This window comes from Perognathus longimembris, chromosome 18 (assembly GCF_023159225.1).
Source record: "Perognathus longimembris pacificus isolate PPM17 chromosome 18, ASM2315922v1, whole genome shotgun sequence".
Classification (NCBI taxonomy): Eukaryota; Metazoa; Chordata; class Mammalia; order Rodentia; family Heteromyidae; genus Perognathus; species Perognathus longimembris.
The window spans coordinates 22,005,062-22,293,419 of NC_063178.1; the positions used below are offsets into that span (position 1 = coordinate 22,005,062).

Sequence of the window (288,358 nt, forward strand, 5' to 3'; positions counted from 1 at the left end):
GCAGGCCCTGCGGCATAAGCCAGTGGCCTTGGCTGGAGAGAGAGGACCGTGGCCAGCTGAGCGGCAGGGGCAGCTCTGTAGCAATTCTTCTTCCTGCCCAGGAAGAAAGGGAAGGCCAGGAGGGGATGAGGGCAGGGCTGCCGGATGCGGGGGACAGTGGCCATGTGGGGGACAGTGCCTTGCTCACGTGACTCCGAACATGCAGCCCATCAAGCAAAGGACTTCTTTGCAGCTTTGACAAATGACCCTTAGGGGACATGAATCTTATCATAATAAACTCCCCACATTGGATCCACGTCTCAGAACTGCCATCCTCCACCTGGCCCCTAACGGATCTACTTTGGGGGCTAAAATGGGCCTTGTGCCTGTAGCCGCAAGGCTTCAGACAAAGGCCCAATATCCCATATATACAAGGAACTCAAGAAACTAACCCGTCCCACACTGAATCAACCAATCACTAAATGGGCAAGGGAGCTAAGGAGGGGCTTCTCAGAGGAAGGGGTAAGAGTGGCAAAGAAACACGGGAGGAAAGGCTCCTCATCCCTAGCCATAAAGGAAACGCAAGTCATAACAACCCCGGGATTTCATCTCACCCCACTTAGACTGGCCGACATTGTGAATTCTAACAATAACACACGCTGGCAGGGGTTTGGGGAAAAGGAACCCTACTGCAGGGTGGGTGGGGATGTAATCTAGTACAACCACTCAGGAAAACAGTCTTGAGATTCCTCAATAAACTAAACATAGACATGCCCTACAACCCAGCCATACCACCCCCCGGCATCTGCCCAGAGCATCGCGAGCCAGGATAGGATCAGGACACCTGCACCTCCATGTTCATTGCTGCACTGTTCACAACAGCCAAGATATGGAAACAACCCAGGCGTCTCACAATCCACCAGTGAATCCAAAAAACGTGGCACCTACACACAACGCAATTTTACACAACTATTAGAAAAAAACAAAATAAGGCCATTTGCAGTCAATGGCCTGGGTTCTGCCTCCATCACTGACGTGTCAATCAAAATAAGAACTCACAAACCAGCAAAACCCCATCAGTATGTGTCACTACAAAGGTGGTTCACCTTTAACATACCCTCAAAAAGAAATCCTGGCTCTTGTCTCATTCAAACAGTCCAGTGACATCTGGGACAACCACAAAACATCTAATGTGGTGTTTGATTTGTCCAGAAGTCGCAGAGAGTCCATCCTGGAAAAACACTTCGAGATCTACTCTTCCTATGTCACAAAGAGATCTCCCCTTGAGTGGTCTTCTTTGGTAAGACCTGGATTTCTACCGGCAGGCATCCACCTCCAGCATTAACAACGCTACCATTCCTATCTGAAATGTCTTTTATAATTGTGTAATTACACACCTCATTTATCCAATTGTTAAGCCAAGAGACTGATTAAATATTAACAACTGCTTGGTTCTCATGGTGTCATTAGTTGGAACACAACCCTGTAATCTCAGGTAACACACGATGGTAATTATCCTTCACATTCACACTTAGCTGAAAACCAGGAGCAGTCAATCCAGATAAGGCTGCTGAGCAAAATGCATTGCCTTGAAATCCTGTTTTATCTCCTCCGTCTGGAGGGAGGTGCGTTTCAGACCAGCGCAGGGGTTTGAAGAGTAAACCTGCTCGTGCTGAGAAAGCCAGGCAGGGTCTGGCATAATGAACAGCTCAATTCCCACGGACACAGCTCTTTCCAGCCATAAATCCGGCAGCTTCAGAAGTTATAATGGGATTTTTTTTCCCCCATTATAACTCCTCCATAATGAAGAGTCTGGGTTGGGTCAGGTATTGTTCATCGGAGAAAACAGTGCTTAGGCTAGCAGAGTTGTTTTTGCAAAGCTCCTGGGCTGGGGAGTGGCCAGGTAGCCTTGGGGCCCTGGTCCCTGAGCCTCTGCCCAGAACCAGCCCATTCGTGGAGTCCACTTGTCAGCTTGTCAAGATCTTTCCTTCGGACCTGGGCTTTTCCTCCCAGGTCATCCTGACTTCTGTCTTACAGGCTCTCATCTTTTCCACCCACGTGTCTCTCTCTTTCCCATTCTTCCATCGGACTCTTGCCCTTTGTTGGCACCGTGCATACTTTAATTCCTTCCTGTTGGTGCCCTGGGGCCTTAGGATCCTTTCCCAGTTGCTCTTCTGCTGACCTGGCAAATTGGGAGCAGGCTTCCAAAGAGCCTGGGGTTTGGGGTCAGCCTGGGCTCTTCATGTGTTCAGATGCTGTGGTCTGGAAATGCTAAGCCAGGGCCAAGAGTCTCCCGCGTGGCCAGGGCTGCTAGTCAGCACTGGCTTCTGTAACTGCTGTCCCCTCTCCCCACGTTCGGCCCTCCTGACGGCACAGTCAGTCCCATCACTGTTCTGCCCCAGGCTTCGGGTGCGACCTCAGGCTCCGTTCAGGCATCTGGTCACGAGGGAATCAGCTTGCCGGGGCTGATGGACTCCAGGAAGTTCCTACTCCGTAGGTCAGACAGGTTGGGAGGGTGGCTAGGCCTGTTCAGACCCCAGCCTGGCCTGCATCTGGAGCTGCTCTGATCCCCAGGGATGAAGTCTCCCTTCTGTCCCAAGCTCAGCACTAGTGCACATCTGGAAGCTGATGCACCACGAGAGGAGCATGACATCAAAGGTTACATCCTTTTGTCGATGTGAAGGGTGCTCTTCTGTGGTCAGCTAGGCTATGGTGAGACAGAAAAATGCTGATCATTGCTCACACTGAATAAAACACCCAAGCTTCTAACGGTTTGCTGTACTTTGGAGAGCTGTCTGAAAGAATTTTGAGCCCATCTGACATATTTAATAACATATGAAAGCCAGGTGCCAGTGGTTCAGGGTGTAATCCAAGCTACTCACGAAGATGAGATCTAAGGATCATGCATGGTTCAAAGTCAACCCAAGCAGATAAATCCCAGAGACTCTTACCTGCAACTAGCTAGCTGGGGCTCAAGTGGTAGAGAGAACCTTGAGAGAAAAAGCTAAAGGACCGTTACCAACACACACACACACACACACACACACACACACACACAACATGTGGACAGATGTCCATGTGAGAAGCAAAAGGAGGAAAGAGAAAGAACAGACTCCTCCAGTGAATTCTGGTAAACAAATCTCTTAGCAGGGTGGGTGGCTGGATGTCATCGTATGCTACTAGGGTCAAATAGGCTCCTTAAGACTTCATTACAATGGATTCTGACACCACAAACCTATGTCTGATTGCTTTATAAATTAAGGATGATAAAAGATGTCGGCTTTCTCTATTACATGTCAAAGACCTCTTATTTTAGGTTGAAAAGGAAAATGGAAAATAAAAAGGCTCCTTAGTGAAAACCACATCTGTGTAGCAAATTTGGGGGTTGCGTTTATTACACAGCAGGGAACAGCTGTTTAAATCCTCCAAAGCAAACAGACTGGCACCAAGCCCCTTGGGAAGAACAGGCAGTTTTCTTTTGACAACTCATTTGCTAGATCTTAATTATACTGTAGGTTTGGGTTGTTGTCATGGCCGTTTGTTTATTTAATACTAAAGTCAGGGGAAAAGCAGGATGGAGCAGAGTTACAGAGCAACTCAGGACTTCTTAGTTGTTTGTATGCCCTGTCTGGGGAATAGTTAAAGCTACTTTTAAAAAATAAAGAACCTGCGCCATTGGTCCCTGCTTGCTAATTTCTGATTTGACAATGTATCTAAGAATTTGCTTCTGCATTGAATCAGCTGGAAGGCAAATTTTGTTTGGCAGTCTCTCTCTTTTTCATGTTTATGAATCTAGAGGCTTGTGGGTTTTTATTATTTTTTTTTTGTGTGGCCATTCTGGGGCTTGAACTCGGCCTGGGTGCTGTCCCTAAGCTTCTTTAGCTCAAGGGTAGTGCTCTATCATTTGGAGCCATAGCTCTACTTCCGGCCTCTTAAAAAAATTAGTTTTTATTTTTGTAGTTTCTTGGAGATTAGAGCCTCACAGTCTTTCCTGCCCGGGCTGGCTTTGAACTGTAATCCTCAGAACTCAGCCTCGTGAGTAGCTAGGATTTCAGACATGAGCCACTGGTGCCCAGAGAATCTAGAGGTTTTATTTTTCTGTTGCACAACTTCTCAGCTATCCACCTCTTTCTGACCATGGGTGGAAGCGGAGATATGCCGAAAGTCAGGGCTTCGAAACCAGGTACACGCTGCCCAGTGCCGAGTAAGCATTGCACCTCAGATCTGCCCATCCCAGCTTCTGCCTCTGTGGCCTTTCACTTTTCCATGCCTAGCATGTCACTGTATAACTGCGGCTGGCAGAAGGCATGGCGTGCCCAGAGGCACTGAGCCCAGGAGACCCGACAAGCCTGCTTGAGCCCTGCCTGAAAAATGTGGCTGGTCTTCCTGCTGCAGTGGAGGAGAACACAGCCGACTTTAATTGCTTCTGACTTCAGCATTCAGTTCATGGTTTTCCCCGGAGGAGCGCATCACAGGAAACAGTATTACCGAAGCCAGTTCTTTTCTAAATGGCAGAAATTAATCAAGTTCCATGATCACTCGTAATGGGAAAAGGGAAGGGAGCACTGGAACATTTAATTACAATATTTTGTAATTGTTAAATCACCAGTGACATGACAAAAAAGCTCTTGGTGAGCAGATACATGATGCATTTCTGTGGGAGAAGGCAGACATGCTCAGCAAAAAAGAAATCCATGCTTGGCATCTTTCTCCTCCTTTATCTTCCCCGCAGAGGGACCAGTTCAAATAGATCATTTGACTAGATTGTTTTTAATTACATTGTAAACATTAGAAAAATAAGTCTGGGATAAAGGTGAACATAAGTCATTTGGTAATCAAAACACAGGCTGCAATTCTTCCTGGATGACGGATGAAATGAGTTTAATATATTCTTGCTCTTGGCAAAACAGGAACCTTTAAAAAGGTGGATTACTGAATTCAATGAGCCAACCTTGTTCAAAATGGCTTGAAGAACTACAGACAAGGAACTCACGCTTCCCACCCATTGTAAAGAACTACAGAAAGCATCACGATGCATGACCAAGATCACGTGGTAGAACATCGTGACACTGGTTCCTGTGCTTTTCCTGTCCAGTCCTATCTGGCAAACAGATCCACTGAGAGGGTTCAGCTGCTAATGTTTTCGATCCCTCACCTTACATAAGCACTTAATTCGTCAGGAAAGGAGAAAAGTGGAGAAAATACATGCAGTGTTGAAAGATGGACTGTTAACTGCATGGCTTTGAAATCAAGTAAATCCCAATGGTCAAGTTCCATTCCAAACCCTCCCTCCCACCCCTTAATAAATCACCTTCAGAAATGTCAGTGAGTCTTGTGAGCAGCCTCCCCGACCTGGAGCGTCGGTCCTGGGAGGGATACCTGGCCTGGAATTCACTTTGGAGTTGGTGATGGTTTCGAGTTTGGGTTACAGAGGAGGCCCTCGCTGTGCGCAAGGGAAGTGTTTCTCTTCCTCCGCATGGCCATGGCTTTTAGAGCCCTGGAAATCCTATAAAATATGATTTACGCATTCAAACGCCTCCACTGGCTAGAGAAGGAGAGAGGAACTGTTCTGAGCAGGAATCAAGCTGTCAGCTGCTCTGCTCCCTCCTCTTCTTTCTGTTTAAGTAGTTAAGTAGAGTGGGGAGGCAAAATGCTGCTCGGCGGCCCCCTGGGGTTGAGGGACATGCTTTTGCTTAGAAAGCAGAACTCTTCCTGGGACAGTGAAGGAAGGCCCATTGGTGGTGGGGCGCATGCTCTAAGGACTGAAGCAGATGGTCTTGAATTCTTGGGCTCTAGTGATCGATCTAACTCAGGTGCCTCAGTAGCTTGGGATTCTAAGCGTGTGCTACCATGCAGGGCCCGGGCACTGTCCTTCAGTGTTCTTACACGAAGCTGATATTCCACCATTTGAGCTACATCTTCACTTCTGGCTTTTTGGTGGTTAATTGGAGGTAAGAGTCTCATGGACTTTCCTGCCCAGGCTGACAGTGAATTACCGTCCTCAGATCTCAGCCTCCTGAGTAGCTAGGATTACAGGCATAAGCCAAGAGCACTCCGTAGGTCTCTCTTCCTTTTTAAATTATTATTATTTTTTAACAGGCTTGATTCACTTTATTGTTCTTGTATAAAAATCCTACGTTGTAGCCACAGCTGGAGCCTGGGTCCTCTGCACGGAGACTTCGGTGAACACGGTCTCTTTCCAGAGATCAGGGGTCAGGTACCTGTAGGTCTTGGAGATGACATCAAAAGTGGCCTTGGCAAAGTTGCCCAAAGTAGCAGTACAGCCCCTGGCTGAGGTGTAGCAGTCATCCACACCAGCCATCATCAACAGCTTCTTGGGGACAGGAGCTGAAACAATCCCAGTGCGTCTGGGGGCGGGGATGAGGCGCAGCAGCACAGATCCCCAGCGGCCTGTCACCTTGCACGGGACGGTGTGAGGCTCGCCAATCTTGTTCCCCCATAGCCTCTCCGCACAGGGACAATGGAGAGCTTCGCCAGGATGATGGCTCCTCGGATGGCAGTGGCAACCTCCTTGGAGCACTTAACGCCCAAACCCACGTGGCCATTGTCGTCGCCAATGGCTACAAATGCCTTGAACCTGGTGCGTTGGCCAGCTCGAGTCTGCTTCTGCACGGGCGTGATCTTCAACACCTCATCCTTGAGGGATGCCCCCAGGAAAAAGTCAATCATCTCAGACTCCTTGATGGGCAGGGAGAGAAGATAGATTTCCTCCAAAGACCTGATCTTCACGTCCTTAACCAGGCGGCCTAGTTTGGCGACGGGGATCCATTCCTTGTCTTCGGCCTTGCCTCCACGCGCCCCGCGGCCACGACCCCGGCCTCCACCACGGCCGAGACCTCGACCCCAAGGCCGCTACCGAAGCCTCCTGGGAAGCCGCCACGGCCTCCCAAGCCTGGGCCCCCCAAGCCTGGGCCCCCAGGGTCTCCGGGCCCTCCCGCTGCACCGGCGTCATCCGCCATTTGGTGTTTTCCCGAGAAGAAGAAGAAGACGTTCCTTTTTAAATTATTAGAAAGGTGATGCACAGAGGGTTTACAGTTACATGTCAAGCAATGAGTACATTTCTTTTTGCACAGTGTCACCCTCGCTCTTTCCAAGGTTTTCGCTTCCGTCTCCACCCACAAGTTGTATAGTTCATTTTCAACATAATATGTAGTGAGTACCATTGTTACAGCTCCTTTCTTAATGAGTAAAAAGCCCTGCAAACCTTCGTGGTGATGCGTTCTGCATGTTGGAGAGCTGCCTGTGGGCTGACGGATACTATTGTTAAGGAGCCGGAGGCAGGATGGGCGTGACTTTGTAGGAGTGGAGCAGGCCTGGGAGGAAACCTCACAGGTGGTAACACACTAACACACCAGGAAGGGGCTGCGGCTGCACAAAGCTCACCCTCAAGTGGGCCAGGTTGTGTACCGAGCTTGCAGGCTCCTGGCAAAAAGTGATTCTACATGGTACCGTGTGGCACAGCTCACAGTGTGGGAGGTGATTTCAAGTTTATGCAGAAAAAGAACAAAGAAGGAAAAACAGATCGTGGAAGAGAAATGAAGGCCTCAAGCTAGGGGCATAATACAAAGCCACATCCCCACTGAAGGAGAGTGGGAGGACGGCGGGGTCTCCCAGGGCCTGTTCCCCTCTACAACCCCACCTCTCCCGCCCCCCCTCCGCCCCGAAATGGCTCCAGCTTTCAGAGGGACATGTGAAAGAACAAATGAACCACGGGGCTAGGGAGGGAGGGGAGGAAAGACGGGTCACCCAGAGCTAGAGTCGAGTCTGCCCCCTCTCCAGAGGAGAAGACAGAGCCGCAGCGCCGAGAGCGGGGGAAATTTCAGTTCCAAGGACGAGTCTGATCATGTACTTCCCACATTTCGTGGCAGGTACATGATGAGAATGGCGTGGCTTGTGAAACCAGGCACATGATAAGTACTGGTTAGAGAGGGCTGGGGTGGGGTCGGACAGCTCACGGAGCGTGGGCAGGGGGAACCATCGTCTGTGTGCTTCGGCATCAACAACTTCTCCAGTGGCGGTCTATTGTATTTTTCCAGTCATACTTTGTCTTTTAGAAGAATTGTCGTGTAAAACATTTCCCCAAAGATGTTGGTGAATCTGGCAGGAAACCACTGGGCTCATTTCAGAGCCTGTTGACGCTGTACCGGCACCAATGTGAGCTTACACTTAGTGGGAAGTGGGCAGGTATCCGTGAAACATTGGACGTGTCAGAGTGCAGCACTGTGGAGTGTGGAAAGTCTGATTCCCGTGTATAACACGGCAGAGCGGCTCACCTTCCTGAAGAGCGGAGGGGTCCTTGCAGGCCACGCCACGCAGCTGCTCTGTGCAGACAGACTCGCGTCAGAACGGAACCTGTCGCCCACCCCGCTGCCCCATCCGCTTTGCCATGACTGAAATTGTGAAGTTCCTTTCCCAAAAGGCTGCTAATGCCAGAGTATGCGGTACACTTAGGGGCTTGCAGAAGGCAACTCTAAGTTCCTGGTATTACTAGAAGGCTTGCTGTTTTGGTGTGGATTTTCCGCGACACTGAGAATTCGTGTCCCAATACTATTCTCTGTCTCCAGAGAACAAATTCTGGGTTACAACGGCATGATTTCCTATCTACCATCTCAACTAGAGCAAGTCGCTGTGTGGCCCTGGTTTTCCTCTTCTGAGACTGCCAACAAGAAGGCCAATTAATGTCCATTATGGCCATCAACTTTGTGATGTGGAAATTTTCCCAGTTGTAACGGGATTGAAATCCACAATGAATCCCACAGGACCCAGAAAAGCATCTGAATCCTTTGTGATAATTGCAGAAGCTTGCCCTCGTTGACCATAAAGGCCCTTAGAGTTCTAACAATTAGTACTGTGATTATGATTTACCCTATAGGATGATGTATTTGTGTAGGTGGTATTTCTGCACACAGATGGGAAATCAAAGCAAAACCAAAACACGCAATTGTTGGTTAATGCTTTTCACGTTCCTTCTTTGGTACTTTTTACAATCATTGCAAAAAGCTAAATTCTATACTCCCATCCCCGTGTAGATGGAAAAGTACAGCTTGGCAGCATCGTGCGCAGGCAAGGCCATTGGGCTGCAATTCTAGAAGGGCTTCACTGGACCAGATTCCTGTGTGCCAGGCTGGCTCTCAGGGTAGTGACCCCCATCCCCCCAGGACAGGCTGAGGGTTTCTCCCTGTGAGCTAGCGAGATCGGTCAGGAGCTGTGTATAGATTTGAGAAAGTCCTAGAGGACTTGTGAGTTGTTCCATAAATACTTTTTGGCAATTTGTGAGAGACTTAAGCTACTATAAAAAGGGAAACCAGATCTATTTTCTTTAAGCCAACACACTAAAACTGAACACGGAGGGCCTCCGAGACACATACACAGGAGCAAAGGAATTAACTAGGTGTTACCTCGGAGAGACTGGGACCAAGTGACAGCTGAGTGGAAAGGAGAGTTTTCTCTGCATGATGGCTCTGGGCACAGAGGCTGCAGCATTTGGTGGCTTTCGTGAAAGACTCCGTCCAATTTCAGCATGGCTCCCTGAAGAAACTGAGATCCTTTTGAAGTCCACGAGGCCTCTTCTTTGAGCGCGCAACTCCAGAGGCGTGGCAGATAGCAGGACACTCCACACGAAGGCCGGCCTTGGACAAGGGAGGGGTGACACCACGTGCTCAGAAGCTCGAGAGAGGGAGAGATATTTTTGATCATATGTAATATTTTAAAAATGATGATAGCTGTGTCCAGCTGTTTGCTTGTTATAAACAATGATGCGGTGAACACTCTTGATTATCTACCCATGCACTTGTGCAGTGATAACTACAAGACATATTCCTACAGGTGGAGCTGCTGGATCCAAAGGTCTATGCACTGACCCTGTTCAATTTTTCTCCATTGAAAGTGTGCCCAAACATTCAAGACATTTTGCTGTCTGGACACCAAAATCAGAGGCTCTCTACCTTTCTAGTGCCTAATTGGGACTTTCATTGGCAAATAAACCAAAAATACGCAGGCCACATTTTCTCCCTCTCTTCAGCTTTTAGTGTGATAGCTCACCTAGCATCCCAGCTAATTGGGAAGGGGTGGGGGGGAAGGAGAATTACCATCCAAGGCTAGACAAGGCAAAAGTGTGAGATCCTACCTGAAAGACTAATAAAAGCAAACGGGCTGGGTGCATGGCCCAAGCACTAGCGGGCTTGCCTAGTACATTTGAGGATCTGGTACTAGAAATAAATAAATACCTTTTGAAATAATGTCTTCTTGGACATTTTGACATAACTTTTCTTGGGTTTAATTATTGTCAAAAAGGCTTGACTCAATGAAGGTCTTATGAAAAATGTAGCCACGCTTTACTATGGATTAAGTTTTCTATGGAAAGTTTTCAAAGGATACACCCTTCCATATTCCTTTATAGCCAGAGCTTTGGGGTAGTTGTGCAGTGCCTGTATTTGAGTCACTTGGATGCCTTTCATGTCCAGCCTCTATGGTAAGATCTACACCGCCACTCAGTAGTGATCAGACTGTTCATTGCTCTGTCTCTGCCAAGGCCAACAGAACATCTGGTGGTTCTTGTTTCAAGTTCTAGGTATGGATTAAATTCTACCCAATAAGAGCAGGGGAAATATTTCATTTTTTAAAAGTAGGACTCAGTAGATATATGGTTCATAAAAATACAACCCATTATAACGCTTATGACTTGCTATTCATGTTTGGGACATACTAAACATGGCAAGTATTGGTATTCTATTATAAGAAGATTCTTGAGTACCCAGCTAATAGGGATTGGAATTCTGAGGATGAGAGTAAATATAGCTTAAAGAAGACAACAACCTCTGTTTAGCTTCACATCAAAATTCAAGTAAGGAATCTTTACATCATTTTTAGTTGTCACATTCGGTTTTCTTCATTCTTTTTTCCTAGGATTAAACAACATATTGAAATACTTTCACACTTCACAGTATGGAAAATGTGATGCCCCCTCACACCGATGTGTGCCGACAAAGCACAACTTTACAGTATGCCTGAATGGTGACTTTAGTTATATTTTGGGGAAAACTGTGACCAACGGCCAAATTCAAAATACAAAGGGCATTCCCAAGGAGATAGAAATAGTTAAAATATATATTAGATGGCACCACAAGCCTAGATAAGCTGCTGATTGTGCTGCATCAGCAAAGTCAGTCAAAAAAAAAAATCTGCTCTGCTAAATCCTAGTTCATCTTTCCCAGGGCTCTTTCTTTTTCCTCAGGAGCTCTGTAAAAATGGAGACTCTATAAAATACATACCTAACAAAGGATGTCAGCAGCTTGAATGGGGCAAGCCAGTCCAGATCTGAGAATGTGAATAAATAAATGAAGTTCAGCATTTATTGCCAACAGTCCTGTCACTGGGGCCACAGAAAACTGGAGCCATGCAGCCGGGGAGGGGAGGAGTCTCGAGCCAGAGAAGGCAATGGAACGCGCCCAGGTTTGATTATTTACGGTTTGCTGATGAAGACACAGCTTTCCATATGAGGAGCAGCTTAACAGGCTGACTAAACCAGGAGGAGATCCAGAGAGCGAGCGAGAGAGACCGTGCAACAAAAGGGGAGGTGAATAAAAGTGACAGGCAATAAACCAACACAAATCTAAAATGCTGTAACTTTCAGAAATAATTTAGGGCTAGAAGAAAAGGGGGAAAAAGAAAAGAAAACAATCTTGGTTTTTCTGGCTTTGGGACAATTTTCCAAGAAGACATTTTCCTGAAGACATTAAGTAAAATGAAAGTGCTGAAGATGAACTTTGTCTCATGCTTTTCTAGCTACATGGTTGGTTGTTTGTAACACTGGCTTATTCACAAAGGGAAGCCATGTGATCATCATGCATTTGTTGATGCAGTTATTTCGCGTCCCCCACTAAAAATATCTACTGGGCTCTAGTCCATGGAAGGGGTTGGTCCACGGAGGATTCAGTGCTAAACAAAGGTACAATGTGCCTGTCCTGTCCTCAAGAAGCTTATGGTCTAGTGTGGAAACACACGCTCACAGTCAGCTTCTGGTTAGGGGACCTGAGCCCTAGCGGACAGCAAGCCCAGGGCCAAGGGCGGGACACAGGCTTGGGAAGAGGGAACTGCCCAGGCCAAGACCAGGGCACTGCTAGTCTCACAGTAAGGCCTGGAACAAATATCATTTAGTGACAATTGCTTTTTAGACCAATTGACTGGACACTTACCAAACCCACATGCCTTCCAAATCCCAGATTTATTACTTATATAAAAAATCAAAAGAAAGATTTAATGGAAACATATAAATTTCTGTGGCTCCCAGTAGACTTCTTGTCCTGGCAATCACAACTTAAGGTCTACCTGAGCTGTTGTCAGTTCTCATTGTATGGTATCTGGTATTATGTGTCTCATGGATTCTTCACAACAATGTCTTGAAGAGGAGATGGACCATCATTCAATATATGTGGGGATGGAGCCCTGGGAAGGGCACACTTTCAAGGTCACGGTGTTGAAGCATTATAGCACTTTATTGGGAATGTGCCAATGACACTTGCACACACAGGAAGTTAGTTCCTCTTATTTCCTCTTCCCACGTTACCCCAATGAGCCTTAATTCCCACCATTCTCAGGGAGGAAGACTTGCTATTAAGGTCCAGAAACCTCTTCTCTTGGGCAGCGTTGGGGCTGTTTCCATTATCACACAGGGGATGTTTCCATCATATTCTGAATGACCCCGTACACCCCTTCTCTCATAAAAAGCTTTCTTAAAGGTAAGTGTCGCCCTCCACTCCTCCCTGCTTTCTTTCCCACCATACGGATCAAAACTCTAATGACTTGCCTAAGTGAAGGCAGATCACTACGGCCACTGCTCTGAATGAATTCTAGAAGGAGAGCAACCTGGTCATGAGCGAATCCTATCTTCTGCCTACCTTTGCTCTTTTCCCCACCCAAGTCCCTACTCCATCCCAGCCTATGTTCTTGCTCTACAAATATGTAGTTAAACTGCAGCCACAGGTTGGGTGTCTCCACAGCCAAGAGGATATCAGCCTTCTCATTACCTGCGGGCTGGTCTGCTCTCTCCGCTTGGCCTCCAGACGGGTCCGACTCACCACTTGGACCTCAGCCAATCCGCCAGCACTTCTCACCCCCTGGCTCTGGACCTGAGGGCTGAGCACGGACTGAGTGTGTATTTCAGAGTCTGAATGTAAGTTTCACAGTCTGAATGTAAAATGGTATTTTTGGTAGATCTTATTTGATGTCTTTAAGACCAATCTTTCAGCAACAAACTAACAACTTTAACTTTATTGAGGGGCATGATGCTTCCTTACTAATCTGAGAGGTCTAAAAATACCAAACAGGGAAGTCTCATATGATTTCCTTGAAGCTGTGATAAGTGTAATTAATAAGTATGGCAAGATCCTTCAAGAATTCTAAACCTACCCTTGCTCTCTCCAATTTCCAAAACCATTTGTAATAAAAGGCAAGGACTGAGTTGTGTTTTCTATTTCAGCCACTTCTTATTTATGAGCCCTTACTTTTTAAAAAGGAGACATTAAAAACAGATGACTTAAGACTCACTAGTGTAATAGTGAGCCAGTCCTATGTTTTGCCTCCCTACCTTTGCTTCTTTTGTGTCAGTCCTGGGACCTGAATTCAGGGCTTAGGAGCTGTCCTCTGGTTTTTGTTTTCTCTCAAGGCTACTGCTCTATCAACTGAGCCATAGCTACACATCGGGGTTTTGCTTGGTGACGGGAGATTAGAGTTTCATGGATTTTCACACTTGGGCTGGATTCAAACTTTGGTCATCAGAGCTCAGCCTCCTGAGTAGCTAGAATTACAGGCATCAACCACTGGCACTCAGCCTACCTTTACCCATCTCTAAGTCTCTACTTCTTCAGCTCTTCTTCTACTGGGTAACTATCTTAGTACAGGAAAGAGCCATGCCTGGGCCATATTTTAGCTAGCCACACGCACAGGGCTTGCATCCAAAGGAGGCAATTTTAGGGGCAGGTATGCTCAAACACCCTCTCTAAGAAAATGACTCTGCACTCAGAATAGCCAGAAACTTCAAATGGCAACTCTTCTGATGCTAGGTAATTTCCCAGGAATTTAAGAAGCAATCATTTACTCCTGACTTTCAAAGAGAATCTAGGCATGAAAGGCACAGTTATATCTAAAATTGATCAGCTAGCGACAAGCCTGTGAAGTTGTGTGGGAGTAAGAGAAAGCGGTTGAGACACCTACACATCTGGACTGGACTATCTAAGTTCACTTTTCAGGTTGTAAATTTTCTGGCCCCAGAGACTTCTTAAAAATAACTTTTACCAGCAAAGTGGTTTTTTTTCCATTAGCTAAAGTATGATAACTTTCCTATTATTTTGATATGAAACACTACAGCTACAAGACTTGACAACAACTGACCTCTGAGGAACTGTGCATTTAAGAAAATTCCAAGATTACATAAAATTCTTATTTCAGAAAACAAAGATTTTAAATTATGGTAGATAAAAATATTGTTAACGAGACTTCTCTCATAGCATATTCAAATGAAGTAGATTTTAATAAGCATCAATATTACCACCTCTCTTGACACTGCAGTTGCTACTGAAATGGAATTTTCACCTGAGAATTTTTCATATTTGTTGATCTATATAAGCAGAAAACATACACACACACTTCTGTTCTGTACGAACTTCTCCCAACACTTACTGAAAATCGTATGTAAAGAACCACCTATAATTTTCTACATTCTAGTCTCTAACTCTTTACTTTCTATTTATTCTGAAATAAAGTCTAAGTTATTAAGAGTCCATAGATGTAATTTTAAAATGAGATTGACTATGGTTAAATAAAATGTGCATCCAGGGCATATATTTTATTTTATAAGAAAATAAAACTATGTACAAAAATCACTTCTGTTCATCGAGGCTGATCTTAACTTATTTGCTTCTTCGAATGAAGTACCACCATAAACCCCAAAGCTGTGCTAGAAAGCCCGGTTTGCGTTAGGATTTCATTTTCCAGCTTCATGGGAAAGTTCGATCCTTCCCTGGCTAGAGAATGCACTTAAGATAGCCCACAGTCTGGAGGAATCCTCACAGTTATGGTGGTGTTCCCAGTGGAGAAGCAGATCTTCCTTCCTTCCCAGTGTCTGGGCACAGAGCAGACAGTTAAAGCCTGAATCAGACCAGAGGAGAAGTGTACCGGGGTTGGGGCAGTCGGGGCCCGGGGGCTCACTTGTCCCTGGCCGATCCCCTTCGTTGTCCGGGGGTGTCTCCACACTGTCTTTAGGATAGGGGCAGAGCTGCCTTTTCAGTCTTGGACACGCCTGTGCGGCTTCCTCGGCGGCATGCGGCTTCACCTGCTTTCTTCTCTGGGTGTGCGGTTTCCAGTCCGGAGTGGAGTGTTTAACCAGTGCTTCCTGAGCAACCCGGCTGCCTGGCAAGATCCCCTCTTGCAGCCTGCCTTGAATTTCCTCTCCGTGAACACACAGCAGATGAAACTTGATTTCAGCAAATGACTGAGCAGTGATCTGACAACGGCCACACTTGATCTGCAGTTTGACTTCTTCTGCCTGGTTGAGAAGGATGTCTTCTTCCAAGCTTGACTTGTTTTCCCTGAAAAGGCCACACATACTATATATGAACCCTGATGGAAAAACAGAGTGAGAACTTTTTTCCTCTCAACTCTTCACCTTCAGGGATCTATAAGACACTGACCAGGACAAGTGTAAGGGATGAGTACCCAGACAGAGGCTGGGCAGGACCAGTAAACTCAGGCCACCCCTCATAGTCAGGGCTCCCAGGGTCTTTCTGCTCACTTTGGCATCTCTCCCAGGTATAGTTAGCGCAGGAGAGTCAGGTAATGACAGGGCAGGTACTCAGGACCACCCTCATAAATCCCCGTACTGGCTGTTACCCTCCCTGGCCTTGAGCACTACATGTAGTTTGGACATTTTACTTAAATGTCAAATATGAATAAAAAGCAAGGCACAGGTGATTCATGCCTGTACTCCTAGCTGTTATCCTCGCTGCTCAGAAGCCGAGATCTGAGGATCATGGTTCACAGCCAGTCTGGGCAGAAAAGTCTGTGAATGTCCTACTTCCAACAAACTGCCATAAAGTCAGAAATGAAGCTGTAGCTCAAGTGCTAGCCTTGAGGGGAAAAAGGTAAGGGCCAGCATTCAGGCCCTGAGTTCAAGCCCTAGTACCAACACACACACACACACACACACACACACACACACACACACACACACACACACAGAGTCTAAATTTAGGAAAAGGAGAGCAGAAATACCTATGAAAAAGGGAAAATCTATGGGAAAGGCAAGGAAGAAATAGAATAGAGAGATATCCTACATTTATATTGACTATGATGGTACGAACCAAAGCAGAAGACATTTAGAGTAACTGAAACAATGAAAAACAGGGCGTGTGACTCGAAGGCGTTGGAAAGGCTGCTTTTCTGCAGTACAATGCGAAGCGAGGGGTGAACGTGCCTGCCTTCTCGGTTTTCGGTCCCCGAGCTGCTGCTTAGACAAGAACTTGGGGAAACGGCTTGCGAAAACCCACCTGGACCTTTTTATATATACTAACTTAATTATTTATGTGCCACTTCATTTCCAGAGGCAAAAATATTTTTTTCTTTCTCAACTGTCCCCACCCATACCTCAAAGCAACCCTGATGCCCTAAACAGATTAGAAATTAAATGTTATGACTGATCAGCAACCAGAGAGGAAAGAGGTCATTCTTGACAAACCCTGTCAGGTGAGTAGGGAGGCCACTACCTGAAAAAACTGTTACCTGAGATGATTTTTGCGAAATCTTTCTGAATTTACAATCTCCCCCTTTCCAAAGTTTCCAAGGCTTTCTTCCCCCGCTTCCGGCCGGTGAGCACTCACCTCTCCAGTGGCCCCTCCATTCCTCGCACGCCCGCGTCTCTGTCTCGGGTCTTTGGCGCATCCCCTGACTGCGGGTCACTGGCCGAGGCCTCGGTGCTGATCACGACCCTGTGCACTTCTTTCAGGTGGCCGAAATAGACTCGGATGTGCCCAAACACTTTGGCACAGAACTCGCAGCACACGAGCTTCTTCAGGCGGTTCTCGCTGTGGTGGAGGTTCATGTGTGTGCTCAGGCTGCCCGGGTGGACATAGGCCTTGCGACAGATCCGACAACTGTAGGGCCGCCGATTGGTATGCGTGTTCATGTGATCTCGGAGGTGCTGCTTGAACTGGAAGTGGTGGTTACAGACGTGACATCTGTGCCAGGGCTTCTTAATGCCCGAAAACCCTTTCCGGAGTCCAGAGCTGGATTTAGGCGACGGGCTGTCATTCTGCTTACAGCTGAAGTATTTAGGCGTGAGAGAGCTACTCAACAGAGTGTCCTGTTGTGAGCTGCCCGGTGTTTGGGACGGCAGCACTGCTGGAGAAGCCAGAGAGGTCACAGCGGACATGACAATGACAGGCTTGGGCATAATACTACGATACTTTCTCATAGTCCCAGGCTTTTGGTCTCTAGATTCTGGAGGATCGATTTTTGCTCTTTCTTTTCCTTCTCTACATTTATTAATACGACATCTCCTCCTTTTCCCCTGAAATGCCAAAATTTCATCTGCTACCTTTCGCTTCCTTGCTCTTTTCTTTGTTGCTCCCCCATTCATTTTGGCTTTGTGGTTGAGATCTGGTTTGGTGGCTGGACAAAAGTCATTTTCACAAAGACTCTGCTTCGACTCCTGTGAAGCAGGTATCTTGCTCAGCTTTTTGGTGGTTTTATGGAAGTCTTCCATGGTACAAGATCTCCTGCCACAGACGGTCTCATGGCCAGGCAGAGGAAAATCTGCAGCACAAACACCTGATTCACTTTTGCAAGCCTCTGTTTTTATTCTGGTATAGGGCAAGATTGGTAGTTTCCCTGCAGGAACTGAAGAGACCAACTGAACTGCATTGCTGAAAATGGTAGGGAGTAAATTGGTCATGGATTTTGTGTGATCAACTTGTGCTTCAAGTTGTTCACTGGCAACAGCAGGAGGGTTCCTGGCTGTCTCCTTGATGATAAAGCTTGCTCTCCCAGGAATCTTTGAGAGGCTCTGCATGGCAGAGGGCTCCTCTGACGTAGCCAATGTTGGGGTGGCCGGAGGGCTCCAATCTCCTTGGCTGCAGATCACTGGAGGTTTTGAGTCCCTGTAGGCACCACTCCTGGCCAGCGGAGCTGTGCTCGTGCTGCCTGGGGGTGGGTCTAATGATGGGGCTTGTTTGAGTGTGTTAGGTTGGCATGGAAATTCCAGATGGGCGGGTGGGGAGGGACACATCTGTGGACATGTCTGGGCCGGGGCAGGAAATTTGCCCCAGCCACTCTCAGGAGAACCCAGGCTGGGTTTCTTTCTCAATCCTTTGCTATTTCTTGGGGGCTGATATCGCGGGATAGGCAGTTTCAGGTTTTCAGGCAGGGATATCCTGGGTTTCTGAATCGTCTGGGCCGAGGCAACATTTGGCAAAGCCACGAGAGAGAATGTCCCCTCCTGGCCAGCCACCTGCATGAGCGCGTAGTTCTGGGCAGGCATCCCCAGGGGCTTGGAGGCCAGGGGGGCCCCCAGGCTCCCCTGATCCGGCAGCGGCGGAGCAGCGCATGGGAGTACTTGGGACGTTAGGACTCTGGGCACAATTTTTGGTGCAATAGTCCTAAATTGACTCTTACTCTGCAAATTTTTCCCACTCTGTACTGTTCCAGAAGAGTTGCTTGATTCACCTGAAATGACAACACAACATAAGAGTTAACTGAGAATCCAAAGAATCTGCTTCCCAGGTTCGCCAAAGATCACGATTCTTTTCTACAGCTCCACAGCTCAGATTATATTATGGATCATTTGCCATAAAAGTGTGTTTATTTGTGTCTCTACAACTAAGCACAGAGCTTCCAGAAAGCTGGTCATAGTCATCTTCTCATTCTCCCCTTTATTCTCCTCCTCCGCGTGAGTGTGTGTGTGTGTGTGTGTGTGTGTGTGTGTGTGTGTTATTGGTCCTGGTGCTGAGCTTTTGCTCAAAGTTAGCACTCTGCCACTTGAGCCGCATCTCCACTTTCATTTTTTTGGAGGTTAATTGGAGATAAGTGTCTCATGGACTTTTCTGCCTGGGCTGGCTTGGAACTGTGACCCTTAGATCTCAGTCGACCAAGTAGCTAGGATTACAAGGGTGAGCCGCTGGCACCTGGCTCTTATTCGTGTATTCTGCAAGTCCACTGTCTGTGTTTGCCCAATTCTGACCCACATCACCTCCTTTCTCCATTTCCTGAGCTCCAAAACCTCTCCTCTGGCAGATTTTGTGGGGCATCTCATTTATTTGAAATACATGCCCTGTTTTCTGGAGTATACTTAAGCCTTATGAGGCTGAAGCCCATGCTAAATTTGTTTGAGTATTATCCACTGTATCTCTGGTATAAAACAAATGTTTCTTATATCAAAGGCACTTTTCACTCAATTTCAGGATACGCTGTTTGACCCGTTGGCCGTGCAATTTGTTTTGCGCCATGGATGAATTCCAGACTGAATGCTAGCTTTGTTGCTATTTCCCCACGTGACTTGTGAATTTCTTTTCACACCTTTCAAACTGTTTGTGTGCTTTTGCAATTAAATCACCAGTATTAAAAAAAGCTGATGTGACACCTTAAAAAATGTTGAACCAAAACAGAAAGATGCAAGTGATAAGAATATAGAAATGACATACAGAATATAGGGACCACACAAAAATGAACCTTCTAGGATACTAACAGATAACTTTAACTGATAGGATATTTCATTCACCCTAGATTTATTACCCCGACAAAAGACCAATTATTATAACCTTAAGAGAACAATTAAAGAAACATTTTGGTGCCTAGCTTCTAAGGACTGAGTCATCTATTTTATTCCTTGAGGCCTCTAGGTCATAAGGCCCAGCTATGGAAAAGTTTCTCATTTCTAAGTACCTCATATTAATCAAACCTCACTTCAACTCACATTTTCTCCGCACCTACACTATTCTAGGAAGTGGCTATTGCAAGCTCAGAATCCCTTTTCTGAAACATGTGGGGTCACATGTGTGGAATTTACACTTTCAAATAATACTAAGAGGTATACACCGAGTGTTATGGAACACCCATGCCAGAATTGGCAGGCATGTGTAATTACACTTACTACCCGTTCTGTGGAAAGCACTGAGTTTTCACTGCAGTGAGACAAATGCAGATTTTGTCTTATTTCAGTTCAGGTTTTGCTTCTCACTGAGTTTAATACTCACTTTTTGGGTAAGATTTTCTGTTTTCAGAACTTTGTAGAGTTGTGTATAAAGTACCAAAGAACTATTCATTTCATTTTTATGAGAGAAATAAAGGTCAGTATCTATGAATCTAGCCAAAGAGACAATTACGAATTTAAAACTGCTGGGTGTACAGGTAACATGCCTGTAACCCCAAGAATTGGGAAGTTGAGGCAGGAAGATCAAGAATTGTGGTGAGGGGCTGGGGATATAGCCTAGTGGCAAGAGTGCCTGCCTCGGATACACGAGGCCCGAGGTTCGATTCCCCAGCACCACATATACAGAAAACGACCAGAAGCGGCGCTGTGGCTCAAGTGGCAGAGTGCTAGCCTTGAGCGGGAAGAAGCCAGGGACCGTGCTCAGGCCCTGAGTCCAAGGCCCAGGACTGGCCAAAAAAAAAAAAAAAGAATTGTGGTGAGCCTGGGCAACAAAGCAATAAACAAACAAAATTTAAATCAGCTTTCCTTGAATTCCTATTGTTACGGAATTACTAAGTTTACCAGGAAGGTGAACTGTGTTTTAGCAAAATTGATATGCTTCAAATAAACAAGCAGCATAAAAGGAGTAAGTTGAAAAGTATACTGACCAACTTCCAATCAAAAGTGACTTTCGGGTGGTAAAATAAAGGCTGTTAAGAGACTTGTATCTTGATTAGGATAGGACTAGTGTGATACCTAGAAAATCCAGAGGAGGTTTTACATTATCTATTGTCTTTGTTTCTTTGTTTGTCAACAGAAAGCTCATGGAAGACTGGCTTTCCAATGTTCCCTAAGTGAATTTTTACCTTTTGCTTCTTCCTCCTCTGTAACTTTTTTTTTTTTGTGGGGGTGGGGGGGCATTGGGGCTGGGGAAGGGGCTTGAACTCAGGGCCTGGGTGCTGTCTTTGAGCTTTTGTGCTCAAGGCTAGCGCTTTACCATTCAAGCCACACAACTCTACTTCTGGCTTTTTTGGTGGTTGGAGATAACAGTCTCACAGATTTCCCTGCCTAGGCTGGCTTTGAACCACAATCCTCAGGTCTCAGCACCTGGTTGTAATTTTTTTACAGTTCTATTTTCATAACCTCTCATTTTACAGCTCACCTTATCTTTTCTTTGTTAGGAGAAATAATGATGTTTTAAATAGATCTATTAAATCAGGATGGAATCAGAGTTTTTAGAAGGCTAAAATGATTGCTAGCTTTTGGATACTTAAAGACAGGGCTTACTGAACAATTTCATGAATTACAATATGATGCTCTTTGCATGTACACAGCAGATGGGGGCAGGGAGAAAGTAAGAAGAGAAAACATTGGGTTGTTTATATTCAGTTCTATTCCTAATTGAGCAGAAAATAGCTACAGCAAGAGGAAAGGATAGAAAGACAATTCCACTCAGTCATAAATCCTCTTGAAACATGTGATAATAATATGTCGCAGTACAAACCAGATACCTCCCCTCACTGGCTCTGCATCTTAGAGTACATAGCCTGGAAGGCCTCATGCCACTGACTCATCTCTTCTTGCTTCCCCAGCCAAGGTGGTGGTCTCTTTGCTGGTCCTTCCATGTGCCAGAGGGGCACCGCCTAGGTGACTTTGCCCTGCTATTCCCACAGGCCCTGAGCTTTCTTTCCTCCTTAAACCCCCAGGGTGCTCTGCATTACTTCCCTCCGGGTTTTGCTCAACTTCTCCCCAGTGAGCTCTTCTCTCAGTACTTCACGTTGAACTCCCATTCTGAACATCTGCTATGGTTTGGATGTGGTTTCTCAGGGTCCCCTGTTGGGAGAGGAGGGGTGAAGGGACCCTGGTTAGCTCTCATGGGAGGGTTGTTTATAGAAGCCTTGGCCTGGCCCTGCCCGACCCGTCATTTTTGGAGACTTTCAGCCTCCAAAACTGAGCTAAATAAACCTTTGTTTCTTTATAAGCAGTGTTCCTTGGGTATTTCATTATAGTAATGAAAAGCAGACTAATACAACTGCCTGCTCCCATTTCCTGTTTTAATTCCTCTGGAACACTTGTTCCAACTGACACATTACATCTGCCATCTGCTTTTTCTTACTGGAATGAAGTTCTTGAGGATAGGGAGTTTGTATCTTCAAGGCCCAGAAAAGCATGTGGCTGGGATTAGTAAATAGTTGTTGAATTTTTCAGTGATGATAAAGTGACCAATGAGGGAAATGAAGAATTTACAGATAGAGCTTAGAAGATTTTCTAGCAACGAAAAAATAAAAACATTTTAACTTGACCTTTAACCTTTGAAAATGTAAAAATTAAAGAAGACATCTCTCAAATATGTATTTTTCAATTTAATTACATTCACTGCCAGAATAATGGGAGAGGCTGGCACTGTAATCAGGTCCTTTAAAACTAAGGGAGAGAGGGGATGGCCAGTCCAGTAACTATCAGGAAAGATGGAAAAAGAAAACACTAAAGGATCAGGCTTGGAAACAGAAACTGCCATGGAAACAGGCTCACAGAGAGGGAAGAGCTGGGGGAGGGACAGCCAGACACAGAAATACTGACATTCAAGGGCAATGTCACGATTACCAAGGTCTCTAACGACCGACATTGGGAAAGGACTATTTTTTCTCCTTTATAGCCAAATATAAGAAGGCAATGTGGCAGCTACATTTTCAGAAATGAAACTAAGTATATTTTACAGAGCCACACCGAAAAGGAGTGAAAAGGTTATGACATCTTCAAGTGATCTTTGAAACGCTCTGGGTTATGGTGGGAATCAACACAGTGACACTGAAGACCAAGGATATTCAAAGGAAAAGGAGGCCCACCACAGTGAAGTGCAAAGAAGACTGCCCATTCCCAAGGGGAACCTGACGCCCTGCCCCAGCAGGGAGAACCTGGGCTGCAGCATGAGCGAGCAGCCTGCAAGGACACAGGCCTGGAGGATGGGCAGGGGCCACAGGACAGTCAGTTCTCTTGCAGATCCCTGACGGGGATGCTGGGTCGTAGACAGATGTCTCAGCCGTGTCAGGATCAACAATCACAAGCTGAACTCGACTCAACCTGTGGGTGGAGGGAAGGCCTGGCGTGGGCTTGTCTGGTCTATCTGGAATGACATGTAAAGGCAAGATTCTCCACGGGGAGTCCTGTTTCTCAGCATCATTGAGTATAAGGAAGGATCAGGAAAAAGAGGACAAGACCACAAAAATGGAAGAAATGGCCACAAACCCTCAGAATGACTTAAGTGTCTAATCAAAAGGCTACTGATGAAATAATCATCCAATTATATAATGTAATATAGCAGCAAGAAAAGAATGAATTAGCCTGGTGCTGGTGGCTCATGCCTGTCATCCTAGCTATGCAGGAGGCTAAGATCTAAGGATCACAGTTTGAACCCAGCCTGACAGCAAAGTCTGTGAGACTTTGATCTTCAGTTAACTATAAAAAACCAAAACCAAACAAACAACCCCCCCCCCACCAAAAAAAAAAAAGCCGGAAGGGGAGCTGTAGCTCAAGTGGTAAGGCACTAGCCTGAAGCAAAATAAAAGAGCTCAGGGATAATGCCCAGGCCCTGAGTTCAAGCCCTAGGAGAAAGAGAGAGGAGAGAGAAGAGGAGGGGGGGTAAGAGAGAGAGAGAGAGAGAGAGAGAGAGAGAGAACACACCAGAAAGGTATCTTCCAATATGTTAGCTTCATAGTATGCTAGCACTTGGATCAAAAGCTGTGGAGATACATAAATATATTCCTGTATTGATGCAGTTCTTAAGGAAACAAAAGAAAGCAGTTATGAGTGCAGGCTGCTGTCGGGTGCCAAGGGGTTCACAAGGATCTGTTGAATCAACTTCTAAAAGTCATGACTGACTGTCTAGATACATGTAGTTAAAAGGGCTCGTGTCTTTTATTTTTCCTGACAAGTTAATGGCAAGAATTGCTACTAACCAGGGCAGTAATCTAGTCATCTGACAGGCGGACATAAGTACCTTCTGACGTCAAGCACGGGCAAGTATGGAGCTCATTACCTCCTAAGGACAAGTGGAGTCCTGAGAAGCGTTCTGTCACACAGTTGGCTCTTTTGGATAAAAGAAGGTAATTTTCAATAAAGTTAAGTTATGCTACAATAACCACAGCTTTTAAAAAAAAAGTAATTTGGACAATAGGAGTTCCTTAGAGGAGATGAAAACATCAGTACAATAAAGAAACCTCTCAAATAGCAAGGAAGTATGAGTACGGGAAGTCTTTCTTGGCATTGCAGCTTTAACAGCGGTTTATTCCTTTCCACATTTACAAGGCCTTTCACAGACGGGGTGATCTGAAACCCCTCACCTGCACCTACTAAATTGCTGAACTTACAGAGGGGTGCAGTAAATAATGAGGAGAAATTTCCACTGACATTCATAATTTCTGGAAATCCTAAGAAATTACCCATAACAGAGTTAAAGAGACTCACAGCACTCTTGGGTGCGACACATGGGCTTTTATTAACTGAAAACATAAAAGGCTCACTCAATAAAATTAATTTTGCACAATTATTCAAGGAGAATACTTAATATTAGGATCTTAAATGTGGGCTGTTTTTAATATCATAAGCATATTAAAGTGACTATTTTGAAAAGTGACACTTGCGGTTGGTGAGAAATTGACCTAACTGGAATGAAAGGGAGCTGGGAGGTGCTGATAGTTTCCACGGTCCAGCAGCTACCACAGGCCTTTCCAGTGACTCTTACCCAAATTCTGCAAGAAAGTATTATTGTTCTCCCTTTTCACAGTAACAACGAGGCCTGAGCCAAATAAAAGGTAAGTGAGCAGTCATCACTGGTTTCATCCCACTTTAAAATAATGATGTTCTTCATTGTCTTGTCAAGAGGGAGACATTCACAAGACTGTCCTAATAATCTCAAACTGTAATGTATTTTCTGATTAAAAAAAAATGTTTGACTGGAACTGGGGCTTGAACTCAGGGCCTGGGCATTGTCCCTTAGCTTGTTTTGCTCAAGGCTGGTGCTCTACTACTTGAGCCACAGTTCCCCTGCCAGCAAATGGGTGACTAGCTAGAGATAAAAGTCTCATGTGCTTTCCTGTCCAAGATGGCTTTGAAGCATGATTCTTAGATCCCAGCCTCCTGAATAACTAGGATTACAGGAGTGAGCCCCGGGCATCTAGCCAATTTCTGAATTTTTAGGAGAAAAATAATGGAAATAGAAATGGCTTGTCATTCTAAAAAAAAAAAATACCATTAAACGATCTGTTCTTTTAAGAACTCCAGCAACTTCAACTAATGGAAAATTAAATGAAAGTCACAGCTGAACCTTAGAGTTGAATGTGTCACTTAGTACCTTGAGGACGCTGATGAATCTAGAAAGGCTGGCTGGCAACATTCGCCAGGGATGCGCCTCAGGTGTCTTCCCAGCCTCCAGCACCTCGGGACAGGTTCTCATGGACGCCTGGACACCTGCACCGCCCACCCACACGTAGGCAGCAGGCAGGGAAGAAGGAGGGCTCAGGAGCACTAGGTGCCAATGTCTACCCAGTTTGATCAGACTCTTCGCGACACAACTGGTGTAATTAAAGAGACATGTGCACAGGGCGATTCTCTAGACAGCTGGACACAACTCACTTCCTGATTTCCATTGGCAGAACTAAGGCCTGCTTTGTTGTGTCTGAACAAAGCCGTCCCCGCTCATCTGCTCTTGCTTTGGACAAAGTTCCATTATTCCATATGCTGGGGCCACAGGTCCACTGCTAAGATGTGTGTGTGTGTGTGTGTGTGTGTGTGTGTGTGTGTGTGTGAGAGAGAGAGAGAGAGAGAGAGAGAGAGAGAGAGAGAGAGAGAGAGAGAGAGAGAGAGAGAGAGGCCCTGCTCTTGAAATGGGCCTCTGGGATCCAGGCTCAGAATGAAGTGAAGCCAAATCAAGCAGTGAGGAGCCAGTATTTTAGGGTACTGTTTAGGTTTTAATTTTATTAAACTGAAAACCCCTATTTTCAATTTTATTTGTTGGAATTCTTGTTTAACCTCTCACTTGGTTTTCAAATAATAAATTCTAGTTGGGGTTCAAATTGTTTCCCAAGATGGGTCCCTGGTAAAATAAATAAGGCAAATCCCTAGAGAAGTCTTGAATAAAAGAAATGTCTCATAACACAAGGGACCTCAAGTTAATTTTGTTCAAACTACTATAAACACGTTTAGCCCCTGCCTACCCTCTTCCTTAGCTGCCGTCCAGATCTGCCACAGGCCGAGGCAGGAAGAATTTATTGAGTACTGGCTGTGTAGAAGAGGCTGTTAAAACGTGCTGGCAACAGGAACAGCGTCCTTTTGTTTGAGGAGAACACAGGATGCCAAATATCATTTCTAGTCCTCAGATGTACAGCGTAGGACCTGCTGGACTCCTATCTTGGGCCCAAATTTCAGGAAATTTGAAGCAATACAAAGTAAGCAAGCCCATTTCCAATTGGAAATCTTGAATCTGGAGTCTTGTTTTGTCCATTCTTCTTGGCACCTGGTTTGCTCTGCTGAACTCTGCTCTTAGCTGACTCTCTCCCCTGCCTTAATCACATCGGAAGCAGGAGGCGCCTTCCACTTCCCATAGGCCTTTGAGAGCCGTCTTGCCCAACAGTGAGATCGCTGCTCCATTAGCAAGAAAGGGAATTCTCATGTTCGGAGCAGCTGAGTTTCTTAGTCAATACCAGTTCTTAAACAATAGGTACCATTTTACGTGTCAGGTATTGTTCAAAATACCTTGTGTGCATCATTTCATCCCAAATAAGCAGAATGAGGCATTACTGTTAAATCCACTTTACAGATACAGAGTTCTAGGCTGGGAGGCAAAGGTGCTGGAACCCAGATCTTTCCCCTAGACTCCACAGAGCTCCCTCCTCCCCTCTCTCAGTTCATGTGGATTCCGCCAGGGCCGCCTTCTCAGCCCCAAGGAGGGATTAGGGTTCCTTAGTTGTGGTTTCAGTGCCTGCCTCTGTCCTGTACTTGTAACTTTTGCAAGTCATTCTCTGTGCCTGCATGCTGTCACCAACACAATGGGCAACAGGATCTGGCTACAAAGGTCACCTCAGGATTTGACGAGAAAAAGATCCATGAAGGCGCCAGGTACATGCTCAGTGGACATGATGAGGTTTGACATTAATTTTCAATGGACAAAATAAAAAGGGCACAGAACTTGACTGCTCATGGCATGGATCAGAATCTTTACACCTATGCTTCTGAGAGAGGGAGAAGAAATGGCTGTCACTTGGTATTACGGATCCCAATCTTTGGCAGAGCTCAGCCATGCTCACCATCTGACCCAACCTGTGAGGACCTCTAGCTGCAGTTGTCTTCCAGGCCTGGGTGTTCATCACATTAGCCCTGCAGTGTGAACAGGAGTTAATATGCTGTGTTTCGTGGGGCGGGGGGGGGGGGGGCTCTTAACATTTGCTTACATGCGAGAGGCCAATCTTAGCTCCTCAACTTGCAGGGAAGAAAACAGTAAGGCTGGTAGGTAGGGGGTGTGGGGGGAGGGAGACAGAGACAGAGAGGGAGAGGGAGAGATGGAAAAGAGGGGGGGGGGGAGGCCAAGGATCAGAGGCCCTGTGAGGGAGGGCATGTGGGGTGGGGCTTGAGGCACTGATCTCATCTCTGGAAGCCTGTGGGAACAATGGCCTATGGTTTCTCAACTCAGAACTGGAAACACCTGGGCTGCTACAGTGGGTGGAGGCAGGGCAACTAAAGTTGTTGTGGTGGTGTGTATATGTGTGTGTCTGTCCCTACTAAGGCTTGAACTGGGACTTGAGTACTCTCCCTGAGCTTTTTTGCCCAAGGCTAGCACTCTATCACTTGAGCTACAGCTTCACTTCCAGCTTTGATACTTAGTTGGAGAGAAGAGTCTCATGGATTTTCTGGAGTAGCTATGGTTACGGGTGTGAGCCACCAGTGCCTGGCACAACCGGAGTTTTGAAGGTACTTACTTGTAGATTTAGCATTTCACTGGATAAATGATTATATTTACAGAAGTGAAGTTAGCTTAAGTATAGAAAAAAAAAGTTGGGCAACAAAAAGAGAGTTATAGTCCACCAGAGTGAATAAATGAGATATGTAAACGCATTATGAACCAAGCGGAAACAAGCATCTTTTGTTGGAGAATTTAAAAGCCAATTACCTTAAGTATTAGTGGTAGTAAAAGAAAAAAATCATAATGTGGCTTGTTAAATTAAGTAACTAATTATTCTTGGGGGGACATATAATTAGCATCCCAAATGAAAAGTAAATTTAGAAAGCTTTATGTTTAGTTATATATTTTAATAATTCTCAATTTCAATGAATTTTCCATTACCTTAATTAAGCTCTTTTTAGTAGTTTTTATTTCTAGGAAAATTTGCTTTTGATTTCCAGTGCTTCATGGAAAACAGTTGAAAAACCGTACAAAACATTTTTAAGTTGTTTATCTTTTTGACAAAGTAGTAGCACACACAAAATTTTGTTTATTATTATACAACAGTCAAGTCAGTATCTTTCCCCAAACCTAAGATGACAAACAGCATAAAAATTTTACAAAATGCTAGTGACTTTCCTAGGGCACTAAGTAAGATGAACTTCTAAAATGTTCTTACTCCATTCTCTTGATATTCTTTTTGTCATTCTATTACTAGGATTGTTAATATTAATTTGAGCTCCCACTGAAATTTAGAACTTAATAATTACTTTATCATGACAAAGGCATTTGACGTTTTAATCCCAATGACAAATACCTGTGCACGTTGCCTTCCCAGGAGAGTCCGACATTTGCTGAGTCAGCTGTTTCTCCCCAGGACTACTGGAAACATCTCCTGCAAAAGAGCTTTAGTGAGTTGTAAAAGAGCTTTCAGGAAGCATCTACTTGTCTCATGAAACCAGAAACCTTCCAGCCAATGAAAATAGGGCCCTTCGTTTTTAATCTTATATTTCAATTGCAGTTGCAATAGCTCAGTATCTGGGATGACTAACAAGATAGACAGATGGTGAAGGACATCTTTTCCTCAGTGAGACAGACAGATAAGGTTTCAGCATTACAATACACATTCAGTTAGAACAATTCAACTGAGACTCACGCAGGTTGAAAGTTTCTTGCTCTTGGGTAAACACACTTAGATTATGGAACTAAAAGTTGTTTAATAAAATCACAAAATATCCACCAAGTCTACATAGTATTGTTAAAAGCAATGGACAAGACCCACAAAATTACTTTTATGCTATCATTCCGATGTGTGTGTGTGTGTGTGTGTGTGTGTGTGTGTGTGTGTGTATCAGTAGAGTCTGGCATGTCTGAATCATTCCCTAGTATGGAAAAAAGGTCATTCCATTGGTACAGATGATTTATCCTCACAATAATTTTTACCACTTTTACACGTGAGCTTTTCTATACCTCAGCTTTTATGCCAACATTTCATACAATCTTAAGTAAAAACACACAAAGTTGGACAACAATGAACCTGCAGCAGTGACCTGTTCCCATCCGGTTTCAAGTCAAACATAAATATGGTTTTTCTCACTGAATACCATTCCCAACACTATGAATGGTGAGTTCTGCCAGACCGTTTGTTCTTTAACATGGAGAGACGACTGCAACCCTAATACTTTATAACAAAGAAAGGAACTGCCATACCAGCACTGACTGGTACCCCCCCCCACCTGACGTGCAATGGTACTTTCCTTTGGGGTAGCTGACCAGGCTCACAGATGCAGATTCTAACGTACAGTGAATGTACATCAGATCGTGAACTGAGCTCCAATCAGGATAACCTGATCAAGGCTTAAAAGCTCTGTTGACCAATTTGAAGTTCTTTTTCCTTTGAATTCTGCTTGCTTCTCCTCCATCAATATTCTTCATTCTCCTTATTCTCCTTTAATGACAACTACAAAACCAAGTTGAAAGGAGATGTCTCATCTGACTGTGGGAATATGTCGAGTTCACTCTCCATTTCCCCAGGAGGGTTGGAGCGATTGCTCGGCGCTCAGTCCTCTCCGGCTGTTTGGCTATGTGACTATAGCTGTCTGTGCGGATGCTTAGGTAGATGTGCTGCTGCAGAACTGGTTTTATGGCTGCTCGTGGTAAGTCGACTCCCTGCGGTCTTCTCCTTACAGCACTTTCCCCAATTGGCCCCTCATAGTGTTCTCCACTCTCGCTACCTGCTGACTAGCACTGAAGACATCCACTCACTGTGAGTGAGAGACCCTATCTCGAACATTCTTCTTCAATCCCATTGCGCCATCCACTTACTTGTGTCTACAGAGGTCGTTCAGCTAGGGCTTTCCCAGGTTCCTTCCATTGTTCTAGAGCATTCCACTGCCTCCTCAACACCCACCACCATTGTCTCCTGTGCCAGCAGCTTTCATCAGTGTCTTGTGGGGAGGAGGATGAGAGGGGAAGGGACTCATTTACTGTCCCTGTTTTCTACTTCTAAACCTGCCTCCTGTTTGTCATTCTTATTATAAAGGTGATGTACAGGGGGGTTACAGTTACATAGTCAGATAAATGAGCACATTGCTTTTCCCTCCTGTTTTTTGGGTGGGGAAAGGAAGGTGAGGCACTAGCTATTGCTCTAAATATAAGATCAACTGCTTGAAGTTCTAAAACAGAATAAAAACATATATATCTTGGAATAAATATATAGATTCCTTTTTTTTGTTTGGTACTCGGGACTTGAATTCATGGCCTCATGCTTTTACTTGGCTTTTATTGCCAAGTGGCTGGTGTTCTATGCGCCCACATGTGGCTTTTTGCTAGTTAATTGGAGATAAGAGTCTCACAGACTGTCTGGGCTGGCGTGGAGCCAGGATCCTCAGACCTTAGCCTCCTGAGAGGATTGGGTTCTTAACCCTTTGCACCCTGTTCTCTTCTCCAGTCCCTGCACCGCTCCCAGCTTTCATGGAGCTCTTCCTGGCTCTCCTGTCGAAGAGCAGCTGCTCACTCCTATGGCAGCACTTACTGCTTTCTTCTTCTGTCCCTTGAGGCACTGGCCTGAAACAATGGTATTCTATAATCTGTCTCTTCCCACAAGGATGGAAGCTCTAGTAAGCCGGGCCTGGCTTTAATCACTGCCTAGGACCTCAGTCCTTAGACCAGTATCTGACACACAGTATCATGTTTATTTAGTAAATGTAAACACAAAAATATAAATACCACCACCACAATACTGGGCTAAGTTTTTGATACTACTGTACCAGTCTATGGATGTGGAGACTGAATGTGTGTTGCAGGGTCATGAAACTGGACAGAGCAGGATTTGAACCCTGATCTAAGTGCCAAGGCTGTTTGTTCTTCCATTTCAAATAAAGTGTTTTGCAGCATTTTGGTGGTTGACTGGAAATAGTAGTTTCATAGACGTTGCTGTCCAGGCAGCCTTTGAACCATCCTCGTATCTCAGTCTCCTGAGTAGCTAGGATTACAGGCATGAGCCACTAGCCCCTAAAGTAGACTTTTTTTTTTAAATGAGCAAACACAAAAGGAAAAAATAATATGACTTAAAAAATAATAGAAAGGGAGGGGAGATTTTGTAATCTCTAAGTTCCTGCTTTAAAAATTGAAGTCACTGAAGAACACTAGGACTGGAAGAAAAAAAATCTAAGAATGCTCAAAGAATTTTGGGATTCCACTCACACATGGCAAGTCTTAACTTTTTCTGTGTGTGTGTGTGTGTGTGTCTGTGCGTGCACACGCGTGCGTGCATGCATGGGCCTGTGTAGGGTGGTAGTGGTTCTCTGAGACAAAAAGACAAATTGCATATAAGATGGTGATCAGAGGTCAGAAACAAACCTGGGCACGACAGTAATCCTTTATCTTTATTGGCCTTGACTTCTCTCTCCAGAAGAGGATTAGTGTAGATAAGGGTTTTCTGAAGTAAGGTCTGCAGAATTTGGGGAGCACTCTATTTTTATACCAACACCGAATCGCCATTTGACTTTGCCACTGTGTTAACATGTAAGCTGTTGCATGCCAGGGTAAAAGAGATACTGAGTAAGATTGCTCACCACCCCAGCTGGGATTGATAATTGTGGAAGTGACTACCACAGTGTCAGTATCCAAGCAGTCAAGACTCGTCACTGTCACACGCTCAAGCAGAACTACCACAAAGCGGCACATTTTGTCATGTTAAATGTTGGTCCTGGAGAACATGTCTTTTCACTATTCTGGGATGAAATGTTTCACCCAGCCACTTGAGCCACGCCTGTATGTGTGAGTCCCTCGAGGAAAGGCAGTTCTTTAATTGTGAGGCTTAGCTAGCTGCTTTCTTCCTTTCTGAAATAGTAGCTGGATTTTTAAAGAATATCTGAAAGATGTGTGTTGAAATATATTGGGAGAACCTAGTCAGAATTCGGTATCTGGCAGACACTTTCACAAGTGACTGAGTGGAAGCTTACAAGAAATAAACTTCAGGCCGTATTTGTTGTCAATGGTACGAATCAACTTTCTAGAGGCAACCGGGATATTGTAAAACTTGAACTCACTACCAGGAACTTGAAGCTTCTGAATACAGATGTCCTTTGATCTACAATGAGGTCATGTCTTGAGAAACCCATTTTAAGTTGAAAATGTCATAGTAGAAAATGAATTTAATCCATCTAACCTACCAAACACCGTAATGTAGCAGCAGCACCCAAGTGGTCACTCACTTGTGGTTTCATGGCTGACTGGGAACTGTGCATTGGTCCCTGAGAACAACGAGAGGAGTTTCATGACAACGGCTTCGGAAACAAAAATCAAAATCCAAAATCCAAATATATTTCCACTGAATGTGTACCTGCTTTCACACCATGCAAAACCAAAAACTGCAATAGGAACAGTCTGAAATTAGGTTGCTCTTAATGGGTTTTCAGGTGACAGTGGAGGGTACATGATTAAAAAAATTTTGGAGAATAAAAAAGAAGATCTGCATAAGTCAGTTAACTGATATTTTCTACATGACCAGTGCACATTACTTAAAATGAATAATTAAGTGTAAGACAGAGTACCTGTAACAGAATATAAAACATACATTGACATGGTTTCAAGTTTTCCATTACAACTAAATTTAAGAGTTACCATCTGGTAAGTTTTGATGTACCAATCAGCAGAAGTCCTGATTTATCTGAAAGCTCTATAAAATAGTTCCTACTTTTCTAGAGATAACAAAGCTGGATTTTCTTCAAATACTTCATCATAAGTAACATCACAACAAATTGAAAGAAGGATCAGATATGAAACTCAAAACTCTCTTCAATGGAAACTTTAAAATATTCACAAAAAAAGTAAGTTAATGTCTGTCTTTTCATTAATCTTATGTTAGGGAAATTAGTTGATTTCATTAAACTAGATTATTTATGTTACAATGTAATGAGATTATTTTAAAATGAATTCATAAATATGTATTTTCCTGATTCTAATAATTAAGATGGGAAATAAAAGTATATCTACATAAATAAAAATGGTCTTTAGGGCGTTCAATCAATTTTAAGAGTGTGACAGGGTCCTGAAGTTAAGAAATTTAGAACTACTTAATTAGATGGGGTCTTCAGAGATCTTATAAGAGTGTGCGAGAATGTGTGTGTGTGTGTGTGTGTGTGTGTGTGTGTGTGCGCGCGCATACAGAAAATCAAATCTGGAAATGTTTTGCTTTCAGTTAAGTTTTTTTTTCTTTCTGGACCTGAGGCTTGAACCTGAGGTCTGAATGCTATCCTTGAGCTTACACTTTACCACTTGGGCCACAGCTCCACTTCTGGCTTTTTTTTTTGAGCTAAGACTCTCAAAGACTTTGAACTATGATTCTTATAACACAGCCTTCTAAGTAGGTAGGGTTGCAGGTATGAGCCACCAGCACCTAGCTTTGTTCAATTTTTATTACCATAATCTTCGTTTCTTTGTGATTAAAGGTGATATGATCAATACAGATTATATAGATCGATAGAACACCAACACGTCCAATTTACCCAAATGAAAGTTTAATTATTAAAATACTACCAGTAGCTGGGTACCAGTGAGCTCTGCCTGTAATCCTAGCTACACAGGAGGCTGAGATCTAAGGATTGAGGTTCAAATCCAGCCCAGGCAATCTCCAATTAACCAGGTTAATCTCCGATTAACCAACAAAAAGTCAAAGCTCTCCACTGAGAGCTCAAGTGGTAGAGCACTAGTCTTGAGCATAAAACATCAGGGACAGCACCCAGACCTTGAGTTCAAGTTTCAGGACTGGTAAAGTATTAAAAAGATAAAAATTTAAAAAACTATATGTTCAGCTAACAATGTTGGGATACAGATTAATAAAATGCTTGACAAAAATGGAAAAATTCAGAAACTTTGTTATTGTTATTCATAGACTATCTCATACATTATGTTCACATTGACTACATTTATATTTTTCCCATGAAACAGTATCATTAGATGTAATATATAATCTTTTGCAAACAAGCCAAATGCTATTTTTAAATTTTTTTAAAAATATTGAAATTGGTTTAAAATCATTAATCAAAAACATGGTATATTTTTAGAATTTTGATGCTAATTAATTGAAGACAAGACCATACATTATCTCTATCTAGAGTCTTAGCAGATTTTTGAATTGCTACTATTACTATTACACTCTGAAGACAAAAATGCCCACCCCCTGTTCTTGGTTTGCATAATAACCTAACTAACCCCTGGCAAATGACCCCTGGCTCAGCTCATCACACCAACCATCTGCATAAATAAAGATGTAAGCATCTGCTGAACAGCAAATGGTCTCAGGGGCAGATGTTGCTGTCCTCGTGTTCATGTCACTGGGGCTGGACACATTATTTGAACAGATGTACACAATCTGAAAGTGTTGTGTCCCATAGTGAAATGTCTCCAACTGCTTCCTATCAAAGTACATAAATGCTATTTGCACCTGCATTTATGTTAATGATAAAAAGGCAGCAGGGGTTCTGATAAAGTGAGATGTGAGGCTATGAAATATATTTCCATGGTTAATTGGAATTTCTGAGAGACTGTACTGCCAAGCAGACACACTGACACCAATACCTGTCGAAGCAAATGGTCTCATTACCAGCCTGCTTTTTAAGCAGGGGAAATATGGTAATTTCAAGTAACAAAATTAATCTGAACTTTCTGATAAGAATATTATTCTAATCTCCAAATAAAGCAGCTTCAATAGCTGGTGTACGTGGTGATTTTTTGACCACCCAGGTCATTTTCCATTTGGTTCTTTTTTAAGGATAGGTCACTAGGTATGTGTGTGGTTTCCATTTATTCCTCTGTCAACAGCAGACCACTAATAATGTGCAGTTATTTTTTGTACAAGTTATTGCATCGGAAAGTTCCAATTTCTAGCATTAAGGAGTTAACCAAAACCAGCTTGAAAATGTCAATTTGTACATGGTCTGCAGCATGAAATGGTACAAAAAGTTCAAGAACAGCATTTACACCACTTGTTAAGATCAAAATGTTTCCATATGAATCTTATATATTTAGAAACATAATATTTTGGTAATACATAAAGAATGATTTCCCCCCCTAGTAACAAGGTCAGAAATCAATGCTAACCACTAAGTGCAAGGCATCAAATTACAGTGTGGCTCCTTGCTACTGTGCATTTACATGTGAGGGCCAGAGAGCCAAGGAACTTTCAATGGTAGTTTTCTTTAATAAGCTGGGAGGTTGTGGCTACTTTCAAATACTTTATTTGCTCCTTTATTCACCTGAAACATAGAGCTGTGTGCAGAGCCATGATCTCTTCATCAAATGCTATCCAGAAGAACTTTAATTCTTCAAATTCATTCTGAGATTTCAATTGTTTTCAAAGACTATTTGCAAGGTCCATTTATCGTGATTAGTCAAAGATTGGACCTTTCCTACTTGATTCCGTCTACTTGGGGGCCCCATCTAGTGCTCAAGCGTTTCCCCAGCCACGCCCGGGCGTGGACAGAGCGAGGAGCATGCTGAGTCACTGAAGCGCACTCTTCCCAGCCGGCGGCAGGCCAGGCTCTGCTTCTGTGTGTTAGCTACCACGCAGTAACTAAGGGTCTTTTTCATGGTCTATTTAGTGCCATCTTGCCTTTGTTTTGTTTTTGCTTTTTGCCTTTTCGCCAGAGTGGCCATCAAACCCGTGCTATGTAGTTTCATGTTCCTAAGTACAAGAAGGCTGGAATATACCTTAAGAACAAAATAGGTGAGTTAGCTGAGATTTACTCAGGCAGGAGTTAGTGCTGTGCCTGTGAATTCAGGGTTAATGAGTTAAGGATATGTATGGAATTCAGTGTCTTTAAGTAGAAACACACATAAAACAGACTGTATGTCAAAGATGTTGGGATCACCAAGAAGCAAGGAGTATTTGGTTCAAGTACTGGTTAATTCAGTGATGTCATGGCTTTATAGAATGTAAATACTACAAATAATAAAAACTGACTATGCTAATCTCACTTAACTGTTACAAGGGCAATAATTATTATCCCCATTGGGCAGATGTAGCAACCGATTTGGCCAAGACCACAAACACTAAGAAGAACAAAATGACCACAGCTCTGCTGCCCAGCTTAATTTTTCCAGGAGGAGGGGGAGGGGAAGGGAAGGAGAAAGGGGAGGGAGGGGGAAGGGAAAAGGAGGGGGAAGGGAGGAGGAAGGGGAGGGAGGAAGAGGGGGAGGACGAAGAGGAATAGAAAATCTAGAAAAGAAGGTTTAAGAAAACAGTTTTCATACCATGTTTAAAGAAGTAAAATTGTGGTTAGATAACAAGATAATAAGATATTTTGGGTTAGATCCTCATAAAAGTAAACGCATGCTTGGCTAGGCAGCCAGTGTGATTAACTGGGACAGCTGGAAGAGAGCAGAGCTTACTTTGGTTTTCCTTTTCCCCTCTTTGCTTTTGCTCATTACTCCAAAAAGACAATAAATATTTATTAAAACAACATTTGCTTACATTGACCTTAGAACTTTAGCTTAGATCAAGATGTTTTCACAGAATCTTATATGACTTATAAAAAAAAACCCCGAGACCTTATTACATAATGGTGTGTTTTACATCTTGCTAAAGATAGAAAATGTATCAAGAACTTTATAAAACAGCTCAAAATAACACTGTTTTCCCCCTCAGATTTACCAAAGATGTAAATATTAACTATCCACTTTACAAGTTTCCCTGAGTTCTAAAATGCTATATTCAGTACTACTAAGTTGCTTATATAAAACATGAACATATTTTGGGGGCTGTGCTACAATTGTTCATTTTAAGTGTTTTATGGAATCAGAACTTCCAAGTTTTTAATACAAATACAAATGTACAAGATAGACGTGCATGGATACGGCTTAGCCGTCAGATAAGGTACACATTTTGAAGTTAGTGTCAGTTGTGCAGCAGCGCGTCCTCACACAACTGCGGTGGTTCTGAAGGACAGGAAGAGCCTCTGCGTCTGCCTCAGAGTCGGCTTGCTCCTTACCAATGCCCACCTCTTAAATTCATTATGAACACTGAATAGAACACACACTCACGCAGCATTAAAACTGTATGCCAGTGATAACTGAGGAAGACTTAGACAGGAAGACTGTTCTACCCACAGCCAACTTGCCCAGCCAAGTGTAAAATGAATTGTGGAACTGAAAAAATGACTTAAGAATCCTGAGAGTGACTCCTATAGACACAACTGGATTCAATGCAGCCTCCTGACTAAGGAACAGCAGGAAGACTTGTTTTAACCAACTACATAAGGACTTACAATTCATCCTGCCAGATCCAACACACAAATCTCAATCCTCAGTGGATAGAACCACAGTGAATTTCTTCCGAGCAAATAAAAACACACTGTCCCTGTCAGAAAGCCATTTGGTGAGGCTGCTCAACAACGCGAGGATTTTTCTTTTAAAGTCTCTCCTGGAAAGAGATCCCCCTGAATTTTACATCACTAGTAGTTTTATTCTACAACAAATCTAAAGGAAAAGAGCTATAGTTGGCCTATGTTGTTTCCATGCCTATTTTTGAAAATGCAGTTTACCACTATAATTTGTCTTTTCCAACAATTTCTCTATCAGTTGAAACTATCAAAGAAAAGAAGAGAATTATGGGAAAATGGTATATCTTATCTCCAAATCCCGAAATCAGAAGATAGAAAATGAAACAAAATTACTTTATTATTTTGACACGGAGTCGTGTATGTAGCCCAGGTAGTCTTTAAGCTACAGTCGTCCTGTTACTCCATCTTTGAGTTTATAGGTGTGCATACCATGCCTGACTTCCTTTTCTTTCCCCCTTTCCCACCCTCCCTCCCTTCCTTCTTTATTTTTAATGACAGAGTCTTCCTCTGTAGCTCAGGCTGGCTTTGAAAGTTTGATTCTCCTGCCTTATCCTCCTGAGTTGCTGGGTTTACAGATATGTGCCACTGTGCTTGTCACAATTCTAGAAATAGTATTTTCACACAGAAAGGAAAATGGTAATACTAATTTACAGTAGAAAAATAAAAGCAAAAATTTATCAGTACAGTGGCACTACCAATGTTAAGTATCTTTAAGTGAAGTTAGGAAAAATTTTCTCTCTATATATGTAGCTACTTCTAGATTGAAACCCACATCTCTAGCCCCTACATTCTACCTGGTCGACAATGACATTCATATTAATATATTAAGCAAGCATTGTCTCTTGTGTTGTGTTTTCTGACCAGCATCAAAGTGGCTGGCTTAAGGAACTTTCCTTTCATCTAGCTTTCCAAAGCATGTTGTACTTCTAAGACAGAATGCATCAAGCTTTAATCTAATTAATTACATACATGCCTATTGTGCCAAGAGGATTTATGCTGCCTGAAAGATTGGGCACTGTCTGACTCATTTTTGCATCTACCACTTCATCTGATGCAGTCCTGGCATGAATAACCTTGATCGTCAATAAAGACGGTAGGCTGGGGAAGTGAACTTTCCTGGCTAAATTTCATAATGAAATGAGTATGTGATAATATGTCAGAGATTGCAAAAGCCCCACATTTATTAACAGCCATGTATGTTTGTTAAAGAAATCACTTGGCATTTCATCGAAAAATGACATGTGCCCAGCAAACTTCTCATGTCACATAAACGATTATAGTGACAGAAAAATAAACGGAATCATAAAAAAAGACACTTTTCTTTGCTAAAAATACTATGTTCCAGGACGCATGAAGAACATTTGGATGAACGAATAAAATGAAAACAATGGCATTTTATAGGTCACTTGTATTACTACTTTTCTTTACTAGAGTAATTTCTGGTCTTGATTTAAAATGACTTTTATTCATTTTAATATATTTTTTATTATCTTTAAGGAATTGCTAACTCAGCAAACCAGTTTATGAATACAATGCTTTTTTTGGGGGGTCAGTTGTTGGGCTTGAACTTGGGGCCTGGGCACCATCCCTGACCACAGTTCCACTTCTGGTATTTGAGTGGGTGGTTGGACATAAGAATCTCACAGGGACTATCCTGCCCGGGCTGGCTTCAAATCACAATCCTGGGATCTCAGCTTTCTGTGCAGCTAGGGTTACAGGCTCATGAGTCACTGGCAACAATACATCCTTAAAGCAAAGTCATCTTATATTTTTGGTGGTGCTGGGGTTTCCACTCATGGCCTTATGCTTGACACCTCCAGTCCTAGCAAAGTTACTTTAAGTCACATCTTGGATCAAGACTTATTGATTGGTGGTCTTGGCTAGAGAATCTAATCTCCCTGAACTTTTAATAAAGGTTATATTCAGCTAGCTGTAAGGCCTAGATAAAAATAAAACACAAAGTTATAGGTAGAGTGACGAGGAACACACTTGGCTGAGTCCTTATGCCTTCCTTTATCAAATTCCAGGTTTGGGCTTAAGCATCTTAGGAAGTTACTAGGGTTATTAAATCTCTCGGAGGCTCCAGGGGTCTTATTTTCTAGCCATGTCAATGAGGTACAAGCTTACCCAGCAGCCCAGAAAGGTAGCATGGAAACAAAACAGAACCCTGACAGGAAGCAAAGCAGGCAAGAGGTGTGAGAGCGACTTGCTTTATTTCCCTCTATTAGCTGGATGACAAGCAGCTCATTGCCTAATTATTCATATCTCAGGGCTAGAGTGGAATGCCTAATAGCTTTGGCTTTTCCAATAGGGAAGCTCAGAGGCAAAATTATTTTTCTGAAGTTCCACTTCTGGTGGGAGGGGGTGTCTGAGAAAGGAGTCCAGCTTTTCCATGACCCATTAGTCTCCCTTCTATGCCAATCCTTGTTTATTCAGATCAAAAGAAGGTATTAGTAAAGCTAGGACACTAAGTTCCTAATCCTTTCATTAACTACCAGCCTCCTCACTAATGTTCCAAAGGATATAGGGCAGAAAACATACAGTTGGTGTGTGTGTTCTTTACTTCTACCGAGGGCCCTTCCCCCCTTCCCATTCTTGTTTCTATTCTTCCCCCAGTGCTCAGCGTTGGATTCTGTGTCTTAAGGGTACTTTCCCTTTTGCCTAGGATAACATCTAAACCACAGGGTCTGTTTCCAGTGGATTTCTTGCTCTAAGTCTCCTCAAATCAGATCCTATTTGGCCTTCAAAGGGCATAGCGTATTTCAGCAGAGGCAGCCTCACAGGTATGCAATCAGTCAGCCTCCCAAAAGGAAGAAAGCCCTACTAAGATTTAAGATGTACTAGTGTGTGTAGGCTGTGTGTGTGTGTGTGTGTGTGTGTGTGTGTGTGTGTGTGTGTGTTATCTGTGTGTGTTGGTATTAAGGCTCAAGACTAACTCAAGACTTCATACGCTTGCTCATCTTTTTGTTACTCTACCACTTGAACCATTCCTTTAGTCTGGCATTTTACTGGTTAATAAGAGGTAGAGTCTTGAGGACTTACTTGCCTAGACAGTCTTTCAAGCTGTTATATTGAGATATCTGTCTCCTGAGTAGCTAGGATTACAGGCATGAGCCACTAGTACCCAGGGCTAGATTTGTTATGCCAGTTTCCCTTCATTCACTAAGAGCTACATCCTCTACTAAGGCACTGATGTCAAAACTTCATTCTACATGGAAGAGAGCAGGTAGGGACAGGGGGATGATTTTTGTTTGTCTTATGGGTTATTATGCCTTCTTTAGTGAGAACAATTTAGTTATTCTATATTAAGAAAGGGATCTGATAACTCTTTTTCTAGTAGGAAAAAACCCCAAGATTCTGTTAAAACGTTTATGATATTGGGCATGGGCACGCATGCCTGGTAATCTCATCTACTGGGAAGGCTGGGTGGGAGGACCAGGAGCTCAAGGCTCACAACCCTGCCGTCTCAAAAGAATAACAATATGGGGAAATTGTTTTTCTTATCTGTTTCTTTTAAAACATGCATAAGAAGAAACAGGCCAAAGAGCTGCGTAGGCAATTATCCTCTTTCATGTGTGCATAGTTTGTACAAGTGAGTACAGTATGTGTGAAGGTATTGTACTCAGGAAAACCCATGTGATCCTGCTTCAATAAAGCCATCTTCCAAATTCCATGGATGTCTATTAGCACAGGCAACTGCCAGGTAATGGGGCTGGGCTCGGTGAGTTTTGCCTGGACTGAGGGCGCCCAGCTCTCCAAGAGCTCTTGGCCTAGGGGAGGAGACCCATCCCTATAATTCAGGAATCCACATGCTCTCAGTTAATTCCAAAGAAAACAAATATTCATGTATGGTCACATAATTTCTGTCTTTAATTCTGGGCAACAAGGCACTTTGTGATTAGAGGGTCATGACACTAAATGTTAACAATAAAAATGACTTTAATGTAACGCAGACATTACTGTCCTCCTCAGTATGGCTTATCTTACCTTGATCTTTTGGTGATACTGATAAAGAATTCTGCATTATGATGTACTTGAATAGTAACTTTCCTAAAAATAACCAAGCAAAAACAACAATTAAAAAAATGAGGCATCATGTTAAATACATACTAAAATGTTATAAGCTGTTTATAAAGCCTATTTATAACTCCATGAGTAATAAATAATACTTGGTATTCATATTTCCTTTCTTCTTTCTTTTATTTGCCAATGGTGGGGTTTGAACTCAGGATGTTGTACTCAGCTTGCTTGCTGGTATCTTATCACTAGAACCACACGTCTAGCCTAGCCTTTTCCCGGTTATCATGGAAACGAGTCTTGCAGACTTTTCTGCCAGGCTGGCTTCAACCCACAGTCTTCTATGTCTCAGTCTCCTGAGTAGCCAGCACAACAAGCATGAGCCACCAGTGCCTGGTTCCTGACTTTTCTACTGACAGGTTTTTATTTTACATCCCACACTGGACTTGGAGAGGGATGTGGGGACATCCCACTAGTAGACCACACCTAAGGAAACATTCCCTGAAAATCAGCTGCCTGATCATTATTTTTCACAGACTTTGTTTAAGAAGAAATAATTGAAGTATTTAACATGCAAGTAAGGTCAATATAACTGCAACATTTTCATTTGGTGAAATATAATTTGGTCATTGAAATGTGATTATAAAGATTATGTAGCAACATGAGAAATAGTCAATTTAATGGATACACATACTAAATGACACACACACTACGACCACAGGAGGAAAAAAAAAAAAACAAAGGCAATGAGAAAAACACGGCAGAAAATATGTTACACTGTTTGGTTACAGAATTGCAGGTGCTTTTCTCTCATTTTTGCCTTTCTATAAATTGGCTATATTAATAAAACGCAATTGCTCGAAGAGCTGTATAAGCAATTATCCTCTTTCATGTGTGCATAGTTTGTACAAGTGAGTACAGTATGTGTGAAGGTATTGTACTCAGGAAAACCCATGTGATCCTGCTTCAATAAAGCCATCTTCCAAATTCCACAGCGAACTGCCAGGTCATGGTCTGGGCTGGGATTGGTCTAAGGCTTCCTCTGCATACCCAAACTCAGTTTCTCAAGTCTCCTATATAAAATAGTACAATGTTGGGCTGGGAATATGGCCTAGTGGCAGGAGTGCTTGCCTTGTATGCATGAAGCGCCGGGTTCGATTCCTCAGTACCACATATATAGAAAACGGCCAGAAGTGGTGCTGTGGCTGAAGTGGCAGAGTGCTAGCCTTGAGCAAAAAGAAGCCAGGGACAGTGCTCAGGCCCTGAGTTCAAGCCCCAGGACTGGAAAAAAACACACACAACCACCCCCCCCCCCAAAAAAACCCAAAATAGTACAATGTTTACATGCAACCAATATGTATCTTCCTGAACACTAAATGTTTCTAGGTTGCTTATAGTACAGGTTAACGTCTACCATCCAATGAAGTAAAATTCATAATGCTTGGTATCTATTTAAAAAAAATCAAGATGCATAATGTAGAAAATAGTCAAAATTGACGCAAATAAAGAAAAAAAGACACAAATGAAAAATTTCAGAGATAAAAACTATAAAATTGAAAAAGAACCAATGGAATTGATTATTAGAGTACTCAAAAACTTGTAAGACATAAGGACATTTGATTATTCACTTAACAGATACTATTATTTGAGGTGCTAGTATGCATTTTGGAAAGGATATACTAAATACAGATTTAAAAATTCTTTTCTTCTTTTGGAACTGGGATTTGAATTTAGGGCTCCACACTTGCTAGGCAGACACCCTTAGGTGTGCTGGCTAGAAGGAGATAGGGTCTCACTTCCAGGCCTGTGCCTGAACTTGAACCCATCCACCCATTCTAGAGTGACCAGTGTAGACAGGATGAGAGGAACATGCCACTACATCTACCCTCTTCTGTTGAGATAATGTCTCAAGGACTATTCGGATATTTCCATCTCTGACTTCCACATGGCTTCATCACTGCCCAGTTATGGATTAAGAAGGGTTCTTGAAAACATGTCTGTGCAGGATGGTCTTCAACCTTAATACTCCTGTTTGTAGCCCCTAAGGAGCTAAAATTCACTGTGAACTACTGGCACCAGGCTATACATCAACCTTGTGCTTCTGTCTGATATAAAATAAATTCATAAGCAAAGAAAACATCCCACTATAAAAACTAGTCGACTTCAAATGTTATGAAAGGCATTAAGTTAGCAGTTGGGACAAAGAAGGCTGAGGTTGACAAAAATCAAAGAAATGCAAATTACTAAAATGAAGTTACCTTTATTGACATATAAATTGTCAAAAATAATAAACTGTTGAGAGTCTGAGAAAAGAAGCATGCCCACTTACTCTGTACAGCAGAGTAGGCACAGCTGAGGAGGCTGCTGGTGGCTACGTGTGCCTCGAGCCTTTAATGTCTGTAATTATTTTGGTCCAGATCTTCCTTCCACTTCTAGGAATTTATCTAAAAAAACAAACAACGGGACATGTGTAACACTACATATCAACATCATTATCACTATCCTCATTACTTTTAAAAGAACTGTCAGGATACATTTGCAAAACTCTTAAGGAAATTGGGAGTATATTTTTCTAATGAAGCTATTTTAGAGAACTTACAAAATTATAAGTGCTTATGAGACATACACTTTTGTATGAAGAATGCTACAGTTTGAATATGAAATATTCCTCCAAAAGGCTGGTGTATAAAAAAGCCTAATCTCCCAGCTGGCAGCACTATTTTAGGAGCTTCTGGAAACTAGGGGGTTGGACCTAGCTGGAGGAAGTAGGTCGCTGGAAGGAGGTCCTTGGGGGTTATCTTGTCCCTGGCTCCTTCTTATCTCTTTCTCTATTTCCTGTCTGCCATGAAGTAACCTGCTGTTCTCAGTGATACCCTCTGAAGGTGACCGTCCCTGTAGTGATTTTTCTCTCCAGGTGCTTGAAGCCAAGGGATCATGGATTGAACCCTCTGAAATCTTGAGCTTTAAAATTCCAAATAAATCCTTCCTCCCTTAAGTTGTTCCTATCAGGTATTTAGCTACAGCTCTATTTTCTCCTATTTGGCAGTTTGTTTTCATGGCTCTGAATGACTGTTTCCTTGCTGTGCAAAGCATTTCAGTTTGATGTAATCTGATTTATTTTTGCTTTTGTTTCCTGTGCTTTTGGGTTCGTGTCCAAAACCCCTTGCCCATTCCAATTTCCTGAAATACTTCCTGTTTTCTTCTAGTAGTTTCATTGTTGTTTTTTTTTTAGGTCTTATATTTGTCTTGAAGTTCATTTTGAGTTTATTTTGTAACTTGTAAGAGATAGGAGTCTAGTTTTATTTTTCTGCTCTAAATATCCAATTTTTCAATACCCCAGTGTGTACTCTGAGCACCTATGTTGAAAATCAGTTGGCTATGGATGCATAGGTCATTTCTTTCCGTGGAATTCTGTTCCATACGTCTTTGTGTCATGCCTGTATATATTTTGAAGTCATGTAGTATAATATTTCCAAGTTTATACTGGAAGATTATGCTCTCTATCTTCACTTTTTTTTGTTTTATTGGCTATTCAAGGTCAAGGTAACTTTAATTCTACTCCCAGTATTTGGGTACTTAAATTAGAAAACTCAAAGTCGTAGTGGCTTTTGTTACCACAAAAGGCAGGGCTGTATTTAATTTTACTATAATTTTGTAAAATCAATATATTGTGTTATTGATGTACCTAACATGTAAAAGAAACCAATGAATAATCACAATGTTGAAAATGATAAGCAGATTGCATAATTCACTGTAAATATAATAAAGGAAAAGATGCAATAAATAGCTATGTAAATCTGTCAGTATTTTTCAAACATCACATAAGGAAAGTCAGTGTGCACTTTTACTCCAGGGAGGGCACAGCAGCAAGCGCTGTGTCCTGCAAAGCATATAAGAATCTATGAAAATTATGATCTGACCTTTCCTAAACTGCTGAAAAGTATATTAAGCAGAAAAAAATCTATCAGAAAGGAACAAAAATTAAAGAATGCAAATAGCCAATGTCATCAATTATGGCAAGATCTAATATAAGGAACTATATAAATCACTCATATGATTGCTTTTAATTTTAGCTAATATGTCATATTTAAACAGGGTTCATTAAGAACGAAAATTAGGTGAATCTGTTACTTAAGAAAGTGACAGCTGGAAATGAAAATGTCCCCATTTCTTCTTTATTGAGGAGCCTGAGGCAAACATTGCCTTGTCTTTGTTATGCTGCTTTGCCAAGGTTCCTAAAACTAAATCTCAATAGAACCTTAGAGGAAAAAAAAGACCTTCACTTCCAAGCTCAACAAGCTTACAGACATCAGATCATGTAAACTTGTGTGGTGAGTGCTTGCTCTCTGTGTCTGCATGAATACTGAGCACAGAATTGCAATACAGCTGTCAATCTAGGTAGCCCTTATTTCCAGGAAGCTATTTCTGGGGGAACAAATATGTCATACATCACCAGATAGCCAAGCTATTCAGGTAAATGTCATAATATAACAAATTTGGCCACGAAAACTTGTAATGTAAAACTAGCAAAAAGAGTAATGATTCTTTTGGTGTCTCATAAATGGGCAATTTTCAGCAGGCTCTTTTTAAAAAAAATTAATTTTATTGTCAAGGTGATATACAGAGGTGTTACAGTTATAAACATAAGGTAGTGAGTACATTTCTTGTACTTGTTACTCCTTCCCTTGTTTTTCTCCCACCTTCCTTCCCTCCCAATCCCTCCCCGTGAGTTGTGCAGTTAATTTCAAACATATTGTCTTGTGAGTATTGCTGTTGCGTGGTTTATCCTTTATCCTTTGTCTCACCATTTTCATGTTCCCCTTCCCTTCTCTAATTCAGATAAACATATATACAATACCCAGGGTACCAAAATTAAATACAGTAACAACAGGGGATAAACCATAGGGAAAAAATGAAATAATTTCACATAGTACATTAAAAATAACAACAATGAAAAACCTCTTGTTTCCATATCTTGGAGCTCATTTCACTTAGCTTCACTTTATATGATCATATGTACATAGCTATTGAGCTATTGTGATCCTCTGAGAGGACTACTCTAGACATATACTAATTATTAACATTGAGGGAAATAATGGAATCTATGTTTCTTTGGGTCTGGATCACTACACTCAACAGTAATAAGTGCTTATTTCTATCTCGATCTATCCTACTAATCAAATTAAATTATAAAGTTGGCACTAAAGGATCAAAGAAGTTAGTGCTCAATCTACATAAGTTTTAATCCACTTCGTAAATTCTCAGTGCTTATATTCATAGTTAGATTAACATAATATATTGATGCTTAGAATTTTTTTCCTTCCCCAAATAGGTGTATTTGTCAGTAAGTTCAAAATAAAAGTACTTCAAATTCATATATGTTTAATGCTAGCCACTGACAAGAGTAAAATGTTTCAGAGAGTCACTGGGAGGCTAGTTTCAGACTCTCCAAGGCAATCCTTGCTGTACTGAATAGTTCTATAATGTTTGGAAGAAATCTTAAATTCCTTAAGTTTTTATACTCTTCTGAGATGCACATGACTATCTCCCAAAAGTTACAAGAAGGACCAATCAGCTGAGTGAGAAAATGTTCATTCTCCTCTCTCATTTTTTTTTTTTCAATACTGAGGTTTGAACTCGGGGCTTCATGCTTGCTAGGCAGGCATTCTATTACTTGATCCACAGTTCCTGCCAATACATCCATTTTTAAACCAACCTACTTAGTGTCTTGTCTGTTTTTGTTTTGTTTTTGATGGTGGAATTAATGTTAATGGATTCATATTTTACATACATGCCATTCACATTACCCAGTAATGGGACAACTGGCACAAAATTAGATTTGGCATGTGGTGTACAATACTTGACTTTTCCCATCTGACTTCAAATATAAGCTACTTGTACTGTTGGTGAGACTTCTAATACTCTGAGGATCTTCATAATTCATTCTTTCAAAGAGGGGTCTGGAAATGTGGCTTAATGGTAGAGTGCTTGCCCACTATCCATGAAGCCCTGGGTTCGATTCCTCAGTACCACATAAACAGAAAAAGCCTGAAGTGGTGCTGTGGCTCACAAGGTGCTAGCCTTGAGCAATAAGAAGCAAAGAATTTTAGGATGAGAAGGTTTCCAGTAATAAAACAACTGCAGATTTAGAGATCAAATTTCTCAGCTTACATCTTACCATAAGATATACCATAAGCTTATACTATAAGATACCTTATGGACAATGTTATCACAACAAAGAAACAAAGAGCCCCATAATGAATCTCTTACATGAATGCTATAAAATTGTTTAATTAACTCAAAACACAAAATGTGTAGAACATTCTAGTTATGCGCCATCTAACATCAGAGTTGACCAATCCAGTAGCTTACAGGTTCACATTTACACTATAATAAGCTACCATGAAAAGTACACCAACATATTTTCTATAAATGACCAAATGCACTATATAAACTAAATGAATATCCATACTTTTATTTTGTTATTTTTAATTCCTAAATAACCACAAAAATATATTTCTGAGTAGTAACTCATATGTCATTTTTCTGCCTCAGTAAAAATCTATTTAGGAAAATATATTCTAGTTCAGGCCCAATTTCTTTCCCCTTTACAGATTTTTTTAAAATAAATTTTCTTCCAACTTTGATGGCTCTACCTAGAACTTTAAAATTTCTATTTCTAGTCTTCAGGTTCCAGGGCACAGTATTGTCTGATTATATGGTGTCAACCTACTCCACTTGGCTGCCTCCAAACTCAGCTCCTGCCTGCACACTGAGCTCCTGAGCAGTCCTTCTCAAAGCCACTGTTCCACTCCATCACCACGCACTGCTTTCGCGTAGGAACTCAGCTTGCCACCTCGTCTCACCTCTTTCCAATCTACAGTTTCTGTGTAGCTACACTAGCCTTTCCATGTTTTCCTTTATAATTAAAAATGTAAAGAAAAGCTACATAAAGCATCTGTACATTTATTTATGTATGTATTTATTTTGCCAGTCCTGGGGCCTTGGACTCAGGGCCGAAGCACTACCCCTGGCTTCTTTTTGTTCAAGACTAGCACTCTGCCTCTTGAGCCACAGCTCCACTTCTGGCTTTTTCTGTGTATGTGGTGCTGAGGAATCAAATCCAGGGCTTCATGCATGCTAGGCAAGCGCTCTACCACTATGCCACATTCCCAGTGCTCTGTACATACTTTAAAAAAATGCAGCCATGATTTCCTCTTCCTCAGGATGTGGTTCTAATCTTATTTCTTCTTCTCCCAGAGGTAACTAGGCTTTGAATTTGGGCCTCATGCTTGCCCGGCAGGTGCTCTACCACTTGAGCTACATCCTAGTCATTTTTGCTCTAATTAGTTTTTATTTTATTTTGTTGGTCGTGGGGCTTGAACTCTGGCAAATACGTTTTAGAAGCATCTCAGGCCTGGTGTCAGTGGTTCATGCCTGTAATCCTAATTACTCAGGAGGCTAAGATCTGAGAATCACGGTTCAAAGCCAACCCAGACTCTTATCTCCATTAAAACTACCAAAAACACTAGAAAAGGGGCCGTGGCTCAAGTGGTAGAGCATTAGCCTTGAGCAAAAGAAGGCCAGGGACAGTGCTCAGGCCCTAAGTTCAAGCCCCAGGACTGGCAAAAGGAAAAAAAAGAAAGAAACATCACTATCTTGTTCCTGTCTATCGGTCTGGCTGGCTGTGGTTCTGTCAGTGTAGATTTAATTCATTATTATAGACATGACCACATTCCCACTACTTTTGCTCTTCTCTTATCTGCACAGGGACAAAATCGTCTTTAAACTAAGCAGATTTACAGGAAATGGCTGTAAGTTTTGTAAGAGCATTTCAGATTCCTTGACTCCCTCTCCTCTCTTCTCCTCGCTCCGTGGACCACCTGGTAGTCTATCAACACTCTCCATTTCTACCCCTCACTTCCCTTCCCTTCAGACTCCCACTGTGGACAATTTAGCCCATTTGTCTCTCAGGTGCCATGTCTAGCCTTTTCCTTCTGTACAATTCCAGAATTAAATTAAAATCTCATCCATTATCTTTATAATAACTAATGAATAAACAAACCCTCACTTCTCTGCTTCATTTCCCACTAACTCCAACCATGCTTTATAGCTTTTCTCATGTTCTTGTGGAGTGTGTGAATTGGCGTTTAATAAATGATTCTGATTTTTTTTTGGCATGGTGTGTGTGGGGGTGTGTGTGCGCACATGTGCATGTTTAGGGATACTGGGTTTGAATTCCGCACCTTCTGCTTGGTAGGCACTTTACCACTTGAGCTACTCTCTCAATACCAGTACTGCCCCGCCCCCCACCAAGCTTTTTTTTTTTTTTCCCCCTTGTGCAGGTCCTGGGTCCTGGGGCTTGAACACAGGGCCTAGGCACTGGCTCTGAGCTTCTTTTGCTCAAGGTCAGCACGCTACCACTTGAGTCCCAGCTTGTATTTGATTGGACATAGGAGTCTCACTAACTTTCTGGTGTAGGCTGGCTTCAAATTGTAATAGTCAGATCTGAATAGCTAGGATTCTGAATAGCTAGGATTACAGGCTTGAGCTGCTGGTGCCCAGCTGTACTGGTTATGTTTGAGAGAGGGTTATCATATCTAGGACACCCTGGATTATAAACCTCCAATTTGTGTATCCCTTTGTTGCTAGGATGACAGGTATGCAACACAGTGCTCCCGCATTGGTTAAGATAAAAACTTGCAAACTTTTATGACTGAACTAGCTTTAACCCTTTATCCCTCAGTCTCTGCATCCTAAGTAGCAAAGATTACATGCTTGAGCTACTGTGCCTGAATGTTCTCTTAAATAGTTCAGAGTTTTATCTTATCCTTGAAGGGCTCTGTGAGGTCAGAGACAGGCCCTTTCAAAGTCATGCAAGTTTCTTCTTCTATTCCCTGTTCCCAATGCTTTCTGCCTAACATTTATTATAAAATGACTTTCTTAATGGAAAAAGCTCCATAGAAATGAACAAAGACAAAAAACAGAACAGGGGGTTAGAAATCTGTCAGGTGAGAAAGAAACATTCTGGAATTAGTTTTCTTTCCTTTTCTCAATTTCTTTTGGTGGTACTAGAACTTGAACTTGGGGCCCTGACTTTGCTAAGCAGGCACTTTACCTTTTGAGTCATGTTCCCGGCCCTGGGATTTGTTCTTTTTGTCACGTCAAAAGCTTCCATTGCAGGGGCTGGGGATATAGCCTAGTGGCAAGAGTGCCTGCCTCGGATACACGAGGCCCTAGGTTCGATTCCCCAGCACCACATATACAGAAAACGGCCAGAAGCGGCACTGTGGCTCAAGTGGCAGAGTGCTAGCCTTGAGCGGGAAGAAGCCAGGGACAGTGCTCAGGCCCTGAGTCCAAGCCCCAGGACTGGCCAAAAAAAAAAAAAAAACAAAACAACAACAAAAAAAAAAAAGCTTCCATTGCTGGGCTGGGGATATAGCCTAGTGGCAAGAGTGCCTGCCTCGGATACACGAGGCCCTAGGTTCGATTCCCCAGCACCACATCTACAGAAAATGGCCAGAAGCGGCGCTGTGGCTCAAGTGGCAGAGTGCTAGCCTTGAGCGGGAAGAAGCCAGGGACAGTGCTCAGGCCCGGAGTCCAAGGCCCACGACTGGCCAAAAAAAAAAAAAAAAAAGCTTCCATTGCTGTACATTATGATAATGTTATATAAACAGTTCTGAAAGTTTTTACTCACATATCTGAAGAAATTTTTAGACAATAGCATTATTTAGAGACATACATATATCATGGCATTTTAAAACCAGACAAAACCTGATACTTTTTTCTTTCAACTAATATAGTACTCCATTACTAAATTTGCAACCAAGAAGAAAAAGACTTAATTTCAGTGCCCTAATATGAACACTATTAGCATTTTCATGGTTTGTCTCCTGATGCCTATGTTTATGCTTCATTATAGTTTGTAATATGTGTAATCATAGTTCATGTATCATTATCATTTTGTTCTAAGAATATACTTACGGGGTTGGGAGGTGAGTTAAAGGTTGCCTGTGTACCTCGTGTGTGTGAAGACTTGGGTTCAATCTTCAGCATTGAAAAAAAGTACTTGTATATTAAGCATTTTCTTATATTGCTGCAGACTTCAACAGCCACTTTTAATACCATGCTTGTTTTAGTTTAAAAATAAAAGCACATAGCAAACAAAAATTCAAACAGTAAAAAAAAAAAAACAAAACAAGGAAGAATGAAAATATGCTTGCCTCTGGTTTGAGTCTCCCAATTTGTCCCAAGAGGCAGAGGCAACAACTTGCTACACTTCAGTGGTATTCTTTCAGGAAGTCAGTGGGGACAGAAGCTCAGGTGTACAGATGTGCTCCATTTCCTTCTTGTTAAATTGAAGCAGATTACACATGCTGGTCTTTTTTCATCATACGTTTTTGAGACTTCTCCGTAGCACTTATTGATGCTTTTCACTCTTCATAAAGGCTCAGTAGTATGTATTTTATTGCCTGGAACCACTATTTACTAATCCATTGATTGACAGTTCTGTCTTGCTCTTACAAAACGGCCATGTGCAATAGCATACATGTAACTTTGTTACTACGTGGAGGTCTTTCTGTAGGATAAATTCCCAACCAGAAATTTCTGGGTTGACTTAACATTTTTTAATTTATTGGTAAATTATTACTCAAAGCTTTCTGCTGTACCACTTTGAGCCACAGCTGCACGTCTGGTTTCTGATGAGTCGCAGAGCCTTTCCTGCCCAGGCTGCTTCTGATCACGATCCTCAGATCTCAGTCTCTTCAGACTGGATATCCTGGGTTTGAATCCTCCAAGGATTACAGGCATGAGCCACCAGTGCCTGGCTTCAAAACATTTTTATAAATTGACCCAACATATGAAAATGACCCAAAAACTATTTGTGAAAACTGCTGTAGAGTTGCTTTTTTAATTAAGTGCAAAAAATTTTAAATTCCAACGTATCTACATATTTTCTACAATTTTGGTTGGGGATACAAACACTGAATTTCATTGAAATATACAAACCCTGACAAGAAAATAGAAACCAAGATTCACATCCCAAAGACTGTGTTAGAAGGATGATTGCTTATGGAAAAATCTGAGAAACTGGCAAAGGGAAAGAGTCCATTTGAAGAGACAGGGCTGCTATCCAATAGCACAGAAAGGAAGTATTAGTGTTCATGTAGCAAGACCCACTTGCTAGGAATATGAAAAGTCAGTGACTTACTCATTGAAAAAGGACAACCCAGAGAAAACAGCAAAAGGAAGACAATCCCACATATTAAAAAAAAAGTAGCAATTAAAGCCATTTTCCCCCTAGACATTACAGAACACACAGGTGTGGCTTTAAGATAATTTATAGTACAAAACTGGGCTCTCTTGTCTAATATGAAATGTTATATTGACTGAGGTGCTACTGGCTGAGGATCAGGTGAACCCAATTAACCCAATTTTTTAACTTGCCCATACTAAGTGGTTTATTTTAGATGTATAGATACTCCAAAAGTCCTTTAGGGTACAACGTGGGAAAACCATAAATAGGCTATAAAGGTTATGACATTAATTTTGTTGTCATTTTCATGCTTAAAGCATGCATAAAAATGAAAAAAGAAAACTGTCCTTTGGGAACAAAGGCAAAGCTGAAAGTAATTGTGTTAGGTATCATAATAGTATTAAGTTAAACACTGTGTCCCTAGCTAAATTTATTTGGGTATCTTTTGTTAATGAATGCAACGTCTCAAATAAGATTACTGTAGTTCTACATAGAACAAAATGGTTTCCCTGGGCTCATTTCAAAGCTTTATTCAAGAGATAAAAACTTAAAATTCACTGGGTGTAATACTTATTAATCTTTACGTGTCATGCTTAATAGCCTAAATTTTCTCTTATTTTCTGTTGTTATATATGCTTCTCCTCTGATGTCAACTGAGGATTTGCTTGTAACCATTACTATTTATTTCCACCCAAAAGAAAATAGGGAGAAACCATCTCAATATCTCAGTAGCTTCTTTCTGGGCTTAAGTTTTTAAGAACCAAACTGCTTCGTGCATTTAGAGAACTGACATCTAAGGTGAATGACAGTTCAGATTCCCCCTACCTTCCCCACACTTATCCTGAGCACCAAGCAGGACAGGAAGCCATCCGACCTAGGCTGTGGGAAGTATTTGCTGCCTGAAACTTCAATGTTACCTACAACTTAAGTAACGCTCTATGGCCCCCTGGGACCTGGGTGGTTTCTCTTGGAACATCCAGTGACACTTTAAGGATCTAAAATGCTGATGAAGATCATCCACCTATGTGTCACATCCACTAAGAATCACATGACATAAAACCTGAAATTGAAATACCATCAACAGGAAATCTCTTCTCATGCTAGCACACAATCTCTAGCACCAAATTAGAAAATCAGTTGACTGTGGCAATGCATTCACTGACCATTTGATATCTCCATCCATTTCTGAGTAGGAGGATTAATTTTAGCCTAAGTAAGTAAAAGCATATAAAAATAAAATGATAATTTCAAAAGACAAAAAAGTCTGCTAAGCGTGGTAGCTTCTGAGAAGGGAAGAACTGGGAGGCACATTTCAGGTAGAAAGTAGTTTTCCACCATATACTTTCCCCCCCTCCAAAAATGTATTTTACTACAACGGGATAATTATGGAGAACTGGAAAAGAAACATGTCCAGCTCTTCAAACAGAATATGGGAGCAAAGATGTCCCAGTATATATTCTTCTATAAAATGTACAACTTGGGCTGGAGATTTGGCCTAGTGGCAAAGAGGGCTTGCCTCGTATACATGAAGCCCTGGGTTCAATTCCCCAGCACCACATATACAAAAAATGGCCAGAAGTGGCACTGTGGTTCAAGTGGTAAGAGTGCTAGCCTTGAGCAAAAAGAAGCCAGGGACAGTGCTCAGGCCCTGAGTCCAAGCCCCAGGACTGGCCAAAAAAAAAAGTACAACTGAACATTATCAATGAAAACAGTAAGAATGAAGTAGGTTTCTATAAAAATGGTAATAATAAATAATAAACACTGGTACAGAAAGATGCCTGTAAAACAATCTCAAGTGAAGGATATATACACTAATGTGTATATTCTAATCCAAGTTGTGTATGAAATAAAAAGAAAAGATGTATTTCCATTAAGGAGCATCAAGTCATCAACAGTGGTTACTTTGGGGTCTTGGCTGGCTTTTTTGGGTACAATATACATATATGCCTGCATATATGTATGTATAAATGCTCTATATGTATATACGCTTAACTAATGTATAATTACACAACACATGTAATCATGTACTGTATAATGAAATTTTGGCTAACAGCAGGTTATGTATATAAAAGTGGTTGGTTCTGTGTGACTTAACTTTTGTATCACTGACAGAAATAACTAAAGAAGCCACTGTTTTTGCTCAGTATTCTCAGCAATGTCACTTCATCATGGGAGGGAATACACATCCTGGTAGCCAGGAAGCAAAACAAGGGACTATAGAAACAGGCCAGGGAAAAAGATAAGTTTCTAAGGATAAGTCCCAAGTGACCTACTTCCTCCAACTAAGCCCCACCTTCTACCTTTCACCATAACCCAACAATGACATCAAGGGATTAATCTATTCATTCTGCCAGGGATTTCAGCATCTAACTGTTGCTGGAAATCCCTCACAGATACTTCCTGAGGTGTTTACTCATCTCCTAGGTGTTTCTCAATCCTAGTGTTTCTCAACCTGACAAAATTAACCATGACAAGTCTACACCTTATCAGTTTGACTCCCAAACACATCTCCTTTTACCATAACATTCCAAACCTGCCTCCCCCACCCGAGTCTCATGATAATTTAACAATGCAAAATGTATTTAGTCCATTTCCAAGAGTCTTTGAAGTTTTAATAGTTTTTACATGTTCACATTCTAAGTCTCCTTTGAGACTCTAGGCCAATTCTTAGCTGTGAGACCCTGCAAAAACCAAGGTACACACTTGACAGAAATAACTTCAGGGAAAGACAGTTTATTTTGCCTCATAGTTTTAGGGAGATGTCAGTTTTCTATAGCAAGAGGGCCTGGTATAGCAGTTCATATCATGGTAGACAGGAAGGAAAAAATGGAAATATAGAAAGCGGACAGAGTAAGATATGTCTCCAAGGTCGCACTCAGTAACTTACTTCCTTCAGCCAAGCTTTCTTGCCTAACTTTCCTCAATCTCCCCAAAATGCCATCATATGAATCCATCAAGAGATGGAGCCATTCATTATGTCAGAGCCCTCAAAATCTAACAGGATCTGGAAATGCCCTAATAAATGAATCGAGAGGCGAGTTTTACTAATCTCTCAAGAATTTCTCCATCTAGTCAAGTTGACAAGTTTGGGGTCAGTGAACCCTCTCCTGTAATCCTAGCTCTTTGGCAAGCAGAATTTGGAAGGATCAAGGTCAGTGGACAATCTCGGCAAAAATGGCAAAACACTATATGAAAAATAACTAAAAAGGAAAAGAGGTTGGAAGCATGGCTCAGTAGATAGAGTGCAAGCATGCAACCTTGAGTTCAAAGCCCAGAGTTGACCTGTAAGCCCCCCTCCACCAAATTAACCACTACAGTTCCATGATTATAATAGATATAAAACAATTCCTATTACCTAATGAAATCAAAATGATTCTATGAGGCAAACTGACAGAACTACCAAAGCCACTGGCAGGCTCAGGATCTGACCATAAAACTTGCCCAAGACCACCAAATGATCTCTCCTAGACTGCCATAAAGATGCTGGTAACATTCTTGGGAGTCACACAAGCTAGTGTCATGTTGTGATAGCGGAGGAGTCATGCATCAACAGAGCATGCGTATGAACAAGAGCAGCGATCCTATAGTGTGACCTCTCGGCCCTACAGTACCCAGGACTTGGGTTTGAGACTGTTCACTCTGTATTGGCAGTCTGCACACAATGGTCACACAAACTTAGGCAGACAGGTTTTTTCCTTCTTTCAGTGGTACTAGGATTTGAACTCAAATCATTACACTTCCTAGGCAGGTGTCTCTACTACTTAAGCCATACTTACAGTTTTTTGCTTTTACTTCGTTTTCAGATAGGGCCTTGCTTTGACCAGTGCCAGCTTTGGACACTGAGCCTCTTACCTATATCTCCTCAGTAGCTGGGACTAGAGGCATGTACCACTATGTCTGGTTCTCTTTATCACTTCTTGCTGTTTTCCTCATTTAAATTTCATAGTGAACATTATACTCAACAAATAATTTACAAAAATCAAAGTCTATCCATCAGCTACCTAATTAAGGAACCTAGTAAATGGCACCTATACTGGTAAAAAAAAAAACAAACAAACAACAATTAAATGTAAATCCTTATACAATTTTTTTGAACCTGAAAATAATTTAAACTTACTAACAGACTACAATATTAGCACAAAGTAAAAAAATAAATCAAAGGAACAGTATTTTCTAACTTCAATTAGCTAATGTCTGTCCTGTTTTACTTCACTCAATTTGCATAATTTAATTCTTCTTTCCTAACACTGGCTTATACCTGCATTAATTTAATGACTGTCTTTCCTGACAGACTCAAAGCTACAAGGCTGGGAGTGGGGTCCACATCTCTATTGCTCCTATTAGTTCAAGGCCTTGGAAAAGAACTTTTCAAATGTCTTTGCCAAATGGACTTGATTTTAAAAGATATAAATGTAAACCAAAGGAGATGTAATATTTTACAGATACTCAAGGAAAAATATTTCCTAATAAAGATTACGTAACCAACCAACAGAACAAAAAGTTACACATAGGTAAAAAATAGCATAAGGATGGAAGAAAAGTTATTTGCCTAAATGATTGGTGTGACAAAATTAAATCATGTGTTCTCTAAGCACAATTACCAAAGGCCTCCAATTTTGGATTCCTTACAAATATTAGCCTCCGAGTCATAAAGTCAAAGACTTCAAAAAAAATAACAAGTAATTTCTAAACTGAGATATTACTACACTTTTAAAGTACGTTATTACTGAAAAATGCCTTTTTCTTAACGTGAGTGTTTTGGAATTCTTTGCATTGAAAAAAAATTTAGAAAGAATTATGGGACAGCAAATAGCCTAGATTGGGATAAATCTAATTCACACAACTTATCAGTCATTAATTTGTCCTTAATGTAGCCCAAACCATCCAACAACAAAGAAAACCACAACAAACAGCAACAGAAGAGTAAGTTAATTTTCAGGTGGGGGTTAGGAAGGAATGCTATTAATATAACAACAGAACCATAAATCTACATTTATTTGAGATTACTATGTTCCGAACAGTATTCTAAGCGTTTTCAGTGTGTCCTAGTTTATTTTTATTATATGGGACAGACATTTTGTGACCCCTCCACCCTCATTTTACATATAAAGAAATTCAGTCACAAGGGGGTTGCAAATTATTCAATCTCACACAGCTAGTGAATGTGTCTTGAAGACTTGGAACAGGGTTTGTCCTTAAACTTCAACTCCACTCATGAAGTTTCCATTTCAAATGACAAACAACTCTCTGAAATTAAAATATATAATAGAATAAGCACGTTTGGAAAAAATGTGTCATACTTATCAACAGTAAGGAGTTAATCTTTAGACTGATCCTATATTGACAGTAACAAAAATGGAGACAATGCAAACAGGAGGAAACTACAATATTCTCATGTTAGTGACCACAGTCTTTGCTCCTTTCTTGCTCATGCAGGTTTGTGGGAACAAGTAAAAATGTCACTGAAACCAGGCACTGGTGGCTCACACTGTAATCCTAGCTACTATGAAAGGCTGAGATCTGAGGATCATGGTTCAAAACCAGCCCAGTCAGAAAAGCTGTGAAACTTGTATCTCTAATAAACAACTTGGAAAACGCCAGAAGTGGCACTGTGGTTCAAGTGATAGAGCACTAGCTTTGTGCAAAAGAAGTTAAGGGACAGCACTAGGCCCTCAGTTCAACCCCCAGGGCACTCTCTCTCTCTCTCTCTCTCTCTCTCTCTCTCTCTCTCTCTCTCTCTCTCTCCCAGAAAAGCACTGTTAAAGTCAGGTCTTGGAGAATGATGACATTGATGACATTGAAAGGGTGATGGTCAAGATGCATTATACTTATAAACTGTTTTGTTGATGCTAATCTACATGTACAACTACTTAAACAATAATCTTTAAAAATGTATACTAATATTTTCTCTAAATAAATCTTTTCGTTTTCATAACTTAAATTTCCTTTGAAACTAGAAGTCAGTTGCTCATGCTTGTAATCCTAGAAACTAAGGAGGCTGAGATCTGAGGATCTTGGTTCAAAACCGGCCTGGGAAGAAAAGTCCATGAGACACTTACATGCAATTTACTACCAGAAAGCAAGAAACTGAGCTGTGGCTCAAAGTGGTACAGCATTTGTCTTGAGCACAAAAGCTCTGGGACAACACTCAGGCCCTCAGTTCAAGCCTCAGGACTGACACACACACAAACACATACAATTCCCTCTAGCTTTGCTGTGTACAAAACATTCATAATGTTTTGAAAGTACTGAACTATTTTCCCATTAGTACTGCATTAGTAATAAAGCACTCATGGCCAGGAAATTGCTTTTCTTAAATAGTCTGTTTTACTTATTTCCCATCCACATGTACCTTGCTTTCTTCACAGGATTCCCCTGTTGGTTCTGTGTACCGCATTCTAAATCCAACTATATGCATGCCCATAACTAACTCTGCAAGAGTCATTAGAAGGAAAAGGTATGGTATAAATTAAAATTAATTTCATTGTAGTTTTGTGTGTGTAGTGTGTGTGTGTGTGTGTGTGTGTGTGTGTTCCAGTACTGAGGCTTGAACTTAGGGCCTGGGTGCTGTCCCTTTTCTGCTCAAGGCTGGCACTCTATACCACTTGAGCCATACCACTTCTGGTTTTTTGGTAATTAACTGGAAATAAGAGTCTCACGGACTTTCCTGTCTGAGCTGGCCTTGAACTGAGATCCTCAGCTCCTTGAGTAGTTAGGGTTAAAGACATGACTCACTGGCACCTGGTTTTCAGTATAGTGTTAAATCACCCAAATGGCTTTTAGAAGTTTTAAGAAAACACTATTCTATTCCATGTAACTGTGGAATAGAAACATCATTTAAGAACTAAGTTGACATTTTAGAACTTGGGCTGGCAAGGAAGTAAGAAATTGCTAAAACTGAATTCATTCCAGATATTTCTCGTTAGAAGGGAGTAACATGCCAGAAAATTATTTCAGTGTCTACTTGCATTACTTTCATCAAGTGAGGAAACTTAAATGACAGGTGATCTCTACAACACTGTGCCAAGTACCTTCTAATAAGACACAGAGGTTGTTAGCTAAGACAAAAGAGACTCCCTGAGCACAATTCATCTGGCAAATATTAAAAATTTTGTTTGCTTGATTTTCTCAATTTGTACTTTTCCAAAATATTTTCCATCAGTAAATGGCATGACTCTATATTATATATGACTGCTTTTGTAACAAAGAGGTATTTTTGGCAGAAAAAAAAATCCAATCATGTTAACTAAATTTGTATATACCAAGGGAACATCTCTGGCTTAGAACTAGCCTCCAACTTGCTTACTGCCACAAGTACAGCATGTAGAGGAACCTTGCCCTTTATCCCTTACCTACCCATCTTGGTGAGTCTAGCATTATAGCAATTTCTTCTCCTAAATAAGCCTGTAGAAGCATCCATTTCTTTCCTTGTACAGCTTAACTTCTGGTGTGAATTGCTGTATCATGTGATCAGCGGGTACTCTTTTACTCTTGCCCCTTCTTTAGCTAACAGACACAGTGATGTTTTCAAAGCACAAACTAGAGCACCCTTTCCCACAATAAAAATCTCTCAAAGCCATAATACCTCTATGTCTTGACCTGCTTCATTCTGTATTCATTGCTCTGTACTTTGTGTCCCTGCCACACTAGCTTCCTTTTCGTTTCCTGAACATACTACAGCTTTCTAAATATGTTGAATTGCCTTTCACTATTTGCTCTGATAATTTGGATGATCCTTCAGATCTGTGTTATAGTCAGCTTTCTGTTGCTGTGACAAAGCACCTGAGAAAATCAACTCACAAGGAGGAAGGATTATTTGAGTTTATGGTTTCTGAGGATTCAGATTTGGAGCCTGTGGTCAGGCAGTACATCACGGTGGTGGGAGAACCTGGCAGCAGGAAGAGGCCCGGTGTCCTCTTCTAGGGTAACTTCCCCCTATGACCTAACTTCCTCCTACTAGCTTTCACTTATAAGGTTCTACCAACTCCCCAAAGAACAACAGACTGGCAAGAAAGCCTGCAGCATATGAGACTTTGGGAGATACTTAAGATACAAACCATAACAAGATCTCAAGGCAAAATCATAGGAGAACTGTCCTGACCTAATCTGGTTCAGATATTCATGTAATAGATCCAGTAATTCTTGAATCTTTCTCCGATAGTACTTGCTATAATTGTGATTTTACTGAAGATGATGCTTAGTATCCCCGACATATAAGAAGCCCCAGAAGGGCAGTGTTCACATACTGTTGTGTAACATAGTACCACAGGCATTTGGCACAATTAGAATATTCACATTCATGGTATAATTGATATGATGTATAGGGCATAAATCCTCTTTAAATGATTATATCTAGGAACACAATAGGCATATTCCATACAGATATAGGTCATTAGCTAATCTATGCTTTCCCAAAGAAGCTTCCCATATCCTTCATATCAATAATGCACAGAGTTCCCCATTTCTACATATTTTCACTAACACTTGCTTTTTTCCATTACTCCATTAAGCAGTATTTCATTGTGTTTACTCTTTAATGATTAATGATGTTGAGTGTCTTTTTAAGTGTTCACTGGAAATTTCTGCATTTATAAAATGTATTCAATTCCTTTGTCCAGTTTTCTTTTTAACTTTTCATTAATGAGTTTTCAAGAATTCTTTCTATATCGTGGATATGTCTGGTTGGATAGGTGACTAGAAAAACATTTCCACCATTCTGCAACAGTGCTTTTGTTCACCTCCCCTTTTGCTGGTATATTTTAAAGCATAAGAGTTTTTAAATTTTAGCTTAGACCAACTTATTTGCTTTTTATTTCTTATGCTGTTGTGTCAATGTAAAATACCATGATGTAATCCAGAGTCATAAAGATACCAGGCCATTTTTTCCTCTGAGTTTTATCTCTTATCTTCAGGTGGCTGATCTGATTTGAGTTCCTCTTTATATGCTATATAAAATGGAGAGAGAGAAGGGTTTTCTCTTTTATTCTCTTGCATGTGAATATCTAGTTGTCTCCAATGGCTAAGAAGACTCTTCTTTTTCATTGAATTGTCTTGACACCCTTGTCAAAAATCAATATACCAACTGGGCACGGGTGGCTCATGCCTGTAGTAATCATAGCTAAAGATTGAGAGCTGAGGATTGCAGTTCAAAATTAGTAAATAAATAAATTGCTGCAAATGTTTTAAAAATGTGCCTAAAAATTTCCCCAAACCTTCCTTGTCTCTTCTTTAATGCTGACCTCATTCATAGCAGAAACAGACTGGCAGAAGACCTACACCCAGAACAACCCAAGTCTCTAGTGGTGTCCTATGAATGCTCATCCCCTCAAGGTTCACAAGTACTAAGAAAAAAGTGTTTTTGGTCATGCAGGAAATCCACTGCCCAGCTCAGTTTTAGAAACAGAAGAATAAGGCTCTTGGATGAACAATACTGAACTTTCTCCCCTTAGCACCTCAAACTTTCTGAAATGATGATGCTCTTCCCATAGCACCGCTCTCTGGTTTCCTGTTGCCCAAGGAGAAGGGCCTCCCCATTACCACCCACATCTACCCAAAAAACTGCAATCCCTACTTCAGAACTGACTCAGCTGTGGGGGGCCCCTCACCCTCCCCAAGGCCAGGCCTGGGATTCCCTTTCGCTTTACAACATGGAAGCATAATTTCTTCTCTGGCTTATATATTCAGTCTGTTCCTTTAAGTATATTTCTTACACTGACTTTTAAACAAACCCCAATCTTCCAATAAAACAAGAAAAACAACATCATTTGGTTTCACCTCTCCCTGCAGCTGTAGCCACAGACTATCTGCTATTCTCCTTGCTTGAAATGAGCTTCTGTATAAAACTGCTGGAGTGTTCTCACGCCATTTCCTCATCTCCTGCCCATGCTGCTTGTCCTTTTGAGCCCTACCACCCCTCCTCCAAGATTGCCTCTGCCAAAGTCACACACAGACTCGGTTCAGTCCTCATTTTACCTGACCTCTCAGCAGCAAAACAACTGTTCCTAATCTCCTCGGGGCTTCTTGTCTCTTACTTTACATGGACCAGAAGGCCCTGGTTTTTTTTCCTTCTACCTTCCTGGCCATGCTTGGCCACTGACTGCTGGAGCCCTTCTAGGTAAACATCATGTCTTACTTTATGTTCTCTCCCTAGGGTATCTTATCCGCAGCATTTTTATTTAAACCACGTTCAGATATTACTAATCTCTAGTCCTCTAACGCTTCTCTGAGCTCCTATATCAGATGACTCTCATCTGTCTTTCCAGGCAGTGTATCCACTGTGAGCCCCACTTGGTCTCCGAGATGGATTTCTTGGATTCAGATCCTGTCTTTTCTGCTTATGATCTGACTGGGAGCAAGGGTCGTCATATGGCTACACCTCTGCATTCCTAACTAGCTTCACTCCTCATCCGTGCCTTGCCCTTTCTCACCAAAGGTCTTTGCCTATGCTCTCTCTGTTTCAAGTGTTTTCCTCCTGCTCTAGTTAGATCCTTTTTATCCTTTAGATTGCTCCTTAAGTGACCTTCCTGAAGGAAGCCTTTTGCTGGGCTTTCGGATGAAGCCAAGCACTTTTACTGTTGCTTCGGACTTCTCCAGCTTTTCCTTCAGGGCAGAAAAAGGGGAGGTGCATTAGAAAAGAAGAGCAGAGGAATCTTCCAGTCAGTCAGAAATTTAAAGAAGATAATCATTACTATGAGAAAAAGCCATCAGCTAATGAAGAGAGTTAGTTGAGTCATCACTGGCTGTGTAAAGGGAAAAAAAAATCCTCAATAGCAAATCTGCTGGAATCAGAACAAAGAAATATCTTGATATCCAACCTTGCAGTGTTTTACAGTGAGCTAGGGAGTAAAATGATCTTAAACATTTTTTTTCCCTATGGAAACATATTTTCAGTACAAAGGCGGTGATTTTTCTGTGTTTGGTATGCTAGGATATAGGCAAAAACAATCTAAACAACTAAAAAGACAAAATAAAATGTATGTATACTTTAATGGGTTAATTTTAACATATTGGTGCATTTTATATAATTTCACATTTTATGTGTGCATATGTTAAGTGGAGTCAAAATAGATTTTAAGAGAATTCTACTTAACAATAAAGAACAAAGGATATTTTTATAGCTTTCTTTTATCATTGTATCCTTGTCAGATTTTGGTATCAGGGCAATATTGGTTTCACAGACTGAGTCTGGCTGTGATCTTGCCCTTTGTATTTCATGGAAGGATTTGAGGGAAATTGGTATTAGGTTCCTTAAAGTTCTAACATACATTGATATGAATCCATCTGGTCTTGGGCTTTCCTTTGTTAGACTCTTATTATTGCTTCAATCTCATAGCATATTAGAGGTAAATTTGTATAGAAATGTATACATTCCCTCTAGATTTTCCAGTTCACAGGAATACAGGTGTTTTTTTTCTTTTCTTTTTATTGTCAAGGTGAAGTACAGAGCTATTACAGAGACATACCTAAGGTAGTGGACATACCTAAGGTAGTGAGTACATTTCTTGTCTAATTTGTTATACCCTTCCTCATTTTTCTTCCACCTTCCCTCCTCCCCAATTCTCCTACCCCCAAGCTGTACAGTTAGTTTACAACATATTTATTGCATTGGTTTGCCTTTTACCCTTTGTCTCACCATTTTAATGTTCCCCTTCCCTTCCCTAATTCAGACAGACATATAAAAAATATCCACAGTACCAGAATCAGATGCAGTGACAACAGGGGCTAAATCATAGGGAAGATGAACAGAAGAAAAAAGAAATAATTTCACATAGTACATTGAAAATAACATCAATGATAAACCACTTGTTTCCATATTTTGTAGATCATTTCGCTTAGCATCATCTTATGTGATCATATGTACATAGCTATTGTGCTATTGTGGCCATCTGCTAGGACTATCCTAGACATATGCCATACAGTTTTTTAAAAAGTGTTTCCTAATGAGCCTTTAGATTTCTTGGGTATTTGTTACAGCCCTTTTGCAACTGTAAATCTATTAATTTGGGTCTCTTCTTTCTTCTGGGGGAGTCAGTTTGGCTGTTTTTATGTAGAAAAAAAAAGAACATGCTATACTCTAACTCATTCTAAAAGAAAAAAAAATTAAGCAGTTCCTTGTTCTGATTCTGGCAATTTGCTATGGAGATTTTATATTTTTTCTCTTTCTCATAGAAATTTTTTTTCTTTCTCATCAATTCTTGTATTGTATTGTAGACTGCATTCCATTAATTTCTGCCCTAATCTTTACAATTTCATTCCATCTGCTAATTTGGGACTTGGTGGTTCTTGTTTTTCGGGAGCTTGAGGTGCATCATTAGGCTATTTATTTGAGAGCGCGCTCTTCACCTCTCTCTTTCCAAGGTAGTCCCACCCTTCCTTATTTCTTCAGTGACTCATGGGGTATACAACTACATACTGTTCAGTCTCCATGTGTTTGGGTATCTTCTGCAGTTTCTCTCGTTTTGAGTTCTAGTTTTATTCTACTGTGTATGAGAGAATATAGGGTGCTGTCAATTTTCTTATATCCATTAACACTTCATTTCTGTCCTAAAATACATTAAAAAAAACTTGAGTAAATCTCAAAAAAATTATAGTGAATGAAAAAAATCAATCCCCAAAGGTTACATACTTCCAAGATTCTATATATGCATTATTAAAATGAAAAAATATGAAAACAGATAACTAACCAGTTATTTCCAGGGTCTAGGGATGGAGGTGGAGATGTGAAAGAGTAAATGAGGTTGTCAAAGGGCGCCTTGAAAGAGAATTCCCATAAAGAGATGTCTGTCTTGACTGTGATAAGCACAAAAAGCTATACAATGGAGTAGGGTACCAGAAAGGTAGGCTGAGATGAGGAAGACTGTAGTTCCAGGCCAGCCAGGGCAAAAGTTTGTGAGACTCCATCTCAACAGAAAAGGAGCAACTACCTAGCATGAGGCCCTGTGTTCCAGCACTATAAAGAATCAGATAAATAGGTAGCTAAACAGCATTAACGTGTTTTCGCTGTATAAAAGATGGTTATTAGACAAACCAACCCTACTACAGAATTCCATTCTGGTTAAAAGTAGTCTTCTTTCACTTGCCCACATTATATCTATGTGGGCATCAGCTCATGAAGAAATGGAAATTTATGTAGACAAAAGGAAAAACATCTTGAGGTTGTAATGAACACAATAAAGAAGTGTTAATATCTTATGTAAAGTACATCTTGAATGTATTTGAAACTTTGAGATCATAATGATATAAACAACTATTTATAACATGAACTAAGAAAAAATGCTTCCTCTTTAGGTACTTTGAAGTATTAAAAATCACATAGAGTTAAATTACAAAGCTTGTACACTTGTTTATGCAGCTGGTCTTTAAAAAATGGAGCAACTTTAAACCTATGATTCTAATGGGCTTACTAGTGACACCCCAATCCTTTGAAAAATAAATGAAATATCATAAATCACTTGACAGTTCTTAAGCTTAGATTTTTATCATCAGACTTTAAAAATAAAAAGCAATACTTAAGGATAGAATCTTGTTGTGTGCCCTATAAAATTCAAGATAGAAAATAAATCATGCTAGTAAATGTGATTTGGACCCCTGACTTCAATACTTAACGATTAAATTGGCATAATATTTGTGTCTGTTCCTATGGGAATTCATACAAGCAGAGGAGCTTTTCTTACAAAATACTGCAGAAGTCTGGCACTTATGGTGATAAATGAAGCAATAAGGCTTTGGAATTGCAATTGTGTAAATTTAAGTACTTCATATAAGCAACCAGACTGCCATCCTGTTGGGATATGTAGTACTATGAATTCATTATTTGATATCCGAAGGAATGTTGGAATACTGACAAAGGGTAAGATACACGTTTAGGACCACATTATAGCTTGAGCTTTCAACCTTTGTATCTGGCAAATTTATTTAACAAAAAGTTCTTCACAGATTTTTTTAAGAAATGTTGAGATAAAAACATAAATATCTTGAAAATGATTAGGATTCAATGGAAGAATGGGGGTCTAGGTGCTAGCTAGAGTATCCTGATAATCTTTATCATAGTTAAGTTTCAAGAAAAATGATAGGATACATTCTCTATGACCTGGTTGTATGGTATAAATTAAATGATGGGCCACTGATCAGTTCAATTCATAACAGCATGTATTCAGAAGTCAGCTAGATCTGTCTAGGAGAAGAAGGTCAAAGCTAGACCTCCTGATTGTCTAGCCCATCTATTTTACAGGAGTTCTATCAAAGGAAATTCATTTGAAAGGTCAAAATATTACTTCTGTCTTTCTTGATGGTTTCATTTGCCCTTCATGTAAGTGAAAATCCATAATTCTTCTTTCCTTTCTTAAAGCAATAGTGACACAACTTCTGAGAAACAATCTCAGATTTATTCTATACCTAGATAAACTACAATCCTTTGGTATGACAGTAACTTTTCTAGTTCATTTCTAAGATGTAGTCACTAAAACCAAAGGCTTACTACCAGCTTAACCATATCAAGCTGTGAACTGGCATTTGACCAACATTTGAGTGAATGACTGAAATCAGTGACAAAGGAAAGCTTACTCCTTTAGATTTTGCATATATTATTGGTAATGAAGTATCCTGAATGATGATTTAAAATGAATTTTTTGTGGAGACATTATTAGTGAATTTTGAATGCACACCAAATGTTACTTCCGCCATCTGTGTTATAAAAACAAAACAAAACCCAACAACACAATGAACACCTGTTTTCCCCATTAGCCAGCTTAGGGAACAGAACACTACTGTTAACTCTGAAGTCTGCTTTATGGCTTTTCCCACTCCAATTCTTGTCCTTTCCATGCCTTCACTCAACTATTCTAATTTTTTTCTTTCCAGTGTTACCAAATGTATACCTAATCAATTTGTTTCCTTTTGGCAAGATTTTGGATGGACTTTTTATTATCTGGAATAATTCCTAAAGGAGTATTCTTATGTCTACTGTCTTTCTTTAATCACTTGACATAATGTTCATGAGATTCATCCAAGATGATGTATTTGGTTGGATATGCTTTAGTGACATATCTCATTGAAGGAGCTATTTCTACTTTTCTGGAAACTTATTATACATATTTTTCCACTTCAGTTCCCAATTTCTGTGCTTCAAAGTATTACTGAGCTGCCATGAACTCAACTAGTTAGATAATGACAATCTTTTTTAGACGGCTGACCTAATTTATATAATGGCTAACTTTTGTTTTTGTTTTTTTGCCAATCTGCTGGATATAGAACAGTATCTCCTTGTGATGATGTTAAAAGCTTGCTCTTTCATTCTTTCTTGTAAGGTAAATTGTAAATTAAAGGACACACATATTCTTAAGTAAACCATTCTGTGAATTTTTTCAATGCATATACCTGTAACACTGGTCAATCCCCGCCCTCTCCCTTAGAAGCCATGAAGGCTCACTGCTCTGATCCTTTCCTGTCATACTTCCATGTTGAGCTAGAGAAGTACTTTTTTTTTTTTTTTTTTTTGCCAGTCCTGGTCCTTGGACTCAGGGCCTGAGCACTGTCCCTGGCTTCTTTTTGTTCAAGGCTAGCACTCTGCCACTTGAGCCACAGTGCCACTTCTGGCCATTTTCTGTATATGTGGTGCTGGGGAATCGAACCCAGGGCTTCATGTATAAGAGGCGAGCACTCTTGCCACTAGGCCATATCCCCAGCCCTAGAGAAGTTCTTTACATGGTCCTCTGACAAATATGTTTTGCAAATACTTTTTCCCTGTGGCTTGTCTTTGTGTTCATGATGCTCTTTTGGTGAACACAAGATTTTATCCTGATAAAGTCTAATTTATAATTTTTCTATTTAAATATTTCTCTTTTCAAATCTTAAGAAAATTTTCTTTAAAAATTTAATATTTTTTTCCAATATTACTTAGGAAATATTTTCCAATGGACAAATGCAGAGAGGAATGGTGGTAAATACAGTTATTATACTCAATGTACACATGTGCAAGTGGAACTAGTGAAATTGAGGGGACTGGTAGTTTTGAGACAGATGTGGATGAGAAGGGTGGAAGGATGGGCGGCCGGATCAGGATGTACTGCACTCCTAAACTGACATTTGCAACTATTCCAAGGTAAGTATCTCCCTGTCTTTAAATCCGAAGATACTCTCTTATGTTTGATGATTGCTTTCTATCACAGAAGAAATGTCTGCCTACTTCCTAATTATAAGGATATTCTCAGCTGTTTTCTTCTCAGATCCTTATGGTTTTAACTTTTACATTTAGTACCATGATCAATTTTGAATTGGTTTAGTTGGTGCAGGTAAGAACTGAGATTCCATCCCACTGGGCATCTAGCTGTTCTAGCACCCCCTCAATGAAAATGCTTTTGTTCCCAGCTGAGTTGTGTACGTATATTTTGGTCTTTTTCTTTGCATCCATCTATTTGTTAATCTATATCACAACAACATATGCCTTCACTATTACAACTTTAAATCATGGTACAAAGTCAAGTCTTGCGGCCATGTTTTGAAGATGATGTAGCATATTATCAGTCTTTTCTATTTCATACAACTTAAAGTATTGGCTTGCAAAATTTCTAGAAAGTGGATTTTAATAAGAATTATATTGAGTTTATAGATCAATTTTTTTGAAAAGCAATTGAATTGAGTTTCCAATCTGTGAATAAAGCATCTTTCTTCATTTGTTTAAGTCTTCTTTAACTTTGCTCAGTACTGTTCTGTTCTTTTTTTTTTTTTTTTTTTTTTTTGCCAGTCCTGGGGCTTGGACTCAGGGCCTGAGCACTGTCCCTGGCTTCTTTTTCCTCAAGGCTAGCACTCTGCCACCTGAGCCACAGCGCCCCTTCTGGCCTTTTCTATATATGTGGTGCTTGGGAACCAGATCCAGGGCTTCGTGTACATGAGGCAAGAGCTCTTGCCATTAGGTCATATTCCCAGCCCCTTAATGTATTCATTTTATTAAATGGAAGGGAAGATATAATATTGGTAGCTAAAATTTAAAAAATGCTCATTTCTTAAGATTACTCTATCTCTGAAAACATTAAATACATTAAACTTGTAAGCAGTTAAAATTATATAATATATAACATACTATATAATAAACACGTAAAAATATTATATCTCTATAAACCTATGTAACATAATATTATATCTATATACACACCGTTTTTGAACTCAGGGCTTCACACTTGCTAGAAAAGCATTGTACAGCTGAGCTATACCCCCAGCCCTTTATTTGTATTGGTCATTTGGAGACAGGGTTTTGCTTTGGGGCTAGGCTTGTGTTTGGACCACAGTCTTATTTTACCCTTCCCAATATAGCTAAGACAACAACCATTTGCTACTGTGCCCAGTTCTTTTCACAGAGAAGAAATTGATGACACGTCTCTTGAATGTGTTGGTTTGCTTGTTTGTTTTGCCTGTGTGGCCTTGAACTGTGTTTCCTCTAATCTCCGCTCTACACACAGTTCTGATGTCCCGCATGCACTACCATACCCAGATACTGGATGAGAAGAGGATCTCAAGTATATGCCTGTTCTGGACTTGAACTATGATCCTCTGGATCTCAATCTCCTAAATAGCTTGGATTAGTACCTGGCTTCAACAGTGTATTTTGTATACAAGAGTACAAATATTAAGCAAAATAAATGGGACAAGGACTTTAACACTTGGCAATAAAATAAAGCAGATAAACTATAACAACACATATGCTGGAAATAAGAACAAACTTTTTATAGTCTGCTCTCATGTTAACTCTATTCTGAGACAGAAAAGGCATTAGATCACTTTGATCTGCAGGTGCATTGAACCTTGAGGCATAGGGCTTACATTACCGAACTGATTCAAGGTCCTCACTCCCCTCCCCAATTATTATTATTTCTGGCTCACTTAGTCATAACCAGGAATTTCAAAGGGAAGATAAAAGCAGGAAGTATATAAGTTTCACTTCACAAGTCTCTTTGTTTTCTGCTAAAGACAGGCCTTCGTCTAACACTCTTTAAGATTTCCTAGTAAACCTTCTTTCCATTGCAAATTTGTTCATGTCATATCATTTTCCCTTCTCTTGCTTTCTTTTCCTTTCCTTCCCTCTCTCCTTTCCTTCCTTCCTTTCTTTCTTCCTTCCTGCCCTCCTTTCTCTCCCTCTCCTTCTTTTATGTAGCTCAGAATGACTCTGAACATACTACCTCCAACCCCAGCCTTCAGAGTGCTGGAATTACAGGTGTGGCCTCTTAGCTTCTTTTCCATCTCTCCTCTTTTGAAGACTTTTCTTCTAGTACTTTGCCTTTTAACTTTCTTCAATAATCTCCTTGACTAAATTTTCTCTCCTCTTGATGGTCTTCTGCAAGATTTATTCTAATGCACTTCTCATTGTTCTAAATTCTTTCATTCAGTTGATGGGGCAGGATAGAGCCCTAAGCTCATTTACAATTCTTTTGATCAGTCCTTTCTAGATTTTCAAAAAAAAAAAAAATCTTATCTGAGGTGTCATAGCAAGACCACAAGATACAACATATTCAGGAAGAAGTAACACATCTAAACCAAATACTTATTCATCCTTCATTAGATGGACTAACACAGGGAAAATAATAAGTTTGAGGTCTTTCATTTAATTGTTGAATTCAATCTGTGACTCTAGGTTTTTCTGGAATTATTTTTATTTCTTTTAGAAGTACTCTCCTCTAAAGAAGTTGTTGTATTATTCTTTTTTCAACCAAGGGAGGGAAATTAATAAAGTATATAAGTACCAGTCTCTCTTTACTGGGTAGTTCTATCTGCTCTGTGGTGAGCTGGCATTTCTGGGTAAGCAAATTGAAGAACACAATTCATGGCTTGGATTATTCAGCACTCTGGCTGCAATGTTAGCAGCAAAGAACACTGCCGCTCTTGCTCAGCTAAACTGTTTTTCTCATCTGCTCCCATCACAAGGGTCAAGGGTAGCAACAGCAAAGTAAAACCAGTAGAAAAGCTGTTTAGATACTAGATTTCTTTACAACAGGAAAAAGAAATAAAATACTCTTCTTCAGAGAACTTTAGTGAACTTCCTCAACTTCACCATGAACTGACCTTTAGAAATTGCTATGAAAACTTGTAGCTACATTATGTTTGTTCAGAAAGTTGAACCTGTATGCAAACTCCTGTGTTTATCTGATTGATGGTCTCAAGTTTCTTTTTCCAATCTTTCCTTTCAAAATGAGACTGCTAAAAAGTTGTGACTTTTTCTACTTTTTGGAGACCTTAAAAGCCTGAAAATATGTCAGTTCTCTCTTAGGGAATATTATTGGAACACAAAGTTCATTTGCAAAGGTTCACTACAAAAGCTTTCAGCCCTGTGACAAGGTTTTATGGTTGCTACAAATCTTTACCTTGCAAAGCTAGGTTTACAAAGTCTGTCTTCTAGATGTGGGCTCAATAAAAGAAAGGAATATCTTTTTAAAAATTCTTTTAAGTTCAAAAGAACTTTGCTGACATATTGTAAAGGTAATTTGGACAAATACATAATATTTAAGTTACCTAGTTCTTCTCTTAAAAATCCTTTTTTTCCAGTGTTTTAGTTAGGATTTATGTTAATATAACAGGGTTACAGTAGGGAGAAACAGAGAAAGAGGAAAACAAACTGGAGTTAAGGACTCAAAATGGCAGCTGTTATGAGCTGTTATAGCAGTGTAGCCACCTCCCACCACTAGACAATGGTTCTGGGTGGTAAAATGGGTGAGGACCACTCATAACATACGTAACCTTCAGAACTTTTGCCATAGCTGCTATTTTTCACATTTTTGCATTGAATGAAATCTGAAGCTAATATAATTTCTTGCTGTATACATACTGCAACATACCTGCCTAATTCCCCTGACAAGTTCTCTTTGAGGTCCAGCAACTTCATAAAGCCAAGGCACCCAGCATGCCCTTTCAATATAGAGATTCAAGTTGTCGTTTATTCTAGTTTAATCTCAAAATGCTGATTTTATTTCAATGATTAGTTTTCGAAGTGTGTTAATAATTATACATATAATGGAGTTTTCCGACCAATCTACTATCTGGAGCCTTCACACTGACTGAGCTACATTTGGGTCTGCATGAAGACAATCTAAGAGATATGTAGGCACAGAGTTTTAAGATAATCAATTTCCAGGTCCTCTACTTTTTTTCTTCCTAACAGTTTGAATATTCTAGCAGCTGAGGTATCATGCCAGCCACTTTCCCCATCTCACAATTCTTTCTCCGACTTTACATGAGAGACATATTACTCTTGGGATGCAAAATCCTCCAAGATACTGAAAGAGGGACAAACTAAGGTAACACTATCTGTGAATCACCTTTTAATGAATGCACTAAGACTTGGCCTCATTCTTTTACTGTCTCATATATTTTACTAAGAAATAAAATATTTGGGCCCATATTATTATACTGTAAAGCAGAAGCATACTAAAATGAAGCAGCAAGTAAGGACATTGACTTCAGAACTTTACTTTTTCATAGCCGTAATATTAAAGAAGCATCTCTCCAAAAGACTAGTTGAGCATGAAGAAAAGAATCAAAGGCTGCAGTACCTGGTATCCAGGCAACATAGGGTAAGGCTCTGTACCTTATCTATTCATCTGTACTAAGGTTAGAATTCAGTCAGGTGACGGTTGTCATGGTGGCACACATTAACGTATTTATTTGAATTTTAAAAAATCATGTTGGACTTTTACTGAAAGGAGAGAGCTGATTTGAAAGATAAATGTAAAAAGTGAAGACTACTTATGTCAGATTAAATGGCAACCATTTTCCTTAAACAGTGATCCACAGCTGCCAGGCTTTGAGAAAAAAATATATTTAAGATACATACTCAAAAATTCTCTCAAAAATTGTATATTGGAAAATGCATGTTAAATTTGATATTCCTATAACTATTTCTTGGTACAGTCAGATAAGATGCCTTTATGCAAAAGAGAAATAAGTTTATCTATCCTTTGATAAGTCTTTGCCAAGTCTCCTTTGATAAACTTCCCGAAACTGAGAAAGTCATAGCAATCCTGTGGCACGTCAAATGATTTCTGGGTTTTTGCTTTCTCAAATGATCATTAAAATAATGTAACTCATAGATCACTTTATGATTTTTGGTCACTAATCCCGAAGGCTGAGCAAAGTTAAACGATGCAGTTGCTGGACTGCTGTTGGCAAATGGATATTTCACAACTCTGAGATGCATACTTGGCTCTTCTCACCACTCTCTGCTCTAATCCCTATCACTTCCTGATTCTTCTGTATCATCACTTTTCTCTTGAATGACTTTCAGTTTTGCTCTCATTTCTTTTGGCATTTGTTTCTTCTTCAATGTCTTCCCACTAGTTCTGTTTCTGAATGTACAGTCTCAGTTTCATAGTCAAATTTAATTATAAGTATTAATTATAACATTTAAACATTTCCCCATTGAATGAAGTAGCCTATTTTATGAGCTTTCATGTGTCAATGTATTGCCCCAGCACCACACAAGGAAAACCCTGTCCACCCTCTCCACACTGATCTACAAGACCAGTTTTGTTATAAACCAACTTTCCACATATAGATGAATCTTTTTCTGAATTCTTGATCCTTTCCACTGGCCAGTTTATATCCTTACACCATATACTGACTTCATAGTTTTATACTTAGTTATGGTATAAAGGCACAGAACTATCTCCTTGATACAGGTAAAAAAAAAAAAACCCATCTTGTTCCTTAGGTCTACATTTGTCATTTCTAGATGTCGGTTTTTCTATGACTTCAAAATTATGATATCAAGTATCACCAAAACATCAATGATAACATGCCAAAAACTCTAAAATCTGTTAAAGATTTGATTCTATGTACAATAAGATTGAACTTTTTTTACAGCATTAAACCTTCTAATCTATTAACATAATATATTCTCTGTTTAATTAAATTATATTTAATGTCTCTCCAATTTATAACTTTCTCAATAAAATTCCAAGACATTACTTACTAGATTTATTCACAGGTTATTTATATTGTGTTACTATGTAAATTATCTTTTAAAATTATACTTTCTATAAGCAACCACCACTCCCTACAATCTATGATTTTGCTTTCCATGTATTCAGTTACTTGAGGTCAACCATGTTCCAAAATTATTTCATGGAATTTTTCAGAAATAGGGAATTCATAATCTTTTTTCTTTGAGTACTTTTTATTAATTATTATTATTATTATTGCCTTATGTCAGTTATATACAGTTATATAGGGGGATTTTATTGTTGCATCTTTGGGTGTACACATTTTCTTTGCATTCTAACCAATGTTGCCCTCACACTCCTTGCACCCTTCCCTCTAGAATTAGCATTCTCAAAAGGTTTTCTGGTTCCTTTTTTTTTTATTGGTGCCAGTTCTGAGGCTTGAACTCAGGGCCTGAGCAGTGTCCCTGAGCTTTGCTGCTCAAGACTAGTGCTCTGCCAGTTGAGCCATGCCTCCACTTCTGGCTTTGGGGTGGTTAACTGGAGGTAAGAGCCTCATGGATTTTCCTACCCAGGCCGGCTTCAAATCATGATACTCAGGTCTCAGTCTCCTCAAGTCTCAAGGATAACAGACTTGAGCCACCATTGCAAAGCCCTTGTTCCACTTTTTTTCCATCTCCTGTACCATATTTAAGAAGAATATAGCTTATCATATACAGTGGGACTTTAAGGACGGTAAATCTATACATTTTCACACTTTCATGTTTTATTTTACTGCCATCCTTATTTTCATGACTTTTTTATCTTTCTAGATTTTTTTTTACTTTCTTTTTCTAAAAAATTTAATTTTATTATCAAGGTGATGTACAGATGGGTTACAGTTACAGACATAAGGTAATGAGCACATTTCTTTTTTTTTCTTTTTTTTTTTTTGGCCAGTCCTGGGCCTTGGACTCAGGGCCTGAGCACTGTCCCTGGCTTCTTCCCGCTCAAGGCTAGCACTCTGCCACTTGAGCCACAGCGCCGCTTCTGGCCGTTTTCTGTATATGTGGTGCTGGGGAATCGAACCTAGGGCCTCGTGTATCCGAGGCAGGCACTCTTGCCACTAGGCTATATCCCCAGCCCATGAGTACATTTCTTGTTGAACATTGTTACCTTGTTCCATTTTCATAATTGTAAGTAGTCTATTTCGACAGTATTTTATCTTCTTTATCCTTCTACGACTTGGTTAAGTTTCAAATTGCACACCATTCTCAACAGTTTGACAAAACCCCATGTCATCCTGTGTGGTATGGCTGAGGTTGCTAAGGTCTATGAGAACAAACCTAAAGATAGTCATGCAAATTTTGCTAAAACTGCAAAAAATATAGCCAGAGTCAATGTTAAGTACTTTGTTAAGAAAAGTCATTAGGTTTATGGGTGAAAGTTATAAACAGAAAATGTATTCTTGTTGGCAACCTGTTGTACCAGAAAACATTGGGCTAATATGAAGATAGGTATAAGCAAGGACTCCATCATACAAACATCACCAAACATTGACTTCACACAAAGAATGTTTTATAGACTTATTTATAGGTTTAGACATCATCTAGATCTGTCTGTACATAAAGAAGCCATTGCCACATTTCTAGCAGAATTGAAGAAGTTGATCAAGGAAACAAGAAACTACCCAAGACAAGTCTCTAGTTATAATGAAACCAGGCTCTTCTGAATGAAGATGCTCTACAGAGGCTATGTTCATCGCAAAGAAGGCACTAAGGCATAAAACACAAAGGAGAGATCAGATCTTCTACTGTGTGCAATGCTTCAGGAGACAATCAAACAGGTGTAGTGCATACAGCAAAGAATCGACAAACTCTCAAAAACAAAAACTGTATTTTGGGAGAGACACCAGAACTATATAATTTTTATTACTGTCTCTATAATTATCCTATTTTACCAGCTACTTTGGCAAATCTCATACAATGCCTAATTTTCTAAGTGAAACTTATTATAGTAGGAAAGAACATAGTACACACAGGGTTCAGTACTACCTGCAGGGCTGGGAATATGGCCCAGTGGCAAGAGTGCTTGCGTCCTATACATGAAGCCCTGGGTTCAATTCCCCAGCACCACATATACAGAAAATGGTCAGAAGTGGCGCTGTGGCTCAAGTGGCAGAGTGCTAGAGCAAAAAGAAGCCAGGGACAGTGCTCAGGCCCTGAGTCCAAGGCCCAGGACTGACCAAAACAAAAACAAACAAACAAACAAAAATACTACCTGCAGCTTCAACATTCACTGGAGGGCTTGAAACATATCCCTAAGAGATGATAAGGACTTCTGCTACTGTAGAAACTTCAGTGTGAAGAAATCTGGCATGTAACCAAATGATCAGGGCTAACACCACAAGCAATGAGTCATACTGATGTAATTTACCACCCAATTGAATGTGCTACCATCAAAACACTAGACAAATCCAAATGGAGGCCTACTGTATAAAAGACATAACTTGTATTCTTTTAAAAGTGTCATACTATGCAGCTATGTCTCTGAGTCACCTTTTCCACTTCGAAACAAGACACTCAAATTTCCATCTATTTTAAATATCATGGCTCTGCTCAGATTTTATTCAGAAACAAAAAAATGTTTTGACAGCTTAAAATAAAACATTGTACTGAAAAAAAACCCAAAACATTGTATTGATAAATATTGTCTTTCAAAATCATTAACAAATTGTTTTCTTGTCATAGTGGTGTCCATTTGCTTTTGCATTATTTTGCTTGTGAAGAGCATATTATTTTGTTCTATTGCACAATAAAGCCAAAAATTTCTGGTAACAAAAAAATAAAAGTGTCATACTGCTGGGAGATGATGGCTCACGCCTGTAACCCCAGCTATTCCGAAGGCTGAGATCTAAGGATCATGGTTTGAAGCAAGCCTGAGCATTTACGTCCATGAGACTCTTAACTCCAATTAACCACTAAAAACCTGGAAGCAAAGGTGTGGCTCAGCTGTCAGAATACTAGCCTTGAGCAAAAATCTCGGGGACTAGCATGCAGGGTCCCTGAGTTTAAGCTCTAGGACTGGCACACACAAGCAAGGAAAGTGTTATGTCACAGAGGAAAAGAAGAAACCAAGAAAGTGAATGAGTTGAAAAAGACTGAAGAAATAACTTCTGAGTGCAGTGTTGTGTGGGACTGGCTCCTGGACATAAACACAAAGGACATTATAGAAAAACCAGGAACATGAGAAAAGGAGGCTGTAGTTTAGAAAACATTATTATATCCATTTTAATTTCTTGTTTTGATAAATATAACATGGCTATATAGCATGTTATTATCATGTTCTCTATTTTGCTGTGTTGCTGGGCTACAGAACTACAACCAACTTTCCTATATTGGTTTCATAGAAAAAAACACTACTAAGCTTATCTCTATTAACTAATAATTCAGTTGAGAAAGTCTGCAAGTTTTCTATTTAGGCAGTTATATCGTTTGCCAACAAGGACATATATTTTTTTCTTTTAGTCTCTTATCTTTGCTGGCCAAAAGTGGTGCTATATGGGCATCTTTGCATGCTAAGAATTGAATTATATGTGTTGATGGCCCAAACTAATTTTAATTTCATTAGACTAGCTCAGGGAAAATAAGGTGCCTTTGCTTTGAACATTTCTACCACAGAGACAGTAATACCATTTTTAGTTTCAATACTGAAATGAAAGAATACATAACACAAAGAAAGCATGAAAGGATATGTAATACGAAGAAAAAGAAGTAACACAAAGACAAAAAGAAATGGAACGTGGTAGTATACTACTAAAATAAAATAAAAGCTGTGACATAAACCTGCCTCAACTTTACTTTTCCCTGCAAAATATGAGAAATGTCCCTGGCAAGTGAATGTCCAATCAGACTTTGCTTCCCAATCATTTCCCGCCTCTCCCCCTCCCCCCCCCCACGCGGCCCCCGCCCCAGCATTCACCTACAGCACCTTATATGGCAACTTGCCAGCAGGTCTCCTTAAAACAAAACAAACAAACAAAAAAAAACGCCAGTGAATAGACTGGGTACCATCTCATAGGTGGAGGTTTTATAGAAGCAGAGGAGTGGTGCTCATGGCTCCCTCCTTCCCCCTCTCCCCCCACTTTCTCCCACTTGCTGGAGGAATCAGAGGCTCTAGCTATAGAAGGTCACATACCAATAGAAAAAGTCTCTAGTACATTGTTACTTTATTAGTAGGTACATTTACTTATGTTTAACACATTTGGGGGCTTTATTTATTACATCTTACACACACACACACACAGTATTGTCAAGGGAGGTACAAAGGTGTAAAGATAAGATGTAAAATGCAAAGCAAATGCTTAATAGCAAGGCCTCTGGAGATAAAGAAACTAAATAATAAAAGAAAACCCTACAAGGTAGCTATGGCATACAGTAAAAACATACATATTACAAAAGTATCACTTGTAAAAGTAATGCAAAAAGGGGTACTAGCTAGAAAGGGGTGTCATCTGGCACAATGAAAATATTCCATATCGCCTTGTGATTTATGGGACCATGGATATACATCACAAATGCTCTAAATCACTGAACTTCGGAGCTGTGTTTAGTGAATGTAGGTTATAGTTCATCCTCTGGATTCGTGAGGTTTGCATCTTTGAATCCAGATAGCGTCAGATAAAAAGTAGTTGGAAAAATCTTCATCTGGGCTGAATCTATAGGGACAATTTTCTTGTTATTATTCCCTAAACAATACAGTAGTATGATAGCTATTTATACAGCATTTACACTTGACTTAGGAATTATAGGTACTATAGGATGTGGCTAGATTTTATGTAAATAAAATGGCCTTTTATATAATACCTGTTGATTTTCCTATCTTTGGGGGTACTGGAACCAATTACCTGTGGAGATCTATGGACAGTTGTATACTTACTTTTTTTTTTTTTTTAAAAATCTAAGTATCTACCAAGAATATGTCTGCAGAGAAAGCGATGGGAAAATATTAGAATACAAAGTCCTTTTGGTCCTTTTATCAAGATTTATGAGAAAGAAGTGTGAATAGATAAGCACTGAAAGTTTGAGAGTAAACAATAAAGAAAATAGAGATTTGAGAAATCTGGGGGCTTCCCAGAGCCAGAAATACTGAGTGCTTCTGAATTTCACATAGGAAAGAAGAATGGGAAAGATTTTGAACACAACAGGCTGTTACATTTTCTAGGTAATAAGAGACACTACGGCTTGCTGCACATCAGACTAAGCATGTTAACTTTAGATAAAACCTCTTTCACAAAGATGGTGGAGCAGGGTAGGAAGGATGGAGGCCTGGAATTCCTTGATATGCTTATTGGCTAGTGTGACTATACAATTCATACCCAAGATGTGGCAGTTTTCAGAGTGGAAAGCAACGTTATTACTTAATATGCCAAGAAAAGGGATATAAATTAGGACTGTCCCTTCCAATCAAGGAAATGTAGTCACGTTATTACTAGTACTTGGATTTACTCCAAGAAGCTAAACCCAAACTCAGCTAAGTTTTATGGAAAGAGTATTTCTACACGCCCGACCAGGGCTGCCTACTTTGACTTTTAAAACAATGTTCAAGGCCTTCAAAGTACATGGACAGAAAGTAGGAAACAAGTCTTCACAAAGGGCAGATTCCCCAGTGTCTGAGCAAGGGAGATTCTTCTTCCAGAGGAAGAAGTCATGTCTTAGAGAACAATAAACAATAGTTCCCCCTCGGGAGCAGAATCAGTGTCTGCTCAAGAGATGTCTTCTTCCCTAGCCAAAGGTTCTTCAAAATGCTTCCTGACATTCATGCTTTTTTTTTTTTTTTTTTTGGCCAGTCCTGGGCCTTGGACTCAGGGCCTGAGCACTGCCCCTGGCTTCTTTTTGCTCAAGGCTAGCACTCTGCCACTTGAGCCACAGCACCCCTTCTGGCCATTTTCTGTATATGTGGTGCTGGGGAATCGAATCGAGGGCTTCATTTATACGAGGCAAGCTCTCTTGCCACTAGGCCATATCCCAGCCCCGACAGTCATGCTTTTTTTTTTTATCACCGTCCATATTCCTAATCCCAGTAGTTTGCTCAGCTTCAGAATATTAAACACAAACTTGTAATTTACTAACTGAACCTAATGCAATAAATTATGAACACTGCACATACAGTGATGGTGTTGAAAATAAACTTGAAAACTCTCTTATGAAGATTATTAAACTGATGGCCAAGAGGCCTCGATTCTCACATGACCTGAACTATTAGCTGCATGACCCTGGATAAATCAAGACTTCTCAGGACTTCAGTTCCTTCATTTATAAAATGAATAAGAGGGATGATTTCCAGCTCTATAATTCTAATTTAAAATTCTTGACCTCACTGAGCCAAAAGAAAACTACAAAAATCCTCTATAAAATGTCACTGTGTAGAGAATCACAATAGAATAGCAGATCTGGCTTTCCAGCAGAAGCAATGTCAGCACAACTTTAAGAAGTTATACTGGCAGGAAAAATTCTGGCCCTGTTTCTTTTTTAATTTTTCTGTATTACTTTGGCCTCATTAAGATAGACTAAGGAATAATATATCATTTTTCAGTGGGGAAAGACATTTGCCTTCTATTTCATTAAGCTTTAGAAACTAATCCAAAAAGAAAGGAAGAAACTCCATCCCAACTCAAAAAACACTTTTATAATATTTACAGACTAAATTTTAGAATGTTCAAAAAAACCAATTGCAATTTGGAGAAGATTTCTAATCTAAAAATACCATAATAGCCTATTTTATAAGCTACATAGTCAAGAATAATATTCACTAAATCCTAAAACAGTAATTTTTAGGTAATTAAAATTTGAAAAACAAGTCTACTAAATTTCAGCTTCTGATACTTTTAATATTTAGAAGAAAACAACAGGAGAATTCTGTTTTTCTCACTGGTATATTGATACTTCATTACTGAAAATTATCCAGGTTTATATATGCATAAAAATAAGAGAAACATTTTAAACTTGATTTTATCTATGTATTTACTTATTTTTCAGTCCTGGGATCTAGTCCAGAACCCTGAGCATACTAGGCCGGGGCTCTACCACTGAGCAACACCTCCAGACCCAAAGCCAAAAAGCCAACCATTTGAAGAGAAGTGAATCAAACACTGTCCATTCAAATTTCCATTCAAATAAAGAAAATATGGCAAATATTTTGCAAATCCTGGTACCACTTTGTGACTTTCCATTGAAAATGGATATTGAGAAGTCTCTTATTTGTTCTTATTCACAATAGTCTGTGTGTGACATTTACATTTCCTGGAGCTCTACCAGAAGTTCACTTTACTTCACTGCTCCACTTACCTCTGTGTCCTTGTGTAGTCTCTGTAGTTCAGACTTGTCCAAAGGAGAAATCTGCCAATCCCTGTGGTTCAGAGAAGACAGTTGTCTGGCCAGGGTAAAGTGAGGGCCTGGGAATTCACTGGGTTTTCCAACAGATATTCAGTGGATCATGTGATTTTAGCAACTGCCTTATGGTTCCCCTGTCTCCTGTCCATGGTCTCTGCAATGTTGAGGTTTTTCTCTGTTCAACTAGTTTGTCTTCTGTCTTCAAATATTAGAGACCAAGAGTACTGATATTACCTTCCTCGTGTCAAATAAACAGCTGAAGTTTTTGTTTCTATTACCTGTGCTTTATAGTATTTCTCTATTAGAAGAAGGCAGAAGTTGCTTAATTTCCTGCTTGAAACCAAAAGTCTGAATTATTTCATATTCCTTAAAAAAAATTTGTAATACCAGACCTTAAACTCAAGGCCTCAAGATCCTGATTTGTCTTGCTCATGGCTAACATCCTACTACTTGAGCCAAACTTCCAGTCCAGAATTTTTGCTGGTTAAATTGAAGGTGGGAGTGTCTCAGACTTTTTCCCCTGGACTGGCTTCGAACTGTGGTCCTCCAGGCCTCAGCCTTTCAAGTAACAAAGATTACAGGTAGGAGCCATGGACAGCCTCACACATACCATTACGAATGATTTGAAGTCATGACAGTTTGAGTATGCAAAGCACACATTCTGATTGCTTTGGAGAAAGCCTCTTCAATCCCATGAGATCTCAGTGGGGTTCGCAGTCAGTGGTCAGTTTGTCTATCATCCTCGGACGTAGTCTAGGCTGGCACACCAGTGTATAGCATTTCCAGGCCACGCGGATCATTTAAGGAGCTACACTGAGAGTCAACAGAGATAATGTGTTTCTGCTATAGAAAGACAGCTGGACAGTTGACCTGACAAATTCTCCTTGGGCGAGGATTGCTAAACTAGAAGAACGATAATCTCGAGTCACTGTGGCCATCTTTCTAACCACATTCTTGTTTGAAGAATGACAAATAAAGAAACCCATAAAGCTAAAAGAGAGTCCAGATGAGATCACTGGAGTTCCTGGCCAAAACCATGCCTGAAGCCAGATGCACCTCTGGAAACCATAGTTACATAACAATTAAGTTCCCCTTATTTTCATAAGCTGTATTAAACGGGCTTTCTTTCACTTATTAAACATCATCAAACCTAAATGTTCCAATTATTAATTCTTGGACTACAGAACAGTTTCTCTGCCCCAAATTAAGTGACCTAACTTCTTTGACTTCCTCGATTCAAATAAAACCACAATTCAGAAATAACATAGAAATAAGTGTGTGTGTGTGTGTGTGTGTGTGTGTGAGTGTATCCCTTCTATCACTTAGGTAAGATACTCTTACTTTACTTGATACTTTGATGTTTCCAAATAGCAGTCCCTTTGTGAATACAACCCAAAGTCACTTATCCACAGAGCTACACAGCAATATTCTTCCTGGTATTTACATTTTTGCCATTTATTTAATTTTGTTTGATCACAGTTTAGTATATTGATTGTATAAATTAATGGGTTTCATAATGATATTTTTGTACATGCATGTGATATAGTTAACCTTCAGATCATTTCTTGAAATTTCTCTATCAGTTTTTAATAAAATTCAAGTTGTATGACTATCATACATAAAGTCTATGTGAAAAAGTGAAATAATATATATCAAAATAAAAATAGGGTTTAAATTTGAAAAATTATTCAGCCTCAAACTCTGACACACAGATGAGGAACCAGAGTAATTTTAACCTAAACACTTGTGGGAAGGAGGTAGAGGGTAAGGATGAGCTTGCGAAGAGACAGATAGGAATGTTTAAGTGTCTGTGTTTCCTAGTCCAATTCCTGGAGTGGCTTCCTCATTGTAATTTAGATGTTCTTGTGTTCACCAACTCCACAGTCAATGTCTGTGCTTCTGGGTTTGAAGTTCTTTCCTTCCTAATGATCTATTCTTCGGTCAACTTCAGGTATAGGGGCCAGGTAGCTAATCTAGAAGAGAGAGCTGGCTGAATGCTTTTTTTTGGCCAGTCCTGGGCCTTGGACTCAGGGCCTAAGCACTGTCCCTGGCTTCTTCCCGCTCAAGGCTAGCACTCTGCCACTTGAGCCACAGCGCCGCTTCTGGCCGTTTTCTGTATATGTGGTGCTGGGGAATCAAACCTAGGGCCTCGGGTATACCGAGGCAGGCACTCTTGCCACTAGGCTATATCCCCAGCCCCTGGCTGAATGCTTTTGATGCATTAAAATTACTTGCATTAGATACAAGTCTTATTAAAATTTCATTCCCTTTGAGAGGGGATTTCAAGGATTTTTCCAAACCCCTTTCATCATTTCTACTTATTATCCTTACTTTATCTATGATTTATTTCATCATACTATACTCCATGTACACATTTAATTCATGTATGAATAGGAACTAAAAATAATGGCAAAGGCCTACTTTGTTTAGCACATAGTATGTGCTAGGCACTTTTCTAAGTGCTTCATACATACTAGCCCACTTTATCCTCAAAGTAAACAGGTAAGGTAAGTGCCTTCATCCCAAGTTTACAGCTTAGGACGTTGAAAAATTAACTTATCTAAAATTACACAGTAAATAAGTTACAACTTTGAATGCAGTTACTACTTGAAAGACCACTGATCTTGAACCATGTACTCTGCATTCCACAGAGAAACATACCAACTGTAATGGGTTGAATTCTGTTGCCCCAAATGATAGGTTTAAGTCTGGTCCCTAGATATGAATAGGAGGACCTTTCTTGGAAATAAGTCTTTGTAAAACAAATCAGATTAAGATGAGGTCAAACAGATTAGGGCCCATTCTAACCAATAAGACTGGTTCTTTATAAGAGGGAAATCTGGATATGGAGAGACACAGAGGAAATACAAATGTAAGAAGACAGAATCAGAGACTGGATTTATGCTGACACATGGCAAGGAATGCATGGCCTTCCAAAAATTAAAACCGAGAAGGATTTTCCCCCCATGGAGAGGCAGCATGGGCTTGTCCACACCTAATTTCAGACTTTTAAGTCTCTAGAACTGTAAGAGGAAAAAATAACTGCTGTTGAAAATCACTTGATTTGTGGTACTTTATTAGGGAAACTCGAGAATTAGCACCATCTATCACTTATAGTAAAATATGCCATCATTCAAGTGTATGTGAGTGTGTGTGTGTGTGTGTGTGTGCGCGCGCGCCTGCGCATGCACACACCAAAAATGAGGCTTAAATTTGGTGCTTCGTTGCTATCCCTAAGCTTTTCTGCTTAAGGCTAGCACTCTACCACTTGAGCCACAGATCCACTTTCTGGCTTTCTACTAGTTAACTGGAGATAAAAAGTCTCTCATGGGCTTTCCTGTGCAGGCTGGCTTCAAACCCTGATTCTCAGATCTCAGCCTCCTGAGCAGCTAGGTTTACAGGCCTGAGCCATCAGTGCCTAGTAATATAATTAAATTTTAATTTTACTCTTAATCCTGTCTAAAGAAAACAACAGCTGAAGAGGGTGCTGTGATATTCAAAAGGCACAACCATCCTTCTAGTAAAGGCCTTTTCTACTCAGCAGTCATGCCTGCCACATGGAAGGATGGGACCGAAATTGCCAGCTCTTCCTGTTTTCCTGAGACCATACCAACCTAGATTGGCACACTGAATTAGTTAGTAGCAAACCAAATTAGCTACTAGTTAATACTATACTACTTTATAACTGACTGATGTTTTCAAACATAAAACCAAAAGCATTGTATAAGCCAAATAAAATATATTTATGGACCAAATTTGGCCATCTCTGCTTTATGTGTTAAATATCTATGTCCATTTCTCTGTACACTTCACTTGATCTGGTCCTAACTGGGGTCATCTATCTACCAGACCTAGGAAGCAGGCACAGTGATGGCTTGGGATGCTGGGTGTGGCACACGAAGAGGAGTCACATACCCCCGAAACTGAGAGGGCACATCTTTCTGGATCCGCATGCGAGGTCTAATTAATGCTTCTCCTCTAGTCCACCAGCAGGTATCTTTTAAGTAGTGACTTAGCAGTTTTAAGAGGGTAATGATTTTGTGTAAGCCTCACTACTGTGGCCTTCATAACACTGTCCTCATCATAGAATGAACCCCCCCAAATTCTGCACCTCTTTTTCATACCCTTGGAAGAAGCACACGTGGCTTACAATAATCTATGATTATCTTTCAGTATGTTCCATCGCAGAGCCTATAAAAAAGTAGGAGTTCAAAGTTGCCCCAAAACCTGAAAACATTTTTGAAAAGCAACTCTGTGAAAACAGTCTTACAAAATAAGACTTTATCCTTCAGGTTTGTTCTGAAACTTCAAAAATGTGGGGGGAGAAAACTGTTCTGAAAATGTTAACATCAACTCTAGTCCAATAAGTCACATTGCCACGAGGATCGCATTACAATCCCTATTGGCAATGAGCATCTTCCAGAGTTCAGACCTATTTAGTGTGGCAAAAAATCTAATGACCGCTTCTGGTAAGGGAAAGGAGGTGTTTGGTATGTGGCCAGGACACTCTGCTACGCCAAGATATTAAATGCACACTGGTGCACTTTGGCACACCACAGTGTTTGGGACTTGCAAAACTGACCAACATTCTTTTTGGAAAGTTTGTAGAAAGGCTAAGGAGTGAAATACCACAAAACCGGTCCAAGTCATTTCATTTGTTTGTTCTCTCTCTCTCTCTCTCTCTCCCCGAATTCAGAATCCAAACTTGCACTGTTTTTTATCAATTATACTGTATCTCTCACTAGCTCATTTTCACACATGCCCTTTGTTGCTCTTTTGGTCAATAAAACACTTTTAATCCCTTTATTCTAGACCAGGAAACGAACACTCAGAAGATGGAATCACAGGCTAAAGGTCATTAGTAGCAGAGGTGAAGCCTGAACTCAAATTCCTCAATCTGTTGTTTCCTACCAAATGAAATCCTGCAGACATGCAACAGCAGGCTGTTTAAAGCCTAGCCCACTTCTACTGCTTACCTAATGCTTGGTCTCAGGTAACTGTTTCAAACCTCTCAAAATCTCAATATACTCACTGGCAAAATGGAGTTCGAATGGTAAAAGTACAGAGAATATGATAGAGGTGGGAACATGAAAGTCGTTTCCTTCTCCTTCCTCCTACCTGGTCCTTTAACTCTAAAAAAACCATTCACTGTGTATAAACATTTTGGCAATTACATAGAACTTAAATACCCCCCTCCCCCAAATTATTCCATTACTCATGAAATGGTAATACATTCAGTGTCATAGGCAAAAGTAACTAGTGTAGAAATTGTGGTCACATGTGTACTATTAAACAGCCGAAAAAGAATTTGTTTATTGCTGGTACAAGAGCTCTTGCTCAGCTTTTACATTCACAATTGGTGTTGTTCTACCACTTGAGCCAAGCCCCTAGTTCAGGTTTTTTCATTTAATTGAAAACAGTCTCTCAAACTCTTCTGCCTAGGCTGACTGTAATCGTTGATTCTCAGAACTCAGCCTCCTGAGTAGCTAGATTACAGATGTGGGATGCCCAGACCTAAATATAAATAATTATTCTTTAAAAATTCACTGATTTTCAGTCTTAAAATGAGATGGGTTACATCAAAACTTCATGCCTTGAACTCACTCTCGGTTGTATAATGAATATGTTTGTCTCCAAAGATAAATAATTTAAATCACATCAAAGAGCTATAAATTGTTTTCAACATGTGGCATTGTTCTGGGACCCTTGAGTGTGGTATTGGAACAGTTATTGTGTTCTACTTAGGCCAGGAACAAAAGGCAAGCAGGACTAGCACCACAGGGGAACTGGAATCTGTTTCTTGAAAGACCCTGCTGTGCTGCTAGGTTGTGGTTATTCCTCTGGATGAAGATGAGGCTAAGGCACTTACGGATGGATGCCGGTAGGCCAGGAGACCTAGTGGGAGGTAAGAGGCTGCCCTGACCACAGAATTGGGGCAGGGAGATGGAGATGTACAACATAAAGAGAAAAGCTATATTTAGAAGGCATGTATCATCTGCCACCAGGAAATTAAGCAATTATCAAGTATGATACAAAATTACTAAAATGCACCGTATGGTTTATAACATTTCTTCAAATTTCTGCTTAATGCTACTGAGAACTGTGTGCCAACCTTATACATATGAGTGGTTCTTGGCAGGCTCTTGCAGGACTGAGGTTGTGTTATTGCATTTGTGAGAGATTATTAAATGCTTTATAATCATGTTAAAGGTCATATTCCTCATACACATAACTTCACTATCTATTATGAGTTAGACATGTACATGAGTAGACAATGGTCTCCTTCCATTAAATGAAAACAGGCTGAAATTACTGTTTAAGTTGCCAGGTCATAGAGAAAAGCGATCAAAGTAATGAAGGTGAAGTTGTATAATCAGTTTCTAAAAGGAATCATGCTGAGGTCAAGACTGACATCATCAGCTCCCACACATCTAAGTGCACTTAAAAAGGTGAGTCTCCTCCTCCTCCTCTTCTTCTTCTTCTTTTTAACACTAACACTGCTCTGATATTCAAGTGTTTCTTATTTCTCTCCCCCATTTCCATGGAGTTAAAGCACTGTGTCAGTCAACTCACAAGCCTCCACAGGCTCCTCACTGCTCCAGGACATAAAACCAACTCCTCAGGAGGTCACTCAGCTTACCTAAATTTTGCCCATCCTTCTAAGCTAGGGTTTTCAACATTGGCGGACTATCAGAACCTGTGCCGGAGCTCTACGAGATAAATAGGTATATGCCCCTTGCCACACAAGTTCTACATGGTAGTTCTGGGGTAAGATCCAGGGACTTGTAGCTTTCAACTCTCTGAATGACTCTTATGGCCCTGCCAGGGTTGAACCACAGATCTAATTTTCACACCCATTACTTCACTCAACATGAACTAACTCTTCTGTTCCAGCTAATAAGAGTACTTGTCTGTCTTTGTTCTCCAGGCCTCCATTCATGCCAGTTATCCAACCTGGAATGTTATTACTCTCCAGCTCTTTGTTTACAACTTCACCACTGTTCAGAATGAAGTGGGATGCCCACTATCTCTGGATCCAATGCAACTAAGATGATAATGACAGTGATACATTGCCATTGTGATAACCCTAAATTGGCAATTAATGACTGTTTCCACTATGGATGTTTCTTTAATAGTTTGTTCCCTGTATTGAAATACAGGCTTGTGGGGCAAGCAAACTTTTTGTAAAATCTTTTGTTCCCATTCCCTAGCCTCTAGCACTAACAGACAGCAGTATTAAAAGCAAAGCGACCCATGTGCTTGATACCTATGATAAATTAAATACCTGAATAAATTAAATATCTGAAATTTCAGAAGTGCTTTTTTTCTTACAGCTTGACAACTCAAACTGTCAGCTTTGAGTGCTGTTTATGCACACACTGACATGTTTTTCCCTAGATACATCATTATACCTGTGTAGAAACGGTAATCACTTATTCACAAAAACTGATGTGATGTCAAATAAAGAGATGATACCTATAAGTATGTTTTTTCTATAGATAGAACTATTTTCCATGTTTGCATATTTTCCATATATACATATGCTGCTGTTTGTGGAAGAGCAGAAAGGAGGAAATAGCAAACCAGTTTCTGCTTTGTCAACATCTGGCTTACAAAAGACCCACCCTCCCCTTTAGTGTGAATAGGACAGTTAAAATCTCATCTTTGTCCACCAAGAGGAGAACTAGAGAGCAAGTGTTCATTTGCCCTTGGTTTAGATAACATGAGAGTGTCAGTAACCTACAGGTAAACATCTGTGATCCAAGTACTGAAAACTGCAAAGCTACTGGTAGGAGGATAGCCAATATGAGTCACCACCAGAGCTCCAGCGAAGCTCAGACAGTTGCTGTCCCATAGCTAGAACAGAAAAGATATTCTTCTATGTGTAGAACTATAATTTCTCCACAAAATAGGGTTGTATACAGTGGTTGTGGATAAAATAACACTGGTACTTATGAGTTAAATAGTCTTGGGAGGGAGGGCAGAGAATCTAAATACTATTTATAACATTGTTTTGTGGGGGAAAATGCTTTCTGCTTTCCAAACAACAGAACTAGACATGAATTTCTGAGATACAGATTGTTTCTTAGGCTGGGGAGTGACTACATCTTGTTAAGCACACCATGGTCTGTATTTTCTTTGGAGAAGATGGCAGCCAGGAGCTTATAAGAAGAATGAATAGTTTTCATGAATATAAGCTGTATGTGTCTATGAGAATCAAAGACAGAGGAGAGAGCCAAATACTTCCTTCATTTATTAAATCAATATTTACTGAGTACTATTAAAAAAAACTGTAGTGAATGTTGTGGGGGGAAAATTAAGACAAGATCTTTGGTTTTATAACCTTACAACCTGGGATGGAAGCCATGATAGACACAAACACAAATGATAAGGCTGCATGGCAAAATGTTCTATAACAGTGAGATTTAAAAAAGTGTTAGATGGGGTCTGGGGATATGGCCTAGTGGCAAGAGCGCTTGCCTCGTATACTTGAAGCCCTGGGTTCGATTCCCCAGCACCACATATACAGAAAATGGCCAGAAGTGGCGCTGTGACTCAAGTGGCAGAGTGCTAGCCTTGAGCAAAAAGAAGCCAGGGACAGTGCTCAGGCCCTGAGTCCAAGGCCCAGGACTGGCCAAAAAAAAAAAAAAAAAAGTGTTAGATGCAGTCAAAACAAAGACTGGGAAAGGGCTACTGCTTCTAGCTGGTGTAATCAGAGAAACTTTCATGCAGAGGCTTACAAGGGGTTTCAAGGCGCGGAGAAAACAGAAAAGGATGGGGGACACAAGGAACAGTAAAAGCAGCAAAACAGCAGAAGACATACGCACAGAAGATAATGCAAGCTCAGGAAGTGGAGAGTCCAGTTGACACCAGTGTGGCATGTTTTGGGGAATGTGATGAGGCTTTGAGTGCCAGTAAACGGAACATGGATTTCATCCAGCAGGGACCAGAAACCCTGAGGCTTTAAAATGACCGAAGTGGTTCTATGGGAAGATTTATGTGCCAGCAGACGAGGTGATGGAGAGGACAGGATGAATGCAGCATATCCAATAACAACTGAGGCTACTTATGATGACTTTTCAAAGCCAGATTTTTTTTGAACAGTTAGTAAATACTTAAAGCTTAAGTGTTGGTTAATTAATAACTTACTCTCTTTAATAAGAACATATACATAATTTAGAACTACTACATGAAAACAAAACCTGACTGGGTATGGTAGTTCACCCTGTAATTCTAGCTAGTCAAGAGGTAGAGATCTGAAGGATAGTGGCTCAGGCCATGTCAGACAAAAACTTAGGAGACCCCATCTCAACTAATAGCAGGGTATGGTGGCATATGTCTGTCATCCTATCTACATGGGAGGCATAAATAGGAGAATTACAGGAGAGGATGGCCAGGTAAAAATGTGAGATAATCTGTCTTCCAAAAATAATTAAAGCAAAGAACACACACAAAATAAAACAAAAACACCAAAGGGCAAGGGGGCATGGCTCAAGTGGTAGAACACCTAAATAGCAAGCTCAAGACTTTGAGTTCAATCGCAGAACATAAAAAAAGAAAAAAAAGCTTTAAAAAATTGAAAAATAAAACATTAGCTAAAAAGGAAAAATCATTTTGAAAGCACTGTTGGGCACATAATTAAGACTTTTTTTTTCAAACAGGATGATTCTGAGTTGTAAGTCTCAGCTTTAATATACAACCAAGAGTTTAAATGCTACGTCTTATAAGCATATGGAATTTAATAAGAAATTATTTTCACACCCATCATTTTCCAAGACCAATGATTTCATATTCGAGATGACAATGAGATATTTCAAGAAATTTTAGAGTTAGTCTCAGGCTGACACTAATACAGATAGATATGAACAGACTTACATTACTTGAGGCGATCTGTTGTAGCAAATGTTTTCTAACTTCAAAACTTCCACATTGGATGACACAGGGCATTCATCTTTATCTGAAAGCAAATGGAAAGTAAGTAATGATATTAAAAGGATTGATAGGTAGCTTAGAGAAACCAATTAGATGATTACACCTGAAAGACCATAAAAGAGTTATATGAAGTACTGTAAAATTGACATTGCTTGAACTATGTATAATTTAAGAACCTAAAATAAAAATCCCAAGCTGTACTCAAAGACTTCTAAAATAGAAGATATAATATTTCCTCTCATACATTTAATGTCAATCTCCTAAAAAGCTGGGGAGATATATTATTTGATGTTTAAATTTGGCTTATTTGAAATTCAGCCAACACTGCCTTTTTAATTATTATCTTAGTTAGTAAGGAGATGAGAAGTCCAGTGGGAAATAGTTCCTGTTCTGAAGACACCCAATCTCCAAAAGTACAAATGTGAATGAGCCCATATTCAAGGCAGATAAAACAACTGTTATCAGTGACACAGGTGGCAATGGTATTTGGGAGAAAATTAATTATTACAGGAAACATGTGGGCAAGAGAGGGAGGGGAGGGCACCAAAAGATAGTGGAATTTGGGGGTGAGATCATATTGTAAGAGTTTAACATTAGGTTCAGTTCGCCAACTTTATTTTATACAAAAAATGACCCATCAAGAGTAGAGAACATCAGGTGTTTTCAATAGAAAACACATTCAAATTTGTATTTTTAAATGTGGCTCTTGTTTTGGGGAATGACTTACTGTGAGGATATTCATTAGCCAGTAAAATATATTGTTACTGTAATTATCAAGATGAGAAGAAACCAGGGCAACTGCAATGGAAATAAAAGGTAACAATTCATTGAAGATGTGAGGACCAGAATAATCAGTGGATCAATTCTGCAACACTAAGAACTAAAACAATTGTCAGGCTTCAGTGACATAGTAACAAACAGGAGATCCTGAACTTCTAAAGTACTGTCTTTTTAATCAGAGAATCATGTCCTGTTTTCATTAATGGTGTCCTGAAGAAACCAGTTAATTCAAAGCCTCACTTCATTTCTGGTATCCTGTCTTAGAACTTCAGAGGCTACTGTGTAATTAGTACAAAACCTCTGCTTCCATCTCATTTGCTGTGGAGGTACCACTTCAGAGTCATCTCTGTAGTCTCTCTTACTACACCAAGTCAATGCAACAGTATGTTCATCTACATGGTTTGAGAGGCTTTCCACAGAAGAGTGATGTCCATCTGTGAAGTCAGAGAGGAAGAGTAAAAGGAAGATGGCCCCTGTCCTGTCCTGTCTCTGTAGGACAAAAGGAGGCTGAAAACTTAAGTCACCAATGACTTTAAGAGAGATATATCACTGTGGCAACAAAAGAACAATAATTCTAGCTACTCAGAAGATAAGAGATCTGGAGGATCTTGGTTCAAGGCTAGCCACATGACACAATCTTAACCAGTAAAAGCTGAGCATGGCAATGTATGCCTGTCATCCCAACTACATCAGCAGTAGAAGTGGATCATAATCCAGTCAGCCTAGGTATAAACATTAGACCTATTCAAAAAATAACTAAAGCAGAAAGGGCTAGGGGAATGGCTCAAGTGGTAGAGTGCCTTCCTAACAAACAATAGGCCTTGAGTTCACACCCTAGTTCTACCAAAACAGAAAACATAAACAAAACCAAACCAGAAACAAACAGAAAAATATAAGGAAGTAGGATTAGCTAGTAAACTTTTAAAGAGGATGTCAGATGTACAATGGATATAGTAGTTCCTTATTCTCATTTTCACTTTCCCGGGTTTGTCCACTGTTGACTTATTAAGATACACATTGGGGGGGGGTGTTGAGGTGGAGAGGCAGTAATACTGAGGGTTGAACTCGGGTCCTCAGACTTGTTTGACAGGCACTTTAGCACTTGGGCCTTAGCCCTTTTTGCTTCAGCTATTTCTTGAATGTTTCTGCCCAAGCCAACCTACATCATAACTCTCCTATTTATGCCTCCCGCAAAGATAAAATGATAAGACTTTCTAAAAGGAAGTCTTACAATAGGAGCTTTGGGACCAGGAAGGGAAAGGTCTTAAGAAGAAGACTAGGGGTGAAGGTTTGAATGACATTATTGTTAATGGAGGACAGAGAAATGTTAACCTCTCTCATGCCATAGTTCCAAGTTCGTGACACCATTCCTTGAAAAAACTTAAAAAAGAAATTTGGCTAAGGAAATGTTCTAATCAGAAGGTTGAAATTGTTGGTTTCTTTTACCCTGGCATGACAAATTATGCATAGAGAAAGACAAAATGTTCCAAGTTTCTTTTGTTTTTCTTTTTCACACAGGTGGGCCTGCAATTCCCAATTTTCCTGCCTTAGCCTTTCCAATGCTGGAAAGATGGGTGTGGACCCCCACTTTCTCTGGCTTGTTTTTAGAAGATTAAGGGGAAATTTAAAGAAGCCAGAAATCTTCTTTTCAAAAATTAAAATGCTCTTATCAAAAATAAAACTCTTATTAAAAATAAAATATCCTTTTATTCCCATTTCTCCAAACAGAAAAGTAAGTACTAGTCTCAAGCTATATAGATAGTCAAGATACCGAGCATTTTCAAAAACTTAAAAAAAAAAAAGCTATATAGATAGCTATTATTAGCGCCTAGGGTTCTATAAAGAAACATTGATGCAAACTAAAAACATCTAGAGTATGCTGTAATAGACACTTGAATCTGCAAGTGATTTTAAATTGTATGCAGCTCAGTCCTAAAAGTCTTAAGATCCTTAGATCATCTTTTATAGACAAATGGTCTCTAAGAATCTTGATGGTATCATTTTTAGACTTTCCAAAAGAGACAGAGAAGCTTCTTACAGGGATTATTTTATAACACCTTGCCTCTTATTGTGAAATAGGAAGAAAAAAGAGTCTATCAAAAATAAATGTGGGTGTGGCCACCATGTATTGAAGTGGATTATAATTTGAAAGACAGGAAGTCCACAATGTTTTTAAAGGCATTATGTCAGCTTGAACTAAAACATACAAAAATAAGTACAAAATGGAAAATAGACCTTTGGACTCTGAAACTATTACAGACAAGAAGCAACAGAAGCAGCAGACCCAGCTGGGAACATAATCATTTCTTAAGAAAAAAGAAAAGAATGGAGAAGATGAAGCCTGGAGCCAGTGAGAATCATTTCTAGTACTAATAAAGGAACTAACGACATCAGATTTAAAAGTTTCTAGGGTTGGGCACTGGTGGCTCACATCTGCAATCCTAACTATTCTGGAGGTTGAGATCTGAAGCCCATGGTTTAAAGTCAGCCCAGGCATGAAAATCCAATTAAAAATCCATAAGTGGAGCTGTAGCTCCAGTGATAGAGCACTAGCTTTGAGTGAGTTCAAGCATCAGGACCCCACTACCCTCCGCGCACCCCCCCCCCCCCGCCCACCAACTTTCTAGGGAGCAATGAAATCTATAGGCCTTTTCTTTCTCCATTTCAGAATGGGAGCATGTTGTGAAGTTATACTGTGCCTGCCTGCATGTTGGGTAGATAGCTTTTACCTTATGAAGAACTATACCATAGAAGCTTCCTGTAAATCTAGACCCAATTAAAACAAGATCTTTAAGCTTGAGGCTAATGCCATGTTAGTTGGGGGGGTGGGGGAAATGGGGGTTCTTGGAAGTGGGTGAATGTACTGCACACAGAAAATGGGCTGTGGTGATTTACAGATGGCGACACACTTGGTTAAGTCCTGCTTGAATTCTCAACCTGAAGAATGCTGAGTTATAGAAAACAGTTCTTGTAATGTACTGATTACATGACTTACGTAACTAACTTCTCTGTATATCACCTTTACAATAAAAATAAATAAAACTACTAAGTATTGGTGGTACAGTCTTACAGTAACATATATGTAATTCATCTGTTTTGTCTTTTGAGCTGTTGCCAGGATCACATGTCCTGCTACTACTTTCTGTAAGCTAAGAGAGAGGCAGAGGCTTAATTCTGGTTATTTTTCACAAGTAATCTGCAAAGTTCATAATGAGGCAAAGTTATTTTTTAGAAAAAAAGCCAAATTTCCCTGAGACATTATAAAACCAACAGCTTTTCCAGACATCATGAGCTTCAACCTAATTTCATTTACAATCATTTTCCTCTTACTAAACAAATTATTGTACATATATAATCAAGCCAAAAGATTCATACTCAGGCTCTCCTTTCGTTTAGTTAACGAACGGCTATTTAGACACTTTCCCATGATTGAAGCAAGGGTAAGATTGCAAATGCATAATTAAGATCATTTACAGTCCTCTGAAGCAGCAAGCTTCAAAGACAATATTTAAAAACAGCCATTATTGAGATAAACTGTGAGACTAGCAAGTAACATCTGTTACAAAAGTGGTTTATGACACACATGGCTACAGAGGTGTGCAGAAGAGTATACATGCACAGAAAGCTTCTTTTTAATGGAGGAATGTCCACTGCACCGTTAGACAGTTAAAATCTGGATGCAACAAAAATACACATTAATAGCTAAGATAAACTAGAGAAAAGGATGGAAACTAATTTTTTGTTTATCTCAGCCTCCTGAGTAGCTCTGACTTCAGGTGTTAGCCTAACCTGCGCCTGGCTTAGTCTATCATATTTCATACTTGACACATGAAGTGAGTTTTTAGAAGTGTTTTCTGACAAGTAGGTGTCACTTCTGAAAATTTACAGATAAAGATTGCTCCATTCCAAGGTGAACACATTGGCCTGAATAATCCCCTTGACCCAAGCACAGAACAGCCGGAATTACTTCCCAAGGAGAAACTTCACCCCATCCAAATACTCCTCCAGCAAAGACTCCCCGGCTTTCCTTAAAGGGTCCAATCATCCCTCAGCCTTGCTTTATGGCATGGTTCCTCTAACCTGTAACTGAGAAAGCAACATCCCAGTTAGCTTCCCTTTTTGCTTTTGCTTTTTCCTTCTGGTGGTTCTGGGGTTTTAACCCAGGGCCTCACACATGCTAGGCAGGTGTTACACTGCTTGATACATACACACAGCCCTTTGTTCTCTGCTTACTTTTTAAATTGGGTCTCACTATTTTCCCCAGGCTGGCCTGGACCATAATTCTCGTTTCCCTAATTTACAGATGATATGGTAGATGCCTACCACCGCATCCTGCTTTCTCTCTGGACATCATTGAAAAAGTCTGTCTGGGCTGGCCTGCAAGTGTGACCTTCCGGATCTAAACCTCCAATGGAATGGGGATGACAGGCACACACCACCGTGCAGATAAGATGGCAGGAGTTACCCTTGGTATTGAACTGGGATCCTCCAGATTTTAGCCTTTTAAGTAGTTAAGATTTTAGGCATCAGAAACAGGCAGCCAGCTTAGCCTCACTGATTTTTTTAAAAATGTTTACCTTCCCAATAACTCATATAATGACAATATTGTCATGTGTTCATTAGCCATCCCTAGCTTTTTTTTTTTTTTTGACAAAATGCCTACTTGGGGCTTATGCTTTTTTCTCTCCCCCATTAGACAGTTTGTCTTCTTATGGAATTACAGGGCTTCTTTGTGTACTCTGGATCGCAGTTCTTTACTACAAAGGAATTGAAAATATCCTCTCTCAGGCTGTGACTTGTGTTTTCAGTTTTTCAACAATGTCTTTTGACATGCCTATACTCCTAGCTGCTCCAAGGCTGAGATCTGAGGATCACGGTTCAAAACCAGCTTGGGCACAAAAGTCCATGAGACTATCCCCAATAAACTACTCAGACAAAGCTGGAAGTAGTGCTGTGGCTTAAGTGGTAGGGCGCTGTTTGAACACAAAGAAACACAGGGATAGCACCTAGGTCCTGAGTTCAAGCCCTAGGACTGGCAAAAAAACAAAACAAAACAAAACAAAAAAAAAACCCTAATGTCTTTTGAATCATTAAGGTTTTCATTTTAATGAAGTCAAATTCATCCTTTTTATTCTCTTAAAGACAATACTTTTAGGATCATACTTAACAACTCTGCCCAACTCCAAGTTTTTTCTATGCTGTCTTTTCTTAGAAGTTCATAGCTTTCACTCCCAATGTTAAAGTCCATAATTCCTGTTGGGCTGATTTTTGGGTCTGGTTGATTTTTCTAAGGAAGTTTTATAATATGGATGTCCAAGTCTGAATGTGTGATATTTGCTGGAAAGATAATCTTTTTGTATTTAGTTGTCTTAGCAGCTCTTCTGAAGTTAATAGACTAGCAGTATAAGTTTATTTCTGGTCTCTCATCTCTACTCCGTGGATCTCCGTACTTAGCCCTGTGCCAGGGCTGTGCTGCCTCTACTAGTCTTGTTTCAGAGTGAGTACTAGAATTGGGAAGTTTAAGTCCTCAATTTTATTCTATAGCATTTCTTTTCAATTTTATTTGATTGTAGTTTATCATGTGCACCTTTTCTTGGATAAGAAAATCATAAATATAAAATCATAAATGTAAATCATAAATCATAAATAGCAAAATTAAATAAGCAATAGTTTAAAGTGACCTTGCAAAGTAAGAGTCCTCTGAGGCTCTGAAAGTGAGAGCCACATGAAGGCCTACGACAGACCAGGAATGTACACGCTTCCATGCTAAAAATAGAGAGACCAGTAAGACTCAGGGCTCACTTAGCACGCAGAAGGGAGTGAGGGCACAGTACATTCACAGAAATGACAGAAATGTGGACGGAACACAATGGTAGCAACGCAAGGACTATTTACTTCATCTAATCAGGATTTCCCTTGCTTAATACAAGCTTGTTCCTGAAAGAGAAGTTGACAAATGTTTTGTATTTTTCTGAAAAAAGCATTGAGTTTCAAGAAGCCACAGAATTTAGTACTTACAAAAGCTTGTAATAAGCAATACTTCTGTAAAGCACAGATTCTCTCAAATAATTTAAGTCTTTTCATTCACTTTTTGTTCTTCAGATTACGAAAGGAATTTCGACCCATGGAAAAAAAGCCATACAAAACTCAAGTACTTATAGTAAAAAGGGAATGTCTCGTTCCACCTCTAACGTACCCTTCATCCCCCCAGAGGTAACTCCTGTTATGCTTGGCGAGTTCCAGATCATTCCAAGTAACATAAGCAACTGACTTAAATCGTGTGTGTGTGTGTGTGTGTGTGTGTGTGCATGATATGTACGTGTGCACATGTGTAAGACTTCAGTGACAATTGCTGACAATGGCTCTACGAGGTGAGCTTATTTGCAGGGGACAAGAACTTAGAAGAAAGAGTAGACATTTCCAAGTTCAAGAAAAACTGGAAAATACTGGGTTAAATAAAATCTCAATATAATACTCTGACTGTTTCCCACTTGCCTAAAATTTGCTGACACCAAGCCCTTTAATTGTGAATGATCTAGTAACATCTTGAAAGTCTAGATCTTCACAAATCACAGTGTGGGAAGCCAGCTGTTGGAGTGATTCCTTCACTGTCACAGCCAGGCATGGTGGCTCATGCCTATAATCTAAGCTACTCTGGATATTGAGATCAAAAGAATCATAAATCAAGGCTATACCAGGCAAAAAAGAAAATGCCCATGATCTCAACCAACAGTTCAGCGTGGTGGATCATGTCTATCATCCCAGCTACATAGAAAGTGGAGGTCTGCAATTCCTGGTCAGCCAGGGAGGTGAGATGGGGGTGGGGAGTAAAATGCTCGTGAGATCGCAGTTTCTGATGAGCTTGGTGTCAGGCCCTTGTCATCCCAGGTACCGCAGGAAGTACACGTGGGTCAAGGCTGACGCAGACAAAAAGCAAGACCCTGTCTCAACAATAATCAGGACAACAGCAAAAACAAAAACCAAAATCCAGAAGTGTATCTCAAGCTGAAATCATCTAACAAATGTAAAGCCCTGAGTTCAAATTCCAGGACCATCAAAAAAAAAATCTTATTGTTTAAATCAGAAAAAAAAAGTTTAATTTGCTTAAGCACCAGCAAACTAGATGTCTTGTGTTCATGGAGAGAGTTTCACTTCTGACCCTAAATCTCTACATCTGAGGAGAGAGATGTGCTCTGAGCAGCATGAACAAATGCACACCTAGATCCACGTCTAAAACACCTGTTAGCTGGTGTGGCACTGGTACCCCACCCCCCTCCACTAATAAACAGCGGCAGACATATTATTATGCTTCATAGCATACTGTTTTTGTTTTTTCTAAAACTCTAGGGGAAAAGGCAAAAAATAGAAACCCTTTGTCAACCACAAAAATGTACATGTTTTAAACTGTAGAACCAAAATGCCATATGCTTTTTTTTTTTTTTTTTGGCCACTCCTGGGCCTTGGACTCAGGGCCTGAGCACTGTCCCTGGCTTCTTTTTGCTCAAGGCTAGCACTCTACCACTTGAGCCACAGTGCCACTTCTATATATGTGGTGCTGGGGCATCAAACCCAGGGCTTCATGTATACGAGGCGAGCACTCTTGCCACTAGGCCATATTCCCAGCCCCTGCCATATGCTTTTAAAAACAGATTTGAACAAGTAGGAAATAGTATTTCTTCTAATGCTCAACTATAAATCTTCTAAACCATGAAACAATCAGAAATATTGCCTTTTTTAGCTGAACATCTTTGAGTTTCTCTGATTTGTCTTGAGAAGGAATATAAACTTCAAGAGATCTGTAGGTGTTATTTTCAACGACAATGTGAAATTTTTTCTTTTTTCTTCTGTTCATCCTCCCTATGGTCACTGTATTTGATTCTGGTACTCAGGGTATTTTATATATGTCTGTCTGAATTAGGGAAGGGAAGGAGAACATTAAAATGGTGAGACAAAGGGTAAAAGGCAAACCAATGCAAGAGCAATACTTACAAGACAATATGTTGTAAAGTAACTGTACAACTCGGGGTGGGGGGGATTGGGGAGAAGGGAAGGTGAGAGAAAAAATGACGGAGGGGGCAACAAGCTGGACAAGAAATGTACTCACAACCTAAGGTATGTAACTATAACCCCTCTGTACACCACCTTGACAATAAAAATAAAAAAAATTTAAAAAAGAGATCTGTAGGGTTTCATTCAACCAGAAATTCACTAAATCAAGATTCAATATATTCAATGTCCATACAATTAATTTTGCTAAATACCAATTTCAAAAGTAATGTTTGCTGCTCTGTTCTTTTAAAACCAAGCAGCTACCTTCTCAAGACTGCAAAGAAGAAGCACTTAGATATCTCATGGAGAAGGAGTAATTTCTACTCTGATAAAAACAGGAAGTTTGCCTACACAATCACCTGGGACAAACTTGGCCAGTGCAAACAGGCCAAAAGTTAAAGGAGCCTGGGAATGTTTAAGATCAAGAAAGGAATTACAGCTCAGTAAGATCAGAGGGAATGACACAGGAAATGCGAACAGTAACCCTTTCAGATCTTTGGACCTCCTCCTAGTGCCTGTGATAAATGGAGTCCTGCTGCCTCCCAGCAATGTGACTATATAAGCCAAGAGCAGAGAGGGGTGGGGGCAGAGAAAAAAAGATACTTTATACACATCACACATCCACACACACTCACACACACACACACGAATTCACACCCACATGACAGAATCATGCTACTTGAGAAAATAGCCTTTTAGCTTTTACTTTTAACTGCCACATATGTATCATATCAATGCCTTATCCAACACGGCCCAAAGTAAAAATTCTAAAGACATGTGAAGAATTAGAAAGGGTGGGGGAAATGGAGTAGTTGGCAAACTCAGCAAAAGCAGGGAAAAGTGGCTCCTAGCTGACCAAATAAAGAGGTCTCTACCCTGGCTTAGGTTTAAACATCCTGTCCCCAGGAAGTCTGTGGGGAGAGCATTCTTTCCATAAGAAATAATATGAAATGGAATCAGAAAGGACGCCATTCCATACTTTATGATTCCATACTTTATCTACTAAGTAAAAGCTTCTTCAATATTCTAAACCAGATGCATAGACTGTAAACTATTTTTGTAAAAAAAAAAAGATTTTGTTTAGATTGTAAACTTTATTTTCAATAAAGAGTACTTTATCGTCAAGTCAGTTAAAATATATCTAGCTGCTAATCTGGAAAAATAGATGTGACTGCAGATCTAAGACACCTTTAGAAACTGGCATTTCACAAAAACAAGGCATTCTTATCACATCCACCTCTTGGAAAGGGAAAAACACTCAGTTGCCATGAGCAGGTGCCTTTGAGAGATTATTAATTTATGCAAAGTCTTTGGATGGTGAGGGCAGGGATGGAGCTAACAAAATACAATGGAACAACGTGCTATTTCCAATTGGGTAAGTTTAAATATGGAATGGAATTTCAGAGATGCCTTTAAAAGAAACATTTAACTTTTCCACTGGCATAACTTTAGGACAGCCATGGTTTGGCACCAAAAAATAGGTAAACAATAAGTGAAAGTGAACACAGAGGTGGTGAGGCAAACTATGAATGTAAGGGAAAAGGTTCAGCTTTTCTGAACTATCCAGAAAGAGGAACAATAAAAACCAAAGCAGAAGTACCTCCTCCAAGTGCATATAATATCCATACTGTTCTTCTACAGTAAGTGACGCAATGAGACTGAAACCACGGGCTTCTTCATTGCCTTAAACAACTAATACCTAATCTCTGTAGCACTGGCTCACAGACAAGCAGACTTAGGACTATAAGAAGCTAAGGGATTCTGAATTGCTACTGACTATACTTCAGTTAGAAAAATATCAGAAAATGGAAGGGAGAAGAGTAATAAGCAAACCTAAATAATATGCCAGACTTCTACTTGAGCTTCCATTCCCCATGTGGACCTTGAAGTGCAGCAAATGGGGGCTCAGTGGTCTCAACGTGTCCATTCATCTCTGGTGTGGCTCTCCATAGCCACCCTTAGCCCATGTGCTGGTCTAAGAAACACAACACCTCATGCCCAGTGGAGGGAACCAGGAGGGCAAATCCAAGATGGCAGACTAAAGACAGGGCATGTTTCCCCTTAGTTATGAGAGCTAGTTTGAGCTTATTAACTTACAAGTAAATACATTAAATGGTATGCAAGTATATACAAGTGTATTAACTGAGATATGGTAGACTCAAGAGGAATTCAAATAATGTGATTTCTTAGACACAGGCAAAGTTCAGCAAAATAAAACACCAGGAAGTAGGTACTTGGGGAAGGAGTGAGATGTGGTCAAGGGGAAGGGGAAAGGAATGAAGAAGGGGAAAGATGTAGCCAAGAATCAAATGTATATCCTACACAATTAAGAATGAGGGAGGGGTTGGGCAGGGAGGGATGGGTGAGAATGTTGAAAGGGTTCACGTTGATCAAGGTCTACTGTTTCACAAACTGCTTTGTTAAATGGCAACTCTTTTTATACAACTACTTAAAGATAATTAAAAAAATATTTTTAAACTATGTCCTCCTTGACTGTTCTTTAAGACTTCAAAACAAATTAAGAATTATAACCAGAAAGAAACCAAAGCCACACAATGTGATCACTGGTCAGTGCCACTACAACTTGATCTATTACCAGGCACTTGAACAAATGGATGGACATTACCACTTTTCTAATCTTGAAGACAAATGATTAAAAGTGCCTATAAACACTAATGTATGGCTGGCAGTGAAATAACACTTACTGGGACCTTCAGAGGATACTTGCTCCTCTCCTGGAGATTTGTTGTCAATGATCTTTTCTTTTCTAGCATTCAGCAAGAAGAAAAGCTGATTGATACATACTCGGCTTTCCATGCCTGTTAAATGATTCAGCAATAGTGTCCCTTGTATTCTGAAAACAACAGTGCCTTAATATAGTGACTTCTTTCAAGTGTTAAAAGACAGAAACAAGCAGGCTCAGGGGCACTGGCACAGAGGAAAACTACAAAAGACCTTGACAACGGCTACAATGATGAAAACAGTAAGTACGAATAACACCTAATTGTGGTACATTCCAATAGCGCTGCACAATGCAAAAATCACTAGTGTAATCATCTAAACTCCACAACGCCAGGACTCTTATCATCTGGTTAAAACAGTGTAAAGAGGCTTTTTTAAGCTTAAGAAGCAACAGAGTGGACTTGAACTTTTCTAACAGCTATCCCATTCACTGAAAGTTCTTCACTCGAATGACAGAATATTGCAAACAGCTTCATCCCAATTCTTCAAACATACAATCAGCATAATTTTTCTCCCTCTTAACTAAGCAAATACTACACTCTTTCTAGCAAGTTCCATAAAAATTCCAAGAGCTGCCATCACAGCAGAAATTGTTTCTCACAATGGTATCATCAAGGGCATAAGAAAGACATCTTCCAAAATCAGGCTTCCTTGAAACACATGTGATCCTGTCACTGTGTCCAAAGTAAGGACATCATTCCCTACTGAGGAGACGCTCGGGTTAGTGTGTTCCTCACTCAGGGTGAATGGGGAGCACATAGTTGACACTGGCTCAGCAAGCAGACAACTGACTCCAGGAAGCTGCTAAAGGCCCACAGAACAAGCAAGACAACGTTAAAAGATTCTCCATGTTAGACTCGAGATGTGGCTCAAGTAGTAGAGTGACAGCTATGAGCAAGCTCCGAGTTCAAATCTAGGCTCTGAGTTCAAGCTCTGGTACCAACAACAACAAAAAAGTTTAATTTTGAAATCTTATTAAGAAATATTAAACTAATGGCTTTAGAAATTAAATGGAACAGACATATAATGAAAGTGGGATATTCTTCAACTACAATCAATTATTTTACTCACCTATAAAAGTTTTTGGGAAGATTTTGAGTTCATATACAATTAAAAACAGCAAGCATCCTGCCTAGCACATAGTTAACTAACTGCTTAATGAATGTCTGATATTACAGTAATATTGAGAGAGTATTAAAGCTGTAAATACAATAGAAGAACATACTTAAAACCAACCAGCAATCAACAGGATCTGGTGTTTGAAAAATATGCAAAGATTTAATTTCAGCTCTGTGTGTGTGTGTGTGTGTGTGTGTGTGTATAAATATTTAGAAGACTTGGAAGGACAAATGCTTTGTTTTTCTTTTGGTGGTACTAGAGTTTGAATTCAGAGCACTGAACTTGCCAGGAAGGTGCTCTACCACTGGAACTACACCACTATCCCACTTTTGCTCTGGTTATTTTTTTAGATAAGTTCGTGCTTTTTGTCTAGGCTGGCCTGGACTGTGATCTTCCTACTTATGCTTCCTACCGAAGCCAGGCACCAGGTGTAAACCACTAGGCTCAGCTTTTTCTGTTGAGATGTAATCTTGTGAGCTTTCTTGCCAGGGTGGTCCTGGAATTTCAGTTCTCTAAATCTCAGTCTCCCAAGTGGCTCCTCTACGTGTGCACTCCTCTACACCTGACCATTGGTTAAGGTGGAGACTTGTGGGCATTTGTCAGGGTTGGCTGTAACCGTCAAATTTTTCATCTAGAATTACAGGCATGAGCCTCCTTATCTAATGCTTTAAAAACAAAAAGAAAAAGCATTCATGTATTTCTCTTTATAACTACTAATGTTTTAATTGGTCCTACTTAGGAACTCACATATGCTTGTCAGAAGCTTTATCATTGCATCACACTAATAGTCCTTTTTTATTCTGGTCATTTTTGAGATAGAGTCTTGCTTTTTGCCTAGACTGGCATCTGGGCCTCAGTCCTCCTAAGTTTTTTTTCTACCACAGAGATGACAGGCATGTGTAACCATCCCTAGCTTCTCCTGCCATTGTGATGGTTGTCTAGGTTGGCCTGGAACTGTGTTCTTCCTGATTTCAGTCTTGTATACAACCCATGACACTGCACCCAGATATTGGTTGAGACCACACAGGCCTGGAACCTGGGTCTCTGGCCTCCCTGCTAGGCTAACCGGCTTTAGCCACCATGCTCAACTAAATATTTTTTTAAAAAGAAAATATATTTACACAAAATGATATCTTAGAAAGATCTGATTCTGTTGTTAATTTCAGTATTACATGGGAAGTTTATTTCTGTTTTCATTTAATGCATCCAAGTTTCTAAAATGTAATTTTTTGTTTAGTAATTCTATTCAAACTTTATGTTATATCCTGTTTCCAATAATCTTCCTAGTTATGTCTCTAATTGCTATAGTAAAAATACCTGTTTACATAAAAAAGCCCTCTCCTTCGATTTTATTAGGTTTTAAAACAAATGAATAAATTAAATCAAAGCACAAGAGGGTTTCAAAGTCCAGGAAGCCATAAATCAAGTTTGATATAAAAGATTACCTTTTCCCTTTAAATTTGTGTATGTTTACATTTAATAAACCACACATAGAAAGTCAAATCCTTGATTTCCGTAAGGCCCAGGGTTGCCGACTTAAAACCATAATAACAATTTCAAGTATCTTCATTAGAAACCTTTCCTCATGATTATGGTCCAAGGCTAGCCTGGGTAAAAGTCACTGGACTCCATTTCCAAAATAAACAGCAAAAAGGCAGGGCTAGAGGCATGGCTCAAGTCGTAGAGGGCCAGCTTAGTAAACACAAGGGTCTGAGTTCAAACCAGTACTTTAAAAAAAAGAATTAAGTAAATAAATAGATCTCTCCTCCTAGGTTCTTCTGAACTTTGCAATGTTGTCAGTACATACCGTCCTAATTTTTGTACTTTTACTTTTCCTCCTAGTTCACCATCATAACTAACTTTTCATCCCACACCATTCCTTTTTCCTTCAGATCAATTACATTCTAGCCAAGAAAGTATGTGTGAAGTAGATGACAAGGGTTCACATTAATATCCCCCAGTGCAGAAAACAGTGGTCCTCTTATGGCTCCAGCACAGAGGAAAACCATGTGCTCCAGAAGACAGGAGCAGCCAGAGCCTCTTTAATGTAAAAGTCCAGCCTACAAATTAAAGGCTAGAATTATTACAAAGACACCATCATTTCAACAGATGAAAACTAGAAGAAGCAGCCTCTAACTTGGACAGGACACTGAGCTGAATAGAAGAAAGTCCCCACCTCAAAGAGCTATAGAAGATGCAATGGTGATAAGAGGTTGTATAATCTCTTTTAGATATATTTAAAATTCAAGGAAACCATTTTTCTGCAAACCAATAAAAGCAGTGGATCCAAAGCTATTTTCCTAGAATTTCAAGTAAAAAGTCTAGACATGATTTGTGACTAGCACAGAACAATTCATCTTCATCAGCAGTTTTATTTCTAAGATATGGATAGTACATGGGTTAGTTTTTTTCTTTTCCTTCTAGATGCTAAGTTATGGACCCATTAATATGAAGCAACTACACCTGCAAAAAGAGACAGCCAGATTTCTTCTAATAGTTGACTTCCTTGGTTCCACAGGTTTTTTGTTGTTTTTGATTCTTTGTTGGCAGGGGGGCTTGAACTTGGGCTCTCTCCCTGAGCTTTTATCTCAAGGTTAGCACTCTACCACTTTGAGCCACAGCTTCACTTCTGGTTTTCTGTGGTTAACTGGAGTTAAGAGTCTCACAGACTTTCCTGCCTGGGCTGGCGTCAACCCAAAATCCTCAGATCTCAGCTACCTGAGTAGCAAGGATTACAGGTGTGGGTCACTAGTACCCAGCTTTGCACAACTACTTCTGTGCTGTTCTGGGCAGGCCCTTTGCTGGTGGCTCTTCTTGCACAATCTGACCAGAACAAAAAGAAAAAAAAAACCAGCCTAGATCCGCTGTGCAGATCCCATTCAATCAGAGCTGTTTCCCAGTTCTTTTGGAATTGTGACATGTTCATTATTTGAAAGCTTTCTCTCCCTATCCTTCTAGTGATCATGCTCAGCTCGACATGTAATGAACTCAGGCACATTCTATCTTTGCTTGTGAAACATGACTTGAGTGCTGTAGAAGCCTTTTCACCACTCCAGAGCTTATCAGTGAAGAATATTCCAAGTGTCCTGCAGCCGGGGATCTGTTACCACAGTGGGCTCACCTCCCAGCATCCTCAAGCCTAAGACCCACCCATAGCCTTCCCAGGGGAAAAGGTGATGATGACCTTCTGGAAATCTAGACAAATCTTTTCCCTTTTACAAGGAAAAACGGTGAGTTCACATTCCTCTGAGTCATTGCAGGACTAGATTACTTGCAGGTGTTACAAATAGTACACTCAACTACAACTTGTGTTACTTACCTAATATGATGTCAGCATAAATACCAGGGTCACACACAATTCCTTCATGTAATCCTCTATATTCAAAGTAGTTAGATAAATAACCTATTACTACAAACTTTACAAGACGAAATTAAGTTTGCTTTGTTGCTTAGGGAAATTGAAAATTCACACACACACACACACACACACACACACACACACACACACACACACACACACAGTCTAGTGGAAATCTCTTCGCTATCTCCAGTGCCGGAGCCAGTCATGGAGTTTCAAAGTTAGGTTCTTAAGAGAGTCAACTTCTTTACTTAATAGATCCAGTCTGAGACCCTTGGAATGTGGAATGGTTTGTTATGGTCACAAAGAAAAACAAGCAAACTAGAAGAAAGGTTTTCCTGCCTCCACGGCTTTCCAAAACACAAGCCAAACCAAGTCTCTTGCCAGAAGCCTCACCGGGAGCCAGTAACCCTGGAGAGGCTGATCTCAGCTTTGCCTCACTCTTAAATCTGGGTAGTCTTGCTTTATGACTGTTAAAAAAAGGATCCAAAAAAAATGTGGTACCTATACACAATGTAATTTTACACAGCCATTACAAAAAATTAAACAATGTCATTTTCAGGAAAATAGATGGAACTAGAATAAATCATGTTAAGTGAGGTAAGCAAAGCTCAGAGTGACAAATAATACATGTTCTCTCAGATATGCAGAAGCTAGATCTAAAATGAACTGGAATATGACAAATTATACAGGATTCTAGATACCCACATGCAATGAGACCAAAAAGAGGATACCCTTAGGGGAGAAATGCAAAGGTGCAATGTCGAAGCGTCTCTTCATATTTATATAAAATAACATGTATACTGAAGTGAACTCCAAGATATGTAAGAGACTCCCCCCCTTCTCTGTTTCTTTCTTCTTTAGTTCTTAGTTTCTGATGATTCTGTCTTCTTTACATTATGTATCGTATATTCATGAATACATCTTCAGAAGGGTTGGGGGAGGGTACAGAACTCAGGGGACAAAGGGTAAAACAGTACAGCAGTACAGCTCACTCAAAGTTGATGAAAGTGAACTTTACAACTTGTGGGTGGAGACGGGAGGGAGAAACTGGGAGAGAGTAAGGAAAGAGAAGATACCATATGAAAGGAAATGTGCTCGTTACTGGACTCATGTAATTGCAATCCCTCTGGACATCACCTCATAGTAACAAAGACAAGCTTTACACCTCTAGAAATAACTTACAGCAGATACGAGTGCCATGGATCGCCTCCTTCCCCACTGTTTCCTAGACAAAGATGGGTGTCCTCTGAGACTCTGCTCCCCTAAATGACCTCAAATTTGTTCCAATAAAACTGGAAAAGCACCATTCAAAGTCCCTTATTGTAGATACTGATTGAAAGTTATGCCCACTTGTAAAAGACACAAGAGTAGGCACTTTCAAGATCAATTTTAACAGTTTGTCAGAGCAGTAAGAGGTTTCTGTCACTGAAAATGTATCTGTGAGAAGCTAATGGCAGACTGTATTATCTGGCACAGTACTTGGAAGGAAGATCTTAGAAAACAAGCTTCCAAGTTTATTAAAAACAATGGAAATGATTCCATAAAATCTACTCCAATTACTATTGTAACATCCCTGGCCAGCAAAACAGGAAAAGAGAAAGTCCAGGGCACCTGACTTACTTTAAGGTGGTGACAGTGCTCACATGATCATTCTCTTCTTCTTAGTGACACAGCCACACCTGCTGCAAGGGACGCTAATAAGCCTAGATTCTGCATGGGCAACCACTCACTGTTAAAATCGAAGCATTCTATTTCTATAGGAAAGAATAGATGCTAAGGAACACTAATGCTTGTCCCCATGTATTCTCTGTAGATATAAATGAAATGAAATTCAACTCCAGAAGATGGAAAAAAAGGCAATCAAACCAAGAAAAGATTATTTGTAATTATTTCAGTTTAGGCGACAGCTTCTGAGTGCCATGGGTTACCACTGAATATTTTAAGAAAACGGAAGCTGGGTGTGGTGGCACATGCCTGTAATCCTAGCTACTTGAGAGACTGGGTCCCATTTGAAAGCTAGTTCAGGAAAACATTTAACAGATCCCATCTTTTTATATGTACTTTAGCATAACACATACCTACTTTAGCTTCTTTTACTACTAGGTAGTATTCCATGACACAGATATAATCACAATTTATTTTTTAACTTGTTAGTTGATGGGTATTTGTGTAATTTGCTATCCAACATTCTACAATTCCAGAGCTCCAAATTCAAAACTAGTTTTTTAGTTGTGTTTTTTGCTTTGGGATTTGAAACAAAGAGCCATTATGTTTAGCAAATTGGTACTCTAGCACTTGGAGCCATATCTTTAGCTGACTTTTTACTGGCTATTTTGAAGACAGAATTTAGTGAATTTTTCTGCTTGTGGCATCAACTATAATCCCCCATATTTCAGCCTCCAGAATAACTATGATTACAAACATGAACAATGGGTGGGCACCTGGGCACGTTCAAAACATTTCCAATACTAATACGATTTTCTAGAAGCTTGATATTTTATATGGAGGAATGACAGGACCTTTTCTAAACTAGGAAAGTTCTGGGGGTTCTCTGCGGTGCTGGCAATATTAATTTCTTTTTACTTAGTGGTTGTTACACATATATCATATTGATAGCTCACTGATTCTACAGTCAGAATTTGTGGGGTTTTTGGTAGGTTATGTTTCAACTTAAAAATTTCCAAAAGCTTTATATTTTGGAGCTGTTTGGATATTGGATTTTTCAGGTGAGGAAGCCCATACAAATATTACAAAATAAAATAATTTAAAATCTGAAACCCTTCTGGTCCCAAGATTTTTATAGAAGGAATACTCCACATGCATAAATCTCTATTGAGGCCTGCTTCCATTTAAATTTCCTTATTGTTTTGTTATTTTACATTCCCAATAGCAATACAGAAAAGTTCCATTTAGTCCACATCTCAGGCAACACTTGCCCTTAAAAAATGTGTAATAATTCTTATGAATGTACAATTATATCTGGTTATTCTCCTGATTTGAATTTTTCTGATGTCTAGTTACAGCAAAAACCTTTTCCTTTGATATGCTGGCTATTTACTGTATTTGTGTACCTATTTTTGGACCCGTTTGTCTTGTTATTAATACAAGAGTGTTAAAAAATATTTTGGTCACAGATCATTTGTCAGGTACATGTACTGTGAACATGTTTTAAATAATGCCTTTTCATCTTCTTAACAATGTCTTTTGAAGAATGTAAGTTTTAAAGTTTTATGGTGTCTCATTTATCAAGTTTTTCAGGCTTTAATATCAGGAAGTCCTTGCCTACTCCCAAGTAGTGAATATTTTCTCCTGTGATTTCATCTTAAACTTTTATACTTTTAATCTTTTATACGTAGGTCCATGATTTCTTTCAAGTTATTTTTTGCATATGGAATTAAGGGCTAAGGTTAATTTTCTACACACGAATACCCAGATGTTCCAGTACCATTTGTTTATAAGATTATCTTTTCCTCATTGAAATATCTTGACATTAGTTTCAAAAATCAATTGATATGTGGTTTTACTTTTAGAGTCTATATTTTTCCACTGTCCTATATGTCTGTCTACCCTTACGCCAACATCGCTTCTACCATTGTTAACTTAAATGAATGTCTTGAAATTCAGTAATAGCATATGCTCTCCAATTCTGTCATTTTCCTTCATTTTCTTTTTTTGTTTGAGCACTAACATAATGCTTTTATTTGTCTGCAGTACTTTTGCCTTCATGCTTGTTTTAATGCAAATAAAACCACATACTATATATAGATGGATTTGTTTTTACTTTTGATAACTTGTAAGATAGAATCTTTGGAATTTTTTACTACTTCCTCCTTTCCTCTCCTCTCAAATTACGATGAGTGCTTATAAACCTTATATATAATATATAGTTATGCTGATACAGTTATTTGTTTTTTAATTTTTATTGTCAAGGTGGTGTACAGAAGAGTTACAGTTACATACTTAAGGTAGTGAGTACATTTCTTGTCAAACTTGTTACCTCCTCCCACATTTTTCTCCCACCTTCCCTCCTCTCCAATCCCCCCCTCAGTTGTACAGTTAATTTCCAACTTATTGTTGCATTAGTTCACCTTTGACCCTTTGTCTCACCATTTTTTTTTTCCAGTTGTGGGCCTTGGACTCAGGGCCTGAGCACTGTCCCTGGCTTCTATTTGCTCAAGGCTAGCACTCTGCCACTTGAGCCACAGCACCACTTCTGGCCATTTTCTATATATGTGGTGCTGGGGAACCGAACCCAGGGCTTCATGTATACGAGGCGAGAACTCTAGCCACTAGGCCATATTCCCAGCCCTTGTCTCACCATTTTGATGTTCCCCTTCCCTTTCCTGATCCAGACAAACATATATACACAATACCCAGTACCAAAATCAAATACAGGGACAACAGGGGATAAACCATAGGGAAGACAAACCAAGGAAAAAATAAATAATTTCACATAGTGTTTTAAAAATAACAACGATAAACCGCTTGTTTCCATAATTAAGAGTTCAATTCTCTTATCATCTTACGTACATATATCATACATACATTGAGCTATCATGATCATCTGCTAGGACTATCCTAGACATATACTAATTATTACCAATGAGGGAAACTAGAGTCTGTGTTTCTTTGGGTCTGGCTCACTTCACTTAGTATGATTTTTTTCCAAGTCTTTCCATTTCCTTATAAATGGGACCCTTCCTTTGTTTTCTTTTTTTCATTTTATTATTGTCTTACTTTTCTGTCTTCGTATTTTCACATATATTTTAAATTTCAATTTCCAGTTTTCCATTATTAAAAAGTATACCTCCAACTGATTTTGTACATGTAAGTGGTGCCTTACAAGCTTGCTAAATTCAGGTCTAAGTTCTAGAGATTTTAGGCTTTTAGAGATTTGCGTTTTCTCTGAAAATCATCATGCTGTCTGCAAATAAAGAATATTTGACTTTTACCTTCTAATCTGTACTTAGTTTCTTTTTGCCACCTTACTGCACTTAGTGTGGCCTTCCGTAAAAATCAGATGGACACTGCAAAAGTAGGCACACTTCTGTTGCTTACACCTTAGGTAGAAAGCATTCGGTCCTTTGGTATTAAATATGAGATTTAAGCTAGAAGTTTGATGTACATGTCTTTTATCAGTTGAGAAAGTGCTTATCTATTTCTAGTTTTCGGAGAATTTTTGTCATAAGTAATTGTTGAATTTAGCTCAATGCTTTTTCTCTAAGCACTGAGAGGATTGTAGCACATTTTCTTTTTCCTGTTCATGATGTATCTTATACTGGTAGATTTTTGGTGCTGAAAGAATCCTTCAAGAAACCCACTTCATACATTTTGCTGTGTTTGATTTCCTAATGACTTGCTCACAGTTTTTCCTACTTGTAACATACTGATCTGATTGTAGTATTAGGGTAATGCTGGTCACCTAAAATGAACTTAGATGTGTCCTTTTCTCTCCACTCTATTTTAAGTGTTTGATAAAACTCACCAGGTAAAACATACACAGGTTTGATGTTTTTGTTGTTACTTTTGTCTTTTATGTGGGTTTTTCAACTAGGAATATATTTTGCTGTAAATTTAGTGCCCCTTAAACCTCATGTTTTTCTCATCGGTTTCGCTTCATTGTCTTTCAAGGAATTCATTCATTTCCTCAAAGTTGCCAAATTTATTTCTAAAAGATGTTTGTAATATACATTCTATGTGGCGTTTTCTAGGTTTTTTTGTGTGTGAAGGTCCTAGGGCTTTAACTCAGGGTCTGGGCACTATCCCTGAGCTGTTGTACTCAAGCACCCTACCACTTGAGCCACAGCTCCACTTTCGGCTTTTTGGTGATAAACTGGAGGTAAGGATCTGACAGACATTGCTGCCTGGGCTGTCTTCTTCAATTGCCATCCTCAGATCTCAGCCTCCTAAGTAACTAGGTATGACCCACCAGTGTCCTTTCTGTTTTTTAAGTTCTGTCGAAGCTGTAGTGATGCCCTCTCTATGAATTTGGATAGTTAGTAACATGAGTTATATTTTCCTTCCTTTCTTTCTTTTTTGTTGTTGGTCGTGGGTCTTGAACTCTGGGCCTAGGAGCTGACCCTGGGCTTTCCAGCTCAAGGTTAGTGCTCTACCACTTGAGCCACAGAACCACTTCCGGTTTTCCCGTGGTTAATTGGAGATGGAGTCTCATGGACTTTCCTGCCTGGGCTGGCTTTGAACCTCAATCCTCAGATCTCAGCCTAGGATTACAGGCCTGAGCCATGAGCACCCACCTCTCTTTATTTTTCTTGATTAGAGGCTTATTCATTTTTTAAAGAAACATTTTGTTTCCCTGCTTATCTTTGCATTTATCTTTATTATACTCCATTGATTTTTACTCTTGCTTATTTTCTTTTTTTTACTTTTTTAGGTTTTAATTTGTTCTTTTTGTCTAGCTTGCTAAGACAGATGCTTATACCACTTATCTTTTATCTGCTTTCTAATATGTGCACTGCAAGTTAAATACTTGAATAGCTGCATCCCATAATTTTTTTGTTTTCCTTCATACTTCAAAACATCTTTTAACTTCCATGTGTGATTTGTTTCTGTTATGACCAATGTATCAATCAGAAGTATGAGGTTTAATTATAAAGACTGAAAAAATTCCAATCTATTTCCAGCACTAGTTCTAATTTCATCTTTTTGTGGTAAGAAGACATAGCTTGCGTAATTTCTTTCATCTTTAATTTAAGGAGACTTGTCTTTTGTACTTATGTGCTAGTCTACCTTGGGGAATTTTCCATGTGTACTTGAAATATGTATATATTCTTCTCTTGTTGAGTGGAACAGTGTATGAATGTCTAATTAGTTGGTAGCTCATTGTGTAGATAAACTCATCCATACCCTGCCTAGCTCCATCACATACTCGGAGGCATAGTGAACGCTCCAACTCTACATGAAGATTTGTCCATTTCTTTTTTCATTGCCTTTGTTTTGTATATTTTGACAACAGAGTATTCACTGTATTTAAATTTGTATTTGGTTCTACTTAAAATTGGAGGGGCCACACCACTCCAAATCATTTTATTGTTCTTGCATCATGGTAGCTAATATCTAAGAATGTCCTAAAATCCATTGATGTCTTCTACTGAAAAAGTGAATTTGTACTTAATCCCAGTTTGCACAAGTTTTTTTTTTTTTGGCCAGTCCTGGGCCTTGGACTCAGGGCCTGAGCACTGTCCCTGGCTTCTTCCCGCTCAAGGCTAGCACTCCGCCACTTGAGCCACAGCGCCGCTTCTGGCCATTTTCTGTATATGTGGTGCTGGGGAATCGAACCTAGGGCCTCGTGTATCCGAGGCAGGCACTCTTGCCACTAGGCTATATCCCCAGCCCACTGCACAAGTTTTATATAACTCTATTTTTAAATTTTCAGATGCTCCCAACGATTTTACATCTCTAAATGAATCATATTTACAACAGCTGTCTTAATATGCCTGTCTATTAATTCCATTGTCTATAACATTTCAGGGTCATTTTTATTAATTTTCCCCTTGCTTTGTTATCTGGGAATGTTTGATTGAATGCAGTTAACTATGAATTGTACGTTGAGTATCAGATTTTTGTTGTATTTGTTTAAAGAGTGTTAGACCTCTTCTGGCAGGTAGTTATTTATGGATTAATCTGATTCTGTTGAGAGTTGGTTTTAAACTCCATTTTAAAGAAGTTTTAACTAGGATTTATTTTAGTAGGGTTAAAGTAGGTAGAAATGGAAAAAGAGAGAGAAACATTTCCCATTCCTCATGCAGGAAATGGAAGATCCTTGGTTTTAAACTCTTATTTTGAGGCTAATTTGGGACTAGTTTTGTCCTAATCTTCAGGTTTTCTCCTGTCACATATTGTCGTTGCTACCTTCTTGTGAACTGAAACGAATACAACTGTTTTTGCACCTACATAACTTCTGGTGAAAAGATAATATCAATAAATATTGGAAATATTTTCTACTTCCAACACAAAGTATTTAGAATCTTTCTTTTCTTTCCTTAAAACTATTTATTATTTCCTATTTATGTCAGTAGCTTCCTCTGACTGAAATCCCCACTAAACTACTAAATGGCTTACATATTTACTGAGGAAAACAAAATAGGTGTTTATTGGGGAGACTGGAGGAAGGAAAGTGAATGACAGGAAGTATCAGTTTCCACCAAGGCTAAGCTGTCATGAACCAAGTTTGAATAAATAACTTTCTAAATGTTTGCATAATTTTAATAATCATAAGCTGTACCTCATAAATTACGTAGGTTCACTATCAAAACATGAAAAAAAACTGCTAAATACATAAAGATGAAAAACACTACTTGTAAAGCTATCACTTAGAAGGTAATAGCTTCTAACATTTCACATGTCTTATTTTGGCTAAGCATACACACACATACATACATATATGTGTACACATGTTCACACACATATTGTCTGCATCTCTTTTTTTAATTTAATTTTATTGTCAAGGTTATGTACAGTGGGTTACAGTAACATAGTAAGACAATGAGTACCTTTCTTGTCTTACGGTAGCAAGTATGACAAAAATTGTCTGTATCTCTTAAAATGAGTTAAGAGAGAAAATAGCATTTTCAAATTTCCTTTTTATTGTGTTATAAGCACAAGGTGTCTACTAAGTCATTTTTTCTTTCTATTTTTTTTTGGGGGGGGCCAGTCCTGGGGCTTGAACTCAGAGCCTGAGCACTGTCCCTGGCTTCTTTTTGCTCAATGCTAGCACTCTACCACTTGAGCCTCAGAGCCACTTCTGGCTTTTTCTGTATATGTGGTGCTGAGGAATCAAACCTACGGCTTCATGCATGCTAGGCAAGCACTCTACCAGTAGGCCACATTCCCAGCCCTTTACTGAGTCATCTTTAAAAATATGACTCTTCACCAGGGACTATATAGGACGTAATGAGTAAGGTATACTCAGATACAGAGTCTAGTTTTACCCTTGTTCTTAACAATTACCTAAGTCCTTAGTATTCATATTGAGGTCCATAGATTGACAGCATCAGAATTGCCTGGGAACTTGTTATTTTGTTTGTTCATTTTCTGTGAACTAATGTATGATCAATAGAATCTAAACTTGGCCTGAAAAAATTATTCTTTTTCCCAAATTTTCTTACCAACATTAGAACAATTATGGTATAGAACTAAGAAGTAGAATTGTAAAATCTATTAATCTAATACTGATAATACTTTACCACCAATTCTAAAGAAAGGTTATTCAAGCAAAATAAAAATCTCCAAATTGAAAATTGTCTTGCCAATCATTAAGACCTGAGCTTGTTGTTTTAAATGTCTATGTCCTTTCAGTACATTTTACTTCCCTTTATAAAATTTAACTAAAATTATTAAAGCTGGCAACAGAAGTGGTCAACAATTCATAATACCAGCATAGCTATTTTACTTTTATAAATTAGAAGTTATATGAAAATTTCAGCAAATTATAGAACTCCCTTCTTACAGGCTTTTAATATTTATAGAAATTTATGCTAGAGACAATTTTGGAAACTGACAACCTCTATTATCTGACAGCAATCAATTCTGTATTATTTTAGCTCAGTCACAGAAATGACTATGTAACTGATCTCTATTCATACTAACTATAGGTCAACCATGTCATTTGACCTAAAAGTTCAAGTAGGTGTGACTGGATAAAGCTACACTAATAATATCTAAATTCTAAACCACTGAGTCCCACCCTTGCCCTTTGCTGTCTCTAAACAGCACACTAGCAAGAAGAAAAATGGCTAACAAAGAGGAAATGCACTGGGAACCATCTAAAGGACTTGTTGTGTTAATAGGAAATGCTGCAAAAAAAACAACCAAAAAACACAAAAGTCTTAAAGGAGTCAAAGAGAAAGTCTGAAAAAAGCGTAAGTAGACACTCATGACTTCATGCTAATGTCAAAAACCTAAAATCCACACCTACAACCTGAAAAACAAAACCTCAGCACCACCTATTACCCTACATTTCAACTGCAGAGAGTCTTGAAATTTTAAGATCATTAGTAATTTTGATTTTCTTCTACCAAACCATTACATAGAATGCTTCTAAATTATAATTATCAAATCAGTAAACACTGACTGTGATTTAAATAAACTTATTTTAGATTTTCCAAGAGTTAGTTACAAAGATACTCCAAAGTTTCTGAATATCTTCAGTTACCCCTAAAACTAATATATTACAAAATTAAGACATGAAAAAACTAAGAAACTATAAACTGACATATTACTATGAACAAAATATAGACTTCATTTAGATTTTACCTATTTTTTTATATTCACATAATTTTTTGGATCCCAGAGATAACCCAGAGTACCACATTGCACTTAATAATTCAAGTGCTGTATGCTGGGAATATGCCTCATTTCTATGTCCTATTTACATATTTTTACTACATTTGTTATAGAAAATAAACCTAAATTTATGGGAAATATGATTATTGAATATTAGATAAAATTCATGAAATATGATTATTGAATATTAGATAAAATTAATGTAAACATATATCTACTACAGTTTTTTGTTTTTTTTTTTTTTTGGCCAGTCCTGGGCCTTGGACTCAGGGCCTGAGCACTGTCCCTGGCTTCTTCCCGCTCAAGGCTAGCACTCTGCCTCTTGAGCCACAGCGCCGCTTCTGGCCGTTTTCTGTATATGTGGTGCTGGGGAATCGAACCTAGGGCCTCGGGTATACCAAGGCAGGCACTCTTGCCACTAGGCTATATCCCCAGCCCTCTACTACAGTTTTAAGAGAAAAATAACCAGGTGCCAGTGGCTCATATTTGTAATCCTAGCTCCTCAGGAGCCTCAGATCTGAAGATCCGTGGTTTGAAATCAGTCCAGGCAGGAAAGTCCATGAGACATCTCCAATTAACCCTTAGGAAACCAGAAGTGGCACTACGGCTCAAAGTGGTAGAGTACTGGCCTTGAGCAAAACGTTCAGGAACAGCACCCAGGCCCTGAGTTCAAGCTCCATGACCACCAACATAAAAACAAAAAAGAGAAAAATAAATGACTAAAATAAGTTACACTTCATTGCCTATTTTGAAAGGACCTAGAACAAACTACTTAACGTTCTAGAAATAGCTCTTTCAAAAAATGCTTGTCACTTACCTATTTTTCAAGGTTCGTGCAGTCATTTTCATAGTACATCTTTTAAAATTAACTCTGTAAATAGAATATAAAGTTGTATTATAATCATATTCAGATAATCTGCTTTTATTAAATAAGTATAAAACCACTTTCATTTTAATTACTGTATAATATTTGTAGCAAGATAACAAAAGAACTAATTTAAGTGACTATAATTACATAGTTTATGACTACTATTATCTTCAGTTTAAAAGTGAAAGCAAAATTTAGTAAGTTTTAAGATGAATAGAAAATATTCCAGAAAAAAGAAAAAAAAGAGTAAAACTGGCTTGGGAAAAATGCTCCACATTCTTTTCTATGTGCCTACTGCTGTGAAAATTACTACATTGTCATAAACAAGTGACTCAGACTGAGGACATGGGCTTTTTCATGGAGAAACAGTAATTAAGAACTTGGCATTAGGAGGTTCTGGGAGGGGTACAGCTAAGTGAAGTGTCCATGCGGGCCATTTTGTCTGAGACAGTCCTAATTTATACCCAGTGTTGCGCTCGATTTACCAATTGTCTTAGACTTCTCATTTTCCAGTGATTTTTCTGATTGTATTAAAAATGACTAGCACTTATTTGTGATTTACTTTCAATTTCTGCCATGATCCCATACAGCTGTATGTGAGAGATAGAGGCAATGGAGCCAGCTGTCAACATGTGGTTAAGTCTGCCGAGCAGCTGGCCCACCTCTGTAAGTACTGCAACAGATAGCTCACGCACAGACCGTACCCAGCCCACCTGCCGAAAGCATGACAGACGAAATATCCAATGCTGCTGCTGCTCCTTAGGACTGTCTTCAAGACATCAATTTAATAAAAATAGGTGGAAAAGGATATTTTACATACATATTACTCTATGAACCATGACTTTCTGCCTAGATCAAATGGCTTTAAAAATTTCCTTCAAGTCTGATTCAAAATTAATTGTACATAATTAAAAATCAATTGTACATAATTAAGGTCAAGAAATAAACATTATTTTGTTGGCTCCTCTATTAGAAGAAATTCATATTTTAATGAAGGCAGCTTCCAATCAGTGTCAGGGGACGTATCATATAGAAAGATCAATCAATTCCAATTATGATTTGATTGTTTCATCTAATTCATAAAATCAAAGTAAAAGTTTTGGAAGTTCACACTATACAATATGAAAACCTCATATTATTAAAATTGCTGTTTGACTTCTAAAAAATTGAAACACAAAGCAAATTTGCAGTTGGATCTCATTACTCACAAATGTTTAGATCTATAAAGTCATCATCAACACTGAATACAGAAGCGTACCTTACTCGTCTTATTACATGGTCTGACCAAGCATGGTCAGAAAATAATGAATTTTTTTTAAGCCAAGAGAAATTCCAAAAGCAAAACTTTTACATTTCCATACAGGTATGTGAAGAAGCTCTCCAACCAGTTCTTGCTTTATTGTCAGTCTGTTTAGTTGTGTGATCTGCCCTTGAAATAAAAACTATGCCTAAAAAAAAAACAAAAAAACCCCACAACCCCACATGGGGCCCGCAAGGCAAGATAAATAATGACTTAATCAAAGAGATAAAGTGAAAATCCGCAGAACAGTTCTGAACTCTGCAGCCTAAGCATGCAGTTTTTCCTTAACAGTAGTCCCTTCCCAAAATACTGCTCCTAGTGGACAAAGGGCCAGCCAGGTTCCTAGGAGCTTCAGGACGCATTTTCATCAATTAATTAAACATAGCCTTGTATTACATATATTTCTGTTTCAACATGCCTTGTTCAACATACACTGTTGATTCACAAACATTTAAAGCACAGCCAATAGCAATGTGACTCGAGTCTGAATGAAGTTTACCTTAACACATGTATTTTCTCTGTAAGGCACATTACAATTTTTTTTGAACTGAGGAAAACTATACAGCGCATGAGTTCTCTGCCAGTAGTCATTTTAAATACTAAAATCACTATCAATAAGCATAAAAATGCAAAACCATAGCATTATACAGGCCACAAAAGTTAACCTGTCCTACCCATTTCAGACCTGTCAAGTCCCATAATCATTTGAGTCAATCTTTAAAATAAACAGTCTCCCACCACGCCACACCCCTGCACTTTCACTACTGTCAATCCATCATTGGCTCTGAGGACTCCTGACTAATACACTAGGAAAGGAGACAAGAAAGTACCTAAGACCTCCATCCACCAAAACAAAGTTGCTCCCTGGTAAGAGAGGAGGAAAGTGAGAGACAGAGTTTTTATTTTAAGAAGGATACAATCAAAATCATGCACATTATTAAAAAGAAAAATAGCGCCTCAGAGCTTTGAGCACACACTTGTAGAGTAGAAGGCCACCACAGAGCCAGTGATGCTGACCAGGCTTCCGCCCCTCCCTCGGAATCCCCTTCTCAGCAGGGAGTCACACAGAGCAGATGCTGTACAGTGTTGTTAGGTGAACTAGACATCTCTAGTCCCAAAGATGGTCAAAGTATACATGGCTTTCAATGTTTTCAGTACTATGAGTGTCTGGCACTGTTGCCAGTCTACTATGAGAAATAATTAAGAACATAAATAAATAATGGTATTTTCTAATTCAATCATCATGTCCTTGAAAAACTGAAAGTTGTAAGCAACCAATGAGAAGGGAAATGAAGAAAGCAATAGGCATCTCCTTTCAATAAGAAAAGAAGTTTACAGAAAAAGAGGGAAAGAGAGTGAAAATAAAGGCAAGGAGAAGTGACTAACAGAGGTGGATAGGGAGTTAAGAGTCCAGTCCCCTGCCCCCAAAATGACTTTGGCATGTATCAGCATAATAGAACTAATTCTGTCTACCCTGGGAAGGGTGAAGGACGATCAATCTCAACGAGGGTAAGCCAAATACAGGATTTCTATACCCACTGCCATTTAGAAATTGGTGTAAGAAGCAATTTTGGCTAGAGGCTTCTAAAACCCTCTTCACTCTCAGATAAGACATAAGAGACACATCTTCTTTCCTGAAAACTGGAGTACTTTGATATAAAAATGAAATTCTAAGAACAAAAGCTGCTATGTTGACAGCAGGAGGAGGAAAGTCTCAGGACAGAAGGCAACTAACTCCAGGATTACAGAATTGAAAGGCAGGAAGAACCAGTCAGATGATCACAGTTAGCTGCTAACATGAACCAAGCACAAAACCAGATGCGCTGGTTAGATGACATAACAAAATGTACCATCACTGAAGCTATTTTCTCTTGGGGCCTTTGTTACTTGCAGGCTGATGGCATTTACACCAATACCGAGAGGGAGGTCAAAGAAATTAACTCTGTACATTATATAGACAGGGGAGTTTTAACAGTTTCTTCCTGGAGTTTAGTTTATTAAATAACATGAAGCTCTTTAAATTTACTTTTACAAAGGAATGGGCTTTAACAGCTCTTTGCTGCTTTAAAAAAATCGAATACTTCTAACGTTAACAATAGCTGGTGACACTGATAACGGTGAGCTCTAACTTATCAGAGTATGTTTTAAAGCTTACTGTTTTATCCTTTTATTGTTTACTTTCTGCATTCCACTCCAATTGTGAAGCCATGCCAATCAGTTACTTTCTATTTGTAATTATTTTCATCTTGTTTTATGCTTCCTGCTCCCATGATATATAAAACATACCATAACAGACTAAATTTACAGAGAAGATCCTTAACTCTTAGGAACAAACCTTTTGAGAGCCAAACAATTTGTTACAATATTTCTGTATTTGTTTTTGAAATCTGGTAAAAAAAAAAAAAACAACAACTTTCAATCATATATGTGGAATGACACCTTTGGTATATATCAGAGTAGCCACATAAATACCAGGAAAAAAAAAAACAATTTTAGCATAAATAACAAAAAGCTCTACAAGTGTGTGTGCTTACCCAAGCAGTGCCCAAATGGGTGAAAAAAAAAGAAGAAACTTAAATTATATAACAGCTTTTGAAGTACAAACCATTTTTTTCTACAGAAACAATGTAAACTATAAGTCATTTCAAAACTAGGCCAGTCCACAAAAGTCTTGCAAAGCTATACGCATAGTGTGATTGTTCCAACTCCATCAAAAGAGCGTAGTGTTTGTTCCTTTGGGAAATTCCTTCTTCTCCTACCTTCACCCTCACCAAGCCTCAGGAGACAGTAGCTGGCCCTGAGCTCTGTTTCCTTCTCCAAGTCTGTCTACCACTCAGTCATCTGTCCCCTGCACTTGTGTGTCAGCCAAAATGAGCTTCTCCAGACTGTAGGGCCTTCCCTGTGTAAGACACCCACTGCTCTTTGCCCTTCCCTTCCTTCCTCTTTTGGTAGGTCCCTTGCACTCAGCCCTCTGTCTTAGATGAAATGCCATCTCCCGAAGGCCATCCATGTCTCCACACTAAGTCACATGTGCCTGAGTTGGGAACTCTCTCATCACACTAGACTTCCCCTACTACCAGGTCGAGCTCTTTAATCAATCTCCTCTCTAAGCTCCATTATTCCAGGGAATCATCTTATTCTCTAGCAAGTTAGCCCAGAACTTGTAAGAGTGCCTGGCATTTTGAAGATACTTAGAATATTTTTGTTCGTATAAAATAGTTTCATAAGAAGAGATACTTCAGTGCATTTTTAACCTGATCTATGGAATATTTAACCTAATATATGTTAGTAAGGAAGAAGGAGGTTTTCCAAAGATGTTTCTACTCCCAAACTTATTCCTAGAGATACTCACAGAAAAGAGACTGTCTAATTTCTTCTCTAATGCTGGCTTCCAGTCATTAAATGCAACATTAAGGTCCTGGCAAATCGACTTGGGTATATTTTCTAATATTAATTTTAAGTCTTTCCTGTAGGTTATGTCATTCACTTCCATGGTTTTTACTATATGCAATGAAATGCTAATTTCTAAATTTGCATCAAAACACCTGATTTTTTTCCATTGAGCTTTATATTAACTTTCCAGCTGTCATCCATTTCATATGTAGGTATCTATTCTCCAGATTCTCCCCAACCTTTCTTTTCTCTTGTGCTCCTCATTTCAGATAACAACATCACCATCTACACACTGGAACCTTAAGCACAAATTATCTCACTCTGAGTGCTTAAACACTGGTCCATGGACCAACAGTGTTAGCATCACTAGGAGCCTATTAGAAATTCAGACCTCATCTTCCACCGCAAAATCAAAATCTACTAAATCAAAATCTACCTTCTAACGACTCCCTAAGCAATTTATATACACACTAATATTCAAGAGACAATGGCTTGCAATTCCTTTTCTTCCTATCCCAACATACCAACACTGACATCAAGTGTATGTAGGCAAAAACAAAGAAATACTACAATGGTTTCTCAGTGGACCTAGTTCCTTTAATCCACTGGTTCTCAACCAGATTTTTAGAAGAGGTACTCTGATATATAGATAGCTATGAGGGAGGTCATGTGGTTGATTGGCTAGAACTATAGGAAACAGAAAGCTTGTCTTAACTATGTTGCAAAGAAAAATCTGGTAGAGTACTTGCCTAAGTCAGGTCCTGGATTCCATCCATCCCTAGTTTCTCCACCTCTGCTACCTCATTTTTTTTAAAGAAGTATAACAGAAAGATTGAGAATGAGATCACTCTTCTCATATCATACTGTTTAATGATTCTCCATACTCCCCTCAACCTCCTTTCCAAAAAGATTAAGCCTGCAGGTGTCATATTCCTCACTAAAATCTTTCAGCAGCTTCTGAAGAAATCATGTATTTCTATACCTGTCTGTTTGTTCATGTTTGTCATCCTTCTGGCAAAATATAAAATAACTTTTTTGGGGTGCTAGTCCTGGAGCTTGAAATCAGGTCTGGGTGCTGTCCCTAGGCTTTTTACTTGGGCCATAGCTCCACTTTGATTTTTTTGCTGGTTAATTAAAGATAACTGTCTCACAGACTTTCCTGCCCGGGATGAGTTCATACTGCTTTCCTCAAAACTCAGCCTCCTGAGTTGCTAAGATTACAGACATGAGCCACCAGTGCCTGTCTCCTGGCAAAATATTTAAAGCATCACCTCACTAGACAAGAATCATTTCATCTCATTATTCTCCTCTGGTAAGCAGCCACACTCCCTCTTCTCTATCCCCTGCTGCATTCTATTCATCACATGAGCACAGCACACATGGAGCTTCATAAAGAGCCCAAGAGTATGGACTCTTCATGTGGATAGCTCTTGTATGTACTCTACATTCGAAACTTTTCCTTTAAGTTTTCCATTGCTCCAATGCTGAGTTTTCACACAAATGTGATGAACAGTACATTCTATTGTCTACTCCTTTTTAAAATAGGATTTTAAAAACATTTAGCTCTTGATAACAGACAGATCTGATAAAATCCTGGTGTGCATAAACACTCGCATGCTAGCTATTGTCCTCCCTCTTCCAATACTACTCCCACATCCTTTGCTAAATAAAGTCCAGCTAGGGAATTCCCTTTCATCCAAACTCCACATGTGTTTTAATTCAAGTTTCCACAACACATAGCAACACTGGGAAAAGAGCAACTGAAACACATGTATCCTTTGCATTATCTTTAGAGATAGCCTTGAGACATGTACATCCTCTGTGACTGGATTAAAACTGAATATTTTAAAGTATATGTTATGGGTAAAAACACAGAGTATTAATTTTAAGGTGCTGGTGAATACCTTCTAATTCCTTAAAATGTGTTTGAGTGGGTGGGGGCATTATTTAGAAGTCCAGTGTGGGAGTGCCTTATTGCTAGTCTGGAAGACCAGGGATCCTAAGTGCCAGTCCTATTTGGAAACAGACAAGAGTAGCATTAATAAAGTCATCAATACTTTCTTTTAAAGGATATGTTGCCATTTGCTATAGTACACATGTACCCGGAAGACATTAGGCTAAGTGAAACTTGCCAAGCACAGAAGGAAATATCCTGCACCATCTCACTTATATGTGAAAAGGAAAAATGTGAATACATAAAGAGAAAATAAAATAGTAGTGACCAGGGGCATAGGAAAGATGTAGAGACATTGATCCCTGGACATGTGGGATCGACAAACCTAGAGATAAAATATACAGCATTAGGGCTACAGTTAATACTGTACTCTGTTTACAATTTCTATCAAACAAGATGTGAAATCATCTTGACGCAAATAACAAAAAGGGTCACTGTAAAATGATGAATAGATGAAAACCATTTCACAAAGTAAATGAATATTAAAACATTAAAATATGAGAACATATATAGATAAAACACATTATTTTAGTAAGTTATCATGCTAGTTAACCAAGATAATGTGTATCAAGTACCTAACAGAGTGCCTAGAATAGCAAAAGCAGTGAAGTATCTTCTATTGACATTATTACTTCTAACTATTAATAGCACCCAAACTAGTCAACAGTCCTAGAACCTACTCAATTCTGTGATGTAAGATATCTTAACATTTATAGGACAGTGCTCTCTTGGAAAACAAAATGAGCACCTTAGAATAGATGACTTCTGAAGTTCTTTTGAGCTCTAAAATTTTATGATTCTAAACCCCATTCTTTAATGACATATTCTACTTATTGCTAATTAACTGATTCAGAAAATCCTATTAAAAATAGTAGACCAAGCAGTTTTCATTTTATGTTCTAACGTTTTCAATATTTTATACTGAGTTACAGCCTTATAAAGTTGAGTCACAGCATAAAAATCTCAGGCCTACCAGCAAGGAAAAATATTTAAGTCATCTTACTACTATTTAAAGATCTCACAGTCAAACTAAAATAATAACAGACTCTTCTCAAATAACTTGAAGTATATTCCCACATATTACCTCATTTATTCTTTTAACAGTGTTTGCTTTATTCAGATATAATCTATATACCATACAAGTCACTCTTTTAAAGTACACAATGCAATAGTTTTAGTTTACTAAGAGCCCTGCATCCATCATCACAATTTTACAATACTTTCATCAACCCCCAAATTCCCGACTATAATAACAGAAGGCTGAGGATCACAGCCCTACGCTAGCCCAAGTACAAGTGTGAGATCTTATCTGAAAAATAAATTTAAAAAGTGAAAAACCAAGGGACATGGCTCAGGTGGTATAGCACTTGCCTAGGAAGCATGAGGCCTTGAGTTCAATTCCTAGGATTGCAAAAGAAGAGGAAGAACGCCGTACCCATAACAGCTCCCCCCATCTCCCTACTCTTACTCTTCCAGCTCAATAATCTATTGTGCTTCTCAAGGATAGGTCTAGATTCATCAAGACAATGTGTTCTATTCCATGCTTAGTGCAGAAAAAAATGTGGTTCTCCATGGATTGGAAACATAATACATGGCATTTTATGTCTAGCTTGTTTTTTCACTTAACATGATTCACCCACTGTGTGCTATGTATCAGTGCTCCAATCCTTTTCAATGCTCCGTAATATTTCATTATATAGATATAACACATGCTTAATCATTCATCAGTTGGTAGACATGCAGTCTACTTAATTATCAGGGATAACATCACAATGAGCAATATGTGCAAATTTTGTATGGATATATGTTTTTATTTATTCTGAGTCAAGATCTAGTAGTAGAATTGCTAGAGAATACATAGTAACTGTATGTGTTAACCTTTTGAAGACCTACCAAGCTGTTTTCCAAACTGTCTGCTGATATTATGTTCTTACCAGCAAGGAATGAAGATTCCAGCATCACTAACATCCTTCCCAACACTTGTCACTATGTTTTTTAAAATGGACAGTGAGTGAGTGTGGGTTATTTTGGTTTGTTTTTCCCTATGAATAATGACAACAAATCTCTTTCTATGTGCCTAGTAGACATTTGTAAATCTTCCTTGGAGAAATATCTATTCAGATGTTTTTGCACATTTTTGCTACAATATTTGCTTTTTTATTATTGAGTTGTAAGAGATGTTTACAAATTCTGTGCCCCAAATTTATAAGTACATGATTTGCCAGTATGCTCCTCTAGTCTATGTACCTTATCTAATCTTAAATCTGCTAGTGCACTAAATAAATTCTGTATTTCCATTCCCATCTTGCAAACAGAACTGGCATGGCCTATGACCAAACAGACTTGACAAATGGCAGACTCTAAAGGAAATTCACTGTTTCCATCAATTTAAAAAGATAATTTAATGATATCAACTTTGTAATACCCTACTGAGGAAGGCTTACTCCTTAGATCTTGAAGTTATCCTGCATGTATAACCAGACAGTGTCATTTCCATAGCTGTGTCAAAAATGGTTCATTCACTCAATGAAAAAATAATGAAATGAGTGACGTGCTGTGCTGCTCAGACCTCAGGATAAACATGACCAAGTCCTCATCCTTATTTAGCGTGAGAATTTGAATGCATGCAAAACCTGTAGCTTCCATTTCCTGACAGGAAATTTTTTTTTTCAAATTTTTATCATCAAACTGATGTACAGAGAGGTTACAGTTTCATACGTTAGGCATTGGATACATTTCTTGTACTGTTTGTTACCTTGTCCCTCATGCCCCCCTCCCTCCCCCCTTTCCCTCCCCCCCCCAGGAAATTTTTAATCCTAGTAATAAAGATACTGTATTCCTCAACTCGGGAAATATTACAGATTTTAGTGTAAGCCATATCCTATCTTTTAAAAGTCCAAAGCATCCAGTTGGTTTGTGACCCAGGACACCCTTGTTTTGAGTACTGCTTCAATTCCTAAGCCATCACCTCTCTCATTATAAAAAGCCCTTTTATAATGCAGAGATGATTACTCTAAGGATATTCTTCAAGATTAAACTTCCTCCTTTTGAAAACAGAATATACTTAGTTTTACCATTTACCAGGAAAGCCTGATGATTCATCAGAGCCTAAATCATGACCACGTCCTATTCTGTGCTTAGATTAAAAAAAAAAAAAACAAAATTATAATAGCTCTATTAAACATAAAAGCAAAAATACAGAATTACCAATCTAGTAATGTAACAGCCTGTCCTTCCCATACTTTATGCAGACCTAACACAAAGCAGGATGAATTAAGAATACCCTGGAGTCCAAGGCAAAACAGTAAGGGGCCACATAAGCTTTAGTTCGTGTTGCACAGGGTTCCTTAAAAATTCCATACAAATAGTAGTTTCTAAACTATATTATTTGTTACAAAATCTTGAAGAGCCTTAATTAGGGCAAATAAAAGAATTTGCTGAAAAGGTGAGATGTCCTATTTCCATAGCACTGTGTTCATTCATATTATAAGAACTTAGTAAATTAAGTAAGGGGCAGAGAGCAAAGCTAACACTGAAGACCCCTCGGGGCTCTGGGGGCTCTGGGCAGGCCATGCCGTAACCAGAGGGTGCACATGTCACTGTTTGGCAAGCCAGGCACCTTAGGGATGGAGAAAGCACAGGCTGAGCTGGGTGCAGGACCAGAGGCCAGCCCCAGGATGGCTTGCTGCAATGGAAGGGCTTTCTACACTGAGAAGTGGAGCAACTGGAGATGTCCTAAGAGTTGTTTCAGGGGTCAGATGACAACTGCAAATAAGCAAGCGCACTCTACTCCCAACCCCCACTTCCCTTACTTTTACCTGGTTTACACACTGAAATTCCCAGTAAGCAGAGTCAAACACTGAACAAAAGGGTCAGAAAACAGATCTGGAGGAAACCTTGGCCAGGAAGACACTAAGGCACATCAGATCTGAAAGACACGTGAGGACAAGATGGGAGAATGAATAATGGAGTGAGGAGCAGAGTTAAAAACAGGAAAGGGTGCGGCACAAGCCAAGGGTCTAGGTCAAGCCCTTGTCCACAAAGAAGAATGCCTATTGTGGAGTGGGTGCCTCTGGCTTAAAGGAGCAGCCACGAGGGGATCCTTCACCCAGAAGAGGTAGACTGCGGAAATCTGAATGCCAACATGCCTTGTATGGATCACAATCTCTTGTCTTCCTAGTTCTCTAGAACTAAGCTCTCATTCTGCCTCCACTGCCAATCAATTATCCAAACAGCAACAGCCTTCAGAAAAGTAGGACAGATCATGTCACTCTCCTGATTCAAATTTTCCAACAGCTTTGCCACCACATGTGCTCTCAGTAGCCCAAGTTGATTGCCACTCTCTTCACACTCCTCAGAACCACAGCTGTGTCTCTGGCAAGCTCCTAAGGCTTTGCACACGTAAGGGCTGTTTGCCCACCCTGGAATGCCTTTCCCTAGGCATGTGCACACTGAGAACTCTTCCCTGATCACACTATTAAAAACAGCATCTATATCACAGTCTTTAGTTCCTCATTATTCTTTGTGACACTTTTAGCATCTGAAAATATGGGTATACAGAGAAATATGTATGATATATAATATATGTATAATTGTCACACACAATACACACACATACAAGCACAGTCTGTTATATACCTATTCTATAAAATTAAGGTCTCTAAGGAGAAAACTGTTTGATCACTGTTATGCTCTAGGTAGACAAAGCACCTACCATAGTATCTGAGTGATACATGCTCAGTAAGTATTTAATGAATTAGTGAATGACACCTGATCTTAAATCTACTTAATGTATCTGGGTTGTTTTTTTCTACTTCCCTCTAGAGTTTTGCCTTATCCATGAACTATTCTCCAAGCCTCACGTCTTATCTGGCATAACTTAAGATCTGGTCACTTGGCTTTACTTCTCAACTTTCTGGTGGGCTTGTTCTTCTACTACATGCCTAAGGACCTACCTAAGGATCTAGTTCATTCCCACACCCAGAGTTCAGGACGGGGAATTTGGCAAATGCACAGCCTCCTATCTCAGAAGGGGCTTCTTGCTGCTTCCCATCAGCCCTTTCTTGGAATTGGCTACCTCTCTTACTTCCCACAGAATCAATTCCAAACTGCCACCACTCTTCCAGCTTCCTACTCCCCCTTCACTCAGCAAATGACATCACCTCCACAGAAACAAAAGCGAGGTCATTAGGTCAGACTCGCTCAGTTTCCTTACACAGGCAGTCTCAACCCCTTCCTGGCAGTGAGGAGGAAGGGTGTCCCTCTTCCTGCCCAAAGTTAACCAGTGTTCTGGAACCCAAGACATTTGCCTTCCGAGTAATCTGATGTCATCATTTATCCACTTACCACCTTCAATGTCCTTGGTAGTACACTAGACTTGAGCACAAACACTCAAGGACTCTAAGTTCAAGCCCCAGGACTGGCACACATGCGTGTGCGCGTGTACACACACACACAGACAGAGAGAGAGAGAGAGAGAGAAACAAAAATATCAACATAGCCCTTTCCTCCCATCTCTCAATTGCTACTGTCCTACTCTCCTTTTCCCTTTACAGCCAAGGGACTTGAAAAGAGTGCTTATTTTTTCTGCCCTCCCCCTCCTGGTCACTACCTGGACAGCCTGTAATCTGGATGCTACCTGCAAACACAAAACTGCTCTCCCCAAAATACAAATGGTATCTCATCAAAAAAAATTCATTCACAAGTTACTAGACTTCATCTTTAATTTTACAATACTTGTCTCTTGGATTCCGGAACACTATCTCTTTTTAGGTTCTTCTCCCCTTTTGGCCTCTTCTTGAAAGCCTCTCCGTAGGCCGTAGGAGTTAAAAGCCTGGCTTTTCTTTCTTAGTTTAAGTCACTACAGAAATAGAAAGGTATCTGTGAAGCCTAGGCAGCAGAGAACATATTGTCTCACAGTTCTGGAAGGCCTAAAGTCCCCAGAATGGATCCTTTTCCTGACTTGAAGACAGCCATCTTTTCTCAGTATCCTTATATGGCAGAGAAAGAGCAAGGGAGGCTCTCTCTGGGGTCCCTTTTTACATGGATCCTAATTCTGTCACAGAGATTGCACCATTGGTTTCTCCCAAAGGTCCTATTTTCAAATATCCAGGGAATAAGACTCAGATATGTAAGTGTTTTGTGTGTGCACCAGAACTGGGGTACAGACTCAGGGTCAGGGTGCTCTGCCTTGGTTTTTTCATTCGAGGTGGACCCATAGTTCTACTTCTGGTTTTTTTTTTACTGGTTAACTAGAGATAAGAGTCTCATGAACTTTCCTACGTAGACTGGCTTTGAACTTTGATCCTCAAGTCTCAGGCTCTTGAGTATCTAGGATTACAGGCATGATCCACCAATGCCTGCCTAGTACATGAATTTTGTGGGGACACAAGTCAGTTCACAGAAGGCTCTGCAGTAAGCCTGGCTAGAATTCAGATTTTACCTCTGGCCAGAGCTGTAACTGTGGAGAAGGTATTCAACTGCCCAGTGCTTCACTTGTCTCATTTACATAGCAGGAATAACAACACTTACCCCATGAGGCTGTTACAAAGAATGAGAACCAAATGTAAGTTGTAAAGTCCTTCAGGCAGTGCCAGGTGCAAAGGAAGCACTGGATCAATAGGGGTCATTATTGTTTCTATTATTTTCTTATGATTGTTTTTACTGTTGCTATTATTAACACTGTTCCTGTCATTACCCTACATCTAGAGTCCTATCTAAAATAATTTAGCACAAGAAATACTTCAGATGAACATGCAGCACATTATACAAAGGAAAGCTGAAAGCAATCTAAATACTACTGTACAGACTGTGCTAGCAAGGCAAAGTGACTAGAGTTTTCTCACAATTCTGGAAGCTGGAAGGTGAAGACCTTGGAGTTAGCACCTTCAAGTTCTGCTGAGGGGCCCTCTCCCCGGCTTGCAACACTGTATTCTTACTTACAATGATGTCCTTACAACCTAGAGAGCCAGCTCTGGTACCAGTTCCTCCCCTCCTAACAATGAGGCACCGAGTGACAGAATGTCTTTTCCAGACAAGCTTTACTGGCTGCAGAGTGTGCTGTGATCTGACAAAATTCATATAGTAAGTCCCTAATACTTAGTAGTATTTGGGAATGGGTCCTTTTGTAGAAAAGTCTGCTCAGCTGAAGAAATAAGGGTAGACCCCTCATGATGGGAGAAGCAACACAGGGACAGTCTTCTCTTTGTCTGCTTCATAAGGACACTGGGAGATGATGGTCAGAAACTCAGAAAAGGGGACCTGAAAAACCCAAGCCAGGGGCTGAGAATGTAGCTTAGCAATAGAGTGCTTGCCTAGCATGCATAAAGCCCTGGGTTCGATTCCTCAGCACCACATAAACAAAAAAAGTGGTGCTGTGGCTGAAGTGGTAGAGTGCTAGCCTTGAGCAAAACAAGAAGGTATGGACAGGGCTCAGGCCCTGGGTCCAAGACTCAGGACTGGCAAAAAAAAAAAAAAAAAAAAAACCAGAACTCTGATCTTAAGCTTACCATCCTCTAGAACTGTGAGACAGCATGTTTCTGCTGTCCAGTCCACCCAGATAGATCTTCCTCCCTCCTGCCTTCCCTTTCTTTTCTCCCTTCTTTAAACCCTTAGGGTTTGAACTCAAGTTTCTGCAAGTTGAGCTACACTCCCAAGCAATTTGTGTTGTGGTTATTTTTTTTTTTTTTTTTTTTTTTTTTTTTTGCCAGTCCTGGGCCTTGGACTCAGGGCCTGAGCACTGTCCCTGGCTTCTTCCCACTCAAGGCTAGCACTCTGCCACTTGAGCCACAGCGCCGCTTCTGGCCGTTTTCTGTATATGTGGTGCTGGGGAATCGAACCTAGGGCCTCATGTATCCGAGGCAGGCATTCTTGCCACTAGGCTATATCCCCAGCCCCTGTGTTGTGGTTATTTTTGAGATAGGCTATTTCTTTTGCTTGGACCAGCCTGGACCCCATCCTCCTATTTACACTTCCCATCACAGCAGGGATGACAGATGCACCCCACGGTACCTGGTTGAAATGAAGTCTCCTAAGCTGTTTGCTTAGGCTGGCCTAGAAGCTCAGTCCTTCTGATCTGGTCCTCCCAAGTAGCTAGGATTACAGGACTGAGCCACAGGACCTGGCTAAGCTCTGTCACTTCTAAACACGTTCTGCCACCTCTCTTCCTTCTCACAAAAGTAGCAATGTATTTCTGCAAAAAATAAAATAAAATAAAAATAGCAATTTCCTTTTGTTTTAAATCTTAAAGTAACACAAGATAGGGAACAGAGTCACAGCTACTGTTTACCATGTAAGAAATAAACCTTTGTTGTTTGAAACTGTAGCTTTTACATAATTCAAGGCACCGATTCAGGTAAAAAAAAAAAGTAAATCCTTAATTTAATTCTTGTCTAGACAAAGTCCACTGTAGAGCCAAAAAAATAATAAATAAAAACCTCCATCAGGAGCTTCCTGAGAATGCCAGTCTCGCCTCCTATCGCTTCGCACACAGAAGCAATTTGCTCCACTCCTGCTGGGGCCACACAACGGTCCTCTCCGCCAGCTCGGGCCACGGGCCACGAGAAAAGAGCAATCCCCTCCGCCATATACTGTGGTCTACAAACTATACTTCTTTTGAATTCTAATTACAAATCGGCTAATTATTCCCACATTTGATGCCCTATTGTTCCTTGCAAAAGCAGCGATTTAACTCATGTTATCAATTTGATTTTTTTTTTTTTTTTTTTTTTTTTTGGCCAGTCCTGGGCCTTGGACTCAGGGCCTGAGCACTGTCCCTGGCTTCTTCCCGCTCAAGGCTAGCACTCTGCCACTTGAGCCACAGCGCCGCTTCTGGCCGTTTTCTGTATATGTGGTGCTGGGGAATCGAACCTAGGGCCTCGTGTATCCGAGGCAGGCACTCTTGCCACTAGGCTATATCCCCAGCCCCAATTTGATTATTTTTAACAACTTCCCAGGAGATACAGGCGAGGCAGAGTCTGCCTTACAAGTGACCAATGGTAACAGGACAAATACTGAACCACCACATCATAAGGATCACACATCTTCAGCCTGTAACATTTTCTACCGCGTGCTAACCAACTACTTAGTCAACGCCACACATCTTAGCTCTTGATTTCGGAATAATTGCCCATTTTGGATATTGATTTGGGCATGATGTAAGGTATGAGCTAGACTGCTGTGATAAAAAAAAAAAATGATGTCAAAATACAGTGGCTCAAATAAGAAAGAAGTGTAGACTCTTCTAGGGAGACCCAGGCTGGTGAGGAATGGCTCTGATGGTCTCCTTATCAGGGCTCCTGTAGGTTCAAGGCAGGTGTTATCATTACAGTTTTCTGTTTTCTAGTCCTTGAGATGAGGAATAGGTAGAGCAGACAGGTAGAATACAGCATCCTATCTTTAAAAATAGAATCAACTTTTCTTCATTTCTAACAGCCCAAGCCTAATCACAAAGCCATAGCTAGTGACAGAAGTTAGGATATGCAGTCATAAACAAGTAACCATGTGGCCACCTAAAGCACAGGAGATATAATCCTAGAAAAAAGGAAGAGGAATAAGGCACTGGAGAATTAACCATCTTGCTGTGGGCTCACAAATCTCCTCTCAATAGCCATTAGAATGTCTCTTTTAAAGCATGTTTCAGAGTATAGGACCTCTACTCAAACCCTCCATTGGCCTCCTATTTTTCTCAGCACAAGAATTTCACACATCTGTTCTTCTCATTGGCTCCCTAAGCTCCTCTCCTAATACAGATGCTCTTCAATTTACAATACGATTAGGTCTCAATAAACCAATGGTGAGTTTAAAATGTCATAGCTTATCTTCACAGTTTAGCAACATAGCACATGGCAGAGTTTATCAGTTGGTTATCACTGTCACTGGTAGCTGACTGAGATCTCCAGTTAACGGACACTCTTTCAGTGTTACAAAAGAATACCCTGCAATGTGAGGCCTAGCATGGGAAAAGAACTAAACTCCAAATCCTAATACTGTTTCTACTGACTGTATATCATGTTCACACCATATAAAACTGAAACATCATTAACTTAAACCATCGTAAGTCTAGCTATCCTACATCAGGAACCCCCTGAAAGAAAAGTAGGATTATATATTTGCAACCTTGGGTGTTGAAAGATTTCTTGAGTTCTCAATTGACTGTGAAACTAAGGCTTTTTCAACAAGGACACCTTGAAACTAGAAGACTGGCAAAACTGGAATAATATGTTTATAACAGCTTAAGAAGACAAGGGATTAATATCTATTACATGCTAAGAACTCTTGCAAAAACGAGACAGAGAGAACTGAAAATCTGATGAGATAGAATAGACAATTGACAAAAAGTGTACTGTGTTGCCCAATAAGGTTTAAGATGCTCCATTAAATGTGAATTTGATATAAGCACACTTTCCTAGTATATCACAAATATTACATGGTACATACTTGCACTGAAAAATTATTTGTTTAGCTAAAATTCAAATTTATCAGGGACTCTTTGCTTTTTGTCTGCTAAATTTGTCAACTGCAGGTGAAACCCATAGCTAACATGTAAATGAAGAGTGGCACATTCTTACAGGTTCACTAGTAGTCATGAGATGCAAATTAAATGGAAATGCCATTTTGCCATTTACCACATTTAAAAGCATACAGTTGGGAGGAAGAGACAATTACAGTCTGTTTTGCCCAGACAAGGACAGTCTGGGCAAAAAGTTAGAGCGACCCCATTTGAAAGAACAAGCCTAGTGTGATGTTAAATTCCTGTAATTCCAGCCATAGGAGAACAGCGACAGTGGGATCGTGGTCCAAGGTCAGTCCCAGGAAAAAGCATGAGACCCTATCTGGAAGGCAACTAAGCTAAAAAAAGAAAGGATGAGGATGTGACTCAAGTGGTAGAACACCCATCTATTAAGTGAAAGACCCTGAATTCAAACCCTAGTACTTGGGCTGGGAATATGGCCTAGTGGTAAAGTGCTCGCCTCATATGCATGAAGCCTTGGGTTCAATTCCTCAGCACCACATATGTCGAAAAAAGCTGGAAGTGAAACTGTGATTCAAGAGGTAGAGTGCTAGCCTTGAGCAAAAAGAAGCCAGGGACAGTGCTCAGGCCCAGAGTCCACGCCTCAGGACTGGCAACAAAAACAAAACAAATAAACAAAATCAAACCGTAGTACTTCCCTGCAAAACAAAAGAACAACAACAACAAAAAGCCTCTTGCTTTTCCAATTTACTATAAAAGGTCGCCTAAAATAGGATTGGGTTATAAGTCACAACATTAAGCAGCAAAGGCCAACTATGTGCAGAAAAAATACACTTCAAATCTAATATTTCACTATTAGATAGTGAAATTTTCCGAGAAAATTTAAGTACCTATTAAGTACAAATTTGTAAATGTTAGAAAAGATTATGAATATAATTTAGAAGGTAAGCAATACTACTTTCATAGATAGTACTATATTATTTTTAATATTTTTAAATAATCTCTTAAAGCGACCACTCTTCACAGGTAAGAAATTTAGTACGTAAAAGTGGTTAAAATCACACTTTATAATATCTAAACAGTTTTCACATTGAAAACTGCGTTATTTAAATCACAGAGACAATTTAATTACTGGACATTGCCTATTTGGAAGGTAACATGCATGACATGAAAGCTGTGAATCAAGGGAAAAAATAAAGGTTTCCCATACAACAACAGAATATTAATTATTCAGAGTTTATGACTGTCTACATAATACAAGTATAGCACTTAGGATATCTTAAAACAAGATTCCAACATAAAAAACTACACAAAGAACTCATCTTGCCTTCTGTAGTACTAAGGTAATAAACAAATGCTGAGCTTATTTCAATGTCTGTAGGAAAAGATTTTTGGTTAAAATATTACAAGATTAACATAGAAAAATACTTTACTGTTCCAGTGGTTGTAGATAGCAGTTATTTCATTCTGAATATAAATGTTATAAATATTAAGCAACTGAAAAACATTTGTTACCTATTCTTCAACCACAAGAAAGGAAAAGATTGTTCTTTAACTGTTGTCCCAACCCAAGAAACAGGCTTTAAATCCACAATCAATCTTTAAAGTCTACTCAGCATTTCCACTTAAGCAGTCAGCCAAGAAAATCAGCCAATCAGCAACTTGCATGCTTCAATAGCTATTTCAACTCTTAAGTTTAAAGTCGATCAATCCTTAAAATGTCTCACTTTTGACAATGAGCCAGTGCTTCCTCAAAACCCTGTATAAGAATATTTTTGTCTGTTTGGATCAGTGAATTGCAAGTATCCAATTCAACTTTTTTCAGCTATATTTAAGTGGCAATCTCTTCCTTCACTCGGTCATATTATGGTTATTTAGGTGTTAACATTTTTTTCTTCATAGAGGGAAGAAAAATATTTGTTGTAATATTGTTTTATAGAAAATTGGGAATCTTCACGATTTAAGCACAATTATAATCCTTCTTGCCCCAAATGTGACTGCACTAGCCAAGGTTATCTCTCCATCTGTCTTTGTCCCTTTCTCTCTCTTCCTCTTCCCTCCATGCTCTCTTCCCTCTCTCCCTACCCTCATCCCTCCCTCCTCAAGATCCACAATATCACACTGCCAATGATCAAATCTAGCCCATGGATGTATTATATAAAATATCCCAATGACTTGATCGTATGACAAATATTTTGAATATCAAAGAATCATCAGGGCTGGGAATATGGCCTAGTGGCAAGAGAGCTTACCTCGTATACATGAAGCCCTGGGTTCAATTCCCCAGTACCACATATATGGAAAACGGCCAGAAGTGGCACTGTGGCTCAAGTGGCAGAGTGCTAGCCTTGAGCAAAAGGAAGCCAGGGACAGTGCTCAGGCCCTGAGTCCAAGGCCCAGGACTGGCAAAAAAAAAAAGAGAGTCATCAGACAAAATAACCACTCAAATGTCTAAGCAGATACTCCTTTTGATCTACTGGCAACTATAATTTAGTTTTATTAAGTCTAAAAAACAATTAAAAATCTGAACTTTGCTGGGTGCTGATCATTCACACCTATAATCCTAGCTACTCAGGAAGGAGGCTGAGATCTGAGAATCTTGGTTTAAAACCAGTCTAAGCAGGTTATTTCATAAGATTTATCTCCAATTAACCTCCAGGAAACAGGAAGTGGAGCACTAGCCTTCAGCTGAAAAACTCAGGAACAGAACCCAAGTTCCTGAGCTCAAGCCCCACAATAGACAAGAAAAAAAAATATGATCTCTGATTTATCTGAGCAAATTGATAAACTCTTAGGTTTCCCATCTAGGAAACAAAATGACCATCCCTAGTTCCTATAACCTCATAAAAATGATGTACTCCTGTAAAGTAGAATGAACACTGTAAAGAAGAACATTTCAGAAGGAAAATGAATGTACAGTGGTCATTTTATCTACTGTTAAAGTCAAGTTGGTCTGAAGTGAAGTGCCAGACTTTGAAGTCAGGCCCCATTTTACCACGTGAACCCCATTTTACCATGCAAACCCCACTTTACCACGCAAACCTGAGATAAGCAGGCCCTGTGAGCAGACCCAGGACAAGCCCATTAGGGCCCAGTCGGTCTAGAACTCTAACCGCTGGGAATGCTTAACTCTAACCACCCCTAGAATGCCTCGAACCCTGAGCCAATCAGATTTGTACCTGTGTCCTAATCTTGCTTGCTTGAACACCTGATTGTTGTAACTTTGTTCTTTGCCTTTATAAGCCCTGTGTAATCGCAGCTCGAGGCTCCCTCCTAACCTCCGCTGTGTTGGTGGGTAGGACGAGGCCCGAGTTGCAGCTCGCTTGAGTAAAGCCTTGCCTTGCTTTTGCATTTCGGAATGTCTGAGTCTCGGTGGTCTTCTTTTTTTTTTTTTGCCAGTCCTGGGCCTTGGACTCAGGGCCTGAGCACTGTCCCTGGCTTCTTTTTGCTCAAGGCTAGCACTCTGCCACTTGAGCCACAGCGCCACTACTGGCTGTTTTCTATATATGTGGTGCTGGGGACTCGAACCCAGGGCTTCATGTATATGAGGCAAGTACTCTTGCCACTAGGCCATATTCCCAGCCCTCGGTGGTCTTCTTGGTGGTGGTTTCGCGACTTGGCACAACAGAAGTAGAGGTCAGCAGAGACAAAAACTGAAATACTTGTGAGCTTTACATAAAATAACGGCTACTTCATTATGTATCACTTTAAAATTTGAATCCATATAGAAAATTAGAGAAATGATAGTCTTATATCCAAATACGAATACTACTACTTGGTCTGCTTCACTAAAGTCTACTAAGTACAGCTGACAGCCTTCTCTGGGTTCTTTTGGACTTTATCTTCTCAAAAAATTACATTCAAAATAGCCAGCGGTGCTACCACTGTTTACCAAAATTCAATAAATGTCCACTCAACCCAAATCTGGGTAGGATTTCAAACACTGAATTTACTAGCTGACTCAAGTGGCAACATGAACACTAGACTATGTACCAAGAGATCTAGTTAGTCAAGTGAAGCACAGATTTGGTAACAAATACATACAAAAATTGTCACATTTGCTTACTGGAGAATACCTGGGAGGTAGCACAGCTATCTCAATGAAAACAGGCAAAAAAACTATATTCTGAGTAGGGGGTCTCTGACTAGGTTATTTAGTATTTCTAAACCAGTTCTCTATCTACAAAATGAGAATACTTACTATTTCCAAGACTTTCAAGGAGATTAAAGTAGGAAACATTTGATCTTGTCACTAACTTGCTTTAATACATGTGAGAAGTCAATTCACCTCAGCCTGTTTCTTTATCTACCAAATGTAAGGTCCTCTCCCAGAGGGCTCCATGTAGATGCCCCCACCTCATTAAGTCTCCACCCAGTTACCTTGGGTAACCAGCAGACCTGGAGGCAGTTACCTCCCCTCCCCTTTCCCTGAGATCACATCCTAATCCACCTGGCCACACCTCTTGCCCCTGCCCTAGATATAAGGCAGGGCTGGGTGGGGGTCTCTGTCTCTCTCTCTCTCTCTCTCTCTCTCTCTCTCTCTCTCTCTCTCTCTCTCGTTCTCCTTTACTGGCTACCTACTTAAAAAAACCTAATACCAAATAATAAAGATATTGTATACTTTACATTTAATAGCATGCTTGTGGTAACCACATACAAACCCACATATGGGAAAGACTTTTGGAACAAAAAATTATGAGATAACTAAATCAGTATGTATGAAAAATAAAGGAAACTTGCCAGGATTATATAATGTCCAAATTAAATTTAGTAAAAAGAAAAAAATCATAGCTCAAAACAAATACAAAAGCAGTAGACACAGTAGAAAAATTCAATGCTATTACATTTAGTTCCAAGAATCTCCTTTTCCTTGTCATAAATACCAAACTTAGCTCAGCTATCCAAAAATTTAAAAGCAGTAGAAAATAATCTCAGGCATTTGCCAGTTAAAACTACTACCTCTATTGCTAAAGCCTTAACAGAAAGAGGGAAAGAAAGAGAAAGGCAAGAAGGCAGGAAGAGAGAGAGAAAGAGAGAGAAAAAAATAAAGCCTATCTTACATGTCCCTTTAGGCTCATATGCAAAAAGTATGGTCACCAGCCTGTGGCCTTCTTGGGAAGTTGTAGGCTCTTTAGAAGGAGGTGGGGCCTAGTGGAAGGAAGTTGGATTTTGTGCTGTGCCCTTGAAGGGGACAGTAAGACCCCAATCACTGCTTTTCACTCTTTTTGTTCCTCAGCCCCCAGAGCTCCACATCTATGTACTGTGAAAAGCAATGAAGCCAAGCAATTATGGGCTAAAGCTGTTGGAACTATGAGCCAGAACAAATTTTTCCTCCTTGTAAGTGGTTTATTGCAGCAATTTTTTTTTTAACCACAGCAACAGAAACTAACACAAAAAGAATGGGAGGAAGAAAATAAAGAAGGAAGAGAGGAGAAGAGGGAGGCAAATGAGTATTAAAATAAATGAAGGCAAGAAGTTACACCATTTCTCAATGTCAGCAGGATGACAGTGTGAGCCACGTTTATCTCCCCACCTCCCTTGGAAACTTGTCTATACATCATAAGAAAGATGTTTAGTAACAATCTACCCATGGGTGTCACACTGTGTGACAACTAAAATGTATCTTGATTGCCAAATATCCCTAGGGTCAGTTGGGCAGAACAAAATTACCTATGTTGAGATCTACTATGTCTAAATCCATAGCACTATATTTTAATGTTCGTCTCATAGTTATCTTTCCACAGATGGGTGATCTAGAATAGAACTTGAAATCAGCAGTCTTGAAATGGAAGAATGTAATGAAAGAAGGCTGCCTGGGAGAGGGTAACAACCTGAAGAGAACCACTGCTATAGCACTTGGGATGGTTCCATCAACAGGTTATTTTTGCTTTATCCTAAGAACTTTCATTTGGATATGTTTTGGGGGTGACAACTTGGTTGACCTGTCACTAAAGCTTAGTCTCCACACAGATTTACTAATTAGTAAATTAGTATTAGTATATTATTAGCCATCACTATTTATGTAGGTAAAGAGAAATCAAGTTGAAATGTTTTAACTTATAGGCAACCAAATATGAAATCAGTCAAGTGGTATTTATGTAAATTATAGTATATATTACATGTATATATTGAAATACACTGTTAAACCCACAACTGGTATTTAGCTATCACTGTATATACACACACACACACGTGTGTATACATACACATACATGCACACGCACACATATACTGATGTTAAAGAGCTGATCGGTAAAGAAATTCAAGTTGGCTAATATGTGGAAGTTTGGCATGACATACTGAAACAGGTGGAAAACTGCCCAAACTCTTCCCACATAGTCCCGCTATCACCCTTTATTATGCAAGCTGCAACAATTCAAGCCAACTCCCTGATTTCACTGGTGAGGCTTGTCAACACTGAGGTAATAGAACTGGGAACACTCATCACTACAATGATAGTCAAATATCAGAATTTATTTCATTTGGTAAAAATGGCATCGGTGCCAAATAAAACTAAATGCAAATGCAGTAAAATATGCCAGACTGGGTAATTTTGCTGTTGAAAAAAGGATTCTTGGGGTGCCTAAAAAGCATCCTGCAATTGCTTAGGATTGCATTTTGGTGGTGGTGTTCCTTTATCCTTTCCAGGCCCCATCTCTCAAGTCTTGGGGGTGCAAGAAAGAGAGTGTGTGGAAAAACAGGAGCTAATCAGTATGTATTTATGCATTTGGTGTTTTCTAAGTTTATTCCCACAGATTGTTCTTCACATTCTGCTCCCCCAGGGAGAAAGGCATGTTTATTCATTTTTCCACCACTATATGGCAAGCAACAGATAGAGAAATAAAGGAGATAAAAACCTCATCCTCCCGGAAGTGACTCTGAGAAGACAGAGGAGGAAGAATGGATGTCTGCTGCATGAACCCAATGAAGAAATGAAAAACCTGTTAGCAGAGCTCCACCACCTATATTCTTTCCTCTCATTGCCAACCAAGGCTTAGATGAGGAACAAGAACTGTCTTTCCAAAAATATAAGTACATATCCCTCACCCTATTGTTCCCAAGCTCCATTTTCATAGGCATGCATGCTCAACATTCCCAGGTAAAGATAGTTACAGAGATCAGGTGCACAGACTCCAAAGAAAACTACACAAGTGTGAGTCCCCGCTCCATCACACACAGATTGACAAGGATGGATACAGAAGTGGAAGCAAGGGAGTCTTTACCATGCTGGGTGACGGGAATGTAACACACACACACACAACTCCACAACTACTTCCCCTAACCCAAAGTACCATCGTCTGTTCCTCTGGGACCCAGGAATAGCCTCACACCTTCCCACTGTCATTTCACCCACGACTCTATACTGCAGTCCTCACAATATAGTTAACAGAAATCAGATGCCAGCATTCCTTCAACGCAAACCTTCTAGCAGTTTTCCATTACTCTTGGAGTAACATCGTTACTTGAACACAGACTACAAAGGCCCACAGAGCCCAGCAGAACCACCACCACCACCTGCCACTTTTTCCCTTCCTTATTGCATTCTGAACACTCTCACTTACTGTTTCTTGACCCCCTTCAGGCTCGGTACTACCCCTAAGTGACTCGTGCGGAATGTGGGCTCTAAAATTACCGTCCAAATTCAAATAGTGTCCTTACCATAGTTTTTGTTTGAGCAAAGCCCTAACGTTTCTGTGTCAGTTTCCTCATCTATAAAAACAATATTACTAGTTACCTCATCAGGCTGTTATGAGAACTTCAATGTTTACCTCAGTGCCTTGCATGTATTAAGAGCTAGATAAGTGTTCATTGCTATTATTATCCTTCCCTGAGATGTTCTTATAAGCTCTCCCCTTTCAAACAACTCAGCAGCCTTCCTTTCAATGGACTCCCTTCACAGACCCAGCTTAAAACCACCCTCCCTGTTTCTCCACTATCTGCTTATAGCTTTGTTTCGTACTTGTCCCAATCTTAAATTATTTCATATCCTCATTCTGTTTCCCAACTGTAATGTGAGCTCTACTAAGCTGGAGGCGGTCTTCTCTGCTGTTCTATTTCTAGTTCTGACTCAAAGCTTCACTTCAGAATGCACACATCTCATCCAGGGTAGTGACAGAAGCAAATCTCTTAACAATACTGTCCTTGGAAAGGCTTTCAATACTGTACTCATGATCCCATTTGACCCTTATAAAACTAAAATCGGCTGTATAGCACTTTTGAGGTAAGAAAGCACCAAATTTAAGTGGCTTGTCTTTGGACACGAAACTACTAACTAGTAGATAAAAACAGAAGGCTCTCATTTTTATTTAAAGGCTCCTACTAGCATCAAAGGATGTTGCTACACACTAGAAGTGAATTTACACAAACATGATCGCTTATCTACTGTGTAAATAGACCTTGAGGTGGGCATACTATCCTTCAAAATTCCTGACAGGTATCATACTGAAGTACTAAATCAGTAATGTCTTAATCTTAGCAAGAGTTAGCCCAACTACTCAAGCCATCGGGTAAGATGGCTGGATATTCCCAAGTCTACAGCAACAAGCCTACATTTTAGGGTAATAGCGTTTGAGTACCAGCACGCCTAAGAGCTTTCCTGAAAAAAAAATCCCAGAAGGGGAGCATTATACTGCCAAGATAACGGAGACGACCCCGGTGGTCATTTCTAATCCCAGGTCCACACCAAGTTCCATCCAGGGCAAGAGCTGAGGTCACCAATCAGGCCGAAATGTCAAGGTCACATAGCCTGAGTTGTGCCAGGGAGTGAGAGAGATCCTTACCCTACAGATGGCCAGGGGCCACCTCCCTCCTCCTGGGGAACTGGCTGTGATCTCTCGTTATCTCCGTGCTCCTGGCGGGAATGACAGCTAGGGAGGCCAGAGGTGACTCCCCCCCCCCCCCCGGTGGCACACAAAAGGGACACTGGGGCGGCGGGCGGAGAACGTCACTCGTGTACTGCGATTAGGGCAGTTGGGGGACCTCCAGGGGATGCCAGGCCTAGGATGCCAAACCTCTGACGACGTTCCCGGGGAGCCGAGAGGTCAGTACACTAAAAACCTAAATAGTAATAATAATAATAATAATAGTAACGGTAATAAGGGAAGCGAACTCCCTTTATCCAATCATCTTCAAAGGAACTGCGGGGCCGGGCTGTCCCCCTTCCGCCGCCGGGCTCCCGGGCTGCGCGGGCCCCGGGGAGGGAGGGGCGGGCCCGGCCCCGCAGGGCACCGCCGCGCCGCCGCGCCCCGGGTCCCTCCCGCCATCGCGGGCGCGCTCCCCCGGCGGGCCGGCGGGCGGGCGGGCACCTGTGCCTCCGCCACCACGTCCGGCGGCCGCCCCCCCCCGGGCCTCCCGGGGAACCGGGCGCCCGCACGGGCACCGCCGCGGCCGGCACGCCCGCCAGCCCCGGGAGCCGCAGGAAGCCTCGCAAACTTACAGTTTTTCTGACTGCGTGCGCGTCACGGCGGGGTGACGTCACGGGGCTTGGCGTTCGGGGAGGTCAGGCCGCGGGCTCCGCGCTCGGCCCCCGAAGCTCCGCCCCCCACTCCTCGCGCACAGCGGGGGGAAACGCCCTATCCGGGCGCTCCGCGCTCCCCCGGAGCCCCGCCCCCCGCCCCGCCCCGCCTCCCGCCCGGGCCGGAGCCCTGTGCGCAGGCGCCGACGGGGCTGCGGAGGCGGCGGCTGTTCCCGAGCTAAGTCGGAAGACCGTGGCCGGGACCAGGTGTCAATCGAAGGGGGCCGAGTCCACCTGCGCCACACCCCAGGAACCCAAGCCACCGCGGGGGGCCGGGCGGGGGGCGGACGGGACGGGGGGAAACGTGTGGACGTGGGACGCCGAGATTCCGACGTGGTTTTCCACACACGTCGTCTTCCCTCACGTGTTCGTTACAAGTTCCGCTCGCGTGGGGAACAGCTACCTGCGCCGCTCGAGGCGCCGGCGGGTCCTCAGCCCACGCTCCCGTCAGCCCCCGCACCGGCCCCGCCCCGGCGCTCCCTGTCAGGGCGAGGCCCCGCCCCGTCCGGCGAGGCCCCGCCCCCTCGGGCCCGCCCTTCCGGCTCCGGCTGAGGGCTCCCTGGGGCCCGGGACGCACGCGGCCGGCCCCGCCCTGCCGGGCGTTCCCTGGGTTTCCGGTTTGAAGTCGGGGTCGTCTCCGTTCACCTGCTGGGTGCGGCGCGGGCGTCGGTGTGGACGTATCCGTGTATCCGTCGCCACTGTGGGCTGCCTGGCCGCCCTTCGCTCACCTGTGACTCTTCCTTCCTGGGGCCCGAGCCTGGCGCTGCTCTTGGATGCTTTTAGGAACGGCAGGTTCTGGGCTGGGGGTGTGGCCTAGTGGTAAGAGTGCTCGCCCCGTGGACCTGCAGCCCTGGGTTTCTGGGTTCGAATCCTCAGCACCGCATGCGTAGAAAAAAGCCAGCAGTGGCGCTGTGGCTCAAGTGGTAGAGCGCTAGCCTTGAGCACAAAGGAAGGCCCCGAGTTCAAGCCCCAGGCAAGAAAGAAAAGAGAAATAGCGAGTTCTGATTTAAAATAGGAGAATGCAAAGCGGACAAGTTTAATTTTTATCTTTAGTTGTGCAAAGATGTTGCCACTCAGCATAATTGTCATTATTATTACTGAGTAGGACAAAACAAGCCTTGGGGGGGAGAAACAGTTCTTAAGGAGAACTGAAAAAAATTACATTGGCAAATAACCAGGTGGGGGGGGGGCGGGGAGGGTTGCAAGGCAAGACCAGTTATATAAAAACGTCAACTAATGCTTTGTTTCCACTCTTGACAGAGAGTGACGATGAGGAATATTGTGGGCCTTTTGCTGCAGATCCTGAGCTGTAAAACATGTATTCCAGGAAAAAAAAAATCTGGTTTAGATAATTTTGTGTTTCCATATTCTATCAACTGATGTAAAATAAAATTGTGAAGCCCGGTAATCTAAAATAAGGCTTATCTGTGCAACAGACATTAGAAAAATCTACTTGTTTAAAAGTTCCACATATATTTAAAATAGAGATGTTTGTAGCTTTCCTTACAAGAATAATTGTAAGATACATTTTCGTTGTCATAGTCTTATTTTCATGATCATTAAATACCCTATGTCATTTCCCAAACAGGGTTATTTTTCCTTTTGTAATTATTATCTTAAGTAGTTGTACAAAGGGTTTGAACTCAACATGTCGGTTTTTAAGTACAATGCATGTTAATCAACGTTACCCCTTTCATCATTCCGCCTTCCAGGATTTTTTCTAAATAAGATGCTATATATACCTGATGTTGTTCCATAGGGAAATGTCATCTGTCATTTTCTAAGGTGGAAATAGTTAAGAAGTACGCCAAATGTATGAAAAAATTAAGATACCCATGATCCTGAAAGATTGTATAGTAGAATGTATAATCATTGTTAAGATTTTTTTTTCTGGATATCACAAGTTTAAAAAAAAACAAACTATATAATTAATTGTAGGAAAGAAGTAAGTTTTTTGAACAAAAAGACTGGCAGTACTCAAGCAAAAAGGGGAATTCAGGGAGCATAAGGTGGAGATTTGCAGGAAATGGAGAGATGAAAAAGGAAAGTTGTAGCAAAATGTATGGAAATGGAGCAACAGTTCAAGTGGTAGAGTGCTAGCCTTGCACAGAAAAGGTTAGGAACAGCTCCCAAATTCTGGATTCCAGCCCCAGAAGCAGCGCGTGTGCGCGCACACACACGCACGCGTGTGAAATAAAAAATAAATTTGCAAGAAATAGCTAAAAAGTGTGCACTACATGTATTAAATGTTTTCAGCATTGGATACTACCTGAAAGATAATTTTGCAGGGTAGTTACTACATATGCACAATAAGATTCAGTCAAGTTGTATAACAAACTGAAATTTAGTGAAAAGTTAAGAGTCAAAGTGTTGGTATTAGGAACTATAAGAAGAGCTGCTTTACGGAAATGAAACCTTGGACTTCCAAAGTTTAGTACTGGAAGACTGACACTTTCCACACTGACCTCAGACTTTGAAAAAAAAAGTTTGAAACTGCAGTCCTAGTTGTGCAAAACATAGATAGGAGGATCACAGTCAAAAGCCAGTTCTGGGAAACAGTATGCAAAAAATAACTAAAAGCTAACTTGCTGGAAGCAGGGTGGTAGTGATAGAGACCCTTGAAGTCTGAGTACCATGATAACCCCCCAAAAACAAGAAAGGAAAGGAAAGAAAACCACTATTTTACAGTATTGTAACTACAGTTGCAGTTTGGATTTGCAGTGTCTCCCAAAAGCCCAAGTATTACAACTTGATCCTCACTATGATAGAAGCTTTCAGAGATGGGGCTTAGTAGAAGTTTTTTCTTAGGTCACCAAGGACAGGCGACTCCTACCGCATGGTTCTGCTGCACGCAGACCTAAGGCTAATGGGGCCTGTTTGAGTGAGGCCTCTGAAACCATGATCTACAACAAACTTCTCCTTCCAAGCTGACCATCTGAGGCATTTTCCGACAGTGATGAAAAGCTCAATAACACACAACCCTATGATTTACTTCTATGCATGGGTCATCTAAAATCAAAACCAACAGAAACAAAATCCATCTCTGTGCTCCCTCTGCAGCCTTCTCGAATCCTCAGGATCTGGTGTTCCCAGCTTGATTATCTGGGAATATAATAACCATAATAATCATGTTATTCCTGCTGAGAAAATGCATCTTGTCTCTAGCTGAAATCCATATGAGTCCAAATAACTTAATATGATAAACACTTATAAAACAAGAGTTGCGCATCTCCTTTGATCACTTCTCTTTCCCCATTCTTCACTCTGCTAATTCTCATCTTTCATGTTACTTCCTAGCTGGGACTTTACTCGGAGGAGCCTTCCCTAGGGTGTCTTTGCCTCCTACCCTACCCTCACCCCCCTCATCGATCCTGAGACTTGAACTTGAGTCTTGGCATTGTCCCTGAGCTTTTTTGCTCAATGCTAGCACTTTACCACTTGAGCCACAGTTCCACTCTGGCTGTTTTGGTGGTTAATTAGTCTCATGGACTTTCCTTCCCTGGGCTGGTTTTGAACCGCATCAATCTCCTGATCTCAGCCTCCTAAGTAGCTAGGGTTACAGGTGATTCACTGGCACTTTGCCGTCTCTGAGCTTTAATCGCCTCCTCTGCTAGACTGTAAACTCTGTCAGAACAGGAACAATATTGGCCTAAATAAGCCTCACGTCCTCTATTTATAGCTGAATAACTTGCCTTAAGTACATGTGTAGGAATGAATGGATGGGTAAAACCACATTTAAAGCCTGGCCAGTATGGCAATGTGCCTACAACTCCAGTACCCTGAGACTGAAGCAATAGCATATTGAGACCCTATCACCATACTTCTCCCACCTCCCCAAAGAGAAGAGGATGATGTAAAGATGGTCGATTTCTGAAGATACTAGCTGTTTTCAGAAAGGGGACACTATATGGAAAGAAACAATACTGAGAATAAAATTACTTTAGGAAGAAAAACATTCGAATAACTGTATAGCATAATATTGCAAATCATTGAAGGAGATGTGGTCTGTTATTATCTGGGGACTTTTGTACAAATGTAATAACTTCTTTCATTTTTAAGGGGACCAATATGCACTAAATGTTATTCTTGGTGAGTATCAATGCAGCATTACCCTTCTGGGAGCCCCAGGGAATCAGGACCACCTGGAGTCTTATTTGCCTCACGTTTCCTAAAAGAGCTGGACAAGCACTGGAGCATCGCAATTAATTCCCTCAAACAAAGAATCCTGGACAAAGGCTACCCCCAGTAACAGAGGCAGTTGGGAGGAATGAAAGGGGAAATAAGAAGGAGCTATGGCCTTCTAAGGAGCCAGGCTCATGATCAAGTGCAGGCTCAAGTTTATACATTTGAGTATAATACTAAGGAAAAAAGAACAAGCTACCTCTGTGGGTGTTTTGGTGATTGAGAGATGAAAACAATGGTGCAGGAGAAAGAATAGAATATCAAAAGGATTTGAAATTCCTCAAGAGAAAAAAACACCCTCCTATAATATGAAACAATGGACCATAGTAGGTAGAATGTTCCAGAAATAAGCCTCAAGGCCTTTGTCTATTCTCCTTGGGAATCTTTTCCCCTGCTCCACTTGGAAAAGACATACTCATCTTCGAGTCCAACACGTATCATTAATTACCTGCTGATAACAGCTAACTTAAACTAAGCCCTTACTAATTCTAAGGTATACTTAGGCACTCCATGTGAGATCTCATATTTAATCTTCATAAGAACTCTGTGGGATAACTACTGGTATTATCCTGTTGTACAGAAGAAAAGGTGAGATTACATTAAGTCACTGCTATGGACTAAATTGGGTGCCACCCCGATTGTCCCACTACCAGATTCACATGTCACTGTGTTTAGAGCTAGGAGATTTAGAAGGTATGAATTGAATCCTAAGTCATCATCCAACAAGATGGTTGGACATCCTGGAGTTGTCTAACCCAACAAGACCGGTGTCTTTGGAGGAGGACACCAGCACTGTCTATCTCCCGACCCCCACCCCCCGGGAAGACACTGGAAGAAAAGTCATCTGCTAGCCCTCACCAGCAAGCAGATCTGCTGGACTTCAGTACTAGACTGTGCAGCATCCGCAGCTGTGACAATTAGATTTCTATTGTGTAAGCCACAACATTTTATGAAATTTTATGGCTGCCAGATCAAGAGAATCACAGCCATTAAAGTAATCTGACTGCCAATTCAGCCTGAAGAAGTCACCGTACTTCCCTGTTTGCTCAGATGGTTGAATAATCTCTTTTCTGGTCCTTAGCATAACTTCTTCTATAGCACCCTTCGTATCCATCAGTTTTAATTTAATTTATGTATTTTGAGACAGGGGCTTGCTATGCTGTCCAGATTGGTCTTGACCTCCTGGGCCTGCATTGGAGTGACTCTCCGGCCTCATCCTCTCAGGTATCAGGAGTGCACGCACGGGCCAACATATCCAGGTAGTAATGACCAGTTTTTGTTTAAAAAAAATTAGCATTTAAATTCTCTGAAATCAAAAAGCATACTAAAACTGCCAGGTTATCATAGTTTAATTTTTAAAGCACAAACTGTAATATGCCTTGTTAAGGACATCTTAGATCTAAAAACACGTAACACATTGTACCTTCATTGTTTATGCCTCTGTCTTCCACACTAAGCTATGAACTCTTTGAAGACAGAGGCTGTGGTTTATGCACCTTTTTTTCCTTAGCACCTAACATAGTTCCTGTCACATGAGAAGCATTTGACAAGAAGACAAAGTTATACAATTTAGGATCTAAAAATCACTGCTGTTGTCACCTAAACTCTTGATTGTTCCCGAGGCCCGGGAAATACCTAACTTCTCCCAGTGTTATCCAGGTTACCTTCATTTTGTCCCTAAAGGTCTATGATACTTTCTCCTTAGTCATTTATTAAGCTTATTTCTTCTCTACTCGGTGTCACATATTATTTGTAAACCTTCATGCTGAATTCAAGTGTGTGTGTGTTTTTTAAATAAGTTAATAGTGCTGGGTCAGTTGCTCAGGCCTGTAATACCAGCTACACGAGGAGGTATAGTTAGGAGGATCACAGTGTAAAGCTGTCCCTGGGCAAAAAGCATGAGAACCTGAAAAATAACCTAAAAGATGTTGCTCAAATGGTAGAGTGCTTGCTGAGCAAGCATAAGACCTTGAGTTCAAATCCCTATATAGGCCCCCAAAACAAATAAATACAAAGACTTCTATTTGAAATAGAGTTCTGAACCTAATCGCGAAAACTGAGATCCAGTTGCATTTAAACTTTAATTGGAGATGGAAGTCAGTTCAGAGAGGTTTTGATTTGTGTCCATATTTTGTTTTAAAATTTTAAATTGGGCATCAGGAGATAACACATTTAAAAAGCAAGTGTTTTAGCTACTTTGAGAATATTAGAAATTCGAATCGTATTTGCCACTGGCTCATTCAGAACATTCATTACTGGACCAGGTTGTTGGGTTCAGAGGTATGTAGAGTCTCCATTTTCTTAGGACCCCACCTGGGTGTTATTTAACCAACCTGCTTGGGCTCTGAAGGTACTTGATCCATCTGATGGATCTTCAACTGAGAGGCTTGATCATTTAAGCTTCTAGCTTAAGAAAGATCATAAAACCTGCATAATGAATAGCTTTCCTGGAAATTCAATAATGCTAAATAGTTACATTTCCCCTCCAAATAGATTTTCACAATGCATCCTCTGGAGAAGAAAATCGTGTGTGTTTTAGGAATTATCCCCCTAAGATGTCATCTCTGAATTAATTTAAGATAAAAGAAAAGGAAACTTAGGAAGAACTGAACTGTAAAATATAAGACTGGGTTCCCAGTATGGCCTGATAATGTATATAACTATTCTGTTAATAGTACTAACAAATATGTTTTTTAAAAAATTATGCTGAGACTAGGGCTTGAATTCAGAGCCTGTGCACTGTCTCTGAGCCTTTTTCACTCAAAGCTGGTGCTCTACCACTTGAGCCATCCCTCTATGTCTGACCTTTTGGTGGTTAATTGGAAATAAGAATCTCACAGCCTTTTTTTGCCCAGGGTGGCTTTGACCCTCAGATCTCAGCCTCCTCAGTAGCTAGAATTACAGGCATGAGCCACCAGTGCTCAGCTCAAAACACACTCTTTCACTCTACGGAGAGTAGCACAGATTTTCCCCTAGTTCTCTTTTCTCTCTCCTCATATAAAGCATGGAGCAAGTAGGTGAATGTCTATTATTTATTATGGTCATGTCTTATTCTATGCCACAAATGGTAATCACAGTCACTTCTAAATTTCATTTAAATGTACACTCTACAGTGACATGTAATATGGGTATCTGACCAATCTACTGTTTTGATGAGATTTATCCAGGGGTATAATAGGGACTGCTATTTGTATTAGTTAGGATAAAAGTTAGATGGATCATAAGGTGAAGAAAAACAAAAGTTACAGGTTTAAAATGATGGAAGTTTATTTTGTTTCCATTTAAAAACTTTCTGGACATAGGTAGCACAGACCCAGTTTGCTTGGATAGTTTTAGGAACTATACCATAATCAGCTTTCTACCATCGCAACAAGACACTTGAAATTAAAAAGAGGAAAGGTCAAATGTGCCTCCATTTGGGGGATTCCAGTCCATAGTTAGCCGTGATGATTTGGAGCCTGAGGTATATGGTGGCAGAGGCATGTGGTAGAAGAAACCGACCTCATGGTAGCCGGAAACACGGAGGAGCAAGAGCCAGGATCTCAATAGACCCTTCAAAGACATCTCCCAAATGACCTAACTTCTTCTTCTGGTCATGGGGCTTTAACTCAGGGCAGGGCACTGTCCCTGAGCTGTTTGGCTCAACGCTAGAGCTCTGCACTGAGCCGCAGCTCCACTTCTGCTTTTCTGGTGATTAACTAGAGATAAGAGTCTTAACAGACTTTCCAGCCTGGGCTGGCTTTGGATTGCAATCTCAGTCTCTGGAGTAGCTAGAATTACAGGCATGAGCCACCTGCACCAGTCTACCTCAAATCTTCCAGCACCAAGTGTCAGGCTCTTTATCTCTTGTTGCTTGGTCATACCTGACCTACATTCCCCAAAGCCACATTATAGTTAAAGATTGCAGCCTAACTCCTGTAATTTCCAAGCCAGCAGGAAGGAGAAAGGCCAAAATATTTTTCAGTATATATTCCAATTTCACCCTTTCCAATTTCGTCTTTCCCTTGTTATATCTCTTACAAAGTTCCCTAAAACTTACTTGCAGCAGGCTTCAATAAATTTAAGTACATCAAATTGCCTTTATATTATATATGCCATTATAATGTATTTATATTCTGCACATTCTCAAAATTTCTATTATCATTATTCATGTTCTTAAATCTAGAATAATGTTCTCAGCTCCAAGCAATTCTCAGATAATGCCACAGATGCAGGATTCATACTTTGAGAACCATTGGAAGGTGAAATAGGGACTGACAGTGGGTGAAATGCAGTTTGTACACAGCCCATAGGCTGTATCTGTGGACTGTCTGTACATAGGGCCCTAAGGAGTGGTCAGGGAAGCTAGATCCTAGGAAGCCCAGTATAGGATTCTCAACAGATAGTCCGGAGGCCAAAGCCTGGAGACAGGAGGCTCAGTAATGGACTGCAGAGGCCAGTCACTAAACATGGAAGAACCAGAGTTTTTTCCCATAATTTCTGGGTTTTGGTCCAATTCCAAAGAAAGGAATGGGAGCCAAGAAAGAAATAAAAAATATATTAAACTCTTTAGTGTACAGAAGCTGAGTCAGACTGGATTTAATTTAATTTTTTTTTAATTTAGCCCAGCAGTGGTGGTTCATGCCTGTAAACCTAGCTACTCAGGAGGCTAAGAACTAAGGATCTCAGTATGAAAGTAGCTGAGCAGGAAAGTCCATGAGATTCTTATCTCCAACTAACCACCCAAAATCCAGAAGTGGAGCTGTGGCTCAAGTGGTACAGTACTAGTCTTGAGCAAAGAAGCTCAGGGTCAGTGCTCAGGCCCTGAGTTCATGCCTCAGTTCCAGCACACACATACACACACATGCACAATCATTTTAGCAACTCAGGTGTCAGGGAACAAAGTTGCAACTGTGACAAAAAATGATCTCTATGTAGGAAAACATCTTTTATTTGAGTAACACTTTATTAATAAATCTTCATGCTGCTATGGCTTAAATATTTGAAATCTGAGTCCTCAAAATATTCATATATTGAATTCTACCAGGAAATGTGCTGGTAGTAGAAAATGGGGCCTTTCAGAGGTGATTAGGTCAAGAGAGTCATGAATGAGATTAGTGCTCCTGTACGAAAGACCTCAGAAGCTTCTTTGTCAATGTGAGAACGAAGCCAGAGGTGTCCAGAATCAAATATAGCAAACATTACATCTGCTATGACTTTCGTCTTCCCAGCCTCAAGAACAAATGCACATCTATCTCTTTGATTTATGTAATGAGTACTTTATACTATTTGTTACAGCAGCCCAAATGGAGTGAGACATAAGCTCAAGCGGTTATCTGATTTTTAACTACAAAGTAGCCCTTTAGGGTGAACACAAAACAGAAAGTTAGGGTGAGGTCAGTAGAAATTGGTACCTGATGATTCCCAGACATAGGAAATTAAATTCTCTCTCAGAGATATTTGCATTTCTGACTCTTCACTGGGATTAGAGATGGATGAAAAGGGAAAGGGGTGCCTGTAGGTGGATAGTTGAGAAAAATGCCATTCTCCTAGCTGGACATTTCCTTGTGATTAGTTTCTTTCTGGTTTATAAAAGTAAATGTGCTTTTTAAATTCACTTCAAAGTACTCATTCCTATTATACTCGTCCAATAAAGTGGGCACTTACATTTCTATATGTGCATATGCATGCTATTCAAATAAAAGCATAACCATTTTTCACCTAAGTTGCTTTTAATTTTTCCTGTAGATAATAAAGGCTCTCACTTTTATTACTATCTAAAATATTATCCTGATACATAAAGTAGATCAGCTTCTTAAAGTGAGCCTACTCATCAATTCACTAGTAGCTAAAGCATTAAACTACAGAGATCTCCCTTCTTAAATAAAATGTGGGCCATTTATCAAAAGCATAGACTGGTATACCGTCAGTACTCTTTTGATAAATGAGTATCAAAGGTTATACAAAAAAAACCTTCTTTAAGAAGTTAGGACTGAAGAAAATAAAACCTGACCATTTATAAGCTACTCATTTATTTTTGTGTCTTTAAACTCACACACACACACACACACACACACACACACACACACACACACGCTTATACCTGTAATCCTAGCCACTCAGGAGGCTGAGATGTGAGGATCACAGTTCAAAGCCAGCCTGGGCAGGAAAGTGCAGTCTTAACTCCAATGAACTACTCAGAAAAGGCTGGAGTGGCGCTGTGGCTCAAGTGGTAGAGTACTGTTAGCCTTGAGCACAAAGAAGCTCAGGGACAGCGCCCAGGCCCTGAATTCAAGCCCAAAGACTGGCAAAAAAATACAATTTAAAATTTTAAAATAGTAAAATTAAATAATTATTAAATATGTAATTGATTTATTCCAATGTATAGCCATGTACCCATCACAAAATTAGGATATACATTGTAGCATATTTCCAACAAGTAAAATGTTCCTTAGTACTCCTTTATGGTGAGACCCTTCCCACTCGTTTGCTTTCATAGTCACATAATCATAATCTTTTGTGTCTGGTGTTTTAATCATGATATTTTAGAGATGGTGTATCAGTACTTAAAATCTGTCTTATTGCTGAGTAGCATGCAATGTTAGGAATATATCACTATCTGTTCACCTCTTGACAGACATTTGTATCTTTCTAGTTCCTGTCCATTATAAAATAAACTTCAGTGGATGCTAGAGCACAACTCCATGTCCATGTCTCTTGGGTAAATGAATCAAAATGATTCTGCAGTTTTACCTTCTCATCGCTAACATATAAGAGTTCTAAAACCGGTGCCGGTGGCACACACCTGTCATCCTAGCTACTCCAGAAGCTGAGATCTGAGGACTGTGGTTTGAAGCCAGCCCAGGCAGGAAAGTCTATATGACTCTCATCCCCAATTAACTAGCAAAAAAAAAGCCAATAATAATAATAAAAGCAAAAAAAAATCTGTGGCTCAAGTGTTAGCTTTGAGTGCTAACACTTAAAGAGCCCTCAAGAGTACTAGCTTTGAGAAAAGAAAAAAAGAAAAAGTAAAGTTCAGGGACAGTGTCCAGACCCAGAGGTCCCTGAATTCAAACCCCACAACAGGTACCAAAAAGAAGAGAGAATTCTAGTTCCTTCACATTCTCATTGATATGTGAGTCTTGCCGATCTTTCAGCTCTTATAGTGCTTATTTTCAAGGCTCCTTTCTTAAAAAAAAAAAAAAAAGGCTTAGAGTAATGTAACATCACATATGATCTCCTTTGATATCCAGTAGAAGTTTTTTTTTTTTTTGGCCAGTCCTGGGCCTTGGACTCAGGGCCTGAGCACTGTCCCTGGCTTCCTTTTGCTCAAGGCTAGCACTCTGCCACTTGAGCCACAGCGCCGCTTCTGGCCGTTTTCTGTATATGTGGTGCTGGGGAATCGAACCTAGGGCCTCGTGTATCGGAGGCAGGCACTCTTGCCACTAGGCTATATCCCCAGCCCCCCAGTAGAAGTTTTACAGTGAAACCTGATTAGGTTTCAAATCAGCCTCCCCAAGAACAGGATTTGGGGATACATTATGAAGAAGCAACATCATAGAAAGAGCTGGGAAAGGTTATTTGAAGTGAGAAACCAGTGGTCTGTATATGTGCAATCACAAATTCACATGAGATGCATGTTCAGAAAGTGACAATGTTATTGGAGCAAAACGTCGATTTTGAGACCTGACTTTGAAAACTTTCTCATTGCATTTCTGATTAGGCCAAAATTGAGACCCAGTGGTTTTGACAAAAGTAGCCTTCAAGTGTCTAAAATTGACAGGCAAGCCAGTGCATGATAACCAATACATTACTCAGCTTGGCAGCAAGTAGGTTCATTCAAGTTGCCTTTTTTTTTTTTTCAGTTGTACCTGTTAACTTTTTCTTGACTATGAAAACCCGTTGTCTTCACTTATAGGATTCCATCTTGCTCAAAATGAGTCCCTCCTTCTGTGGAGACATGTCTTTCCAGTGACTTTGGCCTCTTGACTTCAGGATAGAGCGACTTTGGTAGCAATTTGAGATCCAGAATGCCCCCTTTGGATCAGAGACAGCTTGTGATGCAAAGACGCAGCCGCTTGATATCCCCATCTCCCTCCCTCCTTCTCTTCACTGTCTAACAGGAGCCTTTCCCCAAATGATTCCTCCTATGAATTACTGTATGCAAATCTCAGAGTTCTAAAGACAGTTTCTTAGCGAATCTGACCTGACATAATCACAAAGCTGATTATGGCTTTTCTGTGCATAAAATCCCTCGCCAACAGAGTGGAAGTATTAGCACCCGAGTTTGGCATGGAAGAGTGTTGGATGGATGGCTCCCGTCCAGATGTGCCACAGTTTCCTCTGTTCTTACTGTCTTTCAGATAACCTCACAGATCTACATGCCCCCTCACCCCTGCACCCATTTCTTTGCAGGTAACTTTCTCTGCACATCTTTCTCTTCTTTGTTAAAGCCATGACTCATATGCTATTAGCTGTGGTAAGTTTTCTCATTGTGTTTTTCCCCTAAGATATATAACTTTTCTAATATAAGATTTTACCATCTAACCCTGAAAAATTGGAGTGCCCCTACACAGGGATGTAAATAAATAAATGAATGAATAAATGAACATCAAGAAAAACTGAGCAGAGTTAAAATCATGAGGCATTTGGAAATGTATACTGTGTTTCATTCCTAGAATCTTATATCTATGGTACTATGTATCTTCTTTAACAGAGCCTACATTTAAAAAATGGTTTCTGAATTTTTAATTACCATATTGACCAGTGACAAATTTGGGTCAAAATGAAATCCAGACCCCAGATCTTTAAAGCTAGTTCTCTTTATTTAAAAACATGAGTGTTGCTGTGTTTGGAAATACTACTAACTTCAGAATATTTTTTTAAAGAAAGACCTGATTAAATAGGATTGGCTGGTGAGAGACAGAAAATGTTCTTCCCAGTCCCAAGAGGCTTAATTTTTATCTTACTTTTTCATACTGTAAAATGTCAAATTAAACTCCAAGTTAATTCTCATCACTAAGGAATGGATTCAGAAGGTATTAATTAAGGATTACTGGGCATTTTAATTTTATTCATCAAAATGAAACTTTTTAATAGCTACACAATTAGTTTTTACTTCTACACATGTATATTTATTATAGAATGTTGCAATTTAACATCAATAGTTTCAGTCTCTAGCTGCAAGAGCTTTGAGTGACTCTAAGAGTTGTTCTTAGTGATATATTTGATTTTATGAAGTATGATACTATGGAGAAGTTGCATTCCTTTTCTTTAGAGATGATGTCCTTATAAGATCTTGTCTTGTAGGGGAGCAGGAATTCACTATGGAGGAGAACAATTGGGTTTCACGTGAAGAAGCTTCCACATTCTTGATCTCTATCCCCAGTCATTTATTTATTTATTTAGCCAATCCTGGACCTTGAACTCAAAGCCTGAGCACTGTCCCTGGCTTCTTTTTGCTCAAGGCTAGCACTCTACCTCTTGAGCCACAGCACCACTTCTGGCTTTTTCTATACACGTGGTGCTGAGGAATTGAACCCAGGGCTTCATGTATAGGAGGCAAGCACTCTATCACTAGGCCATATTCCCAGCCCCAGTCATTTATTTTATGCACGAAAATATTAGAATTTTTCAAAACAGAGGAATCTGTCTGTCTTTATAGAAACTGAAGGCTTTCTGCAAGAGAGTCTAAGGGAAAGAAGGGCACCGTCAATTCTTTGTGGTAACAATGGCAAGAACAAGGGAAAATGAAAAATCTAAGGATGTAGTTATTATTTCTTTTTTTTGTTTGTTTGTTTTTTTTTTTGGCCAGTCCTGGGCCTTGGACTCAGGGCCTGAGCACTGTCCCTGGCTTCTTCCCGCTCAAGGCTAGCACTCTGCCACTTGAGCCACAGCGCCGCTTCTGGCCGTTTTCTGTATATGTGGTGCTGGGGAATCGAACCTAGGGCCTCGTGTATCCGAGGCAGGCACTCTTGCCACTAGGCTATATCCCCAGCCCTGTAGTTATTATTTCAAAATTTCTATTTTCTTATGCCCTAGTAAAGCATTTATTGAAAAAGTTGGAATTATTGTCTTACTTAGAAACAAATGCTAAGAACATTATGAATTATAATGGTGAAAACATAATCTGAAGGAAATATCACAATGCCACTGAAAATTAGAGTATTTCCTTTTCCAAATTTGCTTTGTTTCTTAACATTTCAGTCGGATACCTCTACTACTTTCTTTCAAGAAATGAATGATTCATTTCATAAATAGCTCCATAAAAAGGAAATAGCAATGGAAGTTGTGGTTCTTCAAGCAAAATGAAATCATTTTGTTTCAAGTGACCCCAATAATTAGTGATAATTTTTTTATTGACCCATGTGTTTGTATTAACAAAATGAAAGCTTGAGCTTCTTATATGCAGACAGGGAAAATATGTGTCTTGAATCATACTGTCCCCCAGTCACCGTGATAGGCAGACTGTTATTACCAGCAGAGTAATATAGATATACAGAAGCTAGGACTCTGAAGATTTAGAGCCTACAAGGGGTAGCAGCTGTTTTCAATTTAAGAGGACAGGAGTGAGTGACATTTTGCAAGAAATAAATGAGCCGTCCATGTACACCACTTGCTGGTAAATTCAGAACATGATAAACATTCTTGAGCAAGAAATCAAGATAGGAAAAAACACCCCAAAGACTTGTTTTCAGAACAGAAAAGATTTTACCATGGAACTTAAACACGTGCTGAGGTTTTCCCACTGCTCTGTTCCTTTCTTCCTCTCCCTCTTCTTTTTTCCTTTTTTCATTTAAGACCCTCTCTAGATTTCAATGGTCCTCATAAATTCTCAAATTTTGACCAAAACAAGCAAAAAGCTCTCAAATTCTGCAAAGTTTGCGATGATAAAGTGTCAGACTCAATTTTAAAACCAGAAAAGTAACCTATTTAGGACTCTAATTTTTGCTTTAATGTTGTTTTATATACTTTTCTTCCTTTGGCCTATGCTTTATTCCGTGTGTGAAAATAGCATCAACATTTTAAAACAATCTACCTGAAGATAAAAACTATCCAATGAATGATTCTTCAGCAATACAACCAAGGGGCTGCTAACACCATATTCATAATAGAAGATGTATACTTCATGTTTTAATCCTTTGGTTGGCATTCCAGAGAGCTCTTCCAGAGTGGTACAGTTTGAACAACTTTTGAAGAGGATTTTAACCCATCATATAACTGAGGTGAAAAGAAAATTAATATGCATTTTTTTTACCTTATACTTTTTTTAGAGACAAGGTTTTGCTAGGTAGCTAAGGATGGCATCAAACTTAAGAACTTCCTGCCTCAGCCTCCTGACTTGAAGGTTTGGATTAAAGGTGTCTGTCATTGTACCTGGAAAGGTTGGGTTTTGTTTTTTTTTATGTCTCATCAAACTCAATGAAAAGAAAAAACATTCTCTTAGGTTGCCATTTTAATTCCCTGAAATAGATCACTCTGTCACACCACAAATGATATTTCTATTTCTTTGTCTTTATATCAACATCTAACCTGTGGTCCCTTTAGTACCTTTATCAACAGTACAATGGAGAACCAAGATACCAAGCCAAAATGTGATTTTTCAGATTTCCAGACTACACATCACAAGCACAATATTCTTTTATTTATTTTTTATTTTTATTTTTGCCAGTCCTGTGCCTTGGACTGAGGGCCTGAGCACTGTCCCTGGCTTCCTTTTGCTTAAGGCTAGCACTCTGCCACTTGAGCCACAGTGCCCTTTCTGGCTGTTTTCTATATATGTGGTGCTGGGGAATTGAACCCAGGGCTTCATGTAAATGAGTCAAGCACTCTTGCCACTAGGCCATATCCCCAGCCCCAAGCACAATATTTAAAATAATAGGCTTGAGAACTTGAGATGTGGCTCTAGCTGTTGAGTACCCACCCAGGAAGAGCAAAATCCAGTACCACAAAAAGGGGGTTTAAAGCTAAAATATAATAACAAATGACATATATACTAACTAGTATTTTTATTATTTAAAATTGTTTTTGGAGATTTAGGCTCATATAAAAGGCATAAAATTTGGGCTGGGGATATGGCCTAGTGGCAAGAGTGCCTGCCTCATATACATGAGGCCCTGGGTTTGATTCCCCAGCACCACATATACAGAAAATGGCCAGAAGTGGCGCTGTGGCTCAAATGGCAGAGTGCTAGCCTTGAGCAAAAAGAAGCCAGGGACAGTGCTCAGGCCCTGAGTCCAAAGCCCAGGACTGGCAAAAAAAAAAAAAAAAAAAAAAAAGGCATAAAATTTAATAATGAAATACTGGAAAACAATAGGCAATTTACACTTGTTGGAAGAAAGGTAATATGGAACCCCCAAGTTATATTAAAATGTTTTTTTTAAATAGGGAATTAGGTAAGGTGGCAAGATGTAAGATACATATATAAGTATCAACGGGTTTCCTTTGTACTAATTGCAACATTGCTGTAGAGAAAACAACTCTAATTATCAGTTACTTTCAATAGCAAACATTTATTCCTTGTTAATGTCACACAAAAGCAGAGGCTTAGTGTCAGAGACTTTCATTCCTACATAAGCCTCTTATACCCCTACATGTCTTGTTTTATTGTTTTTTCCCCATCATTTTCTCAGGATTCTATTCACATGGAAGAACCTTGAGGATGAAAGCAATTTCTGCTTCTGGACAAAAAAAAAAAAAGCAGACTTGCTCACTACTTTCTATGAATTAAAGGAATTTCAAGCAAGCCCAATGTTCTTATCCTTTCCTATGAGTCAGCCCACTATTTGTGTAGACATTCATCAGGGTTGGAAGGGAGACTTGGGAAGCTGATTCAAATATTCTAGTGCAATGGCAGTAGCCATTTTGTTATACTAAGGACTTGCACATTCAACTCAAGTGTCTCCTGTCAGTGTTCTTGAATCTAACAATTTACTATGCTGCCTTGAAAGTAAGACAAAGTATGAGACTCCTCACAGTTCTTGACAATTGGATGCTGCTCTGTTTCAAGCTACGGGTCAGCTGGAAGTGTGCTTCACATGTGTTCTCATTCTCAGATCTCAGGATGAAGGATCAGCCACTACACAAGCGTTTTCATATCACACAGCAAGCAGGTGTTCATAATTACACAACTGAAGCTGAAACTTCGACTTGGATTCACTTATTTTCATGTCCACTGATTGACCAAAGCATGTCACAGTGACAACCCCAACTGAGAGAACCATGCTTCAGAGAGTTATGTTTATAGCAAGGATTCCTTTTGCTTTATGTATCTTGGTATTGTTTGACAGTACAATTCAGTCCAACAGTAAGTAGGAAATCAGAGAATCCTAACCAGGTTTTCAAGCCTTGTCTAGGTTTCCATTAAAAGATGGCATGGTTTAGACTTCTGCCCTAAGTGTATGCACATATGAAATGAACAACTATTTCACTAACTGGACCCAGAAATGAGGGTGAGGCTAAGTCGTCATAGACCTGCTGCCATCTGCAGTCCTCATTACTCTTCAAAGCCACCTGGACACTCTTCACGAGACTCCTCATAGATGTTCACTCGCGGGCCAAGGCTAGATCCCCATGTGTTACAAACACGAGGGGGGCCGCTGTTTCAGTGTACTTTATGTCTAAAACAAAGAAAAGACCAATCAAAGTAACTCTATGGACCTATCTCAAATTTAATAAATTTAAACCAAAGTCATACTTCCCTTAGTTTTAAGTAGGTAGACTTCATTGTTAGAGTACAATTCCCTGCAGCTACTAAATCGTGATACAGAACTATATTAAGAAGAAATACTAGTGGCTGAAAGATTTTGCATAAAGTAACACTTGTACCATATGATTGATGGATTGATTGGTTCACTCATTTTTACTTAGCAGAAGTGGGGTTTTGAACCCAAGGCCCCTACTGCTTCAGCCGTGTTCTTAGCCCTTTATGCTCTGGTATTTTCAAGATTGGGTCTTTCTTGTTGCCTGAGCTCACCTAGACCAGGTCCTTTTTCTTTTCTTTTCTTTTGCACTATCTATCTTTTTTTACATTTATTTTTACTGTAGAGGTGATGTACAGAGGGGTTATAGTTACATAAGTCAGGTAACGAGTACATTTCTTTTTGAGTAGTATCACCTCTTCCCTCATTTTCTACAGCACCCTGTAGTCCTGTCTCCTAACCAAGTACTAACCAGGCCTAACCCTGCTTAGCTTCAGAGATCAGACCAGATAAAGTTGTAAAATTGAACATAATGGTAAGAAGACTGTGAAGAAGCAAAATAGTTCATGGACTGAGCAAGATACACACGGTAACAACTCACTCTCCCAAGTGACCTACTTTCTCCAGCCAGGCCCTACCTTCTAATAACCCATTCTATTTGAACTCATCAGTGGACTAATCGATAGCTGATGTCAGTGCCCTCATTATCCAATCACCTCTGAATGATTGGATCTATCAGCCTGGGACCATTCCTTCAGCTTTTTTAGGGCCAGGGAGATGGACTTTTCTTACCCAAACCATAACAATCTGTGTCAAGGTGAAAGGTATATCTTCTAAAGCAGAACTGCTTTTATTTATTTTAGTTGTGATATTTAATTTATCTTACAGTTTCAGTTAGAATCCAAGGAAACCAAGGTTTTAAAGAAAGGGTGTGGTTAGAATGAGTCATGGCGCTTTTTTCCTGCTTCAGGGAATGTACCTTTTCTGTAGCAACCGAGAGCTGATTGCAATTCCCCATGCACACTGCTTTATGCTTCAGTGCCTTCTCAGCTACTGCCTCCTTCCCTGAAATTCAGTTTTCCTCAATTTAAGAGCTGAGCTAATTCCTCTCTGTCCTTCCAATCTCAGATCCAGTGAGTCATTTATTCCAGGAAGCCTGGTGGTGATGGAGTGGCCTTTTCTCTACATTCCCATAGTGGCTCACTCAACCTGCTCGCCTAGCATTTCCCACAAACTGCCTTCCATGCTGCCCAACCTCATTTATTTGACTTTATATGTGGAACTTCTCATTGGGTTTCTAGTTGCATGATTGTCTCTCAATACTTATTAGGTGTCCGACAATTATAGATAAGTACACAGAGATATGCATGTCACAGAGCATAAGTATAGAAGAAGCAATGCTTACTTGATGCCTTCTGTATAGGCTTCGTATGTCCTTTGTGTCTAATCTATCTTAAATGCCCATTGTGGTGACAAGGGGCATTCAAGAGTGACTATACACAATGGTTGACACTAAATAAGATCCTAGCTGAATAAACTATGCTACATAGAGGGATAAATGGAAGGAAACAGGAAGGAAGAGAACCACAACTAGTGAAAGTATATGCATAGGAAGAAAGGGAGGGAAGAGTAACAAGACACAAAGCATAAAGGCATAGGGAGATGTATCAAGGGATACATAATAGGCAAATCATGGGGCATGATTTAAAAAGGGGCCCAATTGTTTGGCATGTGGAAATTTGGAGGGGAATATTATCAGATTTTTTTTCTTTTTTCATTTTTCTACACATCCTGGAGCTTGAACTCTAGGCTGGGGTGTTGTCCCTGAGCTTTTTTATTTTGTTGTTCAAGGCTACTTTAATTACTACTTTTCTATTACTTTAGCCACAGCTCCACTTCCAGATTTTTGGTGGGTAATTGGTTATTAGAGTCTCATGGACTTTCCTTCCTGGCCTGGCTTCAAACTGTGATCTCCAAATCTCAGCCTTCTAAGTAGCTAAAATGACAAGCCTGAGCCACCAATGCTCAGCCATGAAATCTTTTGTAAAAAAGAGAATTTAGAAGTTGGATATGGAACATTTTGATATTAGCAAGTAACTTAAAGCCTTGATATTGAATAGAAACATACACCCCAGAACTGAGTTTGTCTAATGCCTATTGGTTTATTTCACTCAACTACAGAAAACACCCTCCTGACATACTAGGCCAATGGTCAGATGGAGGCTGACGACGTGCATAGAAGCATTCATTTTGTGTCTGTGGTATTTCCTACTGAATGGTGCATTGGAGACTGTGCCCCTTGAGAACATTAATCCTCGCCAAGAGGGTGAGGTTAATTAATACAGGTTAATTTGTGCAGAACCCCGAGGAAGTTACTACACTTCTAAAAATAAAAAGATCTGGAAAAAGATCACTCCAAATAGTTTAATCTTATACTTTCAAAAAGAATCACTCAAGTTCCAGTGCCAGTGGCTCACACCTGTAATCCTAGCTATCCGGGAGACTTAGATCTGAGGATTGCAGTTCAAAGACAGCCTGGGCAGAAAAGTCCTTGAGACTCTTCTCTCTAATTAACTCCAAAAAAAAAAAAAAAAAGCTGGAAGAGGAGTGGTGGCTCGGGTGGTAGAGTGCTAGCCTTGAAGATGAAGGCTCAGGGGCAGCCTCTAGGCCCTGAGTTCAAGCCCCAGGACCAGCACTAAAACAACAACAAAATCCTTAAGGCGAACGTGAAGAGAAAATGATGAAAGACCTAAGGGTGGAAATGTGCATTTGAAGAGCGAGAGAGGAGAGAAAGGAGAGAAGGGGAAAGTACAAGAGAAGTTTGCTGTGAAGCTGAAGAGAGCAAGAGGCCCAGGAGATCATTTATCATAATTATGCTCAAGCTATTTACTTAGTACATTTATTTTTATTAATGAAAGGACATGAAAAGTACATTTAATGACTACTAAGTTATTTCTTCACCCGTCTTGTGCATGTATGTTTAAGAGTTAACATTCCCTGACAAATAATTCTGTCTGAGAAAAGAGGGTTGGGGCTTGTCTCACATCTGCTTTACGTTAACCTTTCTACACTGGGAAAACAGTCCTGATGACTTTGCCCAGTTTTTAAACTTGGAATTGTCTTCCATGGACCTGAAAGGCCCTCACACACATTGAGATTAATCTCATGGTGTTGAAACTTCTGGAAACCTGGCGTGGAATTTTCTTCTTAGATTTGAAATCCATACAAGAAAGATGTGTTGTTAGGAGACAGATCTGGAGAAATGTTCAGCCTCATTAGCCATCCAAGATATACAAATAAAAGCAGTAATAACATAACCTTACTAGTTTGGACTAATGATTTCTAGTGCTGGTTGCTTTGTTGTAACATGAATTCTGAAACATGACTGGAAGCAGTACAATTGGGATGATCTCTATAGAAAAATAACTTGGCATTGCATTTCTTGCACCATAAAATATTCTGGCTCTGTGTTGTCTAGAAATTAATTTGAAATGTATAAAATAAAAAGAAATGTTACAAATGTAAAGATGTTGTACTGCCTTTATTTATAAGCTATTAAATGCGATCACTGGTTTTAGTTCTGTATGTTATCTCTGGCTGATGTCCTGAGAAGCAGAGAGTGAGATACGGATTTTTGTGCTGTGATTTATGAAACAGTACTTGTGGGTTAAACCTGTTGGAGCAAGGGATGCAGCATGGGCCAGAGAAAGGTGGATGAATGCACAGATTCAACTGAAGCCTAGTCTGAGCCTCAGCCCTTGGGAGTTCTGGAGTGTGAACAGTCTCACAACCTTTTCCCACCTTCAAGCAGGGAGGTCACTGAGGGTCATCTCTCAGGGGAGAGTATGATCTTCCCTGTATTTCCAGGTAATTCATTGCCTAATCATTCTGAGAGTTGGTTTCATAGCACCTGGAAAATGGAAGTATTTTGGCCCTGCAAGAAGCCCTAAATGTTGGCTTTCTGTATTCTCAGTTTTAGGGGATAAATTCAACCTATGCTGGATTCTAACAAATATCTAGGGTAGATAGCCTGGACTAGCAAGTTAGGTTTGATCACTTTTTTTGTTGTTGTTGTTTAATTCCTGAGAACAGGATGTGCTTTTGTCTGTGAATGGCCTTTTCCAATGGAAAGCTGTTAAAGTACGTCTAGGCAACTCTCATCTTCTTTTGCCTCACCTTCTACTACCACCCTGTCCAGAGATGAATAGCTAAGGAGACTGTCAAAAGAAGAAAGGAGATGCTGATTGGTTTGGTGAGAGGCAGAAATCTGGCTTTCATGGCTCAGAAGTTGGGGAATATGGCTGATTTTTTTTTTCTGGTTAGTGCTACTCTGATGCTTCACAGTAACAAGATGGATGAATCAAAAGCAGGTCTTGTCTCCCTTGGGTACATCTGTCCAGCTCTGGTTCAGGCTGGGAAGTATGTAATTTTTAATTTAAAAAATATGCTCCTCTGTACACACTGCTGAATGACATTGGTAGTGGAAAATCTGACTGGTCTTTTGCATTTGATCCTCTAAGCTTTACTTTCCATTTTTAATTTTTTTGTTTATCTTCCCAGGGAATTTAAAAAGAAACTGGGAGGAAGCTCAAAGCTATCAGGACTGGCCACTCTTCTGCCAAGTTCATTCAGAAAAGGTTTAAAATGGAATGAAAAGGAAAAGAGTCACATATTTGAGAACGTTTTTGAGAATTCTTTTAAATGAATGTCTTTAGTTTAAAAACTTTCTGTGCAAATCAGATATTCGTATTTCTAAATATACTTTTGAAATAACAAATATACAAATTCAGATGTAATAGATAAAAACCATTGAAGTTTTCCTACCTGAATCCTCACAAATAAATTTGAGAGACAAGGACATTGGATGAGGTATTTTAAGGAGCCTGCAGAGACAGAAAAGAGTAACAATTCAGAGGGGACCCAAGACATCAACTATTTACGATTATAGTGAAAATCCCTCTCTGCCCCCTTAATGTCTATAACATTGGATAGAGTTCTTGTTCTTTCTGACTTCAGTATCCTCAACTGTCTAATGGAGATGATTATCTCCACAGGAGAGCATGGTGGCGAGGGGCTCTACAGTCAAAATTTCTGACTTTCAATACTAACTCTGATATGTACTAACTGTATGAGTTTAGGTATATTAGCTCCCTCAGTTCTTCAGTTATTTTTTGAAAGAGCATAATAAAGTGCCAACCTTCTAGAAGCACTGAGGATTAAATACGATTGAAAAGCTACAAAAAGTACTTGCCACATGGAAGCATTCAAAGAACATTGGCTACAAATTATATACATGCATATGTATATCAAATTGTGATTTTTAGATTAAATAAGATATGTACAAATATATGTAACAAATACAACAACAAAAACTTGATCTCTATATATTTCATAGCAAGGCATATAGTCTGTATGATTGCCAGCTAACTGTTTATTTGATGTCACCATTTTGGACAAGATATCACAAGCATACGATAATAGCAGACTTATATGTGAAATATGCAAACAGATGAATAAGTCATTTCTCAACATTTACATTACTACAAGGAATACAAATTATTCTTTTATCTTACCATGATGGATCATATTGACAATACTGAACACATAACAGTCACTAAGACACTGTATTTAATAAAATAAGAAAGGAAAGGAAGGGGAGAGAGAGAAAGTGGTGCAAGAGAGTGAGAAGTCTATGAGAGTAAACATGCAGGTCATAAAAAGGATTTGGTTTACAAAAATATTACCAGTATTGCTATATGTGTCTTAAATTACCTACACATGGTCAGGTGTTAAAGAGTTGGTCCCCAGGAGTGTTTCAATTGGGAGGTGGCAGAAACTTTAAGAAGTGAGCCCTAATGGGAGGAAGTTAGGTCATTGGTAGTTTACCATTTATGGCAATGAGCAGACTTTGTGTTTCCCTCTTTATGGTCCTAAGGTCAGAAGGTGAGCAGCGTGCCGCACCATGCTTTCTCCAGCATGGTGCGCTTCCTCTCCACAGACCCAAAAGCAACAGGGACAACTGATCACAAACTGAAACCTTCAAAGCTATTGGATATGTCATAGTGATGGCAATCTAACAAAAATATATAGCTCAGAAACGGAACCCTGGAACAGTGTTACCTAGGGGAGGAGAATTTAGAACATACCCTCTCATTTTTGAACAATCGGACACAAACATTGTTGGTCATTTCAAGATGAAATCATGTAATGGCAATCTAGAAACCTTGTCTTTAAGGTCTTAAGGCATATGTGACCTTAAGGCAATGACACTGATACAGGTGTTTTCTGTTCTTAATTTCATATGTATTTTCTTAGGAAGCTGTGTTCTGTAAAAAAAAAAAAAATCCATACATATATGCACACATGTGGGGGCGTGTACATGCACACAGAGTTACTTTAGGAACTGAATTTAGGGGAAAAAAGGTTAGAGCAGGACACTCAAAACTATGCAGCTTGTGTAATTGGAGCAGAATAAAAACAAGAACCTCAAGAGCCTAATTACACAGCTCAGTGCCGCTAGAAATGCCATAGTGAAACAAAGGAGTAACAATACTGCCAATGTTTTTACGAGCACAGAGCTGGCACCCAGAGAGGGGACTGTGGGATCTCATGAAGGTATGCCCTAAAAGCTGCTATCAGCTTTAGGTGAGAGCTACCCAGTCTGGACTTCACTTCCCTGGAGAAGATGCCCCAGAGACCAAAAGAGTTTATTTTCTTAAACATACCATCGATGAGAGCCACCATAATAAGTGAGCTCAGTTTTCTCCTACTGCTGCTAGAGAGTCCTAGTTCTACTGCTGCTATAACAGGACCTTTCCTAGAACTTTTTGAATTTCTTGGTATTACTAACCATATCACCTACTGTTCAGTGTGCATACATTATTTTGCATGTGGGATTATCTATTGTGATCAAATTGGAGTTAAATAGTCTTACACAGAAAATTACAAAGCCACTTCTTAAAAAATATTTTGCTTGGGGCTGGGAATATGGCCTAGTGGCAAGAGAGCTTGCCTCCTACACATGAAGCTCTCGGTTCGATTCCCCAGCACCACATATATGGAAAACGGCCAGAAGGGGCGCTGTGGCTCAGGTGGCAGAGTGCTAGCCTTGAACAAAAAGAAGCCAGGGACAGTGCTCAGGCCCTGAGTCCAAGGCCCAGGACTGGCCAAAAAAAAAAAAAAAAATTTTTTTTTTTGCTTTTGGTTATGTAAAAGAGAATTACAATTTCAATTAAACCATTGAGGATTTCCAGGGAATTAAGCTGAGCAAAGACAGCCCATAGATAGATGCCAAATAATAATAGGATGAGTTATTACTAAACAACATGCATTGAAGAGTTAAATCTCTGCCATCACAATGCATTGTGTGGATTAACCCCCTTTGTCCTCAGTGAACTCCTTCTAATTCAGATTTTTACAACCTTTTATTAAAATTCCTTACAAATCGGTTAAATCACTTGGACGGTTAATTCACTTGATGGAGGTCATACAACTGATCAACTGGACTTGGAGGACTTGGATCTTCCAGGCTCCCACGTGGAACTGCAATGTGGAAAAGTCCCACGTGTTGCTTTGCGTGGCTTCAGTGGCTGCCTGGTGGATGGGATTCTGCTGCGGCTCAAGGTGAGTATCTGAATGAGGCAGACAATCTCCCCACCAAGCACAAAGACATCAGTGAAGACCAACACAAACATGGCTTCCCGACCACCCCAAGTACCCACGTGGACCATCAGCTAATGCTTCTCTTTTTTCCACATAAATGCCGGGCCCAACATATTGTCATGTTTTCACACTAGGCCTGGCTCCTGGGGTAAAGACCAGGTGGTCTTTTATTGATTTTACACGTGAAAAAGTCCATGTTGAAACAAGTCTGTTTCCCTGGAGGTCGTAACTGGGATGTTTGGTAGGTCCAGCATTAGCATTGCCCCATTTTCCTTCCCTCTTGAAGAGGTGGAAGGGGCATGAAATGAAATAAATATCAGAATCAAATAGGAAGGTCTGTGGAAGACAGACCCCCGCCCCCATTTGGGGAGAGTGGATTTGGGGGGGCCTCTCCAGAACACAGGGTGTCTGGGGGAAGTGTCAAACCTAGCTCCAGTTTCATGCTGATGCTCCTGCTGGAAAGAACTAGACAGGAAGTGCTTGCGCCTAACATCCATGGGTCTCTCTCTCTCAACCCTCAGCCTGTTTCCAGCTGTTCCCAACTTCAAAAGGATTAAAGTATTGTGGCTTACTTCAGGACCCAGGGAGTAGGAGGGATTTATGACTGATCCCGGGCTTAAGAGCCAGAGAAGAAAAGAAATCATGATCCCAAGGAACAGGTGGGTACAGTGGAAATCAAAGCAATGAGGCAAACCCAAGAATTCTTGGAAGAAAAGGAATGAATTGATCCAAGGCAAAGAAGCAACCCTGAGTGGGGACGGGACATCTGCAGGCTGAGCCCCCCTTGGCCAGCTTGCCCATTCCTGAGCAAGTGTTTTCTCTTGGACCAACTCATTAGGGACTAAAAGTGAGAGGCTCCTATTGTACCTTCTAGCAAATGTGGGGAGATGGTTGGGAAGTGATTCTGGAATCCCACGTTTAGAACTGGGAGGCATTTTCCAATATAAATATAATAGTGTATATAAATGCATTGTAACAAGTAGAAACATTGGGGGGGGACATTTTAGCTCAATATGAGTAAACTAAAGAGGTATATGGGGAAAATAGAGGATAGAAAAAGAAAGACTGGTACTCACATTCATGGAAAATAATTCTTGAGCCACAGGGATGATGGGAAGTATAAGTCCAGGTTGAGACACAAGAAGTTTATGTTCACTGAATTTGGAGATGGGAGACAGGAAGGAGATGTGTTTGGTTTCAGAAAAACATAGTTACGGTTTAAAAATGGGAAATAGGCATTTAAGTAAGAGGAACTGGCACAGGTGCAGAGTTTAGGTTGGTGTCTCTCAGCTACATTCTCTTCCACCATCATGAACATCAGAATCTTCTAGTAGGCTTGTAAACATGGTAGACTCTTGGGCTCCTCCCAAATCCACCAATCCAGAATTTGGGTAGTATGATTCAGAAATCTTTGATTCAACAAACACTCCAAAATTTCAATTTTCCTTCCCAAATTAATATAGGCAAATCATCCCTGGTTCAGATTTTATTAGTTATCTACAAATTTGTATGCCCAGATAATAAATAGAACAACTATCCAATTTGCCTCAAGAACTATGGAGACCAAACAGGTCATAGTATTTCAATTAAGTGTAATTCTAAAACCAATTTTCCTAACACATATAGTCACTGGGATGTGTGTGTGTGTGTGTGTAAATAGGCATAAAAGTAAATCTGTTTATCTGTGATTGCACTTATGTTACTTTAAAGCAACTTAATTTCCCCGGCCAGAGGAGAGAATGACAAAAACAGCAAAAGAGCTACAAAAACGTCAACTCCACCTGTCGGTGGCTCATGCCTGTAATCTTAGCTTCTCCAGAGTCTGAGAACTGAGGTTCACAGCTTGAGGCCAGCCTGGGTGAGACACTCCATGAGACCCTCATCTCCAATAAACTGTGCAGAAAAACCTGGAAGTGGTGCTGTGGCTTAAGTGGTGGATCACTAGCCTTGAGCACAAAGAAGCTCTGGGACAGTGCCTAGGCCCTGAGTTCAAGCCTCAGAACCGGCAAAAAAAAAAAAAAAAAGAATCCCAAACCATTAGCTTTGTGATGCAGTTTCCTACTGCTGAGCTGCTGGGGAAATGAGTGTCATAACTGCTGCTTCCATTCCCTGGGTAGCAGGTGGAGCTACTTACCAATCCTGGCTTTCCTCTTCCATGTGGGTGTTCACTGCAAAGCTCTGGCTTCCCAATTCCTTTCCAGAAAGATTCACCACACTCACAGAGGAACTTACAATGTCCCTGCTATTTTCTTCCTATGACCTGCCTGGGATGGGAAGCACAGGTGTGTCGCCATCACGAACAACTATTGATGTGAGCAGGAAGGAGGATGTGGTATTTACTCTGTTGATTTCATGCAGCCATTGAGAGCCGAAGATCATTTTCATGACTCTCGCTTGTTCTGAGCAAACATCCTTACACACTCTGGCCGAGGAGACCCAAATTAAATTCCAACATGGCTTGTGGAAACTTTGAAAGGCTGAAGTCATGTAACTGTAGACATAAGACAAGGTCTCTGGGGACAGCAATGACGACACTTGGGTCAAGCTGGTTCCATTTCTGTGAGCTGAGGTAACTGGCAAGGGCTAGAAATTTCCTGGGAGACCAGACTTAATTCCTCGCATCAGGACTACGTTTCTAGACACATCCGTGAACTGGAAAGAACATCTTTAAGTTTGTTCAAACTTTCAGACTTAAAAAAAAGAACATAAATTTCCCAGAAGGTCTCATGGAGAAGTTGGGGGGAGGGAGGTATTGCAATTTCACAGGTCACTGTGTGTCTTCTGTAGAGGTGACCTTTATTTCAGATCCACATGGTTGTGGATTTGAAGAAGGCTGATTGTCAGTTCTAACAAAGCACATCTTTAAATCTACTCACTACCTTACGTATGTAACTGTAATCCCTCTGTACATCACCTAACAATAAAATTAAATTTGAAAAAAAAAATTTACCTTTAGCCTGAAAAAAATTCTACAGACAAGAAATAGATACTGAGCTCTTAGGGAAAGCTCCTTGATTACTCCATAGAGAAAGATAGGCGTGTGAGGACCCTTTTTCCCAGCCAACTATGAAGAATTTGGTGAGTTCATCAGGGAAGTCTGCAAGATCATTCTCCTGAAGGTAGTCCAAGAGTGGGAACAAATTTGCATCTAAAGGCCTTATCTAAGGAATTCCCATAGGTCCAACTCCGTTGGCAGTTCTACATTTTTCATTTTGGAGCAGACAGATGATTCTGTCAGAAATGAACCCTGTGGCTTTCAAGGAGAAGTGAACAAAATTTTTAGTAGAAGTTCAGTCATCACCTTGCTCCTTAGTAAGCAAGAAGAGGGAAAAGGTGTTAGTGGCATACAACCAACTATAATAGCCTCAGCTATGTGAAGCTCTTTGTACGTCTTGGAATTTTTGAATTTTGAAGTTGTCTATGCCAAGATACACTTGAGCAATACAACCTGAGAAAACAAAGTTTTAAATAAAGAATTCGGACATCTTTTTCTAATGACACACGCAATTTTGTAATATACCAAGCTTACGTCTTTCCTTCCAACTTGGGGATAATGCAACATCATACATTGATGGCACCAAACCAGGAAAGCAAAACAAAACAGAACGTTGAGCTTGGCCTTACCCCCAGTTCTCTGTGGCAGCTGATTCAAGGAGCCAAGGCAGGGACAGAAAATTAATACATCACCCTCTTAAGCTGAGAGGTTTGGGGGAGCAGTTCTCATTCCCTTGCTTTTAAAGTGAAAATACATGCAAGAACTTAGGCTGGGAATAGGCAATTGTGTTATGAAGCCACTCTGGACCGAAATGAAGTGTGTGTGTGTGTGTGTGTGTGTGTGTGTCGGGGGTAGAGGGGAACCCAAGTCGTCTTTCTATACATTGATCATGGTAGGAGTCTATTTTGATTAGAAGAGCCAAACTCCGCATAAATATTATTTTCTACAGTTTCAATATTCTAATTAAATACCTGAATTTATTTCTTGGAAGAAAAAAAGCAGAACATTTAGTTCAGTCATAGCAGTAACCATGTCTTTGGTTTGTATTAAAGGCTGTTAGTTTCCCAAGTTCTGCTCAAAATTCACAACACGGGAATTTACCGTATCTTCATAAAAGCAATTGAAATTACAGTGTTTTTATGAACTCCCAGGGTGTACTTCTATTAACAAAAGATGTTTTGCTTTACTCACACCTGCTCAGTTCTCCATGGGGGCCCAAGCGATACACATTCCAATAGAGCAGCGCCAATAAAATCAAATAAAAATGAACTTCCAAGGAAGAGAATGGAGATTTGCAATATTACCATAGAAAGTGCATTTGAGAAGGAGCTGAGCTCTTGGAACTGCCTTTTAAAGTAGAATTCTTTTAACAAAAAATAGACTTGCAACAATAAATCATGTATTTTTGACTATTGAATACTCAGACAACATTTAAAGTGTCTCCACTATGTCTCTCTCTCTCTCTCTCTCTCTCTCCCTGTGTGTGTGTATGTGTGTGTGTGCGTGTGTGTGTGTAGCCAGGGAAGGGTTTAGAAATGGAGGAAGTTTAGAAGAGGTGAGAGGGAAAAAAGAGCTAGAAAAATAAGAATTCTTTCTCTTTGCATGTAACTGAAAGGAACTGAGAATTTTTGTAAAGTCTGCCTAAATTAATGCGTTTATGCTTGATAGAACATTGTCTTAAGAAAATCTGAAAATCCATGAAATCCTACTTCTTCTAAGAAGCTTTAATGGAAAAAAATTGAAAAAAATTAACTTGCCCTCATTTCCAGTTCCTTCACACTTAGACAAAGTTTCAATATTTCAAAGGTTTTGTTGTTAGATTCTGAGTCACAGAACATTTGAAGAACCCTCGCCATGCAGAGTGTTTTATATATATATATATATTTTTTTTTTTGGCCAGTCCTGGGCCTTGTACTCAGGGCCTGAGCACTGTCCCTGGCTTCTTTTTGCTCAAGGCTAGCACTCTGCCACTTGAGCCACAGCGCCGCTTCTGGCCGTTTTCTGTATATGTGGTGCTGGGGAATCGAACCTAGGGCCTCGTGTATCCGAGGCAGGCACTCTTGCCACTAGGCTATATCCCCAGCCCACAGAGTGTTATATTAATACTTATTCTAGACTATCATTTCAATATAGTTTGTCCCTCTAAAACACATGTTGAAATTTAATACTCATTGTGAGATATTAAAAGTGGTATCTGGTGGGAATCTGAAGAGGTGATTGGGAGGGACTCAACTTTCATGGATGGATTGATGGATTTATTCAAACAAATGGATTAGTAGGTTGTCTATAAAAGTCCGTGTGTCAAGATCACTGGTTTCCCATGTCTCACCATGTAATGCTCCACTCTTGTATTTTTTTTTTTTTTGGATTCCACCAACAAGGAAGTCATCACCAAAGGTGGCATCTTCATGAGCCAAAACAAACCTCTTTTCTTTCTAACTTAACCAGTCAATAACATTGTGTTTTTAGAAAATGGACTACAGCAGGAAATGGAGTCGATTTGGAAACTCTGCCAGGTTGGATTGCAAGTAAAAGGCTTGCTTGAATGGATTACTTTTAACTGGGAACAGAAAAATGAGAAAACATGAGTGACAGGCAAGATTTGTTTGTGAGAGGGGAAAAGTTTTATTTACAATCTTTTGCTGCTGCTGCTGGAAGGGGGAGGATCCTGAAGAAGGTCTTTGGCAGGCTCAAGTGATGAGCCGAAGAGTGGTAGACTGGGAATACCTGGAGAGAGGGCGATAGCTCTGCATCTGAGTCGGAAGTACTGGGTGATGAGGCCCTGATATTGGGAAACGTTGATGGAGGAGCAGTGAACAGGACGGGAGAGTGAGGTAAGGCTGCCTGTGAATGAAGAGAAGCTCTGGGCAGGGTAACAGAGCTGTTCAGTGGGGACTTGGTTGATTTTTCATTCATTCATTCCAACACTGCTACCTAACGTTGTGCCAGGCTACTACATGCTAGGTGCTAGAGATAAGGTGCCATCAACCTTCTGGGATCATCAGTGACGTGTCCCACTTTTCACTGACACCTCTTGGGCTGGATTTTTCTCTTGGAGAAGGTAGGGAAATACTCTGATGCTCGCCAAGACTGGCAGAGTGTTAGAACCCAGGAGGCTGCCAGCAGGACAGCCACACCTGCGTTACTCACATTTCAGAAGGGCCGTCTGTAAAGGAAAAACCAAGCACATTGGCTCTTACTTGTCATAATTGACTCCATGACCAAGAACTGCAAGCATCTAAGTGTAGGAAGAACATGCGTAGTTGCTCAGGAATGCGAAGGGATGGAGTGATTTGCTTTGGATTGAGTCCGTCCCTTCTCGATGTGGTAGTGGTTTAATAAGCTTCTTTCACCATCATCAGGAACAGTTTTTGGAGCTGAAGCCACCAGAGGAATGGTTCTCAGATATTCTGCTGGGTGCCGGTGGCTCCCACCTGTCATCCTAGCTACTCAGGAGGCTGAGATCTGAGGATCTCAGTTCAAAGTCAGCATGGGCAGAAAAGTCCCTGTGAGACTCTTATCTCCAATTAACCACTCAAAAGCCGAAAGTGAAGCTGTGGCTCAAAGTGGTAGAGTGCTAGCCTTGAGCAAAAGAGCTCAGGGACAGCACGTAGGTCCTGAGTTCAAGCCCCACAACTGCAGGAAAAGAAGAGAAGAAAAAAGAGAAAAGAGATGTCCCGACCAATCAATGTATTGCTATGCATTGTGAGGGAGACAATAATTGCGTGTTAATAATTTAGATCTAAGAGTGTGCGAGTGAATGCACCCTTATTTTAATGAATAAAATGAAAATATAAATACTTAAACATAGATCTCTTCCCACAAAAAAATCTCCATTTTTTTCTATATTTTCTGATATTTATGATAGTTGGTCTTCATATATTTACAAACCTTATCCAGTATGTTCTCAGCTTGGTAGCACTCACTACAGTCGTTTTTCATTCTATTCAAAAAGTATGGCTGAGTGCTGGTAGCTCATGCTTGTAATCCTAGCCACTCAGGAGGCTGAGATCTGAGGATTACAATTTAAAACCGGCCCCAGGCAGGGAAGTCTGTGAGACTCATCTCCAACTGACCAGCAAAAGCTGGAAGTGGAGCTGTAGCTCAAGTGATAGAGTGCTATCCTTGAGCAAAAGAGCTCAAGCCCTGAGTTCAAGCTCCAGAACCATCACATGACGGTGCCACCCCCCCTCCCCAGCCATCCCTACAAGTATGTGCCTGCAATCCCAGCTACTTAGGAAGCTAAGACAGCTTATGATCATGAGTTTGAGGACATCCTGGACAATTTTGCAAGAAGCCACACTGAGAAAGTTTGCAAGACTTTGTCTTAAATAAAGTAGAAGTAAGGGGAAATCCTAACTATTCAAGCAAAGAAGAAAAGTCTAAGGATGTTACATTGTGGTAGAGTACTTGGCTAACAGGGTTCAGTTCCTAGCAAAAAGTGTGTGTGGGTGCACACACAGACACAGACATGACACAAACACAGAGCAGGGCCTGGATAGTGGATATTAGCTCCGTGTTAGAGCACAAGCTTTGCAGGTGCAAGTCCCTAGATTGAATCCTCAGCTCTCTCTCTCTCAAAAAAAAAAAACCCTGGTAAATGAGTGAAATATAATTAGGCATTTTTATTGTTCAAAGGTAGCTCTCGGCTTGTGTGCCCTGAATATGAGGTAGAATATGGCATTGTATCACATTACTCTGCCACTTCTGAGTTCTCAGGTGGCATAGCTCTTTAATTTGCTTTATGTTATATTCACCTAGGTTATATCTTACACAGTTCTGATTCACTCATGTCACCTAACCTGGCCCGGTTTCTCACTGAAGGGGACTCAATAGATTTATAATTCAACTGGCATCAGCCAGAGCTGGGCACATGTCTCAAATGGTAGAACTTTTTGCCTGTAAGTGTGTTGGACCTGGGGCTTGAACTTTAGGCCTCATGCTATCCTTGAGTTTCTTTTGCTCAAGGCTAGTGTTCTTACCACTTGAGCCACATCTCCACATCTGGTTTTTTTGGATAGTTAATTGGAGATAAGAGTCTCACAGACTTTCTTCCCTGGGTTGGTTTTGAACCACAATCCTCAGATCTCAGCCTCTTGAGTAGCTAAGATTACAGGTTTAAGCCACCAGAACCCAGTTCAAATAGTAGTCTTGCCTACCAAGTCTGAGGCCCTGAGTTCAGATCTTCATACTGCCAAGAAATAAGAGCAATATCCAACTGACTTTAGTAAAGCTTCTAACCTGTGTGGCTTTTAATAAATAGTTAGTGAATGGAGGTGACATCCATGAACAGTTGTGTCCAAATGACACCCAATATAGAGAAAGTACTAAAAGTATTTTCTCATTCATTGTAAAATAAAATGTAACCAAATACAAATTTGAGCAATAGGAAAACTGTTTTACTAGACCTTTCTGCAAATACAGTATGTCTTGATTTTTTTTTCATTATTAATGCTTTGGAGGGATCTGCAGACATATATTTCTGCTTCCCTTACTTGGCAAACACAATCCAAAGGATAAATTGTAAGCTGTGGGAACATCTAATTGTCTGTAAGATCACTTGGACACAGATGATTGTGTTAAAACCATAGTAGCTATACTTTTAAGGCAGCCACTACAAGCTTCTGTAAAAGCAAGAAAGAGAGGGAGGGGAAAAGGGAGAAGGAGAGGGAGAGAGAGAGAGAAGAGGAGAGAGGAAAAGGGAGGAGAGGAAAGACAAAGGGAAACAGAGAATGAATTTTGTTGTTAGCAGTAATCTCTTTATGAAGTTAAAGAAATAAAAATCCAGTGATTTGAGGATTCTAGTAAGCCAGGAGTAGATGATTGTAAGTTTTTCTAAACCTAGGGTGCTTAAACATGTATAAAGTTGGAATCCTGAAACTATTGAACATTTGAGGTAGCTTATACTGGTTCTTGTCTTGCGGTTACTAAGCTTTGAGAAATTGGTGAGAAGAGCTCACTTTCCTATATTCTCGCTTCCCTAATGCTTCGTTCTTTTTCGCATTTGAAGTTGGCAGTCAGGTGGAGCAGACAGTTCCTTGGAATCTAATGAGTTTAGCCCCAGCTTAACAAATCCTATTCAGCAAGGAAGCAAACACATATTAAAAATTAGGTGAAAAATAAAATAAAATAAAAAAAAATAAAAATTAGGTGGAAGTGTGTTTCAGTCAAATTATTCTTTTCATAGGTGTTGAAAGCATGAGATTTGGAGCTGAATTAGAGAGGCTCACGTTCCTGCTCCGTCATTTAAAATCAGTGACAGTAGGCAAGTATTGAATGCCTGTGCCTCACTTTCTCTGTCTATAAAATGAACACTTTTCATTTTTCTCACTATAGAAGAGGAGAATGTTGTGCTTTCTGGTTTATGCATAGTCATTACAAGGCAAGTCTAGAAACTCTATGACACTGATAAGAAGTCAGTAAAATAATAATATTTTACTTTTTTTCTAATCAGCCAATAATGTTGATTTTTCTCTCTGAATATTGGATTGAGCCCTGTACATGAAAAGCTCTACTTATTACCATTTATTAATTATGCATTAGTGAGGTATATAGGTATATACCTAGAGAAAGCCAAGTCTCAGGTACACATGGCCTTTTGAGCTACATGATCCATTTTCCATGTTCTCATGGATGACTAATTCTTTTTTTTTTTTTGGCCAGTCCTGGGCCTTGGACTCAGGGCCTGAGCACTGTCCCTGGCTTCTTCCCGCTCAAGGCTAGCACTCTGCCACTTGAGCCACAGCGCCTCTTCTGGCCGTTTTCTGTATATGTGGTGCTGGGGAATCGAACCTAGGGCCTCGTGTATCCGAGGCAGGCACTCTTGCCACTAGGCTATATCCCCAGCCCGATGACTAATTCTTAAATGTTAATATGGGACAGTTTTGTTTTAGGGTGTGTGTGTGTGTGTGTGTGTGTGTGTGTGTGTGTGTGTGTGTGTGTGTGTGTTTGCTGGTCCTGGTTCTTGAACTCAGGGCCTGAACACTGTCCCTGAGATTTTTGTGTTCAAGGCCACTATTCTAACCACTTGAACCACAGCTCCACTACCAGCTTTGTGGTACCTAATTGGAGATAGTCCATGGACTTTCCTGCCTGGTCTGGCTTCAAAAAGCCATCCTTAGACCTCAGCCTCCGGAGTAGTTATGATCGGAGGCATGTTACCAGAGTTTAAAAATGGCTCACACCTGTAATGCTAGCTACTCAGGAGGCTGAGATCTGAGGATCACAGTTTGAAGCCAGCCCAGGTGAGAAAGTCTCTGAGACCCTTCTCCAATTAACCACCAGAAAACTGGAAGTAGAGCTGTGGCTCCAAGTGGCAGATTGCTAGCTAGCCTTGAGCAAAAAGCTCAGGTACAATGCCCAGGCCCTGAGTTAAAGCTCCCCAACAGACAAAAAAAAGGCTCAAAATTCATTTCTTATAGAGTAAAAGGTCCGTTGGGACTGTGGTCCATTCCTGAAGACAGGCCAAACTTGAAGGACTCTCTGACATGAGATCTGGGATCTGGAAGAGGCTTAGCCCCTTTCAGAACAACCACAAAGCCATGTGGTCAAGGGGCAATAAAAAGTGAGCTGAAGAGGGAAGCCAGAGGTCAGCTTGATGGAAATGGTGTTGGCCTGCAGATCAGAAGGACAGGAAGCAGGGCCAGGGCCATGGCCTTGGGCAGTCAGGAATAGGTGGGGAAGGGAAGAAGTCAGCAAGACGGACTGGGACAAGTATTTCAGGATGTAGATGTACTGACTATGAGGTATGGGAATGACCTCTCTAGCTTAAAGATTCTTGCCAGTGACTTTTCTAAGTCCTCCCAAGGTACATTTTTTTATATCTTTGAATTACGTGACTTATCAGGGAGTTCTTCCACATAGATCTTCAGAAATGTGAAATACAAGTGAGCAGTCATGAATGTGAGCATCAATAGCTTCCCTTCCCTTCTCAACCGATGATGCGTGTAGGCATCCTAGCAAGTAAAGTTATGGTTTATAACTAAAAAGAAGCATTGGTGAGGATTAAATGGCCAGTTGACCCGTGTGCTACACATCACACGGGCTTAGCTGCGCAAAGTTGAAGTTTGCATGACCTCATGTCAAACCATGGTCTTCACTACGTCCTTACCCTTTCCCCTCCTGCGGACTTTCACAGCAACAGCTACAAGGATGCTATTGAGACTTAGTATGTGTGCACACTTTTACCTATTAGAGAGGACTCAATATTTGCACCAGTTCCCAAGGGGAGATATCATCCTCCTCCTCCTTTTGCGTATGAAGAATATGAGGCTTAGAAACATTAAGTTACTTGCCCAAGGTCATTTAGCAAGGTCACAATGAGCAGATTGAGGAATGAAGTCCAAGTTTCTTTGACCCCAGAGCCCACACGTTTCACCACCTCGCTGAGATTCTAATAAGAACTCCCGCCAAGCATGGTGGCACTTACCTCGCATTCTAGCTAATAAAGAGGTGAAGGTAAGAGAATTGAGGTCCAAGGCCAACCCTGGCAAATTTAGAATAAACCCTACATGGAAAGAAAAACCCTAAAAAAAAAAAAAGTGTAAAATGGCAGGGGTTGTGGCTCAAGTCCTCAGCCAATTTCCTAGCAAGTGGGAAGCCCCAAGTTCAGTCCCTAGTGCTTAAAAAGCAAACTGCAGTCCCTCATAACGTTATCAAACCAAATAAACGTTAGTCAAGGTATTATTATTCTCAGGATGTTCTTTGTAACACACATTATATTCAACTGCAACAACAATGTTGAGCTTCAAATGAAAAGAACAATAGTAGCAGGAGGGAGAGTTCAAGGGACAACGTGGGCAAATTGTATGTAATGCCGAGAATGCTTCCATTTGGATTATGACCCTGAGTGTGTGACCCAGGAATTTCAGCAGGCTCTGCCCCCCCCCCCCTCGCTCTGGGGAGATCTGGGAGGAAGGCTGGGCCAGCTGCCTGGGCTTCCTGCCAAGCCTATTTTCAGAACCTGCACACGCACCACGCGTATTTGACCAACCTTATCAAGTTGCCCTGTGGCCTGGAATCCCGGTGACTCCCACCGCTCTAGGCTGGGAGTCTTCCATTGCCCACCTTTGCCTTTCCACCATAACCCAGCTAGCCTCTTCCATCTTTCTCTCTTCCTCACCAGGCCCTGGTGATAGCAAACACTTCCATTGTGTTGGCTGTTCCGTCGGCCACACCCACCCACTCTTTCCTTAAGCACTTTAGAAGTTTTGCACGCCACGATCATCTTCTTTCCCATCCCCAAGTGCGTTCTTAGAGTTCATTTTTCCACTTTGCTTGTGACAACCAAGTATATCACCAGCATGTACCCTCTTTGTCAGGGGGTATAGTGCTGACTTGCCTCTTACATTTTCCTGTCACCTTACTTTGCCCTACTGCCCTTTGGACTCCTCCAAGTATCCTGCTTGTAGTATGTGTGCATTTTCTAGAACTTTCCAGGTACTTGCCTGTAAACTTAACTCTGTTTTCTCTCACTATGTTACTTTTATCTCCAACCACATATGTGTGACATTGTGTTTGTCCCTCAAAATTGGCTCCAAACGTGTGGCTCCTTTTATTTGTCTTTAAGGAGGAAGGTCACTAGTCCTAAAACCTGATGCTACCCACAGACTCCTCTCCTCCCCCTGGATCACTGCTGAATAACTTGTCAACTGAGAATGAACATAAAATGGCACTGCTCACACCCTGACACTGCTCACACTGAACAAGGTCTGTGGGCCACATGGAAATTACAGACAGAAGCTTCTGGTTTTTCTTCTGCCCTCTTCCTCTCCCTCTCTCTCATAATACAACAAAAGCACACCTCTGTGAAGCTGGCAGGGCCAAAGGACAAAACAAACATGAAATGCATGGGAACATTCTCCAGGGTTTGATAAATATGAGGTATTCTGAAATTAGAGGTCGTCAGTTTGGGAGTCAATAATAGATGCCATAGATTTAATAGAACAAACTGCGATGTGAAATCTGTCTCATTAAAGTTAATTAAAGGAAGTGGAAATAGTCCTCTGTTACCAGAATCTAGCTCTCCAGTGAAGATTTTGTGAATATAAATTCATTTGTAGATACAGATGGCTATAACCAGAGGAGATGTGCGTCTGTATTTAAGTACAGCTTCTGATTCAAATAATATAGCTCAAAGAATTTTCTCTTCTGATTTGGGAATTTGTGCATACAAAATATTATAAGTATAGAACTAACTGATATTTTATTGGAGGGCTAATGCATGCTACCTACTGTAATAATACAACGTTAAGCTGGGTACCAGTGGGTCATGCCTGTAATCCTAGCTACTCAGGAGGCTGAGATCTGAGGATCATGATTCCAACCTAGCCTGGGCAGGAAAGTCCTCATGAGACTCTTATCTCCAATTAACCACTACAAAAACAGAAGTGGCAGTGTGTCTCAAGTGGTAGAATGCTAACCTTGAGCACAAAGAGCTAAGGGACAGTGCCCAGGCTCTGAGTTCAAGCCCCACAACTGATGAAAAAAATACAATGCTATAAATCTTTTCCTATGACAAAACAATTGGCACACACATTTACACAGAGTGTACTTGTTTTATAGTGTCATAGATGCTACCTTGCCCTGGACAATCGATTCAGCACATTATTTTTAAAGGTTACTATTCAGAGACATTCAAGATGGGCTACAGATGTAGCTCAGTGGTAGAATGTTTGCCTCACATACACAAAACCTGGTCCTGCCCCCAGAATCACAGTAAACAAATGAACTTGTTTTCCTGATTAATAGTATCATTTAAAACAATTCAATGTGGCTTAGTGGTAGAGTGCTTGCCTCACATACATGAAGCCCTGGGTTCGATTTCTCAGCACCACATATATAGAAGACGGCCAGAAGAGGCGCTGTGGCTCAAGTGGTAGAGTGCTAGCCATGAGGAAAAAGAAGTCAGGAACAGTGCTCAGGCCCTGAGTTCCAGCCAGGAATGGCAAGGGGAAAAAAAATAAAATAAAATAAAAAACCCAGTACAATGCAGGAATGGTAGATATGTAATAATATCAGGGCAAAGTTAGTGAGACCTTATCTCAAAATAAAAATAAAAATGCTGGTAGTATGATTCAAGTGGTAGAGAAATTGTCTAGCCTGTCATGCCATAGGTTCAATCTTTTTTCTTGCAAGGTGGACAAAAACCAAGTACAGCATAGGTCATATGTTTTAGTATTTAAGAATAAAAAGATAAGAATATGAACTCCAATGAGAGAGTCACCCAGGCTGCCTCAAACTATTCAGGAAAAAAGTCTGCTTTTAATATGGTCTTTAATAAATATTTTATTCTAGCCCTACTGCCTACTTTAGACTTTCTGATAATGATGTTACTATTATAGTAAATACATAAATTCAGATAGACAGATAGATAGACGAGAAGAGAATTTTATGCCAGGTAAACGTGAGTCTCCTGGCCTATAAAACCAGATGAATTAGAATCTGGATAATGAAAAGTGGTTGCAAAACATGATCACAGTTCCGCTAGGTGACTTTTCTTTAGGAAAAAGGAGTAATGCAGAGGACAAGAAGGGAGCAAGCAATGTCATAGTTCTCCAAGAGGGAAAAGAGTAGTGTTCAGAAGTAACGAAGTTGGAAGGTTTATTTGACTCTCCAGCAAATTCTACAACAGCCCTACGACATAGATGACTCATGATCACTGGGAGAAAGATTGATTCATAGAAAATAGGCGGTGCCAAATTTATTTCCTTCCCTTTTTTTTTTTGTTGAGTTGCTATGGGAGTTAATCATGTATTCACCTGTTACTTATTAAGATAGAACCACTCTTTCAGTAAATGTCTTGACAATAAAGTAAGCAAGAAGAGTTTCTAGGAGAAGATATAGACACATGTAATATTTGTAGAATATATATACATAATATTCCATCTAGGTACTGTCACTATATATCCTAGAAAATAAATCATTCTATAAGATTTTAGTTTTATCCAATAACATGCAAAGCAGACTTTGGCTTCCTACATCATTGTCCTCGTTGTCCTCGCTCGCACCCCTACTGGAGAGAGTATCTGGGGAGGGTACGGGGTTGGGACAAGGCAGAGGATGGCCGGGTGAGAGGGAGGGTTGGCGCAGGGCTGGGTGGGTGGGGTGAGGCACCATCTGGCAGCAAAGCAGGCAGCATATGTTTTTCACACTTGCTCATCTCGGCAGGGGCCATCAATCATCCTAAATAAGATGTCTGCTCATTCTTCTCATTTCACATGGATCTTGAGTAGTCTACACAGAAGTTGCTCTTAATTCTTTCTGAACAGTACAGTGGCCAAACGGATTTCCTTTCTTGTCATAAATAGGTTTTGTTGTTTCGTGATGAAAACCGTTCTATTTTGATAAGAAAAAAAAATGTTTGCTTTTTTTTTTCTGATTTGGTTTTCCTGACTGACTCAATGTATGTATTGAATATAAATATATTATTAAAGTGGATGAGTATTTTGCCCATAATATGATTTTTCTCAGCTCTATAGTAAAATAAATTCTAACTATTCTCTGGTCCTCTCTAGCATACATTCATCTTAGTTTATATTCTGAAATTCCATTGTAAAGCTGGCTAGAGGGGAAACATGAAAATCTCTTAGAGATGAACAGATATTAACTTTAATATATCTTTATCCTTTCCCCTTTGGTGATAAAATATTTATATTCAGATCATTAGAAACAATTTAGAATCGAATAAAATAGAAAATGAAAGTTCTCACCATTCACAGTGGAGGATTGCGAAGGATAGAATGAGAGAGAGGGTTTAGCTGAGTATGGCTATGTGATAATTAATAGCAATTTGACTTGTTGTCCTGGCTAAGTTGGCATGGTTGAATCAAAATGCTCTGCTTTCGGGCAGGAAAGGACCCCAGGAAAACCTTTCTAACAAACTGTCATGAGGATTCTGACAGAGATTCAAGAAGAAAACAAGGAGAGGATGGTAAGTAGGAAGAGCTAAATCATAGCTCAATGTTACCATAGCTTAGTCTTCAATAACAACACAACAATGAATTTATTTATATTTTACCATTTTCTAAAATGTGTAAGATAGCCTATTTGAGTATACAATATATAATATATGCATTTATAATACCATATGACCTTCTTGTATTATATTCTTGAATGTTTATATTCTCTTCCTTCCCCTCCCCGCTCTTTGTACCAGTCATGGCGGCTTGAACTCAAGGCCTAGGCACTGTTCCTGAGAACTTTTTTACTCAAAACTAGCACTGAGCCATTTGAGCCACAGTTCCACTCCAAGCTTTTAGTGATTAATTGGAGACAAGAGTCTCATGGACCTCCCTGGGCTTGCTCAGATCTTACCCTGCTGCGTAGCAAGAATTATAGGCATGAGCTACTAGCATCCAGCTATATTCTTATATATGTCTTATATATTACATATAATATTATATATATAGTACAAGAAGAGAAAGTAAAAATTAAGCATGTTGAGAAACGAAAAATAAGATGAATATACTAATAAGATTGGCCTAAAATTAATACTGATGGAAATAATACAACATACATGTAGCAGCTACTTTGCATTGTGGCAGGTAATCCCCGTCCTGTCGTTTGGGATTCGCTGCCATGTTTGCACCAGCTCCACTATGCCCAGGACTACCCAGCCCCAGCCAATGACTGAGTACAATAGAGGTGGGGACCCGAAGATGTTCGTATACAGAGGAAAGTCTCCTCAGCTGGGACCACTGGGTCTCACAGTCATACGGGCTCCCCTGTGACACTGCCCCAAACTTTTTAAGCACTGTCTTGCCATCTAAAATTCTTCCCACTTGATTGCCCTCTGTTCCTTTTCTCTCTTTATAGTGTTCAGAGCTGCACTGTCCCTCTCTTTTGTTCTTCACAGGTGTACCTCCCAGGAAATCTCTTTTGCTTTTTATCCTAAGGAGACAAACTAAGCTACACCTACTGAGCATTCGGTTACCATGGTTACCATGACAGCCAGGCATGTACTCCCATGGAGAGATGGACCACAAACAAGGCTACAAATGCATTTAGTACTAGCCTTAAACTTGGTGTTTCTGCCTCTGCTTCCTCACTAGTTGGAATTATAGGGAAGCACCACCAAGCCAAACTTATGTGTATACTGCATTCTAATATCAATATGAATGCACACTTTTATATGTATATGCTATATACACTACTCTGAAACTTGTTGTTTTGATCACTTCTGAATTATGACCTGGACTGATAGACATATTTAATTGATTTTAAATGTTTGGATTTATTTCTTTTTACCTGTTGTGGGGCTTGAACTCAGGGCCTGGGCATTGTCCCTGAGCCTCTTTGTGCTCAAGGCTATCTGTCTGCCATCTGAGCCACAGCACCACTTCTGATTTTTGAGTGATTAATTGGAGCTAGGAGTCACACAGGGACTTTTCTGCCCGGGCTGGTTTTGAACCACAATCCTTAGATCTCTGTCTCCTGAGTAGCTACGATTACAGGCATGAGCCACTGACACCCAGCTAAATGTTCAGATTTCTAAAGACCATTTTGCACCCTGGAACTGAGATGCATGTTGGAGCAATGCCTCCCTAGGCAAAGGTCACTGCAGACACCTTTGCAAAAGCGTCAAAATGAACAGAAGGGGTATTCATGTCATGGGAGACAAAACAGAGCCCGAGGTGAGTTCTCATTCAGTGCTTAGGGGTCAAATTACTGAGCACAAAGTATGCACAGCAGTTTGCTAGAGGTGAATCTGATACTGTTAATCAACATTCTCCGAGCAGGACCCCAGTGCTGGCCAGTTCTACCTAACTGCAAAGCCAGCCCGGAGCCAGTGGCTTAAACTTTTATGGATTCTTAGGAAGTCAGCTTCCAAACACGCACAATGGCATGGAAGACAATAATGTGGGATGGGCATCAACGGGACCACATACCTTTACAAAGCTTCAGTTCAAGTCTGGCATGGACGGCTCGCACCTTTAACTCTCGCTATTCAGGAGGCTGAGATATGAGGATCACAGTGTGAAGACACTCCAGCCAGGAAAGTCCATGAGACTCTAATCTGCAACTCCCCCCAAGCCAAAAGTAGACACGTGGCTCAAGTGGTAGAGCATCAGGCTTGAGTGAAAAAGTTAAGGGGCAGTGCCCAGGCCCTGAGTTACACACACACACACACACACACACACACACACACACATACACATACACACACACACACACATTAAAAAGAAAGAAAGAAAAGCTTCAGTTCAATAAAGGAAATAACTACTAGAGTGGAAGAAAACTCTCACCAGCTACCTATCTGACAGGGAGATCAATATCCAGAATATATAAAGACTCAAAAAATTAAACACCAGAATATCAAATAATTCAATCAATAAATGAGCAAATGGACTGAACAAGCACTTTTCAAAAGAAGTACAAATGACCAATGAATACATTTTAAAATGCTCAGTATCTTTACCCATCAGAGAAACACAAATCAAAATGCCATTGGGCTTTCCATCTCATCCCGGGGAGAATGAAAGCTCATCAAGAAAACAAAGAACAAACGCTGCTGAGGCTGGGGGCGGGGGGGGGGGGGCGGGAACCCCCCCACTGCTGCTGGGAATGCAAGACAAATTAGTGCAGCTGCCACAAACTGTAAACACATGCAATGGAGTATTATGCAGGCATAAAGAAGAAAATTATTTCATTTGTAGGACAATGAAAGTAACAGAAATTCATCATGTTAAGCGAAATAAGCCAGATTCTGAAAGACAATTATTGCATGTTTACTCGCAGAGGCAGCATCTAGGAGAAAAGTACACGAAAGTAGAATGAGGGAACAACCAGCCAAGAAGAAGGAAGTCAGAGGGAGGGGAAAGAAAGAGATAAGAGGGGGCTGGGGATATGGCCTAGTGGCAAGAGTGCTTGCCTCCTATACATGAAGCCCTGGGTTCAATTCCCCAGCACCACATATACAGAAAATAGCCAGAAGTGGCGCTGTGGTTCAAGTGGCAGAGTGCTAGCCTTGAGCAAAAGAAGCCAGGGACAGTGCTCAGGCCCTGAGTTCAAGCCCCAGGACTGGCAAACAAGAACAAACAAACAAACAAAAAGAAAGAGATAAGAGGGAAATGCGAGATGCACATGACCAAAGTCCACACTATGCATATGTGAAAACATCACAATGAAAGCCATTATTTTGCGCAACTAATATACACTAATAAAAACATGGGAATTGGCTACCACGAGTGAATATGATTCAGAAGAGTTGGAATTTAAATGTCAAGAAGTTTCAAGACCATAGTAACCAATTTATTATGCTTATGTTTTTCATGCATGTATATACAAAGTGACATACAATTTAAATCTGCCTACGTTTAAAAGAGTTAATAACTAATGAACTGTTTTACAACATGAATACCAGGAAGTTACAGCCTATTTTGGGGTGAGGGGGGCCCATGAATAGAGGGAGAAAGGATGAGCCAATGCAGTCATTATGTAAATTATGTAAAAATTAACTATGTAACTTGAGTGTAGGTATGGGAGGCGTAAAATTGGGTGGCATAATGGAGGGGTGATATTGGTCAAAATGTATTCATAACCTGATATATAGAATTGGAACCTCTTTGTCCAGCATCTTAATAATAATAGCAAAGTGCTAGTAAACTGAAAATTAAAAATTCTAGGTAAGGGAGAGACTTGTATCATTTCATTCTGTTTCTTACTATCATAAATAATGATGCTTCTTAAAGTAACAGTATCTCAGACGGGATCTCTCTCCTTCATCTTAAGGTTCCTTTATATTCCACTGTGTGTCTCAGTTTATAATTTATATGTTTAACCTTCTCTAGTACTGGACATTTAGGACATTCCATTTTTTTCCTTCATGTAAACGATGCTGTAACAAATGTCTGTGTACATACTACCTTTTCACATTTATGTGACTTTCTCTTTAAGATAGGGAACTATACTCTGCTAAGTGGCAAGCTGCAGGGATTCAGAAGTGATATGTCTAAACAGATGTATCTGGAATGCGAACATTTCAGTATGCTAGGACCCAAGACCTTACACAGAACAGAGAAACATGGTGGGGACTAGTCCTTTGTGGAAACTACCTCTTCTTGGAATAGATTGAAGGAGTCAGGATGAGATTAACCCACTATTCATCCTTGCATCCATGTGTTTATTCACTAACTCGTTCATTCAATCCTTCCATAACACCGCTCTGTGCAATCTGCCGTGACAACTAACAGTATAGAAAGAGCCTCTATCTCCTGGAAGATTACTGTACCCTGTGAGCCATAGGAAGAAGTTGCAATCTTATAACAAAAGTCACTTCTGTCTTATTTTGTCTTTTAATCCCCACAGTATTATATTGAAAGCTTTCATGCAGAAGGGTGCCACAATCCAGTTTGTCTGAATCAAAGTGCTCGACATTTGATCACCTTGGACAGGTGGCAGGAACCAGAGCTCACCAGTTGGGAGCCATCTGTCCAAACATGGGCGATCTTCTCTGAGAGTCATATCCAGCCAAGGCTTTGAATCCAACTCACTGTCTGGGGGCAAAGTTGCTGAGGCCTAGTTAGGAAAGTGAGTGAGAGCCATCAAGTTTGCGTGCAGCTCACCTGGCTTTTGTAAAGCTAGAAAAATCGAATCTCTTTGGTGGCCAGCAGAACTGAGATGCCAAGATGGCTCTCATATTCATTCCTTGGTTAACTCATCCTTGGTACTCCTCATTCTTGGCTTTTGAGCATGCAATTTCCTTTGCCAACACAACTTCACTTTTAACTGGGCTAACTCAGGCCAATGGCTAAACCTCAGTCATTGTGTCAGTTACTCGATGAAACTACCAACCCTGCTAGGCGAGGGGGCGTTTCTTTGAGCGCCCATGGCACAGTTCACCACCACTTATTCCAAAGAGTCTCAAAAATAGTTTGGAAAGACACCACTGGATAGTTGTACACACCCTGCCTTTTATTGTGGCACCATTTATACCACACTCTGTGAAAATAATGCACTCTGAGGCTGAGCAGTCTACAGTACGTGCTGTACATTTCTGATCTGATTGCTTATTTTATTGCCTGTCTTTCCCATTTGATTGTCAACTTACAGGGACTGGGACTGTGCCTCTGTGTTTGTTTTTGTGTGGATCTTGGGACTTGAACTCAGGGCCTGGATAGTGCCCCCAAGCTTTTTTTTGTACAAAGCACACTCTATCACCTGAACTCTGTCACCTCACTTTGGGCTTTTGGGGTGGTTAATTGGAGATAGGGCTTGCACACTTTCCTGCCTGGACTGGCTTTGAACTGTGATCCTCAAAGCTCGGTCTTCTAAGTGGTTAGCATTACAGGCATGAGCCACCAGTACCTGATTGTTTTGTTTGCTTGTTTGTTTTTATTTTCAGTTTCTGTTTTTAGTGGGCGATGTTATGTATCTATTATGTTAGCCGCTAGGGTTGAATAAAGGCAAATTATCTTCCACATCTCTTCTCCTAGAGATTCTGCATATATGTATGTTTGTTGAAATTTTCCACTATGGTCTGCACAATCACCTCTAAAACAAGAACCCCACAGGAGGAACTGCACCTTCCATGAAGCCGTAGGGAAGGCTCCAGCATTTTGTCCCAGAGGTAACTGAAGATAAATGACATCTGGAAGCGAGGGAGATAACACGTCCTTTCCAAGGGCAATGGAAGAATTCAGAAGACTCATGTCCTGCTTCCTTCCCGTAACTCAAGCATTCCACTGTCAGAATGTAAAGCAGAAAGCGAAAAACAAACAACATGAGCAGGATGCATATGGAGAGAGAAAGAGCACAAGGTAGGAGACACTTCAGAGCTGGTGGTGCATTCCTGCAGTCCAGCAACCAGGAGGCTGAGACAGGAAGATCATGAGTCTCAGGCCAACTTGGGCTACAGACAGAGACCTACTCCCCCTCCCCTCCCCCCCAAAAAAACAGGAGGAAAAAGGCAAAATTGGCCTCACATGACTTTAGAGGAGGTAGCAAGACAGTGGTATTATGTTTAGACAGTAGTTAAAAAACATAGGACTATGGATTTGCTGAGAGTCCCAGAGAACAGATTTGTCAGCTAAGGGAGAATGGAAGTAATAGAAACAACAAATTCCCAGCGGGTTTTATTCAGGACTATTTTATTTGCTTTCCTGCATAAAATAAGCAGAATCTAAACCCTTCCTGGTCAAACCATGTCTTTGGGGACACGGGCAATAGGTAATGAAAAGTATCCATCCACTTGAAAAATAAGTATAGTCTGCAACAAGACGCTCAAAGCGAGGATGATCTACAAATGATAAGTCCTTGGTATCAAACATGCAAATGATGCGTTTGAATACAGCGTTGTTCACAGGATACTGTAACAGAGCATTTCATTTGAAATTAAATTTTGCCATTTAATAGATGACAAAGAACATGATTTGTTTCTTATTGGGTAAGAAAGTTGCTTCTTTGCAACATGAATCATCTTAACACATGGTTTCTTCTGAGGGGTAACGCACACCTTGTCTTTCCATTTCATCTGACCTTTAAAAGGAAACATAACTCTGCTAGATCTGTGTCCTCACTAATTCTCTAAGATGGAATCTAGACATATGACAGGCTTTATGACGCTCCCATGGGCACCATAATCACTAGTGTAAATGGTGCCATTCACTGGCTTCAAGTACTGTATCACAAAAACTACATTAATAAAAATGACTAGGCTGCAATGTACCATAATGCTGAAGGAATTCAAGAGAAAAGCCTTATTTGTGAGCAGCTTACATAATTGGACCAGCCTGATTGACATTCATTACAGTAACAATGACAGACTCCATTTCAAATAACAGTGTAAGCCTGTTGAGGAAAAATAATGAATAATCTTTCCTAATTTAGACACTCCAGTATGCATTAAACATTTTGAATAATGCTCATAAGTCTATGACTATCTGAAATGATAGATCAAGTCTTTGCTCTGGCAAAAATTATACCACCAATGGAATTCTTTGCACTTACCAAACAGTGTTTGCTAGCAGAAAAGTGTGCATTTCTCTCTTTCCTCCCATAGCTGAGATGGCAAATATCATTGCACACTTTGCCAGACTGTGGTCCATCTTCCACAACAGGCCTCTCTAATCAGTCCTGGCACATTTTCTTGCTGAGTCTAGCCCAGCTTTCTCAAGATAACACTTCAGTGAGCTGCCATCGACAGGTTCTTAGGGGAAAATCTATGGGCCCTTCTGGTCTCCAAAGAAGCTCTTCATACCCACACCTGCTTTCAAAGCTTAGTTATGTTTCATATATTCAATTCTTTACAAAATTGTTTTTTATTACATTGAAAATACGTTTCTCAATTGGATATTATGAACCCAGATGTGATTTTATCATGACTGCAACACCACTAACATTTTAAGTTCAAGTAAAAGGTATAAAGATTGAAGGTGATCAAATGAATAGTGAGCTTCTTATGTTATTTATATATAATCTTTGTTACATTGTTTGTATGTATATATGTGTATATATATGTGTGTGTATATATATATATATATATATTCTTGTATGATGGGGCTAATCAATATGTATAATCAGGTTCATTGATCTGGATGATTTTAACATGCACCTTAGGTGACAATGGTAACTAATACATATCATGCCTCCCAAAACTAATCTTATCTAGGAGCTTTTTTTTTTTTTTCTGTGTATGTGGTACTGAGGAATGGAACTCAGGGCCTCATGCATGCAAAGCAAGCACTCTACCACTAAGCCACATTCTCAGCCCTCTAGGAACTTTTTTTTTTTTTTTTTTGCTTTTTTGGGGGGGCAGTCCTGGGCCTTGGACTCAGGGCCTGAGCACCATCCCTGGCTTCTTCCCGCTCAAGGCTAGCACTCTGCCACCTGAGCCAAAGCGCCCCTTCTGGCCGTTTTCCATATATGTGGTGCTGGGGAATTGAACAGAGAGCTTCATGTGTAGGAGGCAAGCACTCTTGCCACTAGGCCATATTCCCAGTCCTCTAGGAGCTTTTTAAAAAACATTTTAAGTCATTTTTTCCCTCTGGGGAGAGGGATCAGACTTTGTATATGCTAAACAAACACTCTGTCACTTGAATGTTTTAAAATTAACATATATCTGGGAGCCAGTATCTCATTGTTGTAATAATTGCTGTTCAGCCAAAAGACTGAGATCTGAAAAACCATTGCACAAAGCCAGACTAGGCAGAAAATATTTCAAGACTCTATTTCCAAAGAGCTAAAGAACAAACATCCAGTTGGGAATGTAACTCAACTGGTAGAGCATCAGCAAGGAAAACCAAAAGTTAACATAAACTGTGAAATGATTGGTTTTTGTCTTTTTCCATCCCTTGTGTTTACTTGTAGATTTATAGGTACATTCTGTTTACTACAAATGAGGGAAACTGTGCAACCTATGTTTCTTTAGATCTATCTTACTTCAATTAATATAAAATTTCCCATCTTTCCATTTCCTTATGAAAGGGGCAATATCATTCATTCTGATGAAAGCATAGAATTTCAATGTGTGTGTGTGTGTGTGTGTGTGTGTGTGTGTGTGTGTGTGTGTGTGTGTGTGTGTGTATGTTTTCTTTTTGGCCAGTCCTGGGGCTTGGACTCAGGGCCTGAACACTGTCCCTGGCTTCTTTTTGCTCAAGGCTAGCACTCTGCCACTTGAGCCACAGCACCACTTCTGGCCATTTTCTGTATATGTGGTGCTGGGGAATCGAACCCAGGGCCTCATGTATACGAGGCAAGCATTCTTGCCACTAGGCCATATCCCCAGCCCCGTGTTATGTTTTCTTGATCCATTTGTCCACTGAGGGGCATCTGGGCTGATTCTTGGCTGTGCTAAACAATGCTGCAGTGAACATGGTTGTGATGGTAGCTTTAATGTGTCCTTGTTTGTGGTCTATTAGAAAAGATGCCCAGGATGGAATTGCTGGGTCATAGTGAAGTTCTGTATTTAGTCTTTTGAGGAGCCTCTATACTGCTTTCCAGAGTGGTTGAACAAGTTTTCATTCCAACCAACAGTGTAACACAATAGAATGTAAAAGACAAAAATTACACTTGGATAAATTATAAAGGACTCTAAACATTCACATAATGAATAAGCTAAGAAAAAAAACTTATCTGATGGAAGTATTGAATATACACAATGGAATTCTATGCTTCCATAAGAAAGAATGATATTGTACCATTCATAGGAAATGGAAAGACTTGGAAAAAATTATATTAAGTGAAGTAAACCAGACCCAAAGAAATACAGATTGCATGGTTTTCTTCATTTGTGGTAACTAGAATGTGGCTGTAAATCTATAAGTAAACACATTGGTTGGTAAAAGACAAAAAACAACTTACTTGGACATAAATTATACAGCACTATAGACATTCACACAATGAGACCAAAGGTGAATGTTCTTAGGAGAGGATCGCAATGGTTCAATAGCTTTATGCATGTGATTATATAAAACAATGTTTATTGAAATGAATTCCAAGAAATGGAAATGAGTTTTTTTGTTATTTTGCATTTTTTCCTCTCTCCTCTGTTGCTAGTTTTTTTATTTCTGTACCTTTTGTCTTGTATGTAAATTTATGTGTTTGGGGGAAGGTAAGAGGAAGCAGAGAAATGGTCGGACAAAGGTTGAACTAATTCAGTAATGATACTAGACACTATGTTGGAAATTAACTGTACAACTTGTGCAAGGGGGAGCAGGGTCAAGAGAGAAAAAAATCTGGGAGAAAATAAGGGAAGAAGTGACACTGTTCAAAATGAAATGTTTACATTACCTGACTTATGTAATTGTATGCTCTGTACATCACCTCTAAATTAAAATATTTAATTCATTAGTTAGGTAAATCGTACCAGGCAAAAGGTAAAGTTCAGCACCAGGCTTTGCAATACCCTCATCTGTGAGTGTATTCCCAAGGAGGCGTTTCTCAGAGCTGGGTCATGTCCAGCTCTGAAAAGCTATCAGCCCCAAGTGCTGTCATTGTTATTGTTTCCCTTCCAAATAGTTGAGTCATAGGCCAATGTTACTCAAAGCTTACTCGGGAGGTAGAAAATTAACCTAAACATAACTGGAAGATTTCTTCACCCTTTCTTATATCCTTAAGGGGGAGCCTCTTTGCTGTTTGGGTGTTAAAGGTGCTGGTAGTCAAGAGTGCCCATAGGTAGTGAGACAAAATGTGCTAAATTAAGGAAAGGGTTTGTGTATGATGGAAAACCAAAAAACCTACTATTCATGCCAGGATATCTTCTCTCCATTTGCACCGAACTGCAGAGCTAAGTCATGGACTGCTGAGTTCTCATTCCTCTGCTGTGTGACCATGAAATCACTCGGGAGTAGAATCCCCTGTTTCCTGTCCCTGGTGAGATGTGGGAACAGCTGGCAGACATCAGGAATTGAATCTGGGGAAAGAACATGAAATGGGATAAGCCTATCATTTAGGGACTTTGAGGGAACGTGGCACATTTTCTCATCTCTAGAGTGGTGGGGATTCTCATGCCACCTGCCTCCTAGCACTAAGAGAGTGAAGGAGGGGAAGGAAATGTATAAGTGTTTCGCCAGTTAGGGAGAATCCCCAAAGAGTCAGGATGCATTAGGTTGTGACTTCACTGATGTCATCCCCATCAGCTTACTTTTATCTGACACACTTTAGGACCTGTAGCTTTTACTCTGGTTTCAAACAAGATACCCAAAAGATGAATATATAACCTTTTGATACAGCCTTTTCTAGGAGATAAAAGGTTATATTGTCAAACATACTTTATAGTTATTGTCAAACATATTTTTTAGTTTAGTTCCAACTACTGCCTATTCATCGTTTCCAACTCGATCGGTATTCAACACTAGGTGTAGTTCTGGATTTTTTTTTCAGTTGTTCAAGCTTTATCCCGGGTCTTCATGGGACCCAGTTATCTGTCTTTTAATTTTTCCAGGTATTCTGATGCCTAGACAGGGTTGACAAGCACAGGTAGCTGGTAATGCAGAGAAGTGGTTTAGACCCTCCATTCCCATCAGACCCCTAAGCTCTTGTCTTTGACACATATATTACAGTCCAATGGGCAATGGTGCTTTAAGATTCCATTGACAGAGACATGGACACTATCTTGGCCTCTCCTTTCTTTACCTTTCTAGAAGAAAGAGCCTCGAGTATCCAGCACCATTTCTGCCTGTATTCTCCTCTTTCTCTAATTAATTGTGATGGTTTGGAATGGAAGTCATCCGAAGTGAAAAATTGGCTCCAACTCTAAGCCTCTACTATCTGATATAATCACAGCATAGAGTATGATGGCTAATGAAACCTTGACAAAATTTATTACACTGAAAAGACATAAGCATGCATTTAAAGTAAGTGCCTGGCTTTGCATTTTGCTGAATTCCAATTTTAAATTCAGTATTAAATTTATGCTTTTTTTTTTTGGTTCCAGGCAATAACTGCACTAGCCAAGATTTTGGACACTTTGGTACAGATTTGTTTCTCTCAGGTGAAAATACTTTATTATATTAAATTGTTTTATCCATCCCAGTCATTAACATGTATAATCCTGGAAGCATTCATTCTAATCACCCCAGTTTTACAGAAAGAGAGTTTTGAGGCTCTGCCATCCTTCTGTCCTCCCCCACTAAAGAACTTGTTTTAAATTTAATCCGTCTTTGTTTTTTTTTTTGGCCAGTCCTGGGCTTGGACTCAGGGCCTGAGCACTGTCCCTGGCTCCTTTTTGCTCAAGGCTAGCACTCTGCCTCTATGAGCCACAGCGCCCCCTCTGGCCGTTTTCTATATATGTGGTGCTGTGGAATTGAACCCAGGGCCTCATGTATACAAGGCAAGCACTCTTGCCACTAGGCCGTATCCCCAGCCCCTAATCAGTCTTTGTTGACATTTGCTATTAACATATTCTCAGGTTGGTTCAGGTAGGACCATGAGAATGACTGCTGACATCTAGGATGTTGTTGTTCTTTTCATTTCCTCTAAGTTTTTCAGCACTTTTATACAGTAATATTTCCCAGCTGGTAAGAGACCTAGCTCCTGGAAGAGGAAAAAGCAAGAAACAGCCTTGTTTCCCAGCTGCATGCTATTACGTATTCCCAGTTCACAGGAAATGAACAATCATTTAGTCTTGACAGGTACATCCAAAAACTCACTGTCTTCCTTTTCAAGCTGGAAAAAAATACCCTCTGGACTTGCTGAAGTTAAGCATTAGCCTTAAAGCACGCTTGATCTATACATGATCTTGCCAGCCATGTGAGGATATTTATCGGTGAAATCGTTTGCAAAGAATGAGAGAGAAAAACACTGCCAATGGGCTTAGAGAACTGGGAGAAAAAAATGATCTGAATACTTTTTGCTCATAAAGATAGGTAACTTAGTGGTTCTTTGTAAGCTGAGGGTGGGGGGCAGACATTTGATGGCAGTTGAGGTAGAACCCAAATGGCCTTTCGGTAGACTGTTAGACTTTGCACAATAGCCAAGTTGTCAGTAATGCATTTATTCCCTTCCAAATCAGTTTAAGGATAAACTAAATGCGATGTCATATAGGATTTTAAAAAAATGTATTATAAAATTGATGTTCAGAGGGGTTACAGTTTCATAAGTCCGGTAATGAGCACATTTCTTTAAATATCACCCCTTCTTTCACTCTCTCCCAGTTTGTTACTCCCACTCCCCGCCCACAAATTGCACGGTTCATTTTCAACCTAGTGTCTAGTGGATACCACTGCTGCATCTGTTCATCCTTTCCCCCTTCGTTTCTGTGCACGAGGGATGCTTTGAATGCCCTTTATTCTGATGGGTTTCTTTTGTAGTTTATAATCACGAGCCCCTGTGAGCGGCCTGGCCATGTGTACGTGCTCCTTACTGTGACAATGGCCTCCAGGTCACCAGTGACAAGGTAGGGACAGGATATTGGAAAGCCAAACAGCTCGCCTGCTACGTGTTCCCTAAATGGAATGCCTGGAGTGACAGCCGGTGTGTGGACTCCTAGGCCAGTGCTGTTTAGTCTATCTGGCTAGGATTTTAAAACATTTACTTCAGCTTCACTCCTATTGCCACCCATTAGGGTCCATTTGCAAGGGTCAGTCTTTATCTCTGGACCTGAATCAAACCCTATCCTTTCTCCCACTTCCTCTTGTTTCAGAAGAGGAAAAAAGAAGGGGGAAAAAGCGAAAGGCTAAATATGGAACACATATGCTTCTCATCTGGGCTGTTCAGAGGGATTGGGGAAATGAGAATTGTCACTGGCTGTTTCTCTCCATGTTTCTGTGTGCCCTTACACCCGAGTCCCATTGACACTGCTAAGGCCTCAGGCTGAGCCAACACTTTCAGAGTGAACCTTCCAAGGTGGGCTGTTTTCTTAGCATCTCTGTGTCTTCCTGGTCCATGAAAAAAATCTGCTTTTGTTTCTAGGTAGGGTGGGTGTGGTATTCCGTAAGTGAATGGTAGACACCCTCCCTCCACCCTCCACCCTCCCTCCTCTGGGACGGCAGCCGGCAGTCATGACTCAGGGTGAGCTCATGCATACCCAGGCAGCATTTATGGGTAACCAGGAGGCTGAGCTGTTTGCAGGTGTCTCACATACTGAGAATTCTCATCCTCACTCACCTCCATGTTACACTGGCATCTTTTGAAGTAGAACTTCACAGGGTGAACAGGAAGACTACAACATTTTTATTATAGTTGGTTTCCTTTGCTGAATTAGCATTTATATTTTCCCAGTAGAAATACCCCAAATTGAAAATATAGAGGTGTCAGCTCACACCACTTTAGTTACGATTGTGTCAACATTTCCTATAAACCTTGTTTTTTCTAGGGTTTATAACTAGACCATAAAAATTTGCTCAGCTCTGAAACTTGGCATAGAAAGGAAACCTGGGAGTGAATATTTGTAGCATTTGAAGAGGGAAAAGTAAGTTCAGCTGTTTTTAACATGTGCTAGTGCTAATATGGAAATGATTTTAAGATGCATTTTGTGTGTGTGTGTGCAAGAGAGAGAGAGAAAGAGAGAGAGAGGGAGAGAGAGAGAAACCCCAATGGAGCTTCAGTTTTTGTAAAAAATGAATTCCTCAAGAGATTATTTCATTAATGTGGGTTAATTGCCCTTGTTAGTTTTTAGAGAAAATGCTAATGACCAAGGTTTTTAACTCAAACCTACTGACTACATCTTGCAAGTTTCAGTTTTCTCAAAGCAGTTAGCTGTGCATAATAATGTGATTTGGCAAATTGCCTGCATAGATTTAAAGGCACCCCCCACCCGACGCTTCAAAGGAATCCTGTGATAAAAGATTAGGAGCCATTTCAGAAGGTGTACACATGAAGGATTGTGGTCCTTGTCCATCTTTATTTCATCTGTACTTTACATTTGTCTGATGACCCCTGAAGTAACTTATTTCCTGTGTATGAGGATGATATACTCAGTCCCCCTCAAGCCAGAGATAGAACTGGTTCTCTGCATCCCAGAGTCTCACCTATCTCTTTGGTTTTGCTGGAAAAATGGTGGAATTTTGGATCATTAGTCTACTTGTTACCCTATGCTCATGATACACTTATGCGCTCAGACACTGAGCTCCAATTTGATAGTAGCTACTGAGGAAAGGGGCATCATGGAGGCAAAGAATAAATTTGAATCCAGATTCTTCTAGATTCAAACCCAGATCCCTCTTAGCCTTGGGTGATTCAGTGTATCTGTCTACAGATCACGAGACATTCTGCTAACCTAATGGGGCTATTGAGAAGATCAACTGAAATCATTATGTGCTTTAAACTGTGAAATGCCACACAAGTGAAAAGTGGTAGTACCTACCACCCAGCATGGTATCCATGGACGCCTGCTAGGTGTTGTCAGTAAGTAAGCAAGGGCTCCCATAGCTCACTCCCAGGTCCTCCCAGGACAACAAGCCATAACCATGTGACTCAACTCGCCTAATTTCTTCTAGCTGTGATTTCGAATGTCCCCTTCTTTCTTTTTGCCTGTTGGTGATCACAGGCCACCTTTCCCACTGGAGAAAGTGCCCGAGTCTTGGCTGCTCATTTCCATGGACTCTGACGTGACCTTGAATGTCCACTCCCATCCCATGTAGAATGGAACATGCCTTCGCTGGTTGCAAGGATATAGTTTTGGATGCCGTTAGGTTTTCTTTGAGATTGTTCCTCCGACTCTATCAAAAGACTTCCTTCCGAAGGAGAAGCCTGTTGCGTGTTTGGGTGGATTTCTTATGGAGAATATTCCAGCACAAATGTCTAGGAAATACCATTAGCCTGGTCAGTCCTTGCCAGAACTGGCTTCCTCAGAGTGGCACCTTCATGGCTGTGTCAGTCATCTGCGTAGTCACACGGTTCCCCAGGCTCAGAAAGGACTGGCACTGGGTCTAAAGATCCACTCTTGCCATCTTGAAATTCTTAGCCTATTCTTGTATGTGTGTGTCATGGGGTTTGAACTCAAGATCTCATAGTTGCTAGGCAGGCACTTTACCACTCGAGCCACATTCCCAGCTCTTTTTTCTCTGGTCGTTTTAGAGATACGTTTTCCGCTTTTAATCTTTGTCCTGTACTAGAGTCCTCCTGTTTACACTTCCCTCTGTAGCTAGGATGACAGGTGCAAGCCAGCAAGTCCAGCTATTGATTGAGATAAGGCTTCACAAACATTTTGCTCAGGTTGGCCTTAAACTTCAGTCCTCTCGATCTCTGCCACCCAAATCACTGGGATCACAGAGGTGAGCTGCCGGTTCCCCTTGAAAAATCTTAATAACTTCACAACAAGAGAGCCTATATTTTTATTTTTCATTAGATCTCACACATCATAGGGCTGGCTGTGGTCCCTGAACTGTTCTGGCTGGCCCTGATGACCTTAAACTGAAATAATGTGTTGAGTGCCTGAGCCAATTTGGGCTAGAGCTAGTACGATTTGCCGCTCGTGTCTCCGGCGGGGCAGTGGAGGAATTCGGATTGAGCTTTTCTGCTACCATCCCAGGCTGCGGAAGTGCCTGCCGTACCCCACCCCTTGCCTGCAGCCTGCACAGTGATTTCTCCCTCAGGTTTGAGAAACGAGCACCCTCTTAGCTGAAACCAGACTCCCTGTCTGCCATGTCCAGCCCCTCTTCCATAAGCCTGGATATTGGCATGGGCATTGGTAGTTTCCAGTGGCATCTTTTTTCCAACGTGAACACGACACTGGGCAGCTCGAAGCAGCCACAGCCTAGACTCGACGCCATCATTTCTGTGTCCAGCCGGCTAGGGTAAATCCTTTCCGAGTCATCTGTTGGCTTAGCCAACTTGAACTGAGCACAAACGATATGCCAGGTATTCTATGGGCACTGGGGACACATCAGGAAGCAAGATAAGGATGTCACTGCCTCTGGGGAGAAGACAGGGACTGTGATAAATGAGTAGATTTGAGGGTTGGAAAATGAAAAGGGCTAAGGGGAAAATGGGAAAGGGAGACTAGGAGGCCTAGGGGCTACGAAAGGGAGACTGGGAGGGCTGGGGGCTGTTTGCATTAAGGAAGAGAAAGATCTCAGATCCGAAGGCCCTGGGGATGCCACATGTGAAGATTTGTGGGGTGAGAGGAGATGTCAAAGCCCAAAGGGGAAAGGTGGTCGATGGGGAGGAACCAGGGGCCTCGATGGCCGGAGATTGTGAGAGATGAGCTAAGTGTGGTAGAGGGGATGAGGCAATAAGCCAGCACCAGGGGATAATGAATCACACAGAGTCCGAGAGAGATTGGGCTTGCACTGGCTGACAGGTGAGCTGAGCCATCAGGGTTTGGGAGCTGAGGTGCGGCTGGTCCGCTGTCCTAGGCCCTCTGTGGTCACAGAGCGCGGGCAGCTGTGGACAGCAGGGAGGCTGTTGAGAAAGCCCAGCCATCGAAGCAGATGTGAAGTGCTAATTCCCACTCGCAAGGTGAGCCCCAGGTTTCTTTGCTCCTTTGAACACCGTCATTTGGAGCCCCTGGGCCCATCTTCCTCTCTTCTCTCCCCACTTGTCTGTGACAGTCTTCACAGCTGTTTGAAGCCAAATCCACTCAAGACCGACTAGGTCGTTAAGCCCTGGCAGGGCATCCATTTGGCCAGAGATGTTTTATAAACAACAGGCTTGATTTTTCACCTGTGGGTTATTTCCATCCACACTTGGGGGAAGGTCCAGCCTCACAGTGCCTTAAACCCCTTCCAGGCCTGTAATGCTTTTTCCAGCCCAACTTGTAGCAGCTGCTTTTTGTACTGTTTGGCTCACCCATACGTTTGTGTTCCAATGAGTCCCCGTAGACATTAACTCAAGTCAGTAAAACACCTTTGCAGGCAGTAAAAAGGGTGTCCCTTTGAGGTCAGAAAGCTCACTTGGTAAGAAAGTCAAATGGATGAGGCCTAAAGGGCAGGGAGAACTCAGATCAGGGGACACCCCAGGCCCACAGGTCACTGGTGGGCTGAGAAAAGGTGCTGGGAGGCAGCCTGTTAGCACCCTTTGCGCTTCTTCAACACCATCATTTCCATTTTGTTCTTTTCAATGTATTGTCGCCCTTATGAATGGAAATGAAACCATCGTGTCAGTCCCGGATTGGGTCCAGGAGCAAGTAAGAAAATTGTGAGACTGCTTTGTAAACATGGAAAACACTTCCCAAAATGAAGGTAGCATCATTGTCTGGGAAAACAGCGTCTAGCTCTCTCCCTCAATGTCTGGCAATACTGTACAGAATACTTTCCAAACAATTAAATCCCATCAAGCTGTTTCAAGGACTGTGTTCTAATCATCTTCCCAGACTCTCGCAGCAGCTCTTCAGAGTCGGCTTGGGTCCATAGTTAGCTGCACTTTTCACTAGCTACAGTGACAGTGATGTAGAGCGGGCCCCCGACCCACGGGGCTTGATGATTAAAGCAAGTTGCTTACTCTCTCAGGAGCTCAGTTTCTGTATCTGCAAGATAACCTATTTAGTTCACAAGGTTGTGATCAAGTCCTATGGATAAGATAATGCTGTGTTAACGACACCAGGGCAGCGCTGTGTCAATCAGCAGTTTAGAATGTTGATCCAGCTGCACAGAGAGTGATGACCTTAAAGTCTTCATCATTTTCTCCCCAGAAATTCTGAGATACAAGGGCAGATTAAATATTATAGACTTTGGGGGGGCCTTCCCTACCTTCACCCCCTGTTTGTAATTGTTTGTACGTAAACATGAGAAAGCCAAGTTCAGGGGTCATATTGCTCATTAAGGCATTTCAGTAACCCTAAATGAGAAACACTGTGTCACAGGTCACCAGGTCACAAGTGTTGCTTGCAATAGTGAATGGGACCTAATGAATTCCATAGATTAGAAGCAAGTGAGAAAAAGGAAGAAAAAGAAAACTCTAGTTAAAACCTGAATAAACAATGCTATCGAAAATGACTGCTATGTGAGATTTTACTGCTCACTAATTAGTGTGTTTAAATACATTTCATACTGTTTTTAAAGGGGAGGGCTTTGGGGAGGTGGATATGATGGATATACTTTATATGCAAGTGTGGAAACAGAATAATAGAATCCATGAAAATTTAGAAGAAGAAAAAAGAGCTTATTGGCTCAGGCCAATAATCCGAGATACTTAGGAGGCTGAAATTTTAGGATCACTGTTCAAAGCCAACCTAGGCCAAAAAAACAAAAAGTCCATGAGATTCTTCAGTTGAAAAAGGCAGATGTGGAACTGTACCTCCAGTGGTAGAGTGACATCCTTGAGTGAAAAAGCTGAAAGACATTGCTCAGGCTCTAAAGTCAAGCCACAGTACTGGCACGCACACACACACACACGTGCACACACACACAAATCAGAAGGATAAAAAAGAGTAGTAATGACTTTGATCAAAGTACATTTTATATACACATTGTATGCATGTATGGATAGATCATAAAGAAACCCCTGTGTATGCCTAATATAAAATGTTTCTAGAAAGGGTTGCGCTCACCTGATGACAAGGTGCTTTCTGGGATGAGAGTTTTCAGGACGGACAGCTGGGGGTCACTTTCTTGTGGGGGCCCCTTGTTAACAATGCATAGTATCACTGAAGCTCTGGAGGGAGAAGTTGCTCATCTAATCCTAGGCACCTTGCCTACGGCTCACTCCAACAGACTGGAAAAAATCTTGACCCTTATCAAGTCTTATTAAGAATTTAGGAGGCTCTCAAAATACTAAGGTGTGAGAAGCAGAGATATATTGTAGACACATGGGCCATGGCACTCCCCAGTCCTGGATCCGGTCCTGACTCTGACAACAGTTCCAGGCCACCTTTCATTTAGCCTGACCTCCCCCTGAAGACAAGCGATGGACCCAGGAGAGCTGTGCACGGGACGTGTGAGTGTGCTAGGCACACGTGCAGCCAAGGCCTGGTGACATTTGTTCCACCTCCTGCTCAAGCCACGTTGACATGGGTTCCTTCCTGAAGTCTCCAGAAACTCGAGGAGCTAGGTGCTAATTCCTACCTTGCCCGAAGAGCCTATATCCAAGACAGACTAAATTGTCCCCATCTGAAACTTTGCCCATGAAGTCCTCTTTTTTTTTTTTTGGCCAGTCCTGGGCCTTGGACTCAGGGCCTGAGCACCGTCCCTGGCTTCTTCCCGCTCAAGGCTAGCACTCTGCCTCTTGAGCCACAGCGCCGCTTCTGGCCGTTTTTTCTGTATATGTGGTGCTGGGGAATTGAACCTAGGGCCTCGTGTATCCGAGGCAGGCGCTCTTGCCACTAGGCTATATCCCCAGCCCCAAAGTCCTCTTTTTTTCAGTGCTAAAAAAATCTCACCCCAGAGGCTTATGCATGCTAGACAAATATGTCACCCCTGGTATATTTTATTTAATAAAAATATATTCTTTCAGTTATGAATGTCCAAGCATTCCTAAGAATGCCTAGCTCTTCCCCTGCAACCGCGTCACCATAAAAGGCTTTTTATGCACTAGGAATTTAAGAGGCATTCATTTCTTAGGGATTTAATATTATATATTTACCCTGGAAATGGAAGAAGGTTTCCTTGGCTGAACGCTAGCTTATTCCAAGGTAAGCATTTTACAGGTCTTATACATTGATCCTCAAAAGAACTTTATGAGCGAGCCTGTTATTATCTTCATTTCACAGAAGAGAGCGGCACACAGATAGCTTAAATGATGGGCCCAGGGTCACACAGCTGATTAATGGCAGAACTGAGATGCAGTTCTTTGTGGCTGTCCTTGCTCTGGCCTCCCTAGAAAGCATTTGACAGAGAAAGGATTTGCACTCCCTCCACCCTCCCAGCCTTCACGCGATCTGGGCTCCTGACAGCACTTGTGCAGTGTGCGTGCATTAAAACTACAGGCCACACCCCAAAGAGATCACGTCTACTTTATGAGTAATTGAAATGAGGCTTTGTTTTGCTTGTGACTTTTAACACAGGAGCAAATACCAAATGGAGATATTTCCCCCATAATCCTTTGCTGGAAGTGGCTTCTTTAGCAAGGGATACTGGGGTCCTTTGGACTTTATCTTCAGATTATAATAAAGAGCAGCTTTGCCAGGTGTGGTTAGCACCCAGGTGTGGTTTACACAGATGTAAGTCCTAGGAACTTAGGAGGTAAAGGTAGTCATGGTTCAAGATCCACTCAGATATGAGTTTATTTTGTGTGTATGTTTGTGCCAATATTGGGGTTTGAACTCAGATCCTGGGCATTATCCTTTAGCTTGGTCACTCAACTGGTTGAACTCTAGTTCCATTGCTGGCCTTTTGATGATTAACTGAAACTAAGTGTCTCTTGGGCTTTCTTGTCTGGGCTGGCTTTAAACCTCTATCCTCAGACCTCAGCCTCCTAAGAAGCTAGGATTATAGATGTAAGCTGCTAGCACCTGGTACCCAACTTCTTCGGAGGAAACTGAGGCAGGGAGAAACTATGATGCTACCTAAAATCCTACCCTGCACTGGATATTTTTTGGCAGAGCTTATTGAAACATGGGAGTGTGTGGCTAAGGACATAATCCAAGTGGTATAGTACTAGCCGAACACATATGAGGCACAAGGCCCTGGGTTCAGTTTCCAACACACACACACACACACACACACACACACAGATTATTTTGACAAATTTGGCCTTGAGATACCAGTTAATACCAAGTTCTACTTAAATATCTAGAGTCAAGATTGTACTTTCTGGTAGAAAGGAAGACACTCAGCTTTCCCTATTAAATTGACATCATTGGTGTCAACCTTTTAACAGTCTCTAAGGGGACCTCCCAGTAGCTTAAGAAAATCATTACTGTGATGATGTATGGCATACTTATGGAAATCAAGGCTATTTTATTAATCAAGGCTGCTTTGTGTAAGGAGCTGGATGGTACAAGCAATTTAAGGTAACAAAGGTCCTCATTCTGTCCCAGAACCAGTTCGCACTGCTGAGTCAGCTGAGTCAGGACATGTGCTGGACAAGCCTTGGAAGTAGAGGGCATTTCAATGTCACCCGGTAGCCAGGGCATGCCCGGCCTACCGAGGAGCTGCTGCATAGTGGGGTTCACAATGATACTTGCCTTAGCCAATAATGTGCTCTGCCCAAGTCTCTGCAATAACCTCGGCTTCCTGGGATTGTCTGAGTTGTGGGTTTGTGAAAAAGTTCATCTCCACCCTCCAAATCAAGTTGCTTCAGGACTCCTAGAACAAGTATGCTTCCACAAATTCTCTGCTATTCACCAAGAGGTTCTAAAAGATCTTGAAGAATAGTCTTCAAGGGGAGGAACAACCTGCCTCCTGTTCGACTGTGAAAAAGAAGCCTCTAGGGTATGGTCAAGCCAGTGCTGGGGGAGGTGGTGGTGATGGTGGTGGTGGTGGTAAAATTGAGGCCAATGTGGGGGGGGGGCAACACGCCTGAAAGAAGCAGGTAGGGGGATGGGGACCAATTTGTCAGACCCAGAATCCCAAAGGTTTCCTGAATATTTACTGGGGCCACTGGGTAGAATTTTCAGGACGCTTATGCCAGCCTCCCTTGGGTTTGAGTTTAGGAGGAGATCGCTCTTCTCCGTCCCCACTTGAAGTAGACTCAAGGTGGCTATGCTGCTAGCCAACTCTTGGAAATGCCTAATCATCTAGAGCTTCTTTTACCCTATCTGAGAAAAAAGAGGAAGTTGGACTAGGTCAAAGGCCCGGCTAAGCCCACTGCATGCTGACATCCAAATCCAGTTAGTAGCCCATTTTTGTAAACTAAGTTCTAGTGGAACTCTGCCACATTTACTCGTTCGTGTTATTAACCAAGGTTATTTTCTTGCTCACATAGAGGTTGAGTTGTGAAATCAGGTAGCCTGAAGAGGCTGAAATATTGATTTTCTTTGCCTTTTACAGAAAAGTTTGTCAGGTTACTTTGTTCAAGATAACTCCCCTATCTTTCTACTGTTTGCTGGTCTATAATTCTCAAAGGCAAAGGGAATGTTACCCGATCGAATTTCAAGGCTTAGAAGGAAATGATGGGTGAGCCAACACCTAACACTGGCATTATTTTGTTGAAGCTACTCTCTTGATGACTATTGCTTGGGTATGTCTAATAGATTTTCTTTCATGAGGAACTACTTAAAAACAATCAAGCATCATGGTTTCTTTAAATCATGCTCTTTATAATATGCCCAACCTCAGTGAGGTTTATTTAAAAAAAAATAACCAGCCTAGTAATATACATGAATCAACACAACAAAGTTTAGGGAACTATAAAATAGGATATACATTCCTTTTTTACCACTTCAAATTCTGTTTTGAAATGAGCTAGGACATAACCAACACATGTTGGTATTCCAATGTGGATGGCAAAGGCAGCGTTCACCGGAGCATGAACTTTCTGGGTCCGAGCACTCCAGAAATGGATATATTTTTATGAACCATGTTGTCCAGACCATCCTTTCCAAATATGATGAGCTGAGAGGTCACTGTGCCACAAGGGCATAGCACAAATGGCAGGCGTCCAGGGACCTACGGGTTCCCGCACAGTCACTCACCCAACAAACTCAGTAGATTGGAATGCATCTTTTTTTTTTAAGTACCTTTCTTATTCCTGTTTACTGAGTTAATCCAAGGAGTAGTTAGACCTAAGGAGCACGCAGCTTTCCTGTTTGAAATTAACATATTTCAGTGAACGAAGCTCTATATTAGGTGCTGAGAAAGGAGATAGGAACTTGCAAAACTGTTTGGTGTAAGTGAACTGAACACCAAATGGGGGGAGAGGGAATGGGGGAGGAGGGTGGGGGGAATGAGGGATGAGGTAACAAACAGTACAAGAAATGTCTCCAATGCCTAACGTATGAAACTGTAACCTCTCTGTACATTAGTTTGATAATAAAATTTTGAAAAAAAAAGAATTAATGCTGGATGTGATGAGGAACATTCACACGTGTGAGCAAAATGCTCAGTCTATGAACAATATTATTATATGAAAGACATTCTTACAATAGATTTTTGTAGAATCTGCTTAGGTTCTTTTTAGTAAATGTGAAAAAAGAAAAAAAAAAAGAAATGAGTCCAGCAATTGCTCAACCTCTTGGTGTTGACATAATTTTACTTCCCACTTTCAATCTACTCTGCGCCTTGCCACTTCAGTGTTTTGGTACAGTGGAAATAACAGTCTCTAGTGTGGTCCCTTTTCTTAGCTGATCCTGAGAAATACATTGTATACAGCTTTGAAAAAGAAAATTCTCTCCCTTCTGCCATTTTGTTGATTTGGTAGCAAATAGGACAAATTATTCCCAGTGGCAGGCCAATACAGTATTTGAACCCCTATAATTCAATGAGATTTAAGTTATAAGTCTCCTTTCTCCATGATAAAAGGAGATGTTTACACTTTCCTTCAGCCGGTGGGGTTCTTCCTGGTCAGGGATAGAGTTTGGAATGTAAGTGTAGGAGCTCTGGAGGTACCTAAATTGAAGGACTAGGAGAACAAAATGTCAAGCGACGCCTGGGTAGTCCAAAGAGATGTGAAGACTTCCCTGTGCCTTGCGAATTAGAAAAACTGGGCCTGGACTTTCAGTTTGGGCAATTGGAGCACGTCTTTGGTCAGCACAATGATTATTGTTCCTGCTTAGAAACAGCTGCCGTTCCTGTCTAGAAACAAGAGATTTGACCCCCTTACAGACTTACTTTTTCACTTTCTGGTGGGTTTTGTTGTTGTTTGCTTCTTGCTTTGGGTTTGTCTGGAAGGGTCCAAGTATTATTTCACAACATTTCTCTGCCTTTCTTCTGGCCTTGTGTATTATTCCTTTCTGCAGGATCATACATTAGGCTCTGTCTCTTCCCAAAGGACTCTCGCCCCCACCCACCTCTCCGAGCCATCTCTGCTTTTTCTCATGGCTCATGATTACATCTACTCCCCTACCTTCACCCTCCTTCTGGATGAAAAACAATTCTCTGTCTCCCTTGGCATTTGGGGGTAAAAAGAGCTAGAGGGATTGGCTAAAAGGAGAGCTATTGCTGCTCACAAGCTCGGAGTGTGTGTGTGTGTGTGTGTGTGTGTGTGTGTGTGTGTGTGTGGTGCATAGCTCATATTTCTTTCACATGATTGGCTTCAAAATCCTCTGCTTCTATTTCCATGGCTTCCTTTGCTTTTTCTAGTAAAGAAACCTTTGCATTGCCTTGTTTGGGACTGAAATGCTGGTCTTGCTCATAGCCCTGCTATGAAATTCTTAGTTCCAGTCTCTATCTCTACACAAATCTTGGTTCTAATTTTGCTTTACTGTTTATGTTTTTCTTATTCAACTTCCTGCTCTAAGCTCTGTAGAGTTCACCTTTAGCCTCAGAGTTGTCATACTTTATAAATAAAGTGCTGCCAGTTCCACTAAAAAGAAAGAAAAAAAACGAAAAAAACCCAAACAACAGATTTATGAATGTCCCTTACAAAAAAAGTCTAGCCCTTTCTGCTTCTGGGTGGCATCATCGCAACTGTCGAGGGAATTCTTTCTTTTCCACTAGCTGCTTCGGCAGTTCTAGAGTGGGACCTAATTTCTCAGAAACCATTGCCCATGGTGGTCTAGTTTCCAGATCAGCTCAAGAAGGTTCATTTAATCTGTAACATAGCTGAAAAATAGTGAACAGATATACCCATTGAAAGTTTTTGCTAACATATACTATTTCATCATTATTAGAAGCTGGATTTGTTCCGTCATATTTATTATGATGTTTCTATGGGAAAAAATGTTTATCCAAGCTTCCAGAAACTGATTTACAAATAAACCCTTGGAAGAAATAAAGCCAATCTAAATTTAGAACTTCCTAGATTAGCTCTAGTTTTCATCGCATATTTCTCCTTTCATTTGCACAAGTCATCTGGGGACAGATTTACTGAGGCAGTTCAGGCAAATCCACAAGGCCAAACTGTGGTATACGCCACCCAGGTGTGTGCCAGGGCCGGTAAAGGAAGCTCTGTCAGGAAGAGTTTGGGGTTCCACTGAGCTTAATTTTCTGCATTGCTATTAAGATGCTAACATCACTTTTCCCATACAGAAAGAACCTCAGACAGATTTTTAGAAATTAAAATCTCCCTCTACACCTTCTCAATCCTTTACTTTGTTGTTGTGGATATGCCTTTCTTGAAAAACTAAGTATTACACATTCCAACGTCCGAAAAGGTGCATCAAGGAGTGATCTTCTCATTTAAGATGGAATGAATGGGTGACGGATTCTCTACAATTCCCATGGAGCCTGGGTTGTTCATCTGAGGACATAAGTTTAGAGTCTTCTGGCCCATTCGCCTGAAGAACACAACTGTTTCTTGGGTTTCATTAACCCTAAGTGAGAGGGCTTCCTTATGAACGGTGCTCTAAGCATACAAGCCTAGCTTCTGGGCCAGGTGCTCCTGGGCCAAATCACTACAATAGTCAAGGTATGCCTTCTTGCCTTCTCCAACTCTGAGGCTCTTTTGTTCCTAGTGCTTGTAAGTGGCATTTTATTTTAGAAATAATGATGGGTAGAGAGGGTATTTCCTGACACTTAATGACCAACTGGAGGAATGGTGGGCCTCAGGCAATTCATATAATATGCTATTAAACTCTGAGATTTGAAAATATAAAGAAAAAAATAATCACCTTCTTATGCAGGTTACCATGGACACTAAGTTTTGTTTATAGGTTTAGTCTTTTCCTAGAGGTTAAAGTCTGGTTTAGCACCCAATAGGAAATCAGCACTTCAGACTCAATTTCCATTCACTTTACAATGTTTGACATTGCCTACTTAGTGTGTTTCTTTAAGACAATACCCATTGCCCCTGAAATAGGATATGTAACATGTGATGTGGACTTCCGTAGTAAGTATTTATATTTTATTGAACAGTTTGGCAATCAGTATTAAAATCAGCTAAGCTTGTAGATAATCGTGTTCTCTGTCCATAGAGTGGCAGTAACTTTCATACCAGTCTTTTCTCCTCAAAGAATGATCTATTTTTTCAGTCTTCAAATTGCATGCACATATTTTATACATTAGTGCCAGAAACACTATTTTCAGTTGGATCTATTATTACAGTGCATAACTCAGAGATGGAACTTTTAAGCATGAAGGATATACTCAGGATTACCTAATGCTCCATAATTTACATGGTAACTATTTGTGATATACTTCTCTAAGTTTTGGAACATACTTCTTTTCAAACTCATAGGGAAAGGCAAGGTTACATCAATCAATTTCACAGCACTGCAGAAGGGCTGGCCCAAATTCATGCAAGTGACATTATTATCTATTCTAGGAATAAAAGACATTTTAGAAAAATCTAGAGAGTTAATTTCATCCACATGTTTAAACTTAATCTCTGCAAATATTTTCCCAGTTATTAGCAAGGTATATCTGTTTTTTTAAAATTTTTCTTTATCATAATAAAAATGATGTAAGCTTTCATCAAATACTTCCTACAGATATATCAGCCATTTGTTTAGTAAGTATCTTAAGTGATTTTAGCTAGGTGCTGGTGGATCATTCCCTTAATCCTAGCTACTCAGGAGGCTAAGATTTGAGGATCACTATTCAAAGCCAACCTGGACAATTAATCACCAAAAAGCTAGAAGTCGAGCTGTTGCTCAAGTGATAGAATGCCAGTCTGGAGTGAAAAAGCTAAGGGACAATGCCATGTCCCAAGTTCACACCCCAGAACTAGCACAAAAGAAAAGATGTTTAAGCTAACTTCATGAATTTTGACAGGCAAGGTACAAGGACTCTAATAAGAGATTCAGGAAGATGTCTCAGAGGAAGCCATGTTTACTTTAGATGTGAACTTCAAAGCATGATACATAATAATAAAATTATTATTTTTGTTCTTTAATTCTTCTATTGGAGAACAGATATAGTCTCAAAGGGTCTCCAACTCAGTGTTGTGCCAAGTAGAAAAATCTGACTATGGTTGTAATGCCCATTTTAGTTCCCCTGCCCTTCAGTTCCCCTCTCCAAATAATATGTCTAAATAGTACTGAATCTATGTAAAGAACCATGCCTTGATGGAGTTGTGATGTGCCACAATACCATTGTGACGGCGAGGACTGCGGGTACCTGGAAGGGCAAAGCAGGTGGACACCTCCTGCGGCGTACATTTCTCCATCAACACGCAATGCAGTGAGCACTCCATTTCCTGTCTTTATAAAAGTACATGAGAAGAATCCTGACATCTTCCTTTGTATTATTTTTCTCTACAGACATCCAAATAATGCCCTGTGTCAGTGTGATTTATCTGGGCCTTTACAATCACACAGTACAAGCTAAAAGGGTAAGTTCTAAGTAGGAGGGAAATAAAACCACCAGAAGAGAATTCATTACGGAAAGCTGGCTGGACTGCATGGGTCTGAGCCAGAGCTTTTGAGATGTAATGAACATATATTCACAGAGATGGGTTAGCATGGACAAAAGTGGCCAGACAGAATCCAGCCAGTCCTTAGGGGTTATAAAAAGCAGATTAGCTTCTCTGGAACAGAAGGTCTAGCTGGCTGGGGGATCAGGAGAACTTAGATTGAAAAGATAAGAGCAGGAAGGGGAGCAGATGGCAAATGGCCCTGCCATTAGCCTGAGAAGGAGAGATGGACCAGTAAAGTCTTTCTGTTCTCATGACTCCACAAAGGCATCATCTCTGGGTCATTTTTCCTGATTTGGACACCCAGCCTAGATTCCCTTCCCCTGTAGCCCTCACCAGGTTTCATGGTAATGGTCTGGTCTAATATCAATCCCTGTCCTTGCCTCTGATCTGTAAGGCAAGCACCCATGCCTAGCACAGCATTCTGTCATGTCCGGTGCAAGCGCAGTGCCTGGGGCAGTATCTGAACCTGGCTGAGGTGCCCACGAGGAGCCTAGCACAGCATTTTTTTTTAACTTGGCCAATAGAAACAGAGGGTCATCCTTGTGCCAGCATTATCCTAGCACCTTCAACACGAGATCATGTTCCTGGTCATATGAAGATGACTTGTGATTCTTATGTAGAGCCTATATAAAAGAAACAAGGAAGTTCTCTTTGGGGGCAGTATTGAAGTTTGAGCACAGGGATTCATATGCACCCATCTTATTTGCTTGGCTGGTGCTCTACCACTCGAGCCATGCCTACAGCCCTATCATTTTTTTGTTCAATATTTTGGAGATGGAATCTCCCAGACTTTTCTGTGTGGTTTGGCTTTGGATGGCAATTCTCTGGATCTCTGCCTCCTGAGTAGCTATGAGGACAGATGTGAACCACGAACACTCACTGGAGAAAGAATCTTTTTTTTTTTTTTTTTTTTTTTTGGCCAGTCCTGGGCCTTGGACTCAGGGCCTGAGCACTATCCCTGGCTTCTTCCCGCTCAAGGCTAGCACTCTGCCACTTGAGCCACAGCGCCGCTTCTGGCCGTTTTCTGTATATGTGGTGCTGGGGAATCGAACCTAGGGCCTCGTGTATCCGAGGCAGGCACTCTTGCCACTAGGCTATATCCCCAGCCCAAGAAAGAATCTTTTGATCTGAGTAAAGGGAAGCGCTTGCAATTCAAGTCAAAGCCTTTAGCCTGGAACTACCATCTAATTCCATCTGTGAACACATGAGTTGTAAAATCTGGCAGGAACAAGAGGGAGAAGCCCCAGGCATTGAACCTGAAATGACAAATCAGAGCTGAAAATGACAAAGTTGCTGCTCTGGTTGAAAAGTCCCCTCCCAAACTCATACTGAAATTATTTTCCATTGCGACAGTACTAAGAGGTGACCTTGGAGATGGGTAGGTGGTGAAAGTAGAGAGCTCACCGATAGACAAAGGCTGTTGTTGATGGAGTAGGTGAGTTATTCAGAAGAGGGGTGCTGATAAACGATGAGTTGAAACCAGCTTTTCTCCCTGTCCTGAGTGGTTCTGCACTACACAGTGCCCTCCACCACATTATAATGTAGTAAGATGATCTTCACAATGCCAGTGACCTTGGGTTTCCCACTCTCCAGAACCCTGAGAGATATGTCTCCGTTCCTTACAAATACTCAGCCTCGGGTATTCTGTGATAGCCTCTAAAATGGACCGAGACAGTTGCCAAGACTGGAAAAATCACTTTGTTTTTGTTTTGTTTTGTTTTTTAGCAGTAACCTTTTCAATGGAAAAGTCCAAGGAAAAGTGTAATATTTTTTGAAGGAAAGAGGAAAGTACTTCTGCAAATATTTTTGCCCTCCAAATGCATATTGATGGGGCACACAGAGCTGGGCTCAATTTCTCCACAGACCAAGTTCCCTGGTGCTGGCTAAATCAATTGTGAAAGCAGGCTGAGGGAAGACTCCCTAACCTAATTAAGAAAACACATGGGCCCAGGAGTCTGAATTCTGGCTGTGATTCTGACAAGGCCAGGGCTAAATGGCTTCCTCTAGCTGCCAGTTTTCCCTCTCCTCTCTATTCCACACGCCCACATGCCCTCAGCCTCAACCACCTTCCATCATTAAGGTAGAAAGAAGCATGGCACTCTATCTCTTATTTCCAGGAGCTAGAGAAGTAAAGGGATTTGTTATCACAGCCCTTGAAAACAAGGGCTACTAAGCAGACAGGGCTATCCAAACAATGAAGGGCAGAGCTTGAGGGAGGAGAAACAGCCAGCCATACTTGAGTTGTGATCTGTGTGGGACCATGTGCCAAGACAATCCATCCTAGAATGAATTTAGCCTATTCAGTAGAAGTGCTGGAGAGTTTGATCTACATGAAAAGTTCATTCGCAGGTCTTAGAAGGATCATATGAAAATGGAGGTTAAAAAAAAACACAACTCTGTTATTTACCCAAGTCAAAAGATAAAGTGAACCTGTCCAACTCCCAATGCATTGTTTAGCTGGAAGATTTGTACACATTCATTGGAGAAGTCTCGAACTACTTCAGATCAGTAAGTATGGATCCTGAAAGAATTCGAGGGGCCTCTTTGTTTCCCCTCCCTGACAAAGATTCTTAGAAAGATACTTACATATTGATGAGGCTAGCTGTACCTCAGAAAGACTCGAAGACTGGTATTAGTGACTTGTCCATGCCCCCAGTGTCAGTGGACATGTGAACAAGCATATGCCCACAGAACATGTTCATTCTGACTTCTCTGGAGCTCCCAACCTCCCTAATTTAAGGAGCTGCTATTGGGTGGATATGGAGTCTGTCATTCAAGAAAAGATTCATACAGTTAGATAAAATTGAATTATGCTTTGAAGTTTTGCAGTTGCCCATGGAATGAAAATCTCAGCATATATCTTAACTATTACATATTTGTTTTATCAGTATGGTTCAGTTTCAAGAACTTATTGGGCTGCAAAGTAAGCCAGGCATGCAAAAGGAGGCACAAAGCATTTAAGAGTCTAGAAACAGATATATGAATCTGCAGGCTCTCATAAAGTTTCTTACCATGTGTCAGAACTCCAAGGCGCGTCTGTGTCTCCTCAGCTTTGTGAAAGCACATTTTCTTTCATGAAATGGCCAAGATCCAAACTGAAAATGGAAATCAGGCTTCTGATGTGAGATATGCCCAGATGGAACATGTTCAGGAATTTTTACTTTGCTTACATGTACACATACTGTGATCAAAATCAATCGACAACTAGCAAGATCCTTCTACTGATAGTATTTGGTACTGATAAAATGAGTTACTTTTTATACCCAAAGTTGTTTTGTGTGTTTTTTTTTTTTTCTAGGCCTCACCAACCTGTGAACACAAATGATCTCATTTAGTCATGATCAGAGTTCTACTGGATTTTGCAGGCCATGTTCCTGGGAAGCAGTTTATGAGAGAATGCTCTTGGTGATCAATACCTGTGGAAGGGAAAGGGACAAGCAGAATGAGACAGAGGGGGAAATTAAGACATAATGCAGTCCCAGAAAAAAAACAAAACACTAGCCAATCCACATGGAGCCTCTCAGAGTCATTACAAATTAGAAGGAGGGGGTCAGGACTTCCCATTTCCATATCAGTCAGCCATTCAACATAGGTGGTTCCTGGTGGGAGAAGTGGGCTTCTCATTACATAGGCTGTATCTATCCATGATGCCAACCCCTTGGCCTCTGTTGACAGCAGAGGCCATCTTCAGACAGCACTCCAAATATCTGGGAAATAAGCGGAATCAGAACGGGAATCCTCTTGTGTAAGAATCTGGACAGGGTGGCAAAGCATCCATCACGGTCCACCTGTTGCAGCACTAGGATGCTCCTTCTCTTGTAGGTTGTAGGGATTGTTTTCCAACATACCACTCAACCTTTGTCCCTAGTAGAAACTTAGAAGAGGAACACCCTGTTGTACCTGGGCTCAGGGCGACAACTGATATTTATCTCCCTCCCATTGCCTGTTGAGTTCCTTCACTCTTATAAGCCTCTCAAGAAAGATCTCCCCTATGACCCAGCAGCCCCATTTTTGGGCATCTATCCAAAAGATTACGAGCAAAACCACACCAAAGCCACCAGCACAACTATGTTCATTGCAGCACAATTTGTCATTGCTAAAATATGAAACCAACCCAGATGCCCCTCAGTAGATGAGTGGATCAAGAAAATGTGGTACATATACACAATGGAATTCTATGCCTTTGTCAGAGAGAATGACCTTCCCCATTCATTCATAAGGAAATGGAAGGACTTGGAAAAAATCATACTAAGTGAAGTGAGCCAGACCCAAAGAAACATGGACTCTATGGTCTCCCTCATTGGGAATAACTAGTACATGTCTAGGATAATCCTAGCAGAAGATCACAATAACTCAATAGCTATGTACATAAGAACAGATAAGATGATACTAAGTAAAATGAACTCCAAGTTATAGAAACAAGTGGTTTGTCATTGTTGATGTTATTTTCAAAATGCCATGTGAAAGTATGCCTATTTTCTTTTGTATTTCTTTTCTGTGGTTTTACCCCTGATGTCACTGTAACTAATTTTGGTACCCTGGATATTGTATATATGTGTATAGGGACTAGGGAAGAGAAAGGGAATATCAAAATCTAAAGACAAAGTGTAAAAAGATAAAGGACTCCAAAAGCAATACTTACAAAACTATATGGTGTAGAGGATGGGAATGTGGCCTAGTGGCGGAGTGCATGCCTAGTGTACAAGAAGGCCTGGGTTTGATTCCTCAGCACCACATATATAGAAAAGGCCAGAAGTGGTGCTGTGGCTCAAGTCATAGAGTGCTAGTCTTGAGAAAAGGGAAGCCAAGGACGTGCTCAGGGCCAGAGTTCAAGCCACAGGACTGGCAAAAAAAGAAAAGAAAAGAAAAGAAATGTACTCATTACCTGACTTCTGAAATGGTAGCCATTCTGTTCAATACCATACTAATGCCAATAAAATTATTATTTAAAAAAAACTATATAGTGTAAGCCAGCTGCACAACTCATGGGGAGGGAGTAGGAAAGGGGGAAGGGAGGGGGTGGATAAGAAATGTACGCACTGCCTGTACTGTAACCACCTCTGTACAGCACTTTGACAATAAAGAAATGAAAAACAAAAAAAGAAAAATCTCTTCAAAGATGATGATCCGTTTTTGTTTGCCTATTGGTTCCCATTGCAAGGAACGGCCGTGGATCACGGATCACCGCCTATACCACTCCATATGGCTATCGCCATAGTTCCTCCTCCACACCTTAGGATTCAAAACCTCAGAATCCACAGAAGAGCCCGGTGTTTTAGAGATCATTTCAGTAAGTCACTGGAAAGGCCAGCAGAACAGCTCCTATTTCTACTTCTTGGTTCTCAGACTCTAGACTCATATATTCATATATTCTACCCAGCATATAAAGAAAGGTCTTTGATTTAAGGCGCATGCTGTCTCCTGGAAAAGGTGCTTCATTCTTAAAACAAATTGCCTTGAGCTGGCTTATCAGCCAAGACCTTCAGTAGGTCTATCTATGCCATTTCTCTCTCATACTAGCAGCTGCTGGGTAGAGTTCATGGTCATCTGCTTATTCTAACAATTCTTGTGCTAAAAAGTGGCTTTCGTGCCCTGACGTGATAGCATATATATATACATGTATATATGTATATACATACATGCTGTGGTGCTGTGGCTCAAGTGGTAGAGTGCTAGCCTTGAGCAAAAAGAAGCCAGGGAAAGTGCTCAGGCCCTGAGTTCAAGACCCCAGACTGGCAAACAAAAACAAAAAACACACAGAGTTAGCCCATTAAGAGACAAGCTTAAACTTTGTGCAGCTTGATCTTTCCCCCGGTCTGGTTCAGAAAATCTTGTTCTGTGACCAATCCAAGGATATGACATAGTTGGTTCTGCTAGGACTCTGACCATGGTGGCTTGCTCTGGCCGTGGGTCACTTGGTGTCCTAGGACAAGGTATTCTGTCTCTATTAGGTCCCCATGCTGTAACAGAGCTGGTATTCAAAATTGTAGACTTCTTTACTGCAGAGAGCATAGTCCTGCTTCAGAATCTTCAGAATTTTCTCTATTGTGATTTTCTTTCCCATCAGGCTTTGTCAGGAGCTCCTTGTGGAATCTTTTCCTACTGCTGATATGTCCAATGCTGGAATGTCTGTAGATTCAGGGTCTAAGAAACATGGCCACTCGTACCACAGCCTGGACCCATTACAAAGACCTGGACCTTTCTTTTCTTGGTCTGCTCTCAAAGCTACTGACCATCAAACAACAGGTACAGACTAGGATGCTTCCAGAACTCTAATATCAGTCTCTGTGAGGTTTTGAGTTCCCACTTTGTGCTGAGAGTACACGATGCCAACACGTGGCAACTTTGGCATGTCCCAAATCATGGCAGCCATATGAACTGTACTGTGATATGATGGGATGTAACTGGTCCCTAGAATAAGGCCTCGCCTGGAGGAGGAACACTCCCCTCTCTTGAGGCAATTGTCAGAGAGTACTGACAGTTGAAGGTCTTCGCATAAGCTAGAATAAGTTCTTTTCTTCTGATGGGAGATTTAGATAGTTCAATAAATTGGCTCTCAATTTCATTGCTGAGTGTAGTTTTCTCCTCCTTGGAAATCTTGTGTCTCCTATCAACTATCTACAGAAACCCCAAAGGGTGGTATCACGGAGCTCTAGGCTATTCTTTTTAAGTGTGCATTGCCATCCCCATTGATATTCTCTAGCCACTAGACTACTGGAGGATGGAGGAGAACCAAACAGGTGGTGCAGCTTAGTTCCTTGTATGAACCCCCACCCAGCCCTAGAGTAGACCCTCCTCAGCCCAGTGTCCCTCTATCCTCATAGGTGAGCCACAGATGAGCCCTCAGGGAGGGGCCCTGGGCCAAGGCCTAATGTCGATTTTATGTTATGCCCCAGCCAGTTACACTTGTACAGCGACACCATATTCCTCTTATCTGCTCTCAGGACTCATCTGAAAATCAGCCCTCTCTGTCCCCCAGTCCATTCTCAGTTCCTCTTGGATCCTGGGGTTGTCTACCAGTTCGTGCCCCAGTTCTACTAGTTGGTGACCAGTTAAGATCTAGCTAACTCTGATTTGCAGCTTGTTGTTTTGGACTGATCTTCTATTACTACGTTATGATTTTCCACTATTATTAATCATGGGTCTATGTGATTATCTTTTAAAGATTCATATGTCCCTCACACATGCTGAATACAGATTAGGTGGCCTACTATGGACACAAGCCCAAACCAACCACCATCTTTATTTATTTACTTCCTTATTACTTTGTGTGTGTGGTTCTGGGGATGGAACCCAAGGCCTTGCTTGTGCTAGGTAAGTGTTCTATCTCCGAATTACATCTCTAACCACAACTTTGTGTTTCAGTTGGAAAAAAAAAAAGAGACAAAAAAGATGAAGTTACCAGCCCACACTCAAACTGTAGATTTATGGCAGGCTACATGTTTTGTTATGATTTTTATCTTCTCAATTTCTTGCCTACTTCTTTATATCACAAAAAATAGTAATAAATTCACAGGCACATTCAGAGAGCCTCTGAATTCATAAATTCATTATTGAATTCAGAAACTTAATCAATGGTCTTCAAATGAGGATAATAAAGGTTTTATACTGTTGTTTTTAAAACTCATAATGGCTAATCATTTTTTATGGCTTTGTCACATGGCAGAAGTATTACACGTGACTAGAGATTTATGATTTAGGGTTTATGATTTATTTAAAAGGAATACTCACTTATGTGTCATTAAATACATTTTTTGAAAGACCTACTCACACAAATCTTTGCTTTTTTTTTTAATACCCTTCAAACCCATAAACAGAGCTGGATAAAATGAATGAATAAAAGCTTAAGAATCTAAAAATATAGTTTGGAAAAATAAAGCCAAATCAAAGGCAACAGACAAAAGCTCAGGGCCAAAGCTTTAACCAGTTGCCAGGTCTGCATTATATACTCACAAGTCTCTCTGTAGCTGGCCAACACTTCATGATTCGTCATTCTTACTAAGGTCTACCAAGAGATAAGAAGTCTTATGTTCTGCCACACACTTCCACCATGAAGTGTTCTCTCTCCATAGACCTAAAAGTAATGTCTTCTGATCATGGACTGCAATCTCCAAAACTAAGAATGAAAAAAAAAATCCTTTCTCCCCTATAAGTTAATGACCTCAGTTACTTCATTACTATGATCAGAAGCTGAGTAACACACCCAAAAGTGGCTTCACATGCATAACTGGGACTCACAAGAAAAAGAAGGGTGAACTCTTTTACATTTAAAAAGCTGACCTAGATGAGGGGTATGAAGACAGCTTAGACACTCTAATTCCCTTTGGGTATTCTTTGGTGTTTTTCTTTATAAACAGTCAAAATGACTTGGATTTAGTCTAACCCTCATCTCCCATCTCAGACAGCAGATGTTGAGACAAAAGCTTGAGTGCAAATATTTACTGGGAAGTGTGATCCAGCAAGCTGGATGAATAGGAAAAAAAGAAAAAAGGATGAAGCACAGAAGGATGGAAAATCAACATGAGAATGAATTATGAAGTTGGCCATAGCTCCTGGAGAATGGCTCCCAGCTCCTTTCAGGCTGCGTGAGGTAATGTATGAATTGTTTCAGGACTGTCTGTCTGGGAAGAGAGAGAAAAATATTTATCCATGACTACTTATTTTCTATCAGTCAAAAGTCTGCCCCTGAACTTACCCTCCACACTTCTAGGATGAACAACACACAGACTCCATAGGGTTCAGAGAAATTCTAGAGCAGATTCTGGAATCTCCAGCAGAGGTGTGAGGCATGGGTACCAGGCAAGGTCCTAAGAGGTTGAACCCACAGAAAGCTACTGAGAGATTGCACTAAGGGACAAGGATGCCCAGAGTCACACATAAGGTACCTGATGCATGGCCAGGTGGAAAACTGGTTGTTGCTGTGATAGCATCGTTTTTAGAATCTTCAGATCAGAGTAAGCGCTTGATCTCTAGATACCAATGTCCTGGAAGAGTTAAATGATATTAGAATACTTGAACCAAGCATTGTCCTGGACATTAAATCTATGCATGAAGCCAGACAACATTTGTAACTTATGTTATTTGCCTCTTTTGTCAAAGTATGGTTAGAAATTATGCTTGAAAACAGATTTCGTCTAAGTATCTAGTCTTGCAAACTCTGTCCAAGTTGAAGCCATATGCAGAAAATAAAGAAATACAACTGTCCATTCTATGCCATGGGTAAGTCACAATTTCCAAACTCATTTCCAACTCTTTTCTTTTAGGTAGAGTGGTTTGCATGACATTTTAAAGTAATGTGAAATTCACTCTGCACTCTAACATGAAACTCCTGAAAATTTTCTTTCCTGAGAGTCTAGTATTGCTTCTTTTTAAAATTATATTTTTGTATTATCTTTAAGTAAGTGTACCACTATATATTCTTTCTTTTCTTTTCTTTATTGTCTAATTATACATTCTTTTATAGTTAAAATAGGCTGTGGCAATGAGGTTTTCCTTCTAATACTCTTTCATTGAAAGTAGGTCTCTATTATTTGAAATAACATGGCCCTCTGGATCATAAACGTGTTGCTGAGGAGACACCCGGATACTAAACCAGTCCTTGGGAAAATGATTGGAAGGAGGTGTTTTCTTTTCTTTTTTCTTTTTGTGAATCTTGATATACAGCTGCCGCACTTTTCTCTTGGAGAATAATGTCGGACGGAAATCACAACCTAAACTTAGAGGAAGAGTTCAGAAACGCTGTTCAAGAACTGGAATCCTGCTAGCTGGAAAAACAATGAGGATGATACAGAATACCTCTCTCTGGAACTCAAAGGCAGGAAAGCAGAGAAAAATGAATCCTCCAGCCATAGTCCTCTGCAATACCTCTCCATGACTGCTAGACTTAATTAGATAAATGAACCTATTAAGGGCTGAGTATTTAATTAGCCAAGTATTAACATTTAAATAACATTTATAATTATCATGTGAATTCTAAATAGATACAAGCCTTTAAAAAATGTTAAGTTTGATCCTATTATTTCACTCCCTCCCACCTACCCATTTGCTATGCTGGGACTGAACCCAGAGTTTAATCCATGCTAGACAAGCACTCTACCACTGAGCTCCATCCCTGTCCCAAGAGTCAGTCATCTCTATGCACAACGTAGCTAAAGTCCAGAGAGGCTAAGGAACTCCTTCAAAATCGCTAAGCTAAGAACTGGTAGCGTTGGATTTAAACTCAGACAACATCATATTGTAGTGCCCCTTACCCAGGCCTTCTCTCTCTTCCCCTTCAGTTAACTCCAGTCTAGCTATGTAATTAAATGGGAAATTCCAGAAATAAACAGTGCATAAGTTTTGAATAATGTTTATTACTGTACAGCACTATAATCTTTCTAGTCTATTATGAGTTACTATTAATTCTTGCTGAATCTTGAATGTCATCCTAGGTATAGAAAAAGACTTAGCACATACAGGGGTTGGTACTGTCTGAGGTTTCAAGCATCCGCTGGGGGTGCCTGGAATGGATTCCCCATGGAGAAGAGAGGGGCTATTGTTGTTAACAATGCCTCTTCAACCTATAATCTCTGTCCACTCTTTTTTTTTTTGGCCAGTCCTAGGCCATGAACTCAGGGCCTGAGCACTGTCCCTGGCTTCTTTTTGCTCAAGGCTAGCACTCTGCCACTTGAGCCACAGCGCCACTTCTGGCCATTTTCTGCATATGTGGTGCTGAGGAATCAAACCCAGGGCCTCATGTATACGAGGCAAGCATTCTTGCCACTAGGCCATATTCCCAGCCCCTCTGTCCACTCTTATTGTTTAAAAAATGTCACACAGTATAACAAAGAAACCGAGCAGGAGACAGCCAACTTTCTGGCCAATAGGTTTTGCCGAGTTGTCTCCTACAAGCTCCATCCAGAGTCTGAGAGGAATTGAGAGAAATGGGGAAGCAACGTGACAGTTTAGCCTACACAAATATCCCCAGATCCTGAACACAAAACAACGTTCGGACACTAAGGGGGACCTGAGTGCATCGGGGACTGTGAAATCTGCAGCTGAGAACGGGTCTGCCAAGGTGTCCCTTTCTCACAAGGAGTGGAGTCATGTTCATTCTGCAGAGGGCAGTTTCTAAACTACCAAGCTGTAGAACATCACCAGATAAGAACTTCTAAACCACAACCACATTCTTTCAGGGAAGTCCTGGAGTGGGGCAGTGACAGCCTGGCCTCCTAATGCAAGTGGGAAATGTATGTTGGGTTTCTATGAAGTGGAGACAAATCTGAGCATCCCTCAGTTCAACAAATACTGAGGAACCCAGGGAGCAAGGCCCCATGCTGGGTGATGACTCCGTCCATGAACACAATGTGGATTCCCTGCTCCACATGGCTTGCAATGGAATTGGATGTGTGAGGAGTGCATAACACAAGTCTAAAAGACCTAGTGATAGCTAATAGGGGGGCTCTAAAGCAACTAGCGGAGGCATTTTATTAGGGGCCTGGAAATGGAGAGGAGGTAAAGGGTGGACAGTAGTGGACGCAGGTGGTAAGTGGAGAGAGAATCCACGCAGAAAGACCCGTGTGCACAAAGGGCCCTTCTGGAAAGCTTCTGCCCACCCTTCCAGCCTTCGCTCAGCCGTCCCTCCCTCCCGAGGGTCAGGCTAGTTCACTGTCAACCATAGCACTCTTGGACCACCCCTGGTTTTAACGAGCTGTTGATGTGTGCACAGCACAGCTGATTGTGACAGTGGAAAATCTCCCCTCTTCGCCTGATGTCCGGCAACTACGGGACACTCAATTTAAACTGTTCACGAAGGGCAGAAAGGAGCCAAGCATGGTGATGCACACATACCTGAACTTCCGGCTACCATGGGGGCCCCAGTCCACCCCGATCTAAGCTAACCGTTTGTGTCAGGTGCTGGAGACACAAGGACTTAGCTACATGCCTGGTAAGAAGCAAGAACATTTTAGGGGGTAGCAACTCCACAGAAGTGCTATTACTTTTGCGTTTTTGCCCAAATATGAGCCAGGATGGACTGATCCCCCTCCCTCCCCTCCCTCCTTCTCCACATCCCTGCTGGGGATGGGTGGGACCTAGGGCCTGCCTTGCACATGGCGGGCTGCACCTCCAGCCTTGGGTTTTGATGCTGTGGCTGTCTTTCAAATGACCAGGCCTGGGATGCACAGGAGGCAGGGCAGAGGCGAACCCCGCCCGCTGCCAACGGGGGCGGGGGGGGGGGTGTCTGCCCGGTTCACTTGTTCTACCCAGCAAGGATGGGGGGGTCCACACTGCGTGTGCCCAGTCTGGCCAGCGTGAGGCTCTGCGTCCCCCTCCCCCCATGCGTCCATGTGGCAGGCTCTGGGGGACTGACGCCCCACCCTGTCCACCTGCCCTCTCCACCCCCCCCCCGCCCCACTTCACCGAGTCACGTGGCAGCCCCTCCCTCCTCCCATCCCCCCCGCTCAGCTGCTCCCCGCGCGCGCGGTCCGGGCCTGGCCCGGGGGTGGGGGGCGGGGGCGCAGGGCCTCCCCCCTCCTCCGGGGCGCGAGGAGCGTTCAGCCAGGGGGCTCCGGCGACATCGGAGCCGGCGCTGTAAATGAAGGGGAGCAGATGTGCGTGTCCTGCCCGGCAGCCACCGGGGAGGAGGCGCTGACCTTCGGGGCTGCTGTCAATCTCCGCGTGCAGATGGCCGGCCCGGAGCCCCGGCCGCCCCTCCGCCTGGGAGACGGGGGGCTCGGCGCGCGGGGGCGCGGGGGAGGGGAGGGCCGGCCCCCGGGCACAATGCAGCCCCCCGCGGCGGCCCCTCGGAGGACAAAGCCGCCCTCGGGGAGCCGCGCCCGGCCGCTGCCCGCGCTCCAGCTGCCTCTCCAGAACAAGGCCGCGCCAGGGCGCCCACTCCATTCCAAATCCTCTTAGGCGCTCTCCGTGTGAACCGGGAGGGGGGCGGCCGGGTAATCCTTCACCCTCGGGGGGTGGGGACGGGGAGGGGGGGGGCGGCCGGAGAGGCCTGGGAACCCCCGGGACTCGGGGGGGGGGGTGGAGGGGAAGGCGAAGCGCTCGGCCCCGCGCATGCAAATGCCGAGGCTCGGAGGGGCGCGCGGGAGGAGGGCGCGGGGAGAGCGGGAGGGGAGCGGGAGGGGAGCGGGAGGGGAGCGGGAGGGGAGCTCGCTGCGCCCGGGGGGCCGAGGGCGAGCCGGGGCCGGGGCCGGGGCCGCGCGCGCGGGGGGCGCACGGGGGGCGCACGGGGCGCGCGGGCCTCTCCAACGCCCCGGGCATCCGGACCTGTTCCAGCCTCCCCACCGACAGCTGGCGGGGCCGCCCAGCCCTCAGCCACCCAGGTGTGGGTGCTGCTTTCCCGGTTTCCTCGCGGCCTCGGCCTCTGCGGTCCGCGGCCTCACATTCCTGGGAACTCCCACCCCCAGAGCAGCTTCCTGTGGACGCCCTCAGCGGCCTCCCGGGGCAGCTGTTCGAAGCCGGCCGGCGGGACGCAGCGGCCTCAGCAGAGGTGGGTGGGTGAATAGGAGGGGAGAAAAGGAGTAGCCGTCAGAGGAAAGAAAAAGGAAAGGAAAAAACCACCATGAGCCTGAACCACCCTAAGCAGAGGTCCAGCTCCATTTGCAACCACTTCTGTCAAAAAATCACAGGGGAGGGAGAAGGTCAACATTAAAATGGAACGTAATGCCGAAGATCTTGGTCCGGTTTCACCTGGGCCCCCTGTGTCTGCTTGAACCCATAAAATACAATACAGCGAAGTGTGCGTTTTCATTTCTAGCAGTTAAACCTCCTCCCCACCCCCCCTTCAAATGTGACATGGCACTCTTTTGTTGTAGGAACTTAAAGTTCACACATTTGCACAACCTGTATACTCCTGTGTGTGTGTGTGTGTGTGTGTGTGTGTGTGTGCCTTCCAACTCTTCATGGCTAATTTTTCTTTTAAGTGCCTGCAGCAAAGCACTGCATTTTATTGTGTTTATTTATTTGTTTGTTTTAGCCAGGCATTGGTGGCTCATGCCTGTATTCTTAGCTGCTCAGGAGGCTGAGATCTGAGGATGATGGTTCAAAGGCTGCCTGGGCAGGAAACTCTATGAGACTGTGAGTTCCAATGAACCACCAAAATGCTGGAAGCAGAGGTGTGGCTCAAGTGGTAGAGTGCCAGCCTTGAGCAATAAAGATAAGTGATAGCTCCCAGTCCTGAGTTCAAACCCCAGTGCCAACACAACAAAAACAGTTTCTTTTTATTATTATTCCCGAGTTACAGACTCTCTGACCTGCTCTTTCCCCTCTCCCCTCCCCCCCAAAAAAATCCTACAGGTCATCTGTATAGCTCCAGGGGAGTGGATAGCTGTTCTCTGGTAGAATGCCTCTAGAGATAGGACCCTCCCTGCCTTGGAAGATAATATCATTCTATGACCATCTTGTTTTTTAATAAAAGTATTCTATATATAAAACTGGAGTCTGTCTCCACTTACAGAGTCATGCAGAATAAATCTAATTTCTCTTCCATATGACACTACCTTTCAACTATTTGGAGACAGTGTTCATGTCTTCACAGTGTCTTCACCCAGTGAGACAGCTGCAGATCCTTTAGCAGTTTCTCTTGTGGGTCTGAATCTCCCACACCACCCCTGACTTAGCTAGCGGTGCTCCAGGTAATATAACAGAAATCCCTTTGAAGCTAGGGATGGTGATTTAACTTCATGCTAGAACCTAGCTTTCCAGGAAGCACAGAAGGAAGATTGTTTAAAACCAAAAGGAGGGAATCAGTGAGATTAGGTTCAAGTTCTTCAGACAGAATGAATTTTGATTTTCCATATTAGTCCTTTTCTACGCTGAGTCAAGAATCAAAGACCTAGTTATGAACTCAAACAAAAAAGGAGAACGCCCTAGTATGTGCTAGCTTTTCATGTTCTTAAATTTTATCCTCACCAAAAGAGCTTTCTGTAAGTACTTGTTATGTTACTATTTCCCTTTATAAGCCCAGAAGTCAAACAATGCACTCAAACTGAATAGATTCAAAGTCTCTAGCCTGTTTCATGCTCATTGCATTATACGTAGTTTTTGCTACAAAGTCCCAAGAGCTGAAACCAGGCCCTGAATTTGCTTTTTAGCATATTCTACAACATACAACTATTATTCAAGATCAGGTTGTATATATTATGCTTATGTAGCTACAAAAACATTTGAAATATAAGTTGAGAATTTTAAAGTGGAAAAGAAAAAGAGTTCTTTTTGGAAGCAAATGAAACAGAAATTCTCAGTTAAAGCCTCAAATTATCCCAAACATGCTTTTAGTCCAATGGCATTACTTAACAGCAAAGTGTTCTAATACTCCTGAATTTCCTGCCCAGTCTAAGGGTAGGGCAGGCCCTTGATGCTGTTTCAATATTTCCATGTATTCCAGCCATATCACAAGCAGTGTCACCACCCATACTGGGGCCTGCACAGGCTCTAAATTTTTCCAGGGTTGCTAAGCCTGCCAGAATAAAAGTGAAACCACACACACACACACACACACACACACACACACACACACGGAAGAAGATTTCGGTTTTCTTGGTCATCCTGCTGCTGTTTTACAATTTCAGGTGAGTTGGACATCAGACACACACAGCTGTCATCTAGCATGCTTTCTCAGCTTGAAGGAGCATGGGGGTACACCCTCGTTAAGTTATTTTCTACCCCCAAATGCTGGAAAGACTTTCTCTTCAGAAAATACTCCATGAAAGACACACAAAATTCATGGAGTTGGTTCTGAGAAACACTATATTATACTGTCACGAGCTGACATTGGGCCAGGAATCTGGCCAAGCAGGAATGTTTTGTTTTGTTCTTTTAATTTGTTTGCTGTGATAAACAGTGCCTGAGAGTTTGTTTGTCTATTTGTTTGGGGGGGAGGAGTTGCTGGCCCTGGGGCTTGAACTCTGGGCCTGGACATTGTCCCAGAGCTCTTTTTGTTCAGGGCTAGCACTCTACCACTTAAGCCACAGGGCCCCATCCTGTTTTTTCTGTGATGAACTGGAGTCTCACAGACTTTCCTGCCTGAGCTAGCTTTGAACTGTCTCAGATCTCACCTCCTGACACTAGCATTACAGGCACAAGCCTATTTTCTGCATAAAATTTACCCCAAGCGAATATTTAATTGCCTATAGCCCACTTTCCTCTAAACCATCACTTAAGCATGAGAAATCTCATCTGTCTTGCCTATGACCTAGCACGTATTGGGTCTTCAGGAAAGTTGTTTTAATGAATGCCCAAATCTTTGTGCACCTCTACTTTGCTTACATACTCTTACCTCCTTAAATTAAATCACTGGTATAGACAAATTCATCAAGATAGAAAATAGAAAAGAGGTTGGCAGGGGCGAAGAAGAGGGAGGAGTGGAGGGAGTTGGTGTGAACAGGGACAGAAGTTGAGTTTGGAAAGATGCCAAAACTTCTAGAGATGGACAGTGGTGTTGGCTGTTCAACAATGTAAATCTTCTTGATGCCATCGAACTATAGCCTTAGAAATGACAATTGTGTTCAAAGTCCCATGTCATGACTGGAACTCCAGTGTCGCAGTCCATTAGGGGGTGTGTGAGAATATCCATGTTCTATTCTTTTTTTGCTTTTTTATGTGAGTGTATGGTCCTGGGGTTTGAACTCATGGTCTTGTGTGCTTGCTAGACAACCACTTTATCACTAAGTTATGCTTCCAGCTCTTTTCTTTTTCAGAATAATTACTTATTTACTGTCAAAGTGATGTACAGAGGGGTTATAGCTTCGTACGTAAGGCAGTGGGTACATTTCTTGTACAATTTGTTACCTCCTCCCTCATTTGCCCCCTCTCTCTCCCCCCCATGAGTTGTTCAGTTGGTTTACACCAAACAGTTTTGCAGTATTGCTTTTGGAGTCATTTGTCTTTTTATCCTTTGTCTCTCTATTTTGGTATTCCCTTTCCCTTCCCTAGGTCTAATACCAGTATATACAGTATCCAGTGTACTCAGATAAGATACAGTGATAGTGCGGATACAACCACAGGAAGGGGATACAAGAGGATCATCAACAATAGAAGCTATGGTTTCACATGGCATGTTGAAAGTAATTACAACAGTGATATAACACTCATTTCCATAACATGGAGTTCATTTCACTTAGCACCATCTTATGTGTTCATAAGGGTATAGCTATTGGGCTCTTGTGATCCTCTGCTGTGACTTGCCTAAACCTGTGCTAATTATTCCCTCTGAGGAAGACCATACAGTCCATGTTTCTTTGGGTCTGGCTCACTTCACTTAGTATTATTTTTTTTCCAAGTTCTTCCATTTCCTTACGAATGGGGCCATGTCATTCTTTCTGATAGAGGCATAAAAATCCATTGTGTATATGTACCACATTTTCCTGATCCATTCGTCTACTGAGAGGTATCTGAGTTGGTTCTATATTTTAGCAAAGGCATATTATGCTGTGATGAACCTTGTCACTTCCAGCTCTTTACACTTGGGTTGTTTTGTTTTGTTTTGTTTTACAGGTAGCTTATCCTGAGTCTTAGTATGGATCCTTGGACTACAGCCCTCTACTTCTACACTCTTCTAGCTGGGGTTACAGACATGTGCTGCCATGCCAAACTTAATTTGTTTTGTTTTACATGGTACTAGGATTTGAATTCAGGGCTTCATATTTGCTTGGGTTGCTTGGTTCACTTGCCCTCTACCAATTGAGCCATTCATCCAGGCCAGCTTTTTTGTGTGTGTGTCGGGGGTGGTGGGGGGTTGGTTCTTTTAGAAACAGAGTCTCATGAGCCATTTTTTTCTTTATCTTTTTCTTTTGTTTTTTTGGCCAGTCCTGGGCTTTGAACTCAGGGCCTGAGCAGCTGTCCTTGGCTTCTTTTTGCTCAAGGCTAGCACTCTGCCACTTGAGCCACAGCGCCGCTTCTGGTCGTTTTCTGTATATGTGGTGCTGGGGAATTGAACCCAGAACTTCATATATACGAGGCAAGCACTCTTGCCACTAGGCCATATTCCCAGCCCATGAGCCATGTTTTCAAGGCTGGCTTGCGGTTGTGATCCCTTGGATTCAGCTTCCTAAGTAGCTAAGATTATACATCTGAGCCCGCTGGCACTGGGCACGGCTTTGGGGTTTTTTGGTTTGGTTTTGTTGGGGTTTTTTTTTTTGCCTTCTGAGGCTTGAACTCAGGGCCTGAGCACTGTCCCTGGCTTCTTTTTGCTCAAGGTTAGCACTCTAACCACTTGAGCCACAGCGCCACTTCCAGCTTTTTCTATATCTGTGGTGCTGAGGAATGGACCTGGGGCTTCGTGTATGTGAGGCAAGCACTCTACCACTAGGCCACATTCCCAGCCCTATAGCTTTGTTTTTTAAGATGAGTTCTCACACTAACTTTTGCCTGGCCTGGCCTCAAACCGTAATCCTCTTATCTCTCCCTCAAGAATGACCATCTATCAACATGATTGACATGAGATTGTCTCAATTTTATTTGTTCTTTGTATTTGATATACACACATACATACACACACACAAAATTACTGTGGCTATTGCTTTCTTTGCATAACTATGTTTATTAACAAAGTTGAACATCTTTTCACGTGTTTGGTATTTCTTTTGAGAACAGCCTATATTTATCCTTTCTCAATTTCATTGGGCTGTTTACTTCTTATTGATGTGTAAGAGTTATGCACATAGTAAAGATATTAACTCCTAGTCCATCATATCACTTGTAAATAATATTTTAGAGGAAAGTAGAAGAGGAGAGAAGTCAGAACCATAGAGCCAGCAGGAAGTTCTATGAAGGGCAGATTCTCTGCAAACTGCTTTGCTATGAAGAGCTGCTTCCAGATCATCTTGCAGTAGCCTCTCATTCACTGAATGTGGGTGCCACATGTTGGGAATCAGAGGTGGGAAAGACAGCCATGATTCTTAGTCCCAAGAACTTATAATCCCATAGACGGGAATGACAAATACCATAAAACACATGTGTAAGATGGCCCACCATGGCAAGTGGCGTTCACAACAGACCTAGACCGTGGCAAATACAGCCTCTCTGGACCCTTAGCTCAACTTCCATCAGGAACATGTTTTTCTTCTCATGAATATGTATAATTTCCAGGTCTTCCTACATTTTCCAGTTTCCTAGTGACAAAAGAAAAAATATCACAAGGCAGTGAGTTCCAGAAACTAGAAAAATAAAGCATCAGTGTTCTTCGTCATAGTCACTTCTTCTTTTGCCCTTTGACACCTTTTACTTGATTGCTTTTAGACTTGGATTAATTTTGTCTGGCCAGCAGCCCATGCTAATTTGCATAGCTATTCTATATACAGGTCAGAGCCAGGAAGACAGCAGGCTAGCCTGAATTCACAAACCAATTCCCATCCATCACATGTCCCGTAGCTCAATACACCCACTGTAGGAGAAAGGAGGATAATGAAAAATCCTCTCATGACCTGAAATCCTGACTCACTGGGATTGCCCTGTGGTCAGGCTACGGGTAAACCACTCCGTCATCCTTATGTTCTTTTTGTCAAACACTTGCAGGATCTCATTTTGGGGTTTGGACATGTAATTATGGGGCTCATTGTTTTCAAAGCCAGAATTAAGCCTTGGATTGTATAATTAATTCTGAGTTAGGTGGAGAGCCTCCTTTCATTTCACTTACCTATGACATTAATACCAGTCCTTGGTTTTTCTCTTTTTCCCCCAGGTATGAAGATTGAATCCAGGGCACTGCATTGCTAGGCAAGCACGTTGCCCAATATAAGCCCATTCCAGCCCAATATAAGTCTTTGTTGTTTTTTTTTTTTCAGTAATATCAGTTATTGATGAGCCACACTAATGGATAAAGTATTTAGGTGTTATTTTTAATGAGTAATTAAAAGGTTTGTTTATATCTAGATCTAAAATCCATAATGGGAAAATCTGATTTTCCCTGTATATATTGACATAGTCTTTCAGTCTTGAACACTCATTTGTTTATTCATTAATTGATCAACCAACTCAATCAATAAACCCTTATTTTAGCTTGTTGTATATGAGGAATGGCGGTAAGTGTGAAATAGGAAGTATATTCTCTGGCCTCCAAATTGTCTCACTTAAATAGTGCCTACCTTGGGAAGGGGTGCAGCAGGTAGCTGAATATGATTTTCAACTAGGCAATTCTAAAATTTCATTAATCTGGGCATGGTGATGCACCCCTACAATGCCAGCTACTGGGGAGGTGGACAGAGGAGGATTGTTAACCCAGGGCTGGCCCATGCAGAAGTAAAAGAATTTATCTGCTAAACAAACAAAAAACCAAAACAACTCAAGGCATGGCTAAAGTGAAAGAGTGCTTACCTAGCAAACTTGAGACTCTGTTTAATCCCTAGTGCCACCAAAACTAATAAATAAACAACAATAAAGGCCTACATGCTTGCTCATCCGGCAGAGCAAGGTTTTAGCATGTAGACCTTCAAAGAATAAAAGAAGCCTTTGAGGCAATTCCTATTAGATTCTTGGGTCACTGTTTTAGTGACCTTCCTAGAATTCAACTGTCTACCTCTCTTTTACCAGCCTGGGCCAGGAGTATTACTAGATTCATGACTCAGATGACCTGCTCGTTTCTCAGTTTTCTCTCTCTTTTCTATCTTTCTCATTCCCTCCCTCCCTCCCTCCCTCCCTTCCTTCCTTCCTTCCTTCCTTCCTTCCTTCCTTCCTTCCTTCCTTCCTTCCTTCCTTCCTTCCTTCCTCCCTCCCTCCCTCCCTCCCTCCCTCTTCCTCCCTCCCTCCTTCCCTTCCTCTTTCTCTCCCTCCCTCCCTCCTTCCCTCCCTCCCTCCCTCCCTCCCTCCCTCCCTCTCTCCCTCCCTCCCTTCCTCCCTTCCTTCCTTCCTTTTGTTCTCTCATGCCTGTGTTGGGTCTTGAACTCAGGACCTCACGCTTTCCCCTTAGCTTTTTTGCCCCAGGCACTCTGCAGTCAGTCCTGCAGTGCCCGTCTCTTGCTGGCCAATTAGAACTGCAGTCTCTCAGACTCTTCTGCCCAGATTGGCTCCCACTTTGATCCTCAGACAGTCTCCTGAGTAGCTCAGATTACAGATGTGAGCCACTCACACCCAGCCAACCTGCTCATTTCTAAGCGGCTGTTCCCAAGCGTACCCTTGATGCCTTCTCCTATGTCTACTCTGAGCAGGTTCATCTTTACTGCCTCTCATTCTGGGCTAGCTTGCGTCCCTGCTTGGAGATTAAATTTACCTGGTTACTCAACTCCTAACCTTGACTCCTTCCTTTAGTGTGACCTCTAAACCCTCCTTCGTGGTGTTGGCTCTGCATTCCGCCTCATGTCTGTATAATTCTACTAAGGGAGGAGACACAGGACACCCAGGTGTTAGAGGGTGAATCCCTGAACACCAGGATGGAGTGTACTTCTTTCCTGAGGATTGAGGTATGCGAATTGATAAAGCAATAAAAAAAAAGTGGCCCATAGGGAAGTGTTGCATTCAAAAGGGGGAAATGCTAGGAAGGTTTTGACTACCCATAAATGCTAGACAGAAAGGGGAACTCTGCACCGTGCCCCAGAGAAAAAGGATCTTCCCTGTTGTCAAAAGTTTCAGTTAGAGGGTGAGAAATGAGGCAAGGCCTTTAAATCAAGTGCTGAGAAATGTGGACAATGCACAACAGGGCGTTTTTAAATGACCTGACCAGGACAAAACCAACCTCAGAAAGGAGCCAGTTGTGCCTGCCACGCCCTTTCTAGCTTGTGCTCCATTTAACCAGCTCCTTCCCCTGCCTTCCCCCTCAAGCTCCCAGTACAGCTCAGCCCACTCAGCCCTGTCCTGGCTCTTCTTGACTCTCTAAGGTGAAGATTCATCGTTTCAGATATGATATTCTTCCTGAATATGATTGATACAGATAACAAGCCAGAGAAAATATTGCCAACATTTTAAATTATATTTTAATTTCACCTAGATAGCATTTAGCCAAGCACTTGGGTTTAAGTACCACACATCTCTTCGGTTGATAAGCAGAATCAACTTACAGGGTCTTATGGAAACTAGGAAGCTTTCAAAGAACAAATCAACTGAGTACTACAGGTGGCTCATGTCTGTAATCTTAGTTACTCTGGAGGCCGACATCTGGAAGATTGTGATTTAAAGCCAGCTTGGGAATGAAAGTCCACAAGAGTTCATCTCCAACTAATTCTATCTTCAATTATCACTCAAGTGGTTGAGTGCCATCCACAAACAAGCCAAGTAAGCTCAAGGCCCTGAGTTCAACTAAAAAAAGGAAAATAAACGCAAGGAAACAAATACAACGCAGAACATGAATTAGCTAGTTTTATTCCTTTCTACTTGTGATGATTTCATTTTCTTCGACCTTGAATTATAGCATTTGATTGTAGGTTCCTTTTGATTGTTGTTGATTCCGTTTCTACTGAACCCCTGTTATGGGCCGTGATGTACCATGTTCCCAAATGGGCCCCAACTACCCCCCCCCCCCCAGCTCCTGTTCCACACACAACACTCCATGACCTAGCTGAAGCAGGATCCCAGCCCCTGAGAGCACCCCAGTTAGGTGAGGGTGACAGCCACGTCATGATGATTTCAAGGACGTGAAGTCTATCACGACACTTGATCTGGATCTTGACGGGCACAGAGCCGGGGAAGACAGACTTGCAGAAGCAACAAGTACAAAGGGAGTCCAGGCAGCCGGGTGGCCAGAGCCCAGCGCGCTCCCAGCAGGAGCCCTTGGGGGGAGGGCAGATGCAGAGAGAGGTCTCTGCTCTGGATTAGGGCTCGGATTGGCTGATGTGGGTTCTGGTTACTGGGAGTGGCATTCCTGCCACATGACCTAACTTCCCAGGTCACATGTCCCCAGCCACCATCCGTGGCTGACTGCTAAGGTAGAAGGGAAAAGGTAGACCTATGTTCTTACAGGGTGGAGAGGGAACTGTCAAAGTGGGTTTATTTCTCTTGCTTTTGACATTAAAGCAAACCACATTTAACGGCTGCCGGGATCCTTGCTCAGGTGTGCAGCAGACGCAGCAGCAGAGCTCCTCTCATCCCTGGCTTGCACTGGCCTCCCTGGAGACGTTTATCTGAGCCCTGGGAGCCGTCTGAAGCGCCACGTCTAAAAATAGGTAAGCCAAGAAGCACAAACTCAGGGCTAAACGCTCCTACCAGGCCCCGAGGAAGGCCAGCTGTATCAAGTTCAGGCCTCATCCTGGCCAAGCCACAGGGGCGTGAGAGACTTCCCAGCTTGGCTTCTTGAGCTGGGAAAGGGGAGGAGGAAGTGGAGCAGCAGGATGTGGTAGATGGGCTGTGTGCTGCCTGGAGGCAGAGCCAGAGCAAAAATCCTAAGGATCTGGTGAACTGTGCTAACCAGTTCAATACGCATGTGCCAACACACACATGCACACACACGTGCACACATGTACATGCATATAGGCACATGCACACAAAGACAGACACACAGAGAGAGACACACACACAGGCACTCAGAGCGAAACAGGGAAAGAGACAGACACAGAGACACACAGATAGAAACAAAGATGTAGAGACAGAGACACAGAGACAGAGATACATAGAGTAGCAGAGACAGAGAAGCACAAAGAGAAAGAGAAAAAGACAGACAGACAGAGACAGAGACAGAGAGGGTGCTTCCAAACCCTTTGCTTTAATCTTCTTCCTGGGCTAAGGCTGATTCTTGTCCATAGTGACCAGCCATTTTGGACTTAGAGTTTCCAGAATGTTCTGACTATGTGCAACTATCCACAAGAATGCAAGAAATCCCACATTTACTTGGACAAAGACACACGAGCTCCAGATTTGTGCTCATAAATGATCAGACAAAACCCAAAACAATAAACTATCAGTGATGATTTGCAAGTAATCCCATCATCCAGGGTGTGGGACTATCAATCACCCTGGTCCACTTTCTAACCCTTCTCTACCAATATCTCTCTCCTTTTCCCTTCTACCAGTTCAGCCAGTCTCCTGAAAGTTAGAAAAGCTTTATTTCAAAGACCAAGGAGCTGGAATTCTGATAGGATTCAGCAATGATTCAATGGATTCAAAGACAAGAAATTAGACTTCCTCTTTGTTTCTGATCTTGTCTCAGAAAAAAAAAAGTTTAAAAAAGAATTAAAGCCAACACCAGGAAGATGTGACAATAGTCACCGCGGAATCCCCAGGGGACAGCTTTAACAGCGTGGATGAGCTGTTTTCCCAGGTTGTAAATGGAAGAAGCTTTGAGGACATTTCTGGTGAGTCACTAAGAGGGACAACTAGTATTTTGAGTCTGACAACGATCACCACCAAAGATACCTAATGCGGTTCTGTGAACAAGGTACTTACACAATGAGGAATACTGACATGCTTTCCCATTTGAAATCCTTGGGCAACACGACTAGGTTGTTCTTACAACTCTTTCCTGATCCAGGAAGTCTCTGTCTTTAGATTAAATTCTCTTTTTACATCTGGAAGATAGGATTGTATAAGAAAGGATGGGAGGTGGAATTATGTCCCAAGTGACACTGGATGACAGAACAAGAATAACCCAGTCAAATGGAATTCTAGCCTGGGCAGGGCTTCTCCATCAGACTAGCATAGGAAGGTCAGATCTGGGATGGCAAGTGGTTAAAACTAGCCTGAAGTTACACTGCTCAGAATCATATGCTGCTCTGTTACTCACAAGCAATATGACTTTGGGAAGATTATTTAAAGTCTTTTTTTCATGGTAAAGGTGTTATACAGAGGGGTTACAGATGCATAAGTAAGGTAATGAGTACATTTGTTTTCAAACAGTGTAACCCCTCCCTCGTTTTCTCCTGCTCCCCCCCCCCCCCCCGCCCTGGACTCCCCTTCCCACCAAGTTGTAAAGTTCATTTCCAACATAGTGTCTTATGAGTGTCCCTGTTGCATTGGTTCACCCTTGGTCCTTTGTTTTTACCATTTCTATGATTCCCCTTCCTATCCCCAAACCAGATAAACTTATATACAATACAAAGGGTACTGAAACATTTTTTTAAAAATGACAATGAGGGTAAACCAAAAGGGGCAGGTAGGAAATGAAAGAAAAAAGAAATAACTGCATACAGTATACCAAGGAAAAAAACAACAAAAAGAAAAGGACTTCTTGTTTCCATATCTTGGAGTACATTTCAATTCACATCATTTTATATGGTCATATGTACTATGTAGCTATTGGGCTATTGTGAACCTCTGCTAGCACTATCCTGCACATATGCTAATTATCACAAATGTGGGAAGCCAGGGACCCTATGTTTCTTTAGGCCTGGATTACTTAACTTAATATCATTTTTTCCCCAAGTCTTTTCATTTCCTTACAAGTTGGGTAATGTCATTCTTTCTGATGGAAGCATAGAATTCACACACACACACACACACACACACACACACACAAATACATATATATGTATATGTATATACCACATTTTCTTGATCCATTCATTCACCCAGGGGCATCTGGGTTGATTCCAACTCTTGGATATAGTAAATAATTCTGCAAAAAGGGGCTGGGAATGTGGCTTAGCGGTACAGCACTTGCCTAGCATGCATGAAGCCCTAGGTTCGATTCATCAGCACCACGTAAATAGAAAAAGTCAGGAGTGGTGCTGTGGCTTAAGGGGTAGAGTGCTAGCCTTGAGCAAAAAGAAGCCAGGGACAGTGCTCAGGCCCTGAGGTCAAGGTCCAGGACTGGCAAAAAAAAAAAAAAAAGACTAAAATAGAGGATTGATGGTGCTGAATTCTCTGCACCACATGCTTGAATGGATCCAGTGAGCTAATAAAGGCACTGGGCTTCATACCTGGTATAAAGTAAGTGCTCAGTAAATGCAAGCTGCTTCTCCTATTGTTCTTTTCCTCTTATAACCAATAGATCAGAGAATAGTATATGTTAATTAAATGCTTGTGTTCATTTGGAATGGTGGATCGAGTGTTGAGACGGTTATATGAACTGTGACTTCCTTTTCTATCTTTTTTGGCAGTACTGAGAATTGAACTTGGGGCTTTATACTTGCGGGGCAATGTTCTGCCACTGAAGCCACCCCCTCTGGCTCTGTCTGGTTTGTTTTGTTTTCAGATAGAGTCTCCTCCTTTCACTCGGGTCAGCCTCAGGCTGTGATCCTTCTACTTGAACCTCCAGAGGAGTGAGCCACAGGGCTCAGCCGAAACTGTGACTTCTTGTGATGCACATTTTACAGGGAAAGGCACAGAATGTGGCCCATATATCAAGTTGATTGCCTTTTGGGAATATAAGGAACAAAGTTGTAGGAGAGTATATGTTCACATTCACTATCATAGCTTCCCAAATCAAGAAAGAAAGAAAAAATCTCCTATTCCCACTCTCACTAGTACTGGGTGAATCAAGCTATTACTTGATCCCTTTCCTTTCTATTTCAAAGAGACTTTTTGCAGTTATTTAATCTAGCTCTAAAGACTTGAAGTGTTGTGGAATAAATTTGCTTACGGTGATGGATGGGCATTTTGACAACCCAGAGCTTTGCTTCACAAGTATTTGTACTACCACTTCAGAACACCAAACAGTGCTCTCGCACAGGCCGCTAGTCTGCAAGGTGCATGTTCCTCTCAAGTTGCAGAGAGATTAAGTGGCCTGTTTCAAATGGCCCAGCAAGCCAGTAGCTGGCAAACTCAGATACCATGAGGCCGTTCTCTTTTACATAGAGGTAAAATGAAGGCACCGGCCATCTTCTGCCCAGATGTCTTTAATTAGAAACAGAGGTTGTCAGGACCTTTGAATCTGCTGAGAAAAACAACGAAACTTTTACTACTTTGGTTAAAAATTGCTGTCACTAAAAGTCTAGGTGATTGAGCTTCTGGCAGGCCAATCGAGGGGTAAATATTTGTGACATGGCTGTGGTTGTGGTTACTTTTAGAGAGTGACTCCCTCCCAGAGAGGAATCACTAGGGAACCCCCAAAACAGCTGTGAGAAGAGCAAGGGGCAGGCTCTGGTTCTGCCACAGACCTCTCTGAATCTCCCAAGATGCCCACTGTCTTTCTGTGTGCCGTCCTCTGCGAGAGGAAATTGAACCACATTGTTGATTCCCCTCCTCTCCCCCCGCCCCCAATCCAGATGTAAAGTACCAAAAATTTGAGTCCAAATGTCTTTAGTAACTTGAAAACAGTTGAAGGCCTCAGAAATGCTTACTCACCAAAGATCGTTTTCCTGACTTGTAATTTGGTCAGTTATCACTGGTTTGAGGAAGGTTCCGGGTGGTCCAGTATCCTCTGGGAACTGGAGAAGTTCTATGGTTTCAGTTGCCAAAGTGTTCTGCTTGCTAGGAGTTCCAAGGAAAGTGGACTTGTGGACAAAAGTGGGTGCCAGCAAGTAATTTCACTGTGGAAAACAGTTGAAGGAAAGGAAAGGGAAAACCAAGTTAGGATCCCTCCCTCTCTTTTCTGAAAATAAGTTTGCCTGAGTTGGAATGGGTAACTGGTGGCTGCTTTCAGATGTCGATCCCTAGCACACATGCATGAAAATGTTAAGGCATTTTATACTGATTTATATGCTTTTTATAAACACCATTATATCACCTACCTCTTTCAGATGTCAGTGCGATGAAACCTCATGAAAGTTCTTCCCTAAAGGTGCAAGTCCCTTATTACTTGGGTATAACTTGAGTCTCTGATGCCACATTTATTAAAGCATGCCTCTAATTTGAAGCATGCAAAATAGATTCCCTCCCTTCCCAACCCATCTATGCAATTTGGTTAAACTACTGAGCACATCTCAGAGAAAGATGGTAGAGACAACAGCCTTCCCGCAAATGATCAGATTTGCTCAAATGGACAATTTGCATTTGCAGTTCTCCTGAGGGGGAAATAATGCTGAAACATCTGCTATGAAAGTTAAGGTATAATCTTGAGTTCTTCCAATTTTCTCAGTCCTTGTTTTGTATACGACAGCATTGCCAGCAGGCAAAGCAGAGGGTTTGGGGTTTTGTGCTGGTCCTGGGTTTTGCTCTCAGGGCCTAGGCGCTGTCCCTTAGCTCTTTCACTCATGGCTAGCAGTGTACCACTTGAGCCATAGCTCCACTTCTAGCTTTTTGGTGGTTAACTGGAGGTAAGAGTCTCACAGACTTTCCTGCCTTGGCTGGCTTTGAGCTGTGATTCTCAGATCTCAGCCTCCTGAGTAGCTAGGATTATAAATGTGAGCCACCAAATGCTCAGCTCACTGTGAATGTGTTAATATGCACATTGTATACAATACTCAACATTGAATCCAAGATACCACTGCAGGGGTGGAGAGTGTGGAGGGGAGAAGCAGGCCAGTCGGCTTGTAGAACAAGACACAGGAGAGACCCTCCTGATAAGAGAATTGACTGAGAAGTGACAGCCATCACCCTGAGTGGCTCAGGGCCATCCTTCAGCCAGAGGAAGCGACTGTCCCGTGCTCTGCAGTGAACACACAGAGTGAGTCTTTAAATGAGCAGGAATGTTCCAGAGTTTTCCAGCCTGGCTAAGGTGTCTCTCCTTGCGAAGGCAGAAAGATCACCGATGCACTGTAACTGAGCAGGAGTGAGGTCATTTGGAAATGAGAAGCATAGCGTCACGAGGCTCAGTCTTGGTCTCTGTTATGGAAGCCTGTGTGGTATCACGTGGCAAATTCCACCTGGCAGCTGCCTGGTGCCTGTGGGAGGATCAGGCAACCCCAGGTCAGGAGCTCTGTGTCCAATTAGGACAGGTATTTCATCAAATGCCAACATAAGAGTTGGTTTCCTTATTTGCTTTCAGAATTGTTTTAAGTTACATATACATATAATACACATACGTGCGTGCATGGTTTTATACATGCATACACGCTTGCCATCGAGACCCATTAGAAGACAGTAGTCTGGGAATCTGTTCACAGACAAAAGCTGTCACATGTAGATCACAGTGGAGCACTCCCAGAGAAATGATCCGCTGGAATCCAGATCCCTTGGAACATATCCGTAGTACGCCTCTGCGCAGCTGAAAGAATTCCTTCAAAGGTTTTCGCCTGTGACCTCTACTTGTCCCCTCTCATCTGTGCAACCAGGCCACTCTTGAAGTGCAGTTTGGCTCCACTGACTGAAGACCTTAGAAGCAAGCGTTGGACTCAGACCTATCACTCGGTCCTGCCTCCCTGCCCCTCAGGATGGAAGCATTCTGTGCCAAGATCTTATCTTTGCTGATCTTGGCACATTCTGACATCCTGCATGCCTGGGCCCCAGATGCTCCCCAGCTGTGGCCAGCTGGATGGATGTCACCAGGGAAAACCTCTCATCCCAGCAGGTCACTTCCTTTCTCAGGCTACAGCCCCCAGGCTGGGTCATCCGGACCAGTAGAAAGTAGGCCAATGCAGAATTGGCTGGAGAAGGAAATCAGGCAGAGTTTATTTAGAGGTGTCTGTGAACCATGGCACGCTGGATCACTTGTCTCTGTTGGAAGACTCTAGAATGATCTCCATGTCCCTTCTATTTCTGAAAGAGACACTGTCATCCAAACTACACAACACACCCAAAGTAGCCCTGATGAACTAGCTTTCTACATACAAATCTCTTTTCTAAGATCAGTGTGTTTTCTGTTTTATGTCACCAAATATTGCTGGTTTTGTGTGCCTAGGGTATGGAGATAGCTTGGAGTGCCATCTGGGTGAAGAGATATTCATATACCCTCCTCTGCCAATTTGCTTCTGAAATCCCGAAGCAAGAGAGAAAATCTTTAATTACTACCATCTGATATAAGGACACTATGCCAATACCCTAGGGAAGATATTCACTGAAAACTTCCCACCAAGATTTCAGTGAATCCCATAGATTCTTGCCTGAGGCTAAGCTTTCTAGGCAGTGGGTGGTAGAGACAGGGAAGGCTGGTGGTGAGCTGAAGCTCCTTGGGCCCCTGAAATGAACACTGTTATCTGAGAGTGCTTGAATGGAACGACACAAGGAAAACAAAGGATTTCACCCACACTACTTCTTGTCTGGTTTATGGATTGATGGTTTGGTCATCAACCAAACATCCGGTTTGCTGGGCTCCTGGAGGGAAGGAAGCGAAGCTGCCTTTCGTTTTTCTAACTTCTTTCTTCTGGCACCAAGGCTAGCAGCACGGAACTCATGTTCCATTGGTGAATGCGGACCCATCCTGAACGGATCTAGGAGAGGCTAGCTTGCTGTGGCATTCAATTATCTTCCCCAGAGAGGTAAAGTGACTCAGGCAGGACTTTCCAATCTTTAGCTCACAATGCCCCTGTAAAAGCAGGAATCTCTAAGACCATGGCCAATGTCCAGTCTCCCAATGAGTGCATATATATATATATATAAAGGAAAAGTCTGTTCTTGGCCCAACTACCTTTTTCATTGGGTCCTGTAAGAGCCTAACTTTTTCTTTTCTCTTCTCCCTTTTCCTCCCCCTCCTCCCTCTCTCTCCTTTCTTTCTTTCTCTCTTTTTGTGCTAATACTAAGGCTTACACTAAGGATCCAGGCATTTTCCTTTAGTTTTTTTTTTTTCACTCCAAGTATGGTGCTCTACCACTTGAGTCGGAGCTCCATCTCTGGCTTTTTGGGTGGTCAATTAGGGATAAGATTTTCCTGCATGGCCTGGCTTCAGAATGTGACCCTCAGATCTCAACTTCCTGAGTATCTAGGATTATAGACAGGAGACAATCACTGTTCCTTCCTAATTTTTAAGACAGTCTAGGAAGGGGGGAAAATGCTATCAAACAGCCAAATAAATTTCCTTCCTCATTCTCTACTTTTCCTTCCTTTCTCTTGTTCACTCTAAGGACCCAGCCAGCCAAGCTAGTCCCTCAGACGTTTCCTTTCCTTGATAGGAGGAACACCAGAAGGACACACCTTTAACTTTTTTTCTTGATGACTTCTTAACAGTTTCTCCAAACAGGGCCCACAGTGTATAAGTCTAGCGGTTATATGAAATGATAAGGCTACCCTGGGTCTAGATTTCTGGGGACCAGGTTGAACAAACTGGACACCAGCTGGCCAACCTTCATCTCGACAAAATTAGAAGAGCTGTCAGAAAGCCTTGGTATCACCCTGAAGTCACCATTGCACGGATTAGTCATGAGCAGTCTTTGGATTCCTTATCAGCATTTGTTTTGGCACAATTAAAGTCATTTCATTTCTTAAAAAAAATAGACAGTCATGTTCATGTTTATGATCCAAGTTCGAGGACATTTAATTCCATAATTTCATTTAAAAAAGAAAATAACCATTTCACATTATGAAAAATAAAGTGGACAGATATTTTGCTTGACTGGAATCATGTTTGAAACGACTCTGAGTACATTTCCTAACGTTTCCTGATTGATTGCCTAAGAAACAAGTAATCCCAAATGATAGCATTATATTTGGATGTCTGCATCAGGAATATTTCTCCCAGTGCTCTACTTCTGAAATAGAATCCCAAGAAAGTGCAAAAAAAAAAATCAAAATAACATTTTCAATATCTGCCAAACCCGAAGGCTTGCATCTCAGCAAGAAAACAAGTAACTACTGAGTAAACTGCCTCTTTGTCAAACATAAATGTGGCGAATTCTTAGGAGGCTCCTCTTCAGGAAAATTGTCTCAGCATGCAGAGCAGCAGGGAGACTGTTTGCTAAAGGACCTAGACAAAAAAGCAATCTTTATATTATTTTTCAAGGAGGGTATTATATTAAGTTCCAAAGAGAAATGATGAGACATTCGTGGAGAAATAGCTTATTTCCTTCAGAATCATATGCTCCATTTAAACGTGTTCAATTCCTTTCTTATAAATTTTAACATTCAGCTTAAACAAGTGAATTTATTTTTTTAATTTTACTTTTTTGATTTTATTTTATTACCTTTAAGTATTTGTACCAAGGGGTTTCGATTCAACATGTGCATGTATGAGAACAATGCACCTTGATCAATGGCATCCCTTTTATCATTCTCCCCGATCTCTCCCCCAATCCTCTCAACTCATCCGGCTCCATTTTCCCGTATGTACATTGAATATTATGCCTACATTCATCCACCTTACCCCTCTCTATCCATCGGCCCCCACCCCTTCTCCTCCAATAAAACGTTTCAACTCCCTCCTATTCATTTTGTTAAACAGTAACTTAGTTGATTAAATGAGTGACAGCATTGGAATCCTTATCTGCAAATACCATACTTCTGTTAATATGTTTGTGTCTATATGTATGTATATGACCTAGGGGATACATGAGAACTTCCTGGCATAGGAACTTTCTGAGTAGAGTTTCAGGGGCTCAGCAAATCAATGAGAGAATTGACAAATGGGACTCCATCAAGCTAAAAAGTTTCTGCACAGTGAAAGACATTGATACTAAGCTATGGAAGGCTAGAGAATGGGAGAAGGTTTTTGCCAGCTATGTCTGACAAAGGTCATATCTAGAATATACAAAGAACCCAAGAAAATTGTCAGGCGCTGGTGGTTCATGCCTGTAATCCTAGCCACTTTAAGAGGCTGAGATCTGAGGACTGTGGTTCAAAGCCAGCCCAGGCTGGTCCAATTGACTACCAGAAACATTCCTGAAGTGGAACTGTGGCTCGGGTGGTAGAACACTAGGCCTTGAACACAAAAGCTCAAGGACAGCACCCCGGTCCTGTATTCAAGTCCTAGGAGTCGCACATATACACACTTGCACACATGCACACACACACACACACACACACACACACACACACAGAACTCAAGAAATTAAACCCTCAAAATAACCCAATTAATAAATGAGCGAAAGAGATCAATAGATAATTCTCAGAGGAAGAAGTAAACATGGTGAATAGACACATATGCTCAACATCTCTGGCCATCCACAAGTTCAGTTCTTTAGACATGTCAGCAGTGTATCTCGGAATCACAATCTGCTCTCTGACTTCAGCAGCCTGGGCTGAGGGGATCTTAATGCATGCTCAAAGCTGGCCCCTAACTCTGGATTTCCAGGAGCCTGACCTCCTCTGGGTTTACCCGGAGTCCCCATCCATGCTGTTGGAGAGACACGATCTCGTCCTGTCTGGAGAGCAACGTAATTAGAAAGCAATTTGGCCCACACAGGCAGCTTCCCTGGCCACTTGGCTCAGCCTCAACCTGTTTCTGATGAGGCTGGTTTTGTTCTGCGTTGGCTGTGCTCCGAGATGTCTAGCGGCTCAGGGATCCTTGTTCTCTCTTGCTTACAGTCTAGGCTTGGCCAGACCCAGTGTCAAGTGCTGTCGGCGTGGATGTCTTGCAGGTTGCACTGGAGCCCTGTGTTTGGTTCTGTGTCCCATGAGGCCCCAGGGCACACGCTGGGACAGCCCAGTAAGAAACACACTAAGGAGCCCGATAAGACGTCTGGCCATTCTGTCTGCTTTCTGTGACGTTATGCAGTGAACATCCAGAGTATAAAGAACATCCAGAGACACATCTAACACCACACCTCCCTCATTGTATGGCTCACAAACTCCCCCTCACTCCCCAAATCCCAGTCTCTCAGCCCCCAAGGTGGAAGCCATCCTTAATTCAGCTCTCTTCATCTCTCCTGACATCCTATAATTTGCCTTATTCTATAAATTTGGCTTTCCCATTTCTGTTCTGAATACCTAACTGAAGCCTCTTTCCAAAGCACTGTCTCCCAACTGTAATTTCTACACTCCATTCAATTTCCTCCAATTCTTGAATTACCCTATGGCCAGATTACTTTTCCAAATGCATAACATTGGTAAATTTATATAGCATCATCTTCTGGTTCACAGACATGCAATAGTTTTTCATGGTCCAGCATTTCCTTTTCTGGTGTTCTGGCCCACTGTCTCTTCTTATCAATAAAGTTTTATTGGAATGTAGGCATGTTTATTTGATAAATTATGGCTGCTTTTTGTGGTTGGATGGAGTAAGTACAACAGCTTACAAAGTCTAAAACACTATTTGATCCTATATGGAAGACATTTGGGACTCCTCTAAAATATAGTTCCAAATGTCCTTTTCAAGTAGATGTTCTTGAAGTTTTTTTTGTTTTGTTATTTTTGGCCATTCCTGGGCCTTGGACTCAGGGCCTGAGCACTGTCCCTGGCTTCTTCCTGCTCAAGGCTAGCACTCTGCCACTTGAGCCACAGCGCCGCTTCTGGCCGTTTTCTGTATATGTGGTGCTAGGGAATCGAACCTAGGGCCTCATGTATCCGAGGCAGGCACTCTTGCCACTAGGCTATATCCCCAGCCCGTTCTTGAAGTTTTGGCTTACAGAGACAGCTCAGGGAATGACCCCTCCAGACAGTTCAAGGGACCATCTTCATGAAGGCTTTCCTGATTACCTTTTTTTTCCCCTTTCATTGATTTAAATTTTTTTTTATTATATTGGTGATGTATGCAGGGGTTACAATAAGTCAGGTATAGAGTACATTTCTTTCTGAATGTCATCCTTCCCTCCTTCTCCCCCAGTTTGTCCTTCCACAAGTTGAAAAGTTCATTTGCAACGTAGTGTCTAGTGAGGACCACTGCTGCATTTGTTCACCCTTTGTCCCTCCATTTCTGTGCCCCCCTTTACCCTCCCACAGGTAGATAAATGAACAAACAAGACAAAAGGAAAACAGGGACAAGGGAAAAAAATCTCTTGTTTCCATTTCCTGGAGTTCATTTCGATAAATATTATATGATTAGATGCACATATGTTTTGCACCTTTGTATTCCTCTCCTAAGAATATCCTCCTTTGGTCTCACTCTGTGTGAATGCCTAGAAACCTGTGTAATTTATCATGTCCCAATGTCTTTTGTTGTTGTTTTCAAACCATCCAGAGTGTTTACTTGTAGATTTATAGGCACATTCTACTTACAACAAATGAGGGAAACCATGTAGCCTGTATTTGGGTCTGGCTTACTTCACGTAATCTAATTTTTTCCAAGTCTCTTCATTTCTTTACAGATGGTACAATATCATTCTTTCAGATGGACGAATAGAATTCCATTGTGCATATATATCACATTCTCTTGATCCATTCGTCCGTTGAGGGTATCTAGGCCGATTCCATGTCTTGGCTATGGTAAATAATGCTGTAATGATCATGGTGGTGCTGGTAGCGTTCGTGTGGCTTTGTTTGTGTGCTACTGGATAAATGCCCACCTTGACTCCCATTTCAAGGGCCTCTCTCCTTCCTCTCATGGCATTACACTTTGCTATGGTGTCTTGTGTGTCCTGAGTTTTATTATTCTCCCTCATGGCCTAACACTGGCTAAGCAGGTCTTTTACCACTTGAGCCCCATCTCTAATCTTTTCTTGCTTTAGTTATTTTTCAATTATAATCTCATGTGTATACCCAGGGCTAGCCTAGCTTGTGATTCTTTTCAATATGGTTTCTTGCACAGCTGGGATTATAGGTATTTACCACCATGCAAAGGCCCGTGTGTGTTCATGCTAAAATTAGTCTCTTACAGAAAGAAAATCACTGGATCTTATTTTCTTAACACCCTTCACTGCTCTAAGCCATATGATTAGGGAGTTGATTCCATTTATATTCCAAGTCACTCTTGATGGGTGAAGACTTATTACTGCTGCTTTGTTAATGCTAGCCTTGTCTCTTTTGCTCCTGTTTTGTTTCATTCTTATTCTATGCTGTCTTCCTTTATTATCTGGGGATTTTGGTCACAACTTGGTTTTTTAATTTTCTTTTTATATTTTTAGCATCTTGTTACTTGTTTTCTTTGTTGCTACTTTGAAGTATGCATTAAAAATCTTGTAGCTATAATCATCTGTTTAAAGTTGATAACTTGTGAGTTCAATTTCCTATAAACATCTACATTTCTATACTTCTCTCTGTACTTTGCATTCTTATATATGGTTTACTTCTTTTTGTACTGTGTAGATTTAATAAACTTTTGAGATTATGATTATCCTTATTATTTTATACACCATTATATTTAAATATTCTACATTATTATTCTATATTTACACTTATTTATGTGATCCATCTTTCTTATGCTCTCATACTGCTGTTTAACTTTCTTCATTGCAATCTGAAAAGTCCTTCAAGGATTTCTTGTAAGGCAGACGCAATAGTGTTGGACTTCCTGTTTGTGTGTGGAAGAATTTAGCTTTCATTTATAAAGGATAATATTCTCATGAATCGACATCTTGGTTGACAGGCTTATTTTTTGTTTCAGAACATTGGATATAGTATAGCATTCTTGTCTTCCTTGTAAGGAAGAGATTCTCCCTTTCTGTTGAGGAGCCTGCCACAGGTTAACCTTACGTGAATCATTTGTATGGGCCAAGTCACTTTGTTCTCGCTGCTTTCAAAATTCTTTGTCTTTTTAACAATTTGATTGAAACAGGAGAAAATGAAGGAGGGGGGGTAACAATGTTTAAAAAGAAATGTACTCATTACCTTTTGTAAGTGTAATCCTCCTGTTCATCACTTTTACAATAAAAAATACGTCTTCATGTAGTCATATTTTGGATAATCCTTTTTGATAATTTCTGAGCTGCAGAATTCTGGTTGTCAATTTCCCTATCAAGTTTTCTCAGGGGCTGGTTCTTCTGGACATGAGAGCAAACATGGGTTTGAAGGTGCGTGCAAACCCCAACGTGAGTGCACCAAGTGGGGAGTACACAGGAGCCAAAGCAAGCACGTGGCGGGCTATGGCCAGTGTTAGCGATCACTGGTACCATGCTTGTGGATGTCTGGTTACGGTGGGCACCTGGTACTGGGGACGAGTATTTGTATGTGCAGTAGCACAGGCAGATACTAGGACTGGGTAAACAATGGATGTGGTGGTGGGCACAGGTTCCCAGGCTTGGGCCCGCCTCATGTCACCTGGGCTGGGGTTGGCAGTGTGTGGCAGCTGATACCACATGAAAAAGAGCTAGTGCTTGGTGGCTCTTGCTCTGAGTGCTGGCGGTCGTGGTTCTGAGAAGCCCTGGCATCTGGGGGCTGCAGCAACGTCTGCCGAAGGCCTCTGCAGTGCTATCTAGGACTGGCGGCATGCTCAGTAGCAAAACTGATGAGGGCTCCCGCTCTCTCTCCCCACCCAGGAGGAAAATCATGGCCGAGTATGCCAGTCTGGAGCAGTGGTAAAGTGAAGCTTAAAGTGAAACTAGCAAAGATGGCACTGAGTCTCAACCCTGGCAGGGAGGGAGGGAGGGAGGGAGGGAGGGAGGGAGGGGAAGAGAATATGTAGCAAGAAGTTTTTTTCTTTTGTAAAAAATTCTTTATTATTATAAAGGTGATATACAGAGGGATTATAGTTACAGTCAGGTAATGAGTACATTTCTGTTTGGATAGTGTTACCCCTTCCCCTACTCTCTTCCAATTTCCTGCACACACACATACCATCCCCACCTTGGCATAAATCTTTATATGAAAATATTTATCTAAAGATGATCACGATCTCCACAAGAATTCTGCAGAATATATGTCACCCTAAACACATTTTAAAAATCCCCCAGGTCAATTCCTCAGCTAATAGAAACCACTGGCCACGTGGTGTCCAGTCCAGCCCATCCTACTCCTGTCAATAACCATCTAGGTGTGAATTAAATGTCAGTGAATATACAATTTGGAGAGGTAGAGTCAGCTGTATTTGTCATGTTGCCTTTTTCTAAACAAGAATGTCATACTTGATGGTGATTGGCCTGGACTCATTTCTTTCTGACCCCAAGATCCCTGAATCCTGTTTAATAGACCTTTTGTCTATCTGTCTAACCCTCTCCCCAGCTGGAGGGGTGCAAAGCCCACCCACCTGCTCATAACAAGACCCAGGTAAGCTCTCAGAGGTTTCATCCGAAACATACAAACATTGTTGAGGGGGGAGACCAACAAGTAAACACGCTCCCTGAACATTTGGATCACCTTTCTAAATGCATTCACCATCACTGAATCCTTTTCCTTTCCCTTTTCATGTTCCAATTATTTTATCTACAATTCATCCACATCTTGAGTTGGGTAGGGAGAGTAATGTTTGATACAGAAATAGACTACAGAGTGGCTTAGTACAATAACATTTTCATCTTTCATTAATGAAAAAGCCAACATGGCCATGTCTACTAGGCAGACAGACGGCTTCCTGTGTGGTCACTCAGAAGTCTGAATATCGGCCATATTTTGGTGCCACCATCAACTATGGCCTTGAGAGTCTGTGCTGGACACTATGTTTAAGACCAATAGACAGAGAAGAGGGAGTGTAAGGAGGAGTGACTTCACTTTTAGGAAGTACATAATGCGTCAGAAGTCCCATGATCCATTGCCTTTCCCTACCTCCTGTGCTGTTTTATTCTTACTCTGTCATCAGAAGGCAGGAAATAGTCTCACTTTCCAAGGGGAGGAAGTATAGTCCCAGAAACCTTGCGTTCACAAGCCTAGAAGCCTGGCCTCTTGACTCCGCCTGGGAACAGCATCTCCAACCTGCGGGCTGGCTTCATTGAGTGCCTTTTCTTGTGACCTGCTCTGAGCTCTGGGGCGGAGGACGACAGCCTCTTCTCAGAGGGAGCCCCGCTTGGAACATCTGGGATCCATATGTTTCTGCCTTCTGTGATGGCAATGAGAGCAATGCTATTGGTTTTAATTCCCAGAATCCTCCAAGGTCTGCTTTTTGTCTCGAAGAGATCTGTTCTCCCCTTTTGCTCTCTTTAAGGGCTGGATTCAATGGACACAGTCTTTTTTGACAGATGATGAGGAATTCTCAGGGGAGGACAGTTGATTTTGGAACAATTTCTACTGTCACTCCTACAAAGCCTACATTTCCTGAACCATGGGCCAGGTTGACCGACCCATCTGCTTTTAGCAGTTACTCATTTGAGGGGCTTCATTATAAAAAGGTCTGTCTGAAGTTACATTGAGACAGTGCATAGAAAAAAAAAGATATTTATTTATTTGACTTATTATTCCACTTCCTGCCCTCTTTCGTGTGACTCTTCCAGGACCAATCAGTGCAGGTGGCATGCTATCCAAACAGGACATGCCTTTTACCTTCTTCTCTGAAGACATCTGTCCATCCTACTGACTCAGCATTTTATTTTTCATGAAAATGACCCTGGACATGCTATTGTATTCTACTTGTGGTCACTTACTTCATAACAAGAAGTCCAATTTGGCGAGTTTATCAGTGTAACCTTCATAATGGGTTTTTTAAGGAGAATCTGAAACGTGCCGTGTGCATCTTTACGTCTCTGAAGCTGAGATCAAGAACTACAATACTACCCCAGCTATGTTTCCAAAGTGTTCATAGTCACTGAGAATCCTAACCTGGATGGATTATGCGTTGACCCTTAGAGGGGTTCTTTCATCTGTGCAAACCCTATTATTAAAGATGACTCACAAATAACTGCAAGAAAAGTAAGTGTGTATTATATTAACATAACAAAGGCAGTGAAGCTCTGGAATATGATTACGTTAATATTAGGGACTATAGCTCTCCAGTGTTCAGAAGAGAGGGATAAGATCTTATTCCTGCTTCTATTATACTATATCTGAGAATGCATCCATTCACATTTCATCCATATCACAGGGGAAAAGGAAGGGAGTTGTTTTGAGGGCATGCATTCACATGTAAGAAATAGTATATCTCACCCAAAGTGGGTGTACTTCTTCACAGTCAGGATTCCTAGACAAAGGGCTGTGCTCATTAATTTTGTGGTGCCAAATATATAATCTTTTTACTCTGCAGTCATAAGTTTTGCTCCCCTTATTGTTGAATGGATCTTGATTCCGTTTCTGGGGCTGGAAAATAAGTTACCTTCCCCAAATGCAAAGTCGAGATTAGGACAACTGGGGAAAACATTAGAATAAAACCAGTGGGAGAAAGACATTTGGGTAAACATCCAATCCTGTCCACAATATGTTTTTCTGTAGTTTTTCTTCTACCTTCTGAATACATAGCCAGATTCTTGGCTTTCTTTTGGGGATCATTGCTGATTAGATGGTTTTGCTGAAATGTTTTTTTTTTTATATTAATTTGATTCTTATGGCAAGGCTTTCTTCCCCGTGAGACTAAAATAAATCCTAAATCCATCAGTATGTCCTCTTTAAATTATATAGAGTTTAAATGATTTCTCTTGGTGTCTATTACCTTTTGCCCTTCTTTACAAAACGTGAACAGTCTTCTTGTTTGTTCAGTGAGCCAGCTTTATTAAATCCACCTCAAGTTCTTCATCGTCTTCCTTAATTCGAACCAATCTCAACACTTCTGTGTCATCAGCAAATTTTTCAACACTGTAATTCACTTCCTTCCTCAGGTCATTGGCAAGAATATTGAGCTAAATCCCTGGAACGCCCAACTTGAACTCCAGGCGTTGGCAGTATCTGAAACAATTATCCCCAGGTTGGTGATGGCCTTAGATCAGCGTTAGTTTCCTAAGGAGAAAATTAAAAATATAGAGAGAATCCATATTTTATTCCTCTTTCCTATGCAGAGCTTGCAGTACAAGTATAATTTACCTTTTTTTGTACTTTGCTTTTTGGTGCTCGAGACTGTGGTTTTTGTTTTGTTTTGTGAAAGGGGAATCGTGTGTGTGTGTGTGTGTGTGTGTGTGTGTGTGTGTGTGTGTGTGTTATGCAAGATCTTTTTGGCTAACTCAAGGCCTTATTTTGCTTAGGGATATTGTGTTTCTCCCTTAGATTCTTCTAGGATTTTTATAGAATTAGTCTACACGTTCAGACCTCTGATACATTTTGACTTGTTTTCTATACAGTGCGTGGATTGAGTCAGAGGTAATTCTCTGGCACATAGATATTGTGTCTGCCAGCTTTCCATTTGAAATAAGACAAGTTAAAAGAAGAAAACATTTATTTTGTCTCATGATCATTTGGTTCTATTGTTTCGGGGACTGTGGTAATGTAGTACATCATGGAAGAGAGAGTGGAATAAAGGAAGGAAGCAAAGCTGCTCACTCCATGATGGCTGGAAAGTAGAGAGAAAGAGAGAAAAAGAGGAAGAAAAGGAGTTGAGGCCCTGATTTCAAGTCAAGGCCAATGACCTAACTTCCTAGCAATAGGGCCAACCTCCTAAAGTCCTCCTCACGTCCCCCTAGCTTGCAAACAAGGCTCTGGAGCCATTTAAGATACCCCAACCCATAACAGATAACCAGATTACTCTAGCTCCATCAGTTGAAAGCATTGTGCTTTCTTCTCTGACTTAATAATTACTGCACAAATCAATTGAATATATTTATCTTGGGTTGTTTCTGGATTCCTCCATTTTTCTGTTGATCTTGTCTATCTTAACACCAAGGTCATGCTTATTTAATTACTCCATTCCATTAATTTATCTATCTCTCTATCTTGTAACAAGGCTATAGTATCTTAATTACAATAGCTTTATAATAAATATTGAAATAAATATGTGAAATCTCTGCGCCTATTTTTCAACATTATTTTGCCTTTCCTTTCATAGGTCTTTCACAGTTCTCTGTGAATTTTTGAATCAGCCTGTCAATTTCTTTTGTTGTTGTTGTTGTCTTCCTTTTTATTGGCAGGACTGGGGTAACATTGTCTGGTACTTAGTAGGCAGGCATTTTACCCTTTTTGGCTTTTAGCCCTTTTTGCTCTGGTTATGTTTTTGAGATAGGATTTTGATTTTGCTCAGGATGGCCTGGAGTGCAGTCCTCCCATTTACACTTCCTGCTGTAGCTGGGACAATAGGTCTACATCAACACACTCAGCTTTTTTTAGTTGAGATGGAATCTTGCAAACATTTTTGCCCAGTCTCTCCAAGAACCATGATCTTCTTGAACTTAGTCTTTCATGTAGATAACAAATATGCCCCAGCTATATTGTTGGAGAAGGAGTTCTCATGAAATTCTTCCTTGGGCTAATGTGGATTTGATCTTCCTAAGTAGCTAGCTAGGTTTACAGGTGTGAGACACTAGCACCCAGTCTCTCATACAGTTGGGCCTATTGTAAGGTTCACTGGTTTGTCTCACACCTGTTGAGATCATCTTCCTTCATTTCCTAATGTCCAGTATCTTTCAAGCTCTTGCATATGAAACACACACTATGTGCAGTTTTGTTAGTGCTGGCCACTGTGGACAAGTGACAGATATTTCCCCACTAGCTTCAGGTCTGGGCATGTAGTTCTGAAACGGGCTGTCCCTAAATTCCCTTCTACTTCACTTCCTCTTGTAAGCCAAACAGCACGGAGAGGCTGGAGCCAAGGAAATGAAGCCAGGGGAACTGAAGGCAGCGGGACAGCGCGGTTGGCTTAATCATGAAGTAGAGGCCAAACCTCTGCTTTCACATTGAAAATCCAAGGCCACCTATATGCCTGACATACACATTTCAGTGCAAAGCAGGGTTTATGTAAAAGCTCTGCCTTTCCATGCTCGGCCCTGGAGAAATAAGAAGGAAAGGAATCTTTTCAACCATAACATCCTTTTGATTAAAATATTGGTGTCTTTTCCCTCTTCGTTCCTGTTTTCCTTCCTTCCTTCTTTCTTCCCTTTCTTCCTTCCTTCTTTCCTGTCTTACTCTACCCATCTTGTTTTGTTTTTGTTTGTTGGTCATGGGGTTTGAACTCAGGGCCTGGGTGCTGTCCCTGAGCTCTTCTGCTCAAGGCTAGCACTCTACCACTTTCGGCCACAGCAACACTTGTAGTTTGCTGGTGGTTCACTGGAGATAAGCATCTCCTGGACTTTCCTGCCTGGGCTGGCTTGTAACCACCATACTCAGATCTCAGCCTCCTGAGCAGCTAGGATTACAAGCATGAGCCACTGGCTTCCAGCTCTTGGTTTTTGTTTTCAAGTAAGGGTCTTGCTTCATGCCTAGACCGACATGAGCTGTGATACTCCCACTTGCATTTCCTGGTGTCACTGGGTTGCCAGGCTGTTGTTCTTTCCCTCTAGCTGGGACAGCCGGAGTGGGCTACTTCCCACAACCATTAGTTGAAATGAAGTCTCAGTAACTTTTATGCTTAGGCTGGCTTTGAGCTCCCAGTCTTCCTCTCCCAAGTAGCTAGAAATTAGAGACTTGAGCCATGCTGCCTGACTTCTTTTCCTTAGAGCAATATTTACACTATCCACACTTCTGGTAGTGTTTTTGCTATGAAGCATTACACAGAAAATTCACACGGGTCTTCACTCCACCAACTTCTGCTGGAGGAGATATATGTATTAATTCAGTTATAGAAATAGTAACTTAAATAATGAATGAGCTCTGGCATTATTTTGTGTGGACATAAGAATGTGAGCAACAGGAAAAAGGCAAGTGTATTAATTCTAGTAAACATGTATAATTTATAGTGAAGAGAAAGAAATGGAGAATGATTACGAGAAAAAATATTCGATAGTTTAATTTTATCCAGTGTTAATCGTTCTTTTCACAGTGGGTTTAGGAATTTCAAATGTATAAACCAAAACTGTCAAAGTTTTAAATCCTGTAGAATTCTGACATGTGATTATTTTAGTCACAGGAAAATTTACATTTCTTGCTTTGGAAAGGGACAATGGGAATAAGAAAAACATTTATAACCCAAGGATGAATTTTTAAATGGTACATGATTTGCTCATCTAACTTACCATGATATACCTAGTTTGTGTGATAAAACCGACCCAAATAAACATCCAACAAAGCATCTTAGAACAACAATTTGTTGTTTAATATTGTACGTAAATCTCATCTCCCTTAAACTTTTTACTTTCTTTACCCTTTTATTGGCTTTTCCTTTCTTGTTTTTATTCTCTATTGCTGAATAAATACCGCTGTTGAAAACAGAACCAAAATCTATGCAACACTATATCCTACAAAACTAAGAAGAGTGAAGATAGGATGGGTAGAGGGGGGATGTTGATGTTGAAGAAATGACATCGATCAAGATATACTGTATTCATAAACTGCTTTGTTAAATGGTGACTCCTTTGTACAACTGCTTAAAGATAGTAATAAGGAAAAAATACTTAACAATTATGAACACTCCAGGAAGCAGGAAAGTTCTCCCACCTAGTGTAAAACATACTTGAACAACTTTCATATTTAATGAAAAGTATATTTCACTGAGTATTAACATTAAACAACATCAGCTAGAAATGTGCCAACAGTTCTGCAGTTTATGGATGATTAAGATTTTTATGATTCCCATTACAACAAAGCTTTATATAAAAATGGCTTAAAGTCTTAACAAGTAACCCAAATTACTTGTAAGTAAGACCAAATTACTACTTCTCCTCGATTAAATATTCTTATATGAAAATTTCAAAAGTACCTGCAGAGATATTTTATACTTCTGAGATCTTTAATCATTTACTTTAAAATACAAGTATGACCAAAACAGAATGTTCTCTGAAGAGGAAAATGTATTTATTAAAGGACTGATTGGGTACCGAACTCCAGGGAAAAGGGGTGAAAAAGTACAACAGTGGAGCTCACTGGACACTAATGAATGTCAACTATACAATTCACAGGTGGAGACATGAGGAGAGACTGGAAAAGAAAAAGGGAACAGAAGATGCTCTAGGAAAGGAAATGTACTCATTACCTGACTTATGTGATAGAATCCTTCTGTACATCATCTTTATAATGACAATAAGTAAATTAATTTTTTAAATGACTGATTGGTCACAGGGCAAATGGTAACCTTCTAATTATATTCAGCAAAGCATCATAGGGTCACTTTATCGAGTATGAACTAACTGATATTTTCAAAATTCAATTTTGGTTTTTCAATAAAACCAGAAGTTACACTATACCGAGAAATAGCCTAAGAAATAATGATACTGCCTAGTTTTCCTTCCTCCTTGTGAAACTTCTCCGGAATTTCCAACTTGTCTTTCATCTAAGACATCCCCTCTCCTCCATCTTTCTTCTAAGGCTTATTGGTTTGTATCACTTTTGGACCATGTATTTTTCTTTGGAAATATCAGATGAAAAAAGTCCTCAGTCTTATATTGTCTCATAAGGATTCTGCTATGATTCAAACCAGACTCAGATTGTAGACCTGCTTTCATTTTTCTTTCTGAAATACAAACAAGAACAAGTTCAATGAAAACATTCCACTTCTCACCAGAGACTCTGGAAATGGTAATCCAGGTATTACTCTATCTGTAAATATGCATCCAACACACAGAGCCTGAAGGCAAGTATTTTTAAAGCTTAACCTAAGATTCTCCTATTAAGACTGGAATGTCCTATCTTTTGATTCCTTAAGGCCCTAATTCTGAAGGAAAGCACCTTTTAAATGCTCTGGATAATGACCTGGGACCGCTAACAAGTATCTTGTAATGAGCTTACTTGTTCCCCTTTCTCAATCCTTTTGAAAATTGGGTAGACAACATACAAGAATAAATCAGAAAACCTGTTCATCACTGCCACCAATGGCAGGCAGCTTGCTTGTCCAACCGAGAAGGGACCAGTGAAACGAGTGGCAGAATGGGAGGTCTGCAGGAGCGGGCAAAGCGAGCGGCTGAGCTGCAATGTCTTGTTGAAAGCCTCCGTCCACTGCTTGGGGAACTCTGAAGCAAGACCGGGCCCTCGGTGTTAAGCGAAGATGGCTGGAGGGACCAGGCCTTCGTACCTGGAATTACTCAATCGTTCAATGCAGGCTATCCCTGGCAGGACAGACCTTGAGCAAGATAGATTTCATCAGCTAAGAAAAGCCCCCCCAAGGGTTTATCCCTGAGATATTCTACTAGTAACATTCTCAGCAACTTGGAGATAAGGTCCTCCTTCCTGAAGCAAAGTGACACATTGCAACACCAGCTACAACTTTTCATCTTTCAACAAATACATAGCAAAGCTCTCAAGTATTGAAAGTTCTGCCTCAATGACGAAAAGATATATTTAGCCCAGGCAGCATTTGTGACAGGACTTTGGTCAGGGCTATTTCCTGACCCCTGCACTACCCTACCCAAAGCACACAAAGTGTTAACAGCTCATTGCAGGATGATCTAAGCAGTACTTCCTGAGGAAGTTTATTTGCACACACAAACTGCCTTGTCATTACCTAGTAATAATTGTTTATGATGTAGTAATAATTCAGGAGGAGATAGAATTGACCAGTAGAGAACAAGATCTTGAAATGGTTCACATTTCCTAATCTAAACTTTATTAATATGTAATATAGAGTAGCAATCAATCTATAAAGTGGGGGACAGAACTTGAGGGGTGGAAAAGCTATCCATTGCTTCTTATCATGGGAAAACCATTTTCTTTGGAAAGGGAATTGAAGCACTTATATGTATAGATATTGCTGTGTTTAATAAAAGACCAAATAAGGAAGAATGATTCTCTCCAGTAGGTCAGAGACATGTTGTTATGTGTCTTCTTACTCAATCCATAAGCTAGATTGCCTCATTTCAAGTAAAGGAGGAGAGAGGAAGAGCTCTAATTCCAAAACTCAAAAGAAGGTGATGAAAACACTCTCATTTTGAGATATCTTAAAAATTGGCTCATTGTCACATAGTTTTTTTTTGTTTTTTTGGGGGGCCAGTCCTGGGGCTTGGACTCAGGGCCTGAGTACCGTCCCTGGCTTCTTTTTGCTCAAGGCTAGCACTCTGCCACCTGAGCCACAGCGCCCCTTCTGGCCATTTTCTGTATATGTGGTGCTGGGGAATTGAACCCAGGGCCTCATGTATATGAGGCAGGCACTCTTGCCACTAGGCCATACCCCCAGCCCCTGTCACATAGTTTTAACTAAGGGAATCTTTGTGGGAATTATGCCGTGGATTGGTGTTTAGCTATATGATAACATATCATCCTCAATTGGAACCCAGCACAGCAAATGTAATAGAACTAGAAAAATATGAAGTTTATAGCTCAGTAGTATACTGCTATTAATTTCTTAGTTTTGATTTAAAAATACTATGTGTTTGTAAGATCACATTCTGGGTGAAGAACTCATGGAAATTACCTATTTTATCTTTATAATGCTTCTGTACCCTTCAAGTTCTTTCCGACTAGAAAGCACTTTGAAACCTGTTTCAATCACAGCATTTTACATTCAATGCTGATTTGATGCTCTTTCGCAATGATAGAACATAATTTGAACATATATTGTGGTCTTGCATATACATTTATCTGATTTAGGAAATGGAAGGGGAATAACAAAATGGTGAGGCAAAGGACACAGGGTGAACCAATGCCACAGCGATACTCACAAGACACTATGTTGGAAGTGAACTTTACAGCTCAGGGGAGAGGGGGTCAGGGGAGGAGGAAAAGTGGGAGAAAATGAAGGAGGGGGTAACACTGTTTGACAGGAATGTATTCATTACCTTCCTTATGTAACTGTAACCCCTCTATACAACACCTTTACAATAACATAAAATTAAATGAAAAATGGAAAAATCCAGAATAAAAAAGCAAGCCTCAGATAGAAAGTTGTGTGATTCTCCACCTAGCATTTTAAAACCTCCTACTCATACATATTCCAAAGTCATTCTTTGTCTATCGATTAGCAACTTTACTATTGCAGAAAGTGCTGCAGTTAAAAAAAAAATCAGGAATTGGTTTTCAGAAGATGATAGTAAAAGATTGAAGCCCTCCCTTTAGTTAGAAAAATCATTCAGACAACACAAAGTTTTAGAAGAATCACAAATGTTGGTATAATAGCTTCATGCCTTGTAGCTAATAAATGAAAGCCGAGGTGCTAAATTTCATCTCAATAGTCATGAGACGTGAAATAGGATTCCCAAACTGGGTTCCTGAAACAGGCATATTTTCAGTAATAAATGACTTCTTCAAAAGTGAGACGAAATGGGAGTGAAGGACTATCCACATGGACATGAACAGCCGAACAGTGTCAACCGCTACAGCAAGGGCATGACACGCCCCCTCTGACACCTGTCCATAGCATCAGTCATGTGGACATCACTGTAGAACAAAAAGAAGCTGAGGCTGGCGGCCCCTACCTGCAATCCCAGCTCAGCAGGAGGCCACGGCAGTACAGGAGGCTGTGTCCTCTCTCCTCTGTGAAAACTAGAAAACTGAATTATGAATGACATGAGTGTCAAGTAACTGGGCTGTTTGGAGTGGAAAGCAGCAAGAAGGGGAAGGTACAGGAGGGGGTAAAGGGGGGATGAAATTCAAAATGGTTTTAAAATGGGAGGAGGGGGCTGAGCAAGAGTAGAAGAAGGGGCCAATTTGATCAAAGTACACTACATGCTTGTATGGCGATAACACAAAGGAACCTATTGGTACAAGTAACATATGCACATGAAAACCCGTTTCTTGAGAAAGCGGGGATTACACCTGTAATACCCGCCAGATGAGAAGCGAAGGGAGGGAGGAGGATGAAAGTTCAAAGCTGAAACAAAAAGAACTAGAGGTTTAGCTCAGGTGGTAGAGCACCTGCCTCGTGAGGCCCTGAGTTCAAATCCCAGTATCACCAAAATAGGAAGAAGAAAGGAAGGGAGTGAGGGAGGGACGGAGGGAGAGAGGGAGGAAGGGAGGGAGGGAGGGAGGGAGGGACAAGGAAGAAAAGAATGAATGAACAAATGAAGGATTCTAATGAGGTGTAAAACGACAGTAGAATCTTTTATATCTTTAGGGATTATAAATTAGTCCATGGCAAGTCACTTACCAGCATTATTACACTTGATATACTTGCTATTTGTGTGTGCGTGTCCGTGTGTGTGTGTGTGTGTGTGTGTGTGAGAGAGAGAGAGAGAGAGAGAGAGAGTCTGACCTGTGGCTTGAACTCCAGGCCCCTGGGCACCGGCCTTTTCAGCCTTGCCACAGCTCAACTATGGGCTTTTATGTTGCTTAATTGGAGATAGAGCGACACAGATTTTCCTTCCTGAGCTGGTTTGGAACCATGATCTTCAGATCTCAGCCTCCTGAGTGGCTAAGGTCACAGACTCGCGCCACTGGCATCCAGCTTATTCTTTTATAACATCCAGACGTGCTCTCTTTTTCTGTGGCTGACCTATCCAGTCACATGTTTAATTGGCCAAAAACATGTTCAATCTGTTTATTTGAAATAAACGTGAAGAGAAAGTAATCACTTTAAACAGAAGTTCATAGCATGGAAAGAACATTTTGGAAATGGATGCTTGGAATTATTTCAAATTATGATTTTCATTTTTGAAACAAAAATCCTTACATGCATATTTAATATGCCTTATATGCCTATATAAAAATCCTGGAACAAGAATTTTCTAGCATGTTTCATTTTTTTCTTCCAAATAAAGAACTTTTTTTCTCATATTTTGAATGTTTTTAAGAAATAATGAAGGAAATCCTTCCTTGTTAAGAAATAATGAAGAAAGTCATTGGAAGGTACGAGTTTTGTAATAACCATTTGACATCTGGAAAGATGAAAATGTACTTGATCATAAAACACTTGGGTATTAGTAGATAGTATTTATAGCTCAGTATCTACATTTATAAGTGCCATTTAAAAAAAGTAACTTCTACTTGAATCTACATATCTACATGAAGTACAGTGTCACTATTGTAACCGAGGATTACATTGTAGTGAACTTCAAATCACTATAAAACTTGCATTTGATTTTGCTATACCATAAAGTGTTAAACAAGATTTTTGTGAAATAAGTTTTTTAATCTTATTTCAAATTTTCCTTTAAAAATATATTGTGCCAGACTCCAGTGGCTTACACCTGTTATCCTGGCTACTTAGGAGGCTGAAATCTAAGGATTGCAATTCGAAGCCAGTCCAAGTAGGAAGGCCCAAGAGACTCATATCTCCAAGGAACCACTAGAATTCTGGAAGCTTCCAGTGATAGATAGCTAGCCTTGAGGGAAAAATCTCAAGGTTAGTATCCAGATCCTGAGTTCAAGCCCCAGGACCAGCACACACACACACACACACACACACACACACACACACACACACACACAACCACACATATTGTTCATATTTTAGAATGTGCATAATATGTTAATAATTAGTATACTATATTAAAGCATAGTAGGGATTATAAACATACACATATGTCAAATATTTTTAAAGTAAATGTATTGGAGATTCATACTCAAAGTTTTCTGTTTTCTTCTGATGGGAGAGGGGCACACCATGAAGTTTTCTATGGCTAATCGAAAACAGCTGAGTTTAGTCCATTGTAAAATGTCCCATAGGAAAGAGAACATTCTTCACAGCACACATAGCATACCAATCATGAGGTGCGCCTGGATCCTGCATTGCCAAGAGAGCAACCTCGGAGAGCTACTGGCGTGAACTATGTCCTAGAGCGGCTCAGCGGCGATGGCCGTTGGCCTCTGGTTAATGCCACATTTCTGGAGCCCAGCTCAAGCTCTGATTCATCAGGACACAAGCAGACCTGACAATATGGCTGTGTAACAAGGGCGCATGCTATCCAGAAGGAACTCCTTGTTGAGAAGATGACAAGAATGAGATCTAGTGAGTCACAGGGACTAGGCCAAAGGAATAGAGGAAGCTCACCAGCCAGAATCTAGACTAGAACCTTCTCAACTCTATGTTTCCCCTTCCCAGTGCTCTCTTATGTACGTCTTGCAACTAAAAGAAAAACCTGGTGTATCTGGAAGACTGAGCAGAATCACCACTAGCCTCTGATTTCAATGATCAGGCTGGAAATCATTCTTCACTTGCAAAATACCCTTTGAATGTCCTGGCGAGACCAATGGCTACATCACTTTCTAGAGCTAAGTAGACAAGGTCGTTGTGAGTGTGTGCCCTTTACTGGGTTGCTGGGCAGATGTCTGCAGTGGGATTTCCATTTCCTTCAAGCTTCCTTCTCCCTGCCATGCGCAAGGGACGCTGTCCATGCGGGAGGGGAGTGAGACCATGCAGCCAAGGCCAAGAGCAAAGCTCCTGGAGGAAGAGAAGATGCTCTGCGGGACTTAGTGGAATTGAAGACAAGCGTAACAACCTGGATTTGTAATAGGGCTCTTGCCACTTTAAGAAATGAACGAATGTGCAAGTTTCAAATGTTAGTTGGGTTTTGTTTTATTTTGTTGTTTTGAGGCTTGAACTCAGGACCTGGGTATTGTCCTTTTTTTCTCTCTCTCAAGGATAAGCATTTCACTTCCCTGCCCTGGCTGGCTTTGAACTATGATCCTCAATTCCCACAATACTCAAATCCTGATTAGCTAGGATTACAGGTGTGAGCCACTGCCACCCGGTGAAGGTTGATCAGTTCTATTTTTGCGTCCCCTTCTTCCTTCAAAGACTTATTTCTCTAGGCTACCGGCTCACTTCAACTAATATGACAGATGTGCCTGAGATGTATATGAAAATATTTTACTTAAAATAGGCAGTGACTTGGCCCTAAGCTTGGTTTGCTGGCCCTGGGAAAGCTCTAAGCATGGATGGGAAGCATTGACGAGAGGGCAGGCTATTTGTCTACAGATCTAGTTGATCCGATCAGCAAAATCAGGCTCTGGGGGTGGGTTGCAGGGGTCACAGATGAATAGCCTATGTGCATATGTGTAGGGTAGGTAACAGTGAATAGCCTGTGTGTATATGTGTAGGGTAGGTAACAGTGAATAGCCTATGTGTATATGTGTAGGGTGGGTAACAGTGTGGTCTCGTGTTTGCTGAAGGGAAGCATACAACCACCTCTTCTGAGAACCAGAATTCCCAACACCAACCCTTTCCTTTGTATTCCATCCTCCAGTGGGCAGATGTGTGTTCACACACGGACTTACAGACTGAGAGAGAACAGGGAGAAGAGAGGCAGAGCTGGCTTATTGTCTAACATTCTCAAGATGTTTGAAAACTGCTGTTGGGAAAGATAGATTTGAATTTTAAAATATTCATGAATTTAGGGGTATGGGTGCGTGTGAGAGACAGACAGAGACAGAGAAAGGAAAACAGAGACAGAGTGGGGGGAGTCATGCAGGCAGGCAGCCAGACAAACAGATCAGACTGTCTCAAACTTGCGAAGGCTACAAATGGTTGGCATTCTGGAGACTTTCCGCTGCAGGCCAATGAGAAGTGGCTCCTCTTGCCACCATAGACCACAGGGTACCACGAAGCTCTCCATTCTGAGCATGAGGCTAGAAGAGCATGCAGTATGCACAGACAGGCTACCCTTAGGGAAAGATGGGAAAACAGGCCAATAGGATTCCAGAGTTAGAACTGGAAGGAGATGGACTTAACTTGCATGCTAGTCCCTCAGGACTAGCTCTGAGCTGCTACCCCTCGTGCTGTGTGAGCATGAGCTAGGGTTGAGAGGCTAGGGGATGTCTACCACAAAACTGAGTCCTGTCCTCTGTCAGCATCCTCTCACTAGGAGAATCAGCTTCGATCTGCAGTTTTCATGGCTAGAGGGTTACAAGACAGGGCAGTCTCGCAGATGGAGGAGACTTCCCTGGGACATGATATCAGTTTGCAGATGTGCCTGTTACCGCATTTGTGCAGGAATGGGGAAACTCTTGTCTGCACTGTAGTACTGTCTCGAATGAAGGAACGAAGCCTCTGCCCCTTATTAAAGGCCCTGGGACTTTCACAGTGGCCTGGTGTCCATCATGTTGTTGGGCCATGTTTGTGCTTTGCTATTGTGGGAAAGCAGAAGCAGAGGAGGAGGACGGGGAGGGGGAGGGGAAGGGGGAGGGGGAGGAGAAGGGGGAGGAGGAGGTAGGGGAGAAGAAGGAGGAGGAGGAGGAGGAGGAGGAGGAGGAGGGGGAGGAGAAGAAGAAGAAATGAAGGAGGAAGAAGGGGGGTTAGAAAAAAGGAGGAAGAGGAAGAGAAAGGAAAGGATGAAAGGAGAGGAGAAAATAGAAGAAGGGAAGAGAAAGAGAAGGATGGAAAAGGAATAAGGAGGATGGGAAAGAGGAGGAAAAGAAGGGGGAATGGAAAATGAGTAGGAGACAGAAGAAAAAGAGGGGGATGAGGAAGGGGAAGGAAAGGAAGAATAGAGGAGAGGAAAGAAGAGGAGAGAAGAAAAGAGAAGGGAAGGGAACAGAAAGGAAAGGAGGCAGAAAATGAGCAGAGAAAAGAGGAGTGGAGAAAGATAAGGAAGAAGATAGGGAGTGGAGGAAGACAGAGGAGAAGGAGCTGTCAGGCCCAGCTTCTCCACTCTTTTTAAGAAGACAGGGCCCCCAGCAGAATGGTTCACTGATTGCTGTGGCTAGTTTCAGAACCAGGACTTGAAAGTCGTGTTGGGAGCTTCTGAGGCAACACCCGACCCCCGGCCCAGCCTCTAAGCCCTGCAGGCCCCAGCAATCCCCCTTCAGACGCCATCTTCTGCCTGCTTCTGAGGAGGCAATGGGTCCCAACAGAGAAGCAGCTAGCTTTGGCTGAGACTGGATTTATTTAATCAAGAGAAAGTTAAAGAATGCAAGTGGGCCAATTTGTAGAGAGAGGACGTCTTAAATATGCTCTGAGGAAAGGAGTTTCATTCCCTTCCCCATGATCTGGCACAGATGATGCCATTTTATTTACATTACCTATCCCATTACCAACCATCTATGAAATTCAGACCTTTCATGTACAAAGCTGAAGCTTCGTGCATCATGGTTTTCACACATGATTATTTTAGTAATTTCAAAGTGAGATGTCCACCAGACTAAACAAAGTTCCTTATTTCAAAGGTCCTATCAACGCGCATTATGCATTATTGTGCTGTTTTGTTCTTTCATCTGCAGTCTTGGTTTAGTCTTTAAATGATGGGTAATTCATGTGTCATCACACACTGGTGTTTGAACTCAAGACCTTGCATTTGCTTGGCTTGCTTGCTCAGCTGCCACGCTACCACTTGAGCCACACCTCCAGCCCAGCTTTTTGCTGTTTAATTGTGGATGGAGTCTGATGGACTTTTCTGCCTGAATTGTATTTGAGCCATGACCCCGATCTCAGCTTCCTGAGAAGCTAGGATTCTTGATTTTTCTCACTGTCTAACTTTCCCCCCATTGCTCCTAAGAAAAACGGAATGACTTGTCATTCAGCTCAAGATTCCAGGACCAGTAAACCCCACCTGCCAGGGCTGGGCTGCTTCTGAACAGCAATGCCTATCAAGATCCAAGAACAGATTTGATGGCTTCACTGACCCTGACAAGTGGAGCCTGGTGACCACGGTTCTACCAGTGGAGAAGCAGAGCCAAGCGGAGGTGGCATCAGACAATGACTGCAAGCCTGGAGAAACAAGACCCAAAGTCCAGGAAGCCAGAGGTCAGAGATGTAGCTGGAGTTACACAGAGCATGGGACCCGGGAAGAAGCAGAGGCTGGGAAAGGCTCCGGGCACCTGGGAGTGAATGGCTTTCTGCTGCGCTCTCATCTGGGCTGAGTGGATGCCACTTACGGAGATGGGACCTATCAAGGCTCCCCGTCAGAAGCATAGGAGTGCTCAGGGTCTCCCATGAGGAGGGGGGCAGGAGGCACCAGTGCCTGACTGCAGTCCTGGCCCCCTTCCTTTGCACAGGGAACTTAGGCAAGGCCCCACAAGCCCTCGCATTCCCATCGACTGTGGACCACAAAGAGGTTTGCATCATGTGCAAAGATGAAAAAACCAGGCATTGCAAGTCGATCGCAAAGCATCAGGAAGAACTATTATTTTATAGGGTCAAGGGGAAGTTAGCAGTGACACAGAATGGTGTCCTTTGGGGGGAGGGATGAGAAAAATAAACATCGTATTTGGTCTAGAAGAGCCAGTTGTTAAGTGCAGAGATGATAGAAGCTGTCTTAGGATGACATCTTCCTAGCTTTCTTCTGACCACAATCCCCAGAGAAATGATGTTTCTGATGTAACCCAGCCAGGCTCCATGCAAGGCCTTCCCAGACCTCATAGGCATTTAACCCTCCAGATCCTTCTACAGCTTGGTTTGAGACGAGGTAAGGGACTCCATTCTTAAAATCCATGTGTAGCTTCCTCTCCAAAATTTTTTCTGTTATGAACATCAGTTCTTTTCTCTTTCTCTTCTCCTATCTCCATTTCTATCTCCACCTCTGTTTCTGTTTCTGTTTCTCTCTCTCTCTCTCTCTCTCTCTGTTGCTGTAGAATGTGCCATCCATTGGAACCTTTCTTGAAATGGAGACTAAAGTAGTACTAATGACTTTACCTCTCACATAGTGCCATAGTCCCTCCCCCTCCATTTTGTTTTTATTCATTTCTTGTTTTTCAGAGCTTAGCATACACAGAAAATGAAAATATCTGTATGGTGCTCCGGGTCAAGCATAGGTTTTCTCTATCTACAGGTGGAAGAACCCATTGTAGGGGAGCACGAGGCGTGTCTACAGCTCGTTTGCAGTCTCCGTTGCTCTTGCTGTTGGAAGAGAAGCTGCGTGTGACTGGGCGAAGGTGAGAGTGCAGGAGTGATTGCTGGACTTGAGCACTGGGCCGCTCATAGGACGCGATACTTGGAATGGGTTTTGAGGGATGAGGAGGAGTTCTGCAGGTAGTCAAGCAGGACCAGGGTGAAGTGTTGATCAAATATGCATCACTGTAACAAAATACCAAGACAATCAACTTATAAAGAAAAATGGTTTGGCTGGGTGCCAGAGGCTCATGCCTATAATCCTAGCTACTCAAGAGGCTGAGATCTGGGCTGGGAATGTGGCTTAGGGGTACAGTGCTTGCCTAGCATGCATGAAGCCTTGGGTTCGATTCCTCAGCACCACATAAGCAGAAAAAGCCAGAAGTGGTGCTGTGGCTCAGGTGGTAGAGTGCTAGCCTTGAGACAAAAGAAGCCAGGGACAGTGCTCAGGCCCTGAGTCCAAGGCCCAGGACTGGCAAAAATAAAAAGAGGCTGAGATCTGAGAATCATGGTTTGAAGGCATCCCTGGGATGAAAGTTTGTGAGGCTCATATCTCCAATGAAACACCAAAAACAAACAAAAACTAGAAATGGAGCTGTGGTTTGGTATTAGAGTGATAGCCTTGAGCAAAAACGTCTCAGAGGCAGCATCCATGCGCTGAGCTCAGGTCCTGGATTGGCACAGAACAAAGGAAAGAGAGAGAGAAGGAAGGTAGGAAAAAGGAAGGACTGGGGAGGGAGGGCAGAAGGGAGGGAAGGAGGGAAGGAATGAAGGAACGAAGGAGAGTGAGAGAGAGAAAGAAGAGAAAGAAAGAAAGAAAGAAAGAAAGAAGGAAAGAAAGAAAGAAAGAAAGAAAGGAAGGAAGGAAGGAAGGAAGGAAGGAAGGAAGGAAGGGAGAAAGGAAGGAAGAAAGGAAGGAAGGGCAAAGAAAGTTGGCTCTGGCTCCGATTTGAAGGCTTCAGTCCCAGCTCAGTTGGCCCCATTCCTTTTGGACCCACCTGTGACGAGACAGCACCTTATGGCAGGAAACACATGATACAGTGCAGCTATTCAACTTCTGGCCAAAATATGAGGAGGGAGGCAGGGTCCCATAATTGCCTTAGACCAAGGCGTCGGGACCACTGAGGGTCTCCCTTAAAGCAAACACTGCTGCTTCTTCAGTGATAGCACAGCGCCACACCAGGTGGATGACAAGTGGACGGACTTACAACCAGGGAAGGGACCAGGGTTGCATCCCAGGCAGTCCTTTGTCTCAAGACCTCCTCGTGGCTGTGCCCTCCCGTGGGTTTTAGTTCAGCCACTCCTGTAGCTTGCTGTTTCCTTCACACTTCACATCCCATCACTTACTAGTCTCTGCTGCTTTAATCTTGTAACTAATTTTCCACATTGCCTAGTCATCTCTATTCCCAAGTTCACTGTCCTAGTCACTATTGTGAAGTCACCTACTATTGTGAAGGAAAATCACCAGCTTCTAGTCCCCAGCCCTCCACAGTCTCTTTTCTATGCCACAAAAGCAGTGGTGTTAAGCTATTGAATCAAGCGCAATGCCTCCATCATTCTCCACTTCCCCTGGTAACTCTCCTTCCTTTTCATTTTCTGCCTCTAGCCACCCCACGGCTTCTGGGCCAATTTTGTGTGAGTTGAATGCTGTCGTATTGTAATTAAATTGTATTTTTGGAAAGGTAACAATATTTGTTACTTTCACATTATTTTAGTAGGCCTTATTAGTACCTGTACAGGATCCTGTGGTTATCTATAATGTGGAGGAAACACTATATAATGGTAATCTTGCATTGGTAGCTTGAATTGACCATAATGGGAGTATTTCTACCAAGGAAATTGGCAAATGCTACACATTGGAATCTGTTTTATCCCTTGGAGATTCCGTTGTTAGGCATTCACCAACACACTGATTATTATCGTGTGTGTGTGTGTGTGTGTGTGTGTGTGTGTGTGTGCGCGCGCGCTCATACTGGGGCTCATACAGGGCCTTGTACTCTCAGTTGGCTTTTTTGCTCAAGGATAAGTGTGCTAGCACTTTAGCCACATTTCCACTTCAAGCTTTTTGGTGATTAGGCATGGGCTTTTCTGCTCTGACTGGATTCAAATCTCCACTTTCAGAAAGCAGCCTCCTGAGTAGCTACAGGGGTGAACCACCAACCAGTACCTGAGTAACTTTGCTCATCTCTACATATGTGTGTCCAGAGAAGGGAAAGACATGTTGGAAGGAAATGCAACTATTTAATAGTCAAACTCAAGAACATTTGAACCCTTTCCAGTCCAAAGATGTGGTGATTCGGAGATACTCATCAATATTCTGAATGGATATACTGCCAGGGGGAATTTAGCCCAGAAAAATCGGCTTCAAGGGATTTCTCCAGAGTGTTCACATTGCTAACCTGGATCTCATTTTGTTGTAATTTTGTCCTTTGATGAATCCTGCACAGGATTTTTCCTGTAATGTCTCAGAGTTAGATTCCAATGTGGCCACTCAGTGTGCTATAGATAGAATTATTTATCCTCATTCATCTGCTTTGCATTTAATAGTCAGCATTCTGAAAACATTTGACTCTTCGTTTAACTTCTATCAAGGCAGCCACAATGTATTGACATTTTCCTTACTCTCTTCCACACAGCAGTTCTTGTTTTGCAGACAGTAAAAGAAGGTTGGGAGAGAACCAAAAGAAAAGCTGGGAGCTCACATCAACTCTTGAGATAAAAGAAGCGTATTTATCCCACTTTTAATAAAAGCCTTTTTTAATCTCCATGAATCCATTTTTCTGATGAGCTGTGAACATTTAAAAGCATCATTAAAATTACTTATAATGTAAGACTCAAGTAACTTATGAAAAATTATGCAGAAGACAAGAAAACTACCTTTAGTATTTTCTTTTAAGGAAAACCCTGCAGAAATTGTTAGCACACACTTCAACATTGCTGCCAAACCATTAGAATGACAACTTCATGCACTGTTTATCTAGAACTAAAAAAGAACACACCCACGTTGTTCTAAACCAATAAATAGTGATAATCTGTTCTAGCAACAGTAGGAGCGAATTCACTTTTCTCCCCTGATCAGGCAAGGTCTGGGGGCCTCCGTGAGACCCATTCTCCCTTATAATTCACCTCCTCCTATCCAGCTCCGATAGTTTTTTGAATTTATTAAAACATGCAACTCACCAATTCTCTAACTTTTGCTTTGTACTGTCCCTCATTCACTCGTGCCTGTACTTCCATTCAATGCATCTCACATTCCATGATGTAACATTAAAATCCCTCACAGACAGTTCTCCACCCTTTGCTCTCAATCCCATATCTTTCCTCTTCTCCCTTAGTTATATTCCCTGGGCCAGGACCCGGGTGTGGGGGGGGGGTGGAGAACAATAACTCCAATAAATCCAACCCTCCTTACTCCATCTGAATGTGGTTGGAGAAAAACACACAGCCAATCTGCTTTGTCTTACAGCAAGTTCATGGCAATAATATCAAGTGGAGTGGGATCTAAATGTGTCTGGAGATCTTTGCTAGGGTTCCATGATGGTCTATTACCTTTTTACTGTCCTAGGAGATTTCTATATGACTTTCCTTCACTCTAGAACTATCTGAATTCTCTTTCTCCCTCTTCACTCTATTGATTCTATGTGTATGTGGCCTTCTTCCCTTTCCATTCAGAAAATGGAGAGTAATAAGAGGACGTCTTTAATTCCCTCCTTCCCCTCAATATGTGTGCTTGTTGGTATGAACATGGAAGCTCCTCCTCAGATAGGAGATCCAGTACCTCTGCATGAGGAATAATATGACGAATAACTGAATCCATTTCAGTGAGATTGAACATGGCTTATGTTTACCATAGATGGACTGGAAGAGAGACAGAAAGATGAGCAGTTCCGAGTTTCTCAGGTCAGCATTAGCACTTAGCCAATATTGATAAGTTTAACCATGAGACTTAATCGAATGAATTTCAACCTCAAGAGGCATCTTCTCTAGGGAAAGCTTAAAGTCCTATGATGTCACCATTACTTAACTTTCTTTGTTGTCCTTTGGTAATCTTCCTTTAAATGCACCCTTCCCAGGGGAGGGTATGATGTTAATTATTGATGTCCTTTGTGAATGCTTTCTTTGATATCTGTGAAAATCATTGCTTTTTTTTTTCAGGAGCAGCTTACTCAAGTAAAGATGCATTTCACTGCAGAAAATGGCAGGAATTTGAGTCAAAATTCCCTTCTTAAAAAATCACACTTGCGGGGCTGGGGATATAGCCTAGTGGCAAGAGTGCCTGCCTCGGATACACGAGGCCCTAGGTTCGATTCCCCAGCACCACATATACAGAAAACGGCCAGAAGCGGCGCTGTGGCTCAAGTGGCAGAGTGCTAGCCTTGAGCGGGAAGAAGCCGGGGACAGTGCTCAGGCCCTGAGTCCAAGGCCCAGGACTGGCCAAAAAATAAAAATAAAAAAAAATAAAAAATCACACTTGCTCAATAAGCAATACAGTGACTCAAATGTCCCCAAGCTATTCTTACATCTACTGATCTATATGTGTAAATACACCTGCTTAGGAAAATCGAGGCAGATTAATCTTTCTCTTTCGTTTTCAACTTTAAGCCTTAATAGTCCAACGGTATACTGGGTGTTCACAGCTGGGCTTTGACAGCTTTGTTTCTGTTTCAATGTTCCACGTTTCCATCCTCCTACAAGGAAATGTTAGCAATTCATGGCTGATTGGGGCCTTGGGCAGAAAGAATTATTTCCCTTTCTCTTCTGTTATTTTGAAGGAAAAAGCAATTTCTGCAGGGATCTGAGCTGTGGAGGAATTGGACTTTGGAGTGGAAAACTGGAATTTTAGGCAGACCACACAGAGCATGGCTTCCATCAGTGACCACATGAAAGAGAAGTTGGTCCCCACGGAAGGTGGATACATTGTGGCGAGGGCCACAGGGCTACTGACACTGCCAGAGGAGTGGGTGATAGAAGAACTGTACAGCACACCAATGGGCTGGGCTTCAGTGGCTCACACTTGTAATCCTACTTACTCCGGAGGCCGAGATCTGAGGATTGTGGTTTGAGGCCACCTTAAGCAAGAACATCCTCTTATTTCCAATTAACTACCCTCCTCTCTGAAAAAAGTGAGGTTGTGGTTCAAATGGTGGAGTTCTAACCTTGAGCACAAAAGCCAAGAGACAGCACTCAGGCCCTGAATTCAAGCCCCAGAACCAGTGCAAGCACGTGCGCACACACGCACACACACACACGCTCACACACATACTCACACACCCCAGCACATGAATGATGCCGTAAGACATTTGCCAGCAATAGTGTATGTGAGGAATTCCATTCATTCGGTATTAATAGCACCCGGATTATTGCTGTCTAATACCCTTGCTGATGGTAGAATCTATTTCTAGATCCCCCAGATTTGGAGATTTGTCAGATCTGCAATCCTGTCAATAGTGACGTGGATAATGGTAGCAAAACAGGCTTGGATATAAAATGACTCCCTAAAGGCTCATGTATTAAAGTCTTAGATTATGTGGATACTACCTCTACTCATGATTTCATAGCTGAGTAGACGGTTAGGAGGTGAGGCCTAGCTAGGAAAGCGTGACCTTGAAAGGTCTCTCTGGTTGTGTTTCCTGGCTGCCAGGAGGTGAGCAGCTTTACTTGCCATGCCCTTCCATAAAGACACTCAGCCTCATCCCCAACCCAGAAATGCAGACCCAAGTGACCATGGGCTGAAACCCCCGAAAGCGTGAGCGAAAGAGAATCTTTCCTCCTTGAACTTGTTTTGCTCAGGTATTTTGTTACAGCAACAGAAAGTATCAAACATACACGCCAACCTAAAATATTCAACTGTAAGAAGAGAGTGGAAAAGAATACAACTAAGTCTAAGCCTATTGCAACTGTGCAACATGGGTAAGTGTTTGAGAGAGGTACTAAGAGTTGGGGAGTGAATGAATGAGGCCTCAAGGGAACTTACAGGAAAGTGACTGTTCACTAAACCATGTTTCATTGAGTCATTTGTCCATGTACACAACACGTTTTAATTAAGATTATCTCGGGCTTGGTGTTTAGCAGCAGGATGTGTGTCCAGGAGGGGGTGTCTGTGTGTCTGTGTGTATGTGAGACAGTTCCAGACTGCTTTTCTTGTTTATGTGGCAAGATTATTTTCTGGGCTGGAGATTTAAGAAGACCCCCAAGTCTCGTAGAAAAGACATGGGTTTGAATCCTGCTGGGTTGTTAGCTGCATGACCTGGGGTGTGTGGCTTATTCTGTTAGAACCAATCAGTAGATGATAACTCCTAGGGCGAAGGACTTCTGTATGGGTTACGTGAATCAGCTGTGTGAGGTAAGTAGGAAGTATTTCACAGTTCATGGCCCATGAGACACTCAGCAAGTAGGGGGGAGGGGGGAGGGAGGTTCTCCCCCCTCCCAGGGGAGGAAATGGTTTCCAGCTATTGCTGAAGAAGGAGGGGGGAGGCTCAGACGCAGGTTTGTCCCCAGGGGCATGGCATTCCAGGACTCTGTCCGTCTGTTGTCTCTGTGGAGAAACACCTCATACTTCCCCTGAAACCTATGAGTCGCTGTTCAGGTTCAAGTCCAATGCTACACACCAGGAACAGATCTAGCCTACTTCTCTTTGCTGGAACTTCCTGCCAAAGAGGAAAAGAAGTTTGTATTGTGTCTGAGGAAAAGATCCGTTGTAAACACAACCTTTAAAACTAGTTTACCTGTTAAGAGAGGTGCTAGAGAAGACCTTGCTGCGGTCATTTCTCCCACGCCACAGGTTGAGGATATTTGCAGTTGGCATGGGTCACTCCCTATCCTGCTGTGAAGTCATTACCAGTGCTGGACGCTTGGTATTATCCCACGATACAGCAGAAGGTGTGCCTGAGACAGACACCGCACACAGAGTCCCAAGTTTCACAAGCAGCGTGCTTCCCAGTGGCCCACTCACTTGGAAGTCGTTGCTAGAATGAACCTGGCCTCTCAAGTGTGGCTTTGTTTCTGAACAGGTGGGGACTGGATGAGATGCTCGCGCGTTGGGATGGAGGGTGACGGGAGGCCTGTGAGCCGCCAAGCCTGCAGCAGAGGGAGTTAGAGCTGGTGAGATCATCAGCTCTGAGCCATCCTCACCCTGTGGCTTGTACCCAAGGGCAACTCAGGAAGCCTCCGAGCCTGCGGCCCATCCCTGTACAACGGGGGAGAAAAGACAACAGGTGCTACATCACTGAGGGCTAAATGAGTTAACAAGAGCATCTTAGGGGGCTGGCTCTCCATGCAGAGTAGGGGTATTCAACTAAGCGCCAGCTTTTCATTTGTGAGGATGAATGTATTACGTAGACCTTAGGGTTGTTTTAAGAAATTGGTTTGAACATGTGCTTACAGATGGCTTGGCTTTAGGATTTGGCGCATGCTCAGTGCACATAGGCCAGTGTCCTTATCGCCTTCCCCACCATTCCCTCCCCATCTTTACCTCTCCCATCAGACTTAGGAAAGGCAATCTCTGCCAGGCGAATGCACACACATTCATTCCTTTCAGGGTGCATAAACAGATTTGTACCTTAAAATTGTTGTTTCTGTGGAAAGCCAGGAGAAGGACCGCAGAGTCAAATAGAGGAACCACTAGAGTTGGAGACAAAAGCTATGATGTTGAGTTTTGGTCTTACACCCAGCTGTACAGCCCTGAGTGTTTTACAACCTCTCTGTGCGTTCCTGCCCTGTCCCTACATGAATCCCTCAGTGCTATTACCTCAGTGCTATCTGATGGCTATCTCGTGAACAAGAAAGAAAGGGCAGGCCAGGTTCTCTGCGGGGTCCGGAAAGCCTGGGCTGCTAGCGGAGGTAGGGCTAGGCCCATGTGGCATTGTGTGGCTTCTGGAAGAAGGAGCCTCCTGCAACGCTGAGCCATGCGGGGGAAGGATACTGAGGGCCTGTCCTGTTGTACACTCTCACGTGCGATGTGCGCACAATGCACATAGCATTCCTGAGCCACTGCCTCCATTCCTTTCCTTTCCAATCTTTATTTTGTTCCAGGAGAAGTTGGTGATGTGTCTGGTGTCTCCTGGGCAGTTCTAGATGCAGAACTCTGCAACCAAGAGTTTCCTACCCAGGAAATCGCTGGGTAGGACCCCACAGAGCACCAAGAGCAGACACGAGTGTCACTCTTCCCTCAGCCCTTCCCTCCTCCTGGACTAGGTAAATGGTCCTCATTACCAGCTCATTCTTTGAGCTCCCAAACAGGGCTATGGAGCCCCGTCAGCCTTACTTTCTTGACTGCCTAGGCGTGAGACAGTGAACGCTATGACAGTTGCCATCAGCCAGTTGCAATGTGCTGCCACCCCACCCCCACACAGCTGTCGGCATGCCTCAGCCTCCCACACAGGGCTCTGGCTGGCTGCCCCCCAAAAGCCACATTCCTGGCAGATCCAAGAGTCCAGCTGAGAAAAAAAGCCTACCAGAATCAGCCATGGCTTGGTGTTCTCTAGTTACCAGCAGGTGGAAGGCGGGGCTGCTTCTGATGGAAATAGCTTTGACAGACCTGCAGAGTTCAAGGGTGTTTACCTCTTGGCAGGCAAAGCCCTGTGTCCTTGGTACCAGAAACCTAGGGTTAGTCCTACGGGATGCAGTCAGCTTCTTCTTTCTCCCCAAGATGGTGCTTTCTTCTATCTTTCCCAAACTTTGCCCAAATGGCTGGCCTGTCTCCCTCTCTGTCTCATCTCCTTTTGTCTTTGCTGGAAGGATCTCCAAAGAGAAGCCCACATTTGAGTGCATTTCCCTTCCCAGTAACATGGCCTGAAGCCTTGTGGCTTGTCCACATCATCTCAAAAATGTCCAGTCACCCTGGGACACTTGTGATGGGCTTGCTTTTGTGCCCCCAAAGGATGGAATCTAATAGAAATAGCAAACTACAAGTGCTACTTGTCTTTGCGTGGTTTATTTTTATTGTTATTATAAAGGTGATGTACACAGGGACTATAGTTACATAAGTCAAGTAAAGAATATTTTCTTTTTGGATAATGTTAGCCTTTCCCTTGCTCTCCCACTTTTTTCCCTCCCACCCTCCACCCACGTGCTTTGGGGTATGGCTTTTGCTTTAACTTTCTCGCCCAGATTCTGTCTTCATGGTCTGGGAGAATGTGTTATACAGGCTGACTGATATGGATACAAATTTACACAGTCATCGGAGGAACCAAAGCACAGTAACTAAGCTACAATGACAACCACCAGTTTGTTTTATTAGACCAGCCAATTCTTCTCAATTATTATACATTGCTAGTCACTGGTGGCTCATGCCTGCAATCCCAGCTACGCCGGAGACTGACATCTAAGTATCAATATTCAAATCTGGCCCAGGAACAAAAAAATTCTGTAAGACTTTTATCTCTAGTTAGCCAGAAAAAAATCCAGAAGTGGAGCTGAGGCTCAAATGGTAGAGTGCCAGCCTTAAGCAAAGAAAAGCCAAAGGAGCTTTGTGAGGCCCTAGGTTCAAGCCCCAGCGCTAGCAGAAAACAGTCTTAAATTTTTAGTTGCATGGGGGATTCACCTTGGACTACGCATAGTGTGATACAGAGAAAATTATCATCCTGTATTTTTTTTTAAAGTCACGTTTGCAGTTTCTGCCATGAACCTTTCTACTGCGCAGCGTGAACGCGCAGGTGCGTGCTGGCTGCCTGCCTTTGGTCTCCAGGTCCAGCCCCGTCCCCACTTCCTCCTGCTCAGCCTGCTGCTCCCAGCCCCACATCTGTCTCTGGGGGCCCTGCACCAAGCAGATGCGAGGTGCTGGTGAGAGGATGCTTCTCCCCACCCTCAAGCACGCTGCAAAGCACCAGCAAGAATGGAGGAGAATCACTTGTTCTCCTGGATCTTTGGAGGAAGCTGAGCCCCACACCAGGAGTAGCCCTGCCCTGCTGAAGTCTCCTGCCCGCTGCGGTAGGCCTAGCTTCCTCCTCTTCTGGCCCGGCTTCCTACCTCCCAGTGTAGACTGGGATTACTCCCTACATCATCTCTATCCTCAGCTCCTTGTCCCAGGTGTATAGTATTTCATTCAGTGTGTGTGTGTGTGTGTGTGTGTGTGTGTGTGTGTGTGTGTGTGTGTTCTTCACAAGATATATTACAACTGTTGGCAATAATGCAAAGATGCCTTGTACACTGTTAGTGGGAATACAAATTGGTACTGTCATTGTGAAAAATAGCATGGAGGCTCCTCAGAAGAATTAGAACTAGGTCTAGCATACAATCCAGGCTTCTTGCTTCTGCACACAGGCCTGAAGGAAGCAGTCCAGTGAAGAGGCATCTGAAGTCTCGGGTTCGTGGCAGCGCAACTCATAATTCCACGGGTGACTCTCACGTCCGCCATGTTGGCTGACCTCATGGGTGAAGCCTTTTAAACTAAGCAGGGTCATCATTCTTAGTTGTTTTACAAATGGGGAGAATGGCGGAGAGACGAAATGACCCTCCTAAAGTTGCATAAACAACAAATATGGTCTGAGACTTTTATTTTCTGGTTAATATCGCATTTGCTTCCCTCAGTGTTTTCAATCCTAAGTGAAGATTTAAAGACTTTGAGCTAAGGGTTCAAGCTTCATCCTCAGAGGTCCTGCCTGTGTGTAGGGGGTGGGCCTGGGGGTTTTACGAGCTCCGCAGGTCAAGGCAGCCGTGTGCTCTGGGGTGTCCACGTTCCTATACTGAGTCATGTGACAAATCCACGACCTTGAGCGTGTGAACTACGGAACCAGTGCAGCGTTGGTGTAAAGGCCACGGCGGGGCTGGGCTTGGTGTAGACAGCTCCCAGGCTGGAGAAACACAGAACGGGTTCCGGGGCTGGGCTGGGGCTCGGGCCTGTGGGTGGACGCCTTCTCGCCAGCTTTCCTCCCTCCCAGGCAAAGTCCAGCGGTCTGGGTAGAACAAAGCTCAGGAGAGAGGGGAAAAGTGTCCCCCGACTCTACTCTGGTGCTTGTTGAAAAGCAGAGACTGTTCAGATTGTTCAGTGGAGTCCTGTAAGTTCTTGCCTCTTTTGTCCTGCTTGACAATGGGGTATTCTAACTCTATACACCAGGTGTGAAATATATTTACGAAATATAGAGAAGGTAGGAAAATGGAGATTTGTCGCTTCTCTTTCTACCTGCTTCCTATGTCACCAGTTACCATTACTCCCAGCCACAAGCAGAGTATCTGTCCCTTGGTTCTTTTTTTCTTACTCTTACAGCTTTGAAAGCTTGTTCTCTTTCCAATCTGGAAAGACTTTTAAAAACTATTTTTTTTTATTATTTTCAAATAGTTATACAAAGAGCTTGCCATTCACCAAAGCAGTTTAGGGATACAGTGCAGATTGATCATTGTCACCCCTTCCAACATTCCCACCCGCCCCTCCAGCCCTGACCCTTCTCTTACTTTAATCTTAGGTTATGTACTGAGTTGTTTGCCATTTACCAAAATGGTTGATGTGGACAATTCATCCTGGTCTGTGTGATCACTACAACACGGTCACTCCCAGTTCGACCCACCCCTTCCTTACACGTCTCACTTCGGTGCTACCCACAATGCCCTTGTGCCTGCACTCTCTTTCAGCTGTGAGGGTCTGCTGCTGACGTTAGCTTCTTGGCAGGCTTCTTAGCCGGCTGCCGGACTGGCCATACTTTTGCCACTGTGGTTGCATTTGTTCTTGGTGAAGTTGCCATACTGCCAGCATTTCTTCATTCCTGTTGCACAAATATGAGCTCATAGATGAGCCGCTTCGGTAATCATATGCTTCCCTTAGGCTTTTGTTCCCTTCCTCACCATTGAGGCTCATGTATACGTTTATTGCACATACTTAGTTAAGGTCCTCCTGCTCACTTCCCCAATGAGAGTGTCTGGACTTGGGGCATAGCATCTCTGTCTTGAGTCTTTAGACTCCGTTGTCTTAAATCTCAGATTCATTGGTGACTAGGGAACTCCACTGGAGCCTAGTCCTGGCTCACACAAGATTTGATTTCCTCAATGTGTCATTTCACGAAATTTAAATCTGGGTTTCTTTTTGATTCTCAGCCCTTCCTATTATCATACACATCTGTCTGTTTCATGCGTTTCCTTTACCTGCCTCATCTGCACAGTTGACTACTAAGTCCTCCTACCAGCCGTGACCAGTATTCTTTCTCCTATAATAATTGCCTGATGTGGGGTTCTTTCAGTTGGCCCATTTCAGCCTTGGAAGCTGCATAGCTCCAACGTGGCAGCCTTGCTGAGAAGCAGTTTGGGCAAAAGTGTAACTTGGTACAAGTCACCATGCTGAGTTAATCTGACTCCACAGTGTCGAGGAAATCATTTGTGTTCACGGGCACTCGTGAATCTGCTGTCACCAGGCAACTGTTTCAGAATGTATGCCCAGCTCCTCTGCACTTGGGCATTGCACCTTCTATGAATGCCCCTCTTTTCCCAATTTTGTTCTCATATTCGCATGCCTATTTTGTACTTACATTTGCAAGCCTGTGTGAGAACCCATCCACGCATTCTTGTTAATCTGGGGTCTGGAGCCTGGCTCATAGATGGGAGCACTAAGCATTACATTTTCCTATTTCCCCCCTGGGTGGTGCTCTCTGGGGCCCCCCTTCATCTCCAGTCTTCCCGGGACCCCATGATGTCCATACTGTCCTGCCAATGATCAGTTCCCAGGCTTTGGCTTTCCACCCTATACTTAGGGGTGACTTGTGTTGGTCAGCCTTGCGTCATTGTAACAAATAACGGAGATGATCAAAGAGGACCGTGATCCGTGGACCTTGGTTGGGGTCCAGTGGTGAGACGTTGCATCGTGGAGAACCACGGGGCAGAGCAAAGCTGCTTCCTTCATGACAAGGAACAAAAGATGAGAAAACAGGAAAGGATGAGATCCCTCCATTCCCTCTGAGGATGCACCCCCAAATTGCTAAATACCTCCCCCTAGGCTCTCCCTCTTAAGGTCTCCAGCTCCTGTCGATGCTTGGCCGTGAGGAGACATTCCAGATCGAAGCTATAGCAGCTTATTACTTTGCACACCACATCCTGCTCATGGCTATTATAAAATCGGGTCACCTTCCCCCGAGCTTCCCAAACGTTCTCTCTCTCTCATCAAATAATTATTTCTTTGTGGTCACTACTAAGTTCTGAGCGGTCATTTCCTTCATTGCATTGACCCATTTCCATGATTACACTAGTGTGCAAAGAGAACTGCTTTGTACCAGGAAGATCTACAAATAAGTCCTGTTTTCATCCACAGACGATTGCTTGATATTTTGGCACAACTTTGCAATATCTGGGGTTTCCATTCTTTGAAAAGTGGTTCAAATGGTGATGCCAAACTTATTTTCCAGAACATTCAACTGAGTAAAACATTTCTGTCAACCACTGGTTATTGGCAAACCCTTGTGTCATTAGCTTTGGCAACTAGTTTATAAATTATGTGTTCTCCAAAGAAATATCATGGTAATTTTTGTAGATGGAGGGTAAAGCTGTCATCTAGAATAGGATCAGAGGCAGATAAAACGTAGTAAGCAGGGCTCAAGTGGTAGAGCACCTGCTTAGTGAGCACAAGGCCCTGAGTACCTGAAAACGGCTCCTAGAAAACCCAAAGGGAAGACCCTGTAAAAGCCCTGCCTTATCACCTAACAGCATCAGCGTCCTCTCAGAGGTTCAAAAAATGTTTTAGGATCACAGCTTCCAGTTTACATTCCAGACAGAACTAGCGATCTATGCCAATCACAATAAAATGTCTGCTCCATCTTTTAAGGTAAACCAGTTCTAAGAAAAGAGCCAGCTTCGCGGATGATTGCTACAGGAAATCATAGCCACTGTAGTCTTTTATCAATTCCTAAAAGCCTCATAACAAAAGAATGAATATGGAGACTTCTTTCGTGCCTCTAACCAAGGACATCTTCATTTTCTTCTGTGTAATTATTGCCTCGTAGCAAATCTTCTCCGTGCTGAAATGACACAGCCTGCTAGAGAGGGACTGGGTGACCACACCTGGAAAAACTCAAGCATCGAGGTGAGTTGCATCGTCCTGCTCGGGATATACACAGCGCCACTTAGCCACTGAGGGCGCCCACATTTCAGTGACCATCTCAGTACCTGTAGGCACGGAGCAGATGGCTGGGAAACAATAAGGCCCAACCCTGGCCTAGGTGGGTAGAGCAGGCTGAGAGTAAGCAGGCAAGGGACAAGACTCATCTGATCGCTGGGGTTTTTCTGATAGCATTTGCTTCCTTTCAGCTCCATCTATGGAATGTTGAAGTCAATGGGATCCCATGGCAATAGTCCTTTGGCCGAGCTACAGCGCAAGTCACGCGTTGGTAGTGAGTTCATAGGAATCCATCCTGAAAGAATCAGCACAGAGCCGGGCTCTGGTGGCTCACTCGTATAGTCCTAGCTGCTCAGGAGGCTGAGATCTGAGGAGCACGATTTGAAGCCAGCCTGGGCAGTCCATGAGACTCTTAACTTCAATTAACTAGGCCCCCAAAAGCTAGAAGTGGTAGAGCACTAGTCATGAGTAAGAGAAGGTTAGGGATAGTGCCCAGGTCCTGGGTTTAAGACCAAGAATCAACACACACACACACACACACACACACACACACACACACACACACAATAAATACGATTAGAGGCAAATAAATATTCAACAAATGTCTATTCTTACTAGTAGTTTTGGCAACAGCATCTTACTGTGTAGCCCAGACCAGTACCCAAGACATGACCCTTCTGCCTTGGCCTCCCAAAGGCGGGGACTACAGGTGAGTGTCACCATGCCATGCAAGAAAAAATATATGTCTATAAGAAAACTTTTAACATTGTGTCCTGTATGTTTTTCATTTGTGAAAAATAAAAGTATTACACAATATTTTCCATTTTTTTCTAGCCTGATTTGCTGCCAATCTTCTACCTATAGGACAACTGTCTAGAAACAGATTCCTTATATTTTTTTAAAGAAAATTCTAATTCTGGAAAATAACTAGTGGTGTTGCTTTATCTTGACTCACTTTTGAATGCTGTTATTGATCTCTAAATGGAATTTCCAAGCCAGTGACTTTTATAAAAATGTGATATGCTGTGGAAAGGAGTAGGAAATAAGGAGTGGGAGGGAGGAGAAGGAAAGATAATTTACAGAACAAACTCAAGCAATAACTTTAATGGTCTCCATCCATCCCTATAAATCAACAAATCATTTTCCCACAGGTCAGACTGCTACAGGAGAATCTGGCCTCATTCTGTTCATTGTGTCGATGGTGACAAGTACTCGGATCAGTGCCACGTTATGCATTTGGAAGAATGATTGCATTGTAGAAGCCATTCCAAGCTTCCCACTAGTCCAACAATGGAAAATACTGAAGAATGCTTGGACGGATTGAAAATGTGAAGAGGTAATTCCAATGTCACTAAAGCCTTCCACCACCCAAACATCTCCCAGAGAAATCCCAGTCACCTACCCAACTCAGCTCTGATGTTAGATGGAAAAGAATCATTCCTTCTAGAACTAAACAGTAACTTCGAAGGCTGCAGTAGTTAAATGGTGCTAGAGGAACTCAAGGCCTAACAGAAAATCATTGACTTGTAGGTACGTGTGAAGACACCGTTCCCAAAGAGGTATGGCAGACACGCTAGACAATCCTTCTGGTTAAACATGAAGATGCCAGGTTAATACTGAAAAATATCCTCACTAATTTAAATTCATTACTGAATCGGCACTAAATTAAGGAATGTGCAGAATCCCCTAGGGAGTGCAAACAAGAAGCCCTGGGAGGTGGATGAAAACCAAAATACACCTGGGAGCTGTAGCTAAAGCCCGATGATGCTAAGTTTCTTCTCTAATAGCTACATCGCATTCAGAGCACAACATAAAGCTTAGGTCTCCCCCGAAGAGGGAAATCTAATAGGAGAGCCCTGAGTTATCTGGAGCCCTACAGGCTACAGATCTAAGGTAAAGATGCACGAGAAGCAAACCCTGATATTCAAGGGGTAACAGAAAAGAAATTTGCTTGTCTCCACTTCGAATTGGAGTGGAAAAAGAAATCCTTCTTCTCTTCCTAAGAATTTGCATGTGGCAAGTCTAAATTTATCCTACCTGGGTAGCATAGAAAACTCAAGACTGAAAACTCACTTTGAAGTGGATGTTAGTTGATGACAATGAAGCATGGACAGATCTGTCTGGAGGAACTCAACAACCCAGAGAATTCTAACACATAGCCCATTGCGAGTACTTCTCTCCTATAAACCTAGCTACTCGGGGGACTGACCACTAAGTGTTGAGGTTTAAAGCCAACCAGGGCAGGAAAGTCCTTGAGACTCTTTACTCCAATTAACCACGTAAAAGCTGGAGGTGGAGTTGTGGCTCAAGTAGTAGAGTGCTAGTCTCGAGTGAAAAAGCCCAGGCTCTGAGTTCAAGCACTGTACTGGTATACTCTTGTCTTGTCTTGTCTTCTCGTCCCTTCTCCTTCTCTCCTCTCTCACAGAATTGTCACATGGATAACGTTCCAGAATAATGAGATAAAATTCCCTAAACATTGCATTATGGATGATGTCATAGGTGAAATCCATCAGAAACATCCTAAAACAGAAACAACTCCACAAACTATTCAGATATGGACATATCAGACAGAGACATATTTCCATTTATGGGAAATGTGGTGAGTTTAAGAGATAAGGTAGATAAAGAGGGAAGGTGTGACATGTGCCGATTTGTGTCGTAGAGAGAGATTTTCAGGCCAGGTGCTGGTGGCTCAGACCTGTCATCCTACCTATTCAGGAGGGTGAGATCTGAGAACTGCAGTTTAAAGCCAGCCTTGCCAAGAAAATTTGTGAGACTCTTCTCTCCAATTAAGCACCAAATAAGCTCTAAGTGGAGCTATGGCTCAAGTGGTAGAGCCTTGAGCCAAGATAGCTCAGAGACAGTACCCACCCCTAAGTTCAAGTGCAAGGACTAGCATAACAAACAGACAACAACAAAAAAAGAAAGACATTTTCAGAGCTATTGAGGGACAGATTTTATATGAAGTCCTATGATTTTCAAATTGGATGATATTTTTAATCACAATGAAACCAAAGACAAACAGAAGGTCACAGATGCAACCAGATAAACAAGGCAGATCAATTACAAAAGACATACACTTAGACACGCTGCCATTCTCCCAGTGGTGAGAATTGAGGAAAGGATGGCACTCTCCTGAGTTTTTCTTGCTATCTCTAATAATAGTTGCGCTTTTAAAAAAACTTCTGTAGAACATCTGACTTTGTGAATATACATAGCATAATCTTTCTTTAGTGCTCTGCTGATAGATGTAAGTTATTCCTAACTCTTTGTTTTCATGTATAATATTCTGCTTTAACTCTGTCCCTTTTCTTTTTATAAAATAGTCTTCTAAAATTTATTTTATATTTTGTCAGTCATGGAACTTGAACTCAGGGCTTGGGCACTGTCCCTGAGCTCTTTTGCTTAAGACTAGTGCTCTACTACTTTGAGCCACAGCTCCACTTCCAGTTTTCTGGTGGTTAATTACAGATAAGAGTCTCAGGGACTTTCCTGGCTGGGTGCTTTGAACCCCCATTCTCAGATCTCAACCTCTTGAGTAGCTAGGATTCCAGGCATGAGCCACCGCTGCCTGGCTCAAATAGCAATTTTTTTTTTGTCATATGTTTCTTTCAATGTTGTGAACTGTCTCTTTCTGGGAAACTAATATGATTAAAATGTAAACAAAATACCAAGTTTATAATCTTGACTTGATTTCATATCCAAACCTTGAATGAAATATTTCACTGCATTTTTGCTGATTGTTGCTTCTTTATTCCTTTGCA

At 41.3% G+C, this 288,358-nt stretch overlaps 1 protein-coding gene, 2 long non-coding RNA genes and 1 pseudogene across 13 annotated transcripts; 2 read left to right on the plus strand and 2 right to left on the minus strand.

Annotated features, from left to right (window-relative positions):
- Window positions 1–6,112: 6,112 nt before the first annotated feature.
- On the minus strand, window positions 6,113–6,983 carry LOC125366882 (annotated as a pseudogene).
- Window positions 6,984–13,774: 6,791 nt separating this feature from the next.
- On the minus strand, window positions 13,775–146,295 carry Znf438 (zinc finger protein 438). Of its 11 annotated transcripts, XM_048367930.1 has the most exons (12): window positions 145,571–145,798; window positions 134,330–134,510; window positions 130,138–130,247; window positions 119,622–119,675; window positions 92,400–92,476; window positions 82,474–82,534; window positions 44,301–44,415; window positions 41,942–42,004; window positions 40,082–40,121; window positions 28,927–29,004; window positions 16,872–18,714; window positions 13,775–15,584 (listed from the first exon to the last, which is right to left on the minus strand). In XM_048367930.1, exons 10-12 carry the CDS (start codon window positions 28,958–28,960, stop codon window positions 14,981–14,983), a joined length of 2,481 nt encoding a protein of 826 aa, XP_048223887.1. In that variant the 5' UTR covers window positions 28,961–29,004; window positions 40,082–40,121; window positions 41,942–42,004; window positions 44,301–44,415; window positions 82,474–82,534; window positions 92,400–92,476; window positions 119,622–119,675; window positions 130,138–130,247; window positions 134,330–134,510; window positions 145,571–145,798; the 3' UTR covers window positions 13,775–14,980. The 11 variants fall into 11 exon arrangements, with proteins under 11 accessions (XP_048223887.1, XP_048223879.1, XP_048223877.1 ...); XM_048367922.1 differs by lacking the exons at window positions 40,082–40,121; window positions 145,571–145,798 and adding an exon at window positions 146,227–146,295; XM_048367920.1 differs by lacking the exon at window positions 40,082–40,121.
- On the plus strand, window positions 113,207–118,520 carry LOC125367268. The gene is made up of 3 exons (XR_007214033.1): window positions 113,207–114,497; window positions 115,943–115,944; window positions 118,509–118,520. It is a non-coding gene; the product is annotated as an uncharacterized LOC125367268 (long non-coding RNA).
- Window positions 146,296–171,421: 25,126 nt separating the features above from the next.
- Window positions 171,422–176,254, plus strand: LOC125366867. Its single transcript, XR_007213987.1, has 4 exons — window positions 171,422–171,788; window positions 172,349–172,486; window positions 173,948–175,638; window positions 175,678–176,254. It is a non-coding gene; the product is annotated as an uncharacterized LOC125366867 (long non-coding RNA).
- Window positions 176,255–288,358: the final 112,104 nt, after the last annotated feature.

What these genes read in the sequence shown, in the direction of transcription:
- Znf438 (XM_048367922.1), bottom strand. Translation starts at nt 41,978, where the DNA reads ATGCAGAATTCTTTATCAGTATCACCAAAAGATCAAG. An exon ending in AGTATCACCAAAAGATCAAG is followed by an intron (nt 29,005 to 41,941) that starts GTAAGATAAGCC and finishes GCTCTTTTGCAG; the next exon opens with GAGATGTTTCCAGTAGTCCT. An exon ending in TGGGAAGGCAACGTGCACAG is followed by an intron (nt 18,715 to 28,926) that starts GTATTTGTCATT and finishes TTGTCATTTCAG; the next exon opens with GTGAATCAAGCAACTCTTCT.